The sequence below is a fragment of the Argopecten irradians genome, chromosome 12 (assembly GCF_041381155.1).
Source record: "Argopecten irradians isolate NY chromosome 12, Ai_NY, whole genome shotgun sequence".
NCBI classification, from domain to species: Eukaryota; Metazoa; Mollusca; class Bivalvia; order Pectinida; family Pectinidae; genus Argopecten; species Argopecten irradians.
This window is the reverse complement of record NC_091145.1, coordinates 10328118-10616475: the sequence shown is the minus strand read 5'-3', so window position 1 is coordinate 10616475 and position 288358 is coordinate 10328118. Positions and strand designations below refer to the sequence as shown.

At 34.1% G+C, this 288358-nt stretch overlaps 14 protein-coding genes across 22 annotated transcripts in view; 9 read left to right on the top strand and 5 right to left on the bottom strand.

The window, feature by feature from the left end:
* Positions 1-2373, bottom strand: part of LOC138336002 (RNA polymerase II-associated protein 3-like) — a 9529-nt gene extending 7156 nt beyond the window's left edge. The window contains exons 1-4 of the mRNA XM_069285259.1: positions 2058-2373; positions 1548-1682; positions 971-1090; positions 150-277 (exon numbers count right to left, since the gene is read on the bottom strand). Coding sequence (XP_069141360.1) covers positions 150-277; positions 971-1090; positions 1548-1682; positions 2058-2219 — 545 coding nt within the window. The 5' untranslated portion in view covers positions 2220-2373. The remainder of the gene's footprint in view (positions 1-149; positions 278-970; positions 1091-1547; positions 1683-2057) is intronic.
* LOC138336003 (transmembrane protein 229A-like) lies at positions 2349-11111 on the top strand. The gene is made up of 2 exons (XM_069285260.1): positions 2349-2477; positions 9070-11111. Exon 2 carries the CDS (start codon positions 9073-9075, stop codon positions 9571-9573), a length of 501 nt encoding a protein of 166 aa, XP_069141361.1. The 5' UTR covers positions 2349-2477; positions 9070-9072; the 3' UTR covers positions 9574-11111.
* Positions 11112-18205: 7094 nt separating this feature from the next.
* LOC138336202 (adiponectin receptor protein-like) lies at positions 18206-31424 on the bottom strand. 2 transcript variants are annotated; one of them, XM_069285573.1, is made up of 7 exons: positions 31298-31424; positions 24689-24953; positions 24134-24449; positions 21020-21200; positions 20250-20437; positions 19610-19803; positions 18206-19172 (listed from the first exon to the last, which is right to left on the bottom strand). In XM_069285573.1, the coding sequence occupies exons 2-7, from the start codon at positions 24884-24886 to the stop codon at positions 19047-19049; spliced, it is 1203 nt and encodes a 400-aa protein (XP_069141674.1). In that variant the 5' UTR covers positions 24887-24953; positions 31298-31424; the 3' UTR covers positions 18206-19046. The 2 variants fall into 2 exon arrangements, with proteins under 2 accessions (XP_069141674.1, XP_069141675.1); XM_069285574.1 differs by lacking the exon at positions 31298-31424 and adding an exon at positions 26502-26605.
* Positions 31425-31441: 17 nt separating this feature from the next.
* Positions 31442-84482, top strand: LOC138336201 (leucine-rich repeat-containing protein 74A-like). 5 transcript variants are annotated; one of them, XM_069285568.1, is made up of 18 exons: positions 31442-31602; positions 56443-56494; positions 57499-57911; positions 58657-58836; positions 59435-59500; positions 62744-62806; positions 63095-63204; positions 63530-63637; positions 64253-64346; positions 70206-70336; positions 72734-72820; positions 73389-73504; positions 74316-74394; positions 74669-74758; positions 76479-76583; positions 77080-77238; positions 79260-79321; positions 79882-84482. In XM_069285568.1, exons 3-18 carry the CDS (start codon positions 57509-57511, stop codon positions 80015-80017), a joined length of 1989 nt encoding a protein of 662 aa, XP_069141669.1. In that variant the 5' UTR covers positions 31442-31602; positions 56443-56494; positions 57499-57508; the 3' UTR covers positions 80018-84482. The 5 variants fall into 5 exon arrangements, with proteins under 5 accessions (XP_069141669.1, XP_069141670.1, XP_069141671.1 ...); XM_069285569.1 differs by having other exon boundaries at positions 31442-31606; XM_069285570.1 differs by having other exon boundaries at positions 31442-31645.
* LOC138336644 (uncharacterized) lies at positions 35857-37008 on the bottom strand. The gene has a single exon (XM_069286168.1). The coding sequence runs from the start codon at positions 37006-37008 to the stop codon at positions 35857-35859; it is 1152 nt and encodes a 383-aa protein (XP_069142269.1).
* A 3177-nt stretch (positions 84483-87659) lies between the features above and the next one.
* On the top strand, positions 87660-111360 carry LOC138336643 (prestin-like). Its single transcript, XM_069286167.1, has 18 exons — positions 87660-87966; positions 88842-88952; positions 91500-91789; positions 92230-92394; positions 93650-93811; positions 94737-94819; positions 95090-95237; positions 95967-96080; positions 96628-96705; positions 99969-100064; positions 104887-104993; positions 105318-105387; positions 105973-106200; positions 106638-106841; positions 108400-108454; positions 109110-109222; positions 109744-109863; positions 110539-111360. The coding sequence occupies exons 1-18, from the start codon at positions 87660-87662 to the stop codon at positions 110542-110544; spliced, it is 2457 nt and encodes an 818-aa protein (XP_069142268.1). The 3' UTR covers positions 110545-111360.
* A 3276-nt stretch (positions 111361-114636) lies between these two features.
* On the top strand, positions 114637-135343 carry LOC138336008 (uncharacterized). 3 transcript variants are annotated; one of them, XM_069285266.1, is made up of 8 exons: positions 114680-114941; positions 122728-122795; positions 123996-124225; positions 124862-124909; positions 125340-125388; positions 125599-125823; positions 132720-132755; positions 133898-135343. In XM_069285266.1, exons 1-8 carry the CDS (start codon positions 114907-114909, stop codon positions 134536-134538), a joined length of 1332 nt encoding a protein of 443 aa, XP_069141367.1. In that variant the 5' UTR covers positions 114680-114906; the 3' UTR covers positions 134539-135343. The 3 variants fall into 3 exon arrangements, with proteins under 3 accessions (XP_069141368.1, XP_069141367.1, XP_069141369.1); XM_069285268.1 differs by having other exon boundaries at positions 114682-114941; positions 123975-124225; XM_069285267.1 differs by lacking the exons at positions 132720-132755; positions 133898-135343 and adding an exon at positions 129742-131627 and having other exon boundaries at positions 114637-114941.
* Positions 135344-140180: 4837 nt separating this feature from the next.
* Positions 140181-152450, top strand: LOC138336149 (uncharacterized). Its single transcript, XM_069285478.1, has 8 exons — positions 140181-140357; positions 141807-141889; positions 142807-143015; positions 143436-143498; positions 143819-143867; positions 144920-145087; positions 148251-148446; positions 149813-152450. Coding segments are annotated over exons 2-8 (753 nt in total). The 5' UTR covers positions 140181-140357; positions 141807-141822; the 3' UTR covers positions 149814-152450.
* Positions 152451-164202: 11752 nt separating this feature from the next.
* On the top strand, positions 164203-196984 carry LOC138336987 (uncharacterized). Its single transcript, XM_069286642.1, has 11 exons — positions 164203-164751; positions 172945-172993; positions 182865-182965; positions 186274-186364; positions 186794-186933; positions 187053-187182; positions 187685-187851; positions 189218-189268; positions 189536-189611; positions 190670-190876; positions 192035-196984. Exons 1-11 carry the CDS (start codon positions 164572-164574, stop codon positions 193036-193038), a joined length of 2196 nt encoding a protein of 731 aa, XP_069142743.1. The 5' UTR covers positions 164203-164571; the 3' UTR covers positions 193039-196984.
* A 4869-nt stretch (positions 196985-201853) lies between these two features.
* LOC138336075 (uncharacterized) lies at positions 201854-216891 on the top strand. Of its 2 annotated transcripts, XM_069285363.1 has the most exons (11): positions 201854-202073; positions 206122-206254; positions 208647-208698; positions 209820-210011; positions 211099-211244; positions 211849-211987; positions 212550-212719; positions 213270-213338; positions 213508-213586; positions 214951-215082; positions 215484-216891. In XM_069285363.1, the coding sequence occupies exons 1-11, from the start codon at positions 201988-201990 to the stop codon at positions 216206-216208; spliced, it is 1923 nt and encodes a 640-aa protein (XP_069141464.1). In that variant the 5' UTR covers positions 201854-201987; the 3' UTR covers positions 216209-216891. The 2 variants fall into 2 exon arrangements, with proteins under 2 accessions (XP_069141464.1, XP_069141465.1); XM_069285364.1 differs by lacking the exon at positions 206122-206254 and having other exon boundaries at positions 201855-202073.
* A 3005-nt stretch (positions 216892-219896) lies between these two features.
* LOC138304614 (uncharacterized) lies at positions 219897-237722 on the top strand. Its single transcript, XM_069244780.1, has 10 exons — positions 219897-220232; positions 225518-225569; positions 226002-226163; positions 226702-226835; positions 227286-227463; positions 228389-228588; positions 230005-230073; positions 230531-230603; positions 234694-234837; positions 236751-237722. The coding sequence occupies exons 1-10, from the start codon at positions 220077-220079 to the stop codon at positions 236948-236950; spliced, it is 1368 nt and encodes a 455-aa protein (XP_069100881.1). The 5' UTR covers positions 219897-220076; the 3' UTR covers positions 236951-237722.
* LOC138304613 (uncharacterized) lies at positions 236054-251089 on the bottom strand. Its single transcript, XM_069244779.1, has 7 exons — positions 250936-251089; positions 248040-248325; positions 245376-247375; positions 244570-244806; positions 243873-244069; positions 242404-242619; positions 236054-240678 (listed from the first exon to the last, which is right to left on the bottom strand). Exons 1-7 carry the CDS (start codon positions 250957-250959, stop codon positions 239583-239585), a joined length of 4056 nt encoding a protein of 1351 aa, XP_069100880.1. The 5' UTR covers positions 250960-251089; the 3' UTR covers positions 236054-239582.
* Positions 251090-255637: 4548 nt separating this feature from the next.
* On the top strand, positions 255638-265677 carry LOC138336015 (uncharacterized). Its single transcript, XM_069285276.1, has 10 exons — positions 255638-255939; positions 257574-257625; positions 258124-258303; positions 258896-259014; positions 259611-259755; positions 260184-260383; positions 260686-260754; positions 261747-261822; positions 262479-262622; positions 263610-265677. Exons 1-10 carry the CDS (start codon positions 255820-255822, stop codon positions 263795-263797), a joined length of 1293 nt encoding a protein of 430 aa, XP_069141377.1. The 5' UTR covers positions 255638-255819; the 3' UTR covers positions 263798-265677.
* On the bottom strand, positions 265296-273120 carry LOC138336016 (alpha-aspartyl dipeptidase-like). The gene is made up of 8 exons (XM_069285277.1): positions 272992-273120; positions 271637-271725; positions 269737-269811; positions 269235-269314; positions 268459-268632; positions 267571-267630; positions 266825-266907; positions 265296-265884 (listed from the first exon to the last, which is right to left on the bottom strand). The coding sequence occupies exons 1-8, from the start codon at positions 273084-273086 to the stop codon at positions 265824-265826; spliced, it is 717 nt and encodes a 238-aa protein (XP_069141378.1). The 5' UTR covers positions 273087-273120; the 3' UTR covers positions 265296-265823.
* Positions 273121-288358: the final 15238 nt, after the last annotated feature.

Here is a 288358-nt window from a genome sequence, read left to right as displayed (position 1 = left end):
CTTAGCCTGTTGTTTGATCCCTTTTCATATTTTGTATGAAATAAAATTTGTTAAAATTAATCAAAATCATTGAAGTTCAAGTTCATGGAAATTTACCTGACAGCAAATAACAGTAAAGAGAAATTAAGAGATGGAAGGAGAAAACTTACTTTTCCTGTTTGAGGAGCGCCATGGCTCTGTTAGCGGGGAGTAGTGGGTTAAGCGCATCAAGATTCATCCCTCTACTGTACGCTTCAATAGCATTGGCATAGTCCTCCTTCTTAAAGAACTCATTTCCCTTGAAAATATAAATTATACCGGCTCATGTAATAATATCTGTACCTTGTGAATCATAGAATGACCTTTTTAGGCAAGATGAGTGACAATTTACAAATATTGATAATTGTAACACAAATATAAGCTGGTATATGTAAAACAAACAAAGTTCTACCTGTGTTTGAGATTTGCAAGTACAATGTATCATCATCTACTATTCCGTTTTCTCTAAAAAGTGTTATGTTAGGCTCACACCAGATGATCACAATCACTACCAACACAAAAGGGCAGATAACTCTGTAATATGTATAACCCTGGTGAATACTAGCTGCAATATACTGCTCGGCTAAAGAGAACTTCTCTTTAGCTTGATCGGTTGAGCGCCAGACTAGTAATCCAGAGGTCCTGAGTTCGCATCCTGGCAGAGGCAGTGATTATGTTTGTATTAAATCATGTGCTCTGTTACAGATCTAAAGCGTTTTCGGGCTTAAGGAACCACCCCCACCCCCCTTCCTATCCCTCTTAAAAAGTGATAAATCAACACTATTTTCTTCCATTGTTAATTCTACACAAGGAAATTTGACGACCCCAAAGATAGCTCTCTCAATTTCTCTGGATATGCCACTGCTTCAAGTTCTGTTAAAAATAGGCACAATTTTTCACGATTTTTAAATGATTCATATTCAATACAGGTGATTTGAAACAAATGTTATACCCTATCTTTTTCCAGAAGAGCTTGTTGCTTTTTCCTTTCCGCTTCCCACTCTTCATCCGTCTCATATTCAGAGGACTCCGCTGATTGTTTCTCATCGTCTGCCTCTTCACACAGTTTATCCTGTTATTCAATTAAATTTAGTGGCTTTTAAACGCAATTTTAAAAATTTTGCATCACATTTTCAATTTCTAAGACATATATGGATTTTTTTACTAGAGACCTATGGCAAAGAACCTTAATAATTTAATAATATTTCAAACAATGTATTCCCACTCAAATGTCAATAGCCCATGTCACTTTAGGAACAGTTTGTTATAATGTGCCTTTGTTTTAAAACTATTAAAAATTAAAAACTATTCATGATTAATATTCTAGCTGTTACCATATCAGATGAAAGATTAAGATTTTTCCAATAATTAAGGATCAGTTTTTTCAACAGTCAGTTCTACATTAAGAGGGATAATCATCTGAAATTCTAACCTAACCTCTTGCCTAAACAAAAGGCGATTATTTTAGAGTGTAGGACTATGGAACAGGATTTATATTTAATTGCAAATGATCAAAATATCATCATTACATAATCAAGCTTGTCCCATGCTCTGAAGTCATAACCGCTGAGCTTCTTCTTTTCTTTCTTCTTCGTCTCGTCTTCAGTTTTCACTTTCTTTTTCCTTTTTTTCTTATCAAGACTATTTCGCACAGGTGGAAGTTTCTATGAAAAAATAAAATAGGTCAATGGTACTGTACAAGGTATAAATAGACAACTTTATACCAGAAACATATATAAGATGTATATATACATGTTACTGATGACATGTATAAATTTCTGTGTATACGTACATGATGTTATTGTATTGTGACAACAAAGGTTGTACAATTTACAAACCCGCCGAAAGGAATTCATTTTGTTTTTCTTCTTCTTCAACTTCCAGATCTAGAGTCAGACTCAAAGGGTTGAGTGCATTTGACTCTTCCATACAAACAAGTCTTTTTGTCGTCTAAATCTATACATAATTTTTATTTACTTTTTGTAATTTATTTTCGAGAAAACATCAAGATATCAGAAATTTTTAAAATACCAACTTACCGGTTGCTCTCCAACCTTCCCTTTTTTCAGCAGTTCATCTTTTTTCTTGACATCAGATTCCCACTTGTCCAAATCTCGGAGAAAATCGCCCAGATCTGCCTGACTCTCTCTCATCTGTTTCTGGAGAGTTATCATTTTTTCTTCGCTTTTGGAAATATTCATCTTGATGTTTATCAGTGTCTAATCTTCTGAAATAGTGATAAGCATTCGAACGATACGCACATCTATCTTATGGGCGCAGACATGTTGGATTTGGAATCCGGAAATGGTTAACTGCGCATGTGATTTAACCTTTGACCGAATCCAATGTAAATATCAGAAATATCACCCAAACTGAACTCAATATTCAAGGTCTTGCCTTTGAGAGACAGCTGTTTCTGACCTTTGGGTATATCGACGATATTAAACGCCGAATCTAAGGTATGTTAAATTGAATGGTTTGGAATCAGGTGTCCATGTTAGCTCTCTTAAGACAAATTCTAATCTGCTCACGTGTGTGACACATGTGTAATACTCATAGCTTTGTGGCCAGCTAGTTCCAATGCCCAAGGCGTTATATATAACGATCTAAAATTAAAGCTGTCCGTTATCTAGGTCGTTGTTAGGCCGATTAAGATGACTTCAGCTTGTTATAGACATTGCGACATTTTACGTTTTCTTTTAAACACGGTAAATGTGCAATTCATTGTACAATGAACGCGTGCATGTTGGCCATATAACACATACGTATATACATGTATATTGTATGCAGTGACTTGGCAACTACATGTACATGCGATTTAAAGGTATAGTGCTTGATGATACCTGACTTTTAGGTCAACATAGCGACCTTGATGTCATTTTAAGTATTAACATGTTTAATTGATTGGATATATATATATATATATATATATTTAAAGGCCCACTACCTTTCCGAAACGGCTTTAAATTTTTAAAATGGGAATGTACAAAAGATCGATAATTTTGTAGAGTCACAAAAATTATTAACTTTCCGTTAATACTACATTTATCATCACCTTCTGAACGATTTGATTTAAATAAATAAAATGTTTATTTTCATAACGCGGGTCGTATTATGTTTCCCGCCGTCGTCCTAAATACCGGGCGGTAGTTGACTATCACTGCGCCAGACGGCAAAACAGCGAATTGGCTCTCCACTGTTTTCATATATTACGCAGGAAATCTTGCATATGTTTGGTGTCGTAACCTTATTTTAGGTCATCGGTACGCATTTTTCTGATGTTATTAATGTTTTTTAAGAAACTTTTATATTTTGCTCCGGAAAGGTAATGGGCCTTTAAAGGTGTTGCATCCTATAATTATATAGTAACAATGCATATATAGTAACATATACAGTATGTATCGAAATGTAATTAAATTTCATTAAATCATCACACTGATATTTTTATTCTACAATTTTCTAAAATAAATATTTTATCAGCTACAGTTTGTATATGAAAAAAACCCCTAAAAATTCGAACATAAAAATAAATTAATCGCATTCAAAATTAAAAAAAGAGAAGAAAGTAAGTAAGGAAAAAGTGTGTGATTTCGTGTGGTTGTGGAGGCACAACCCCTCCCTTCTCCTATTACATATTTGTTATAATTTATTGTTATTTACTTTGATACAATTTATCCTGCTTGTTATATTTTCTTTTCTTGGTACACATATATGTAATTAAATATACTGCCCAGTAGCAATGAAAAAAAGAGCACACACCGACAGTTACACGCAGACGTAAGCTATTTTGAAATTAAGAAACCACAGACTGACTATGACGAAGAGCTTGTTTAAAGTGAACTCATAGCGAAAATATATCACTATAACATTGGTTTGATACGGAATACCAATATCACATTATTTCAGAATGCACGCCCTTATGTGTTATGTGTGGTGAACGCGTGATGTATTTTTGGAAGTGCATGCGGCGTTCTTCCATTTTCAGTTTTCATTTTATAGTGTTGTCTCACGGAAGCATATATGGAACAGTTGCCAGTTAAACTGACCGCTGGTCGATGGTTTTTCTCCGGGTACTCCGGTTTCCCCAGACTGGCCAACAAACCTTGTACGTCCTTATTAATAAAACTCAAACTCGCACACACAAATGACAAACCAGTCGCTTTATGCTTTAGCTCATCTGACATCGACTACAACTCCCAAGAGAATATAACGCAAATAATTTATACAGACATTGACTGCAAACATGATACATGTACAGTGAAAACGACCCATAGTATATGTGTATACGTATAGCTTGTCTAATATAAAACTAGCATGATAGATATGTTCATGATATCGTTTTAGAAAGTATTCACAGCTAGAAGTAAACATCAATCACACATGTATCACCGAAAACTTCCCCGAGTATTTCAAATTTCTTTCAACAGGGAACGGCCGAAGTAAGGAATTGGGGTGTGTTTATACATGAATCATGAAAAAAACTTGACGAATGCTAAATCCGGTAAACTTCTAATGTTATCCCCGGTAAACATCTAATGCTAAACCCGGTAAACTTCTAATGCTAAACCCGGTAAACTTCTAATGCTAAACCCGGTAAACTTCTAATGCTAAACCCGGTAAACTTCTAATGCTAAATCCGGTAAACTTCTAATGTTAAACCAAGTAAACTTCTAATGCTATACCCAGTAAACTTCTAATGCTGAACCCGGTAAACTTCTAATGCTAAACCCGGTAAACTTCTAATGTTAAACCCGGTGAACTTCTAATGCTATCCCCGGTAAACTTCTAATGTTAAACCCGGTAAACTTCTAATGCTAAACCCCGGTAAACTTCTAATGCTATCCCCGGTAAACTTCTAATGTTAAACCTGGTAAACTTCTAATGCTATCCCCGTAAACTTCTAATGCTATCCCCGGTAAACTTCTAATGTTAAACCTGGTAAACTTCTAATGTTAAACCCGGTAAATTTCTAATGCTATCCCCGGTAAACATCTAATGCCAAACCCGGTAAACTTCTAATGCTAAACCCGGTAAACTTCTAATGTTAAACCAAGTAAACTTCTAATGCTATACCCAGTAAACTTCTAATGCTAAACCCGGTAAACTTCTAATGTTAAACCCGGTAAACTTCTAATGCTATACCCAGTAAACTTCTAATGTTAAACCCGGTAAACTTCTAATGCTATCCCCGGTAAACTTCTAATGCTGAACCCGGTAAACTTCTAATGCTAAACCCGGTAAACTTCTAATGTTAAACCCGGTAAACTTCTAATGTTAAACCCGGTAAACTTCTAATGTTAAACCCGGTAAACTTCTAATGTTAAACCCGGTAAACTTCTAATGTTAAACCCGGTAAACTTCTAATGTTAAACCCGGTAAACTTCTAATGCTAAACCCGGTAAACTTCTAATGCTAAACCCGGTAAACTTCTAATGTTAAACCCGGTAAACTTCTAATGTTAAACCCGGTAAACTTCTAATGTTAAACCCAGTAAACTTCTAATGCTAAACCCGGTAAACTTCTAATGTTAAACCTGGTAAACTTCTAATGCCAAACCCAGTAAACTTCTAATGCTAAATCCGGTAAACTTCTAATGCTAAACCCGGTAAACTTCTAATGTTAAACCTGGTAAACTCATAATGTAAAACCCGGTAAACTCATAATGTTAAACCCGATAAAATTCTAATGTTAAACCCGGTAAACTTCTTATGCCAAACCCGGTAAACTTCTAATGTTAAGTACGGTAAACTTTGCCATTTCCCCCCGTTGTTGGGATGACATTCATATAGACATGTACCTCAATGGTACACATGAAGGTCATGGCAATGACATATACAGATAGATATCAAGTTGAATATACATGTATTCACATTGTTATAGGTAATACGACAATGCAGTGTACAGAGACCAAACTTATTTCAGGTTTTATTCAAAACATTGGTTAATACAAATTGTAAAGGTGCCGGTAAAGTTGAGAAGATATCATGAACGTTTTGAAAATTCACACCACAGAAAAAAACTTTCCGGGGAAGATGCTTGTTCTCTACATGTACATTTGTAAATTAGGACATATTGCAAGGAGAAACATATATAACTTCAGAAAATAGAGGCTGAGCAAACCACAATTTCTTTCTTCGTCTCATCAAAACTACGCTTCCCACCCTTTCTGCTCAAGAAGGCAGACGAGACTCTACGATTCGATCTTATCTTTGGAAACTCCGATTCTTTAGACCGAGAGATCCCACCACATGGTTCTGAATGAGTGAGAGTTTGAATTTCCAATTAGACTGAGAACTAGAGAACCGTTTTATTAGATCTCCATATGTTATAGACAGTAGTCGACGGATAAATAATTCATCTTCGTTATCAATAACATGGATGTTTCCAATATATGGTATTCATAGATGTCAGTAATATTATGTTGATGCTTTCATCAACGATATTTAACACGTTCGTGTATTCATAAAGAATTCTTTGTGAAGTGCAATGTATTCAATTTGTTAAAAAATTTGCCTTCTGCCACACAAAACGCTTTGAATTGATTGACTGAACAACTACACGTACACGCATAGGAATTAAGCAATTACATGATAGACTCGACGTGCTTTTTTAAGTCACAACTATAATCAATGTGTTGCAGTATACATGTGCAAATTGAATACCTCTCGAGCTTTGACAATTGTGTGTGGTATGGGGTTTCGATTCAATTGTCATCTAGATTCTAGACTAGTCCTACACAAACTCTGATGTGTCTAAGTATATGTACTGTGTATTGTTGCTGAAACGAACCACCAGATTCTGTATTGCTAGTAGCAACACCTGTATATTGTACAATTTATCCTGGATATATTTGTTATATAATAATCAGGAAGTGATTGATTAATGCGCATTCTTTACCAATACTTCCCAGATCTATTTAAACGTTTTGTATTCGCACACCTGTGTATTGTATTACCTGATTAAACAATGGCGAGCATGTGTTGCTATTGGATTATATAACAATGATTCAGCAAAATGTGCGTGCTGCACGGTACTGCACAAATGCTACACTGCTGACTACACATATGTATAGCTCATCTGTTGCCGCAGATGTGTGTTGTTTCATTTTTAATCTATATATGTGTGCACATATGGCTATAGTTTTCTAGACAATGATTAATGATGTCAGGCTTTACAATACATTGTTGTGGTTGATGAGGCATCATATACAACATGTGTGTAAAGTAGTCCCCGCCTGCCCCAGAATAACCCTATTTCTTAATGTATAAATACAAGAATCAATGAAGAGAATGAGCATATATCTGTTAATGAATGCCATTGAGTGGACCGACAGATACATGCTAACGAAAGCTATTTTGAAATAACGAAGTCATGTACTATACAAATTGAATTAAACGAAGAATGTGGTCTAAATGAACCCCACACTTAATCGGGCATTTCGGATTTTAAACAGTTCAGATTTGCTTTGTAAATCGTGGATGGATTTAATCGTGCTATACTCGCAAAATTGTACATACACTTTTGGACTTCGATCCAAGGTGAAAATAGCACTTTTGCTAGAAAAAAAATCACTTGACTGTGGACGATGGTTGGTTAGGGCATGGTGTAAGTGTACGTAAATAAGGTGGTATAATTTGAAATACAAATATGCACGACTATGGACCAAGGAGAGCCCACACAAATATGAAGGGGATCCTTACTTTCTGTAGCGATATTTTATATCCAAAATGGACGCATGGCGTTCGTGTTCACCATACGTGACAGAACCAGATGTAGCATACCTTAATATTGATCTTCGACTCTTTCAAAGAAACAGTGACAATATTAATTACTTCTACTCAAAATGTCCATTTTTGTAACGACGTGAAAAGAAACTCTTGAGAGCTTTGCTATTGTAATTTTGTCTTTATCTTGCTTAAATTGTAAATTGCTGGCAATCTGATTAAAATACATATCCTTATTATCACTGCGTTGGAAAAGAGGATCTGACAACATCCCATTAAGGGTCATGTCCAGGTGACCTTTGGAAATGGCCAATCAAATTGCTACTGCCAGAATCTTGAATGTGACTTTAAGGGGACGAAATTGTTTGATAAAGTTGTCAGAATGATTTTCGTGTTTACAAGAAGTCATCTCGCCCAAACATCACAGCAAAGCTAATTGTATATGTATACTGAGCGAAATGACGTTATCAAGTGATGCAGCAATGTGTAGAAAATGCATTTTATCCTAAGTACACATGGAATAAAGGTCATCCGAACATGACCCCTTATGGGATGTTGTCAGATCCTCTATTGAACGAAGTGGTTGTAAGGATCTGTATTGCAATCAGATTGAATTGCTAGTAACCTTGATTTGATACACACGTTGAGACAAAGGACTACCAAGTTTGTTACTGTTGTTTATTATGTTTATCTAAACTCTCGTTAGTTAATTTTCAAAATTTGAAATGACACTCGTTTTTCATTCTTCTTCATTTGATCCATCCATGTTTGTCAAAGAAAAGGTGAACATTTCCAGAACATTTGGTGTTTAAATATATTTTATCCAAAGATCTATAGCCACTTCGGTTTACCTCTACTTTGTTGTATTGTACCAGTAGGCCGACGACCGTTAAGGTCCATGGGCCTCTTGTTATTTTATACACATATATGATTATGTGTATTGAATCGTTCTTTGTATCGTATATAATTCCTGTTTGTATGTTGTCAGATAACAACACTATTTACTAAAAATGGAGAGACACATTTTCATTGATATTTAAGAAATGGCAGGGGTTTCTTCTCCTTTTTACAGCCTTGTGCAACATATTTGAAACGCACATATTTAAAAAGTACAATTCTGGACTTTGGACGATTTTGCATCGTTCTGAACAATGATAGTTGTGCATTTAGCATTTGACACGACATCGCTCTGGTAGATATTTTCACATTGCTCTGAATGTTTTCTAGTACATTTTGGCATTGCACTGCGTGTATGTATGCATTTGGTATCTCTTTATGTGCACATTTTTTTCGCATTTCTCTGTACATTTTTCCTCTGTAATTTCAGGAGATGACCACTGTCAAGAACCGCCAGAAAGCTGTGCCGGCATGGGCTCGATTCTACTTCTACGGAATGCACGGCCTCTTGGACGAGATCGTGTTCACAGCACTCTTTGACATGGTGTTCGAACCCAGCGGGAACAGGGCGCTAAAGGGCCATTCCAGTATATTCTCATTCTTCATATACGGTAGCTGTTCCTTTCTCGTAGAGCACCTATACGTATTTTTGTACCTGAAGCACGGCGTACCAAGATATATCCGGTTGATTTTGTATGTTTGTATTGCATACATATGGGAGTTCTCTACCGGTCTCTTTCTCCGGCAGTTTGGAGCTTGTTCATGGGACTACAGTCACTACAAGTATAACGTCATGGGCCTTATTACACTGGAATATGCTCCGGGCTGGCTTGTTTTAAGCTATCTACAAGACGTGGTCGCCGACTTTTTGCTCAGTCTAACCATTAACATAAAGGGGGATGATGATGACAGCAAAGACAAGAAGAGTAGTTGATGTCAATGAACATAGTATGATATACATTTTCACGCATCCTCGATATTCCAGGGGTTACTAGATATCTATTGCTGTCACAATCCACCCATCCTCGATACTCCAGGGGTTCCGATCACTTACGATCTCTACACCCCTGGACTATCTCATAGTAAAACTGGAGGCAACAGTACAGAAAAGCTAATTTAGTCCTTTGATGTGCATCAAAAGATTTGTATAAGGGTACACTGTGGTTGACTATGTGGCTTTGAAGTTGGACGTCGCTCTCTCCGTAGTCTTCAAAGGATTTGTTTTTTGCTGGCCTGTGATTGGTTCAGATTTTTTCCTCTGAGCTGCCTTCAGTTTTACTATGAGATAGTCCAGGGGTATAGATATCTAAGTGATCGGAACCCCTGGAGTATCGAGGATGAATCCATCCATGTGATTCTATAAGTCATAAGCAAAACTGAAGGCTCTGTCTACGACAACGAGTGAGCAGGTAATTTAGTCAAAGTGATACATGTACATTGTATGGCTTTGAAGATGTGCGTTGTTCTGTGTAATCTTCAAAGAAAGTTTCTGTTGGCTGTGATTGGTCAGTTTTTTTCTAATGAACTGTCTTCAAGTTTGCTATGACATAGTCCAGAGGTGAATATCACGCAGTGGTAATAACCCCTAGAGCATCGAAAATGAATTTCACGTAGGTTGCTATCATTTTTGTTGTTGACAAAACAACGGAAACATCTTTTCATTATATCATATCATAGAAATAAAAGGAAACATTATTGGCAGGTTTTGTGAAAGATAAGATTTTTGCGGAAAATACATTTTGATGCATATTTTGAAATAAAACCATTCAAAATTGACCATTCCACAAGAAAGTAAAACTTTATATGATACCGGTTAGAATTTACGCAAAATGATTTGGAGCTTTGTCTAAATACACGGATTGTCCGTCGTAGTTTTACTATTCTCCACTAGACGTCGCTCCGAAAATATTTATGAGCACAGTCTAGCGAGGGAATATTGGTACTAAGGCAGGTAATCCAGTATACGTTTAGGGCAGCCTCTCTTTCATAAGCGCGAATGTTTGGTTTTCGGAAATAGTTGTAGTTGAGTGAAATGTGTGACGTAACGTAGAATTTTTGATATGTAGAAGTCCTCAAGGAAAAGATATGAACATCACATTCTTTCATACTGCATGCATATACGAGCACACGTAAATATGCAACTCCATTTATGCAATAAGTTGTTTGTGCTGTGATATTTACATTTCAATGTGACATGTACTGAGTTGAATATATTTTTCCCGCATAATTTTAAAATATGTGCTTTGTTGTTTTGTTATTTGATATTGGCGATATTGAAAATTACATTCTATTAAGATTGTTGACTTTTAAAAACAAACTACATTATAACGGCGATATAGCAGTGATTTTCGATCTCGGGCTGTTTAAAAAAAATTAGTAGAAAAATGTTATTGTTTTTTTGTTAAACATTACAGAAAACGATTTTCACTCTTTTGACAAGTTGAAATGGCGGCGGATTTTTTTTTTTTTTTTTTTTTTGACAGTTTTACGCCGTAAAGGATTTTTTGCGTCTAACTATATATGGATTTATATACACCAGTTTTATGACTTTTACTTGTTATGGTCATAATGATTGTGATAGAAGATTTTGAAATCTCTGTGATGTACGGCGTTTTTGTTTTACAATATGAAAAAGAATTACTCTTCTTCAGCCTGAACTGACAAGGGATCCTTCTTTCTCCACACTTTCTTTTTAAGATGAAACTGATATTGATGTAGTATTTCAATCCTGGTGACGTTAAACCGCATATTCAATTTTTGTACCTTTACTTCGGTCACAGGGTTTTGACTCTATAGATATTTTTTTCTATATATATCTATATATATGCATGTGTTATACTGTGACACATCTCTATAGAGTTAAAAGTCTGTGTTTTGGTGCGTAAAACTGTACAATTTAGTGTAATAGTGAAGGGACTTCGTGCATTGCAATCAGTTCACATTTTCAAGAGTACATGTATTCTCGTTTCATTCCTTCATCCGTCGATAATTTTGATCTATCAAATTTACTTCCATTTCTTTTAATCCGTCAGTACTGACGGACAAAGGTCGGAAAATGAAGGGCAGTAACTCTGATGGATCGGAATATCAGAGTGTGACGTTTCGGTGAATGCAGTTTTACGATGAGATCAGTAATGTAATCAATAATAAAAAAGATATACATTGTACCTGCATATACATTCGAATCACACGTTAACTGATTGTGATAAACAGGAGACCAGTGTACCAAGTCCACTCACATCAATTTCTATAATCACTAAAAACAAGTTTTGCAGTATTTTTTTGCAAACCCAAAAGACGACATTATTTTATTTTGCAATAGATGTACGTGTAATTGGATCCTTACTTAGATATTAATATGGAACTCATTGTTTTAAAGTAGATAGTGTTTTTTTTTGTAATTTTTGCACTTTAAAACGTGGTAAGGAGTGATATAAATGTTGATTTTTTTTTATAAAACAAAGGTTTTTTTTTTTTACTTTTTTTATTCGCTTTGAACAATTTGTTAATTATAGCATTCCAAGTTAGATCGTCACGTGATATCTCCCAGAGTGCATTGCGGGAGGAATTATAGATTTCTTAGTAGATGTGTTTAGGGATATGTTAAGACTAACGAGTGTTAAGGTAATGTACTCACATTTAGCAATTTTTACTTTCTTTTCAAATTGCTTTGTTTCAAACTACACTTATTGTTTTTTTTTTTCTCTCGAATCTGTGGATTTTGTGTTGCCTTTTGTTACTACACTACAATAAAGGCTTTAATAAATTTGTTTTGATTTCTACAAGTGTTTTCGCTTTTTTAACAGTAAAACATAATTCGCAAGATATTAATTTTGTTTTTAAAAAAATCGAAAGAAAAAAAGGATTATAGAGCAGCACCCTGGCAAACCCCTGCTCAATCTTGTTAATGTTTAATGGGTGCTATGACAATGGATTGGTATTTATATCAGTAATGAACCTAATATTGAATAAAAAAGATACAATTTATTGCATGCAACTTAAACTTAGTTTTGAAGTTCATTAATACATGAATTCATTGCGAAGTCCACGGTACCTAACAATATATAAAAAGTAAAAGGAATACATTTGTTACGGGAGTCGTTGAGCTTGAACCTCACAACCATTCACATGTTGTTCATATGTCTATTCTGATTAAAATAATGCTTTTGTTTGTTTGTTTGTTTAATTAATTAACGTCCTATTAACAGCTATTGTCATGTAAGGACGGCTTCCCATGTATGCGGTATGTTGCGTGTATGCTGAGCAAGGTTCGTGTTTTGGAAGACTGCGGTATATTCATGTTATGTCTTCTTGTATAGTGGAACTTTTACCATAGAAACTTTCCATATCATGTTAGTCAGATATTTAGTTACCATAAAAACTTTCTATATCGTGCCAGTCAGATATTGAGTTACCGTAGAAACTTATATCATGTCATTCAGATATTGAGTTACCATGAAAACTTTCCATATCGTGTCAGTCAGATATTGAGTTACCATAGAAACTTTTCATATCGTGCCAGTAAGACTTGAGTTACCATAGAAACTTTCCATATCTTGCCAGTCAGATATTGAGTTACCTTAGAAACTTTCCATATTATGCCAGTCAGATATTGAGTTAGCATGGAAATGCTTTATGTTGTGCCAGTTAGATATTGCGTTACCAAGGAACCTTTTCAGATCATGCCAAACAGTTACCATTGAATTACCATTCCATATCATACCAGTCATTTTTTTAAATGTGTTTTAGAACACTTGTATCATCTTGTTTCTCTCCCCTTGCTACTAATTTCAGCTGTTTTATGACAGCTCCGGTATGCAATGAACATCCAGAAGAAATTGAAATCTTCTAGACTTGATGTTAATGGACTAAATTATTACACATAAGTTTATCACGTGACAGAATACTGGATTCTGATTGGCTACACACAAGGGTAATGTTTGCAATAGTGCCCTGGGAAGCAGGCACTATATCGAAGTGGTGCGAAATTGAATGTGAATCTATTGTTACGCCACTATAACCTGATTATTACATTGTGTTCCATCCCTAGACAATACTTTGAGGCAATAGTGCATTTTACAACCAAGCAATAATAGATAAATATATCAGTTGCCAGCAGCCTCTTATTGATGTATAGTATTTAAGTCATTGTATATTAGTGACTGCAACTTTTTGTGACTTCAAACAAAGAACAATACTAAACATATATGCAACATGTCAGTTTTATTTGTATCAACATACATTATCGGAATGGGTACATCAGATCATCTCCCAAACTGGACTCAACTTTATTCTTTAAATTATTGGACTTCAAACACGGGCATTTAATTCAAATAAATCGGCAACATGTATATAAACATAGAAAAAGACAAAAACAAAACAAATATTTTAACAAAAATGGACTGAAATAATCTGGTCAAATATAATCAAAGATGTCAAAAACAGTGTTAATCTAAGAATTATCATACATATCTCAGGAATTCAATGCATTATAATAATGCTGGAGTTCAATTCAATCTAAAAAAAAAATAAATAAATTATATTTCGATATTTCATTTACAGTTCTGTCTCATAACCCTCTCAAGACAACTAGTTCTGCTGCATAGATCACAAATCGAAATCACAGGGGCTTGATACCATACTTTGACTGATTTTTACCCAAACTTTATATATTTATTAATATCTGTTGTTTCACCCTATCACACAGGGCATGATGTAAATTCAGCTTGTTGACCTACCTAGAAGCACATGAAAGACCCAGAGCTTACTGAAGCATAAAATGGCATCAATGAACACACAATTTTATCGGAACCCTTGTTGGACAAGTATATCATTCGAGAGAGTGAAACAAAGGGAAGTAACTCTAATAGATAAGAATGAGTTTTGGATTCCTTGCTGACTATATACTGTATACATAACCAGATTATTGTCTTTTTGGGTTAGCACATGTGTTGAGCACATGCTATAAATTAAAGAATAAATCATCCATTTGGTTACAAATTATTTCATTTCCACTTTTTGAATTCCAGAGTTATAAACTACCTATGACAAACATATTATGAAATAACCCTTGAATCCTAAGTTTGAAAACTTCTGGAATTAATATATTTTATTTGAATTTGTAAAGTAGATTATTTCATATCATAACAGGATTGAAGATTTAACATTCAAATACTGTTACCAAAATACAAGTAATATAAATTTACAATGTAACTTTGAGTTGCAAAGAAAGTACATATGAATTGCCCCATTATATATAATGGTCAATTTGACCTATATTGACCACAAATAAAACAAGCAAATTTTATCATACAGACACTAGCTAAAACCATGGTTGTAAATATTACATAAACTTTTTTTATCTCATTCACCCCTGAAAATTCATAATGGACTGTTCCAGTCCTTGAATTAGAAAGAGTTCAATAGCGTCTTCAGGGGTGAATGAGTTAATGTCAAAAATTATCTTTAAGAAATACTGTAAACATGAATATTTTAGAATTTTCAGGCACCAGACCTTTGCCCTAAAAAAATGAATGTGTTAATTGTATTTTCTGTTGGAGTACAAGGATTATTGCTGTGCATCCGTCATTGTGCAAATCTGTTCAAAATCAAGTTTTCTCTAAAATTTAAATATGCCAAAACAAGTATGTTTGCAGTAATTCTGAATGCAAAGACCGTTTCACAGTCTATGAGGACATATTTCCTTTCAAAATATTAGGATATTTCTACATAAAACAAATCAACAAGCATCATATATCATCTATAAACAAACAACTTAAGTATACATGTTGCAAAAAGAAAATATAAAGCATGATATTACTATCGCCTACATTTACATCTTTAAAAGTGTTACTGGTAAATTTTCATGGTTTTCTTATTGGAAATTAAACAATAATAAAGTGTCAAAATTAGGCACATGTGAACGTCAACAACATTCTGATAGTGTGTTCATGGATAAATAGCATATTCCTTGATCTTTAGGGTGACATTTTAATTCCAAGGAAGGAAAAGGTCTATCATGCAATACAATTAAAGTTAAGGGAAAGTTGTTGCAAATGGTGTCGCGCATTCTGTCTCAGTGTTTCAAAGGCAATTCTTAAATTCATTTGAAATAGTAGTAAGTAGTCAAAATAACGGTGAAAAGTACATGTACCACAAAGATTAAATTGTAAGTTCATTACCCCAAGTATCAAGTCCTAAAAATGTTTGAGTCTGACAAAAAGTATTACTAAATTTCAAAGCCTCTGTGTGATAAGGTAAAGTGGACATTTTAACTACTTTAAGTTGTGCTGATACGGTGAAGGGTACATCAAGGATAATATTAAGTTTCTAGTGACTTATTTACCTCTAAGTGTTCAAAATTTTTGTGCAAACATTTGGAAAACATCTACTTAAAATGCCTTCATGAAAATGTGGACAAGTTATAGTAGATATATATAAATCAACATTGGTTTATTATGTCGTGTAATTCTCAAAGAGTTACCTGCCCTTATGAGAAGGTATTGATTGTTATTCTGTTTTGGCTTTTTACAGTTATCTCCACTTGTTAGTAGGTGTTGATTATTATGTCGTTTGCATGTCGACGAAAATTAAATCATTTTCTCAAACAAAATTTTTTATACTCGCAAACACGACGTTACAATTATCATCTACCCACAAGAGAAGATAACACTGCAATATGCAAAGGCAGAATAGCAGATCTGCAAGAGCATTTCGTCCTTTATCTACGTGAAAAGGGACATAATTCTCTCACAAAGGATTATCAATCAATACCTGCTCACATCAAAAAAAGACTCAACAGTACTATTGGGGCATGAAAGACACAAAATGGACCATGTCTGGTGACAAAGTGCTAAAAGTTCACACTGTCAATATACTCTCGTCAATTACCGGGGGTATTCAAAATTTTGTCTACAAATTCTGCTTAATCATCCATTTTAATTAAGGACACACAAGGATATCCAACTTACGAATGTATCACAAAACAATGTTTCGTATAAGAAATTAACACCTTTTCCTTCTTGATTTCAAATTTTAATCTTTTGTGGAAAATATTTAATTTTTGTTCAAAATATTCTTTCTTTAGCCGCGATGAATTTTGATGTTACGTAAACTGTGACATGTGTGAATTTAAAGCACAATACAAAACATATAATCATATACCACACCATGGCCACTCAATAATCCACCTCGTCCAAGTAATTATAAATAAATATAGCAGTACATGTATGTATATATATATATATACAGTGATAGCACTGCATAATATACAATTAAATCAATATAAGGTTATCTACAAAATAAAAATTAAAAAAAATCTCTCGCATTACAGCTGACAATATATACCCGGTATATATATACACTCCATACATTTTATGTCATTCAATTCAAACCCAGATTTTCAAAAACCTTCATATTTTGTACTGTATTTATCCTGCAAAAAGCCAAGGTAGTTTTCATTACAGCACATTTTAAGAACAATATACAAGATTTTGCATAAGGCATAGCCTTGCTCAAGTCCTGAGTTTAGGCAACAATTATACTTTTAGTAATCAAATTTGGAGTTGGACTTTCCAGAAAAATAAAAGAGCACTTTAATTTTAGCAAGGACATGGACTATCAGCTGGATAAATACAGTAGTAACAAATTCAGATCTGGTATTCAATAATCGTAAGACCGACAAAAATACATAAGATTATGATTTTGGCCACTTTCATCATTACTTTAATGTGTATTTTCTAGGAACAAGTCCCATACAATAATATTTTGACAATCATAATATGTACCATAGACATAAAATTTTCTATATACCAATTTGTTAATATACATTTATTTATATCACATATTTATAATATTTCAAAATTTTAGCTATATCACAGGAATTAAGATTTTGATGTTCATCAACAAATCCAATCATCTCTACATGACATTTAACCATTGTAAAATTCAAATTTTGTCATAATACACAAATGGCGTTAATGGTCATGTGACCACCGACACACTTGTTTATATGATATGTTAAAATCATCTTTTCACTCTGACCATTCCTCTAAATCAACAGTCCAATTGGAATCTCTAACACCAGTATCAAGTCAAGAACGGCGATAACATTTTACTTGAAACAGGACTTCCATCTGATTGCCTACATTCATATATGGTAGACATATTCTGTCATATATTAAACTTTATATCAGCTATGCGCTCTTGTAGAATTAGGCAAAGGTACACAATCCCAAACAAATATCATTCCATACATCAGCCATGCATGGATACATCTAACATTCTCTGGTTTACATATTGATATATGTATTATGTACAGGGTCATATTATCAAAACAAACACCTTAACAATTTTGAATAATTTCATTCATGATACAATTTTCCTGACTAAGAATGGGATATTTTTCACAAATCTATAATGCAACTTCCAATATTGTTTGAATAATAACATATTTGTTTCTTATATGACTTGCTTTTTTTTTCTTTCCCCTTTCAAATTAAAAAAAGAAAATCTTCAACCAACTTTAAAAAGAAAAGCTTCAACAAATATCAGAAATTTGCTTTTTTAAGATTTCTTTTGCACAGAAATTATCTTCTCCCCTTTGACCAAAAATCAACATTAATATAGAAAGTCAGGGGAAAATCTTACTATTATGAAGACGTGTTAAGTATTAAGGATGAAAAAATGTTAGTCTAGAGGTACACCTCTAAATATATATCTACAGACACAAGATCCTACACCATTGATATTGAATTCATCAGAATATCCTAATTCATCAGAATATCCTAATTCATCAGAATATCCTAAGTATCAAAGAAATATTACATGTTTATAAAACTCCTTCCCTCATTAAGACATATAGCAATATATAAACTGTGCCGTATCTCTGACAAGATGACAAACAGGATAAACTTAACAGCATAAACTCAAACAATATTTGTACAACAAACTTGGGTAAACAGATGTTTACCTTCTGATTCCGACAATGCCAAACTCAGATCATTGACGCTCCATTCTCATCCAGATATAACGACTGATCTTAACGATAATTCTCTTAATCACAGCAAATATACCTTGAACTACTCCATATCTGTAGCCAATGTGCTACAAGGTACTGTGGATATTGTGCACTCGCTTCGAGATTTAGAAATTCAGAGAACAACAAATGGTGAATTTGATGTGTTCACTGTAACTCTCAAAGTGTTCCACAAAAGAGAAGTGTTCACTGTAACTCTCCAAGTGTTCCACAAATGGTGAAGTGTTCACTGTAACTCTCCAAGTGTTCCACAAATGGTGAAGTGTTCACTGTAACTTTCCAAATGTTCTACAGAACAATAGAGTGTTCACTGTAACTTCTCCAGTTCCACAGATGAAGGTTTCAGAGTTGTTGTGTAAGTCATGGTTTATTCACTGTAGCTCTGTAGCTAGACAATCCCCCAGGGTTAGTCTATACGTGGCTATCTTTGATATTCCGTGGAAATGTACGAAGGCAGCTGCCAGGACGAATACATGGAAGATCTGATGACTCTGAAACTGTAAAAACATCAAAACTTTAATATCAAAGGCTTCGAAGTATTCTAACAATTCTATAAACGAGACAGAAGTTTAAATTTGTATATACTTCAAATTTCAGTACCATGTATAGTAAGACCTGCCTTAACGACCACCTCTGTATAAAGATCATCTGCTAAATAAGACCACTTCCTTTGGGTACCAAATACCTAATTACAACACATTGGGACATGTATATAATAACCGCTAAAGATATAAAGGCTATTTTTTCTTTATCCGAAAGGTGGTCGTTAAGTTTGATAGTATAAGTGTATTTTGTATTTAATTCAAGATTTTCTTTTACGTTCTTTCATCTAAATCTATAAAACTGATTCTGGAAGTAACGACTCACATTGAATGAAATGCCTATGAAATGCCGATATGGATACAAATAATCATAATTACGCATTACTACTTACCCAAATATCAAATTTCCCTGGAAAGAGTCTTTCGGGGATCCTAACTGCATATATGACCGCTCCAGCTATATACAGTACAGCCATCAATACAAGCCATCCGAGGGCAGCAAAGTTGATGGCATTATAGAATCCTTCAATTAAGACGTAGTGCAGGGCGGGTATCACACCACTCAGGCCTAGGGCTATAAATACACCTACAAAATAAACGGTACCAATCTGTGACTACATGTAACTTTCAGTTTGGCAATTATATCAATACAAGATGCTGATCACTGTTCAAAGTTTCAATTTCAAATTTTGTACAATACATATGTATATGTTGGACTGAATATCTTGTAATACATGGTAATGATTACCACTGTAGCAAATGACACACAATTACAAGTTATCGCCTTTGAAACAGAACCCAACAATCATCTTTTTAGCAACAGTCACCAATACAACTTATCTCCCTTAGGATAGAAAATAGGTTTTTTTATTGAATAAATATGACTTAATCACATGTAGCATTAAAAGTGCTCAAGTCATGATAATTAGGGGCCAAAAAAACGTTTTTTTTAGTCATATAACTTGTTTCACAATCAATGTCAAATAAATACAGTTAATATATATTATATACCAAATTTCTACGAGTGCCTACCTGCTCGGACTGCGCGGAACTGAGGCTGGGCAAATTTGTCCCACAAAGACACAACAATACAAGATGTACCGAGTATAAATATAAGGACTAGATAGGCAATCTTTGGTCCCAACTGGCAGTAGAAACTGTAGTACAGCCATGGCACAAATGATCCCATTGTCAGCAGAGCAATTCCACAGTAGTCCAACCTACAAAACATACACATGTAATATCTGCCGACAGGACACTAACTATATAGAGGGTGACACAAAACTTAGCATTAGGTAGAGGCATGTGGGCAGTAAAAGATGAAAAACATGTAATGTTCATCTAGCTCTGATGCTGACCATCTGTCAGAAATCTTCCGTTTGTCGTTTAGAGCTATGTCATCACAGTAAAGACAGAATTAGTATGATTCTAAGGTTGCAATGATCAAATGAGATGAAGCTTTTTTTTAACTTTAAAATGTCTTATTAATATTCCAAAGCTAAGCAATGCACTTTACAGTATATCATAAAGAAATGTTGCAATTTTCTTGAATATATCGAAACAGGATGAATGTAGGTATCATGCATAATTTTTCAAATACTGCTGAGAGCAATTAAACTAAAGTGCATTAATTTATAAAATAACTGTAATTGACCTTGAGTAAAGGTCATAGTGACCTTTGCCACCTACAGCAATACACTGCACATTACCTGTAAATAATTGTGCGCTACCTCATTTAATTACTTGAAATGATCAAAACATCTGAATTTGTATTCTACAGATTAGCCTTATCATGTCCTTACTTGTTGAAGAGTCTTCCAACCCTCTCTGAGTGACAGTAGACTGTATGGAAGAGCCAGGAGAATCCCAGACATAATATAGCACCCACAAAAAACGCTGAGAACACTGCCTTCTCCTGCCACTGGACCTCGACGGACGGCCTCGATAGGAAGTAGCCAGCCACTCCTATGAACGCTATCATACCTGTGGACCAAGGAGAAAATCAGTATATATAATAATTCAATTTACAAATTTGGTCTATAATTATTCAATTCACAAAATCTATCTTAATCATACGATTCACAAAAGCGTTCCATAATCATACGATTCACAAAATCTGTCTATTATCGTACAATTGATAAATTTGGACTATAATTATACAATTAAGTTTGTAATACCTGTTATACAAAGTCCCTTCTAAACACCATGTATTATAAACCAGCCTTTTTCATGTAAAATTTAATTTCATGTATTTAGTAAGCGATAAGAAGATTGTGAATATTAATCATTACGAAAGTGTTCTAAGTATATTTAGAATAGAACCGTATGAATATTAATATAAATCGCAAAATTGAATCGCTATGAAAAGGGCACGAGACATAACAATAGTTCCAGAGGGCCTGTACCGTTCACTTGCAATTGGTTATTGTAATGCCAAGTAATGTTCTGCTTACAGGTTCATTGTTTCTTTTCAGAAGGAATTTAAAATTTACCTCTAATTTCCCTATTGGGACCCATTCTTTCTCCTCCAGGGGGTCAGAGCCAAAATTTATACAAACAATGTTCCCCGTCCCCAAAGAATGTCTCTGGCCAAATTTGGTTACATTCCATGCAGAACTCTATGACTAGTAGCGATTTAAAAGATTTACCTCTATTTCCCTTATTGGGCCCTGCTCTTCTGCCCCTCGGGGGAGTCAGAGCCAAAATTTATACAAACTCTGTTTATCTTCCCACAAGGATGTTTCTGACCAAATTTGGTTATATTCCATGCAGAACTCTATGACAAGTAGCGATTTAAAGGATTTGCCTCTATTTCTCTTATTGGGCCCGCCCCTCCTGCCCCCTAGGGGTCAGAGCCACAATTTATACAAACTCTGTTCCCCTTTCCCCAATGATGTTTCTGGCGAAATTTGGTTACATTTCATGCAGAACTCCAGGACAAGTAGCGATTTAAAGAAAATTTTGAAGGACGGACGACAGACGCTGCACCATGACATAAGCTCACTGGCCTTTCGGGCCATGTGAGCTAAAAATGTGAAAATTAATATAAATTGTTGAGAAAATAAGTTGGTTTATGATATTTATTGAGCTAAACAAACACTTCAAGAAAACAATATCAGTTTTTTATCACAAGATTTCATCAAAATTCAATACAGCTGTATGTATGTTAATTTCAATTTAAGTAAGAATTTAGCAAACAGCAGCCATCTCTTTAAACCAAGACACCTGGTATGTGTTAGTTGTAGTGATTTGATTAATTTCAAACAATCCATCTATTCATTGAAAATGGAAAATACTGGTACCAAGCTTAAGGCTATCTTGCATAACAATCTTTCTTTTGAAAACACTAATCTTAATGTTCTTACACACTTTGATAATGTTTTTGTATCAATATTGTGAATACAAACATTGCTTTGAAGATGCCTATTTTATAATGCTGATTTATGGTTATTTCCTCAAACCACACTAAACTTAAACTTAAGCTTTTTTCTAGATCTCCATAAATATATTCATACGTAGGAGATTTTAACGACCTCTCAAGTATATCACTTTCACATAAACAGAGGAAAAGAAATCCTAAGTCTGAGCAGGTGCTCAATCTGGCACTTATTTCCTTTGGTGATTAAACAAAATATCTATGAAATCTCTACAAGCATTAAATTCTCTCTGATACAAAGGCTGATATGAGACTGGTATATCAGTATTGAATATTGTACAGAACGTTATATATATGTGGAACAAAAGAGAACAATGTATTGTTCACATTGAAAAAATGAAGAAGTTTTAAGAAATTATCACATTATGAAATTTCTTATTAATTTATTTGAAGTATCAGTTGGCATTAGATGATGACTTTTAAGGCTATAGCAGTAATTGTCTGTCTGGTAAATATATATATATAGCACTGTATATAAATGTTCAACAGATCAGTAAGGTGCTGAGTTAACCATGAAACAAAACATTACACAAACATCTAAAGCACTGTTAATTCACAACACATGTATGTGCCTTGTCAGCAGATTGGCTTTTCCTTAAGTGTTTACAGACAGATTCTGTACAACATTGGAACAGGAAGAATTTCATGTTGATAGCAATTACAGGTCTGCAACCAAGTAAAGAGGTTAAACGATAATCACATGTGTCTAGGTAGTGTGTTACAGTGACTGGTACATGCATGTATATAATTATATTGGTGGGGTGCAGATCGACAGCTGCTACCGCAGGTTCAGCATGCAGCACACTGTAATTACATCTGAACCTCTAAACTAGTACTGTCCACAAAAGATATCGTAGAGGCTGACATTTAGCAGTTTCAATTATCCTCAAATTATACAGTGTAGAATGTCTTAACCTAATTAAGGAATTAGTGTAGTTAGGGAAGGTCACAGGGGCAGGTAAGGGATGGTAGGAGGAACAACATGGTGATAAAGGGGTGGGACACAGGGGCCAGTAAAGGGATGAATGGTAGAGGGTGGGACACAGGAACCAGTAAAGGGGCGGCCGGCAGAGGGTGGGACACAGGGGAGAGTAAAGGGACAGACGGTAGAGGGTGGGACACAGGGGTAAGTAAATGGACAGACTGTAGAGGGTGGGACACAGGGGCTTGTAAAGAGACAGATGGAAGAGTGTGGGACACAGGGGCCAGTAAAGGAATGGATGGTAGAGGTTGGGACACAGGGGCCAGTAAAGGGACAGACGGTAGGAGATGGGACACAAGTGCCAGTAAAGAAGGGGCGGATGGTAGAGGGTGAGACACAGGGCCAATAAAGGGACAGATGGTAAATGGTGAGACACATGGGGTCAATAAAGAGATTGGTAGTAGATGGTTGGACACAGGTGCTAGGAAAAATTATAATGAAGGGAGGATACAGGGGCCAGTAAAGGGATGGGTGGTAGAAGGACAATTTTATACATACCAAGTAGATGTGTCCATATATTGCCAGTTTCTGTGTGTATCCTAAATATAGACTTAAAGCACTGTAAGAACGAGTTGGTTGGGGGTCTGTGGCCGGTATGTAAGAAGTCATTGTCTTTGAGCCAGTCCGGCAGGGAGTGGTGGTGTACGACCCTCCACGCTCCCGCCCACACCTTTTTTACAAACTCCTCGGCTTGCTCGGCAGCCTTACATGTACCGGCCAGGAAGTCGATTTTGGGCGATGACTTTCCGCTCAGGGCTTGGTCAACTTCATCTTCTTCGTCTCCTTCTATGCTTGACTGTTTTGACAACTTTGTCTATAAAATGAAACAAAATTCAACATTATATTATCCTTCCAACAATACAAGTGGTTAGCCCTTCTAAAACAAAATCTTCATAACAAAAGATTATTTTAGTCTAAAGTTGAATCAGATATGAATTTGATTAAGCTCTAGCAAATTAAGACCATGAAGCACCAGTTATAAGATAGCTTTGCTAGAACAACAGAAAATGTTGAAAAACATGGACCAAAAATGTCTAAAGGGAGATAACTTACTCTTCTGAAAAATAGTGGTCTGCGAAGTGTTGATCTCCTCTCTGCCTGTTTTGCTGTCATCGTCAGGTCTCCCTCTGCGTCAGAATAGTCACTGTCCAGAGACACATTGTTGAGGTCCTGATTGGCTATAGAAATAGGTTGTTGTACAATTGGGCTTTCCTCTAGCGTAATAGTTGGTGTGGTAAGGGACGCTGCCATGGTTACAAATAAATCTCAGCTTCTTCCAATTGGTCAAATGTTCTTAGTAGCAGCCAAGTGATGTATTCTGAAGCAATTGAGACACAGAATATTGAAGAAATATTTGTAACTATCTGCACATTGATAACACAATATAATTTTCAGGTACATATGATATATACTCAAATTAGGTGTTAGTGTTAGCAATCTTTCAGTACATCTTTCTCAATAATATAATAGATATTGATTCTACCCTCATTAGTCCCTTTTATAATTGGTGGTGGTATATACCTGTATGATGAACATATATTAACTCAATACAGTGTTTGTTTTCGATCCATTGGTCATCAGGCTATACATATAGTGAGAGATTTATTTCCTTCTGAGCAAGTACTGTGATAAGACTCCAGGATTTAGAGGATGGCGGGACAAAATCGCAGCCTCTGCTGGATTTTCACAATATATTCTAACGGCAGATTCTTTGTAATGTAGCAGGCTAATGCAGTTATGAGATAGAAAGTATCTTTAATTTAAGTTAATTTCATATAAGATTATCATTTCATGAAACTTGTCACAAGGTAAGGCTTATTTCATAAATTTTCATATCATAATGAAATGAGCATTCATTAATATATATAGGATCCTATAAATAATCTCTTATATCAAAACATACATATATGAAAAAACACAAATAAACTATCAAATATACATCCATGGCCATTGTATGTAACTGAACATTGAACTACATATTTCACAAAATAGGCTGTTTATCAAATATGTACAACAGTACATACCATGGAAACAGCTTGTAAGTTATGATATGCCATTTCACAATAATACATGCAGTAATTCTATCTGATATATATAGCCTAATTCAATCTGATATATATAGCTTTTTCATAAAAAAAGAAGGTGAAAAACCCCCACTTTTACACAAGGGTCTCGCTATACACACAACACACATATTTTAATAATATAGTAAATAAGATGCAAATCACCAGGAAATTTCCTGCATCTCTGCGTCATCATAGCATGCATGAACGTTATATAATAATACACAACCTATATTTCTATTTATATGTACATACAAAATTTCAATTACCTCACTGAAAATATTCTAATCATTAAACTTTGACATGTATTTTAATATACAATAAATTCATTTTCTTTTTTATTACTTGAATTTCCAGGAAAATAACTGGTAAAATTTTAATAGGATTAACACTAATAAAATAATTTTCCAAACAAATATTCTTTTGAGTTAATATAGATTTATGAACAAAAAGTTTTAATTTGCATAAACAAATACTGGTTATGGATTCAAAACACAATTATAATTCTTTATCGTCCAGAACATAATGGTTACCTGCAGTAACATGAGTACATAAATTGTATAATATTATTATAATTAATTGCATAGTATGCCAACAAGTGATCTTAAATGATTTTCTCCTTTAATATGGTATAATGTATAGAATAGCATTAAAAAACAAAATGATGTGATTATCAACAGTAAGATATACTGATCATCAAATAAAGAATTATTATATTTCAAATCCATAAATTAGACACTGTTTTGTAAATTATATAATATATATATATATACAAGTACCATTTTAAAATCCATAAATCTTACCTTTATTATATTCTTTACTAGGTTTTTATACCAATGGTGAATGTTTTATGATATAATAAACAATTGTCAGTCTATATACTGCAAACTGATCTTGTCAGTTGATCATAGCTATATAACTTATTTTCATAATTTGATATATATATATATATATATTATAGTAAAATTTCCCATTCAGTTATCTGAATGATCTGCTGATAATGAACTTTGGATATAAATAAGACCTAGAGATCATAACAAACCTACGTGTCATCAGAGCTAAGGATGATCATGTATGCATGTACATGTAGCTAATCACTACTGAATACATGTATTATCAAAAGGAGATAAAAGAAATTATCTTTTTGATACTATATATATTGTCAGCATATGATCATCCTTTGATATGACACATTTGTTATGATTTCAAAATCTGGTTTAACCAAAGTTGGTCATCCTCATCCGATGTTTAGATGATAATAGGCATTGGCCTTTGTACCCACTTGTAACTGTCATACGATATCAGGTACAAATAAAGGGCATGATAGTTTTATAGTACATTTATACTTGGCAAAGCAATATTATCATGTGTATTCTTTACCTGATAACAAATTTCCAAACCAACTCATAATTGTGAAAAAGATGAAATAAAATTGTTTGTGCAACTGCAAATACTTGTTTTTTTGGTTTTATATGCCTGATAATTCTAGTTGACCATTTTTAGACGATCTTGGAGTATAGATAAAATAAATCGGTAAAATTTGTATTCTACAAAATACTATAGAAGAAAACTTAAAGGTTGGGAAGGTCGCCCGGACAACAATTCTACCCCACCTAGCAGCTAAAAATCATATTTCTAGTAAGTCTTCATAAAAACTTAAACATCCATTGGAAAGAGCGATAATTTCCCCTTCAAAATCATATCCTACACAACTATACAAAATGCTGTCACTAGTTAAGACAATAGCAGCACAGTTTCAACAAGATTTACACAAAAATGTGTAATGGAAATCCATGGTGACACATATATATATATCTTCATGTACCGTAAAATGTCCAAAACTTAAAGAATTTGAAGTTGCAATTGAAGCTAGTTGTTTCATGAATATTCATTAATTGAAATATCAAGTACGTATTGGCACCATATATCAATGTGGTTCAAGCGAAGTCTTACTATATATTTAAGGATTAAAGTCTCTTTCTGGTGGTTCTATCGAAGGATAAAGTTGAGTAGGGTATCGATATTTGGAATGGACCGCGAAGCGGTCCATGAAACAAATATCGATACCCTACTCAACTTTATCCTTCGATAGAACCACCAGAAAGAGACTTTAATCCTTATATTTACAGTCTTAACTATTATTTTCATAGCTCAAAATTTACCCTTAATAGTGTTTATGGCATTTATAAGACTAAAATTGAATTATATCGTTTGGTTCCGACAGGCATTTGGAACAGCCACTCGAAGTGGCGGAAATTCCCGCCAATTTATCAATGAACATACAAATAAAATGAGTTCCGTCTGATGAAGCATATATCTGGGGTTTTCCCGGTATGGAACTATAAATCGTTTTATTTATCTGTTGTTAAAAACACCATGGTGCAAAGCAGTTTGGTTTTAATCTTTTGCTTCGTATGATTACACACGCTTACACAATTCATAACGTGGCAGGATATTTAACGTAGTTGTGACGCGGCGTCCGATTCAAACCGCCTGTGTCAAGGAGGTGTGACAAACAGAGAGTTTCTTCAATTTTGTGATCACTTGAGTTCTACTTAATCAGTTCACGTTTGAAATTTCTTGAAAATACAGATGTTTACATAGTTCCATGTCATTATTTCCGGATTTTGGAGATTCAAATGTATCGGACGTCGTTTCGAGGAACATGTACAAACACAGGTAGGCCCACTACTGTAAACGTTTACCGCTCTCAAAATGTTAGCTTATATTTATATTGTTGTTTCAAACACTTCAATAAATATTAGAGATATCTATTACAAGTATTGTAAAGCTACAATTGTAGGATTCCGTTTCATTGATATTTCGAAACACCCAAACGTACATTGTAAGGCCTACTCTCGCCGATTCACAGTAGATAACGTACAGGACTTGTCTGTCCCCCGAGATGAACAAAAATGCATTGTCGTGCTAGGTCGTTTTGGTTAAACTTATCCAACTCAAAGACTGATGATGTCCTTACATATCTTATCCATTCGCGTACAACCAAAGATGTTAAAAATACAAATAGGATGTAGATCTAGGCTACATGTTGTAGCGAACAACACAGACTCACCGACACACAACATGTAAACATTGCGACGTCATCGGAATGTGCAAAACTGTACATTGTACAACATTGTTTATTTATCATACGCACGGAAGCATTGCTCAAAGAGGTACGGTAGTAACATAAACAATGTAACTTTTCTACATTTGTATTTACACACGTACATGTATATTTGTTCAAACCTATTTTGATACATGTAAGCTTACATGTTCATCGAACGTACGTTCGGTACTGAAAACACCAAAAGTTTCTGATTTGGACCACCATAAATTCATCCGCGCGGCTCCAAATTGCGCGTGACATACTCAATCTATCGAGAAATAAAGTTGAGTAGCCTTTGGTTGAAATCAACGGGGTTTATACTATCAATTCACCACTGACTGTAAATATATATATATATTTCTACAACGACAGAAAAAGTCAAGCTAAAACCCTGGCAACATATGTATACAGTACAGTGAACTCTGTGTTGACTGGTGATAGGGTTTACACATGAATGTACATGTACATCATGCATGTTTGAAAATATGGAATGTTGACATGACCTGATAGCTGAAAGTGGTACTATATATTATATAGCTAGCTAGTGAAGCTGTCATAGCTCTGTAACTGATCACTGACTATATAAAGGGAGTGTTCAGTAATCAAGACCTTTGGAATCAACAAATCATATACATTAAACTTATCATCATACTTGGAAAGTTTCATGTAGATGCTACAAAGTATTGGTGCCTGCAAATACAATTGTAATTAATTGCTCGATGTTGTCTGACGTTTATTTTTTTTCAAGTTCTAGCTATTGAGATGCAGCCATTTAAGGATGTGTTAATTTGGTGGGAAAATACCGAAATATCTGAAAATTTCATGAGACTGATCGAAAATGTAAGTGTTTTAGAGTTTTATTAATTAAATGTCCAATTAACAGCCAGGGTCATGTAAGGATGTGCCTGGTTTGTTGGTGGAGGAAAGCCGGAGTACCATGAGTACACTGACTAGTACCTGCATGGCAACAGCCCCAGGCCACTTGAGATTTGAACTCGCAACCCAGAGGTGGAGGGCTTGTGATAATTTATGTTGGGACATCTAACCACTCAGTCATCATGGCCACATAAATGTAAATATTATATAAGAATGATACATAACCAAGAATAACTTATCAAACATGCAACATCAATATAATATTAATGTTTCAATATCAAGAAATAAAATTGATATTGGCATTAATTAGCAAATCTTAGTTGCAATATGTCATTAGTTAAAACATTGTCATTATAAATCATATATAAAATGTATGCATGTATGCACTCCTCTTTGTCCTTTTCAATATTTTCCTTTCATCTTAATCATTTATGCGCTTGTTAATGACTCATACAGATTATGTTGTATGACTTAATATATATAAGTTAATATTTGTTTAAGAAAAAAACCTTCATGACAAAAGTATATTGTCTTTAACGTTTTCAGCCCTCTTGGGCATCGATCTTCAAGGTGTCTAGCTACTCCTACTATATAAGTTTATATATATATATATATATATATCGGTATACATTTACCTGGCATAGCAATTATGAAATTATGAAACACATATGCACAATTTTATTAATACAATTGTATTATATTCATAAATTAAATGAAGCTTATTACATTAATACAATATGTATATGAATACAGAACATGTATTATGTATATGTTTTTGATATATAATATGAGCTTGTTCACCAATTGGTCCCAAAATGCAATCTGCACAGGTAAGCTCGGGCCCTTGGGGAACCTACATTATCAAACTTTCACAATCAAAATCCAAGATGGCTGCCTGGCGGCCATCTTGTTGACCGATCAGTCCCAAAATACAATGTGCACAACTAGTGTAGGGCCCAAGGGAAACTTACATATGAAATTTGAGAAATAGCAGTAACAAGAATTGCTAGCGGATGGACGGAGGACAGACTACGGACGAAAAGCAATCTAAAAATGAAAAGGATACCAAGTTTTTGCTGCAAATCTGATCATATACAAAATGACCGAAAAGACCCCTGAATTAGGGAGCACTCATCACAATCTCCAAGTTGATTCTCAAATTTTGACAAAAACTATAATTTAAGCCTAATAACACCATATCATTATGACATGGATATTCATGAGTTGTAGACCTTTACAGTAGTAAATGTTGTGGTGAAAAATAATATCCGAATCATTTCATCCTTGGCCTATTTAATTGAGTAAAAACCAGAGTACAAGCTCTGCTGCGTTTACTACAAGTGATAATACATACAATGTACGCTATTTTTGTGACGGGAAATCACAGAGCAAAAACAATTGACCTCTACTTGTAAACAAAGGCAACTGCATCGTGACGTAGAGAAACTGCTGAAAGTATGAAATCCCCCATAACACGGGATCACCTGATCATGTTGACTCGAAGTACAGTCATGACCACGACAAAAGCAAAAACACAGACGTTAACGCTGAATTCTGAACCAAAACACCACTTTAGTAATTGACAATAAAGATATATTAAGGTCACAAACTTACCAAATCCAGTAAATTGTTTATGTTATTGTAAACATCTTGGCGATAAGTGATCACAGGCGAAAACGGGAATCTTGTGTTTAGAAAGATGACGTCTCTGTTGTTGTGTGCACACGTTTCCGTGACGTATACACCGGAAGTGCCCTAGTGTGTTAGTTTACATTGGTGATATAGAGTTAACAAGTTCACATGTACACACACGTATGATCTTAGACTGTGGCAGGTGGATTTGGATATCGATCGGGCTAATATGCAGTCGCTTATTGTCCAACACCTGATGCGCTAGGGATTTAGGAGCACGAGAGAGCGTAGGTATTGATTTGCTGTGATAACGTGTCCTGTAAAGTGAAAGTAAGATAATCACGATGATGTGTTCTTAGAGATGACAAATAATACAAAGTCTTTCAAACAGCTGTCGAAGTTAATGTGACTGCTTTCCAATAAGTTTGAGTTAATTGAAATATACATAGTTAACATATTGATAAAAAGGTCAAAATTAAAATTTGTTTTATTACTTGAAATCTTTGTTAGATATTTAAATGAATTAAAATGCAAGTAAATTATTATAGCCTTTTAAAATTTGATAGCTGAAATTATAGTAGTCATCTAATTGAAGGTTATGTGCTTCAGTTTAAATGCCATTCCTTAAAACGATTAAGAATTACTTTACTTGAAATTATTTACCTTAATTGAATAATTATTGTTCTGTGTCAATTGACATAATTAAATTAATAGATTTAATGTAAAATTTATGACATTATTTAAATAGCCTAATTTAAACATATGTCTTTATGTCATTAAAGCTAAGCATTCAAATTCAAATGATGATTATGTACTTATGAACATATACTTCGAAAGAATATCAAACTTACTTTTTATGATACCATTTTTTACATTTTACCAATTAACAAGAGGGATAATTAATTTAATTGAATAACTTTAGAATTTTAAAGAAAGGACTACATATGGTAATGGCTCTTTTTGGCCCCTAAATCCCCAAAGGATTTAGAAATTAAGCTGCTGTGTTTGAAATATTGAATATGCTCCTGATAAAATCTTAATGATAGTTTTGTTGACAGAAAGTATGTTTTTGCTATATAACCATGGTAACTTTGCATAAATTATGCAAATTGCATAATTTGGTCAATTTTGGCATAGTTTTTGATAGTTTTTCTTTTAAAAGCAATAGAGCACAGCCTAGAACAAACTTTATATTTTAAGGGAATTAGCAGACATGAAGAATACATCATTTTGAGAAATATAAAGTTTGTTCTAGAATGTGCTCTATGTTAACTAGAACTGCTATATTACCTTATAGCACTATCAAATATGTCAGGTATGTAGTTAATATTTGAAATGCAAGATTCACATCTTAAAATAACAGACTTTGAAAAATAGCGGATTTGGGGGCCACAAAAAAGACCCTTACCATACCTAGTCCTTTCAATATTACAGGTAAACACTGTACCAAGTAAAAACATGGGCATTTCATTTTTCCTATAAATTCAATTTGTCTAACAACTGGGCAATTAAGTATACATACATTTATTTACAATAAAAACACTATTATATTTTAAAAAAAATTACTAGCTACTAAAACCTATATCAACATTGTTATTATAATACATGTATATTGTACATGATATACATTTTAATTGGCATATTTCTTTTTTACAATATTTCGTTTTTATATTTACAAAATATTTTACTTCATCATCATGCATTCAGAGGCTCTCCTTTGTGATTGTATTAGCTTTACTTCAACAGCATGGTTTGATTGATTTCAGAGTTTTAGAAACTGTACTATAATATTCATGTTAAAGGTAGGTTTCGCCCAATGAAATATAAAGACTAAGAAATTGAAATTTATCCTATACATAGATATAATCTTCAGATAATTTTCAATGCATACAGCGAACAATATGGGTGGTCAGTTGCCTAGCTTGACCAGGAAAATACTTCTCTAAAAATAGAGCGAAGTCAAGCTTTACATAGAACATGACGTATTTTTTCCAAAACGAGGCCGCAGCAACAAACGGAAGCGTGCAACAAAATGTCAGATAGAAGTGACAGTCTTGCTACGGCATGTTTAGTTAAAAAACAACAACAGCAAATCGAAGTGCGAGGGACTGTTTATACATATCATATAATCTAAAACACTTCATGTTACTTACATACGCTCGCTAACTTTGTACACCAAATATACATGTAGTTAGTCTGCGGCTGTTTGTGCGCTGGCATATGTGTTGAAATTTAACTCACCACGTGCGATGCCGTTACACGAGTCCCAACAGACCACGGCGAGTTTCGCTTGAGATGTGGCTTCTGTTTCTTCTATTGCTACATGTCATCTCTGAATTTAAATCCCTATAGATATCCTAGGGTGCTACCGAATCCATTATAATTTCCTCCACTTTGTTGCCAATTCAGATATATTTTTTTTCATCTCGCACACTTTCGTTCAGCCATTTTGTTTACTTTTAGTGCGTGACAATGCGCATGCGCCAAACTTTGACAACGCAATCCATCGCAGCTTCATTTGCATATTATTTTGTCTGACGGACACCGTAATAAATCAAGGATTTCCTTCAATTTTGTATTCAAGACACATTTGTTCAATCTCAAACATATAAAGAAATTAAATTGAGATGTTTTAATATGTTTTTTCATCTTTTCTTCCGCTTATCGCATTTCACAAAAAAATATTTATTTGGTTGGGCGAAACCTACCTTTAAGTTATAAAAGAACAAAATGAGACCTATGAAACATAGAATATTTCTAATTTGAGAAATTGTTGTTTGTTGTTTAAATTCCACTGATGAAAACGAGACTTACAAAAATAATAAATGATGTTTAAAGATATTAGTAAATTATTGATTTTTAAAATGGCCTTTATTTGAGGATTTTCTTTACATTAACTGTAGCTATTCACTTCATGTTATAAATTATATTTTAATGGCAAATCTAAGCTATCAGGTACATGCAGACTATGTATACATATCTAATCTGGTGCTAACATTTAAAGTGTTCTGTACATAAATGTAGATCTGCAGACCAACAAGATATATATTTATTTCAGTGTTAGACTATGCACATTTTCTGTCACTGATTCAATCTCATGAGCTGTTATCTAGTTATTTGAACAGATATCAAAACAGGTATTAAAAGGCTGTGTGCTTTGCCTTTAAAATAACGATTTGTACAAGTTGAAAAAAATCTATGTACTATTATTGAATTCTTGTCATACTGGGAAAGATCGCTGATGATTTCATAATGTTTGATGGTTTTCGTTTCAAGATTTTGATGTGAAGGCATGCAGATTATGTATTGAGTCAAAATTCAGGATGACAAAAATAGAACATTTGGAAAGTTTCTAGAAAGATGGCACCAAATGAATGGATGAGGTTATTTGAACACATCATAATTGCTATAAATATATTAGAAAGAAAAAGCTAGACTTGGGTTCAAACCCGGAACCATAGAACATTTAATGCTCTGCCCATTGAGCTGTAACCTGGTCGCTGGTGATCAACCCAGTACTCTCCCTCCTTTATTGAAGTCTTCACTCTTGAAGATAGACAAAACCCTTATTACCATGACACTGGGTAATTTTGTAACATGAGATGAGAAAATGTAGCGGCCAGACTGGGATTCACACCCGGGGACCTTCCGAACACTAGCTGAGTGCTCTACCAACTGAGCTTCCTGGTCACGATGATCGATCCAGTCTGATCCTGCTACATTTTGTTTGGTGGCAAGTTTGTAACAGAGGACGAGAAAATGTATAGTGGCCAATCCCAGGGCTTGAACCCAGATTCTCAGAACACTAGCCGGACATGATTACTGATTGAGGTACCTTAATTTTTTTTGTAGTTGCCGTTGATACACCCACTCCAGTCCTGCTATTTCACCCCCTCCCCTCTTCTCAAATTCATAGTCTCCACGACACACAAGACCCTTGTACCACCATGATGGGTATTTTGTTATGTATCAATTAACTTTATACCAGGAGAGGAGAAAATGTTACAATTCACCAGACCAGGAATGAACCTGTGACTTCTCAATACTAGGCAGATGCTCTACTGATTGAGCTACCTGGACGCGGTTGATTGACCCAGTCCAGTCCTGCTTCATAAATATCCATTCCCCCTAAGAAAAACTTGGTACAAAAACATGGTCCTGAGTTATCATCACTTGGTATATTAACATTGATGTCAAAAGTACAAAGCTGACTGGTTTAAATATCATTGTTCAGGTAGTCAATTTTATATTGATGATATAAAGGCAGTTTATTCCACATAAATGGCTATGTCAATAGGATTATACAAAGGTCAGCGTACTAATCTTGATAAGGTTAGGAGTATGTTTGGTCTTGGAAGACATGTAAGTGGCTAAGTATAAACTCTTGAGACATGGATCTTAAAATGGAAGGGCTTTAAATCTATCATGTACCTACATGATGTCAACAATGTTCATGATGTTCATAAATCTAAATCATATAAAGTAACAATGCTATTCAGCTTTAAGTGTCCATAACCTTCCATGAACTATTGAATTTTTATTTAATTTTTTGGTTGCATGTATGTATGATGGACAATTTGTCCAGCTCCTTCTCCTATACAAATGACCCCTGCCTGAGCTCTTTTTCTTCCTCCTGCTTCTGTACTTGAGCCCTCTTTCTTGTTCCTGTTTCTGTACTTGAGCCCTCTTTCTTGTTCCTGTTCCTGTCTTCTGTACCTGAGCCCTCTTTCTTCCTCCTGCTTCTGTACTTGAGCCCTCTTTCTTCTCCTGTTTCTGTACTTGAGCCCTCTTTCTTGTTCCTGTTTCTGTACTTGAGCCCTCTTTCTTCCTCCTGCTTCTGTACTTGAGCCCTCTTTCTTGTTCCTGCTTCTGTACCTGAGCCCTCTTTCTTCCTCCTGTTTCTGTACTTGAGCCCTCTTTCTTCCTCCTGCTTCTGTACTTGAGCCCTCTTTCTTGTTCCTGTTTCTGTACCTGAGCTCTCTTTCTTTCCTTGCTCTCCTGCTTCTGTACCTGAGCCCTCTTTCTTGCTCCTGCTTCTGTACTTGAGCCCTCTTTCTTGCTCCTGCTTCTGTACTTGAGCCCTCTTTCTTGCTCCTGCTTCTGTACTTGAGCCCTCTTTCTTGCTCCTGCTTCTGTACTTGAGCCCTCTTTCTTGCTCCTGCTTCTGTACTTGAGCCCTCTTTCTTGCTCCTGCTTCTGTACCTGAGCCCTCTTTCTTCCTCCTGTTTCTGTACTTGAGCCCTCTTTCTTCCTCCTGCTTCTGTACTTGAGCCCTCTTTCTTCCTCCTGCTTCTGTACTTGAGCCCTCTTTCTTCCTCCTCTTCTGTACTTGAACCCTCTTTCTTCCTCCTGCTTCTGTACCTGAGCCCTCTTTCTTCCTCCTGCTTCTGTACTGAGCCTCTTTCTTCTCTTTTCTGTACTGAGCCTCTTCTGTTCTTACTTGAGCCCTCTTTCTTGCTCCTGCTTCTGTACTTGAGCCCTCTTTCTTGCTCCTGCTTCTGTACTTGAGCCCTCTTTCTTCCTCCTGCTTCTGTACCTGAGCCCTCTTTCTTCCTCCAGTTTCTGTACCTGAGCCCTCTTTCTTCCTCCTGCTTCTGTACCTGAGCCCTCTTTCTTCCTCCTGCTTCTGTACTTGAGCCCTCTTCCTCCTTCTTCTCTCTCCTTCCACAGAAGCCCACTTCTCTTCTGTGCATCCCCCTTTTTTTCTTCCTTCTTTTTTTTTTTTTTGTGATTTAAATTTACTAGCGAAAAGCCAATATGATTTTTTCTTTGATATTTAGTTTAAAACATTCAAACAATTTTCCTTTGACAAAATTTCCATTATTGGAATGCATCATGATACACTTTTAACAAAAACAGTATTCATCTTTGAACACTTGAAAAAAATCTTTAATCTAAATCAACGAAACTGTCCCATATAACCCCGCCAAACATATTGTATCTGAATAAGATTGATCAACTAAGTGAGCTACAAATTAAATAACCTTGGAATTGGTGTTAAATCAAACATTGATGCAGATCTACATAGTTGTTTGAGATGCAACCAAATTTGAGATGTTTTACGTAATCTGGCCAATGGACCCAATCTGTAAACACTTGACTTACTGCCTGCAATTTGAGTGATGGAATCAACCATGTAATGGCCGAACTGTGAAATCAATAGTAATCTGTGATGCCAACTTTGGTCACTATTGTTTGTGTGCTAAACTCAAAAGGCTAAATCAATGTAGAGGTTCGGTAGCGACATATATAGATCTCCAAGGCAAGCGTTCAATAGCTGTCTGTAAGTCCGAAAGGCTGTCACGGATTGACAGCTTCAATAACAAGTGTCTGGCCTCCAAAACCAATATCACATACAGCGTTTCAGGATCATTATACTTACCATAAACACTACAGTAACTTTAAAAATGTACCCTTGTGAATTAATTGTGTTAACAATTAGATATTTTAATATTGATAAATTACTCTGTTTAAAAAATTCTGAGATCTATGATCAATGCTGAAAAAACATGGTTTTTGCCTGGTATTCAATAAATGGGTCCCTCTTTATAGATAGAAATCCTATTTAATTTTCGGGATATGGGGTCAGGGATCAGACCTGCCTAATGATGTGGGTTTTCTCCGGATACTCCTGTTTCCTTCCACAGTCTAAGACTCCTCAAGAGCTAAAAAACATATGAGCCATATCAGAAGTGATTGTATAAGTTATTGGTAACTTTTTTCACAACAAATATAAAATCTTCAAAAAAGTTTATATTATAATGGATATAGGGATTGCATAAACAGTACACAAAAACCCTTTAAAAACGTGTATTAATTACACTAGGATCTGAGCAGAACTGAAATCATTTTCTTCTATTACTTTAACACTTGAGGTTTGTTCTTTGTGTCTGGAATATATACATGTATACGTATGATACCTAGTGTGCAAACATGCTTGAATTGATACACATTCAAGATGTTTGCTCAGGTATCCTGCACATTTTAATGTGATCATTGTGTAACAAGTATAGATTAAAAATAAAAAGCATTAAAAAAAACTTGAATTCTTTGTGAGATCTGTGTCACAAAGAAGCTTAGATTTCAATCACGACCCCCTATTGATGATGTTTCCTTTATACATATATATTATACAGAATACAAGCTGCAGTAACTGCAGTTCATATGAATATGCCCAGTGTGTTCATAAAAACTGCATGAGAGATTGAAATGTTTCATTGTTTTCATAGCTATTCTGGAACTGTGAGGAATACCGTATTCAACCCAATTAGCGCCCATGTCCCTATAAGCACCCCTCCCCCTTTTTAAGGCCTCAATTTCAATTGCCCAGGCATAAATAAGGACCAAAATTACATAAAATGGTATAAATTTGCAATAATTTTGACTTATTAGCACCTTTTCATTTTTATCAATTTTTTTAAGCGCCCTGGGCACTTATTGGGTCGAATACGGTATTACATGTACAATGATAATGTATGCAGTAAATTGCATATAAATATCTGTTTCCTGGTTTTATTATGAATAATAACAGGTACATGTATTTACCTATAGTATCAGAATATTGAAAACCTCCAAACTCCATAATGGACTACTATAACTAAACTTTTTATTTCTATTTCATATACAATGTACTCCAACGCGAACCATGATCATTGAAGACTACAGTTTGTATCAGATATAAAATGTACATATAAAACTTCTCTGCCACTCGTGAACATGGTTTAATATTCTTAAAGGCTGGAGTCCTAGAGGGTGACTGCCTTTTTCCTTTGTTTCATATGCAATCCATTTGCAATTTGATACCTTTTGGCAGATGTATTAATATATTGTCACATGTTAAATTAAAGTTTACATAATGTTTATTAGTGTAACAGAATGGGACTAAAGTTCGAACATCAGTGACCAGGTAACTCAATCGGTAGAGCATCGATCTGGCTAGTGTTTGGAGGTGCTAGGTTCGAATCCATGTCTGGCCACATCTCCCTGCTACATTATAGTTTAATCCTTTTGCTTATGTTTGTTATGATAAACTTTAACTTGCAGTTGCAAAAATCTAACATATATATATTTTATTAGCTCATCTGCTGCGAAGGACCAAGGTTAGCTTATGCAATACTGCGGCCTTCGTCATCCGTCCGACTCTATACCCGCTGGTTCAGATTTATCAAAATTTGACTGCATGGTAGCATCCTTATGGGGTACTTACTGAAAATTGTACAAATGCTGATACCCCGGGGGCCTGGGTAATGGGGTGAAAAGGGTCAATTTGGCTATTTTCTTCTTCCCTGAAATTAAGCACGGTAAGCAACAAATTGTGGGGTAAATTTCACTATTTATAATTGTAAGAGTTTTTGTAATACATGTAATTACTAAAAAAAAGTTGAGCAATACAGGCCCTCTAGGCCTCTTCTCTTGACAAATAATATGAGACAGATAGGATCGAGACATATGTTATTATACAAATGGCTTCCAAATTCAAACAATTCATTGATGATTGTGATATCCAGTTACATAACTACCAGGTCAAATTGAAAATTCTCCAATCGCGGATTAAAGTTCTTAACAAAGAAAGACTGATCTTTGTTAGTAATGGCAGCCCGAGATAGACTTGACTTTGGTGTTGGTCAATATTTACGTTACTGGTTATGCTGTGTACATTGTCGTTGACATGTATGATACGGATATTTACACATACTTGTAGGAAGGTAAGTATAGTGTTGTGGGTAGGGTGCTATAGTACTGTTTGTTTACTGTTAAATAGTGCATGACAAAGGTGGCATAGTGGTTAAGGTGTCAGACATTCTCTCACTGTGAGTTATATAATAGCCTTGGTCATGAGTTTGATTCCTCACTCTTTGTGATTGTTGTGAAACAAGGCATGTCCTAACAGTATAAATATATATATAAGGTATTTTTAAATATTTCCAATTTTAAAGCATTAATCATGAATATGATATTTTAAGTATTGTGTATGTAATTTGTGCATGTGGCAATGTATATATAAACATGTACATGTAGGGATTGAATGTGTTTTTCTAATTTTTATAGCGGCTATGAATAGCAGAAGCTATCTACATATCCCGTTAGCGCTCCTCGGAAGATATGTAAATAGTTTCTACTATTCATAGCCGCTATGAAAATTAGAAAAATACATTCAATCCATATATTTACTTTAGACTAATTTATGAAAATAAAAATTATTTAAAGGTTTTTATATTATAATTAAAATTATGACACCCATATACGACGAAAAACGAGATTAATGGAACAGCTGGATGACGAAGTCGTTCCACAACGTTGCATTTTCAAGTTTCCGCCTTCGGGTGGACCTTTTTTTGCAAATAACAAACTACATGTATAAACAAGAAATATAATTAAAATAAGATTTGATTGACTTATTACAGTAAACCTTAGTGGATTCTATATCAAGAAACAATACATTAGATATTATACATTAAAATATTGTGGGGGACTATTTTTTATTGATATGAAACTAGCGCATTGTTTGAAATCAGCTGATCAATGCACGAGAATTGTTGTATTCATAGTGTATTCAAAGTGTTTTCTTAGGCAAATGTTTGTTTTCTTCAGTTGGTTGATTCATATAGTGACGAAACACTCAGAATGTAAATATACATGTGTGTTTCAATCATCTTCTAATGAATTTATCTTATGGTACTTGACTGGCATGACCTTCATTCTGATTTTAGTTGGCAAATATTACTTTCATTCTGATAAGTTGGCAAATATGACTTTCATTCTAATAAATTGGCAAATATGACCTTCAATCTGATAAGTTGGCAATATGACCTTCATTTAGGTCAATTGGCAAATTTGTCTTGGCATATATGACCTTCATTCTGATACAGTTTGCAAATATGACCTTCATTCTAATAAGTTGGCAAACATGACCTTCATTATAATTTGGCAAATATGACCTTAATTCTCCGGTATTGGCAAATATGACCTTCATTCTGATAAGCTGACAAATATGACCTTCATTCTGATACAGTTGGCAAATATGACCTTCATTCTGATAAGTTAGCAAATATGACCTTCATTCTGATAAGTAGCAAATATGACCTTCATTCTGATAAGTTAGCAAATATGACCTTCATTCTGATAAGTTGGCAAATATGACCTTCATTCTGATAAGTAAGCAAATATGACCTTCATTCTGATAAGTTGGCAAATATGACCTTCATTCTGATACATTATGTAAGTAAGCAAATATAACCTTTATTCTGATAAGTTGGTAAATATGACCTTCATTCTGATAAGTAAGCAAATATGACCTTCATTCTGATAAGTTAGCAAATATGACCTTCATTCTGATACATTATGTAAGTTAGCAAATATGACCTTCATTCTGATACATTATGTAAGTTAGCAAATATAACCTTCATTCTGATAAGTTGGCAAATATGACCTTCATTCTGATAAGTTGGCAAATATGACCTTCATTCAAATAAGTTAGCAATTATGACCTTCATTCTGATAAGTTACCAAATATGACCTTCATTCTGATAAGTAAGCAAATATGACCTTCATTCTGATAAGTTGGCAAATATGACCTTCATTCTGATAAGTTGGCAAATATGACCTTCATTCTGATAAGTTGGCAAATATGACCTTCATTCTGATAAGTTAGCAAATATGACCTTTATTCTGATAAGTTGGCAAATATGACCTTCTTGCTGAGTTGGCAAATGTAACCTCTGTACTGATTTACAAAAGGCAAATATGATATATTCATGCTGACCTTTGATGATCATTGCAATATTGATTGGTTTGTAAGGCCTTGATGATATATCCAGCTACTGTTTGTAAAATCTGGGGTAAAAACCCTAGCATTCTAACTTTCTTTTCTTTGATACTTAATAATTCTGGAGTAGTCTACATAACGTAATATAATGGGAGAAAGAAAACTAATCGAGCCGCGCATTGTCCATAAATATCTTGACTAATCTACAGTTTTCGGTGTTTCTCCTATACATTTATTACCTGTTAAAACCTGTTCAATGCAAAGGGTAGCATTCAAAGCCCATACATAGAGTATTGGTTTCTTGATACAACTACAAAGGAATTGTGAATAAGCCATTCGTATTGGCAATATGAGGAAAGCTTGTAACTTGATTAAACACAGATTTGCATGTCATTGTTCTAGAATTTATCAATACTGATGGACACTGACTTGCCAATTAACTCTTTTCTGATCGATAGCTAATTGACCAGGTGTTGAACAGTCTGTATTTAAGGACATTTTTGCACGATCAGGATTGGTCAGTTTTGGGGTGAAATAGGTGTCAAGGTTTGCATCGCAGTCAGTTCTAATTAGCGGTGAAGTAAAGATGTGTTTGATGATCGACCGTTCCATTTCTCGCCTCTGTATATTGACTTAATACAAGATACAGAAAATTAATCAAAGCTGGACATAAAAACTGACCGCTGGGGAACAATCGTTTGGCCCAGTGGGTCTTGCAACAGTCATTAATTAAATATTTATTTATGAGATATTTACTTTCTTCTATGATTAATTGTTTATCGTCTATTTCTGGTATTTAAGCAGACATATTTCATTCTTATTCAGTACATGTAAATGACAGTGTGGGGATTATTTACAAGTACTCAAACCGTCGGACGCAAATACAATTATACATAGTTAGTGAAGATTATTGTATCATCTGATATTCAGGTAATATGATTTTTTATCAAAACTAAATTTTAGACCATATTTTATGTTTAAAATCAGAAGAGCTGATAATTTATTTAATTATTATTTTAATACTATTTTTTGTTAATTGTCAATCTTTATGAATGTTTAGAAGTCACATGTGACTTACAATATATACTTATACTACCTAAAATACTGTAGTTCAATTTGAAGGAGCTGCTCGAAAAATAAGATTAGTTTAAAGGGACAATTCAATCTAAGATAACATTAAAATTTGTACATATATCGGGAAAAAACCAGTTCTAATGGAAATTAGATCAGTCGGTTTTTACTGTAATATGCTAGAAAAGCCCATGGTGGTGAAATGCGTGTGAAACTTTCAAACTCGCTCACTGTCCGCCATTATACATTGTGGTCGAACATCTTGTATGCCGAACCCTGTCCCTTGCTCGTAGAGTAATGCAACTTTTGTCTAGAACTGCTCAAATCGCTCTGACAGTAGTGGTTTACCTTATTAGGTGAATTGTCTTGCCTAAAAATCATTTTATTACCTCCTCAGTGGTTATGTAGTTAATTTGTTTTGGCTCGGGTATAGGTATAGAGTACATACTGTACCTGCTTAATCGTAATTGATCAACGATTTGTAATTACAACGGTATCAATTAAAATACTTAACAATGACGTGGAATTTGTCAATATATTGTGTTTAATGTTTCATAAGAAATGTAGAACAATACATGTTTTGCTTCTTGGTTATGTAAAAGAATTAGCCTGAGTGAATTGTCCCTTTAAAGAATATGAAAAGAAGAAAATAATCAATGTAAGATTTTTTTTTTTAATATTACATTATGACTTAATTATCCTTTGAAGATGCTCCAATGCCGACAGAGAATAAATGATATTCATCAAAATATTTATCAAAAAAATAGAACAATAATTGGTGTTTAATTGTGTATATATATGTCTAATTAACACAAAAAGTAATATAAGATCATTTATTTTGCCTTTGGTGCATGCGCAATCAGTTCTTCATTCCATATCGGATATTAAGTACCAAAGAATTTTGTTTTGGAATGCAATTAATTATTTTTCATATTTTAATTTGAAGTAAAATTAGAAGCTCAAAGTTTTCAATGGTGGTAATGGTGTAAAGTAAGTAACTTTTGAAACTGAAGAAAAAAAATATATCGTCTGCACCTATTTTTGATATTGAAAAAAATACCATTTGTCAGCGGTGGAGTACCTTAAAGATGCTCCACCGCCGACAGAGCATAAATGATATTCATCACTTGAACAATAATGGGTATTTAATAGTGTATATATATGTCTAATTAACAGAAAAAGTAATATAAAATAATGTATTTGCTTTTGGTGCATGCGCAATCAGTACTTCATTCCATATAGGATATAGTGCCGCGGAATTTTTTTCGGGATGCAATTAATTATTTTTTTGTAATTTTAACTTGAAGTAAAATTAGAAGCTCAAACTTTTCAAAGGTTATAATGGTGTAAAGTAAGTAACTTTTGTTACTGAAGAAAAATACTAAATCGCCTGCACCTGTTTTTGATATTGAAAAAAATACCATTTGTCAGAGTGGAGCACCTTAACTGAAATGACTCTTAATTTTACAAAATGTAACTCTAAAAAATTAATTTGATAAAGGATTTGTTGAGTTTCACTCACTCCCGTAACAATTTCAAACAGAGAGATGTTTATATAACACAGGTTGTCTCATGTTTCCCTGTAATTTCCTCCTTATTACAGTCGAGAGTTAACTTTCACTACACCACACGACAAAACATGGAAGTTTGAATTTGTCTGGCACCTTAATTTCTTGTTAGGCTAGCTATCAATATACAAAAATGTTTAGATGTTCTAACATTATAATTGTTCTTAATACACTTTAATTTTTTCCTTTTGGAAACATAATTGGGCTTTAGATTTCTCACAAGATGTAGGGTTCAAAAGTGCTAAATTCTTGCTCTATATGGTATCTGAAATTGAATAACATTTAATTGAATGAAATCATTCTCGATAATCCAGGGGTTACTTTCACTATCCACATAATATAATTTCATTCAAACATAGTTGTCATATATATATATGTACTGAGTTGGATCAGACACATACAATTTATTGTTGAAAGGCAGTGGTGGCCCAATGGTTTAAATGTCTCAACATATGACCGCAAGTCCTTCATCCCTGGGTCATGAGTTTGAATCCCACGTGGGGCAGTTGCCAGGTATAGTGACCACTTGTTGGTGGTTTTTCTCTGGGTATTCCGGCTTTCCTCCACCAACAAACCTAGCATGTCCTCCTTACATGACCCTGGCTGTTACAGCGCCGTTACAACAAGTGTTCCTGTTTACATTCATTCACTCGATAGACACGTTGGTTGGTAGCTGATCTAGTAGGCTGGTAACTGATGCAGTAGATTAGATTTTAGTGGCATGTAGCGAAGGCACTGATTGGCTGAAGCATCGGCAGCCCGACTGATTGCCCTCTGTCTGACAAGATCGCCGACAACATTGAGCCAGCGGATCTTTGATGTTCATACCCGACTCTGTTGTACACTGTGTTTGATCACGTTGTGTACTATTTAATTTGTTACAATGTATACATTCAATCACTGTATTAAAAATTCGTAATTGTTTTGTTTCACTTTTTAAGCGAATGTTTTTAGGATGATTTGTTCATAAATTATTGGCCATTTCTCTGGACTTCGGGGAGCAGTCATACTGTAGCGTGACGTTATGTATCAACCAACGTTCCGATGGATCAAACTTTTCATCGTGTTTATTAATTTGTTGGGTTTAGATCTATTGTATCCATTCTAATGTTACATGTAATTTCACAGCCAAATCTAGTGTTAGCTACTGTTGTACCTTCTGACTGCCTTTTCCGCTGCCGTTTGGTGTGGAAAAACAAATCAGGTACGGCCGACCATAGATTATGTCTTATCAGAATATATTCCGATCAAACACAGTTTTGATTCATACCTGGATGTTACATGTAGTAGGGGTTGTTATTCTAGTTGTAAACTTTGAGTTTGAATGCATAGCCTAAATATTTATAATTTAATTTGATCCATATTCGAGGTAATGTTCTCGGACGTTGGCACATGCACGGCCGTAGTTTACAAAATGTAGGTTGATTTTAGCAGAGAAATTGTCAACACTAGATTCAAATGCATCTTATTGATTAAATACTGGTGACAAAGTTAAAAAAATCTACGCCTACAGCTGGAATAGCATCCCCTACTAACATCCAGGTATGTGTCAAAGTCGTGTTTTATCGGAATATATTTTGACAAGCCCCGATATTCGGTTGTACATTGTACCCGATTTGGATTCACACACCTTGTGGTAAAGTTATAATTAGTCAGAAGCAGGTGATATATTCCGTACAATTTCTAACTGACTTTTCCGCTACAACATTAGCTCTTTCCATACGTACTTCACTGATTAGCGCTGATTTAGAGTCTATACATGAGGTAATTAAAATGTATTTGTGTAACCTTTTTACATTATGAAGCTTACGATGCCGATCATTTTATGTAGTAATCGAAGACAAACATTTCCAACTGTTTCAGCTCCACCCCTACATTGAAGGGACAGCCAATGAGAGCCGTGCTTAACACAGCTTATTAAATGTCGTTGGCAAACTGACTCGCTACCATGTAACCTGACTAGCTACCAATCAAGCGAACCACCTACTAGACTGCCCGTCACACGTACGCTTATTGTAACGGCGCTGTAATAGGACGTTAAACTAACTAAACTATACACAGTTATCACAACTTAGTAATGTCTTCTCCAACACTTTTAATCATATCAATATGGTCTTTCTGAGTTAAATAAAATAAAGACTCAATGAACAAATTTCAGGTCTACATAATTTATGTATATAAGAATACATAACTAAACTATGCGGATTTATCCAATCACTTCATACTTTATTTAAAACTTCACAATAGGGTTACAATTATACACTGGTGTCATATGAAGATTTATTTTTGCTGTTATCTTAGTCTATTGTTCTGTAATTATGACATAAATACATATTTTCATATTACCTCTTTGCATGCAATGTATTTCAGAGTTATTTGCCCTTAGGAGTAGAAATCTATTTTCAGTCATTATGTTTTGATAGCGGGGTGCAACATCATTTTTCAAAGAAAACAATGTCAATTTTACTGCAATTGTTAAGAAATGACATCACAATCAATACCTACCAACAAGGGAATTAACTCTGCCATAATTTCTACATTAACAAAAAATATCAGAAAATTAATTAATTAATTGTTAATATTGGTACCTACATGATTTGTCTTTTATTTGGGGCAAAGCCGATAAAACATTTCATTAGTTTCCATTCGAAAATTCCTGCTCCCCCGGTAGTAAATGAAAAAATTCATAGAATAATTCAGAGTCTCTAGTGTTTCAAACACTGGTCTGATCACCAACAAAAAGCCCATAGAAACGGTTTTGTCCATGACAACGATGTATATGTATATTAACATCAGAGGGCTCATACTTAAGATGTATACAACAGTCACAACCATCACAAGTTTTGTTGCACGTAATTCTTTGATCTGCGATGTTGTCAGTCTATTTCTTAAATTTGTTCTAAATTTAGATTTAAGGCGAGATAACATGACAATCACAAAGCAAAAGTTACAAATTAGCACTCCAAAAACTGGAATTCCGAAATACATCACTGAAGAGGCTGCTGTTAAACCTCTGAATACATCAACATCAATTGCAGTTTCAGGGTTTATTTGCAAGTATTTAGTTGTTCCATTTGATGGAATCTCCTGCAGATTGTTATTCAATAAAGTCGGAGAAAGAATGATAGGTCCCATTATGAAAATTAGCGCAATACTGACGATGCCAATGCGCCTGGTGCACATACTTTTCGCCCTGTGAGGGTAAGTGACACTAAGAATGCGTTCAGTTGCCGCCAAAAGAAGCGCCATGTTGGACCAACACCTTGGTACGTGCTTCATGTACGTCTTGAAATTGGTTTCTGGGTTTACTTTCCAAGAATCGCCAGTATAATTCAAGACGATTGAAATAGCAACTACTGGAATGTTCAGAACAAGTGAGAGCAGATCAAACAATGCAAGTGCTGTGAGAAACGTAGCCATGGAGTTACTTGTCCTCTTGATTCGCTTCCCGTAGAAACACATCGAGATAATTGTGCCAGGAATACCAATGAACGTTACTGAAATGACGGGTATGAACAGCAGACCCTCGTAACGGAATCCAGTGTTGTTACTGGAAGTTGAATTCATTTTCTTGTAGTGTAGTTGATAATATACACATACAATGTTTTCTAGTTTCAACAATAAATTGTACAGAAATGAACTTATAATCATACCCTAGCTGTCTTTACTCCATTCCTGACGATGATCATTTGTCAAGAATCTTCTGTAGTCCAGAACTATGTCATCATGGCCGATGGCTATACAGTTTAACTAGATGTCTGTCAACTCTGTAGTTGCTATAAATCTTTCTTAATTGGTGGTGTCCTATTTTTGTGCTGTCAATTTACCAAGCACAATGGCGATGTCATACATATTGTTAAAGAGAAAATGAAACTTAAAATTTGATATATCCTCTCCTTAGCTTAGAATATCTCCCCTCTTCTACTTCTAAAGTATCATTTATGATCACTCGATTTAGAGCTCTTCTATGTTTGGTAGCTCTTCCATCTGTAATGTGGAAGATCTTCTCAGCGCAAATCAGAATACAACTCGTGAAGTAACAGCCAATCAAATTGCGTGATATGGCGTTGAACATATACTTATCATTTTATCCATGGAAAGTTTACTGCAACCAAGCAATATGAGACCATGGTGCTTTCATCAGTGCCACATCTAATCGGTGACTTGCAATTTAAAACTCAAAGCTTATATGTCCAGGTATTAATCCCAGTCATTGGAAGTGGTTCAATTTGATATAACCCCCCAGAAATTTCATAATGGATTGGTCTAGTCTTTGATTTGGAAGAGTCAAAATATGGTTTCAGGGGTGAATAAGTTTTGATATGAAAAAGAATATTGAAAGCAAAGGCCTTCAACATATATAAAACCAAACAAATTAAGAAATATCATTTATCAGAAGTGTTAATAAACGGAAATTAATTTCCTATTTTCATAATCATTCACTCATAGATGGGCATTAATACTACCTATACTGTAAGTTTCTTTCTATTCAAAAGGTATAGTATCATTGTGATTTCATCAGGAATGCGCATACATCATGATTTTTTGTATGGAAATAAAAATAATGTTGCTATATTAATCATTATTGGAATGCAATTTTACTCAGATTTAATGAACCCTACATTCCTAACAGGCATTTGAGTGTAAAATGAAAATACAAAATGTTATATGCGTATTGTTTTATTTCAATACATCGCTTAAAGATGCTAATCCGCGCTCCACCGCCGACAGAGGATAAACGATACCCATCATTTGACCAATAACTGATTATAATCATGTTTATATGTGTCTTACTAACACAAAAATGCATATTAAATACTTTAATTTTCTTTTGGTGCGTGCACAATCATTACTTGATTAAAATAGATCATACATAGTGCCAGGGATTTTTTTTGGTACACATTTAATTATTGTTAATATTTCTATCTTGCATTAAGTTTCAGTGGTGGTTATGGTGTAAAGTCAGTAATTTTTGTAACTGCAGAAAATACTAATTCGTCACCTCCGGTTTTTGATAGAGAAAAAAATACCATTCGTCGGCAGTGTAGCATCTTTAAATAAACATCCCTTATTATAGAATTTCTGCAGAAAGTGATGGACGCTTCCTAAATCATTCCCATGGGGCATAAGGTAAATTATGTCTTCTCTTCCTTGGTGTCAGTCTAATTGTGATGGAGATTATATATAACCACTGCTCAATAAATAAAAAAAAAATTAGATAAGGCCAAAAAAAGATATGTTTGTTTAGGGTTACATTTAGTGTGTCTTTCACTCTAAAATAATGGCTGGAACTGGATTTTGAGGTGGAAATCCCGACTTCAAAAAAAAAAAAAAATTCAAGAAAAGAGGAGGAAAAAAATTAGGGTCGGGGGTAAAAAATTAGGGTCGTCAGGTAAACCTAAACAGACATATCTTTTTTTTGGCCTAAGTTAATGTTAATAGTTTTCACAGGTTACCTAGTATTTTTCTGGTGTCGTGATTATAACATCAATCTAAGGCCATCAATATAAATGTTCAAATGTTGTAATTATTATTGGTCAACATACTTTTTTAAATTTTTAGTTTAATGGGGGATTTCACATATGAAGCTTTGAATACTAAATGAATATAAGGGAGAAATTCTGCTTTGAAAGTCTGAACAGGAATCTGTTTCAGTAGATGACAAATTTTAAATCAAATTTGCTAATTATAATAATGATTAATATTTCCCATTACTGACTACTGCACCATCATCAAACTTCCATCCTTTTGAGGCACAAACCTTTAATTTATCAAAAATAAAATTGCTCTAATGGTAGGACTTCAGCCTGTTCTCTTTATTCCAAGTTGATGTAAAACTTCACAATAGTGGTACACAATAGGAATACATAATAGTTGTACACAATAGTTATACACTAGTTGTACAAATAGTTGTACATTAGAATACACAATAGTTGTACACAATAGTTATACATTAGTTGTACAAATAGTTGTACATTAGATGTACATAATAGTTGTACACAATAGTTATACGTTAGTTGTACAAATAGTTGTACATTAGCTGTACACAATAGTTGTACACAATAGTTATACATTGGTTGTACAAATAGTTGTACATTAAATGTACACAATAGTTGTACACAATAGTTATACACAATAGTTGTACACAATAGTTATACATTGGTTGTACAAATAGTTGTACATTAAATGTACACAATAGTTGTACACAATAGTTATACACTAGTTGTACACAATGGGAATACACAATAGTTGTACACAATAGTTATACATTAGTTGTACAAATAGTTGTACATTAGCTGTACACAATAGTGGTACACAATAGGAATACACAATAGTTGTACACAATAGTTATACATTAGTTGTACAAATAGTTGTACATTAAATGTACACAATAGTTGTACACAATAGTTATACACTAGTTGTACACAATGGGAATACACAATAGTTGTGCACAATAGTTATACACTAGTTGTACACAATAGTTATACACTAGTTGTACAAATAGTTGTACGTTAGCTGTACATTAGCTGTACACAATAGTAATACACAATAGTTGTACACAATAGTTATACACTAGTTGTACAAATAGTTGTACATTAGCTGTACACAATAGTTGTACACAATGGGAATACACACTAGTTACACACTAGTTATACACTAGTTGTACACTATGAGAATACACACTAGTTACACAATAGTTATACACTAGTTGTACACAATGGGAATACACACTAGTTACACACTAGTTACACACTAGTTATACACTAGTTGTACACTATGAGAATACACACTAGTTACACAATAGTTATACACTAGTTGTACACAATGGGAATACACACTAGTTACACACTAGTTATACACTAGTTGTACACATTGGGAATACACACTAGTTACACAATAGTTATACACTAGTTGTACACAATGGGAATACACACTAGTTACACAATAGTTATAAACTAGTTGTACACAATGGGAATACACACTAGTTACACACTAGTTTTACACTAGTTCTACACAATTGGAATACACAATAGTTGTACACAATAGTTATACACTAGTTGTACAAATAGTTGTACATTAAATGTACACAATAGTTGTACACAATGGGAATACACACTAGTTACACACTAGTTTTACACTAGTTCTACACAATTGGAATACACAATAGTTGTACGCAATAGTTATACACTAGTTGTACAAATAGTTGTACATCAGTTGTACAAATAGTTGTACATCAGCTGTACACAATGGGAATACACAATAGTTATACACAATAGTTATACACAATAGTGCTTCACAATAGGAATACACAATAGTGCTATACAATACAAATACACTGCACAAAGATTTTTTTGGTTATTTTTTTCAATTCACTTCATTGATCTGTAATTATGACCTGTAGTGCATATTTGCGCATTCCTAGCTTCCACTTTACATATTTCAGAGTTATCAGCCCTTGCAGGTAGGTATCTATCATTACATCATGTTGTTATAAGCATAACATCTGTTTTCTTTAGATAAATCAATGTCAATTTTGCTCACAAAGTAATGAGTGACATCACATTAAGTACCTACCCACAAGGGAGATAACTCTTCCATAATATTCCTACATATTCACAGGATAGCAACAATATCCTTTGCCTTAATTTTTAACATTGTTACCAACAGGGTTTTTCCTTTGTTTATGGCAAAGGAGATAAAACATTTCACGAGTTTCCGTTCTAAAATTCTTGCTTCCTATGTAGTAAATGAAAAAATTCAAGGAATAATTCAGAGTCTCTAGTGTTTCAAACACTGGTCGGATCACCAACAAAAGGTCCCTAGAAACGGTTTTGTCCATGACAACGATGAGGGTGTATAATAACATGAGAGGGCTCAAACTTAGAATGAACACCACAGTAACAATCATCACAAGTTTTGTTGCACGTAATTCCTTGATTCCTGATGTTGGCAATCTATTTCCCAAATTGGATTTGAATTTAGATTTAAGGCGAGATAACATGACAATTACAAAGCAAATGTTACATATGAGAACTCCTAAAACTGGAATGCCGTAATATATTATTGAAGCAATTGCAGTTAAGCTTTTAAATACATCAACATCAATTGCAGTTTCAGGGTTTCTTTGCAAGTATTTAGTTGTTCCATTTGATGAAATCTCTTGCAGATTGTTATTCAATAAAGTCGGAGAAAGAACAATAGGTCCCATTATGAAAATCAGTACAATGCTGATGATGCCGATGCGCCTGGTGCATATACTCTTCGCCCTGTGAGGGTGGGTGACAATAAGAACGCGTTCAGTTGCCGCTAAAAGAAGCGTTATGTTGGACCAACACCTTGGTACGTGCTTCATGTATGTCTTGAAATTGAGTCCTGTTTGTCCGCTCCAAGAGTCGCCAGTATAATTCGAGAAGATTGAAATAGCAGCTACTGGAATGTTCAGGACAAGTGAGAGCAGATCAAACAGTGCAAGTGCTGTAAGAAACGTAGCCATCGAGTTACTTGTCTTCTTGATTCGCTTCCCGTAGAAACACATCGAGATAATTGTGCCAGGAATACCAATGAACGTTACTAGAATGACGGGTATGAACAGCAGACCCTCGTAACGGAATCCAGTGTTGTTACTGGAAGTTGAATTCATTTTCTTGCAGTGTTGTTGATAATATATGCATAAAATGTTTTCTGGTTAAACAATATATTGTACAGAATAGAACGAATAATCATACCCTTGCTGTCTTCACTCCATTCCTTACGACGACAATCTGTCAGAAATTTTCCTTTTTTTATCCAACTGTTTGATAAGATCTCTCTGTCAACTCGATTGTTGCTTTATATCTTTCATAATTGGTGATTCTCCAATTTCTTGCTGTCATATATCAAGCACAATATAGATGTTTTACTTATATCATAAAAGAAGAGACAACCTTACTTGATTTGTCCTCTAGAGTATAAATTCTGATCACTCGATTTGTAGCTTTACGGCTTCTGGTGCTCTATAAGCTGGAAGATCTTCTTCGCGAAAATTATTTCAGTTCAGTTAGCCTCTTGAGAGCCAATCAGCATGCAACTCATGAAGCAATAGCCAATCAAAATGCATGTTGTGGCACTGAACAACTGCATGATAATGAAAAATATGAAACCAGTTATTACCTGAGATAATATGAGAAATAGGTACATGTACTTTCATCAGTGCCATATCATTTAGATATCTATTGCATATCTGAACCATTTAGTGACTTGCAAAAAAGCTTGAAGCTTAATATATCAAGGTATTCATCCAATATATGGGTGGCATAATTGGGCATTGACCTTAACTGACTCACACCCCTACAATTTCATAATGGACTAGTCTAGTCTTGGATTTAGAAGAGTTTAATTGTGGCGTCAGGGGTGAATAAGTTAAAGTGGTTGATATGGAAAGAAAGCTGCATAACTAGAAGGTATCATTTTTCAGAAATAATAATAAACGAACATTAATTTCCTATTTGGTTGGTTTTAACGATCATTCACTCATACATGGAAATTAAAAGACAATTAATATTATACCTAAACTGTTTTGTAGTGCTGATAATTTTGTTATAGATAATAATATAACTCTCTTTCTATATAAAAATGGTATGATATCTTAATGTGGTATTATCAGGAAGGCACATTCATCGTGACTATTTGTATGAAAATAAAAATAGTGTTGCCATATGACCATTATTGGAATGCAATCATAGTGTAAAATGATAACACAAAACATTATAAGTGCATTGTTTAATTTCAGTTAGCAATATAGCTAAGCTATAAAACTGGAGCAGATGAATTAGAATTTTTGTTCAGTGTCAAGAATTACTGACTTTCCACTATCACCATCATTGAAAAGTTTGATCAAGTTTTTATTTTTTTATTTCAATATAGATATCAAAAATAATGAATTGCATACAGAAAAAATCCCTGGCACTGTGTCCTATATAGAATGAAGTAATGATTGTGAATGCACCAAAAGCAAAATAAATTATTTTTATTTCTTTTTGTGTTAATTATACACATATATATATACATTATAAGACATTAGTTATTGTTCAAATGATATTGTTTATTATGCTCTGTCAGCAGTGGAGCATCTTTAATTGACTTAACAGGTTATTTTGTATTTGTCTGATGTCTGTATTATAAATTCATCCATAGGGTCATCAATATAAATGTTCAAATGTTGTTATTATTAATGATTGTTAGTAACTTTTTTATTTTTGTTTTGGAAATTAAGTGTTGATTTCATTGTATGAAGAAATAATCGGTCTAATGTAAAGAGAAGAGATGTCCACCATGTACATGTAATATCAACAAATGAAGACTTTATCTTTGATGACATTTTCTTTAAAATGCTACTTGTCATGGAGATTCCAGTAATTCCTAACCAAATTTGGTCAGAAACATCCTTCAACTGGAGAAAGGGAACAGATTTTGTGTAAATGGTAACTCTGATCCCCATGGGCAGGAAAGACGGGTCCTGATAGGGGAAATAGTTCAGGTAGAGGTAGTTCATGGTGATCACTACTTCTCATGAAGTTCTCAATGGATTTAAACTAAATTTAGTCAGATATATTATTGGAAAAATATTAAGGCTGGTGACTGACCATTATAGAGCAATTTTATTTTTGATAAATAATTAAGGGTTTGTACCCCAAACATTGGAAGTTTTGTGATGGTGCAGTACAGTATGGGAAATAATAAGCATTTTCATAATATGAAATATTATCTTTTAATTTAAAATTTGTCTTCAACTGAAACAGATTCCTCCTGTTAAGATCTTCAAAGCTGAATTTCTCCCCTATATTCATACAACATTCATAGTTGAGTTGAGTGAGAACATTAATTTTAATCTTTACACATACAATATAGGTTCGCCAATTGATATGTCAGATGGGCGATACAGGCCTTCTAGACCTCTTGTTTATAATAACATAAAGATATTGAATAGACCTAGATTTAACAGTGATTGATGATGTAAAATATTGACTTAGTGTGAAGGTTTGATGTTTTTGGGATAAATATGACATCTGTGCCTGTTTGAAGCTGAATAGAGATGACTTTTATATACATATACACAGGTTATTGTATGTGTCTCATCAAAATTTCAACATTTTCAAACAGCTTTGATTGACATGACGTCATCAGAAGCTATGTGTATTGAAAACTCTTTTAGCAGTGTATATACAATACTTATCATTGGCAGCTGTGCATCATTTTGTTGTATATGTATATGCATACACAAAAAAATATTGACATTGTTATACAAACGTTTGGCATTGTCATGTATACTTATTACTGAAAATCAATAGAAATATCTTCACATTGATCGATGATGTTTAAAGTATGCTACGAGGAACACTTGATATCTGTGGTTAGTAGAAAATAAATGTTGTATAAAGATGATATTGTAAAAAATGTTTATCATTAGTAAGATAAAAATTCATTTGGATTTGATAGCAGTCTTAATAAAATAATTCAGATTTGATAACAGTTTTAAATATAATTGTGCAGAGGTGATATAATTGAAAGAAAATATATCATAAGCCTCACGTGTTTATATAATACAGTATGTTTGTCAAAGCATAAAGGAGGGGACTGATCTATGAGAAGTATTTTGTTTAGTTTCATAATTTCAAGATTCGATTTCATGTTTTTTTATCATTTTAAAATTTGTTTGATTTAATTTCCATTTTTATATATTACAGTAAACAGATAAATCATGAAGAAACTTGATTGAGGCATCGAGAGTACCATTATGTAAGTTTGATTTCACGATCTTTAATAGTCAGCTCCAAAATACACTCACTCTCTTTCTCCAACTCTCTCTTCTTTTTTCCACCATTCTCTTTCTTTCTCCATCTATATAATCCCTTTCTATCTCTCTCCTACTTTTTTCTTCACCATGCTTCCTTTCGTCACCTCTTTCTTCCTTTTACCAACCTTCTTTCTTTCTTTCTTTCTTTCTTTCTTTCTTTCTTCTCTTTCTTTCTTTCTTTCTTTCTTTCTTTTTTCTTTCTTTCTTTCTTTTTCTTTCTTTCTTTCTTCTTTCTTTCTTTCTTTCTTTCTTTCTTTGCCATCTTGGATTTTGATAGTAGATATTTGCTATCTCTATTTCTCAGAAAGTACTGAAGGGATCTGTCTCAAATTTCATATGTAGGCTCTCCATGGGTCATAGTTGTGCATATCGAATTTTGGGACTGATCCGTCGTCAAGATGGCCGCCAGGCATCCATCTTTGATTTTGATAATTACCCAGTGCTATTATCGGAACACACAATCTGAGTTTCACCGTGTATGTCTTAACCGATGAAATAGATATGTACATGCAATGTGTTATCTGCAATGAGCCTCTGGATCATACTCGTGAGGTATGTGACATTTGCCAATACTTCTGCCACAGAAACTGTGCTATCGTCTCAACCAATATGACCTACCGTATTGCTTAGGCTGTTGTGTGACTGATGTTCAATGTGATATATTTCCTTTTTAAATATGTTCTTAATTTGTCAAAAAGGTTGATGAGGGAATTGGTTTTATTTTTCATGAAGTTGCTCAAAAGCTCTTTCATTTTCTTTCTTTCTTTCTTTTAAACCTCTTTTCCTTTCTCCCTTTCTCCACTCCTATCTTCGTTTGTTTGTCTCTTTCTTCCTTCACCCTTTCTTCCTTTATCCATACCGTTCTTCCTTTTTCTTCCTTCTTTTCGGTGTATATGATCTATACCCTATGTTTAATATAATAATTCCTTACTCTTTAATATTACAGAAAAATCGTGATGGAAAAACAAAATAGCCCTGATAGTGGTAGGACAGAGAGTCCAAAAGCCAGCCAATACAGGATAAACCCAGAACGTCGCATTGCAATCAGACCTCTCTCTGCCAAGCCAAAGAAGTCGCCTAAAGATGGAGCCGCAGACGTTCCGCAGCTTAACCTTGAGCGACCTCGGCGACCTTGGACAGCACATTCCAAAACAAGGTCAGATATGTCTGCCAATAGAGTCGTACGGTCAACACAACTCAGGAAGTCCCACATGCGACCCCCAGCGAGGGAGCCACTGCCGAGTACGTCAGAGGAAGAAAAGTTAACGGTGATGGGACTCGATACACAAGCTATGCTTGGATTTACTCCGCAGACTTACCAACTCCCAGCAGGTCAAGGGGTCAGGACTCTGGTCTCAGGTAAACTCCTTACATGTACAGTCACACCTGTTAATAGTGACCACTTAAGGGAAAATGTTATCTTATATACAGGTCAAATTGGTTAAAATTGGTCAGTTGGGACCTGGAGAAAGTGCATAGTCTTATTAAGCAGATGTACCAATTTCACTGTAATTAGCATCCAGGGCACATGATTAATTGTAACAAAGGGGGTGCTTTATAGGGAACCAAAATGTAAGTTGTGGACGAAAAAAGTCAGCCATATTTTAAATCTTTCTGTACTCATGGTACATTAATCTGTTACAGTAACCATGTATTATATGCCTTCTATCCTTTGAGCTGCATTATTATGTTGTGGTTCACATGTAAAGGACTCAAGTTCATGTAATATGGAATACAATGCTGATGTTAGAGGCATCACATGTAAAACATTGCTAAATCCAAGGGATAGGGGCATTTATACAACTTTTCTCCAGAAAAGGGGAGGGGCACTTATTGGGGGAAGGGCGCTAATTACGGCGAATACGGTATGTTTCAGTAGAAGACAGATTTTAATTAAAATTTGCTATAGCGATTATTATTTCCCATACTTTCCAGATAAAGGGAAGGGGTTCTGCTTAAATAACTTACAGGTATTCAATTATAGGACTTTGGCTAATTTTCACTGTCCTTGATTCAATATCTATGTTAAAATAACGATTCAACAAGCTCATATGTCTCTGGTTTAATATTTCTCATACCAAAAAGTTTATTCATTATCATACAGATGAGCAGAGACCAAAAACACCAAAAGAAGGATGGGCCGTTACCAAGGTAGCGGACACCAACAAGGAACCCACCCCGGAACGCTCTAAGAAACGGCACCCTTCTTTTGAGACGTGGGTAACGGGCTCCCCTCACGACTCAGATGAATATGACACGGACCTGGAGACAGATTTACTTAAAAGTATGTACCAGGTATTTTGTTTAGATTTTTAAGCATTTTATGTTGTTTGTTTAAGCTGCAGGTGGTAGATACTGCTGGTGATTTTTTTTGTACCAAAAATTTATCTTTTACAATTTATCACACGTAAAATTTTAGAAATATAACAAAAACATTATAAAAGTGAAAATAGTTGAGATATGTGTTGACATAAAATTTATAGCAAATTTGAAATTTTGAATCTTTTGAATGTTCGCTTCTGTCAAGGTTTTTGAACAATATGTATGTTTTTGAGTTTAAGACATAGCTTCCACTGTATGCACCAAACTTTTCACACTCCAAAATATTAAGAGAACTTTTAATATACTGTACAGCCGATAATTTTTGTGGGTTAAAAATGTCCTGCGAAATCACAAAAATATCAACTCCACAAAAATGAATGTCTATGTAAGATACTGTATATTGTTTGACTTCTGCTAATTGTGACCTTGACCTTTCTGTCTCTTCTGATTATTTTTTCATTCATTTTTTAAAAGTTCTCTACTTTTTTTTAATTGTTTTTTTCAAATATGAACGTGAGTTCTATTTGACTAAATTTTGCTGTTAATTTGAACTTGTGTAGACCTGGAAATTGTTGAGGGCCAAGACAAGAAGAAAAAAATGAGAGTAAAAAGGCGGCGTCCCATAGGAAAGTAGCTACTTGTGTGGGATTGACTTGAACTATAGATTTCAGATTGTGATTTATCTAACATATATTTATTCTATTTATGTTTATGATATTTAAAGAAATTATTTACCCTGCTTTGTTTTAGAGTTTTTTAATGCGATTGTATTATCTTTTTTTTATGTGAAATTATTCGTTTAGGTTTTTCAATAATCATATTTATGTACCATAAGTGTTGAGATATATATGATTTGGTTTTTTGTCCTAATAACAGCCAGGTCATTTAAGCATGAACGAGGTTATAAGTGGTGAAGGTCAGCCAGAGTAATCCGGAGTACCCTAAGAAAACCACCGAGCATCTATGTTCGAAGGGCTACTTTGTACAAACAATCAACCTTGACCTTCTTTCAATGATTTTTTGATACACAAGAGAGTTCTAACTACCGTATTCAACCCAATAAGCGCCAAGGGTGTTTTAAAATTTTGAAGAAAAAAATGAAAAGAGGCTGATAAGAAAAAATTGTTGCAAATCTATACAGCTTTGTGTAGTTTTGGTCTTTATCTATGCCTGGCCAATTGAAATCGAGGCCTCAAAAAGGGTGAGGGGCGCTCATAGGGACATGGGCGCTTATTGGAATACAGTAAATTATTGATAAAGCATGGTAATAGTGGGTCTGAAGGAAGATGATAGATGATTAAATCTAGCTTCCTATTATGTCTAGATGAAAACTAAATCAAGTTAAAATCAACAAAACCTATGATACTTCATTGAAATTTTACATGAAGCAATAGGCATTACAAGCCCATTGAGCTTGATCTAGCTGCTTCAAAATGTATTTGTTGATTGATAATCAATTAGAATTTGTCTATCATTTTTTATTTACTTTGAAAAGCTTTAAATAATATAAATCAATGATTCTATTTAGACATGTAATTGATAAAAAATATGAGTGGTATTTAGAATATAATATTTAATTTATGTGAAAAAGTATGGGTTATTAAGTTTTATATATTATGTATATTTAGTCTGTTTTGGTGTGATATTTATAATTCCCCATAGCCTGCATGTAATGAGAGATTTTTGTTGATTTTATTTTTTTTCTGTATAATCAACATTTTATATATAATTAGAAATTTTCTGGTTTTGTTTGCTGTGATCTCCATTGATTTCATTTAAATATGATTGGTTTCTAATTTGTTATAAAAATATAAATCCTTGATTAAATAGCTCCATATAAATACCGATAAGCACCGGGTGCCACATACATGGAAAAAGGGGGAGGTAACTAATAGGGTCAAATTTCAAAATAATTTTTTATGTAAATTTAGTACAAAGTTGGCCATAAATCAATTTGAATAAAGAAACAATGGTTTTCATATCCTCAATCTGCATTTAATTTGAAGTAGGTGATGTTGCATCCTCGATACTCCAGGGGTTAGTATCACGGACGTTGTATTCATCCCTGGACTATCCTATAGTAAAACTAGGGGCAGCTCAAGGCAAAAACATCTGACAAGCAGAGACTTCCTATCAAGATTACTTAGAGAGCGATGCCTGACTTTAAAGTCACACAGTCAACCATAGTGTAGCTGTTTTACAATTCTTTAGATGTACATTTAGGACCAAAATCGGCTCAAATAACCTGTGTCATATGTTTCCTCCAAATTTATTATAACATAGTCCAGGGGTGGATATAATGTCAGTGATAGTATCCCCTATATATATAGGGACAGTGACACATATTGGGCCAAATATGGTTTTATATCTTTGACATTTGATTGACATCTGGTGAACTGTCAATTGTATTTTGTTACAATAATTGGCTAACAAAAGATAAAAAAAAAGAAATTGTGTTCTGAAAGTCAGTAATCGATTTGTTTACTACAAACTATAAAAAAAATTGAACGCTACAAGAGGTCTTGACCTTTCTGCACCGACTATGTTTATACCTACTATGGAGGCCCATCCCAGCCGTGTTGTACTCGATTATTGGAAACGAATATAAGACAATGTAAGACTCATAAAGAACCAAATTGGAACAATTTAAACTCCACAGGGAGCTGTTTAGCATTCCAATAATTAACAATTAGAATCAATGCTTTTAGCTATTACAGAAGTATGGTTCGCTTCCTCCATTGATGTTTCTGTAGAGACCAGAATCAAACAAGTCACAGCCACTTCATTGATTGATAACCAAATTATCCAAAACGATACTTTTCATTCTATTTGAGTAATTGCTTGAAAACTCTCATCCATTCATGTTCAAAGTCATGTAAATTGACATTCCGAACATTTCTAGAACCAAAACTCGATCCTTGATTCAGATTCCAATCCTGACCTTCTCTTCATTGATGTGACAATGAAGAATCCCCCGCAGTGAGCATTTTTGGTTTCATGTCAAACTGCCAAACTTAAAAATCAATTTACTGAACCCACAGACGGTGTAACAGCTACATGCATATTTAACTATATGTATTATGATATTATGCTATCAGATTTGAAGGCATCAAAGTTAAAAGGCTGAAGCATTCATTCTGTATCCATTTAAAATAGGTCAGAGATGTTTGTGTATTAGCAATACAAATGCTGGGTTAGAGTGGAAATGTATTGACAGCATTCATATATCCAAATTCCAAAACAAAAGTAAAATGTAACAACCTGAATTAATGGATCGATAAGGCATATTGCCTAGCATGTGCTGGTATACATATTAAAGGAAATGAGACTTTGAAGAAATAGATGTGAAAAGCGGAATAAAGGCAAATATAAATCCAGTCTAAGAACAAACACTATGCAAATACATGTACAGTAAAACCTGTCTATAAAGACCACCCATGGGACAAGAGAAAATGACCTTTATAGACAGGTGGTCTTTATACACAGGTTGAATCATGTTGAAATTGGTCATTTGGTATCCTAGAAAAGTGTTCTAATATAAGCAGGTGGTCTTAATGCAGAGGTGATTGCTAAGGCAGGTTTTACTGTACAGTATACAGTAAAACTTGTTTTAGTAATCATCTCTGTATAAAGACCACCTGTCTATAAAGGTAATTTTCCCTTGCTTTAAATAAGACCACTTGAACACTTTCATTGGGTTCAGCACAGTTTGACCTGCGTATAAAGATCGCTATATCGGCCACTCTGATTTCTTCGTTTTAAAAATAGTTAGTAAAGACAGGTTTGTCTCAGTTTTTTCCCACAAACGTATTTTGGAAGTATTGGTTAGTAAAAATGATGAGCTTTGACCTTATTATATATATTTACAGAGGAGGAATACCCTGCTGATCCCACGGGTAAATCTGTGTACGAGGACCAGTGTCGGCGTCAAGGTACGTTCCACTCCACCTGGCAAAGCATCGTCGGAGAACCATGGTTGACTGCACTATGCTTTGCTGCATAAGCGCTAACAAAGCATAGTGTAATGTAATCAAATCTGACAATGTTAAGACAAAGAAAATAATGATATCAAGAAGTTTATTTCATTTTGAGAGTTATTGCCCTTTCTTGGTAAAGATGAAGTGTTATCTTTGTTTCAAACGCTGAATTATCCAATGCACTAAGAACACCTATGACTTTCATGTGTTTTTTTCAAATTAAATTTTGTTATTTTGTTTCAGGTGTAGTACCTGTGTCCTTCCTATTCCGTCACCTTGGCGACAGGAATCTACGGATGAGACACCATTATTTAGGGGGAGAAGGGACTAAGCCTGTGGCTGCAGCACTCCAGGTATTCATAGCTCAATACTTCTCATTTCTCTGTGGTAATGAAGGAACTTTGTGCACAAGTTAGTGGTTAAGCTGCATCCGCTCAACTAACGTGTGACTTTGTTCTGCCATTAGTCCCCCACCTCTTCATCAAAAGGTCAAGGTCATGTGGTTAAGAATTGTCCTCCATGTTCCACTTCCTGTTGCAATTTCACGTCTTACAATATATGAAAAAAAGGTGTTGGTCACAAGTCATTGAAGTTTTAAAGATTCTGAGAAAATATTAAGAATAAAAATTAATATATAGATATTTTTTATCACACATCGTAAATGATATTATTTTCCAGTTTAATACAGTGACGGAGGCTCTGGACCTCGGCGACAACTACTTACAGGCTGAGGGAGCCATGTACCTTGCCAGGATGATGAGAGACAATACATTTATTGTTTATCTAGTAAGTTTTATCGGTATAAAGTTTACTTGCCACCTTCTGTGCAACAAATGCAAGAAATGTCATTCAATTATCCCCGTAGTTGATAATGATTGAATGTCACATTTCAGATTTATTTGTTGGAGTTATGTCCCCTTGGTGAAAAAGTGTTGTTTCTCTCATTTTCATGCAACCACAACAGAAGTTTTTCCATTTTAATTCATCTTGGAACCAAGGTTAAATTATGCCCTTTGCTCTACCAAGTTTGCATGATTGCCAGTATTGTGCATAAGTTATCCTGAGTTTGAATGACACAGTTTGCGTAAATGTTTGATGCCTTATGGACAACCAATTTCCAATTGCCAGTTTATGTGACTATGCTGAGTTATGAAATGACCTTCAAAATCTATTAAAGTTATTTCCATCATACACTGCGTGAATGAACTGCCATAAATTTAATCTCCATTATCTGCAGATATTTATTTTTTACAAAGTTGTGGCCCCTTATTACCAAGAAACATTATTTATTTGCCTTTTTGCATGTTTACCAATTCTGCTCTTGATTTTCATACCCAAGACCTAAAACTTTTTTTTTTTTACCTACAACATTTTAAAGTAGCAAAATTGTTTTGTTTCAAGGATATCTCCAACAATTTTATCAAATCAACTGGTGCCGAAGCTATAGCAGAGATGTTGGAGGTTAATACAACGCTTAAGACAATATCACTCTCAGGTAAATCATTTTACTTTGTCTTAAGACACTAATACACTCTCAGGTAAATCATCATTACTTTGGTCTTAAAGACAATATCACTCTCAGGTAAATCATCTTACTTTGTCTTAAGACAATATCACTCTCAGGTAAATCATCTTACTTTGTCTTAAGACAATATCACTCTCAGGTAAATCATCTTACTTTGTCTTAAGACAATATCACTCTCAGGTAAATCATCTTACTTTGTCTTAAGACAATATCACTCTCAGGTAAATTATCTTACTTTGTCTTAAGACAATATCACTCTCAGGTAAATCATCTTACTTTGTCTTAAGACAATATCACTCTCAGGTAAATCATCTTACTTTGTCTTAAGACAATATCACTCTCAGGTAAATCATCTTACTTTGTTTTAAGACAATATCACTCTCAGGTAAATCATCTTACTTTGTCTTAAGACAATATCACTCTCAGGTAAATCATCTTACTTTGTTTTAAGACAATATCACTCTCAGGTAAATCATCTTACTTTGTCTTAAGACAATATCACTCTCAGGTAAATCATCTTACTTTGTCTTAAGACAATATCACTCTCAGGTAAATCATCTTACTTTGTCTTAAGACAATATCACTCTCAGGTAAATCATCTTACTTTGTTTTAAGACAATATCACTCTCAGGTAAATCATCTTACTTTGTCTTAAGACAATATCACTCTCAGGTAAATCATCTTACTTTGTCTTAAGACAATATCACTCTCAGGTAAATCATCTTACTTTGTCTTAAGACAATATCACTCTCAGGTAAATCATCTTACTTTGTCTTAAGACAATATCACTCTCAGGTAAATTATCTTATTTTGTCTCTAAAGACAACAATATCACTCTCAGGTAAATTAAACGTTACTTTTCTTAAGACATATCAATGTAACTATATTTTGAAATTAAGACAATATCACTCTCAGGTAAATTATCTTACTTTGTCTTCAAGACAATATCACTCTCTAAATTATCTCTTTGTAGAATTATCTTACTTTAGTTTTTTTAAGACAATTATCACTCTCAGGTAAATCATTTTACTTTGTCTTAAGACAATATCACTCTAAGGTAAATTATCTTACTTTGTTTTAAGACAATATCACTCTCAGGTAAATCATCTTTACTTTGTCTTAAGACAAAGTCACACTCAGGTAAATCATCTTACTTTGTCTTAAGACAATATCACTCTCAGGTAAATCATCTTACTTTGTCTTAAGACAATATCACTCTCAGGTAAATTATCTTACTTTGTCTTAAGACAATATCACTCTCAGGTAAATCATCTTACTTTGTCTTAAGACAATATCACTCTCAGGTAAATCATCTTACTTTGTCTTAAGACAATATCACTCTCAGGTAAATTATCTTACTTTGTCTTAAGACAATATCACTCTCAGGTAAATTATCTTACTTTGTTTTAAGACAATATCACTCTCAGGTAAATTATCTTACTTTGTTTTAAGACAATATCACTCTCAGGTAAATCATCTTACTTTGTCTTAAGACAATATCACTCTCAGGTAAATCATCTTACTTTGTCTTAAGACAATATCACTCTCAGGTAAATCATCTTACTTTGTCTTAAGACAATATCACTCTCAGGTAAATAATCTTACTTTGTCTTAAGACAATATCACTCTCAGGTAAATCATCTTACTTTGTCTTAAGACAATATCACTCTCAGGTAAATTCATCTTACTTTGTCTAGAAGACAATATCTTCTCTCAGGTAAATCATCTCTTGTCTTAGACTAATGTCACTTCTCAGGGTAAATTATCTTATTTTGTCTTATGGTAAAGTATCTTATTTTGTCTTAAGACAATATCACTCTCAGGTAAATCATTTTACTTTGTCTTAAGACAATATCACTCTCAGGTAAATCATCTTACTTTGTCTTAAGACAATATCACTCTCAGGTAAATTATCTTATTTTGTCTTAAGACAATATCACTCTCAGGTAAATTATCTTACTTTGTCTTAAGACAATATCACTCTCAGGTAAATTATCTTACTTTGTCTTAAGACAATATCACTCTCCAGGTAAATTATCTTACTTTGTCTTAAGACAATATCCACTCTCAGGTAAATTATCTTACTTTGTTTTAAGACAATATCACTCTCAGGTAAATCATCTTACTTTTTGTCTAAAGAAGACAATATCACTCTCAGGTAAATTATCTTTTACTTTGTTTTAGACAATATCCACTCTCAGGTAAATCCATCTTACTTTGTCTTAAGACCAATATATCTACTCTCAGGTAAATTAATCTTACTTTGTCTTAAGACAATAATCACTCTCAGGTAAATTATCTTACTTTGTCTTAAGACAATATCACTCTCAGGTAAATCATATTACTTTGTCTTAAGACAATATCACTCTCAGGTAAATCATCTTACTTTGTCTTAAGACAATATCACTCTCAGGTTCAAATTATCTTACTTTGTCTTAAGACAATATCACTCTCAGGTAAATCATATTACTTTGTTTTAAGACATATCACTCTCAGGTAATTCATCTTTACTTTGTTTTAAGACAAATATCACTCTCAGGTAAATCATCTTACTTTGTCTTAAGACAATATCACTCTCAGGTAAATCATCTTACTTTGTTTTAAGACAATATCACTCTCAGGTAAATCATCTTACTTTGTCTTAAGACAATATCACTCTCAGGTAAATTATCTTACTTTGTCTTAAGACAATATCACTCTCAGGTAAATCATCTTACTTTGTCTTAAGACAATATCACTCTCAGGTAAATCATCTTACTTTGTCTTAAGACAATATCACTCTCTAGGTAAATCAATCATTTGTCTTAATGAACAATATCACTACTCAGGTAAATCATATTAACTTTGTTATTAAGACAATATCACTCTCAGGTAAATTCATCTTACTTTGTCTTAAGACAATATCACTCTCAGGTAAATCATCTTACTGGTTTTAAGACAATATCACTCTCAGGTAAATCATCTTACTTTGTCATAAGACAATATCACTCTCAGTAAAATCATCTTACTTTGTCTTTAAGACAACACTCTCATGAAAATCCATCTTACTTTGTCTTACTCTCAGGTAAATCATCTTACTTTGTCTTAAGACAATATCACTCTCAGGTAAATCATCTTACTGTTGTTTTAAGACAATATCACTCTCAGTAATCATCTTACTTTGGTAAATCATCTTACTTTGGTCTTAAGACAATATCACTCTCAGGTAAATCATCTTACTTTTGTCTTAAGACAATATCACTCTCAGGTAAATCATCTTACTTGTTTTAAGACAAAATTCCAAGTAAATGTGCATCATACTTGCTGAATGATATACACTCTCAGGTAAATCATCTTACTTTGTTCTTAAGACAATATCACTCTCAGGTAAATAAATTCTTACTTTGTCTTAAGACAATATCACTCTCAGGTAAATTATCTTACTTTGTCTTAAGACAATATCACTCTCTCAGGTAAATTATCTTACTTTGTCTTAAGACAATATCACTCTCAGGTAAATCATCTTACCTTTGTCTTAAGACAATATCACACTCTCAGGTAAATTATCTTACTTTTGTCTTAAGACAATATCACTCTCAGGTAAATCATCTTATCCTTAAGTCTTAGCACTGTCTTAAGACAATATCACTCTCAGGTAAATCATCTTACTTTGACTTAAGACAATATCACTCAGAGGTAAATCATCTAACTTTGTCTTAAGACAATATCATCTCTCATGTAAATCATCTTACTTTGTATTTAAGACAATATCCACTCTCAGGTAAATCATCTTACTTTGTTTTAAGACAATATCACTCTCAGGTAAATCATCTTACTTTGTCTTAAGACAATATCACTCTCAGGTAAAATCATCTAACTACAATATCACTATCAGTAAATCATCCTTACCTTTGTTTTAAGACAATATCACTCTCAGGTAAATCATCTTACTTTGTCTTAAGACAATATCACTCTCAGGTAAATCATCTTACTTTGTTTTAAGACAATATCACTCTCAGGTAAATCATCTTACTTTGTTTTTAAAGACAATATCACTCTCAGGTAAATTATCTTACTTTGTCTTAAGACAATATCACTCTCTCAGTTAAATCATCTTACATTGTTTTAAGACAATATCACTCCAAGGTAAATCAACTTACTTTGTCTGAGACAATATCACTCTCAGATAAATCATCTTTCTTTGTATTAAGAAAATATTCAACTCTCAGGTAAATTATATCTTACTAAATTTGTCTTAAGACAGTATCACTCTCAGGTAAATCATCTAACTTTGTCTTAAGACAATATCACTCTCAGGTAAATAATCTTACTTTGTCTTAAGACAATATCACTCTCAGGTAAATCATCTTACTTTGTCTTAATACAATATTCACTCTCAGGTAAATTATCCTTATTTTGTCTTAAGACAATAATCACTCACTCAGGTAAATCATCTTACTTTGTCTTCAATATCACTCCACTCTCAGGTATCACTCTCAGAGTTTAAATTATCTTATCTTACTTTGATCTTAAGACAATTATCACTCTCAGGTAAGTCATCTTACTTTGTCTTAAGACAATATCACTCTGAGGTAAATCATTTTACTTTGTCTTAAGACAATATCACTCTCAGGTAAATCATCTTACTTTGTTTTAAGACAATATCACTCTCAGGTTAATCATCTTATTTTCTTTTAAAGACAATATCACTCTCAGGTAAATCATCTTACTTTGTCTTAAGACAATATCACTCTCAGGTAAATCATCTTACTTTAATGATCAAATATCTTAAGACAATATCACTCTCAGGTAAACAATCATTCACTTCTCACTTTTATGTCTTAAGACAATATCACTCTCAGGTAAATCAGAATTACTTTGTTTTAAGACAATATCACTCTCAGGTAAATCATCTTTACTTTGTATTTAAGACAATATCACTCTCAGGTAAATTATTCTTACTTTGTCTTAAGACAATATCACTCTCAGGTAAATCATCTTACTTTGTCTTAAGGACAATATCACTCTCAGGTAAATCATCTTACTTTGTCTTAAGACAATATCACTCTCAGGTAAATTATCTTACTTTGTCTTAAGACAATATCACTCTCAGGTAAATTATCTTACTTTGTCTTAAGACAATATCACTCTCAGGTAAATCATTTTACTTTGTCTAAAGACAATGTCACTCTCAGGTAAATAATCTTACTTTGTCTTAAGACAATATCACTCTTAAGGTAAATCATATTACTTTGTCTTAAGACAATATCACTCTCAGGTAAATTATCTTACTTTGTCTTAAGACAATATCACTCTCAGGTAAATTATCTTACTTTGTCTTAAGACAATATCACTCTCAGGTAAATTATCTTACATTGTCTTAAGACAATATCACTCCAAGGTAAATTATCTTACTTTGTCTTAAGACAATATCACTCTCAGGTAAATCATCTTACTTTGTCTTAAGACAATATCACTCTCAGGTAAATCATCTTACTTTGACTTTAAAGCTTATCGGATATATTTCATTTGATATATACAGTCAATGTCAGATATGATATTAATTCTTTTCCTCGATTTAAAATCAAAATCTTTATAATTGATCATTTAGATAATAGTTTGGTTTGATAAGTTTAACGTCCTATTAACTGCCAGAGTCATTTAAGGACGTACCAGGTCTAGATGGCGGAGGAAATATGGTATCTGGCGACTGTTTTCCATATGGGCTTTAGAAGGGCTGGTGGTAATGTGTAAGGACATCTTAACCACTCGGCCACTGCCGCCCTTATAGATAATAGTCTCCAAATTAATTCGTTTTAGTGAAATAAATAAAAGAAATTTTGTTCTTAGGAAACCAGCTCAGTGACAAAGATGCCTTACTGTTTGTCGATGCCCTGAAAAGCAACATTTCCCTGACATCTCTCGACTTCAGCAATAACAACTTTGGGGAGATGGCAGGAGTCTATATAGGGGGCGCTCTGGTAAGTCTTAGTTAACAATGTAGGGGGCGCTCTGGTAAGTCCTAGTTAACAATGTAGGGGGCGCTCTGGTAAGTCTTAGTTTATAATGTAGGGGGCGCTCTGGTAAGTCTTAGTTTATAATGTAGGGGGCGCTCTGGTAAGTCTTAGTTTATAATGTAGGGGGCGCTCTGGTAAGTCTTAGTTAACACTGTAGGGGGCGTATAGGGGGCGCTCTGGTAAGTCTTAGTTAACAATGTAGGGGGCGCTCTGGTAAGTCTTAGTTTATAATGTAGGGGGCGCTCTGGTAAGTCTTAGTTTATAATGTAGGGGGCGCTCTGGTAAGTCTTAGTTTATAATGTAGGGGGCGCTCTGGTAAGTCTTAGTTAACACTGTAGGGGGCGTATAGGGGGCGCTCTGGTAAGTCTTAGTTAACAATGTAGGGGGCGTATAGTGGGGGCGCTCTGGTTCGTCTTAGTTTATAATGTAGGGGAGCTCTGGTAAGCTCTTAATTTATAATGTAGGGGGTGCTCTGGTAAGTCTTAGTTAACAATGTCGGAGGCGCTCTGGTAAGTCTTAGTTAACAATGTAGGGGGCGCTCTGGTAAGTCTTAGTTTATAATGTAGGGGGCGCTCTGGTAAGTCTTAGTTTATAATGTAGGGGGCGCTCTGGTAAGTCTTAGTTTATAATGTAGGGGGCGCTCTGGTAAGTCTTAATTAACACTGTAGGAGGCGTATAGGGGGCGCTCTGGTAAGTCTTAGTTAACAATGTAGGGGGCGTATAGGGGGCGCTCTGGTTAGTCTTAGTTAACAATGTAGGGGGAGCTCTGGTAAGTCTTAGTTTATAATGTAGGGGGCGCTCTGGTAAGTCTTAGTTAACAATGTAGGGGGAGCTCTGGTAAGTCTTAGTTTATAATGTAGGGGGCGCTCTGGTAAGTCTTAGTTTATAATGTAGGGGGCGCTCTGGTAAGTCTTAGTTAACACTGTAGGGGGCGTATAGGGGGCCCTCTGGTAAGTCTTAGTTAACAATGTAGGGGGCGCTCTGGTAAGTCTTAGTGTTATAATGTAGGGGACGCTCTGGTAAGTCTTAGTTTATAATGTAGGGGGCGCTCTGGTAAGTCTTAGTTCATAATGTAGGGGGCGCTCTGGTAAGTCTTTAGTTAACAATGTAGGGGGCGCGGGGGGCGCTCTGGATAGTCTTCGTTGGAAAATGGGTGGGCGCTCTGCTAAGTCTTAGTTTATTGATGTAGGGGTAAGGGGAGCTCTGGTAAGTCTTAGTTTATATAATGTAGGGGGCGCTCTGGTAAGTCTTAGTTAACAATGTAGGGGGAGCTCTGGTCTGAGTAAGCTCTGGTAAGTCTTAGTTTATAATGTAGGAGGCGCTCTGGTAAGTCTTAGTTAACAATGTAGGGGGCGCTCTGGTAAGTAGTTATAATGTAGGGGGCGCTGGTATGAATCTTGTTACAAATGGTTGGTAGTTTTATAATGTAGGGGGCGCTCTGGTAAGTCTTAGTCTATAATGTAGGGGGCGTTATGGTAAGTCTTTGTTTATAATGTAGGTAGGGGGCACTCTGCTTAGTCCTTAGATTATATCGATACAACTGGTACGGGAAGCTCTGGTAAGTCTTAGATTATAATGGCGGGGTGCTCTGGTAAGTCTTTGTTTATAATACCGTATAGCTAGATATTTTCGTGGAGATATATTTTCCCAATTTTTCAGAACATTGCTATGATCACAAAATTTTGATCTGCAAAATATTAAGAAATTGTTGAATCATAATTATAAACCTTGAAAGCCAGATTGGAAAAATTAAAACGGTAAAAAAATATAATTTCTTCGATTTTAGTTAAAATGGCAAAAATTTGGACCCATGTAAATAACCTGCCATCTGTGTGTCTTATTTGAGGTGAAATATGGTAATATAAAGTATATAGCGCAGTGGTAGTTAGCTCACTGCACAGTTATTAGGATGATGCCAGGAAATATAAGATGCTGATGTCTAATCCTATTGACGTTGTCTTTTTGTCAATAAAATATTTGGAAATTAAAAATAAGACACCCTCTTGGAATAACATTTAATTTATCTTTAAAAATTGTTGTATTAACAGATAGTCAGTAACTTAAAAAAATGAAATGCTTTTAATATTTAATTTAAGATGATAAAAATTTTGATTAAGAAATGCAGCTTTGTGTTGTACCGATAATGGATAATGGGCATTGGGTGATGGAAAAAATGATCAGGGAGGAATTTTATTACCACCACCTAACGCCAACAACTGTCTATAATCCGATGGCCCATTATTTTTGACCTTAAGATAGAGGTGTTGGATTAGATGTCAGACATCACAAGCACTTACCTATTCCTACCTGATCTAAATGTCATCAAGTCACAGAGTAAAAAAAATTGTTTTTCATTTTCAGGCGGTAAATGATAGTCTGCATGACCTTGACCTTAGCTGGAATGCCATCAGAGGCAAAGGAGCGATTGCTGTCGCGGAAGCCTTAAATGTGAGTTGACTTCATCTGTGGTATTTGCAACATCAATATTAATCAATAAATGAACTGATTCGAGGGTTAGAATATTTTCAAAATACATTCAGATATTATTTTGTGACTAGAAAGAGTGGTGCACATGTATGTGAGTGACTGACAGTGATGTTACCTGTAGAAAGCTGACTCCCTCACTCTCTCAACTGAGCTAAGAAGACTTCAACTAGAGAATAGTTAATTAAAGGTTGAATGTACTTTTTTGTAAAAATTTACCACATTATTGCATTTGAACTTTAGACAATATATCATGATGTCTGAAATTGTCCTAAGTTCAAATCTCAAGTGGGGTATTTGTGAGGTACGACTGTTGGTCAATGGTTTTTCTCCAGGTACTCCGGCTTTCTTCCACCATCTAAACCTGGCAATGTCCTCAAATAACCCTGGCTGCAAATATGACATGAAGCTAATCATATAAAACATAGTCCTTCCTGTTTTTTTATCATCACCAAAACATTTTCTATGCTGTAATTACCTGTAAATTTATTTAACATGTTTACCAATATGATTTCAACATGATTTACTGCAGAAAAACAACACATTGGAGGTATTAGACCTGGCATGGAATGGTTTTGGTGTGGCGGGTGCCTTGGCTCTCCAACAAGCTCTGCGAGTCAACACCAAGCTCAAGGTTCTAGATCTCAGGTTAGCACTTTAATTAATAAAACTAAGCTTTTAAACAAACCTTTAATGTGAACTTCATTGATAATAGTTCTAGACCTGCGTTTTCCTTTGAATTTCTCATGATGTACTCCTAATAATTTAAAGCCATTTATCATATTAAGGGCACAGGCCTTCATGCCCGAAGGACACGACATGCGAAGCACTTCTAAGGTATCACATATATGAAAATATAAGAAAAAACACAATCTTTCAAATTCAATCCTACATACTGACAACTTCAGTTTGCGGCCGCCATTTTTCCCCACTGTAAAAAATTCCATCAGCGTGAATGCGGTGCTTTGAAGTCAGCTCATTATATAATCAAGCAGTTCAAATGCTTTTATGATCAGACAAACATAATCTTCTTCTGGCAAAGCTCAGTGATATTACTCTTTATTTGCAAGCGTTCAAGTGATAGACCACCTTCCAATATAATCAGCTGGCCAAAAATGGAATATCTGGTACAGAAATAAAAATTTCTTCATTTTCTTATGTGGAAATACATTTTACCATATAGGGTTTGAGATGTGAATATATGAATAAAAAATAAACAGAAAATTTGGCTCCGTTATTTCCATAAATTGAACATATTAAGATTGCATAATTAACAATTAATAGTTACTGGAAACATCTGGCTGCGCCCTTTAAGGCCTTGACTTCAGTCATATTACTGTTTAATTTCAGAGTATGTAAGCTAATAATAAATAAACCAAAATGAACAAAACTTTTTCATTTGTTAATATAAGATAAATTATTTGATGTCTCATTTAAAAAATGTCCTCGCTCTTTGTAGTAACAATCGACTGAACAAAGAGGCAGCCAAGCATATCAGCGTGGGAATCAGTCAGAACTATGGCCTGGAGACTTTGTTGGTATGTATATGAAACTTAAGATATTTAAATGATCTTTTGATTAAATTAAGATACACAAAATAAATATGATTTTTAAACAAGATATAATTTCATCATTTGTATTTATACAGTAAAAATTTTACAACTTCTGTAAGATATTAAAATTTTGCCTCGACTGAGTTAGAAAGTCATGTAATAGATATTTATTAATTACTATATACTATAATAACAATTTGTATGGTGGAACATACAAAGTATCATTTGGAATAATTATACATGTATCATTTTCTTCAAGTTGAACCTGAATCCCCTAGCAGACAGCGGTATAGAGCTCACACTACAGGGCTTAGCTCAACAGGAAAGCTTACGCTATGTTTCACTTGAGGTATAACACAACATCATTACATACATTAGTAATTCAAACATGAGCAAAATATCACGAAATTAGAGAATTTCAGTGGCTCTCAACGTGTTCACAATTCGGCAAACTTCAACTTTTAAGAATGACATTTAAAGGGAGGTAACACTCATTGCATCGAATGACTGGGTAACAATACAAGCAAAGGGGAGTTGTCTCCCCTATCTGAAAAAACTTATCATCAATACAAATAAAGAGGAGTTATCTCCCCTGGTGCAACAGGTATTTTTGTACTTAATATTTTGTTGATATGCTTTTCTTGTGTCAAATATTCTTGAAGAAATTCTACATGTTCTTGGTTCTGTATACTGTATTCTTTAATCTTAAAAGCCAATGATATTTTTAAATCATTTGAAATTCCATGTATTCAAAAAAATCTTGTAATTTACAAAATTCACTTCTTACAATAATAAAAAAAAATTGTTGCCAATGTTCCAGAACTGTGGGGTAAGTTTCTTGTGATGGCTTCACGGTGTGTGATGTTTGAGGGTACTGCATGATGATGTTAATTAATATGTAATAATTAATATCCATTATAATTAGTAAAGTGTATGATGAAGTCTAATATTTGCTGTGGGTTTTGTTTTATTTTTATTTCATATTTTGTAAATATTTCATGATATATTTAAAAACTAAATCTATCTAGTTGAAGCTCAGATTATTGGAAAATCTAGGGTTATCAATTCAAATAACCCTTTTTTCAGAAGGTAGAAGTAAGAAATAAAGATGTAAATATTAACAGAATGAAAAGTTAACTGAAAAACAAATTTCACTAAAAGTAAAATGATGACTACATAAATATTTTGCATGACTATGTGCATGTGCATGATGTAAATTGTTTAGCTGAAATTGAAGTAATTTATTTACAAACTTTAGATAATTAGGACATTTAGACCTAGAACAATAGCATGTTATTTATTTGTCTTGCTTTGTAATTTGGGTAAAAATAAAGAGAGAAAAAAATGGAATTGGTTAGGATCAAGCTAACATTTACCTTCATTTTAATGAATGGAAACAATAAAAAAAAATATGAAGGAGGATTGTATAGCCTTTTAAAAAAATGTTGTATTAAAAAAGAAATTGTGTTTGTATGTTGGACATACTTATTAAGTTTAAATTGTTTGAGGGTGATAGCAAAGCTCTTAAAACCAGATTGCATCCCAACTAACATTATCCATTGTTTATTGTTTTTGTTTTAGCTAAATACAGCATGGATAGCAGATATGTTAATCATTATTCTTTAAGTTTTTTTGTATGATTAGAACACTGGTAATGTTTGCATTATAGACTGGTTAGTAGCCATTTTTAATGAAAAAAATAGATGCATGATTATATAGATATTTACTGTCATTAACGACAAGAAAGTCATAATAGTTCCCATTTTCATATACTTTATCATTTATTATACATTTTTATGAGTTATTTGGGAAAAAAATGATAAAATAAAAATAAATTTTTCATCAATTGAATATATTTTTTTTTCATTTTTTTTCCTTGTAATTATACTTACTCAGGTAGTACATGAAAATACTACTAATTTAAAACCTATTTTTGTTGTTTTCCCCCACATATATTATGAACTTCAAATTAAGCTATTACTGGACTATGTTAAGTATACTCAAGGCATGGGGTAATCGTGTAATCATCATGAATTGTAATCACATGTAATTACATTTTGAAATTTTAGGAGATGAATGTAAATCCTGCCAATTACAAGACAATTAAGGAAATAGAGGAATCCAGGGACATCAGTATCCTTCATGGAGGGATGGGCGGATATCAGAGATATTCGGTAAGTCATGTCTGAGAGGGCAGATATCAGAGATATTGGGTAAGTTGTGCATGTGTCTGACAGGAAGATATCAGAGATACATGGTAAGTCATGTCCGAGAGGGTGGATATCAAAGATATTCTGTAAGTCATGTCCAAGAGGGCAGATATCAAAGATATTGTGTAAGTCGTGTCTGAGAGGCTGGATATCAAAGATATTCTGTAAGTCATTACTGTCAGGACCCATTCCATATTTCAATGGTGATATATCAGAGATGTTCTAAGGGCAGATTTATCTTATATAAAAAATCCATGTATTTTAATGGGTGAATATCAAGACTTTGGCTGATAGTCATGTTGACCTAGAGCTAGATAAAACAAATTCAGTAAGTTGATGTCTGAAATTATATTTCAAAGGTGGATATAGACAAATACATTCTAAGATTCATGTCCAATATTTCACGCTTATATAAACAATAAAGACAAATTTGTATGAACATTTTATTTTCGGTTTGCAGTCTCAGGCAAGTGTGCTCCGTGTCCTATCGCGATTCCTGAGAGAGCACCGGTCACAGCTCACTGAAGCATGCAATCAACAGGACAAAGATAGGAGTGGCATTCTGTCTACAGACGAACTCAAGGTTGCCTTTAGAGAGGCTGGACTCCGGCTCACTAATGTAAGTTATAGTGAACTTCAGGGAGGCAGGACTCCAGCTCACTAATGTAAGTTATAGTGAATTTTAGGGGGACAGAACTCCAACTCACTAATGTAAGTTATAGTGAACTTCAGGGAGGCAAAACTCCAACTAACTAATGTAAGTTATAGTGAACTTAAGGGAGGCAGGACTCCAACTCACTAATGTAAGTTATAGTGAACTTTAGGGGGACAGAACTCTGGCTCACTCATGTAAGTTATAGTGAACTTCAGGGAGGCAAAACTCCAACTCACTAATGTAAGTTATAGTGAACTTCTGGAGGCTGAACTCTGGCTCACTAATGTAAGTCATAGTGAACTTCTAGGAGACTGAACTCTGGCTCACTAATGTAAGTTATAGTGAACTTCAGGAGGCTACTCAATGGGTAATGAAAGTTATAGTAAGCTTATGAGCTATAGTGAACTCCAGAGAGGCTGAACTCTAGCTCACTAATGTAAGATTTAATGAACTTCAGGGAGGCTGAACTCTGGCTCACTAACATAAGATTTAGTGAACTTCGAGAAAGATGACCTCTGGCTCACTAATATATTATGAACTTCAGAGGGATTGGATTCCTCCTGCTCACTAATGTAAGTTAAAGGTGAACTTCAGGATTCAGGTTGAACTTGGTTCACTATTGTAAGTTATAGTGAACCTCAGGGTGTCTTGTTAGTTATAATAAACTTTCAGTGATAAGTCTCTGATATCATTAATGAACATATCACTTACGTGTATAGGAAATTGTAAGAAAGGGGAATGTTTTTATTTATTATCATTAACGTTCCATGAACTCAATAATGTTAATCAAAGGTTAATGAACTTAAGGATGTATTTCTTCTGTGGTTTTAGTCCCGTTAAAGTCTCGTTTCGACATAGATCAAAAACGTTATGAGATTTTCAAATACGATTTATCAATATCTGTAGCATGTGGTCTGTAGCAAATTTTGTCAAAAAATTACATTTCTATTTTTAGTAGATTTTTTTACACAGCGATTTTTAGAAATGACCCATTCGGCGGCCATTTTGAAATTGTGTCTTTTTTTGGCTTTGAGAAGAGCCATCTTTTTCCCATTTTTTACTTAAATTGTTTTTACTTAAATCATCACAGCGTCAGCATTTTCAGCTGTATCGAGTTAATTTTTGCTGTAAATCTTCACTGGGTACATGTTAATTAAAATATTGAACATTAATGTGTGAAATGATACACGGTTTGTCACTTTATTTTTACATTTAATGGTAATTTGAGCACTTTTATTTTTTAGTCAAAAATATTGAAAAATAACATATATTTAAATGGGGCAAAAAAGTAAGCACACGGACCCCCCATTTTTCTGCCTGATTAAGAAAGAACAACCCTTTCCCTATTGATATGCAAACTATTGACAAAAGTTTAATACCAGAACTTTTTCTATAAAGTATTAAATTTGACAAAAATGGCTGAAAATGGTGCATTTTGGAGCTCAAAATTAAGGGGTAGGGGTAGCATATGTTGTTATTTTGAGAAAAAATATGACTCTTATTAATCATAACTGATATATTTTTAATGAAGACTACTGGAAAATAAATTCTACAAACATCCATACATATCAAACACCTCATTAGGAAATTATGGCTTTAAATTCTAGTGTATGTGGTCAAAACGGCGAAATTCCAATAAAATCCACTATTTTGTCATTTTGGTATCTTTGAGTGACAATAACTCAAAAACGAGCACACGGACATATGTTTTTTCTTCCATTTTCTTTCATGGTATGAACTCCTCTTTCCAAAAATCTATATGAGAAAAAAAGTTTAATACAAGAAAATTTTAATCAAAGGTTAATGAACTTAACGGAGTCGAGACTCTGACCCACCATTGCTGGTAATTGTAAACTTAAAAGTTGCTGAGTCTTTGATTTTCAACAAGGAAGCAAAATGGCTACTCATTAATATATTAATATGAATATGTAGTCTTTATTTCACTGCAAAATAATCAAATGATACACATTGTCCTGTTTTTACAGAAGCAGTTAAGCCTGTTGATAGATGATATAGACTCCCGACATACAGGCAGTGTACAATATGGGTAAGTTATATACCTCCATTGCAGTTCACTAAAATAATGAAATTTTGTTGAGAAACAAAAATCATTTTACATAAATATAGTAAAGATAGGTACAGTAATAAAACCTGCCTTATGCCACCTTTGTATAACGACCACCTGTATAGTAAGACCTCTTTTTTGTGGTCCCAAATGACCGGTTTTAATGAAATATGACCTGTGTGTAAAACCCACTTAGCTAAAAAGGTTTTATTTCCTTTGTCCCTTTGGTGGTCCTTACAGGCAGGTTTGACTATATTAAAAACTGTCTGCATATATATACATTTACCTAGATAAGTTATTCGGAGGCTTAATCGTATGTAATTCTTAGTTTTGCCCTAATGTTGCCTTAATTGTGTATTAATTAATTTATTTATTTTTATTTATTTATTTTTATTTATTTATTTATTTATCTATTTATTTATTTATCATTTTAATATGAATATTTATTTATCTATTTATTGTTAATTTATTTATTTATTAATCAATTAATTATTTTTTAAATAAATATCTATTTATTTATTTATTTATTTATTTATCAACAGTGATATTCTCAGTGGTAAAGCATTAGGAGAGTTCTACAACCGGAAACCTTCAGTGAGTGCCACTGTGGCCACGACCTACAGCTCTAGACCGAGCAGTGGCCACAGCAGTTACGGACAGCATATCACAGTGGCCTAACTTGGTCACTGTGGCCTTGTAATCACTGGACAACATGTCAAGATGGCTTAATCATGATGATCGCCGGGCTTCAAAATGGTCAATAACAGGATCAATAGTTACTGGTCAAGACATTAGTGTGACTTAATTATGATAATCGCCAGACTACAAAATGGTCAATATAGTCACCGGACAACATTGTGGCCAGAATTCCAAGAAGATAAATACTGAGCCACAGAATTAATTTACCAGGAAGTGGCTTACTTTTGTGGCATTACCATGTTAACAGAATTCTTTAATTGTCATTTGGATGTCAATCTTTAACTGTGATAATGGAAGAATATTATGGTAATTTTGAGATTGTAAAATGATGTCATTTCTATTCACAGGGACCTGGCACAAACTTTTAACTAACAGTATCTATAATACCCGGTATATGTATACGGTATATACTGTTGGTTAAAAATTCATGCCAGGTCCCTGTGTTTCTATCCCATCTTCAGAAATGGATGTCATAATCAAGGAAAGGTGGTTAAGATTGCACTCAAATGATGTCAATTTCCTTAATTCTCAAATCCAATGTATATTAAACTTTAGCCATGTAAACAATATCAGTCTAACAAATAATGTTATTTATAATTCTCTGGCACCATTTATTTACCAAAATATAGAAATTATTTATATATAGCAACCCTGTCCCAATATTTTGGAACATATTCTTCGACTAATTTTCATTTATTTCATGTTGGTATTAGTTGTTTACACATAATGACAATGTTAGTTCACTACTTCAATATAGTGCTGATCACTTTTTTACAAGAGTAATGTCCCCTTCCTAAGCTGTTTGTGTGGTTGGTTTTGTTTTTGTCTTCCAGTTTTTGATAATCAAATGTTCAAAGCCATTTGGCTCAATGTTATTGTTTTGCCAAAATTAGTTGGATTAATTGTTATGCCGTCCATTTTAAGTACTGTTTTTATGCTATTTTGCATGTGTGTGTGTCTTCCAGCTGTATATTTACCAATTTTACATGAGTTATAAATTTCAGTGAAGTTTAAGTGAAAAGTAACTAAATTCTTGCAACTTTAAAGATTTTAAAACCTTATCTTCGTGGAATCAGAGTTATTTCCCTTTAAAGTTTTCAAAACTTTTTCTTTCTCCAAATAACTGAATATTTTATTTTGTTTCCTTTTAATCTTTAGGATTAAATGATTCTTAATTATATACTTGTTACTCAAAAAGATATTGTGTTGATAAGATTAGGTGTAGATTAATTATGTGGTTAATTATATATGCCCAATAAAATTAAAAAATCTAGAGTTAAGGGAGATAACTCTTTAAATCAAGTATAAATAAGTACAGTTTTTATCTTTCCGGTGATAAAATGAAAAGAAGATGAAAAAAATGCACCACAAATAAGATATACCAAAGAATTCATATGGAATCTCATATAAATTTTATCTTTCTAAAGATTTTTTTTTTTCTAAATTTCATGATCTTCCACGTAAAGTGATACTCATTTGCCATAATTTTTTTAAACATAGATATTTTTTTATTATTCATTAATTCTCTATAAGGATGTCTTGTAAGAATTTCTTTGAAACTACAATCACAACACTTATACGCATTCATATGTTCATGTTATTATATATTTTGTTTACATATGTTATCATGCAATCATTATTTATTTCATATACTAGAATAAATTAGTTGCTACATTATTATTTTGTTTTTCACATTAAGAGTGCATGTTGTTTTGTTGAGTGATTCTAATTTTACATTTTGTGGATTTTATTTCACATTTTCTTTTAGATAATTGATATTCAATTTTCAATGATTTATCATTTTACAGGAAATTGCTTTAACATATGTTTTGTGTATGCTACTACGTATTCATCTTATTATTTAGTTTCTGTTATTGTCATATATTTATTTATTTAATAGTCGAAGAAATGTACTTTTTAATTTAAGAATTTATCTACTGCATGCACTAGTGACTAATTATAGAAGGAAACACAATTATGAAGTATACAATTAATCAATATTTTTATATATCTGAACAATATTATATCAAGCAATTTAATGAATTAATCTTTGCCATAGAATTCCAAAAATACACCTAACTTTTCATTTATATTGATGACCTAACTTAGCTTTAATTTTATATTAAAATAATTTTGCCATACTGATATGTAATTATAATTTCATTATTAGTTGCATTATTTTCGTTTGTCAAAATAATCAGCATTTCATATTTACTGACTTTATACTTATTGGTCTTAAAGTACAAATAACAACTTTTAATCTATTCAGAAACCTGGCATGATTTTGTGTCATATTCATTTTGTAAGAAAGTTTTTTAATTTTTCAATGATTCTTTATGCATTCACCCCTGAAAATCCATAATGAACTGTTCCAGCCCTTGAGTTAGAAGAGTTCAAATGTGTCTCCAGGGGTGAATGAATTCTAGAGATAAACCATTAACCAATTGTATGGTTACTGGAACATATAACAATTAAGTTACAGGTACTACTTAATCCGTAAATGGGAAAATATATTACTATTTGTGATAATTGTAAATTGGAAAATACATTACGATTTGTGATAATTATAAAACTATATTTGGCTCTCATTATCTAACATTAAATACCTCATTATCCTGTGTGTCTTAATTAATATCTCTATAGCATTATGTGGCTAGTCAAAACATGATAATTATTTGTCATACATGTTTATGTTTAAGAAAAAATCTCTAATTTTTTATATGAAGATCAAATATTCAGATGTGATATGGCCTGTCAATCATATTAAACAGAACAATCGGTATTGATTATATTCAGAAGAGAAATAATTCCCCAGTATTTGGAAAAAAATAATACGCAATTTTGAATTTGATAAATACAAAAACATTATTTTTATGTAAAAGTGAACGAGTCGAGATAACTCTTCCATCCTTCAGCCCGTGTAAAGACAAAATAAGGGGTGATAACTTTTCCATCCTGTGTAAACATGGTCAAGGGGAGATAACTGTGTCATCCTTAAGTCTGTGTACCTTTGTAACATGAGGGATGGGAGATAACTCTTCCATCCTTCAGACTTTTGAAATGATCAAGGGGAGGTAATTCTTCCGTCCTTCAGCTTGTAGGTGTTGGGCCACTGTTCATAATACTGAAACTAAAACTGAATAAAGATTTTGACCTAAAATATGTTGATGGATTAAAGTATTTACTGAAGAAAATGTGTTTTTAATTTTTTGGTTTTCAACTTATACCCAATAGAAGAAAAAATGCATTAGATATATTAATTCCTATGTATGATGCATGTATGTAGCTTTAATCAACGTATCACTGCAATAATACCTTTTCCATTTAATTAATGTACCAAAAGATTTTTTATGCACTTCATCAGCATGGCTGTCAAGGGAAGTTATTCTGATAGTTCAACGTTTTGTTTGCTAGATTGTACCAGAAACGTGCAATTGCATATGATTCTGATTGTGCCGGTTAGCCGAATAACCCACCAAAAATAAAATAAACACATAGATAAATAAATTTGAAAAAATAAAAGAAATAAAGATATTGTTTCTGGAATTTTATCTTCAATACTTGTTTCAAGCCGGAGTCTTTGTGAACAGATTTTGATGACAAGCACATGTATTGGAAGAGTTGTAAGACACACGGGTCCTTGTGATTATACAATATATTAGAGGCCGTGATTACCGAGCTGAGGGTCGGTTGGAACGCCTCAGATAAAATTCATGTCAAAATATTTATTTTAGCAGATATTAATTGAAATTCAGACAACATCATTTTGCATATAAATTAATTCAAGATATCAAATGACAAGATAGCGATCCTAAGTCGAGAATTAACAGTTAAGTTCTTCCGTCCTTCAGCCCGTGTTAAGACAAAATAAGGGGGAATAACTTTTCCATACTGTGTAAACATGATCAAGGGGAGATAACTCTGTCATCCTTAAGTCTGTGTATCTTTGTAATATGATAGATGGGAGATAACTCTTCCATCCTTCAGACTATGTAAAATGGTCAAGGGGAGGTAATTCTTCCGTTCTTCAGCTTTACTGAAACTAAAACTAAATAAAGATTTTGACCTAAAATATGTTGATGGATTAAAGTATTTACTGAAGAATTTTATTTTTTGATTTTTTGGTTTTTAACTTATACCCTATAGAAAAAAATATTTGCATTAGATATATTGATTCCTGTGTAAGATGTATGTAACTTTAATCAACTTATCACTGAAGTACATTCTTTTTCCATATCATAAAAGTACCAAATGATTTTTCATGCACTTCGTTAGCATGGCTGTCAAGGGAAGTTACTCTGATAGTTCAACGTTTTGTTTGCTAGATTGTACCAGAAACGTGCAATTGCATTTGATTCTGATTGTGCCGGTTAGCCGAGTAACCGACCAAAAAATAAAATAAACACATAAATAAATAAATTTAAAAAAAAATAAAAGAAATAAAGATATTGTTTCTGGAATTTTATCTTCAATACTTGTTTCAAGCCGGAGTCTTTGTGAACAGATTTTGATGACAAACACATGTATTGGAATAGTTGTAAGACACACGGGTCCCTGTGGTAAGAGGCCCCGTCATTACCGTGATTAGACATTTCTTTCTCTCTATATATATGTGTAATACAGTATTACATATATATAGAGAAAGAAATATATCTATAGAGCCAAACGCCTGTGATTGTCCAAATAGCACGTCAGCATCAGACTATAAATGTAAATACAATCATGATAATTCAAAGTTCCATGACTGTATATAACCATATACTTTGAAAACCTTTATCCAAGTCATAAAAATTGTGTAGAGCAGAAATCTAGTTTGATTATCATGGCCGACAGTTATCAATCACAAGAAAACGACTTGTCTCGTTGTCACCATAACTGTCCGTGTCAACACCAGGCCCCTGGGGACTCAGTTTGGTTGTAAAATAGAAAATTAAAACACGATCACGGGGTGGGTGGGTGCACGTCAACGGATTAATCAGGACCAGGGGCTACGTACCCGAACAGGCCACAGATAAAATCAATAAAAAGAATTAACCGTATTGTTGATCTAGGTAGCTATTCAGGTATTTTGTAATTATCTCCACTCTCGATAGACAGATAGTTAACAGTTTACAGATAGTTGTGTATGAATTTATCGCATAATCGGACAGTTATCAAGTAATTTAGTCGATATTGCAGATTTTTCACGGATATGAAAACACGCCCTAGAGCTATTAGAGCGATTTTCGCAAGATAGAGAGAATGACGTTACATCATATTAGCTGAAAAAAACGTTACAAAATGTACAATATCACGAGAAAAAGCTCTCGAAGTTGATTTTTAAAATTAATTTGACTGAAATCTATAAGATTTCTGAATTAAAAAAAAATAATCTAAAGACCAAATCTTACGACAAGTTGCTGGTATATTTTCCATAGTAACGGACTTTGTCCTTCTGTTGGCAATCGTTTTGCTCTGTTGTCACATAAAACTGAATGTACGCCATGTCTTATAAAGACAAACACCAATGTCTGCCAGAAAACCAATGCTAAAGACTCAATGAATTATCTTCCATGTTGATCACAAGTATTATGCACATTTGCACTTTCAACGGGGACCTGCAAATGAGTTCTGTTTGAAAATGCTATCTATACTAGGTCGTTTTAGACATTGGGATGGGGCTTCATTTTAATTCGGAATTATGAGTACAGGAACATTGGTGTATTTTTTAATTTTAATTATGATTGATACATTTGATTACATTCACAATATTGTTCATTTGTTGTTCTTCGTTTTTTAATTGATACATTACACGTGAATAAGCCAATTAGTGTCGAATATTCGGCTAATATTACAATCGATCATCGGACCAATTTCTAAAGGATTTTCTAGTCATTTTGACAAATCGAGTCATTTTGACATCGATGGGATTTTCTAGTCATTTTGACAATCATGGGATTTTCTAGTCATTTTTAGTCAATGAAAGGATTTTCTAGTCATTTTGACAATCTATGGGATTTTCTTGTCATTTTGACAATCGATGGAATTTTCTAGTCATTTTGACAATCGATGGGATTTTCTGTATCCGTATTTTTATTAAATACTTTTCGGGTAGTAAATAGAATGTAAAATAAATTCATCAGGTTTTCTTAACTTATTTTGACAAAATATTGAAGGAATGCTAAAATAAGGATATGTATATTATTAAATAAGGTTATATTTTACCATTTTATGGAGGGTTTTCTTCATTTACATTAAGTTTTTTCCTCACCTGACTAAACGATTATGAAATTTTTGAATCAATGACAATATAACTTGGAGTTTCATCTAGCAGTTAACTCTTTTTGATCATCTTGTCAATATAAGACGTTGACAGACTTACAGATAACAATTTGTAGTAATGTCAAATTCCATTGTTAGTTATTGTGCGTTGTCACTGTTTTATATATTTAGTAGTACGTTCACCAGACAAACATGTACATGTTCACATGTTGTAAGACAGAGTGTGTCCATTCGAACTCGCCCACACGGCTCATTGGCTGATGATGGCGATGCATCATCTACCTTGAAAGGATTTTTTACGTCACAAGGGACACATTTGAGGAATAATTGGGGGTAACTAAAATAAAATTCCTTGGATTTTATTTCCATCAAAATAAACTGTAAAACCTGCCTTTAGCGACCCCCTCTGTATAAAGACCACCTGCTTAATAAGATCACTCTTTCCGAATTGTTCAGTTTCTACACAATTTGACCCGTGTATAAAAACCACTTGGCTATAAAGTCCTTTTTATCTTTGTTCATTGGGCGGTATATAAATGATTTAATATTCAATAATCTCATTAGGTGTCGCATATTTATCAAAAATAAAAGTACGATCAATTGGATAAATTTTTTAATGAAAGTTGTAATAATTTCGTTGAGTAGTTCTTTAGTTCATTAAAACGTATGTTAAACACTTTTACGAAAAAATATAGTATGGTAATTTATTATATAATGTTAATTAAGAAAAATCCTTTCTCTGTAATCTTGCGAAATAATTGATAATATGTAGTATAAAGTGTATATATAAATCTTCTGGAATTTTCAATATCGTGTACATGCACATGTCATTTCAACAAGTTTGATCGCCTTAGATAAAATTCTTGTCAAAATATTTATCTTAGCAGATATTAATTGAAATTTAGACAACATAATTTTGCATATCAATTAATTCAAGATGTCAAATGACAAGATAGCAATCTTAAGTCGAGAATTAACAGTTAAGCGCCACCCCAGGGGCCCCATCGTCTCTACCTACAGAGGTCAAGGGTCATCAGACGATAGGACATGGCCGATCTGGTAAATCGGTTTTGTTTTTATATTTCATTCTTCAGCAAACACAGCTCCTGTCAACAGTTAAGCTAGCATGGGAAGTTTCTGTTAAACCAGGACATCGTACTCAAATATGGATGCTAAGTGAGCGTAGAAAGAATTTATTGATATTTATATACCTGTACAATATTCTATAACTTGTGCAATGGAATATAATTCCACTTCGATAAATTAGAATTTGAATTTATTTTGAATTCTACAACGGACAACGAAATCCTCCGTCAAGAAATCCAGGATATTTATATTTTTTAACAAAGAAAAAACCAACATGGATCCGAATGTACGTGCTACCCTTTTGGAAATGAATCGGAAACGAGGAAAATTCCGGACGGAAGCTTTGAAACGATCACAGGAGAGAGTGAGGAAGGAACTTTCCGGGAAGTTAAAGTTAAAGAAAGTTTGGAAATCCGTTAACTCTGCTATACCTAATCTGAGTTGTTCTGTAAAATGTACCAGCTCTTTCCTTCACGAAGTTTTTCCATTCTGGGGCATTATGAGAAAGTACAGTTTACGGAGGTTTCTGTTATCCGACTTCCTGGCGGGACTGACGGTGGCTATAGTTCATATACCACAAGGTACGTATTACAGAGGTTTTCTAGAATATATTGCTCTACTGTACTACATCTTATATAGAGTTATCCGACTTCTTGGCGGGACTGACGGTGGCTATAGTTCATATACCACAAGGTACGTTTTAGAGAGGTTTTCTAGAATATATTGCAATATTGTACTAAACTTTATATATAGAGTTATCCGACTTCTAGGCGGGAATGACGGTGGCTAAAGTCCATATACCACAATATACGTATTACAGAGGTTTTCTAGAATATATTGCATTAATGTACTACACTTTATATATAGAGTTATCCGACTTCTAGGCGGGAATGACGGTGGCTAAAGTCCATATACCATAATATACGTATTACAGAGGTTTTCCAGAATATATTGCATTAATGGTACTACACTTTATATATAGAGTTATCCGACTTCTAGGCGGGAATGACGGTGGCTAAAGTCCATATACCACAATATACGTATTACAGAGGTTTAAAAGAATATATTGCATTAAGGTACTACACTTTATATATAGAGTTATCCGACTTCTAGGCGGGAATGGCGGTGGCTATAGTTCATATACCGCAATATACGTATTACAGAGGTTTACAAGAATTTATTGCTATAGACAGTACTATAACTTATAACATATACATGTAAATTCCAAATACTAAGTTTAGAACCAGATGGAACTAACATTTTACAAGATCAGTTTTAGACTACGTCTTTAGAGATTTTTTTATACTAACACACAGTTGCAATATATGACATAATAAAGAATGACTTCATGAAGATTGCTTCAATCATTGATAAAGCTCTTTTGGGCCTTTTAGTTTTCTTACAGTTTTAACACTAGACATGGGATACAATTTCACAATCGACACGATTTTTTCAGGTATGGCGTACGGACTCCTAGCAGAGTTACCTCCCGTGTATGGTCTCTACAGTTCATTTCTTCCAGTGATAACATATTTTTTCTTCGGCTCCTCCAAACACATTTCTATGGGTAAGTTTATCGTTTACAAAAATATTGCAAAATATTTCTTATATATTATGTATCTTACAAGTATATGAATGGTTGAGGTTTTTACAACAAGGCCCATAACTCTTGACAATACATGTATATGTTAAATTTCACTCGTTACAACAAGGCCCATAACTCTTGCTACTATAGGTTAAATATCTCTTTACAACAAGGCCAATAACTCTTTTCATTAAAAATTGTTAGATCTATGACAACAAGGCCCACAACTCCTGATACTAAAGTTAGATCTCTCGTTACAACAAGGCCAATAACTCTTTTCATTAAACATTGTTAGATCTATGACAACAAGGCCCACAACTCCTGATACTAAAGTTAGATCTCTCGTTACAACAAGGGCCATAAATATTTTCATTATATATTGTAGTTAGATCTATTACAACAAGGCCTACAACTCCTGCTACTATAGTTAGCTCTCTCTCATTACAACAAGGCCTACAACTCCTGCTACTATAGTTAGCTCTCTCTCATTACAACAAGGCCTACAACTCCTGCTACTATAGCTAGCTCTCTCTCATTACAACAAGGCCTACAACTCCTGCTACTATAGTTAGCTCTTTCTCATTACAACAAGGCCTACAACTCCTTCTACTATAGTTAGCTCTTTCTCATTACAACAAGGCCTACAACTCCTGCTACTATAGTTAGCTCTCTCTCGTTACAACAAGGCTTACAACTCTTGCTACTATAGTTAGCTCTCTCTCATTACAACAAGGCCCGCAACTCCTGCTACTATAGTTAGCTCTCTCTCGTTACAACAAGGCTTACAACTCTTACTACTATAGTTAGCTCTCTCTCGTTACAACAAGGCTTACAACTCTTGCTACTATAGTTAGCTCTCTCTCGTTACAACAAGGCTTACAACTCCTGCTACTATAGTTAGCTCTCTCTCGTTACAACAAGGCTTACAACTCCTGCTACTATATTTAGCTCTCTCTCGTTACAACAAGGCTTACAACTCTTGCTACTATAGTTAGCTCTCTCTCATTACAACAAGGCCTACAACTCTTGATACTATAGTTAGCTCTCTCTCATTACAACAAGGCCTACAACTCCTGCTACTATAGTTATCTCTCTCTCGTTACAAAAAGGTCCATAACTCTTGCTACATAAAATCTCTCGTTACAACAAGGGCCATAAATCTTTTCATTATACATTGTAGTTAGATCTATTACAACAAGGCCCACATTTCCTGCTACTATAGTTAGCTCTCTCTCTCGTTACAACAAGGCTTACGACTCCTGCTACTATAGGTTAAATCTCTCTCGTTACAATAAGACCAATAACTCTTACTACACTTGTAGTTAGTGAAATCTCCCTCGTTACAACAAGGCCCACAACTCCTGCTACTATAGGTTAGATCCTTTTTTGTTACAACAAGGCCCACAAATCTTGCTACTATTGGTCAAATATCTCGTAACAACAAGGCCTATAACTCTTGTCACAATAGTATCTAGATCTCTTTCGTAACAACAATAAAGGCCCACAACTCTTGCTACTTTAGGTTAAATCTCTCGTTACAACAAGACCCATAACTCTTGCCACTATTGTTAGATATCTCGATCTTGTTACAACAAGGTCCATAACTCTTGTCACTATAGTTAGATTTCTCTCGATACATCAGCAGACGCTTTGACGGTTGTTAGAGTATATTCCCACAGGACGACACGCTTCATCTGCTGATCAATACACGAACAGCCCTCGTGTGTTGTTTAATCGTGTAGGTCCCTGGCTTGTCGACGATCCGGAACAATGGTCCTGTCTGCTTTGTCAATTAGTTTTAACAGAGCATGTGTAATTTTATAACAATAGTACAATTTGTAATTAAAATGGTGCATGTCTGTTTTAATGTTTCTCTGATAAACATGCAGAACCCATTACGATTATGCATGGTGACAATTTGATCGGTTCACTGAACTTGGTTAATATATTAAAATGAGTTCCATGTGGCGCGAAAACCTCTAGATGGCAATTTGGTTCAGTGGTATGTCGTTTGCATGATCATTCCGTGGTCTGCTTGTGTAGTGGAATTGGAACTCCAGGAGTAAAGTCACCGACCGATGGCGAACTTTGAAGGGAGATAAAGGACTGTAGAAAATTAGACTATCGATACACCTTAACCATTTGTTGGTTACAACAGCTTATTTGTGCATTGGTAAATACCCTAAAATTTAATATCGGCGCGCATGATATTTGCTTTCTTCTTTTTGATAATTTATCCTCTATTTATATTCGAAACGGGGCTATTATCAAGACAGTCTTATTTTCGAAGTGTTATCATGTATGCAGTAATTACTATACTGGCCCGGTAGCGTGCTGGGGTGAAGGGCTACCAAGTTTGTTCATATGAATGACCTTGACCTTCATTCAAGGTAACATGGGTCCGTATTACTGATAATTTATGAAATCAAAATGATTTATCCTATCAATCCGTTTATCTTAAGCTTGACTCCGGGTTAGTTTATGTACAATTTGCTGCGAAATGATAAGACATTTCCTATTGTTGTTTAGGTACGTTTGCTGTGACAAGTTTGATGATCGGTTCGGTGGTTCAGGAGGGACTTGAGAGATACGAAGCTATGCATGGAGGTGTAACAACGACCTCTAACTCCTCGGCGGGCCAAGGGTGGGACATCGCTAACGTTACTCAAACAACGATGTACAACACGAACGCCTCTACCGATAGCGTCCCTATTCTTCAGGATTCTGGCGGGAATACTCCTGAAAGCGTCTTCTCAGAACTGGACCAAATGAAAATAGCTTATGCAATGTCGGCAACTTTTACTGTCGGCGTTTTTCAGGTGTGTGAAAATGTTTTGTTTGCCACAATAACTCCTAATTTTTGGATGAAAATAAATTACACAATGCCATTGTAATGTTGATTTAATCTGACTCCCCTCTTTATCTGTTTCTTTTTTTTAGTATCTGAAACATACTGTATTCACATTCCTATTGGTCTTGTATGAAAAATAGCGAAATCGAGGAAATACCGGTACAAATGACATTTTCTTACAAAAGGACATATTCAGACGAAAGCGAACAATGAATACATTTCTAAATTCCAACCATATTGTTAAAAGTTTTAAAACATTTCTGCATTGCGCCCTACTTTACATTAACATAATAATAATGTCTTTGATATTGAAATTACATTTTCATAAAGTTGTTCCAATGCATACGTTGCCATGGTTTTAAATGTTTGACACCAACTGATATTTTATGTTCGTTCTATTTGTCGCAGTTGCTGATGGGAGTATTCCGACTGGGATTTCTAGCCTCGTTTCTGTCCGACCCGCTGATTAGTGGATTCACTACGGGTGCAGCGGTGCATGTCTTCTCCAGCCAAGTGCATCATCTCTTCGGGGTGAAAGTTCATCCGTACCACGGCCCACTCAGACTTATTTATGTTAGTATAATTCTTTTGGTATTGGATGTATTGTCGTAATTGTTAGAAACATAAATCATGAAATATATAAACTAATTTAAATAAACAAGCGGTTTCATAGCTATTCGAAAATAAGATGAATGGAGAAATTACTTAGCTGGTCGATAGAACATGTCCTTGCCATTTGGTTTTAATTGATGTTTGTTATAGCAACACATTGTCTCGAAACTTAAGTATCAAATACCGTTTACATGTTATGGATGCCTCAGGCTTCATTCAAGATCATTAAAACTAAGTTTTTGAGTGTCCGGTAATTTGTAATCACCATGTGAATCTATAGCAACTGAAGCAGCTATAGTCTCGAAACTTAAGTATCAAATACCGTTTACATGTTATGGATGCCTCAGGCTTCATTAAAGATCTTTAAAACTAAGTTTTTGAGTGTCCGGTAATTTGTAATCACCATGTGAATCTATGGCAACTGAAGCAATGTATTGATTTGCGCCATCAGTAACAGTGTGACGTCACGGCTATTGTTTCTATTCTCGTACGAATGCGCCCCTAGTGTCCCTAATCGATGATAAAATGTGAATAAATGATGTTTACATCAGCGGTAGATTGTTTATTAATCTGAAATTAGAAGTAAAGTTCCCTTGTATCACGTGACTTTGAGCATGCCATCGTCATTCGTGTGGTTTTGTTCTTTTAACTTCCGTAATTCAAATTTTGACAAACGGTCAATTAATAATTCAAAGATTAAATTTGTAATTCGCAACTTTTTGTCGAAAAGTGACCTTTCCACAGAAAATTTACAGTTTTTGATGTCCCTATTGCCAATGAGGGACTCATCATGCGAAATGCTCGAGATACTTTAGAAGAGCGATTTTCCCTAGTACTTTTATGAATTCGTTGACAACAAGAGGTTAAAGTTCACCCGATCCGACAGGATAGTCAAATATCACAGTGAAAATGGTTTTCACAGAAATGATGCATGCACATGATTATGGAATTTACTCATCCACCCCTGAAAATTCATAATGGACTGTTCCAGCCTTTGAATCGGAAGCGCTCAAATAGTCTTCATGGGGGTGAATGAATGAGTTAACATAGACTTTAGGGCCTGACTTTTTTATGTGCTATTCACCTTACATTACATGTTAAAAAAATATCGTTAGAATATTTCTTACAACGCGAAAAATTGCGACAACGCTGTAAAGGGTTATTTTTGCGGTAAAGTTTCAACATGTTTTAATTTTGGTTTTGTTTTATTCAACAGTTTTACAGAGATTTTTTCAATAACATCCACACCGTGAACCCCGTAACAGCTACAGCCTCAGTAACCTGTATCTTCGTGCTCGTCCTCATCAAGGAAGGGGTCAATTACAACCCCAACTGTCAGCCCGACCTCCCAGCTCCCGTCCCCATAGAATTGATCGTGGTAAGTAAACTACAGCCCCAACTGTCTGCCCGACCTCCCAGCTCCCGTCCCCATAGAATTAATCGTGTTAAGTAAACTACAGCCCCTAACTAGACCTCCCAGCTCCCGTCCCCATAGAATTGATCGTGGTAAGTAAACTACAGCCCCAACTGTCTGCCCGACCTCCCAGCTCCCGTCCCCATAGAATTAATCGTGGTAAGTAAACTACAGCCCCAACTGTCAGCCCGACCTCCCAGCTCCCGTCCCCATAGAATTAATCGTGGTAAGTAAACTACAGCCCCAACTGTCAGCCCGTCCTCTCAGCTCCCGTCCCCCATATAGAATTGATCGTGGTAAGTAAACTACAACCCCAACTGTCAGCCCGACCCCCCAGCTCCCGTCCCCATAGAATTGATCGTGGTAAGAACAAGCCTTTCACCATTACAATATAAAGATTCTAGTGTCTTGACCAGGAAATAGAATCCGAAACCTTCCTTAAAAGGGCAGACGCTCAATTCAAGCAAACATTTGGGCGATATCGAGGTAAATATAAGAAAGTAGAAAACCTTTTAGAAAAGACAAAATGCCTTTTACCTTCTTGCAATTGGAACAACATATATATATTTACGCCTTACGCGCAAATCATGTCAAAGATATTAAACTACAGCAGCCGTCGGGCCTATACCATCAATATCATTGTATCGTATTTCATCCTCAGATTTAGATATCATACATTTATTTACTAAAAGGATTAGCTATAGTAACATGAATTGGTATCAACACACTTAATTTTACCGTTAAAGATAGAAAATTTTGTACGTTTTTGCTTCATAAAGGTCAAAATGGTCGTTACATAGTTTATGTAAACATTACATTTGTAAGTATAGGCAGCAGACATTATTAATCTACAATATCATGGTACATTTTTTTTGTTTCATTCACAAAGGTTATCGCTTCTACTGTAATATCGTACTATACGAAGATCCATGAGGAGTTCCAAGTGGACGTGGTTGGCACGATTCCGAGAGGGTAAGTTACCTGTTATCACATTCCAAATATCACTAGAACTGAATTATATCACTTTCGAGCAACTCAAATCCTACAGAAATCGCATGCTTAATATTGCAACCAATATTGTAGCGTTCAAAAAAGTTAAAAATATTACTATTTTTATTCAAAGTTGTTCATTTCAAAAAGGAGAAAAATCTCTGCTTTTGTTGTTTGTCTGTTGATTCCCCTTTTGAGAGTTAATTATAGATAAATAAATGCCTGTCTAATGACCATTTACGTTTCATCCAGCCTGCCCCCTGCCAGTGCCCACGACCTGCGTTACGTATGGGAGACATTTGCAGACGGACTGATGATGGGGTTTGTTGCCTTCACAATCTCCTATGCCATGGCGAAGATATTGGCGGAGAAACATGACTACGCTGTCAACACCAATCAGGTAGAACATCTACATCTATCTACATTATATTGACCACAGTCATCAAGATGAAGTGCAAATGGTTTGGTGAACGAAATTCATAGAAGAGGGATACATAATATTTCTCCCTTTCTATGTAATCTCAATTGCTTTCTGCGTTAACAAAAACAACACTGCGATTTTTCTAGAAAGGTCGGTTGAATGGATATATATACTGGAATATTCGGTTGATATTCTCAGTTGTTTTCGGTGTCAACACACACAAGATAGATATGTTATGACATCTGGCTAAGGGGAAGACGTACGTACTAGAATATTTGGTTGAGATTATACTTCTTTGAAGAATGTTGTTGATTGGTTGGATCTGTTCAGGACATACTGTTCGGGGATAGATTTGTTGTCGCATTTTGTTAGAGGTTGAATAACAATTTGTATGACATTTTTGTTTGATATTTAGATTTTTTTTTTTATTTTTTTTTATTTTTTTTTCATTTTTGTTAGAAATTTTATTAGAATGGCATATTTGTTTGAAAGATAAATCTTGAATTTTTCTGTCAAGTGCATCTGTAATATGAGAGAGAAGTTTTGACATTTTGGTTTTGAAGTTTCCATATTTTTTCTGCGTAAAATACAACATAATGCGATCCGATATTATTTCCTCATTATTGAAAGAGTAATGACCAGAACTACATATTTGTAAAACAATAATGTCAATAACACGTCAATAATAAATTTCATATTCTTTTTTAGGAACTTGTGGCCAACGGAATGTGCAATTTCCTTGGTTCGTTTTTCTCGTGCTTCTGTTCGGCAGCGTCTCTGTCCAGAAGTCTCGTGCAGGACAACGCAGGTGGATGTACTCAGGTGAGAATTAATTAACACCTATGTACAGTTAAATATCATTTGTTAATACTGAAGGTATATATACGAAATGGAAATGTTCTATCATATATACTAAGCTATAACAACAATTTATTCGACAAAGCAAACCTAACGAACATTTAAAAAAGGTTATATATATATGTAATATCATTTTTGACTACTGCTGTAAAATGCTTATGTTACCAGAACAGACGACAGTCTTAAGCTCACTTCCAGCCGAAAAAACCTTCATCATTGTTCGTATAGATTTTACAAATGAGTTTTTGTGCTAAATCTATGAAAATAATTTTAACTACACATGTTTCAAACTGTAACAATGACGAAATCAGAATATGTTTTAGAAATTGTTATATACTTCATACGAAACATGTGGCGAAACATCAATTCGATATTAATTAATGATACTGATTACCTTTTAAAATGATCTCGTCATAAGGCTTCTGTTTTTTATGTTCGGAAAATCTAAAACTTGAACAAAATGATATCTTATATTTTAAAATGAAGCCATTGCTATATCGACCTTTTACAGATGGTTGGGATTTTCTCGTCATTTGTCTTACTGATAGTTTTACTCTACATTGGACCACTGTTTTCATCTTTACCAAATGTAAGTATTTTCAATATATCTATTTCCTTAATAATGGCTTCCACCGTATTTACTGTCTGCTTTTGTTATCCTCAAATATATATAATTTTGTTTGTATTTTATCTTGGTCACATTGACGAAAAACACAATGTGGGAAATGGACATTGAACGCAAATATGCCTAAAGTCATCTTCAGAGAATGAGAGAAAATTATCTTTTTCATTAACTCTTGTCGTACGTGATTTTACCCGACATTACAATAATTACAACGTACATAGTATATGATATGTCCTCATAGATAATCGCTTTAATTCTGAAAGCAAATGCAAATGACATATACTTATATATGTAGTAATACTGCATAGGACCAATTGTTTAAACATCAGATTCATGATAGTTTCATTTCATATTAGCTTGAGAACTTAAAACACTAAAATATTTAGTCAGTAAGTGTCATCGAAATTTTTCATCACAAAATGAAAACTGTTACTAAGTATTTGACTATCTGGCATAACAAATCATTCTATTGTATAAAAAGATATACCAGCTATTATATCATTGGAGACTTGGGTGACGCAATTAAAACTCATCCTTGATACACCAGAGGTTACGATCACTGTCGTTATATCCACCCCTGGACCATGTCATAGTTAAACTGAAGGTAACGTCAGACACAGATAATTTCAGCTGAATTTAGTCTACATAAAAAATATCGAATAACGGTAAACTGTGGTTGACTGCATGTCTTTGAAGTCGCTCTCTCTGTAATCTTGAATGGAAGTCTCTGCAGGACTGTGATTGGTCAGTTTTTCTCCTGAACTGCCTCCATATTTATAATGAAATAGTTCAGGGCTGGGCATAACGACAGTGATAGTAACCCATGAAGGACTGAGGATGTTTAAACATGTACTTATGTTTTAATTGTTTTATCCAGTCAGGTGCAAATTGACAGCACAACAAAATCCATAGAAAAAAATCCACAAGTTAAATTGCAACATTTAGATATATTAGTTGCAACATTATTGTTTTAGTGTTTCTATTGGCCATTTTAATCGCTGCTACTGTAACGTACCTGCAGACTGAATATAAAATCGTTTGCAATTAAAAGCTTCCACGCGGTTTCCCATTATTACATGGCATCGATGCTTATTTCACTACTCAATTATGGACGTGCACGTGTATATACATGTAGATTAACATTTATCATTGAGCGATTTATGCATGACAAATACAGATAGCCATGAAATCGCAATAAACGCTATGTTGTCACGTGTAATGATATCTTTGATTTGAAAGATAACTAATAATTTATAATATTAAACTGTAACATTATCGTATTTCAATATCGGATGCGATTTGATAAAGATTTCAACGTATAAACATATGCATTTATAGTTGATAAAACACATTAAAATGCATGACATCGATGGTAATTTTATTTTCAGTTCATCGTGTTTCATGGAAAAATGATACTTTCAGGGAGTTTATCATGTCTTGATTTCAAGGAATTACATTTGTTTGATGGTTTAAATCTTAAAATACCCTAAAATAAAGATTATTACTGCCTTACGCATAGATGTATATACAGTTACTGATGAAAGTAAATTGGTCTTGTGCACAGAAAATTTTCGTTTATTGGTAGTACAGGGTGTCCCATAAATTGTGTTACACTTAAAAATTTTAATATTTTCTTTAATACAGCACGTAAAGCACCAGGATTTCATCTAAAAAAATTCTGCAATCATACATTTCACATTTTGATTAACAAACAGCTTAATAAACAAATCAAGGTAATCTTAGCAACGATTTTCACAAAAGACATATTTTTGAAAAATGCGGCAAAAACGACGTTATCCTCGATATTTGAGTAACTTTTGAACAGTTGCATTTAAGATTTGTTCTTGTTTTATAATGCCTAATAAATGCATTAGGCAATATTTTCTGGTGTTGGTGATTACTTTCTGTACTTCTGGTAATACTCAAACAAAAAGATATGAGTTGTTGATAACTGGGGCATTAGATGACTAAAAACACAGTTTTTACAAAGTATAAAACATTTCACAGTGCCTGTTGATGTCTTCTTGACGTGCCAATATCTTAAAATAGATGACGTCATTATGACGTCAATAGTCTTCAGCAGAATCAAATTATTATTTAATATTATGCATAAAATAAAACGTTTGATTGCATGTTTTCATACACCAAAATATTTTTTTTGCTGCTCATGTATGTCAAAAGTAATAACATTTTTAAAGTGTAACCTGATTTATGGGACACCCTGTATGTATCACTGTATCGGTATTATACATTAGTGTGCTATCTCAATGGTCCACAACCCATAGATGAGAGAGTTATCAATACATTAGTGTACAATGCCATCTATCAACAAATACAAATTCAACATCCCGTTCATCATTACAAGAGATTAATACAATGAAAATCAATGGTCCGTAATTGTACAATGATAGGTTAAGTAACCCTTCGTATTGAGTGTCGATCCTCTCCATTTATATCCAGCTTTTGAACTCTTTCATGTCAGCGTCAACTGTTTCAAAATAACTAAAATGGCATCCTTATCCCACCCTACGTGTGAATTATTTAGTAGTATAATATAGGTGTCATTGTGTGTGTTAGTCGATTCGCTTCATACCCAGGGATCTGACTTTCTGTCACCATCATGGTTGGCCTATAGATCAATGAAGTTTCGGGTCCTCGTACATATGGTTAAATGATAAACCCCACAGGTTATTTCCGTTAAAAATGAAAATGGGTAAATTTAGAATCAACCGATCAAAAATGGCTTAATAAATGGATCTGATATTGTTTAAACTATTATGGCATCATCTTAAAGTAATCGTTTCAAATACACGTCAATGTTCTCGGATGTCCCACGAGGCCAGACAGGCACGCGCTGGAACGTCACAGCGCGTGAAGCCAACTAATACATGATACCGAGGCTAATCGTTGTCATCAGTAACTTTACTCCTTTGTATGGCATAGGTTAAAAGTCCCAGAGTAATCCTTATGGGGCCAATCAGACCAATGAATACCCTTGATGGTTATATATATATATATATACAGATTCTAGATCTATATTCTAGATATACTCTGATGGGGATCCGATGTGATACGGCAGGTGACTGATAGGAGGAATAATTTTACACCAATAACGGTCGTTATACAGGTATTGACATGACAGTCCGCTCGCTCTATACCTGATCATTGTGTTATGAATATTTAATAGTAATGCATTACTACCTGTTTCGTGTTTCTTATATTCACAGTGTATACTGGCATGTATAGTCATCGTAACGCTGAAGGGCATGTTTAAACAGTTCAAGCAGATGCGAGTCCTGTGGAAGTTGTGCAGACGAGACTTTGTAAGTGAGAGCTAACACATTATTGCATGTTACGCTATGACAAGGTGATGGGATACTAATCGAAGATTGGAAAATAAATAATCTATGCAAGACTGCTCAACCGTGACAATGGGAAAACAAAGCTTCGCTTGTGACTAAGTAATGATCGAAAACTAGGTGCAAATTGGCTTGGCATAGTTGGTCACGGTTGTGAATAAAACGAAACAGGATAAGCCTGCAACCATCATTATGTCGATAAAGGACGGTTTTTGTCGGTGTGACCTGGACTCGCTTCATTCGCTTTGATTTTGTAGATGGTATTTTTTTACATACGAAATTTTTGTGTGTGTGTTGTAATTCGTCAGTGTCGTACAAAGGATAGTTAAAGCATGTTCCTGCAACTATCTGATATTACTTGATCCAGGAAAGTTCCTTAATCTCCTAATGCAGAACCAACAATTTTTATATGAAATAATAATTTCATTGAAAGGTTAGCAAACCACAATGGATATACATTCGTAATGCGTTTGTTAGAAACTGTGGATGTGAATATACTTTGGAATTTAATGGATCTTAGGATTATTACTCTAGGAATGAGTTTAATATCACAAGTTTGAACTAAGAAGAATTGAGGTTAATATCACAAGTTTGAACTGAGAAAATGTAAAAAAAAAAATTAAAAATCAATGGAGTCCACATCTTATCGGTATGCCCCAGCATGGACGGGATGGACGAACAAGATCAGGAGGTAATTAGAAATAGTTGGGAATAATTAAGAAAATCGTCTTATTTGTTTAAAGTGTGCAAACTGCATTTTAGATATATAAATAACATGTGTAAGTGTCAATACTTTAAGACTTTGAAGTGGATACGCAGTTCTTATTCTTAGCACATTACTTAAAAATAAAAACATTATTTCCTTTTGCTTATTTCAAAATCGGCATTCATTGTTGAATATCCTTCATCAGCTAACAAATCGGGTTTGTTTTTATATCTGTTATGGCTGTTTTGGGGTTTGGCGGTTAATGAATGCTAGGTGATTCAAAACTTCCTGTAACGTTAGTAACATTTCGAAATTTTCTTTTTTTTTCTGATAAGAAGAATAGAGTTTACTTTTCTTTCCCATTATGTTTGTAATTTGCATGCAATTTCGAAATGTCTTGAGTATCATTTAAACCTTGAATGGGTAGCAAGCGTTTTCAAGTGACTCGTTGGTCTCTCTACTGAGGAATAGATAAACTTTAGCAACACAAGAATATGGTCGATACAGGTTTTTTTCTTAAAATTCTCGCACATTATTAGAGATGCCAAAATTAAGATATATTTTTTTTTCAATTATTTTCAAAGGTAGATATCATATACCATTTATTTACAAGAACTGCAAAAAACAAGTTTCTTGATGTTCATATTGTTTCTCGTTAAGGGGTTGTGATACCGTCGTCTATTTCCACTAACACGTAGCCTGCTAGTTGTAAGATCAAGGTCACGCGAGCTCATTACTAGCTATTAAGTGTCACGAGGGTTTTTAGCAGAATTGCCCCCCCTCCAAATCTAACACAACCCTGAATGACAAAAAATGTTGATAACACATACACCACGGGCTTCTAATAGACACATTAAAACCTGTTATAGAAGACACCTCTATATCAAGGACGCTTGTCTAAAACGGACAGATTCATTAATCCCATGTGGTGCCATGTATATAATGGACCTCGATATAAAATATATATCTATACAAAGGGACATATTCGCCAACCCCACTTGGTGCAATTATCATATAATTGACCTCTATATAAAGGACACTTGTCTATAAAGGACAGACTCATCCACCCCATTTAGTACAGTTTGCTATATAATTGACCTCTGTATAAAGGTTGCCTGTATATAAAGGACATTTTCCCTATTTGCCTTTTGTGTCCTTTTCAGACAGATTTCACTGTGTACGGTACCGATATTTCATACATATGTATTTCGTTGATATGTTTTAGCCCATTTGAATGGGAGAATCGCATATGTGACACAATCAGCTATATACAACATTACATACTGTAATCCAATGTTTTTTCGTGAGAGAGTAAATTTCGCGTACCGTACTGCTTATTTTGCGGACGATAGGAGATCTTGATATTATGCCATTATGTGGCGAAAAGTAAAGTAAAACCAAAGAAGTGTGAGATCGCGAAACGAAAATGCAGTGAAAAGAACATGTGAAATATAATAGTCGTAAAAAATGTTGATTCACAATACACAGGCAAACTATCTGTATATCAATATATGAATATAAGTTTGACCTGATAAATTTGACCTGATATTGACCTGGATTTACCTGAAGATAATTCTTTAGCTGTATACATCTGGTATTTCTGGTATTAAAATAACAATTACTATCTTTGAAGCGTACAGTCTATTCAATTTAAAACAAACTGCGTTTTGTTTGTATTTGTGTCAACAGTTAAATTGGTATTATTTATGCATGACTATTCTTTCTGAACATTTGATAGTGAGTATTATCTTTTGAGTACTAAGCACCTCAAAGACCTCATGGTATTCTTCTGGAAATGCGTTGGTGTTCCCAATACGTCCTGTTACGTTAGACTCGAAGCAAGCTAATACCTGTCATAATGGTTCTAGGCCGGAACGATGGGCCTACCCAACCGTGACCAGGTATGGTGCCGCCATGGAAATGATGACACAGAACTTTAATTATTTAATGTAAATTCATGAATAATGGTAATGAGACTATATTTGGATGTCATATAAAAACTATTCTGTCTGTTTGACTTTGTGAATCATAGTTATATTTCAGTACTCGTTCGACCTAGTCAATAGAAATTCATTTGATATATTTTCATGGTTATGCAGAGCATCAAATGAACGTTATAAAATAATTAATCGATTTTTTTTAAATTGAAGATATTTTTTTGGAATCATGCTTTATGAAATATGTAGACGTAAATTATTTCACGCTCAAGTTAACTGCAATAAACTTTTATGACGTGACGTTTTTGTTATCCGAGTTGAAAGTTGACTGAGTACCTTACTGTAATGTACACAGTAGGTAAAAAAATGTTTACTTCATACGAACAATGCATATATCAACATACAGAATAACCTGTCTTAGCGACCACCTCTGTATAATGACAGACTGTTTAATAAGACCGTTTTCTCTTTGAGTCACGAATAGCCAATTTGTATAAAAATTACATCTCTATAAAGACAATTTTCTTTTATTCCTTATTATTTAGGTGATCTTTATAAACTAAAAGTGTATCTTAGGTTATGATTTCATTTTGATTATCGAGTTTTAGATTTTTGAATGGATTGTATTTTTAAAAGTGGGACAGTTGGATTCTTTCATCTTTCACAATACGATATGCGATGATATATAGCCGGTTAGTTACGAGCTTCAAATAGTTTCGCAATTTTCACCAGAAAGCGGTTAAAAGAATAAAGCTTATTTTATACAGCTATTACAAAAAATCATAATGTAAATCATAATTAAAAATAGTGATTAGCTCACTGAAAGTAAAACAGTGATTGGATAATTTACTGCAAAAAATGATTGGCTAATTAAGAGCAAAACAGTGATTAGTTTATTAAGTGTAAGGTAGCAATTGCCATATTCTCAAGTTAAAATAGATGTCATTAATGCATGATATTTCTGACGGTAGGGCCGTTTTGACCGTATTCCAATTTAAGGGATTAATCTTCTTTTTAATTAGTAGTTATGGTGCGTAGCGTTTGACTTAATATGTCGGCAATGCTATTAATGACTTTATAATGACATAGATGCATCTCATCCAGTCGTAATTAGTCGAAGGGAAATTTTCCAACACCATATTTGTACCCCAGGAGACAAAAATAATAGTCTTCCAGATGTTCTTATATATGTGCGTCGTTGAATCTAAAAAGTGCACGACCTAATGGCCAAGCTAGATCAAACATCATAAAACAGATTAAAATGAAACTCGAGTATGAACTTTGTCCTAAGAGAGTAATATTTTCGTCTATGTCAGAGATAATTACATCTTAATATGATTTATATTGCACCCAATTAACACATACGCTATCTACACTGAACAGGCTTACGTGGCCTGTATTAGTAAATGTCAGTAAGAAACGTCACATTATTTTTTATATGAAACTGATGTATGAATAATGCATCCTTTCTAATGAGAGATTTCGATAACATTGACTTATTTCTGTTATTTGTCGCATTTTGATACAATGTATGTTTGAGAAGGGGCAAAAGTAATTTAAATCCTTAACTATTCTTAAACTTTTTTTAACTTTTTGAATAATGAAGAATATTGAAAAGTTTTGGGATCTATATCATTATATCGCCTTGAGGCTGTGCTTCTATTTGTGACATACATTTCGAATTGTATAGTGCTTTATAATATGTTTGTCCATGTAAAATAAATTCACTTACTTATAATCACTGCATTATCATCACCAATAAAATTATAATTATTATTTTTTTTCAGGTAATGTCTTGACTCAGATATACCTAAATTTGTATAACGATTGTAAATGTCGCACATTTACAAAAACTTCGTTATGCATCTATTCCGAATTTGCATATTACAGAGTTATCTGCACTTGCGGGTAGGTATTGATTGTGACGTCATATGGTTGCGAGCGTAACGTCATACGTTTCGGAGAAAACGACGTGAATTGCGCTCACAAAATAATGACGTAACAATCGATACCTACCCGCAAGGGAGCTAACTCTGTAATATGCAAAGACGGAATATTTGCGTTATAAATGACCTTTAAATCGATTTAGCATTTAGAATGTAGTTGATATATATGTGATATTTGACCTTGACCTTTGTTACAGGCTGTATGGCTCGTGACGTTTGTCGCCACTGTTGTCCTCGATGTTGCCCTCGGGCTGTTAGTCGGTGTCATATTTGCACTATATTTCATCGTGAGGAACTCACAAAAGTAAGTCTTCGCGCATCGCAACTTAAGTATTGAAAATTAGTAGCGCATCCAGAGAGTTTCTTTTTTTTTTTGTCAGAGGGACGAAGCCCCGCATGGGTTTTATGAAAAAACCCATGTATTGCCACTAAGAATTCGCCACTAAGAATACAATGATATTAACAATGATTGCTAAAGATAGCATGCATAACAATATAAACTTTGTAGATATGCTGCTATCTGCTATTCTCTGCAAGTATCAGTTCATAGTATGATATAATATGCAGTATTTTTTCTTTTATGCTTTGTTTGGTTTTTTTTAAACAAACATTGTATCTGTATTTACAGGCCACACGCCTGTATACTTGGGAGAGTGCCCGGGACATCAACGTACAAGGATGTGAAAAGAAATCGTCAGGTAGATATGCAATATTTAGCATCTGTCTTTTACGTCTTACTTTTCTTCTTGTATAGGCACGTTTGCAAGAAAAAGATTTAACAAACAGATATTCGCAAAATTTGACTCCAACCTAACCGTTCCAAGGTGATGGACAGTTGATAATTTGAGAATTTTGAAAATGGTTTTACATGTATTTGATAGAGATATAATTACGGTGTTTAAATGACTATTCTATTTTAAACGTCATAATTGTAAGCTATAGTATTCTATATACTAGGTATATTAGATGTAAATAAGCCATGAAAATGATAAAAATACATATTACCAGACAGTATTTTGAAAAAAAAATGAAAAAATTGTTTTGAAAAAACATGTAGGAAATGTCATTGTGAAATTTAATAGTCTTATGATAAAAATTCAAACACACCCGTAATAACAAAGAAAAAACATCAAGTTAGTTGAAAATTTGCTGCTACTGGTTTCCATATTCCACATTGATGAACGCCCAATGAGTAATTTATGAATTAAGGAAATATTTTCAGCACATAAAACAAAAAAATACCACTAGCGCCAAAAGATAAACAATACAACGTTGTTTTACAGGTGTATGAGTTACCAGGGATAAAGATATTCCGGTTCGAATCATCCTTGTATTTTGCGAATGCGGAACAATTTAGGGATCGCCTTTACGAGAGAACCCAGTTGAATCCTAAGAAACTCAAAGGAAAGAAACAAAGAGCCCTTTATAAAGCACTGCTTCAGAGGAAACGAGAACAGGAGCTGGCAGAATTGGAGCAAAGAAGCTTAAAGTCAAAGTCCAAAAAGGACAAGGTAAAAAAAACCCAACCCAATTTCAATTGTGTTATTTCAAAATACAATTTCTATAATTACTGCTCTTTGGAATTCCCCCATGACGAATGGTTTCTGTTGGTATGATTCAGTTCGATCATGTTTTTTTACCAAATCAATTCTGGAAAAGTAGTTGGCCATAGAAGCACGAAAATCAGTCGCCTTGAAAATAAGTTGGTTTACATTAAAAAACGTATTGTATCTACCGTTACGGTTCATCGATGCAAGTACTCCGTCACTGTGCTTAAAGGATTTGTGCAGCCATTTTTAGTAATTCATCAGGAAATTGTTTTAGACGAATGTTAAATCAAGTCCCACCTATCGAATCGCCTATCGTTTAGGGTTCATTTGTATGAACAAAAATTGAAATGAAGAGTTAATATATTCAAAACAAACTTTTTCTACAGAAGGAAATGGAGCGTCAAAAGAATTCGATAGAAATCGAAATAGAGGACGAGGTTCCCGAGGAGTTAACTGACGAACACAAAAACTTGCTTATGGAACAGAAAAATGAAATTGTGGACCTGTTCTCTAATGCTTGGATACCACCCATACATACCCTCGTGATAGACTGTTCTGTGATAGATTATGTAGATACTAGTGCCGTCAAAATACTTGCTCAGGTAAGATACCACCCATACACACCCTCGTTATAGACTGTTCTGTAATAGATTATGTAGATACTAGTGCCGTCAAAATACTTGCTCAGGTACGTACAAAAACCACAGATAATGTATTGTTGTCCAAGACGTGGGTACGCACCATGTTAGACTACTACGCCCTCCAGATTTTCTTGATAACGAAGCATCGAGTTTCAATTTGGCTAAATATTTTAATCTACAGTTATCACCAATACCAATTTTTTCACAAAGTAGCAAAGACATTTAATGAAATCGCAAGAGAAATGTTTTAACAAATGTCATTGTTGTGATATGATCTAGAAACAATTTGAAGTAAACAATAGATAATTGATCAAATTAAAAATAAAGTCAAAAAAGGGGATGGCCATTTTCCTGACAAGGTCAAAAAAGGCCTCAAAAGGGATGTATATGCCTTTGTATACGTGAAGTCGAATCCGGTCAAATCATCGCTCCTACTACATGCTATAAATACTAGTAAACATAATCGCATGGCTATTTGGTGACAGAAATATGTACTGAACCCTATGAACTTGCAACAAAAAATGTACATATTTGGCATATTTTTCCAGAATATAAAACAAACTAACAATCTACGAGTCAACAGTGATATCTACGGTTAGGACGTATGCATAGACACTTTATATTAAATAAGATATGGTCGAGTACACGTAAGAAGTGTTATATGCAAACAAAAAAAATCACTAGTTTAAACTGTGTCTTAAACCATAATGGTTACTTAAACTACGCCCTTTAAGGTCTTGCCTTCAGTGATATTATATATGTATACGCACTAGCATATTGCTGCCGATACATGATATACCAGCCAATCGTTGCTCAACGTAATGTTGCTACTTTGTTTAAAGATGCTCCACCGATGACAAATGGTATTTTTTTCTCTTTCAAAAACAGGAACAGACGATTTAGATTTTTCTTCAGTTACAAAAGTTACTTATTTTACACCATTACCACCATTGAAAAGTTTGAGATTCTAATTTTACTTAAAGTTTAAAGCATGAAAAATAATAAATTGCATCCAGAAAAAAATCAGTGGCACTATGTCCTATATGGAATGAAGTACTGATTGCACATGCACCAAAGGCGAAATAAATCATTTTATATTATTTTTTGTGTTAATTAGACATATATATGCACAATTAAACACCAATTACTGTTCAAATGATGAATATCATTTATGCTCTGTCGGCGGTGGAGCATCTTTAAACGCCCTTTTTGGGGTTGCTAATTCTATATATTCTATATCGTAAAGTACACTGTATAAGTGCAAATCTGATACACATGTACACCATTTAAGGCTTGTACAAGTACAATTGTCTAAATATACCCATCACTTGTATAGTGATTTAACTACACATTCTTTTTTAATGTATTGATTTTAAATTGTCCAAACAGTGATATAAAAAGGGTTTTTAAATGTGTTTAATATATAACAAACAATTGCAGCATGACGTAGTTCGATACCAGTATTTACCTTGTTCAGAACTGGTAAAAAGATATTGATTTTAGTGCTTTATAATTACAGATAGTCAATGAGTACAAGGATGTGGGAATAAAAGTGTTCCTCGCAGGTTTGAGGGGTGAGTAAAAGAATGTCAACAAAAACTTTCAATAAATATTGTATTTTTCTGACTGAGGATTTTCAAAAGATATGAGTTAACATTCATAAAATTGATCTGTTATTTGATCTGATCATATATTTGGCGAATTATTTTTGCTTTTTAAACTCAAGGTTAACTCCGAATGAAAATCGAGTTTTTCAATATATTTATTTTCAAAATATTTTTGTTGTTTAGATTTTATAGAGTGATGTGATTATTGCGTCATTTGTTTTGACATAAACATATCGCACAAACTGATGACGTGGTAGACAATACCAGCAGACGAGAGCAGACGAATTAAATATCATTTACATGTTCAGGCGAATTTTACTGAAAGAAATATTATTTTGTATTGTTTTTAGAAGAAAAAACATCAATTTTATTTAGTAAATCACGTATACCTGTCATCTTGTATAAAGGCACGCACATTTCACTCATCATACTAATCTCTCATTTATATTGATAAATGATCGATATTGATAACTAATATTGATAAATGATCGATATTGATAAATGATCGGTATTGATTAATAATTGATATTGATTAATGATCGATATTAATAAATGATCGATGTTGATAAATGATTTTTATTCTACATACACATAAACATACAGATGATTTTGTTTTCCTCAGAGGACGGACGAAATATTCTGAAGAAAGCCGATTTTTACCACGAAGTAGAGTACAACTGTTTGTATTACACAGTCCACGAGGCTGTAGTAATTTCACAGGAAATCCACGCACATGTACGTATCCAGTTTAGGAACTAATATTACCATACTTAGCATTTTGTTTAAGATAAACAATACATAATATCTGGAGTAGTCTCCGTTCTGATGGTTAATATACAAATGTGTAAGTAATACAACCCTCCTGAGAGGATAGTATTTAATGTAAAGCGTTTGTTTTACCTTCTCTCAATACATCCTTGATACTCCAGGGGTTACTATCACTGATGTTATATCTACTCCCGCACTATTCAAAAGAAAAATTGGAGCCATCCCAAGAGAAAAAAACCTGGCCAATCACAAGCCTGCAGAAAAGGCTACAGAGAGAGCGACGCGCATCACAGTTCTTATGGAGTACATCAATGGATCAAATTACCTGTGGGTGGATATAGCGTTAGGGATAGTAACCCCTGAAGTATCGAGGATGCTCGCAATAGGTTCTATTGCTTTTGTTTAATAGTCTATATTGATAAATACAAAATAAAGATAGATATTTTGTATTTCCCAATGTTTATTGTGTTGTTTATTCATTCTTCCAGTTAGTACAATCCGATCCAAAGTACCTACAGATGGTGAAACGGGAGTTCGGAGATACCTCTTCTTTTACTAACCTAACTACGGTGGGAGAGTGTTCCGAAGAGGCAGACATGACTAGTCAGGTAAACTATTAAAATACGTCATATACATGCTACTGCAAGAAGCAAACTTTACTCGACTATTCACATGTACTGTACTCAAACATTTTTTAAGGCAATTTTTCTATAAAAATGAAATGTCCAATGCTCATTAGGGGTCCTTTCCACAAATTTCATCAATAAATTACCAATACTAAATGTTCTTATTTCAGAGCGATCGAATTTTAGCGCAAACCATTTTGAAAAAAATAATTAGCTAAGATATGAATTCGCGCATTCTTAATAATTGTTTATCTAACGTAATACAGAAAATTCAATTAGCGTCAATATATTTTAGCGTAAAATTTCCATGTAGTAAGTGTACAGCTTGTGGGAGTTACATAATTTTACTATAAACCGACTTCTGCTATTTTCATTTCAAGACAAGTTCACGAAGATTTATATTCAGGGATTTATAAGTTGAATGTTAATTCGGTATCAGTTTATATGATAATAGAAGTTAAATCGCGAAGTTAATTTTTCGCGGTTTGACTTAAAATGCGAAGTTCGCTAAAACAAATCGTGCGTGAAAAAGTTTGTTTACATGTGAATTAGAGGAAGCAAATCAAATAATTTTCACCAGGGACAACATTTAAGCTATTATAAACATTATTTATTGGTATTTTCTGTATATTTATTTTTTTTCCCTCGACATTTCAGGTATAAATCATCCACAGCAAAGTGCTTAATGAAGAATCTCCATACAGATTTTCACTTTTTTCAAGATTGAACTTATTCGCTGATATGTCCAAAGTCCTTGATGCAACTCGTCCTGTGTTAACTAACTGAAATATGGATACCAAGAAAGACAACTCCGTATTACCATGTACATATATATGCAACCGGCGTGCTTGATTCAGCCTTTTTAAAGTGTCGAGGTTGAAACTATAAACAATGTGCCTTGAACGTATGAAGCATTTTACACGGTGCAATTATTGTGTGGAATTGTAAACTATAAATCGTACGTACAGAGAGTAAACCGAGCAACATCGAAATCTGTTACGACATTGTATATAATATGCAAGTTGATTTCATGTATTTAGCTCCCTTGCTCAATTAACATTATATGATAATATAAAATACATTAATATGTGCTAAATACAACCATTACGATTCTGAATCAATCATTATTGTAATATCCGTTAATCTCATATTACAATGAACCACAATAGCTCTTTTATCGTGATTCATTCAATTAGTGAAATCAAATTTTAGCGCAATAATGACGCTAAGATATAGAGTTTACGACGGATATAACATTGAAATATTGGCATTTGGAGTCTATTGGACTATGACGTTTCAGTGAGTGCAGCATGAACAGTGTTTCATTGATTATTGAATACATATCTTATTAAGTAATAATACTCCTTCTTATGCTTTTTAATAGATGAATATATAATTTGATACAAATTATATCAAGTCCATGTCCACACCATTATTATCTTTAATCTATGCACGATACATTTTGTACAGTTTGATTAAAACTACACCATGACAACAATATTTTTTGTGTTAATTATTTTCCACTAGTTTTCTAGAACTACATATTGCATGTTGTAAAGCATCCTTGATACTCCAGGGGTTCCGATCACTTACGATCTCTACACCCCTGGACTATCTCATAGTAAAACTGGAGGCAACAGAATAGAACATGTATTATAGTAATTTGATGTACATCAAAAGAGCCGTATAACAGTACACTGTGGCTGACTGTGTGGCTTTGATGTTAGTAGTCGTTCTCTCTGTAGTCTTCAAAGGAAATCTTTGCTAGCCTGTGATTGGTCAAATGTTTTCCGCTGAACTGCCTTCAATTTCACTATGAGATAGCCCAGGGGTGTAGAGATCGTAAGTGATCGGAACCCCTGGAGTATCAAGGATGGTTGTAAAGTGTAGAAGAACTTTTTATCCCATAACTGGTCCGTCAAGCCATGTTATATGGCCATGTCATAAATATCGTAAGTTACATTTGTAATAACACTATCGTAAGTTACATTTGTAATAACACTATATGAAGTCGCGTGATTGTCTCCCTAGCTGAGCCGGATTTCTACTGTTTTATACAGAGACGAAATTTAAAAAGTTTACTTACATTTCTATTAATAAAAGTTATTTGAAAGTTATCTTACATTCGTGACTATGTAATATGAAATTTATCAAACTCGTCAAATAATTTCATATCCACCCGCCTAAAGGCTCGTAGCATATCATATGATTGAACTCGTTTGATAATTTTATACTACATACTGTTTCTTTTTGGACACCACAGAACTGTTTGTACCATTTAGCATCATTATAATTATGCATGTTCTAGATTATTTGGAACTACAGATTATAGTAAATCAACGTATTTCAGCGTCGACATAATTTCAGGTGTTTTAAAATGCTTTAAGATGTTTTCATGGCGATTGAAATTAAAACATTTTCGCCTAGGTTTCATTTTCGTGATCTCATACTTGCGTAATACGTAAAAAATGATTGCACGCAAAATATGTTATGCTGTTTGAAATAGTTTATTTTTTATAATTATGGATATACTTATTATCATCTATGAATTTCATACTAGAAGGAAATAATCACTGGTTCATTTTAAAAGTTGTTTGGCCCATAAACAAAAAAAAATTTCTTCTCAAAACACAATGCTTCCACATTATTACGCGAATAAATATAGCCTGTATGCCAGGGATAGGAAGTGAAGTTCTATTAAAAATTCGAAAAATGAGTCCTGCTTACTGTAATTTTACCTTTTTTCGCGTACGATTTGCTTTCGGGCGTTTTGCGATTCAAGCAAATTCGCGAAAGCTTATCTCTGGGAATCATCATTTACATCAATGATACATCTATGAAATTCCAGTCAATTGTTTAAATCCGCCAGTTTCAATGTTCGGGAATTTGTTTTGGAAATCGACATCGCGAAATTTAGTAGCCGTGAAGTAAAGATAGTTTACAGTTTATCAAAATCTCCCTTATTTAAAGCATTTAGATATTTAGCAGCCAACCCTTTGTTCTGGAGTTTTGTATATATAGTTTGAAAGGCTATTTGGTAAAAAAAGAAAAGAAAAAAAATCAAAATATGCACAATGAATGATTTTATCTAATGAGGTATGAATTACGCTGTAAACGATAAAGCATAGTCACGAATACTTGTACATACCTTTCAGAAGGACACCCGTACCTGTTTTTAAATGCACACAGCTTCTAATGCACACAATAGCGCATGGTTGATATTTTAATGAGATGTTTTGTTGTTGATAAATACTAGGACGATGTCACATGGCACTTGTTTGACGTCTTTCCTGACACCAATTACCGACCTGTATTTTATACCTGAAATGTCCTAACTCGCGTGTTTGAGCTCGCGACCGAGGCAGGGTCATTCTAAAATATGCCACAAAGACCTTTTTGTAATGTGACAAATGATACTCTAAAACTCAGCAACAAATACTCTTATAGATAATTAAATTTTAAAATGTTCGATTGTTTTGTGATATGCCAACAGGATGTGGACCACATGTCTATTAAAACCCTCTCATAAATGTGAAATAACATAATTTGTCGCAATTGGATAGTGATTATACTGATAAAAACGGCAGAATATGTAACCGATGTTTGGATTGTTTGCCCAACGATACAATTGTACGATTATTGTTATCTACAAGGAAGATGACGCTTTTTCTTTTGGACCACGTGGATTTTTTTCCTGAACTTTTGAAGTGTTCAAAAAATATATATTTTGGTTCGATCCTGAATCCATATAATTAAATTGGGTCGGCTGTATAGCATATCAACATTCTTGAAGACATGCCAAATTAACTTACAGATACAGATTGCGCCCCACTCCCAAAAGAATTGAACATGTAAATCATGGTGTCGAATTTAACAAGAAGTTCAAAATAATAATATGTACAATGTTATCTCAATTTGGTACCGTGATATTTTCTCATACTGAAATTATCTCCATACATCCAGTGCATATACACCCCTAAAGTGTTAAACAGTTTTTAGGGATAACTTACATGTATGTTACTGAAATATGAATTTTGAAACTCTCGAAATAGATAAAAACGTTTTAGTGTTGTGGAATATCGAATATCTGTTTAAAAGAGTAAAGAAAGGGAAAATCAAGAACGTTTTTTTCTGCTATGGCATTCAATATTCTGTTTTTTCCCTCTTAATAATGACAATTGAACGAAAGTGTTTAACAAAGATACTTTTGCAGTGCAATGCCTATTTTTATCTTAATTTTGTAATTGTGAAGCATTTGTGTAACTTTACCCAAGTTCATTTTTTCCGAGAGAAATTGAGACATTTGAACATGCACACTGCATGGTGTCAAACAATTTTATAACGGTTACGGGTGACCGACTTATTACAGTTTGGAAAGGAAAACAACATGTTGTAACGTGTATACCCTACGAAAAATGTCATAACTAGTTTTCACACGAATATACCTTCCAAACACACAGTGCACAAGTGAAATTTGAACATTTTGAAGCGTGATCTATCTACTCGTAAAGCTTATAATATTAAATACAGAAATTATATACAAGTATACACAACTTAAATATCCTGGCGAGCTTACCGAGAGAGCTTTCAATGACAAATGTCCATCTTGATCACTCTAATTATTGAGGCGTACAATATGTTTAACAAAACGAAATAATTTCTTATCGTGTTTAACTTTTGCCATTTAATTTCATTAGTCTTCTTTGTCTGTATTCATACGCTTTTGAGAACAATATGGTTATGTTAGTACTACACATATATTGAATAACGACAAGAGACCTACACCACATAAATGACTGATTTCATCATGCTTCGGCGCGTCTTTACACCAGCTACCGACCGCTATACCTGTGGTTTTTAATGACCGGTCTATCGAGGTATATCGAGCCTACTACATTGGAGATTTCCCAAGGTCGATCAGCCGGATCGACACCAGTACACACTTACAGTATGTTAAGGTATTTTCCAGTAGGGAATATTTTGTAGTCAGGGCCAGCAATATTGTCGACAGAACAACATAATAACATGCACCTTCGAAGAAGTAACCTCAGTACTGCAAGGTAAGGTTCTAGAGACTTCACATTTTTGACGTTCTGTGTAATATATGTTACTTGTCAAATCGAAAGTAAAATATTCTAGGTGATAGTTGATGGAATATCTGGCCATTCAAAGAATTGCTTATACGATGTCATGGACAACTTACAAAGGTACATATATACATTATCAGAAGGAAATAGATATGTTGCAGAAATATATTCAGTTTACAGGAACGTTTAATAAAAAAGGTGTGTCATCTATTAGATATTCGATTGAAGGCATTCAAGCTTGAACATACATTATTGGAACAGTACATGTTAAATCTGCGTAATTTTGTATCTTAATGACTAATGCCAGTTTCTTGATGATAAATGCTATTTAAAGACAAAGTAACAATAGCAATTGTATCTGCTAGAGTATATGTGACCACACCATTATGTCATTAAGATGCATTTACATTTTGATGAACGCGCACCTATAACTTCTACTTTTAGCAATGTTAACTCTGGTACACTAGGATTAATACATCTAGTATTATTACGTATAACATCTTTACTTCTAGCATTGATACATTTAGCGTTGTTAATTTTAACATTGTACCATTATCATTGTTACATTTAGAGGTGTTATATTTAGCGTTGTTAGCTCTAGTATTGTTACTTATATTGCTATTGACTTTAACTGCTAACTGTGTTATTGTTATATCTTTTCGAGTTGAATATCTATTGACAAGTGATTGATGAATGCGTAAAGTTTGATTTGTTAAAATCATGATTTTGTTTGATATTGGTTTGATTGGTTTAACAACCGTGAACATTTACGAACGTGTCGGGTTTAATAGGTAGTGTAGTAGAAAGCCGGAGTACCCGAAGAAAAAACGTAGATCTGCGTACCCCACGTGGGATTCGAATTTGCAACCAAGACTTAGAGATCTTGAGCATAATTCGGAAAGTACATGACCCTTTATCATAAGACGTCGGATTGCATTGTAATGGTCTCAGCAACGACGTTATATCTCATAAGCAAAGGCTTCCTAATAGGTACTGTTTATCACGACGTAGAATAAACCTTATTTCTGCACGATTAACATAATTTTAAAAAAATCAAGCAGAAACGTATTTTGTGACTTTAACAATAGGAATCAATTGGACATACGATGAAAGAGTTTACATTTGTCTAACTTATTCCCTGCAAGAAAGAACACTGTGTATGTTTTACAATGCGGTTTGGAATAAAATAGTATAATTTAATCTTGCATGCCTAAACAACATGGACTAAGTTGGCATATCTTCAAAACTTTACTTATTTACATTAATGAACAATAGGGTAACATGTATAAAGATATCGACTACGAATGATTAATCAAAGCTTTACGAAAACGGACACACGAAGATAATGGACATGATAATGATTGTGCAATGAATGAGGTATCCCTAACCGATGTAATATATGTTTGTAAATGACCAAAACCTGTAAAGTTCAACGCAATTGATTTTTGACCTCGTATCACGTAATGATGCTTTATTCATATCACATATCCATGATTTGTTATGTCATGCATTTATAAAAATATGAACAATACCGACTCTGTGTAATCAAATAGCCCCCTGCTGTGAGGGAATGACAGAGACTGTACTGTCTTCATATCAATATCAATAGCTGTTGCACTGACATAGCTCAGACAACAAAAAATGTTAACCCTCGAGTTAAAGATTTCTATTAACACTTACCCTGGACAGTGATGCCCGCGATTGTAACGGTGTGACTTCTCGCCTATATTGACACCAACTACCACATAGGCCATATATGGGCTAGGAGGGTCCCACATGCACCCCCCCAAACCTCCGAACCAATATTTTTCTGAACCCTTATGACCCACTGATTACAAATCAAAATGTTAACATTGCATGAGTTGGGATGAACTTCCGGTTATGACGTTATCAAGATGGCCGCCATCTCGAATTTCACTAAAAATTGAAAAATAGTCATTACATTGACATTTTTCAACCGAAGTAGACAAATGAGGTATCGAAATGACCACAATAGAACAACCAAATACATATCAGGACCAAATAATGCAATATATGTAGTGATTTATACGCAGGAAATGAAAAAAATATGATTTTAAGCTCAAAAATGGTGATTTTCCCCTCGCAAATTTTTCATATTTGGCTTGACGCAGCAAAAATGTTTCCCAACAGCAAACTATTATTTCTAATAAGTTTTTTGACCACTTGTCAATCAGTTTAAGCAACAAAAACAACAAGAACCAATGTTAACATCGTATAAGTTCCGGTTATGACGTCATCAAGATGGCCACCATCTCGAATTTCATTGAAAAATGAAAAACAGTCATAACATTCACATTATTCAACTGAAGTAGACAAATGAGGTACCAAAATGACCAAAATAGAACAACAAATACATATCAGAACAAAATAATCCAATATATGTAGTGATTTGAACGCAGGAAATGAAAAAAATACGTTTTTAAGCTCAAACATGGTAATTTTTCAGAATTTTTTTTTTTTTCATATTTGGCTTGACGCAGCAAAATTGTTTCCCAACAACAAATTATTATTCGTAATCAGTTATTTGACCTCTTATCAATCGGTTTAAACAACAACAACAACAACAAAAATATATAGAAATGCAAAAGAGAATTGTTGTTATACCATCATTTGTTTTAAAAATATCACCGGATGCGGCATAGGATTGTTATTTTTTTTCAAACCACTCACACTACAGATTCCTTTTGTCTTGGAATTTCCTGAATATAACATTGGCTCTAGACGATTTATATCTTAACAAATTTGAATTTAAAGTTGGCTGAATAACTAAGTTGTACTTTAAAATAATCCATTTTCATGTTCGAAATATTGTAAACTAGTAGATATAGCCTCTCAAACTATCTTGTTACAGCAAAACGCCAACTAATTGCTATAGGGTATCAAATTAAAATTCCGTAAACACCATGACACTTTTCGAAACGTGTTGTGTCTTTTAGAATGAGCACATCCATTGTTTATTTCCTGTGTAAAACGTACGGAAATATAAGATGGTTACTACGATGTCACATATTTCTTTCACTAGTTCTTAATGATAATCATTTTCGTTGTGCGTGCTTTCTCGCCAGAGTGTCGTCTTCGACCTCGATGACCTGATGTGACATTACATTACCGGGTTACCATCGTGGTTCTAACTTGTCAAACGTCCATGGTCAGAGTTAACATCAGAAACATCGGATTCAGGGATGTGGGAGCTCTTCCTGTTTCCAACCTAGTTTCACCAAGATTCACATAACGTATATGATGTTCCAGAATTCCCCGGCATGATGGAAAAGACGCCAGATCCACATTCTGCAGAGGGTTGAGTTGGTTCTCCTTAATTCGTATGAAGCACAATTCCTCATTCTTGTGAACCTCAGTGACCATAGGTGGCACAGGTGGATTCTTTGAGGTCATAAATGAGGTCTGCAGTGAAGTTTCACTCTTTGCCAAGTCTGGAAAGTACTGTAGATAACTTTTTACTATAGAGTTTTCAATGGTCATTTTACGCTTACACCAGATGTGACACAACCAGCACGTTCAAGGGAGTGGGAAAAGTCAGCCAATGAAAAGCATTTAACATTTATGGCCTCATTAATGATCTCGATGATATCACCTGTACCATTTATGGTTGCACGAGGGTCCACAAGATTGATGAATAGTACTTCATACGAATTATGGAGCTATGTGCTAAGGAGAACCTATTCCACCATTGGAAGAATGTGGATCTGGTTTAATTTCCATTATGCCGGAGAAGTACGATATGTTAGAATCTGAAAGAGATCCCACATCCCTGAACCTGTTGTTCATGATATGAACTCTGGCCATGGATGGGTCATAAAAGATGACAGGCTAGAACAACACTGGTAATGTAGTGTCACATCAGCTCATCGACATCGAAGACGCTATGACTTTCGACGAATTGGATACTGATATCTCTTACTCTGATTCGGACTGCGTGTACCAGCTACCAGATATGCCGAGTCTCTTCAGTGGATAGTGCAGTGAGGCAAGAAAGCACGCACAATAATAATGGTTATCATTGAGAACCAGTGAAAGCCATATGTGACATTGTAGCAACCATCTGACATTTTGCTTATGCTATGCATAGGAAATAAACAATGAATCTGCTCATTTTCAAAGACACAAACGTTTTGAAAACTGTTAATGATATTAACGGAGCATAGGCTTAACTTTGGTTACATCTGTTACGCTATGAGTAGGTGTTGTGCTGTAATACTTATTTTTGAGAGGCTGCTAATCTACAAAATTGAGGGTATAACAATAATTCTATTTTGCATTTTTATATATTTTTGTTGTTGTTGTTGTTGTTTAAACCGATTGATAAGAGGTCAAATAACTGATTACGAGTAATAGTTTGTTATTGGGAAACATGCTTGCTGCATCAAGCCAAGTATGAAAAATTTGCTGAAAAACCACCATTTTTGAGCTTAAAATCGTATTTTTTTCATTTCCTGCGTACAAATCACTACATATATTGGATTATTTGGTCCTGATATGTATCTGTTCTATTGTGATCATTTTGATACCACATTTGTCTACTTCAGTTGAAAAATGTCAATGTTATGACTGTTTTTCATTTTTTCAGTGAAATTCGATATGGTGGCTATCTTGATGACGTCATAACCGGAACTTATATGATTTAACATTGGTTTTTGTTGTTTTTTTGCTTAAACTGATTGACAAGTGGTCAAAAAAAAAACTTATTAGAAATACTAGTTTGCTGTTGGGAAACATTTTTGCTGCGTCAAGCCAAATATGAAAAATTTGCGAGGGGAAAATCACCATTTTTGAGCTTAAAATCATATTTTTTTCATTTCCTGCGTATAAATCACTACATATATTGCATTATTTGGTCCTGATATGTATTTGGTTGTTCTATTGTGGTCATTTTGATACCTCATTTGTCTACTTCGTTTGAAAAATGTCAATGTTATGACTATTTTTCAATTTTTAGTGAAATTCGAGATGGCGGCCATCTTGATGACGTCATAACCGGAAGTTCATTCCAACTTATGCAGTGTTAACATTTTGATTTGTGATCAGTTGGTCATAAGGGTTCAGAAAAATATTGGTTCGGAGGTTTGGGGGAGGGGCTGCATGTGGGACCCTCCTAGCCCATGGCCTAACACGTCGTTGCAGGTACCCAACTACTCAACTACTCATGTGACGTAAACATAGAAGCGATATCATGACGTCAAGGAAACAATGCAAATAATGCAATGACGTTACAACGACTTCGAGGACGACAATTCAATTAGGTCATGTCATCTTTGTTCGATGCTGACAGGTCAACATTAGATAAACAACGTCGTGATAAGTGTAAAGGAAAAGCGTCCCAACTCTTTTGGATAAAAAATAAATTAACCCCCAGGATAAGATGTTTAAGCTGTTAAACACTCGGCAAGCCTCGTGTTTTACAACTTAAGGCTCTTACTCAACGGGTTGAAATTTTATTGTATGGTGGTGAAAGATTCCATTAGTCCCGAACTTCTAGCATTGTTACTTCTTTTCTTATGTCACTGTTATTTCTATCACTGTAACCTCATAAGTTGTTAATTTTAGCGGTGTTATCTCTAGTATCCTAGCACTGATATATCTAGTATTGCTACGTTTAGCATCGCCACTTCTAGCATTGATACTTTTATCGTTGTTACTTCTAAAGTTGTTACTTTTAGTGGTGTGAAATTTAATATTCTAGCATTGATGTTGTTACTTCTAAAGTTGTTACTTTTAGCGGTGTAAACTCTGGTACTCTAGCATTGATACATCGAATATTGTTACGTGTAGCGTCGTTACTTCTAGCATTGATGCATTCAGCGTTGTAATTGTGCTTCTATCATTTTACTAATATTAATGTTATATCTAGATATGTTATTTTAAGCGTTGTTAGGTCTAGTATTGTTACCTCTATTGCTGTTCACTTTAACTGCCAACTGTGTTATTGTTATGTCTTGGGTTGTTGATTTTTTTATTGCAGACAAAATAATCTACTGACGATTGATTGACTATTATAATACCACAAGCCAATTTCACAATTACATATTTCCAACGTGTAATATGATCAAGACTTGGGTTGATTTAAGTTCCATTGCTTAATAGAACGAGTGGCTAGCCCAAGGTGTTTTGTTATCATTCTGTTAAAATGTTTAGACATTAGGCACGAATTGACGTAATTTCTTCCAACTGTAATTGTTTTTTCCACTGGCCTCATTCTGTGTTTATCCCACCATGAATAATTGATCTTTTGAAGACTATGGGACAATATTATCCCACGTAACATTGGATACCCGAACTAAGCATGCATTTCGGACTATAACAACCTATTTTAAAAGAATTCATGCTATGAGTTCTGTTCTCGGAATATTGCCAACAAATTATCTATGTCGTAATATAAATACTGAACAGGTGTCACGTGTGGTCAATTTGATAAAAGCTATTCGTTCATTACCCGTACTTCAGCCTAAAACAACGTGATTAGGAATCCATGAATAGATGTTTGATAATTCAAGGTCTACAACAGATTGTATTTCAGGTCAAGACGACCTATATATGTAATAACAGATTATTTATACTTTAATTATTGACATCTTAATCTTGTGAATAAGAATCATGATTAACTCGGAAAAGAGTACTCTCCCTTAACGGTTGTCCAGCACTCTTTAAAGAGCAAATCGAGATAATTATTTGATTTATTACTTTGATATTAAGTTTTATAAAACTATACATTGAAAGTATTTTACTTTTTGTATGGAAACAACTCCAATAACTATCCTTTGCAAAAACATGCTATCATGGCTTTCTTTAGGCTTGTGTATAGCTAAATCGATATGCATTGTCAATTCAAAACTAGTTTTATATACAAGTATTGACGTGATTCACTTGATAGTACTTCTGTAAAGGAAAAATTGAAGAAAAAAAAATCAGCTTACTGGGACCCTACCAGTAGTCGTGAATGAACAGCAGTCGTGATTTGGGAAAATTGAATTGTTTGCATCTCATGAAACACATTATTTCCACATACACAAAAAAAACACCATCCTAAAGTATTCGTCAGCATCCCCAGACATTCGGAAATCTGGGCGCACAGTGGAGCATGCACACAATCATCACTACTGGTTGGGTCCCAGTATAATTCAAAATTAATATGTGGATTATAGACTTGTGCATGATCATCGATGATGTTAGAAATGTGCTATTGTGAGACTTGTTGCAGGACATGAAAAGCGATGAAAGGGAATTTATACTTTCTCATACGTGATCCTTGTCACTGCCTCAATTTACTCCTTCAGTTGAGCGCTTGTAAGTTCGGATTTGGGTCCTTTCACCTGAACGCGATATTCTATAAAAGTGGTTGTTTCTATTCCTGCTTAGCGCTCAGCATAATAAGAGTGGGACGACTTATTTACCCGTTGTCAAAAAGAATCTGACTGGGTGGGGTGTGCTTTTTAATAGTGTCTTCCGCGACATGTTTCAGTGATATAACACGATACAAAATGGGAGGCACTGCACGAATACAACACAGCCTCGCAAAACATACAGACACTCACACACAGATGTCACACATGAGAGATCGTCCTTAAATGACCATAGCGTGTGACCTTAAACCTAGTAAAACCAAACCTCCCACTATTTTTGACAGTCCATTATATTGTATCATAAAATGCATTTATCATTGTGAAGTATTCAAGGTACACAGAAATAGTCTGTACATGTTTTATCTAAACTTTATTCCTTACAGAATGTCGCTTGTTAGAGCCTTGGTTTTACTGTTTACAATTGTAATCGACGGTAGCGAGAGTCAGTATGGTAAGTAACCTTTATTATACAGTAAAACATAATTTTTGCGTCTATGTCAGACAAGTAGAATTCGCGAATCAAATTGCCGCAAAAACATGTAAGACATTCAGAAAGTGGCCATAATACAGTTAACAAGTGATTCTTTTACTATATATTCTTTAAAAAATAAAAACATTTTTTAGAAACTTCTCTCCAGAAACCAATTACAAACAAAAGTTTCAAAGGTGACAAAGGTAGTAACCTAGCGCTTATTTTGAAATATTGAAAAAGTTCTTCCGTTGCAATATATCCGAGTTGTGAGCGATTATATCTAAACAACGTTTGATGACGGCGCTTTTTCCTTCTTTGTCTATAGTAAATTGGCGTCATTAAAAATACATGTCAATATCAATTAAGATTGATTTCTCGATAAATATAACACGAAAAATATTTAGATAATTTATATAGAATCCGAAGATTGTTCTTTATCAGTACATAAAATCTAGTCATGATTGAATGCAAAATGATGTTAGAAATCACAATAAAAATATGTAAAATTACAAATAATACATTTCAAAATTTCCAATCGCGTACTGTTAATCGCCACAGACTGCAATTATAGTAGAAATTTATGAGTCTCAATTCAATTAAATCATCGCGAAAAAGTAGTGAGGCCTGAAAACGCGAAATGATGTTTCCGCGAAATAAGTCATTTTACTGTAGTTTATACTGCCGAATTAAAGATATAATTATATTATGACGTTTACGTGGTCATGACATCAATTACAAATTCCCTAATGCCGCTATGTCAGTGTTATGAACATTTCTGAAATCATCCTTCTCGTCCCTTAGCATCTAGGCTTCATTTAAAATGTTTCGCATACTTACCAAAAGTTGGAGATTTTTCTTCGGGAACTGATCTTTTTCTCCTCCATCCTGACACGTTCTTCAATTCTTTAATAGCCTAGTTGTTTCTTGAATCTTAAAACACGAAAAGCCATACAAACACACAGACCAACATTCATTTATTGCCTAAAATAGACCAGAAAAAATATTGGCAAAAACAAATGAAGTTAAGAAGACAAAAAATATCTTGCTATCCCGAATATTATATTAACCCCCAGCTATTTCCACATTTTTACTTTTCGACGTTTTTTCTACGTTTTTTCTTTCTTTAATTTTTTTTATTTTATACCTTATATACGATAGCATTATCGTAATATTTTTCAGTTGGAATTTCACTGGTCGATTTCTGTAATTGCTGGAATGCCGAAGTGACCCGGATTATTAATAAGCTATATGTTAATATTTCCTTCAACAAAACCTGCTGGCAATCCCCTTCACAAACAGAGGATTACAGTTTCCTTATCAATTACGACAGTGCCATGTCATTCAAAATTAGGATAACAGAATCTCGGATGGCTATGTCGCATCTGACGCAGTTAGACTGTAAACTAAGTGTGAGTATATTTTTACCTTCCAATATGGGAATAATTCACGTACCACTTGATACCTGCGTGCTAACATTTGTGCGGGACTATTGTTTCCATTGGTGATGGAATGACGTCAAATGATGATATCCTGCGCTAATTTCATTTCAGCGGGAAGATTATAAATAATTACGTTCCATCCCCACTGGAGATGCTAGTCCCGCACAAACGTTATCGGGTATCACGTGGTCCGTGAATTAGTCCCATTGTTTTCATAGTTATCATATTTCACCGTCTAGAATTACCAGACACACAGTAAATCTAATATTTTCAAGAAATTAGCAAAATAATGAATATAAAGTTTTATTATGTATCTTAATTTGAGTTGGGTGTTCGGGTGATGTTGTCATTAAGCAACCACTCTCCTTTCACCTAGCCGGCCTGGGTTCGATCTCCGGTAAAGGTAGGGTGTCACCTGTCCGATCACGTAGGTTTTCGAATGTGATTGGTCAATGTCAAATAAATATTTTTTTATCTAATGTCTGCTTGTTAAGCTGTACCAGAAACGATAACTGATAGAAGTAATACTGTATTAATAAGCGAGTTTGTGTGACCTTTTATTCATTATTATGCTGGCAAATAATTTTTGATACATATTGTTGACAGGAAGGGTGTTCAACAACATTTAAAATGGTCCGAAATACAACAATAGAGGTAAGTTATACATTAGACTGTATATGGAATCGTTTTTTTCAACTGACAATTCCAAAGTTGATTTATTACAAATACTCTTTAATCATTGTAATTATCAATGTTTTTTTACTTGAGGAAAACTGTTGGACATTTATTCGTATAGTCTTTCAATAAGTTTTTATGCCTTTAACGGGAAGTATGTCTTTAATATATTATGTGTATTGGTATCAAAATTAGTTTTGTTTTCGATCCACTGTTGCCAAAGCCGCTTACTTCAGATGAAGACATATACTTTAATGATATAGCCGTCAAATTCTGGGTCCTGAATTCAAGACCAATTTCATTCAATTCATGAATTGACGCAATTCTACTAATTTAAAATTTGGTTTCAAAATTAGAAAACATGCATGTAGATATATAATCAATATATTCATATTTTAAAACATTGCAGATTGCTCCTGATTGCAGTCCTTGCGATAGCTGTATGGGCAGGAATACAGGTAATTGTATATTTTCAAATGTTAAAAACAAAATTATCTCAATTTAAGTTGTATTTATATATAAACGTGTTACTGTGCTCTGTCTATTCGAACAAAGAAATGCACTAAAATGATAAACAAAACATGATTTATTTGTATTTTCTCCTAGAATTAAACTATACACGTAACCAACAGAGTATGATTTCATTTTTTATATGTCTATTTTTTCAGGTGATATCCCATACATAAATGAACATACAACTCAGCTTATTGAAAAAGTACACGTCAAAAAGAAAGCTCCGCCCATCCGGACGATCCAACCAATCGAATCAACACACTCAGTTCTTGTTGTCATAGCAGCGGCTGTCCTGACTATAGTGGTCATATTAGTGTTTACAATCATCATTACGATAGCATGCCGAAAATTCAGGACCAGGACGGACCAAGGCGAAAAAGGTAATGCAAAACGGGAAATTGTGACGCATATTCTATTAATTATATCAATTATTTTTCCAACTATGTACAAAATGCAAATTATTCCCGATTTTTAAACATATTTTTGTATACTCGGAAGTCAGACATCTTTCTTGGCATCAATGTTTCATGTTTTGGTGTTTCTATGTCAACCCGTTTGGCTTTAAAGACGGTTTGGACAGGAAGTTGCCCCTTGTTCAGGTCTGCATAGTTAATGAATGTCCACGGGGATGTGCCACCTAACATTTTTTTTTTTTTAAGAATTATGAATATGAAATATTTTGGATCATATTTCAGAACAAGTTTTATTTGTACATGTATAAATGTAAATTTGTTTAATTTTTGTTTATACACAATACATATGCTTATATTCATATTTGTTCTGTAACAAGCTTTCTGCTCTTGTGATTTACATGCTGTACTAAGTTGCCTGGTGTTGTAATCAGGGCATTAATGCAGACACACAAGGGAGGGGGTCCCGGCGGGGCCAGGGAGTATAATTGGATGAGGGTGTCAGGTAATACCTTTATTTATCTAAGGGAGTTTGGCAGGTCCTTTAGGGTTTAGGTCAAACAGTTATAGCAATGTCATTAATATGTTCCGGAACTTCTAAGGAAGAGATGTTTATACAGGGGGATGTTATTAAGCCTGGGGCTGTGATTAATATCTATAGGTTTTGGATAAGGAAGGGCAGTGATGTCAGAAAGGGATGGGGTTCATGCACGTGGGGTGCGGGGGGGGGGGGTGTGCTTAGTTTAGGGGATCTAGCCTTTAGCCAATCAGTAGAGTTTGAAGGACACTTGCTTCAGCAGTTTTATTATTTATCTTTGAGCTGATTAGTCACATGACGAAGGCAGCCAATTAGGATTGTGCAAAATTTATAAGACAGGGATACCAGGTTCTAGGTAACTGGGCTTTGGTCAGTCAGTTTCATAATTCTTTGAACAGAGTCAGTTGGTGTTATTATCCCAGAATTTACCAAGTGGATTTTGATTTACATGGATTTTAAGTTATAATACACTGTCAGTGTATATCCATAGGAACTGTGTTATTTGACTTGGTAGAAAAGTTTCCATCGCTAAGCAACAAATATGGGACCTAAGCGCCATATACGATCAGCATCTCAGAGAAATAGGACAGCACCTTATGATGTGAATTTGCCAGAAAATTGGACTGTTTCGAAACTCAAAGAAGAGTTATCTTTATTAGGTGTCAATGTAACATCAAGTACAAAGCGGACACAACTTATTCAATTATATAAATCAAAAACCGTCCAGGTGTTGTCTAACACGGTACATGATGCGAGGGGTCAATTGGCTCCTGCACATAGTGACTCAAATGTGTCTGATCTATCCTCAATTATGGAGAGTTTTCGGGCAGACCTCCAACAGATAAATTCCAGAATGGATAATATAGAGACATCTATCAGCAACTTGCGTAGACCTAGGCCGGATGCCGCAGCTGGGAGTGAACAGCATGCTAATATTCAGCAAGAGAATAATCAACTTTACCAAGACCGGAACATCCAAGAATTCACCTTGGAAACAGCCATGACTAACATGTCACACAGGAGTAGTGTTGAAAATGACATGAAAATGTGCGAGGAAGGTATGGTTTTGATTCAGATACGCTCCCATTTGTAGAGACCATTTCACCTCAGCTAAGGAAGAGCATCATTGAAGGTAAGGATGTCAACTTGGCATCTCTTCTTATTCCTCTATATACCAGCACAAATATTTCCGGGGACAAATATGAAAAAGCTGACCCAAGACTTAACAAAACTCTTACAATTACTGAATTTATACAAACTTTTAGCATCTATAAGAGCATTATGTGCTCTGCTTTTCCTGAACGTAGAAATGAACTTGACCTCTATGAGCGTGTTATCGTCGACATATCAACTAGATATGGGTGTTGGGTTCAGGATTTTATGATTATCATAGGATGTTTAGTCAGAAAGCTGCGGCTCACCTAAAATTCCAGAATAGGAGGGTGGATTGGTCAATTAGGAACAACACTCTATTTTGTAACATTTTTGCCAATCTGAAACCTATCTCGTGTCATCTCTGCTCAAGTGTCAGTCACACGGTAGCATTCTGTCCTCTACAAGTGGATCCAAATCATCTTCAAGCTACCGGTAGTCAGCCTCATATACTGCAGCCCCCGACGGATATGTACAATCGTCCTATTTTCACTTACCAAGGGAAGGTTATTTGTAACCATTTCAACGGTGAAAAAGGGTGTTTTAGACCCAAGTGTCGTTTCTTACATGTGTGTTCCTCCTGTAAGAAGGAGCATCCAAAACCACAATGTTCAAAAAACTGGGAAACCAACAAACCAACAAACACAGTCAAAAACCCTAGTGACAACTAATTTTGAGACCGTATACACACCGGTGAATATTCAAACTCTCGAACGTCTCTTAAACAACCATCCCGATCGTGGTTTTGTAAACTATTTGGTAGATGGTCTTAAACATGGGTTTTTCACAGGCTTTGATACTCCCACCTGTCCTCACGAGTGTAACAATTTGCTGTCCTCAAGACGGCAACCTGGAGTCACTAAAGAACTGGTAGAGAAAGAATTGAGCAAAGGATTTATAATTGGCCCTTTTGATCACATTCCATTCGACATGTATCGTATTAACCCTATCGGTATTGCAGAAGGGAAATATTCAGGAAAGAAGAGACTTATCGTCGACTTATCAGCTCCACATGATGACGAATCTCATCCAAGTTTAAATGAGCTAATCGACAAAACAGAATTCTCACTTCAATATGTCTCTTTAGATCATGCAATCAATATCATCAAGCAGTCAGGGAAAGGAAGCCAAATGTGTAAAACTGACATAAGTGATGCCTTTAAAATTATGCCGATACATCCATCGCTTTGGCCGTTTCATGGGATTAAATGGGATTGTAAATATTATTTCTTTACAAAACTTGTGTTTGGTAGTAGGTCTAGTCCCAAGATCTTCGATACTTTATCAACTGCGGTATGTTGGATAGCAAAGCAACAGTTTCATATTCCAAACATTTTACATCTGCTAGACGATTTTCTTACTATAGAGCCAGCATACACCAATGGACAGGGAACTATGAACTCATTGTTAGAAATGTTCCGTGTGCTAGGGATCCCTTTAGCTTCTCATAAGACAGTAGGTCCCACAACTTGCTTGGAATATTTAGGAATTATTTTAGATTCAGAGAAAATGGAGGCGCGTCTGCCAGTGGAGAAGCTAGTGCGCATCCAAAGCATCATCAGTGCATTTAGTGTCAAACCATCCTGTACAAAACGGGAGATGTTAAGTGTACTAGGTCATCTTAATTTTGCCTGTAGAGTGATACCTGCGGGAAGATCATTTGTGTCATATCTGTTAAATTTGTTTACCAGTGTTAAAGAACTTCATCATCATATCAAATTAAATGATGAGTGTAGAAGTGAATTACAGATGTGGAGTAAATTTCTTGAGGGATGGAATGGTGTATCTTTTTTCTTGCATGACAATGTAACTCTAGCTGCGGATATGTGTCTATTTACTGACATGATGCTACTGACAAAGCTTTTGGTGGGATTTACGGTAATAAGTGGTTCCAAGGATTATTTCCACAGGAAGCTTATAACGGCGAGAAAAAGTCATCGATGGCATTCTTCGAGCTATATCCAATAGTTATGGCTTGTGTTTTGTGGGGTAGGCATTGGTGTAGGAAACGTGTTTTATTTTATTGTGACAATATGGGAACAGTAGACATCATAAATAAAGGCCGGTCTAAGGTCAACGATATTATGAAACTGGTAAGGAAATTGACTTGGTGTTCCTTACAGAATAACTTTACTATTCATGCTAGGCATATTCCTGGTGTAAATAACACTATAGCCGATGCTATCTCTCGGTTCCAGATGGACAAATTCAGACGCCTAGTACCAATGGCCGACAGCACTCCCACTCCTTGCCTACCAATCTCCAAGCTGGTGATGATTTAAAAGAACACATTGACTCTCTTTGGGAGGCTTCTATTAGTCCCCGTACAGCCGCAGTATATAAAACTGCCATCAATTTATTTTTACATTTTGTGACTCTATGTGGATTGTTTGTCCCTGAAGATAAGTTACCATGTATTGATGAAGATATTTTGATCAGATTTGTGTCTTATTGTGACAAAGCTCTACTATTGAAATGTGCTACTATCAAGCTGTATCTAGCAGGTATAAGATTCTCTTACCTGAGATCTGGGGCCACTAACCCATTAGCTAACTGTGAAAGACTTCAATATATTTTGAAAGGTGTTAAAAAACAACAACAGGGTACTGCAACAACAAGATTACCGATTACTTTTGATATTTTGAGGAAGATTTGTGATCTGTTAAGAAATGGAGTGTTTTCTCCAGTAACAGACTTATTGTTACAATGTATGTGTCAAACAGCCTTTTTTGGTTTTATGAGATGTGGGGAATTCACTAGAGATTCAAGGGGTTTCTGTAGCGAAGGTCTGAAGATGAATGATGTCATTTTTTTCAAAAGATCAATCATATTTCTCTATATTTTTAAGTAGTTCAAAAACAGACCCCTTCCGATTAGGAGTATATATACACTTTTTTAGAAACCCAGTTCTCTGCCCGGTAGATACCATGACGAGATATTACAAGTTGCGTTTGTCTCAAGGGGCTGTGTCCACATCGCCTCTGTTTACTGATAACGCCAGTCAAGCTGTTACTAGAGAAAGATTCATTGGTTTCATTAGGCACCTGTTAGGTATTTTAGGTTACAATGAAAAGAATTACAATGGTCATTCATTCAGAATAGGAGCAGCTACTTCGGCTGCAGCAGTAGGGGTAGAAGATCATATGATACAAACCCTGGGTAGATGGTCTTCAAATTGTTATACAAGGTACATTAAATCATCAAAGAATGTGCTGGGAAATGCACAACAATTAATGTGTAATTATACTACCAATCACACCTAAAACATAATTATCTTCTTGGGGGCACTCGTATTCAGACTACTTCTTCATACTCGTTTTGGCCAATCAAATGGTTGCAAACAACAATTTTTTACCCCCAATTCAGATAATTGATAGATCAATTAAATTATTTTCTGAAATGAATAGGTACTCAGAGGATTTAAACTTGATACCGGTTGAGGTTGTACCCCTGGTAAATAAGGTTGTCCCTGAAATAAAAGTTATACCTATATATAAGATCTATCAATTAAACCAGAGAATTTAAACTTGATACCAGCTGAGGTGATACCCCTGGTAAATAAGGTTGTCCCTGGTAGAAAAAATTATTTACCTGATACCGGTGGGGACACCCCCGGTAAATAAGGTTCCCGATATAAAAAAAATAAAAGAAATATGACTTGATACCAGATGGGTACGCCCCTGGTAAATAAGGTCACCCCAAATGCATGGTAGAAGTCTACCTCCAATGTTTCTAAATTATAAACCTGATACCAGATGGGTCATCCCTGGTAAATAAGGTTATAAATAACAGATTAAATTAAGGGTAGAAGTCTACCTATATAATAAGTATGTTTGTAGTCGTACGAGTAACTCCCAAGAAGCCACATGTTAGGTTATTTAGTCTTAGTTTAGGTTGTAGGTTCTTTATTTTGTACATCTATCGATATGATTAATTGCTTTTTGAATTAGATGCATCATGGATGTATTCGTAGTAATAAACATTTTAACTATAATCTTGCCTTATTGTATTGTGTGTAAAATGTAAATTTGTTTAATTTTTGTTTATACACAATACATATGCTTATATTCATATTTGTTCTGTAACAAGCTTTCTGCTCTTGTGATTTACATGTTGTACTAAGTTGCCTGGTGTTGTAATCAGGGCATTAATGCAGACACACAAGGGAGGGGGTCCCGGCGGGGCCAGGGAGTATAATTGGATGAGGGTGTCAGGTAATACCTTTATTTATCTAAGGGAGTTTGGCAGGGTCCTTTAGGGTTTAGGTCAAACAGTTATAGCAATGTCATTAATATGTTCCGGAACTTCTAAGGAAGAGATGTTTATACAGGGGGATGTTATTAAGCCTGGGGCTGTGATTAATATCTATAGGTTTTGGATAAGGAAGGGCAGTGATGTCAGAAAGGGATGGGGTTCATGCACGTGGGGTGCGGGGGGGGGGGGGCGTGTGCTTAGTTTAGGGGATCTAGCCTTTAGCCAATCAGTAGAGTTTGAAGGACACTTGCTTCAGCAGTTTTATTATTTAGCTTTGAGCTGATTAGTCACATGACGAAGGCAGCCAATTAGGATTGTGCAAAATTTACAAGACAGGGATACCAGGTTCTAGGTAACTGGGCTCTGGTCAGTTTCATAATTCTTTGAACAGAGTCAGTTGGTGTTATTATCCCAGAATTTACCAACCCTCCCACCATCCCCAGTGTCTGCTCCTAAGTATAAGTTGTTTTGTTGATTACATGCCTTTAATTATATTTTATTTTTTGATATATTTTCTGAAAATACAAATATCATATTTTGATATGTTTTGGAGTTACTCAACGAATTGCAGACAACAATGGCAGATAATTGATAGATCAATTAAATTATTTTCTGAAATGAATAGGTACTCAGAGGATTTAAACTTGATACCGGTTGAGGTTGTACCCCTGGTAAATAAGGTTGTCCCTGAAATAAAAGTTATACCTATATATAATTTCCAATTGTTTTGATTATTTGTGAAATAAAACAAAAGCATTTGTGGATTGTCAAGTAATAATAGGTGATTTCTCAATCTTTGAATAATAATATCCTCAAAAAAAAATATGCTCACTTACTTATGGAAATTTTGGTAAAATCTGCTCAATATCCCAAAATCACCTTAAATAGCCCATGTTAAAACAACCTTTGATTTGATTTTCAGACCGTCCGATTTTGACTCCCTCTGACGCCAGTACAGGTAAGAGACACCTGTCATGTACTTACCATAGTGGGGCGGTTTGCTCACCGAGGCATCATTCTGTCCTCCATTGCCAAGTTCTAAAATGCATTTAAATGAAAAAATCAACCAATAGGCTACAAATCATAAACAATCGACAACTAAGTATCTAAATAACCCCAATAACCGCAATCAAACTATCACACATTGCCATTTATACAATGTATCTAGTAAACTATTCTGTTGAAATATTTCATCATTCCTACGTCACGTCGCATCACAAAACAAACTGATAATTGCGAATGCTCAACTGTTCAAAAGATGCTTAGGCTATAAACACATTTTATTGACCAATATCATATCAAGATAAAATCTTTTCTAAAAAGCTAAACTTGACAAAGATTCAGTTTTTTCTGATCTATTCTACACAGGCAACATATCTTCATGTCAATTCAGGTCAATTTCAGGTCAAATTAATCTGAAAAGAGAAAAATAAAAGTCATTTTAGGTCAATACCTTAACCTAAAATTGACCTGAAATTCATATAGAGAATTGTTTTCATGTGAAATTGATCTGAAGCTTTTTTTCAGGCCAGTTATACCTGAAATTAACCTGAATTTCATAAGAAGAGTTTTACATGAATTCACATGAAGAATGAAAAATCTTCTAGTAAAATTGACCTCAATTTCAGATCAAGATTGTTCAGGTCAAATTGATCTGAAGACATAATTCCTGTGAATTCTTTACCTACTTGCCAACTTTGAGGAGAATGCATACTCAAATAAGAAATCACAACTTTACTAATCATGTAATTAAGTAAATAACATTTTGAACAACTGGATCCTGGTGGTATTATTGATTCGTGTTAATAAATAAGATCCCTGTAATCTTAATAAGTGTTAATTGACATAAATAATATACATGTATGTACACTTTAATAGCCGTGGTTTCCTAATTATTTTCCTTAAATTTCTTTGAACCACCTGAAGTTGTGTGTTTTTCAAAACTGAAATGTGCATAGTTAAATGTATATAGAATTATTATTCTGCCTTATAAATTATCTATATAAGTGTTTATATTAAAAGAAACAAATCGATATATATATAAATTAATAACCAAAATATGAAAAATTAATATTGAATTCTTTCCTGCTTATTCAACAGGGTTCAGCCCTATGTCGGAACTTGACTCCCAGGACGATACCAATTTTAACATTATTGGCAATAATATCCCGGCACATTCACCCGTACAAATTGGAGTCTTCTACCCCCGAATGCCATTTGAACAATCTTCTACCTTGACAGAAAATAATTTAGATAAGCATGTGAAACATATGGTTGAACTTCTTGGATCAATGAAAGATTTAATCGATGTGAAACAATTAACGCCGAACGCTTCATTCTCCAATTGTTATGATAATATAGAGGAGATAGCCAACTCTCCAAGGGTACTAATTGTTCTTTGTGATAGACTCTGCGAACTCATCCATGAATTAAAAGGTCAAGATGTCAACCGGACGTATGATTGGTGGAGAAATATCGAACTATATGCTTTGAAAAAAATACGTGACAATTATTATAGAAACATGACCTTATATTTCGTAAGATTTAAAAATGTCAAACATCAATGCAGTGTCTTCAATGAGGTTCGAGCGTTGTTTACCAGCCAATCATATAAGGTGTACAGCGTCGAAACTCTTGATGAGAGGGACGGACATTTTAAGGAACTTCTGGATTCAATTTTATTGGACGTCATTCACAACACAGACGAACGGACTAGACGGATAAATATGCTGTTGAATTAATGCCGTACGTGATGCATACCTTCAATATATGATTGCTTTTGATAGTGTTTTATGTACTCGAACAATATTTTATGATCCTAAAGTGCTCTATGCATCTCGATGTTTATCACATTTTGTCATATTAAATAGCATTTGTGATTTTTGTAATACTAAGCATTAGACCAATAATATCTTTAGTAGGCAACCGGTCAATCGATATTGAAGGTTTTCCCTCTGATGTTTATGCATTTTTATAGACAGTTTTGAATCATTTAAACTTAAGAATTACATGTTACCCGAATAATGTCGCTCTCCTTCAATTATTCGTCATATTTTTGGCAAATTTATTAGATATGAAGGGAAACATTTCATTTGTCATGTAAATTAAATTTCCGATATATGTCTTGTAGGTTTACCTATCTAGTACATAAAAGAATGAAATATTAGTCTTCGGCCAAAGCTGAATATAGCATTATTAAACCATACTTAAAATCAAATCTGCCGCTTTATTTTCATAGCAGACAAGATAGAAGTAAGTTTCCCTAACTTAGGAATAAATTTTCCTTAATCTATGTTTTTTTGTGTTGCACTTTATAAACAAAGGAATTCCTTTGATAATCGATATTACCTGGGACAATGTGTTATTAAAAATTACTTTGTCAAGCATTTAGAGTCACTGTGATATCAAGGCTTTTTTTGTTTTATTTTTCTTAAAAATTCCTTTATATGTCAACATGCATAATAATAGGTATGCCAATAAGGGGATAAATAAGACTTATTATTTGTTTTGTTACAAATCAAATTACAATTAAAAGTTATAAGATTTGGTATTTTGTTTTAATTCATGGTTTTAATAGGTTCTCCTTGCCTATGAATTTGAAGGACATAAAATGACAAAACAACAATTTAACACATTTATTGACGTTGGAGAGGGTTAATGTGTTCTGAGAATCCAAATTTGATATATATATATCAGTGTACAACAGAATACACCAGAGCTACTAATAGGTTTCAAAATGTATAGATATCTTTTGTAATATTTTGTTTATTTAATGTCTTATGCTGTAATTATGTGTTACTTAAGCTTTAAACTATCTTCCTATGACATATATGGTCTAAATAGTTGCCAGAGCTTTGCGATAGCGCATTATAAGATGATTGACTGCAAAGCTCTGGCATCTATATAAACCATATAGATGCTTATATTTACATTATCAACTCATTTTAGTGTCTCTGCATTTACATTGTTAATTATAGCTAGACCAGGAAAACCGTTTATCAACGATGATTTAATCTACAAGAAGGAACAACCATTTTGACGGTGATCAGTTGACGTCACCACGTCAACATTAGTGACGTAATAATGGTCACGTTTTTGGTGTCAGTTATACCGTCATATACTTCACTTTTCCTTGGTTAGTTTATATAGTAGAAGTGACATGGGAATGTATATATTATGAGTAAGTGATATATGATATGATACGTAACATTGATTTTTCACATATTCCTCATATCGAACCAATCGGCTACAAATGCCATGCATATTACATTCAATTCCTGATAGTGAATCTTTATTTTCATATATTTACTTTTATTACCAAATTAAAGCACTAACCTACATATATGTACCTGATCCGGTAGTCATTTATCATTTGTTTCTTTTTCACACTTTATACTATTTGTGATCATATAATTTACTCATTTATATACATTTTTATATTACATGTTTATATTTGCTAATTCTTCCAATTTGAATTCTCCTTATAAGCATACACTAAAGTAACGACGAATTTAAATTTCGATCAAAAGATATATTTAAAACCACAACGATGTAGAGAATATTCCTTGTTTCTTCCTGAATATCAGTTATATTTCAACGAGTGAGGTGGATTTTTTTATATTCCCACGAGTGAAAAATATCAAAGTTTCCACCTAACGAGATGAGATATTACTGGCATTCATCAAGAAACAAGAAATTTTCTATGTATTACGTTTACTTTCTCGCTTCCATTTACAGAAAACCATCACCCACCCAAGGTTATTATTCCGCCATTGTATTGTACAGAGTTATTTGCCCTTGCGATTATTACGTCGTAGTTTTGTGAGCATAACGTCGTATTTCTACGTAAGATGATTAGGCATTTTTTTGCACAAACTGATGACGTAACAATCAACATGATATTTTCACTGTCGATGCTGCATTCCAATTGGGCGAAATATCAAAATTGATATATTCACTGGAGTGAAGTATATCGCTTTTATATTAAATTCTGATATTTCACTGGAAAAATGTAATTAATCTTTTCAGTCTACCACAAGCACGGACAACTATATGTTGGTGGACAACAATCGGCTTAGTACTGTATTGTTGCTAATATTCGCGGGGTTTTTAATTTTGCTAAATTCGCGGATCCATCCCAATTCGCGAAAGTTGATATCTCGCAAAATTTATCAAAATCATGGTTTTACATATAATATCTTATTGTGTGAATGTCTCAAATGCTACACTGATAATTCGCGAAAATAAACACGCCCAAACAAGTTCCAAACAGTAATTCGCGGAATTTTACACCCGCAAAAATATGGACTTAAGCGCCATTATGGACTTTTTTGGTCTGTATCCTATGGGTGAAGTTAAATCCTTGATGACTGCTAGCGCTAACAAAAATCAGTATTCCTACATTTATATAAAACTTTGTATTGTCATTACTTCTAAATTTAGCTTATACGTATATACCGTTTGTTATGTACAATCACTTCATTTACACATGTATACACTTTGTTACCTAGTTATCATTGAAATAAAATTTTGTTGAAATTGAACGTTTTAGTCGATTAATTGCCATGGATGAATAAGTTTATCAATGAGACCAAATATCAGGCTTTGTCTTAATAAAGATGCTCCACTGCCGACAGAGCATAAATGACACTCATCATTTGAACAGTACTTGTTGTTTGATTGTGTGTGTATATAAACATCTAATTAACACAAAATTTAATATAAAGCAATTCATTTTGCTTTTTCACAAAAGTATTTCATTCCACTTATACCGCAGAACTACAAGAACATGATCTAAATGTGTTTAGAAAATTTCAGTTCATTTTTCCCACCATCCTCGAGCTTGTTCAAATTTGTTTTCTCTCGTATCTCGACGTTTTTATTGCAATTTCACACTCATAATATCACGCAATTTTGAAAGAAAGAAAATCGCGGCTACAAGTACATTGAAATTGCACCATGTTCTAGTAAAACTATCCTAATTTACGAAAATCACGTAAAATTTCACTTCACTTTATGGCAATTTTGTTGATGCAGTGACTTCACAAGGTTGTGTCCCATAGATAGCCATGTAATTCAGCTTCATACGACAGGAGTGTATTGCATGGGACCATTATCATATCCGTAGGTAAAAAGTACAACTGATATCAGACAGAATATTCAAGGAACAGTATATTTTGATATAGTTGATATAGGTACGACATCTTAATTTTTAGTAAGATGATTTATTATGTAAGAAGTTGAACAATTGTCGAATACTGATATTGAAATACTTCTTACAGAAAAAGATTATAGGTAGGAAAATAACCCAATCATAATAACAGTGCTGTATCTACATAAACTATGCACATGTTACATGAAATTAATTTGGATATGTTTAAAATTAACTGTCATTTGCATCAATATTCCAATATTGTAAAAGTACATACTTTGGCACAATCAAATAATGCGTTCTTAAAACATTTATGCACAGTGGTAGATCACAGTAGTTTATTAGCGTATCATTTCATACACGAAAAGCATTAAAATAAGACTACCACTAAAATATGTACGGTTTCAGTACTTTGAGAGACAACAGACAAACATACGCCTCATGTATGCCATACCATTTAAGAGTAGACTAGTCAATATTGGAATACTCTGGTGGAATCCATCGATAACCATGGACACTAAGGACTTTTATCAATGAAATATAATACAGAACGGTAACATTTTTAACCGCGATATCAACGGCCTCCGAGATGTAACGGAAATGACATCCCTTGCATCCTTGCGCCAGATGAAATATCAATGGTTTTGTAGCTGGATGGACAGATATACTGCGATGTGCCAAATGAAGCTGATACTGTATAGAACATTATTTCATGAAACGATTCGCTTAATGTCATGATGATTCGCTTATGTCGATTCGCTTAATGTCATGATGATTCGCTTAATGTCATGATGATTCGCTTAATGTCATGATGATTCGCTTAATGTCATGATGATTCGCTTAATGTCATGATGATTCGCTTAATGTCATGATGATTCGCTTAATGTCATGATGATTCGCTTAATGTCATGATGATTCGCTTAATGTCATGATTCGCTTAATTCATGATGATGATTCGCTTAATGTCTGATATTCGCTAGATATGATTCGCTTAATGATGATGATGATTCGCTTAATGTCATGATGATTCGCTTAATGTCGCTTAATGTCATGATCGCTAATGATGATCTGATTCGCTTAATGTCATGATGATTCGCTTAATGTCATAATGATTCGCTTAATGTCATGATGATTCGCTTAATGTCATGATGATTCGCTTAATGTCATGATGATTCGCTTAATGTCATGATGATTCGCTTAATGTCATGATGATTCGCTTAATGTCATGATGATTCGCTCTATATCATAACGGTTGTCTTAATGTCATAATGATTCGCTTTATGTAATAAGGATTCCCTTAATGTCTCAATGGTAGTACTTTAAGAATGTACCAAGTTTTGGTAATAGGGAAGTCGAATTATCACTGAAAACTAAGTTTATCTATTTCGTTCCCCCACAGCTGTCAGCTCATATGATACATGAACAAGTTGTAACGAGTGATTTAAATTATCTAATTTGAATTAGACTGAAAATGTTCCATCACAAGGCCACAATCTGATAAAAATATTTGTCTAGGTCTTCATTATTTCTTTGCTTCAAGTCATACAATGTAGGTATATGACTGTTCGCCTAATACGTCGCTATGGTCCTGAGTTCGAAATTCTGATTCAGAAAAAATACTTCTAAATGTTATACGGAGACCCAAGCAAAAACTTATCATCTAATATATCATTAAATAGCCTTAAATTTTACTTTCAGAGATGGCGTTAAAATTATCATCAGTATATCGATTCATAAACATGCCATATTACTGGCTATACAAAACGGGTCGCATTCACTGTGTATTAAGGAGTTGCGCAAAGCAACACGATTATAAACACCTTTTATATGTTAATTATCATACCTCCATATACAATTTATTTTTGACAGGAACATCACTGATCTGCAAGCATTTTATCGTTTCTTGCTCCTATGTAAGAGATGGAATTTAAATAACTTTGATTTCTTGACACAATATTGGTTGAATATTCAACGATTTGTATCACTAAGCTTATTATTTCTGTATGTTTAGTTAATGAAAGAAATATCACACCTATGTATATTTCCACATGTGTATCGACCTTAACTCGGCATACCTGTAGGATTGTCCCGACAGGTATACCGTTATAAGGTGCCAATACAGGTAAACCAGTTCCAATGACTGATTTTTCGTTTGTTTTATTTATAGAATCCAAGTCTGAATGCATACACATACGCCAGAGAACTTTATTTCGAAGATTAAATATCCAGTTGTTCGTTGTTCTCTTACAATAGATCTATCGAATCGAGTCATTCTGTATGTTTAAATAAGCTTTTATAGACTGATATCGTGTATATTGGTGTTTGATATGTATTCATTATTCATTACGATCCAATATTTGGGACATGTGGTTTGTGATTAAGCGAAGTAGATGATAGGAAATTAACAAGGTAAGGATAGTGTTTATGTCACTTTTTCCCAATCGTATTGTTTTCAGCTGAAAAAGATATATTCAGTTAAAGTCATGGTATATTTAAAGTTCCAGAGTATTAACGACTTATTTCACAACACGATATACAGTTGTTTACAATATATTCAGATAGGACGCCATCTTTGTATTCTCAATGTGTTGAGATATCGTTGTTCAATATTGTAATGACAAAGACAAAGTTCAATATTGTAATGACAAAGACAAAGTTCAATATTGTAATGACAAAGACAAAGTTCAATATTGTAATGACAAAGACAAAATTCAATATTGTAATGACAAAGACAAAGTTCAATATTGTAATGACAAAGACAAAATTCAATAGTGTAATTACAAATACAAAATTCAATAATGACAAAGACAAAGTTCAATATTGTAATGACAAAGACAAAATTCAATATTGTAATGACAAAGACAAAGTTCAATATTGTAATGACAAAGACAAAGTTCAATATTGTAATGACAAAGACAAAATTCAATATTGTAATGACAAAGACAAAGTTCAATATTGTAATGACAAAGACAAAATTCAATATTGTAATGACAAAGACAAAATTCAATATTGTAATGACAAATACAAAATTCAATATTGTAATGACAAATACAAAAATTCAATATTGTAATGACAAATACAAAATTCAATATTGTAATGACAAATACAAAATTCAATATTGTAATGACAAAGACAAAATTCAATATTGTAATGACAAAGACAAAATTCTATATTGTAATTATAAATACAAAATTTAATATTGTTAATATCAAAGACAAAATTCAATAGCGTTTATATAAAAGACAAAATTCAATATTGTAATGATAAAAACAATATTAATATTGTAAAATCAATGACAAAATTCGATATTGTAATGACAAATGTGAGCTCAAAAAGAAAGGATAGGACTGGTGTGGTGTGATTTACGTAACAAGTGTATCATTATGCGTCCAATATCCAGGAAAGTGAAACTGTGGAAAAAAAACCAGTTTTTTTTATAAAACTGAAAAAGTATAAACTAGTGGCAACGTTTAGTATCATAATAATATAACTGAACAACAGAACAGATATTAACAAACATGTTAATGTATGACTACATGAAAGTCTACAATTATACAATACGTATTTGATTAAAGCATTAATGCAAAGATGATCTATAGACAGTATTGCATTGCTTTTATACATCAAACCAATATTTTCACAGGACGTTATTACAGACCAATAGCGCTAGCTGTAGGCCTAAGCAAAGTGAATTCATTATTGTTATGTGTATTGATTTCTTTTATCCAGAAAAAGTGAATCATTATTTGACAGTGTAGACATAAATGATGCGACACACTGATGGATCCGGGTGTATACTGATATGGTGAGTTGTCGAATTTAAATTCTCCGTCAATATATACCATTTATCTGTTTCAGAATTTTATTACCAGTCATGGATGTAGCATCCATATTTGTGACATTGTTGTCGTGTGTTTTGGTGGGAACTGTCAACTCTGCAAGTAAGTACACAAAATGTTTTAATTTCTTTTCATTCATGTATAATAAACCATTGCCTTGATTTCTTAATTCATTGCCGTTGGTTACAAGAAAAACATAGCTGGAATGAAAAAAAAGCTACATCATTCATTGAACTATATCGAAAGAAGATTGAGTTTTCTCTAAGGGAATTAATTATATATCTGTCGATTTTAATACTAATTTTCGACCTGGTATTTAAGGACATATGATATTTTCTGTAATTATCGATTTTCAGTTACATAGTCTTTCTTTTTTGTATTTTCTGTTCAATTGACATTCATAAAACACACTGTTTTTCATTCGCATTGAATAGAATATTGACTCATGTAAATACTAAAAGCATTTGCTTTCAGAAAACATTTTTCATCTGACCTTGGTACCATTGTTGTATTGAAACGTCCTTTGGATACGTCATATGAAAGTTTAAAACCCGAACTTGCTAACATTAACTTTCAGCTGACACTTACGATGAATGTGGCAGCTTTGTCGAATCCCCTTTTACAAATATCGAAATCCAGATGTTTACATTCTATGAAGGTTGACCAGTTACAGTTAATTCGACATTAAGCGATTCTTTTTTCAATATCGAAACGAAAATGACATAAAATCTTCATTTTGAAGCGTAAAAGTGCTTTAGTTTTAACAAATGTTTTGTCTTTTCAGAGACTTAAAATGGGTATAGAATTATGTTTTCTAAATTACTTACTTCCCAAGTATTACAATCATATTATCGTTTGTTTATTTGAGTGATTGTTAGTTTTTTTTTGTCCAGACACTCGACGACAGGAATTTTGTTCTTGTTTTTTGCATCCTTATTCCAACAAAATATCAAGATTTGAATTTTGTTTGAAATCTTTGAAAATAATAAAGCAAAACCTTTTAACACTATACTTGACAGGTGTCACTGTTGCTGAGTTTTGTAGCTGTTGGTCAGTTCAGTCCACTAATGTCCGGAGGGATTCCTGTACAGTAGTACTAGATTTCGGGACATGCTGGTCCGGAAGTAACACTCCAGTCGGAGTGGACACTATCTCCGATACTGACATTGTTAAGTTCGGACTCTCTATCGACAACTCGGTATCAAAAGAATGGAACTGCACTGTTAACGTAAGCATTATATACATATTTTGTCCTAATCTATGTTATTGACCTATTATCAGAAATTTACCGCGCGTTACATTTGTGGTTCGTACCAGTTGTAGTAAAGTGATTCGACACCGCCAAATGGAACGCGTTTGGATTTTCCCATGATGGTGGCACTCATATGAAGGATGCACCTCGAATGTAAAAGCCAAGTATTTTCTGTGTTGACAATTAAATGGATATTGGTCTTTTACTCTAGACCCAGAGATGGAAAATAATTGATATAGTTTTCTGACACAGTATCCTTTCCGACAACATCATGCCATCAGGCTAAAATGACAGTGCATGGCCAATTATATTCTCAGTTAATCGAATACTGGATGAATAATTTATTCACATTGGGTACATTTGAAGTTAAACAGAATCATGTTTTTCGACCAACAGAATGTTTGCAGCTTGGGATTTGAAATCAGCACACTTGGTAATGGCAGATCGTTTACTGCTAAAGTAAGTAGCATGATGAAGTATATATACAGATACTTATATACAGTGAGTATGTATCCCCCTCAAAAATGAACAGAATAGAAAAACAAGAGTAAACATGAAACTAAAATTTGTATTGCTTTATGATACGCAATTAATGTGCCATTATTTTCATGGAGACATTTAATGTTAAGAATCCTACTATCACAAAACTTGAACTTTTGTAAAGTTTTGATCTTGCAATATCAATGCACAAGACACCGATATACACCAAACTATTCTGAATATGAAAACAGTACCGAACAAAGAAAAGGGATACTTACAGAAATGTGTTTTACTTGCAGATAACGCCAGAGTGCAGTTCGTGCAATATTTGCAATGACACGACTACAGGTTAGTTACTGATCAAACAGATTACATCACATTATTGTTAAGCAATTTGTTTTGCGCGGACTAAATTTCGCGTATTTTGCGGGCAATTAGAACTCGCAAAAATGAATCGCCGCAAAGATGTTTCAATTACAAGAAAAAATAGCTTTTACTTTTTAATTTTTTTTTTGTACTCAGATCTGAAAATAATAAGCTTTTAGTTTAAAAACTGTAAAACGTGAAAATAAATCGATGTGAAAAAGTTCTTAGTTCTAAAAATAGGAAACTATGTCGAAGCAAAAATAAGAAAGTTTACAGCAGATTCATATCTTTGTCTTCTATACAAAATAACGAAAGCAATATAATGTTAGAGATCTACTTACAAAAGTTTACATAGCAATTATACTTCTCACAAGATTATGTGTCTTTATGCTCAAATCCTTTACACTTACAGAATATTTGTACTTTTTGGAGGTATGCAATCAACGTTACGTAAGATTAAACACGTATTGATCATTTGAAACGAAAATGATTCAGTAAAACAGACAAAATAAATATAAATAATCGCCTTGTGACTTGTGTATAAATAGAGAATCTTAAATAAATGGCTATGTGATATGAAATTTATCAATAATTTGATATGCCACGAGCCATTAGACGAGTGGCATATCAAATTATTTAACGAATTTGATAAATTTCATATTATATAGTCACGATTTAAGAAGCTAATTATCACATAACTTTTATTAATATAAATATAAGTGAAACTTTAAATTTCATCTCCATATAAAACAGTAGAAGTCCGGCTCGGATGTGAAGTTTCATTCTACGGAGACAATCATGCGACGTCATATATATATATTATGTCGTCAAATCTATATGTGACGTCATAATAGTGTTATTATACATGTGTCGTACGACATTCGTGTTATGGTCGTAGGACATGGCTGGACGGACCAGTTTTGTGATAAAGACCACTTGGCTGCAGAGACGACACGTTGCTTGTCCCTTGAATGGGTTTTATAAGATAGGTTTGACTGTACAATTTACAAAATTTATATAGTATTGAATTTCAGAGTTCTACAAGGCTGTTCCAACGACCACCTTGCCTCCCACCACACCGAAGAGGTATAAACCCCTTCCACATAAGTACCTGTTCCCTACGATGCTAATTGGGGCAATCGTCTGCGTCATCGTTGCATTTATTTTCGTCATCAGACGCTGGAGACAACGGATTCATCACGGTATGATGTCACTTGAAACCGTATTTTCGTATTTACATTTTTTTTCTAATTGTCATATGTATGAAATTAAATTATTTAAAATATTCCATCTTTGCATATAACAGAGTTAGCTCCCTTTGCAGGTAGATATCGATTGTTACGTCATTAGTTTGTGATCGCAACTCTCGGCGTTTTCCCGAAAAGTATGACGTTACGCTCGCAAACACATGACGTCAATAATCATTACATACCGGCAAGGGCAGATAACTCTGTAATATGCATATACAGATAAAGTGTTTTCGCAGTATTACTACTAAATTAGTCACCACTAATAATAACACAAATGTAGGTGTTTCTAACACAACCATGTGTGGTTATGTTTTGTTCAATTTTTTGTCTAACAACAAAAATATTATCCTTAAGTAATGATTTTTTTCGTATATGCACTTACATCATTATTATAATGTTTACCAACTATTCAACACGTACATTGACAGTTTATATTTTTGCGGGGATGATATTTTCGCGATTTCGCGGGACATTGCTGGTATCGCGAAAATTTGATCAGCGAAATAATGAGAAATGGTTGAATGATATCTACCCCAAAGCCATATCACGAAAATTTGAAATCGTTAAAATTGGATTTTCTCGTTTTTAGATAAAATTGCGAAATTTTTGTTCCGCAAAAAATAACCGGTTACACGGTATATTTTTCATATTTCATATATAATAGGTCAAGAACATAAAAATAAAACATTACACTTTTTCAGTGAGCTTATAGAGCATAACATATCAAAAATCATATCCTGTATATATCTTTGGAAATTGGAAATATTACAATGCATTCCTTGCATTAAAATTGAAAAGTGTAATATATATTATATGTGATTAAGGTTTGCTAATTCGACATATGGATTTTATTATATTTTGACATATTGGCAAAATATCGCTTACCCCTCAATACAATGACAATAAATACAAATATATATGTATATATAAAATAACCTTAATAAAAGAGCTTTATCAGAGTACTTTATTTTGCATTTTTATATTACAGAGTAATCTGGCCTTGCAGGCAGGTATTGAATGTTACGTCATCTATTTGCGAGCATAACGTCATTTGTTTCCAGAGAAAACGATGTTCAAAAAATCAATGACGTTACAATCGATACCAACCACAAGGACGATAACTCTGTAAAATTTAAAGACATTATTTTCTATAATGTCATTGTGCATATTCGTCGATCTATATGTACTAATGTGTCTACTAATACCTTACACATCTACTAACACCATTTACAGACAGTAAAGCCATCTACTTGTATCAGCCCGGCACAGACGTTCTAGGAAATAGCCCGCCACGTGGTCAGTACTAACAAACATTTGACACATCTAGCGCTAGCTGAATGGTAGAAATACTGTGTAGTCGCTTGGTACATTATGGCTGTGTTCGACGTCAAGTTAATTTCCTCTCAAAATCCGCGAATGAAATGGAAAAAATGATAATTAAGGTAACCAGTTTAGTTTATTACTGCAAGAAATACATTTGCGCAAAATTTCTCCCGTGAAAAGCATTAAAGAAGAAATGCGAATCAATGCGAATGCCCTTATACAGAACTATACAGTTGCTTTGGTTTTGGGGAGGGGGAGTCACGATGTGTTAAGAATGGAATATGATGATCCGAAAGGTTGCGGGACGCGGGTGGGGGTTAGAGTAAGACTTTAAGAAGATGAGGTGGTTGTGACGAGAGGAGCCAGGAAAAAATAAGAAGAATGATTTTTCGCAGTGTGGTTTGCTGTACTATAGGTTGATAGTGTATTAGCAAGTGTGAGCAGATCGAGCAAGAATGTTAGAATGGATGTATTAGAGCATCAAGAATTAGTCATGTTTTGGCTAATTTTAACTGATGCTTAATTAGAATTACGGTTTTGTTAATCAAATGAAAGTAATGTAGTTTAGTTGGATACAACTTCGAGGAGGTTTCGCATCGTGGATTCTTTCATAAGATGTTGGTTGGAGGTCAATTTATAGATAAACACTGAAGTATCTAATCTTTATATACGTTTATTCCTATATAGTGTGTATCCTAGCAGACGTGACAGTTGTTCAACAATCCAATGGAGAATATGCCTTTTTAGTAAGCATGGAGGTAGATATATTGATTCAACGGTTATGAATTGCATGCAATAGCGAGTTAAGCCTTAGAAAGATACAAACGGCGTTTTATTTCGTGATAACTTATATTGCTGGCGAAATATGCTAAATTAATCGCACGGTAAAACAAGTTGCTTCACCGTTTCATTTTCGTAGTCATTGCTTTTGTTAAGGAAAAATTTACATTGCGATTATCTATTACATCATCATGTATGTTGTAATGCACAGATCACTTGTGATGAAAGATCTTGTTGAAACGTATAATCAACGAGAACTTATTACATTGGAGGCTATAATCTTCTTAGATGATGAGGTCATTTCTAGTTCCAGTTGCGTTTCTAGTTCCAGTTGCGTTAGGTCAAAAACAATATGTCCATTTAGGGTTACATTGGCAAAGCAAAGGGTCGGTAGATTTTTAGTGTCTTTCACTCTAAAGAAATGGCCGGAACCGGGGGTCGGGGCAAAAAAAATAGGGTCGGTCGGGTAACCCTAAACAGACATTTTTTTTTGTTTGTTTGTTTTATAATTACATGTAATTTCAACAGCACCGTCATCTCTCTTTACATCGTTATCACCATTTTCGTTGGTTAGTGAAGATAATGATTTGAATGTTTACTAAACTTTAATTGCACAGCTATGAATTGATTTCTAACATTTACTAACAAATACTTATACTACACTACTAAATACATGTATGTAAAGAAACAATATTTTCCAAATAACTATTTTTCTTTGAAGTTTCTTTGTTTACATTGCTAGTAATGCATTTTCTATACATAGGCAAATGCGTCACATGCTTTTCTGAACGGTCTCTTTCAGGTTTCAGACTGGCCTGAAGTTGATCGTTTTGACAAAGAAAATGACATGATATTAACCAGAATGTCTGGTGATTTCTAGTTAATTTCAGTAAAAGATATTTTCCTTAGGTCAATTTCACGTTCAAGAATTTTGCCTGTTTAAATTCAAGTTACCATATACATGTATTACAATACTTACATATGATACTTGATATCGTTTCTCAATTTTCAGCTCGCAAGGAACGTGCTTCTCGTGCAGCAAGCTTTGCAAGCCTTCAAGCACAGAATGACAACAACAACAGAAGGGGGGACAACTCTATTTCTCCTCCACAGTATGGCACAACTGAGCACTACAACGGCGGCGCTCATTATCTTACCATAAGCGAGAAAAAAGGCATTGTGAATGATGCTTTTGATTACAAGAACTGGTTAGCATTTTATTTCTTTCAACAAATAGTAGTGACACTTTAGATGGTACACATCCTTGATACTCCAGGGGTTCCGATCACTCACGATCTCTACACCCCTGGACTATCTCATAGTAAAGTTGGAGGCAGCAAAACAAAACAGGTAATGTAGTCCTTTGATAAACATCAAAAGAACCGTATAACGGTACATAGTGGTTGACTGTACGTGTGGCTTTGAAATTGGAAGTCGCTCTCTCAGTAGTCTTCAAAGGAAAGTTTTGCTGACCTTTGTTGATTGGTTCAGATTTTTCTCTGAGCTGCCTTCAGTTTTACTATGAGATAGTCCAGGGGTGTAGAGATCGTAAGTGATCGGAACCCCTGGAGTATCGAGGATGGATGGTACAGAACCAAATGGATTAATCATCTAGCATGAGTGATGCAATTCCTGATTATGATTGAAACGTTATAAAGAAATGATTCATTTAACAAAATTTAACAAATATTGAAAGGGAGGTAATTATAGCTTTGGAAAATATGGTACAATCATGAAAGTCCAAGGGGGAATGTTTAGTATTTTCTTTAGGCCAAAACAAAATGTCTGTTTATGTTTACCCGACTGATCCTAATTCTTTACCCCCGACCCTAATTGTTTTTCATTTTTCTAGGAAAACAAAAAATTAAAAAGTCGGGATTTCGATAAACAGACATTTTTTTGCCTTTGCCATAAATTTGTCGCCGCCAAAAAATGACCAACCATTTGATCGAAAGACATCGATCAAATACGATTGAATAATACAGAACTAACCAAACTAGACAATATAATATTAAATCATTGTACACAGATTTAAAGTTATATGTGCCGTATTTTTCACACCCACGAATCAAGATGAGCTTTTAATATGTTATTCATCACCAAAAATTACCAACTTTTTGAAAATTACAGTGCTTTCAATGTATAGGTTTTATTTTTACATGTACAAATAAGAGCTGAAAATGATTTTTGGCAGTACTGCCAAAAATCATTTATTTACATCAATAGTGACGTGAAATGAGTACATACGATGAGACCATGAAGCCAAATTGCGGTCTACAATTTCATTAGACATTTTAAAAATATTTTTAGTAATTGTAAAGTGACTTCTGCAGGTATGTTTTCATTTAAACATATTTAAGGCATAAAATCAACAATTTTACAGTACAAAATTTCTGTGTTATTACTAACGTTTATAAGTCATCTGAAGCCATTTGAATGATTTTTGCAGCTTTATTGATCAAACCTTATAGATTTTAATAAATTAATGATGAAAAAATAGCATGTCAAAATTATCGCCCAGTTACGGCACATATAACTTTAACAGTTTCAATATACATAAATGTTCAATTTCAGATCTACTTGATTTGTGTGACCTTCAAGATGTGCCAAAGAGTGCCCGGATGTCTATAAACAAGGCGGCGATTGGATGACTATTAATAACGACATCGTTCCGATTCCGTTGATCCCTAGCAACAGGATATATTCAGGGTCTACAGGATCCTGGTTCCTTTTTATTGAAATGACCTTTTTCGTATTTGTATTTAAGTGTACACCAAAATCAGATCAATGTGGCGAATATACATGTATAAAACTCCTTTTATACAATGTTTTGATATCATCTTTCAATTGCTAACATTCAAACTGAATACAGTCAATGAATCCAGTTTATTGAAGAATCTATTTGCTTTGTATATTTTATTGTTACTAGCAATCAATCAAGAACTAGCTATCACATATACGTATGCTTATTATATATTTCATTGTTTTTTATACTTAAGCTCTTTTATATACTCGTGTATATCGGTTTCATTTCATATAGAGTTATCTTGTTTCATAAATGGACTGAATTATTTCATATTATATCACGGAGGGCAATATTTTAGCCTTGTCTCGTCTCAAAATGAAGAAAAGAGTCAAAGTTGTTTTCCTGTTTCAAGAGAATGTTTTGTTTTTATTTGTTTTGTTTTATTTGTTTATTATGTCACAAAACAGCAACGTTTCTCAAATGTTGTTATATCTCATAAGAAAGGTAATTTCTTTTTTAAGATGTCGATATTAAATACGGGTTAATCTCGTGATTACAGTATTACATCACGTGCTGTTTTTAACCAATCAAATGGAATCACTACAATTTGAATCGAAAGGACTGTTAGAATTCCATATTTATATAGCAATATTTTCTTGTATTTTTAAGTTTTTTTTTATCAAATTACCTAAACTATAATTCTACAAACAAAATAGTGATTATATGATATGCATTAAATTATATTTTGCAGCGTCGTCAATATTTTGACATGAAATGTCTCTCATGTATATTTATATAGATGTGCTTTACATAAATGAAAAATAAACTTGTTGATTGTCTGTCTTTTGTATTCATCCTGCTCGAGACAAATACGGGCTTTATTATAACACACTGACGACGTATTCTCTTAATCTGTAGCATTAACAAAATGTACAGCAGGTATTGAGAAATGGTGAATAATGTATATAACATTAAACAATAATGTATATGACATTAAACACAGATCGTGAAAATTTAAAACATATGATTTTTTTTTATCAATTTTTTTATTAACATGCAAAACTTTGACCTGCGAAAGTAACCAACTATGCTTGTGACATGTTCGTCATTTTTTATATTTTTCAAATCTGAAGTACGTGTAGGTCAGCAAATTTGATGTGTTCGCAAAAATTGTGTTTTATCACATTTTTTTTGTAGTACACAAATATATGTGATATGTATTTCAACAAAGCTTTGATTAGTTAAAAAGTATGAAATGCATTTCTGACTATGTTACATAAATATTCACAAAAATATAAATAAACAGATTACTTTTTATTTTCGGACTTTCGAAGTTGAACCGAGAATCTGAATAACAACAATAAATGCCAACAAATAAAGTTGAGATAAGTACTGTACCAGGAAAAGATAAAATAAAGGATAGGGAAATAATTATCCAAAAGACCTGTTATGTTAACGAATTTTTGTCACCATTCAGGTATCATAATCAAAGATTGCAATAAAACTCCCATTACTACACAGGCAGTATATCTTCATGTCAATTTGACCTATAATTGACCTGAAATTATTGGCTTGAAATTGATGTCAAATTCAATCCAAGAAAATTTCTGGTCTATTTCAGGTCAATTTCACCTGATCTCACTTGAATAAAACTTCAGGTCTATTTCAGGTATATTTCACCTGAAAAATTCTTCCTGTGAAATCCAAGTGATATTCATGTCATTTTCAGGTCGATTTTATATGTATTTCAGATCAATTTCAGGTGCTGAATTGACTTTTTTTTTCTCTTTTCAGGTAGAATTGACCTGAATAATTGACCTGAAATTGACTTGAAGACATTATGCCTGTGTAAATCCCCGCCACAGCTACAGTTAAACAGACATATTTTTATATGAAATATTATAAAAGATCTTTACCTTTGCCACATATATGACACTAACCAAATTCAGAAAAAACAACATATTATTGAATTATTAAATATATAAGATATTACAATTAGATTATTCGACAGACAGATGACATATCCTTATATTACACGCTAAACAGGAGCAGAGACTTACATTTTTATCGACTTTTGTGTGTGTTATACTGCAGGAAGATAAGCAAGACCTTTCCTGACTTTCTCACAGGGACGAGACCTCAATCATTATAAAACGAAATAGAGGCAGCGTCAAGAGAGACATTACATAACAATCTTTTTTTCAAAACCCACGACGGTGATCATAATCCGAATGTACCACTGTGAACTTTCTGTACCACACAAACCAGTGTGTTTAGCTGACTCGAGATGTTGTTAAGCTATAGAGGTTTTCATTGTAGATTCTTACTACTGTCCTCAGTACAATTATGCTGGTATATTATTCTTATTGATATAATACTCAATTCAGCAGTGGGGTAAATAAAATATCGATTTTGTAAAATAAAAAAAATGGTTTTATTTGAACTATTCATTACATACCAAAATGATCCACCAAAGCTTTTGATGTTTTTCTTCTTTCTTTTTTCAGAAGGTAGTTTCCTTTTTCTGCAATCTGATTAACATAAGACTTTTTCGCTTCATTACGATGTTCTGTTTCCGTACCAGAGCCTATCATAGAGCATTGTAGTGGAGCAGAATTGCAAGCCTAATTTTAATAAGAATGCTTTCTCTGCAGGTGGAAACTTTTTTTCAAGAGGTAAGCATGACACTGATGTTTACAACTGCATGTGGATCATAACATAGTTAAGATGATTCCATGGAAAAACCAGAAGATGCTTAGTCGACACACGATACACTATTCATTGAATATGACCTAATTTATCCTCGTGACCCTTGTGACACTGTAATCGTCTTAACCAGGCCATGTCAAGGTCCACACGCTGTGCTAAACATATCAATACCAAGCTATTAAATCGTTGTAAAAGTATAGCTTTTAGCAAAACCATTCAGGTTTTAATGCTAAAATAAAACAGATGATTAGCTAGGTCACTGTGACCTTCTTCAATGTTTCGTCCTGTTTTCCTAACTGAAAATTCACAAACCTATGATTTGCAGTCAAAACTGAAAATAGTATCATTTCTATACTTTAATGTTTAATTAGGACATAAACAATGGAAACCTCAATCCTATGGCCCCTGAAATTATTATGGGCACAGAAAAAATCGCACACAATATGCAGCTGACCCCAGGTATCGTCATGCAAAATAACTTCCTGATTACCAATTGACCGTAAAACGCCCAAAGTGATACCTCTCCTTTCCATTGACAAAACAGTTATAAGGCCGAGTGGTTAAGATGTCCCGACATATTACCACAAGCCCTCCACCTCTGGGATGCGGGTTCGACTCCCATGTGGGGCAGTTGCCAGGTACTGACCGCTGGTCGGTGGTTTTTCTCCGGGTACTCCGGCTTTCCTCCACCAACAAACCTGGCACGTCCTTACATGACCCTGGCTGTTAATAGGACGTAAAATAAATCCATTGACAAACAGTTATAAGGCCTAATATTAATGTATGACGGACTAGTTTTTGTAAGTCAAAACTTGGCAGGCTTTACTGTATGCTAAATGATTGTACGATGCGACACATAAAAACTCCTATAATCGTTGTGGCATAATGGTGATTGCGTTGATTGGTTTTTGGTGGTTATGTTTTGTTTGTGTTTTGTTGTTTTGTTGGGTTTTTTACTTCTTTTTTTCTGTTTGTTTGGGGTTTTTTGGCGTCTTCGGTCACTACCTTACAAACAGTCTACCGCAATTCGGAGATCTACCGCTTTATGGTAGACAGTAAATATAAGCAACATTAATTCAGACATATAACAACGAACTTGGCAGCGCAATTCCATACGATTTTCAGCCATTTTTTTTTATTTCTTTTTCTTCATGTATCCTGCTTTTTTCTGTTTCTAATTACATTGCGTGATGTGTGTCTAAGGCTAATTTTTCATAAATAACAAATAACAGGAAAGATTTTTACGGTTTCCTTGGAGACTTTAAGCTATCTATGGCATTCAATAGTTTTAAAAAGAAAATAGAATCAGATATTAGTGGGCAAGTCTACGTCCTGTTGCTCATTTGTTATGTTTGTTTACAAATAGATAACTGAGTTTAACTACCCGCTAAGGCATCACCTGACGAAGACATATGAAACCTATCCATTGTCATTGACAAGGACACATTTCATTAAATCTGTTTATATAGGTTATAAGTTAACACACCCAACGGAAGTATTTACAACCTCTTGTCGCTTTAGGAGCAATGATGATTCATTTTTATTTTCCCCTTTTCTGCAATAGCCATTATATGCCATGTCATATTTCGGTGATCGTGTCAGATTTCGGTGATCATGTTAGATTTCGGTGATCGTGACAGATTTCGGTGATCGTGTCAGATTTCGGTGATCATGTTAGATTTCGGTGATCGTGACAGATTTCGGTGATCGTGTCAGATTTCGGTAATCGTGTCAAATTTCGGTGATCGTGTCAGATTTCGGTGACGTGTCAGATTCCGGTGATCGTTTCAGATTTCGATGATCGTATACCTGAAATTTCAGAGCGAAAAACGCCCCATACCTAGCATAATAGACTGACAGTCTAAACTCAGACATGTAGTAGAGACAAAAATAATCAAGCTAAATTTTAGTTATTTTTTAATGTTCTATAGACTGATGGCCAGTCTACTAGTATAACTACTGTCCCGATTATAAATGAACCTTAATAACTCCCAAACCAAACTCTCTCCAGATAGGGATATACCTAAGGGGGTCTATTGTGTTAGAATATCGCACAGTCATTCGTAAAACGGTGTCGTTTTCATAAGATGCATGTATACAACATTGTTTTAATTAAAGTGGTGAGATATGGCGGTACACGAACTATCAACATTTGCAATGCAAAATAGTATGACATATCTGCGCCCAAAGTACATGTATATACATACATGTAAAATTATGGCATTTGATCTTTGAACTGTGGGTCTTCGGATGCTCTGAATTTCTTTTATTTCGAAAACCTGACACATCTTGAACGTGAGTGTTAATATGAATTAGAGCAAATACAAACCAAATATGTGTTAAATAGGGCTATTACCGAAAGAATTATTAAAAGTAATAAAAAACAACAACAACCACAACAACATTCCCATCATCATCATCATCATCATCATCATCATCATCATCATCATCATCATCATCATCATCATATATCATCATCATCAACATTATCATCATCGATATCATGCGCCAGCAATCCCATTGCCACCACCACCACCACCACCACCACCACCACCACCACCATCATCATCATCATCATCATCATCATCATCATCATCATCATCATCATCATCATCATCATTATTATCATCATCATCATCATCACATTATCATCACCGATATCACGCACTACCAATCCCATCACCATCATTATCATCATCATCAAGAATTATTAAAAGTAATAAAAAACAGCAACAACCACAACAACATTCCCATCATCATCATCATTATCATCATCATCATCATCATCATCATCATCATCATCATCATCATCGTCATCATCATCATCATCATCGATAACATCATCAACGTCGTCAACATCATTATCATCGATATCATGCGCCAGCAATCCCATTGCCACCACCACCATTATCATCAGCATCATCATCATCATCATCATCATCATCATCATCATCATCATCATCATGATCATCATCATCACCATCATCACCGATATCACGCACCACAAATCCCATTACCATCATTGTCATCATCATCAAGAATTATTAAAAGTAATAAAAAACAACAACAACCACAACAACATTCCCATCATCATCATCCCCATCATCATCATCATTATCATCATGATCATTATCATCATCATCATCAGCAGCAGCAGCAGCAGCAGCATCATCATCACCATCATCATCATCATTATCATCACCGATATCACGCACCACCAATCCCATCATCATCATCATCATCATCATCATCATCATCATCATCATCATCATCATCATCATCATCATCAGCAGCAGCAGCAGCAGCAGCAGCAGCAGCATCATCATCACCATCATCATCATCATTATCATCATCATTATTATCATCATCATTATCATCATCATCATCATCATTATCATCATCATTATCATCATCATTATCACCACCATTATCATCATCATTATCATCATCATCATCACCATCACCATATATCATCATCATTATCATCATCATCATCATCATTATCACCGATATCACGCACCACCAATCCCATCAACATCATTATCATCATCATTATCATCATCATCATCATCATCATTATTATTATCATCATTATCATCATCATCATCATTATCATCATCATCATCATCATCATCATTATCATCATCATCATCATCATCATCATTATCATCATCATTATCATCACCGATATCACGCACCACCAATCCCATCAACATCATTATCATCATCATTATCATTATTATTATCATCATTATCATCATCATCATTATTATCATCATCATTATCATCATCATCATCATCATCATCATCATCATTATTATCATCATCATTATCATCATCATTATCATCATCATCATCATCATCATTATCATCATCATCATCATCATCATCATCATCATCATCATCATCGTCATCATCATCATTATCATTATCATTACCGATATCACGCACCACCAATCCCATCAACATCATCATCATCGTCCTCATCACCGTCGTCATCATCATCGTCTTCATCGTCATCATCGTCATCATCATCTTAGATACAGTCATATTAAATATAACAAAACTTATCCACCTTGCTGGATAACCTTGAACATTTAGATGGTAGTTTTGATGATAATACATCATGACGATCTCATCTGGCAGAATTTAAGCTGCTTTCTCATAGCTTTATAACCGACATCCCTCTAAGTCAATTAGGTTTAGTTAATTTAGGTGCAGCTGTAAAATGAAAATCCGATAAAACCGACACACTAGTCATACAGACAAACATTTATCGCCCCGGAGGGAAATACTTGTTTCCGCTACAGACACAGCCAAGTTCCTCCAAAACCGAATTCGTACTATAAATCTAATTTTGTATAATTTAAAGTTCATTTTCTGTTATGGTTGCCTTATAAAAAACGTAATCATATATATATATATATAAGAAGATTTTTCCATATTTCATCTAACCTTTTCTTGAGAGTATTTATATTTTTATAGCTGATGTAAAATCTTTAGGAAGATCCATGCTTATATAGTTCTAATAGCGAAATGTAATTTATTGATGTTGAAATAACATCGTTGGGTTTCCCCTTCCGCTGTAAACTAGCGTTCGGAAATGTCTTTCCATAATCCAATTAAACTGCACGATTCCTTGTCGTACATACCACTTAATATCTTGCGAAGCTCAATCCTATCTCCTCGAAGCTGTCTGCATGGTTTTGACTTTTTTTTGTCCAATTTCCTGAGCCGCTCTGAATGTAATACATTGACAGTAAGCCACTCATTCTTGGTAAAATTTGGGCTGCTCTCTGCTTTACTGCTTTCGATATTTTCTCATGTTTACCTCACAAAAAGCCCAATCAGAGCTATTGTAGTCCAACCTTGATCGTTCTTTAGTTTTTTTTAAAAACAAATTTGGGGGTTTTGTAAATCTAAATGTTTTTAAAATTCCAACCAAAATGACAATCTTCCTTATACGGTTTTCGAAACTAAGTTTTGAATAAAGAATTACTTGATCTATAATTAAATTGGGTGTTCTCATGGTGTTCAGATTCTGCTGTAACGTACTTTTGTCTTTTCTTTTTTTGTGTTATAATTTTGAATATTATAGCATCAATGAAGCAAATACTTGTAGCTCGTTTAAGAATATCGCAAAAAGGAGTGGGCCCAGCACGGATCCTTGGGGGATTCCTTATGAGACTTTCTAGATCCATTCGAAATTAAATTCTTTAAATAACGTGTTGTTTTCTTCCGTTCAGAACCATTTTATATTTCATTCTATCTTTTATAAGCGCCTGATGTACATTGAATTTGCTAGACGTTTGTGGGGTACAGTATCAAAAGTTTTTTGGTAGTTTATATATTGGTGGACAATCTACTTCAATGCCTTTATCACGTCGAGCATCTGCAATGAAGACGACCTTTCAGATATAAAGCCGTAAGTTGTCTTAGAGAATGTATATTGTTTGAACGCATGAACTTGTAATGATTTTGCCATTTCGCCTTTTATGATGTTTCTTACGCTCGCGCGACATCCCGCCGTTTTGCGGAAGGCTTTTAAATACATATAACTACACTACAAAATAAAACGTCGAAATCAACACGAAAAGATTTTTTCGAATCCTCATCTTTTCGTGTTTTTTATTCGCCTTTTTGCCTTTTCGTGCTGTTATGACCAACGCCAAAACCAGTCGAACTTTCTTTGTTTCATCTTGTAAAATTTTGCGTAATTTTTTCTGGGGGCGAAAAAGGCGACGTTCCTTTACACTTGTCAAAAAGGCGTCGTTCGGCGTGTTTTTGCGCTGTCTTTTAGTAACAACAGGCAAAGACGAATAAAATTACGCTAATTTAGTTAGGCTAATTAATAATGGTTTTTTTTTTCAAAGTTTGAAAATTAACTCGAGTTTGATAAGCATGATAAGCAACTTACGTGTACTATACATAATATCACTTAATTTATACGTATATACAGTAAAACCTGTCTAGTAAAATCTGTCTAGTAAATACCATCCAGATGACAGAGTAAGTCTTTATAGCCAGGTGGTCTTTTTACACAGGTTAAATCATGTTGAAATTGTTTTTTGTACTACCCTAGAAAAGTGGTCTTATTAAGGAGATGATCTTTATACAGAGGTGGTCGCTAAGGCGGGTTTTACTGTATGTGAATGAAATATATAAATTAGTCAGGGGCGTAGTCAGGGTTGAAACAATATGGATGCAATGCTATTCCCTGCCGAATCCCCTCCAAAGCAACTTGTCTCGGAACAGTGCAAACAATCCAGGAAACCGGATCAAATTTCTAAGACCCAGCTTTTGATACATTTTACAATGAGGCAGTTTATAAAATCCAAATAAATACTGAAAATCAGAATTCCCGTCCTTGCATTTCTGGACACTTTTAGTATTGTAGGTGTATTCAGAATATTATCTAATTCGTGCCTTAGCACAACCGTTTGTAAAGAAATAAATGTTGATAACACAAGTATTGTACAATATTTACAACAGTGGTGATAAATACAGTGATATTTTCAAAATAATCTATACATTACACATCATCGACTGCATTTTCTACTCTTCAGACACCCTCTCTCTGGCTCATTCCACGCCATTGAGGCCCTCTCTCAAGCTCACATCAGCATTACCTAGCAAATTTCAAGCTCATTCGTCAGCTCACCGCCGGCTAGTCACTCATACTACAACAAAAATGAGACTTCCAAGGAAACAATCGCTGGTAGTTATAAGTATGTCCTAAAAGAAGTCACCTATAGTCTACTAGTCATATTGCGGACCTATAATCCACCCTTGACGAAGGAAACAGACAAGCGTAGATGTAAGTGTAGTACTAGTACACTGTAACATTCGACATGTCCATCAGGGCAAACATACGGGGAGGCCAATCAGGGTTTAGGGGAGCTTTGATTACACCTTGGTACATTATGTACCTGTGTTTGAAAGAAGAAAGAAACATACCACCAGAATTGAACTTCATTATATATAGCAACAAAAATCGATATTTTCTAAATATCAATATTTTTAATACATATATCTTTGCATCTCTGCCCAATATTAATGTTTAACTATTTAACAGTCACATTTAAAGTAAGTTTATAACATTCTTAAACTAACTTGAATTCATATCATCACTTACAAAGTGGAGTTGGGATATTTTTCATTTTTTTTTTCTCTGTGAAGACAATCCCGGTAACTCTTATTTCTTTCTATTATACCAGTATACCCTTGTGATACTAGTGATTACTATGTACTACTGGGCCCTGTAATTTTCGCCACCGATAGCGGCAACAGTGGACTAAAGAGTTCCATGATTAGTTTGGCGTGTTACAATATAATGACACATGATAATATTCTCTTATACTTATATATATGATGTATGGAGAGTTAACTCAAAAACTTGGGTTTACATGTACATGTATCATAATCTGTTCCAAGAGGAAAAAGGATAGACGATATACATGTACGACTATTACACATTAATGTATATACACCAACAAGCATTGCATCACATAGAAGTCTTTTAGTGAAATATAAATCAGTGAGAGTAAAAATGATAAAACAAATTAATACAACATGGATGATGAATGCGGTTGGTACTGTCAGAATTGGTCGTGAACGCAGAAACCATGAAAGACTTTGAAATCCTACTGGAAAACCATCTAAATGACACAAAGTATAGTAATTACTGATACTTTTTGGACCTCAAATGTAAAACAATTAACGCACAACATGTAATCTGTGTTATATGTCTTATAATATGGACACATAGGCTGAAAGGTCTTCGGCGGCATGCTACAGTGATATAGCACTATAAAATGGGCAACAGTTCCACTATACAAGAAGACACTACATGAATATACCGCAGTCTCCCAAAACACGCACCTCTCACAACATACACGCAACACACAGCATACATGGGAGGCCGTCCTTACATGACCATAGCTGTTAATAGGACGTTAATTAATCAAACAAACAAACAAACAAACAAACAAACAAAGAAAGGCAAGGACGAATTCAATGGATAAAAAGTTGCCAAGAAAAATAATACAATATTAATGTATTCGTGAATACAGCAAGTTCAATTAAACATGCATGAGTGACTGAATAGTGAAACTGTTTACATGTGTAGATCGATCTGCTATTCCAAGGTCCATAACAGATATGTTTCAACTGATGAGGGAGATCCCCAGGGGTTCGAAAGCTGTAGGTCGATGAAGACAATAGACTTAATTTACTATCGAAAAAATGATACATTATTTCATCGGAAATTTCTACAATTAATAGTCATATTTAACTTAGCACCTCTCGATATATAACCAAACAAAGGTTAATTAATTAATGGTGTATTTAATTAATTAATGGTGTATTCAAAACAAGATTGTCTTGAACATTTAAGAACATCTTTAAAGGGCTTCTTTTACTCATGCCATGACCAGAAATTTGGTCTTCAGTGTTGATATTGAAAAAAAAAAAAAAAAAACATTTTTGGAAGTTTGCCCCATGCACAACATATAAACGAGGTGGTGCAACATCACAGGGGCCAGGCAATATCAGCTTTGAAATATCCTTATATTCATGGGAATTAAAAGCTTGTTAAATAAAAAACGTTAAAAACCATACAAAATATATGATAGAAAAGTGAACTGTAAATTCTACGTACCGATAATTCCCCTATTTCCCAAACCTCTGTGTATAACACATCTGAGATAAAGAACATTGAAATTAACACATGTAATAGGAATAGAAAAATATAACACATAGAAAATAATATCTCCGATCCGGCAAATAGTTTGCTTCCCATTTTTCGGACATTCTGATTTATTTAAGAATAAATAGACCCCAAATTATTTTTAATATTACAAACATATTAGTTTTACTTGCACATATGTACTACTTTACTATAAGCAATGGCTGAAATGAGTCATAAAACTGCCATGACCACTTTTTATCTATAAATAATATACAATGCAAATATACCGATTCAATCGGTCTAACCGTCTAATCTAGCCCTGATAAGATCGGCTGCTCCCGCTTGAATTAGCAAAAAAAAAAAATCATTCGGCAAACATCGGTCGATTCCGGATCCGAATCTATATGTACTTCATTTTGACCAACCGATTTAAAGTGAACAAATTATTTCATAACCAGATGGAATCCCAACGATATGGCAGGCTAAACAACCGATTATGACTACATACATGTACTACCATTCCAGGATGGTAGCAATAGGTGTACATGTACATGGATTGGTATATAGATCTATATGTTTAAGGCAAAAACATTATCTCAGATGCACAACTCGGCTTTTTCAAATTAAAATAGCTATTGATAAATCTATTTATAACTCTGGATAGGTCTATTAGGTAATATGGAGAGAAACTATATATGCGACAATTTATGATATAATTTCAATATTTAGATAACATCATATTGACGTTGATTGATGATTTAATTCGACATATCTTAAATGTAGTCATATTGTCAATGATAGTTAATCTGAGAATATAGGTACATGATAGAGCAATACGCGCCAAGACATGCGTTTCAGCCACGGGGATTTGAGAATTACATGTACGTGTATGTATATAATATAAGTTACCCTCATAGTGTTGGCACCTTGTAGAGTTGTGTAGGATGATTTTGAAAGGAAAATATCGCTCTTTCTAACGGTAGTAACCGTTTTTGTGAAGACGTACTAGAATGTGATTTTAGTCGCTAAATCTAGGTGGGTTACAAGTTTTGTGTCAGTGAGCTGTCCACCCTTTACGTGTATAGTACAATGTAGAGGACAATTTTTGCCGATTTTTTTATCTAGACTTCTAAAACGTCTGAAAATGGTCTATGGGCATTCTGGTGGGTCCATAATTGTATTAACTGTAACTAATTCTCAGATCCCTGTTATTTTAGCGATAATCGTAGAACTCTAGATCTGCTCTTTACATATTACACTGTGCATGTTGCGATACGGGTAAAGAATTTATTCTTATGTAGAAATTTTTACTAATTAATCAATAACCAGATGGAATCCCAACGATATGGCAGGCTAAACAACCGCTTATGACTAATACCATTCCAGGATGGTAGCAATAAGTGTACATGTACATGGATTGTATATAGATCTATATGCTTAAGGCAAAAATCAATTAATCAATAACCATTTTATAACGATTTTGTTTGTTTATTTGATTGATTAAAGGGACAATTCGATCTAAGAGTACATAAATACTTGCACATATTTCGGAAACAAACCAGTTCTAATGGTAATTAGATTAGTTGGTTTAACTGTGATGTGTCAGAAAAGCCCACAGTAGTCAAATGTATGTGAAATGTTCAATCGCCATTACACTTAGCCTTGTATGCCGAACCCTGACCCTTGCCTGTGCAGTAAAGAATTTTTTGTCTAGAACTACTCAAAACGCTCTTACAGTTGTGTTAACATTATTAGATGCACGTTCCTGTTAATAAATAATTTTATCAACTCCTCAGTGGTTATGTATTGCATTTGTTTAACGTGGGTGACTTTGACTCGGGTAAGGGTACAGCGTACATGTTGTACCTGCTTACATTATGTAATCGTATTGATCAACGATTTGGAATTTCAATGGTATTAATCAAAATACTTAACAATGTTGTGGAATTTGTCACTGTTTCTTTTCATATGTTTCATAAGGAATGTAGAACAATACATTTATGTCATATTTTGCTTCATGGTTATGTAAAGAATTAGCATCATTGAATTGTCCCTTTAATTGAATTAACGTCCTATGAACAGCCTGGGTCATTTAAGGACGGCTCCCATGTATGCGGTGTGTAGTATGTACATGTATCTAGTGCACAGTGCGTGTTTTGGGAGACGGCGGTATAGTCTTCTAGTACATGTAAATGTACATGTATACTCATGGATCTGAGAATCACCAGAGTGCCCATTTTTTGACGTTTTATGGATCTAGATAAAAAATCGGTAAAAAATACTATTCTACATTGTATACTTTATATGTATATACGTTTTATAGTACAATGTAGTAGTTTGATCGAGTAGACCCCCAAAACACCTAAAAATGGTCTATGGGCACTAAGGATTTTAAATCCTTGGTCGACACTCTAGTGGGTCCATAATTAAATTGTGTATATAAACTGTAGCTAATTCTCGTCCCTGTGCTTGTTTAGTGGAACATTACTGTTGCCGATTTTAACACCTGACTCGCGATCGGTCACAGTTTACTGATCATGACATACATGTAGCATGGGAGTATACATGTATATGAGAGTCTATGGTAGTTACGCGCTATTTATTATACTTTTTCCTTAAATAAAATAAAATTGATAATAAAATATACATGTTTTGACGGACTAGCTACGCGCTTGCTAGTTGCCACAACTAGCTGGAACCAGCTAACTACGGTGTCTAAGAAGAAGAAGAGATACTATGTAGTACTGTTGGTCGTTTCGTTTCGTTAGGGCTAAAAAAAATTGGTGTCACAAAAATTTCGCAATATTTAGAACCTGTGATTTGTTTACGACAACACAGTCATGATCACGGAGACGCTAAACAGAGCAACAAGGAAGCTTTGAGACGCGATAGGCGTAAAAAGGGTCATTTTGTATATATCTAATTTACACTTGTTTTGGAGAGTGTCAACAGCCGTGGGCAACTCGTACTGTAATACAAATCGATAATTGGGAAGAAGTTATAATACAGACACCATGTAGGAAGTCGACACACGGACCTGCACTCGGTCCAACCCGCAAAGCGAAAGTTGAACATGTGCTCGTTCGTATGGCGTTGACATCTTCTCTCTGGGTTTGCACTTTAACACGTGCGATGACAACATGTTTGATCTTAGTTGTTCTGGTTCGGTAGATATATGAAGACAAGACAATGGATACGATGGCATCGGTGTTATATTCGTGCTTTGTATTTCTGAGCCTAGTAAGTGGGAAAGTGTTGGAACATCCACGATGTATAAAAACGCCGGTGGAAATGGATAATACATGTGAGGTGTGTGTCAGGCCTCAACAAAATGGTGAATGTTATTATGGATATAAGTGCTCGTCAGATGTAAGTATACTAAAACTAGGAATACTATTACATGTATATATATACATATGCTAAATCACTATATAACTTTTAATTTACCATATATAATTATATTTAAGCCAAATATGGCTTTCCAATGATGTTGGATTGATGAGATACTGATGAGATACTGTATTCAGTATCAGGGGTTTTGCCAGCTGTTTTGGGAAAAAGGCCCCCCGAGCAAAAATTGGGAAAATTTCTTCTATGTTTTCTAAAATTGGGAAAATAGATTATTCTATAATCAACAGATCAATACGATTTTGTTAAAATTTTCATCAAAATTTTGTTGAAATAATATCAAAATGGGGAAATTAAATAACAAAGGAAGTTTGGCTTCTGCATTTATTTTTACCGTCATAGGTATAAGACATCATATTTGGGGTTTTAATTCAATTTTATTGCATTTGGGAAAATACGGACCGAATTTGAGAAAATAAAGTGCTATTTTTCAATTGAGAATGGGTCCTTTTACCTGACCCTATAAAGGCCTGGCGAAAACCCTGAGAATATACCTCATTCGCCATAATTAACTCACAGGGCGCTTAAAAATGTATCAAAAGGGACGTTAATTAGGGATCCAAATAAAATATTATAAGTTGTGGAAGAAAAAACTCTAAAAAAGTTAGCCTTAATCATACAGGTTGGGGAAACTCCCGTATATGCGAGAGAGTCCTACATTTGAGTAACAGTCCTGTTATTTTAAGCTGTCAATCAGTATACATGCTTTTTTCCTTTGAGGCGCATTATTTATTTATGAGTGATTGTATGACGTGATTTAAATCTGAAAGTGTTTTAACTCACAAGGTATATCCTTTATTTTTAAAAATAAAATTGGCAAAATGTTGAAATAGTAAATTCAGCTTTTAATTTGAAAGCAAGACACTTTGTGGCTGGGATAAAAGTAAAAAAGAGTAAATATATGATGTTGAAAAATATTATTTTGAGCTATTTTAATAAAATTAACAAATGACAAAAATAATTCCATTAATAATAAGAAACATAGTACTTTGTAGTGTCCATGAAAAGTGTTATAATCAATAAAATCGTCCATTTAACAGTAAAGTGACACAAAGCGTCCCTTGCGATGATATTTCCGCAGTTATAAAGTTGCCAGCAACATTTTGTAAATATTTTAGGCCTGAAAACTACTCCACTAACATAGCATTACCAAATTGATCTCCAAATATAAACACTGTATTTGCGGGTTAAAATACTGACTATAGTAGATCGCTTTTCTTCATCATTTTGCAATGAGAAGGAATAAGCAACAACCACACTATCCAAAAATGGCCGGGTACGTGACGTCATCGCTTTCTGTGCAATTGACGTCACTCGGAAATCAAAGTGCGCGATTATTGATCTGCGTGAAAATAGAGCCCCAGACGATATATGCTATAACATGAATATGGGATACAATTACGATAAGCATCATACTTTGTATAATCTCATTAATCCATTGGATGGGGGCATTTATATAACTTCAACTTCCTCTTCAGAAGAAGCGATCGACGGGGTCAGTTGTTCCGTATTCATGTTATAGAGTTGCATGTACATGTAGGTATTGATTTTGATCAGATGTCATATGTTTCAGAGGGTAATGCCATACTTTTCAGAGAAAACGATACGTGAGTCGCTCACACAAAATAATGACGTCACAATGGATACCTACCCGAAAGGGAGGTAATTCTGTTATATTCAAATGGTAAAAGATCCCAAAACGATGTGGGTGAAGTAAAATTTAACATCCATTAGTCTCACCATCTGGTGATTATGTCGTCATCATTTGACGTGATTTTTGTGACGTCATAATCACGAGAAGCTAATCGATGGTAAATTGTACTTAAGCCCCATTTTCTGCTACATATCCATATATTTGCCCCTGAAAACAAACAACCCACAATTTCGAGCTCCCTTCTATAAGCATATTCTCTGATCTCAATGCTTGAAACAGCTGTTACATAATTGGCAATTATAATAGCTCGTGAATTATGGAACAGGAGAGGAGAAAATGTAGCAACCAATTTTTATTTGTCTTTCAGTGCAATATTTAGGGTTCCAGTGATGTTGTTATGGTTCCGATACAATATCTGGTGTTCTAGTATAATATTTGATGTTCCAATAAATTTTTTGATTTCATGCAGTGCTATTTTTGTCATTCCGGTGAAATTTTTGGGTTTCCATTAAAATTAAAAAGTAGTTGTTTTCAATGCTTTTAAAGGGACAAATCAGTCTAAGAGTACACAGTCACTGTAGTGAACTGTAATGTGAAATCTTCAAACTCGCTTACTTTCTGCCATTACACATAGTGGTCGGATGTCTTTTATGCTGAACCCTAGCCTGGCCATTGCCAGTGTAGTAAAGAAATTTTTGTCTAGAACTACTCAAATCGCTGTTTACCTAATTAGATGGGGCCGCGGTGGCCGAGTGGTTAAGATGTTCCCGACATATTACCACAAGCCCTCCACCTCTGGGATGCTGGTTCGAAGTCCCATGTGGGGCAGTTGCCAGGTACTGACCGCTGGTCGGTGGTTTTTCTCCGGGTACTGCCCGGCTTTTCCTCCACCAACAAACCTGCACGTCCTTACATGACCCTGGCTGTTAATAGGACGTAAAAATAAATAAACCTAATTAGATGCATGTTCTTGTCTAAAAATAATTTCATCAACTCCTCGGTTGCTATGTAATGCATTGTTTAACAATGTGTGACTTTGGCTTGGGTATATGGGTACAGCGTACATGTTGTCCTGCATGCTTAATCGTATTGATCAACGATTTGGAATTTCAAGGGTATCAATCAAAATATTGCACAAAGTCGTGAAATATGTCAATATTTCTTGTTATATGTTTCATAAGGAATGTAGAACACTACATTTATGTCATATTTTACTTCGTGGTTATGTAACAGAATTAGCCTCACTGAATTGTCCCTTTAATGCAGTTAGACCATGCATTCCATTTGTGTGTCCGTATCAGCTGTACCACTTCAAAGCTACAAGATATTTATCATCAAAATTTTGTTGAAAACTATAGACCAAATAGGTTTAATGTTTATTTAAATTTGATTTATTATATATTTCAATGCGTTTTAAAACTTTTTAGGTATCGCTTTTCTGTAATATATTTTTCAGATGTGAACTGTTTTAGAATTCAAGTGCAACTTCCGCCATATTAGAAAAATCTAAACATATGTTCAATTACTGTTTAGACGCTGCTGTATCAATACAGTACAACTGCGCACAAATCTAAACAAGGAAGGCACGGAACATGCATTATCAACATATCGTATTCTATCCAATAAGCTTCCCTATCCCTATAAGCGTCTCTCCTCTTTTTTGAGGCCTATGAATATCACTTACCGATACCTCAAATTAAATGCAACAGTGAAAATATAAAAATTGTATAGGTTTCTTTATTATCCCCTCTTTCCATTCCCCTCTTCTCGCGAAACGGGGGATATTAATTTGGGTTTTTGTCCACCTGTCTGTCTGTCCGTCTGTCTGTAACACTTGATCGTAGTTCATCCGTGCAAACGAAACAAATGTAAAACCAATTTTTCCTTCAAACGTGGTAACAAGGTTAAATGCCTTAAGGACTTGCCTAAGTTTGATGGCGACTTTCAAAGGACCTTATTTAGAGGAGTTATATGGCCCTTTGCTTAAATAAAAATAAGTCAGTTGACTGCCACTTCCATACAATAAGTCAATAACTGTAATAAATATTAACCCGATTTTCTTCAAACTTGGTAACAAGGGTTGAATTCCTTAAGTGCCTGGCCAGGTTTGATCAACTCTTTCAGCAGATGTTATTTTTATATCAGAGTTTGATGGCCCATTAATATACTAACTCAATGTTAATAACTAACAAATGTTAAATATAATATTGTTAAAACTTGGTAACAAAGTTTAAATGCCTTTATTGCTTAGCCAAGTTAGATCGCCACTTTTGGCAGAACTTAATCAGCAGAGTTATGGCCCTTTGATTATAATAAAAAAAAAGGGTCATTTTCTGCCACTTCCATCTGTCTGTAATAATTATTAGACTGATTTACTTCAAACTTGGTAAAACAAAGTTAAATGTGTTAAGGCCGGATTGTTGCGGCCAAGAACCAATCGTGCACTTTTGACAGACCTTATTTTAGCAGAGTTATGGCCCTTTGATTTAATAAAAAAAAAAGTCATTTACTCTTTTTCCTGCCCTGTCATTTTTCTGCCATTTCCCTGCAATAACTTCTAATAAATATTAACCCCGATTTTTCATTCAAAAACTTGGATAACCAATCACAACGTTCAAAAAAATTCCTATAATGAGCTTTGTGTGGGCCAAGTTTTTAGGATTGACCACTTTGCGACCTGACTATAAGTTTTGGAGTTTATGTCCCTATTGAATTTTACAAAAAAAAAAAAACATCATTATTCCTTCCCCTTTTTTTTTTTGTTCTGTTCCTTCTTGCCTTCCCTGTGCCATTAATTGGTAACAACCGGATTTTCGGTAAAAGATAGATAAACAAAGTTAAATTCGGCCTTAAGATTAATGAGTCCCCAACATTTCCAGCGTATCAAAATTTGTTCTAACAAAACATCACTTAACTTTCGAATAATACTAGTAATTTTATTATTCTCAATGTTTCATCAAAACCAAAGGTTAAAGCTAACCACAATAAAGTTTTACATACAAAATGTCCTGAAATTACAAGGTGAATGAAAAATTCCAAAAACACGAATTTGCTTTTTTGAGTTCTTCAATCCCCCCCCAACTGTTAGTTGTTATGTCTTACATTTTGTTCACTTAATTTATGAAAAGCTAGGTCCCAAGATTTTGGTTCAACGATTTTATTTACATCACTGCCCATGCGGGACACTTATTGGTAATTGAATACAGAAATATACCCACATGGAATGGAAATATAATGATTGATCTTTAGCTGTAGCAAAACTGTTAATTTGTATTTTGCAAATCAGTGCAAATTAATATTTATGGAAACAGAGCATTGTGGTTTTTGACATATGTACAATATTATTGTATCTTCAGGTCCTTTTGGACTTCAGAACTTTATTCACTTTCGATCATTTGTTTGGTATATCATGATTATCCACCTCTGAAAAAAAGATTTCCATTAAAATTAAAAAGTAGTTGTTTCAATGCTTTTAAAGGGACAAATCAGTCTAAGAGTACACAGTCACTGTAGTGAACTGTATGTGAAATCTTCAAACATCGCTTACTTTCTGCCATTACACATAGTGGTCGGATGTCTTTTATGCTGAACCCTGGCCATTGCCAGTGTAGTAAAGAAATTTTTGTCTAGAACTACTCAAATTGCTGTTAATAGGACGTAAAAATAAATAAACCTAATTAGATGCATGTTCTTGTCTAAAAATAATTTCATCAACTCCTCGGTTGCTATGTAATGCATTGTTTAACAATGTGTGACTTTGGCTTGGGTATATGGGTACAGCGTACATGTTGTCCTGCATGCTTAATCGTATTGATCAACAATTTGGAATTTCAAGGGTATCAATCAAAATATTGCACAAAGTCGTGAAATATGTCAATATTTCTTGTTATATGTTTCATAAGGAATGTAGAACACTACATTTATGTCATATTTTACTTCGTGGTTATGTAACAGAATTAGCCTCACTGAATTGTCCCTTTAATGCAGTTAGACCATGCATTCCATTTGTGTGTCCGTATCAGCTGTACCACTTCAAAGCTACAAGATATTTATCATCAAAATTTTGTTGAAAACTATAGACCAAATAGGTTAATGTTTATTTAAATTTGATTTATTATATATTTCAATGCGTTTTAAAACTTTTTAGGTATCGCTTTTCTGTAATATATTTTTCAGATGTGAACTGTTTTAGAATTCAAGTGCAACTTCCGCCATATTAGAAAAATCTAAACATATGTTCAATTACTGTTTAGACGGTGCTGTATCAATACAGTACAACGCGCACGAATCTAAACAAGGAAGGCACGGAACATGCATTATCAACATATCGTATTCTATCCAATAAGCTTCCCTATCCCTATAAGCGTCTCTCCTCTTTTTTGAGGCCTATGAATATCACTTACCGATACCTCAAATTAAATGCAACAGTGAAAATATAAAAATTGTATAGGTTTCTTTATTATCCCCTGCTTTCTCCGAAACGGGGGATATTAATTTGGGTTTGTCCACCTGTCTGTCTGTCCGTCTGTCTGTAACACTTCGTATCCGTGCAAACGTAACAAATGTAAACCAATTTTCTTCAAACGTGGTAACAAGGTTAAATGCCTTAAGGACTTGGCCAAGTTTGATGGCGACTTTCAAAGGACCTTATTTAGAGGAGTTATGGCCCTTTGCTTAAATAAAAAAAGTCAGTTTCTGCCACTTCCGTACAATAAGTCAATAACTAATAAATATTAACCGATTTCTTCAAACTTGGTAACAAGGTTGAATTCCTTAAGGGCCTGGCCAGGTTTGATCAACTCTTTCAGCAGATGTTATTTATCTGAGTTATGGCCCTTTAATTTACTAACAAATGTTAAATATAATATTGTTAAAACTAACAAATGTTAAATATAATATTGTTAAAACTTGGTAACAAAGTTTAAATGCCTTTATTGCTTAGCCAAGTTAGATCGCCACTTTTGGCAGAACTTAATCAGCAGAGTTATGGCCCTTTGATTTAATAAAAAGAAAGGTCATTTTCTGCCACTTCCATCTGTCTGTAATAATTATTAAGTGATTTACTTCAAACTTGGTAACAAAGTTAAATGTGTTAAGGCCTCGGCCAAGACCAATCGGCACTTTTGACAGACCTTATTTAGCAGAGTTATGGCCCTTTGATTTAATAAAAAAAAAAGTCATTTTCTGCCATTTCCCTGCAATAACTCTAATAAATATTAACCGATTTTCTTCAAACTTGGTAACACGGTCAAATGCCTTAAGAGCTTGGCCAAGTTTGAGTTGCCACTTTTGACTGACTTTATGTTTTGGAGTTATGGCCCTTTGATGTACTAAAAACATCATTTTCTGCCTTTCCCTGTGCCATAATTGTAACAACCGATTTTCGTAAAAGTTAGTATCAAAGTTAAATGCCTTAAGATTAATAGTCACTTTCAGCGGACATAATTTTACACATCTTACTTTCGAATAAGACTTAAGTTTATTTTTTCATGTTTCAACCAAGGTTAAAGCTAACCTCAATAATGTTTACTTACAATATGTCCTGAAAGCAGGGAATGAAAATTCCACGAATTTGCTTTTTTGATTTCTTTCCCCAAGTTGTTTTATGGCTTACTTTGTGCACTTATTTTATGAAAAGCTAGTCCAAATTTGTTCAAATTTTTATTTAATTGCCCTGGACACTTATTGGATTGAATAAAGTATGTATACCAAATGGAATATTGATTGCTTCTGTAGAATGTTAATTTGTATTTGAAATCAGTGCAATTAATATTTATGGAACGGAGCAGTGTGTTTTTGAATTATGTACAATAGTATTGTTTCAGCCTTTGACTTCAGATTTTATCACTTTATCAGGTTGGTAAATCATGTTATCCACCTGAAAACAGATCAATAATTGTACAATATTTATAATATACATATATACAGTTTACATGACAAGACTCATTAACTTGTCACAAGTTTGTATAAAAATCAATACATACATCCCAGAAATAGAACATTCGTAACTACTATTTTTTTCATGCTAAAATAGTAAAATTATGATGGTTTTACATCTGTGATGGCTGGTCTGGTATTGATTTTATACAAATATGTGTTAAGTTATCAATATGTTACCATATGTTTTAAAGTCTGTCATTTTTTTTCACAAATCTTCATAAACTTGTATGGAAATTGGTTTTTAATGTCTCTTTCAAAATAACATTAAAAGACACACCCTATAAAACCCTACAGCTTATTTTCATCATGAATAAATACAATGTCACTTGGCAATCAAGACATCTTTAGTTATACTATTCCTGTATTTGAAACATTTTAGCGACAATTTATTTTCCCGATAATTATTCTTATCTTCTGCAAAAATTAATTGTATGCAAAAATTAGTCGGGATACAGTATTCTCGAGGTAGTGTTTGATTCACATTTGAAACTGTTATCTGTAATTTCTGTTGAAGTACTTTTTAAAATTGTTTAAAACTGTTTTATTTTGTAATTTCACAGGTGGTAGAAAGTCGCACCATGAGATCATGCAGTTATACCAGACTAAAAGGTAAGAAGGGAAGAAGTTTCTTTAATGCCGTATAGCTTTTTATGTGGCGGGTAATTGCACAGTTTTGCTATTGTCATTACATTAGTTTACATAGTTTTTACATTAATGGTCTTGAAAATTTGGTCTTGAAAATTTGATCTGCGAAATACCCTTACAGCCAAATGATGGAATTTTAAAACATTTAAAATTGAAGTGATAACGGTTTAAGTCAAAATTGGGAAAATTCAGACCATGCAGCTATACCATATGTGCATATTATCATAATTATTCAATTAAGAATCAACTGAAACTTCAACATTGATTCACTTGGCTTCATCTAGCTAGGTCTTTCAGGAATTGAACTTAAGTATTAATTAGTTGCACTTGGCCTCAGAAGGCAACTAATAGAACTAAAATATTCGTTTGAATTGGCTTCAGAGGGTAACTTTATTTAATGGAACTAAAACATTAGTTTCACTTGGCCTCAAAAGAAAACTAGTATGACTGCATGAAAACAGTTTGTAGAACTAAAGCATCATTTTCTCTTGACCTCAAATGATAATTAGTAGAACTAAATCATAAGATTCACTTGGCCTCAGAAAGTAATTAGTAGAACCAAAAGCATTAGTTCCACTTGGCCTCAGACGACAAATGCTAGAACTCATTAAAGCTGGCCTCAGAAAGCAATTAGTAGAACAACTGCATTAATTTTATTTGGACTTTGAATACAACTGATAGAACTAAAGCATTAAATTCACTTGGCCCCAGAAATTCAACTAGTAGAACCAAAAGCATTAGTATCACTTGGTCTTTGAAGACACCTGATAGAACTAAAGAATTAAAGATTCACTTGGCCTCAGACGACAACTAACAGAACTTAATTATTAGTTTTACTTGGCCTCGCTCTGTGATCCTCTAGCTCTGCGGGTATCAGTTTCATCTGGCTTCTTGGATTATCCATTGATTAAACTCGGATCTTGCTAGGACTTCAACAGGAGATATGTTAAATATGGCTTCCTGCTTCTGAAGATGATTTGCTGGAAGGTATAACCTGATACAGCCATGTTCACATAATATCTGAGAAAAAATGACAGCACCTTCTTGTATTAGATCAGTCTATTTTATAAGTTAGGTATAGTCAAAGATATAACTGATATTGACCGTTCAATTCTGTAAACTTGTACATTCACCCTACAACTAAAATGTAAATTGGCTAAAAGATGACAAAACGTTGGTTTACTGAATGTAAATTTAGACAAAAGAATGATTTTTAGAAGTACAATGTCAGACAAAGTCTTAGGTAATTTGAAAGAATTATCATAACAAAAATTTGCATCACATTATTTAAATGTGTCAAATCTGAAAACAGATAGCATATATTGCTTCCTGAGGCCAAGTGGTCAATGTGTCTGGAGTTCAAATCCAACGTGGGGCAGTCAAGTTGTGAGGCATTGACCGTAGGTCTGTGTACTCCGGCTTTCCTCCTCCTTCTAAATCCTAAGTTTAGGTTAATAGGATGCTAATTAAACCTAAGAAACCGAATCAATAAGTGTATTTTGTTTTTGTCTAAATGGACATATTTTATAAAATGAAAGAAAATTTTGCTCGATCCATTTACAATTGTCTGGCAATGATATCTATGTGAATTTATACAGAATAAGTCAACAAAGTGATGACACCAGGATTACACATTTTTACTATTGTTATGCTTATCTCTGTAGTAATTGACTATCTTTGAGCTAACATAGAATATTGTCAATATCCCACAGGGCCCATGAATAATTCATTTTAACAGGGTTGTTTATTAGAAAAGCACTACATGCATGTACACATGTAGATGAAAATCATTTTCCTGGAAGTCAATAACGTCATGTACTTCATTTTGTCGATACGCGATATTGATTTTATAAATAATAAATAAAATCAATATTGACAAAAATGAAAATTATGACTCCTTAGCCTTGTTATGCATTGCATTTTAAGACATTAATGTACAGACATTGTTCCTCCATTATTGTCTATGTGAGAACTTAATGCTGTGTACTAAAATAAGCCATAAATTACCGTAATTTCGTTTTTAACCCAGTGACCTCTTCACAGTCGTCAGAATCTAGCCGTAGATAACTTCAAAACAAAGTTACTTTAACATTCATAAAATTGCAATAAACAAGTTCAATTTGCATTTATTCATTATGGTTAAAAATAATTGTGTGGGTTTCCATTGTAATATATAATATATTGATCAAGTGATTCACTCAGAACGTTAGACAGACAACAAGACAGCTGTATTTTACATTTGTATAAAGCCAGATTTAGATAACTGAATGACAGAAGGTTTCATGTAGTATTTGATAAGAACATTTTGTATACCGTATTTGTCCTGTTAAATTTCTCTCCCTCGATACAGTAGAACACGGTTAAAACAAATCTAGGGACAAATGAGATCATTTCTTTATAAGCATATTTTTTATACACTTTTTACACACTTATTTTTGGAAAATTGATGAGGAATGAAAATAACTACATTATAACCATGAATTCGTTGAAAGCGTGTTTGTTATAAAAACATGTTTTCCTCTGTAACATAATAAATATAGAAGTTTGAATCAGTGGCCTGTGTGTCTATTACAGCTAGGTTGTATCGCTGAAGATTTAGAATTTCCATGCCTGTGTCATAACATAGGGAGCACTATAGTAAGTTAAAGGATACCCCTGGAGTTGAATACCTGGTACCCTTATATAAATTATATAATTTTTTTGATTGTATAGGAAAATGGTAAAAAAGTAACCATTGAGTTTTATTAAATGGTTATAAAAAATTTACATTCTTTAATCATAAGATGTTTGGTGTGAAATATAGCTACATGTACATACCGTTTCGACCCAATAAGCGCCCAGCTAGGGCACTTGAAAAACTTGAAATAAATAAGGGGGCGCTTATTAGAACCAAATTTTCACTATCTTTTCGTAAAATTATCGTACAAAGTAAGCATTTTTTATGAATCATTTTTGCAAAAGAAATCAATAAAGAATTCTGCACTTTTCATATTTTCAGCCTGAATTTCATTCAAAGTAAACGAAAATTGAGGCCTGAAAAAGGGGGTAGGGGGCGCTTCTAGGGATGGAGATCCCAGCCCTGATTGGGTTAAATACGGTATATATGTACTCAAAACAGCACTTAAAGGTTTTTTGCACGGTACTTGAAATGTTGTAGGATTTTATATGTTGTACCCTATCATATAACTACAAGGTATATATATATATACCCAACATGAATTTATGATTAGATAATGCAGGTAAGACTGCAGACTTTACTGCATATATTGAGTGGGTTGATCAATTTATGTTGGGCATTGAAGTAAAACTTTAAGTTTAGGGTGTATGCATGACCCCTGTGGGAGTGATTTGACATTTTATATTATTGGTGAATGACACAGGTGTTTTACAGGAATCTGTTTTGCTTCCTTCTCCATTATGATTAGTTAGTCAGAACTCGATATACATGTACAATGGCCAAACCCAGTTTTGGTCTGAATAGCGCTGTGTATTATTTAATGTTCTTGTGCGACGTATATTTAAATATCAATAGAAGAATATACACCAACATCAATGTTTTAGTAATTATTGGAATAAATATAGTACAGTTACACTAAATTGGAATAAAAGTTGGCATAATAATTTCATTAATTTTAGTGTATTCAATTGGTCATTTCAGTTTTTAATTTACATGAGCTCCAGTATATTTTTTAATCTGTTTTTATTTAATACATTGATCATAAATGATTTATTTTGAACAGTTCCTTTTATGGCTGCCCATGTATTATTCTGAGAACTTATTTAAGTGTATACCAGTTACTAAAATAAATATATAAATGTAGATATTTGTCACCTTATCTTGAAGTCTATATTGTAAACACCAGTTCACATGATTAATGACCTTATTTCCTATGATAAACGCACTTGTTTTATCTAAGTAATTCCATGTGTTCAATGTATCTTGGTTTTGTTAACATCTTGATATAAATAAATTTAACTTTCGGGTTGGAAAGATAAAAAAGGCCATTTAGTGATTTATTAAGACATTATACATGTCAAAAACCTTTACCACATGGACAAAGTTACCCTTACCACATGGACAAAGTCACCCAGAGGTGAAGAGCACTTACAGAAGAAAGTCTGACACCTTAACAACTAAGCCAAAGTAACCCAGTGGTGGAGGGCTTACAGAAGAAAGTCTGACACCTTAACCACTAAGCCAAAGTCACCCAGAGGTGGAGCACTTACAGAAGAAAGTCTGACACCTTAACCACTAAGCCAAAGTAACCCAGAGGTGGAGGGCTTACAGAAGAAAGTCTGACACCTTAACCACTAAGCCAAAGTAACCCAGAGGTGGAGGGCTTACAGAAGAAAGTCTGACACCTTAACCACTAAGCCAAAGTAACCCAGAGGTGGAGGGCTTACAGAAGAAAGTGAGACACCTTAACCACTTAGCCAAAGTAACCCAGAGGTGGAGGGCTAGAAGAAAGAATGTCAGACACCTTAACCACTTAACCAAAGTGTATCCAGAGGTGGAGGGAAAACAGAAGAATGTCAGATACCTTAACCACTAAGCCAAAGTCACCCAGAGGTGGAGAGCTTACAGAAGAATGTCAGACACCTTAACCACTTAGCCAAAGTCACCCAGAGGTGGAGGGCTTACAGAAGAAAGTCAGACACCTTAACCACTAAGCCAAAGTCACCCAGAGGTGGAGGGCTTACAGAAGAAAGTCTGACACCTTAACCACTAAGCCAAAGTAACCCAGAGGTGGAGGGCTTACAGAAGAAAGTCTGACACCTTAACCACTAAGCCAAAGTAACCCAGAGGTGGAGGGCTTACAGAAGAAAGTGAGACACCTTAACCACTTAGCCAAAGTAACCCAGAGGTGGAGGGCTTACAGAAGAAAGTCTGACACCTTAACCACTAAGCCAAAGTAACCCAGAGGTGGAGGGCTTACAGAAGAAAGTCTGACACCTTAACCACTAAGCCAAAGTAACCCAGAGGTGGAGGGCTTACAGAAGAAAGTGAGACACCTTAACCACTTAGCCAAAGTAACCCAGAGGTGGAGGGCTAGAAGAAGAAGTAGACACCTAACACTAACCAAAGTACGAGTGGAGTACAGAGAAAGTGACACCTTAACCACTTAGCCAAAGTAACCCAGAGGTGGAGGGCTTACAGAAGAATGTCAGACACCTTAACCACTTAGCCAAAGTCACCCAGAGGTGGAGGGCTTACAGAAGAAAGTCAGACACCTTAACCACTTAGCCAAAGTCACCCAGAGGTGGAGGGCTTACAGAAGAAAGTCTGACACCTTAACCACTAAGCCAAAGTAACCCAGAGGTGGAGGGCTTACAGAAGAAAGTAAGACACCTTAACCACTAAGCCAAAGTAACCCAGAGGTGGAGGTTTACAGAGGAAGTAAGACACCTTAACCACTAAGCCAAAGTAACCCAGAGGTGGAGGTTTACAGAGGAAGTAAGACACCTTAACCACTCAGCCAAAGTAACCCAGAGGTGGAGGTTTACAGAGGAAGTAAGACACCTTAACCACTTAGCCAAAGTAACCCAGAGGTGGAGGTTTACAGAGGAAGTAAGACACCTTAACAACACTAAGCCAAAGTAACCCAGGGGTGGAGGTTTACAGAGGAAGTAAGACACCTTAACAACTAAGCCAAAGTAACCCAGAGGTGGAGGTTTACAGAGGAAGTAAGACACCTTAACAACTAAGCCAAAGTAACCCAGTGGTGGAGGTTTACAGAGGAAGTAAGACACCTTAACAACTAAGCCAAAGTAACCCAGTGAGGTGGAGGTTTACAGAGGAAGTAAGACACCTTAACAACTAAGCCAAAGTAACCCAGAGGTGGAGGTTTACAGAGGAAGTAAGACACCTTAACAACTAAGCCAAAGTAACCCAGAGGTGGAGGTTTACAGAGGAAGTAAGACACCTTAACCATTCAACCAAAGTAACCCAGAGGTGGAGGTTTACAGAGGAAGTAAGACACCTTAACCATTCAACCAAAGTAACCCAGAGGTGGAGGTTTACAGAGGAAGTAAGACACCTTAACCATTCAACCAAAGTAACCCAGAGGTGGAGGTTTACAGAGGAAGTAAGACACCTTAACCACTTAGCCAAAGTAACCCAGAGGTGGAGGTTTACAGAGGAAGTAAGACACCTTAACCACTTAGCCAAAGTAACCCAGAGGTGGAGGTTTACAGAGGAAGTAAGACACCTTAACCACTTAGCCAAAGTAACCCAGAGGTGGAGGTTTACAGAGGAAGTAAGACACCTTAACCACTTAGCCAAAGTAACCCAGAGGTGGAGGTTTACAGAGGAAGTATTTAGACACCTTACCAACTAAGCCAAAGTAACCCAGTGGTGGAGGTTTACACAGTTTTACATGCTGTCTTGATCATGATGTTAAGATACTATCGTACAGGCCCAAAGATAATTGCCATGAATCAGGAAGTTTTTCTATTGTTTGCTCGGTTCATATATATAATGATATGATTATATACATTATAGAGTGTCCAGTTTTCGAAGTCTGGCTAGAAACCAGAACAGACTGTCATGTGTATTTGTAATGCTAAACAGTATGGTGATTTCAGCTGTACTCAGTAACAGGAGATTTCCCTCGTTATAAAACACATTCATTTAATATGTAAATGTACGATTCTCCTGGAGTATCTTAGCAACCATTAGAGAGACTTAAGAAACGTATGGTATACTTGTATAAAATATCTACTGTAACATATATTGATAGCATTATTTACTTTGATGATTTATGTGACACTATCTTGAAGTTTAGCAGACAGACACACACACATATAAAAAAAACTTAATTAAACTTTCAATTGATTTATCTAGGTTTGATATTATTTATTTCAAAGAAGCGTTTACAATTTATAGTGTAAATGAATTTCAAAATAAATGTTTATCTAAACGTAACAGGAAGCTTACAAATTATCCCTGTCATATATAAAAAGGGTGGATTTGTATGGAACACTACTTATCCTGAATTATTGAATGGATTTGAATGAAATTTGACCTGGGCTGATATTGGAGATACAATGTATAGTATTGCACCTTTATAATAGGAGGAGGGCACAGATCTTCATTCCTGATTTAATTATGATGGTTGTACTATATAACATAGAAAGTGAAGAAAATGTTTGACGTGTAAATTAGCTGCTTCCAAGTATGGAATGTAAATTTTAAAAACCAGACAACCCAAATGCTATAAAGAATTAATTGTTGTATTTCTAAACTGAAAGTACAGTATGTACTGTACGTATATCAATATTTTGTCTAAAATATTCCTTGGAGGGATGTATGCATACCCGTAGTTTTGGCCTGTAGATTGTTACAATATGTCCAATGTGTGTGGTTGGTTATATTAATATTTTGTAATCAATATTTTTGGAATTCCAATCCTTACCATAATTCTGATGTGTCGTATTATTCATGACTAATCAAGCAGCGCTTAAATCTCATTTGGACCCTTAATTAAGTTACGTTCATGGAATTGGAAATTAATTGAGATTTCTCTGAAAGTAAAATTTAAGATAAATGCCATGAATTTAACTCCTACTTACATTAGAGTTTAATATTGCCCTTCCAAAAGATTTCATAACCTCCCTTATCTTTGTCAAGTCGTTAATCACTCTAAGGCCATACAAAAAAATATTTGTGTTTCCGGTAACCCAACCGACCCTATAAAATCAGTGCCTACTCAAAAACTTTTTATCAGTTTTGCCCTCAAGCAAACAAATAACAACCTTAATTTTGTGGTTTTGCACAAAATCAGGAATTTGGTACAAATTCTGTAAATTTAAGATACCAATTATCCCCTGGGAAACAAATCCATGGTTTATATAAGGTTGAATAAAGTCTGTTTCAGTTTTTCACTGTAAGGAACTAGGGTAAGAGAAAAAATATTTCAAAAAAGAAAAAAAAATCCCTACCTATGAACCTTCGTTTTCAAAGGTACTACCAGAAACAAGTATATTTTTTTATTTGGCCTAAAGACTGAATCATAATCTCTGAAGTCATCAATACCTTATAATTATCAGATTCAGATTTTATTTCACTCTCAGACATACAAGTATGTAACAGGAGGTCACTATACATATTATTATACCTCAACGATAAGTCACTGTCGCTGATTGGTCGAGAGACGTCACGTGTGAGGGCGACAAAACATCGTGTATCCCGTTGAACGTCATGTTCAAAAATCATGTTTCCCCCATGCGGAGCCCCTTGTACGTTCAGCAAGAGTTATCGTTCGTGTAACAGAACTCTCCGAGGTATTCCGATAACAAATAAAATGGATGGCAGACGACGCTTTCGTCCAAGGAAATGTATTAATATTCTTATGATAAAGGATACAGATAACACAATTACACTCCATGTAATGTTTATATGATGTAACATGCTAAAGGGAGTTGATTTGGGCTGAAAGATACCGTAGGTCTAACTTCTGATGTAACTATATCTGTAACGTTAGCCCAACACGGCAACAGTGTTTTGGGCAAACAACTTAAAGTCTAGCCATTACGTTAGACTTGTATTTTAGCGCGAGAAAAACTTTATTTGTTCGGTATAATAAACAATTCATTGCCCTGACGGTAGGGAGACATGACGCTTTGTTTACCCAAGGCATGTCATATTTCCCGAGGGCGTACATGACTCTTAGTTTACCCGCGGCAAGTCATATTTCCCTAGGGCTACGCCCTTGGGTATTATGACATGCCTTGGGTAAACAAAGCGTCATGTCTCCCTACCGTCAGGGCAATAAATGTATAATATAAACATGCAATTATATTGGACCCATAGCATGATAGTGCATTGCAATATTATTAGTGATGTACATGTTCAATCAATATAGTTTTTCAAAAACTATATATATTTGTCAGAACAGTTATGTTACATATGTCAGAACAGTTATGTTACATATAGTAACAGGATTTCATTGTGATAAAACTATGGTTTCTATAATAGTAACTTGGTATGCATATAATAGTAACTTGGTATATACATTTCTCGTAAATGTTCACAAGGCTAGCTAATATTGATTTAATACAAGATTGTATGTTGATTGTATGGTGTGAAGATTCTTCTGATCTTCTTTCAAATTAAGAAAAGATCTGAGAGTGAAGGTGTAAAACAAGAAACCTCTGTTACATAATGTAAAATGTTTGAAGTGTTTTGTTTGACCAACAGGTTATTAAATTGTTTGATGAGTTCAGAATACCTGTTTTAACTTATTTATTACAATTGTATTGATTCGTACCGTTCATGAGTCAACAGAATACCGGTGTTACCAAATAAAACTAAACACTTTTTGAAAAAAAATATGATGTTTATTTTTATAAAGGCAGACAACTTTATTGTTTGCGGAGTAGTGTTCAATTAAACTAAACACTTTAAAAAAATAAAAATGGTTTTCAGTGCGCGGTACTCTCGCATTAATGTTGGTTTTTTTTGGGAGACAACTTTATTGTTTGTGGAGTAGTGTAATAATACCTGTTCTAGCTTAGTACAATTGTATTGATTTGTACCGTTCATGAGTCAGCAGAATACCAGTGTTACCAAATTAAACCAATAACATTAAAAAAAAACTTAAGTTGCATTGAATTGCACCATTCATGAGTCACCAAAATATCAGTGTTACCAAATTAAACCAAATGCTGTAAAAGAATTTTACGATATTTATTTCCGTAAAAGCAGACAACTTTAATTTAACTACGTATACTTGCATTGACTTAATAATTTTGACTTTATAGTTGTTGACTGTTTATAATCACAACTCTCTTCAATTATTGTAAAATGTCTCGTTTCTTTTCGTGTGTTTGACAGGATGGGTGACCTTTACCAATGAGAGGGACATTACAGCCTTTAGACGTGCCAAATTCCAATCCAGTCCAATACCGCTTATTTCCTCCATTAGCCTCTACCAGGTAATAAAACAAATCTTTTTAACATTATCCCCCTCCATTAGCCCCTCTCCACCCCTAAGCCTCCCACCCCATCCCACAACAAAATTAAGGGGGAGGTATACTGGATTCAGTGTGTCCGTCCATTACTGTCTGACTGACTACTCCACCAAAACACCTGAAGGAATTTTGACGAAACTCGGTGGCAATAATCCTTATTCAGTGAAGATGAATGTAATTTCATAACCGAGTTATACCCCTCTGTTACAAAACAGCTACTCTTCCTAAACTACTTCAGGGATTTCAACAAAACTTGGTGGTAATACAGTGTAGATGTACCTTATCTATAATGGAACTATAAATACCTTAATTTTTTTAGAGTTATGCTCCATTGTTACAAATAAACAGTTACTCTTCCTAAACTGTTGGAGAAATTTCAATTAAATTTCATGGCAAAATTCTATAGATGTGCATATAATCTATATCTGAACAAGATACATGTTCCTTCTATCTGTCTGTCTGTCTGTCTGTCTGTCTGTCCGTCCGTAACACTTCGTTTCTGTGCAATAACTGAAACAAATGTAAACCTATTTCTTCAAACTTTGTGACAAGGTCAAATGCCTTAAGGGCTCGTCCAAGATCGATCACAACTGTCGATGGACCTTATTTAGCTGAGTTATGGCCCTTTGAATTACTAAAAACATCATTTTCTCCCATTTTCGTGCAATAACTGTTACAAATGCAAACCGATTTTCTTCAAACTTGGTGACAGGGTTAAATGCCTTAAGACCTCGACCTCGATCGTGACTGTCGATGGACCTTAATCAGCGGAATTATGGCCCTTTGAATTACTAAAAAAGTCATTTTCTGCCATTTCCGTAGAATGAGTGTAACAAATGTAAACCGATTTTCTTCAAACTAAGTAACAAGGTTAAATGCATTAAGGACTCTGCCAAGTTAGATCGCGACTGTCGATGGACCTTATTTAGCGGAGTTATGGCCCTTTGCTTAAATAACTGTGATAAATATTAACCGATTTTCTTCAAACTGGGTAACAAAGTTAAATGTCTTACTTCCGAATAAAACTTCAGTTTATTTTTTCATGTTTTGACCAAGGGTTAAACCTAACCTCAATAATGTTTACTTACAATATATCCTGAAAACAGGGTATGGAAATTCCATGAATTTGCTTGGGTTTTTTTTAGAGTTATGCCCCTTTATTACAAAACAGGGGAGTGGGTATAAGCTGGTGTCCTGGACGACTGATCTAGGTTTTTTAGATAATTTGCGAAGCTCAGATTTAAAACTTGGCTATCAAAACCCAGAGTTGATGGGCTAATGGTAGAATGTCAGACAGCTAAACCACTTGGCCCCTGGTGACGTGACGTAAAAATACAACCACCACTTATCAGCCTTCATTAATTTTTACAAGGTAACAATGCAAAACTTTATAATCTGGAGTATATACTTTATTACTCAGAAATAAAAAAATATCATGATATCAATTAATTATATTCACCCCTAAAAATCCATGATGAACTTTTCCATCCTTAGGATTGGAAGAGTCTAAAATAGTGTCTCGAGGGGTGAATGTGTTATAAGGCACTGAATAAAGGCCAAAGAATTCTACCTGTTAGGTTTTGTTGTTACCCTATAAACAAAACAAATCCTTTACTTCTCTCTCAATGTTTGTTTCCTGGATACTATAGATTAAATGATAATCCAAAGTCGCTTAATAAAACATGCGTCCCCCATGCATGGATCTAGTCCTACAGGTATGCCTTAAAATCCACAATAGCTTGCTACTCCATCAGTCTGGTGTTATCTAGGTTGTAGGAATGTTTTCATAGTTAAAAAAGCAGAAGTGAACATATATCACAATTTAACAAATATTAACAATAAATAACATTTAAAACCATCAGCATTTAAATTTGTTAAAACTTTTGGTGCAAGTGTTAAAATACTGTACAGTAATATATAATACTGATATTGATTTCTACATTTGTGTTGTGATGGGTAATGAACATTCACTTTAAGCAAGAAAATACAGTATTTTTAGAACTTCAACAGGCCCAATGGACTGAAATTATCAGGATAAGATTTTGGTACAAGTGTCTAAATACTGTTATCCTTAACTATACTGACATAAATTTCTGCATTAATTAAGCAGTGATATAAACATATATATTTAAATATTTTAAATTAGGCCCAATGGACTGAAATTATCAGGATAAGATTTTGGTACAAGTGTCTAAATACTGTTATCCTTAACTATACTGACATAAATTTCTGCATTAATTAAGCAGTGATATATGGCAAACATATACAATATTTTAAATTTGATTGGTTTATGGAGTATGGCTTGATGTGGGTTGTTGGGTCATCGTCCATGAGGTTCACGTAGTTATTGTGTTGATGTAGAGTTGAATGATGAAGAACTCCAATGTAGTGTCGACGTTTTATTTCATTCTGTGATGCATATTTACATTCTAACTTACAATATACATGTACGTGTAAGCATGCATGGTTACAGAGTAATGCTGTGGTTGGCCCCAAAATGGGACCAGACACAGGATGTGTCCGCTATCCGTCCCTCTACTCTGTATATGTATATATATCACTCCCAGCCCCTTTTATAATGCTTAGATATATTTCATACATATATAAATGACAGGTAGCTCATGTCAGTACAACATAAAATTATATAACAACAAGGAACCTAGTATTTTAGTAACACAGTATTTTGAAGATTTTAAAATGCCTAGTGCAATGTGCTGAAATTCCAGATTAAGGTTTTGGTGCTTTTAGTATTGAAAAACTGTTATCTAAGACAAATTCATTATAACTGCCATGGATTTCAGCATATATATTTTATTTATTTATTTATTTATTTTTGGTGTGTACAAATAACTAAAGGATGAAAAATCAAAAATTTTGAAAATTTCAAAGGGGCAACTTTTTTATTTTACTTTTCCTCTACAACTGACATTAATCTTTTTTGCTTTCATATAGGGCTTAGGATTACATACCAGAACATATTGTTTATGGATATGGGGAATGATAGGATAAAACACCAGATTAAAAAAAAATTCTTTATGCCCAATGGGTAAAAAGTAACCTTTTTTCCAGAAGTTGTGACTTTTTCCCCTGAAAATCAGGAATGCCACCTATACACCTGTGCGACTTATATGTGGTACTTGTATGATTATAAAAGCTGTAAGGTCTTTAAAGACTGTCGGAGGTGATCAAGGTTTGCTGTTCTCAAACATTCATTTATTTAAGGTTTGCTGTTCTCAAACATTCATTTATTTAATTCTTATTTGATCTTTCAGAGAAATCAAACTCAACCCAACATTGGCTATCCGGCCCTGAATGTGATAGTGAATGTTCCATATTTGCTTTATGGAGAGGGAATACAAAATGGTAGGTTTTGTTTGTAGATGGTTTTATGTTCAGGTGTCTCATTTAAGTTAAGCTGCTACCAATAACATTGATTTTGAAGTCTCAGATATCTTTTTGGTTTTATATAATATTTCTCAGACAAACTTGGTTTTAAAGGTTTAAAAACAAAAACATTTCCTTTTACTACTTTTGCACTCTATAATAATATTTTAAGCCATGCATTTTTAACAAAACAGTAAAATGAAAAGTTCAGAAAGTTTAAAAATGATTTTTTATCATATTTTTAAGCATTAATGGAATTTAAATAAAATTTTTTTTTTGAAAATTTAGAAATGAAAAGGAAAAAAACTAAAAAGGAAAATGTTCAATGATTTTTAGGAAAGAAGAAAAAAAAACCAACGAACTAAACATAAAATCTAATATGAAATACATATAATTGTTTCTATTTAGAAGCCCCTGAATACTTGCGGATGGTGTTCTCCAGTGTTGAAGAAGTTGAACATCGAGATCAGTATTATTATGATAACAAAATCACAAGGTTTTACAGATTCGAGAAGTATGCTCCAACATCCAACGACAAACAAAATCCGGTAATTATATATATATATTCTACGGTAAAACCTACCAAAGACCACTTTCTCAAAATCCAAATATTCGTACATTTCGATACTTTTTAACCTTATTCCCTGCGACATGTTGATTATTATAGAAACAAGTCCAATTCAAGTGTCTGACTGGCCTTGATATTTGTGATGAAGTACGTGTCTATAACATCAGACTGACGACTTACTCTAGAATGCTTTACATCGAACAGAATTTCACCGCGACAGCTCATATGAGTAAGTACATTATTATGTTTATAATACAAATACTGTGTCTGTGATGAGTTGAGAATTTCCATCAAGGAAAATAAAACATCATATTTCGGTTTTGGTGCATGCCTCCTTAATCAGTAACCGCCCAACTTTCACAGGGAGTTATCTCCCCTTCTGATTGTACAACAATGAGGGTCAAAGAGTAAAATGGCAATTTGATTCATTACAAAAATACAAAAAATACTGAATTACCCATTATTTTCAATGTAATAAACAATTTATGTCTCCGGTGGCAGTGTGTTATGAAGGTTTATTTGCTTGCCCCAGAAGTATAATTAACATTTTCCACTGGCAAGCCCTGGGAAATATTACATATTTGGGTAAATAAACCTTCCAAGAGAAAGAAGGATTTTCTGGTTATAATCAGAGAAAAGACAAATGCAATAGTGATTTTTTTATTCAGTTTATTTGTTACAATATTGATCAAAGGAAATGAAATAAAATTTTCATATTCTTTTCATTTTAGATGAAATTGGATTTTACCCGATTATTGCGACAGCTCTTCTTCCAAACAATAGTGTGTATGTTGTCTTTAATCCCAAAAATCATTCCGGAGTTTTACACGAAATTTACCTAGAGGACAGTAATGGAAATAGGAAAACTGAGGTGAAGAACTTTCCAAAGTCTGTACAGGTAAGTTAATTGTCTCCCCTGGTCGAACTCTTTGTTGCCAGATCTGTTGCTCAAAGGTGTATATGCAACTTGTTAGACTAGCAAACATGGAATTATCATAACTGAGCAAAGCAATGTACATCTTTTATCTATAAATGTAGCTTTTAATTTGACTGTTTTTTGTCAACTGACTTTAGAAAAATTGCGAAGTCTGAATGTTTTTTTTTGGGAGGGGGGGGGTGGGGGCGGGGAGGTTACAGTTGTAACTATGGTTATCATCTTACAAACATAATTACGGCTAGTTAAGATGAACAAATTCTTGTTATCATGTATAATATGGGGACACACATTATAGGAAGATTTTTTAAAAAGTTTTTAACCCTAGGTCAGGAACTTGAATATAAACTAACATAGTACAGGAATTCAAAGCTGTCTTTGCATATTAAAGCATTATCTTAAAAGTAGAAATTGATTTTGGCATCATGTGCTTGTGATCGTAATGCCATATTTTTTTGAGAAAATATGCCATGAGATTTACTCAATAATTAATGATGTCTCATTGCAAGGGAGATAACTTTGTAATTTGCAAAGACAGATTAAAATGTATGTTTATTAAAGAGATACAATGTATCAAAAATGCTACACCACCGGCGACTGTAGGTATTTTTTTTTTATTAAAAACAGGAGCAGGATGAATAAGTATTTTTTTTCTCAGTAAAATGTGTCACTTACTTTACACTATTACCGTCATTGAAAAGTTGAGCTTCTTATTTTACTTAATCTGAATTAATATAATAGTATTTAAAGATGCTCCACCCCTGACAAATAGTATTTTTTTCACTATCAAAAACAGGAGCAGACGATTTAGTATTTCTCTTCAGTTACAAAAGTTACTTACTTTACACCATTACCACCATTGAAAAGTTTGAGCTTCTAATTTTACTTCAAGTTAAAAATATGAAAAATAATTAATTGCATCCCGAAAAAATTCCGTGGCACTATATCCTATTTGGAATGAAGTACTGATTGCACATGCACCAAAGGCAAAATAAATTATTTTATATTATTTTTTGTTAATATAATAGTATTTAAAATAATTAATTTCATCCCAAAAAAAATCCATAACACTATGCCCAATAAAGAATGAAAAACTGATTTTGCATACAACTAAAGCAAAACAAATTATTTTGATGTGATTGTATTTATGTGATAATTAGACATATATATATATACACGACTTAATATCAATTATTGTCCAAATAAAATATTATTTGTGCTTTGTGGGCGATGGAGAATTTTTAAGCATATTAATAATACATCTGTATTATATAAAAACACCTAGTTCACCAAATTCAAGCCTTAACTAATTTTTCATATTTTTTTCCAGGTGTATGCATGCTGGTTCCACAATGTAGAGCCTGGTACCTACAGTGCTCAGGTATAAATTTAGACAAGAATAAAATATTATACTTAACTCATTCACACCTTTAGACGAATTTAGACTCTTTTAAATGAAAGAGTTGACTAGTCCATTATTAAATTTCAGAGGTGAATGTGTTAAATAGGGAATTATGTGCATGCATTTGCTGGAGATCTATCACTCGATTCCATTGGAAATATTTCTTTCTATGTTAAGACAAAAACATTTGTGATAAAATTTTATATACTAAGGAAGATAACTCCATTAACTTGTTCTTGATTTTAGCTCTTGATTAAGTCCTCATCTTCAGAACCGGTGAAACGCTACCCATCTGCAACCTTCACGATTCCGAGAGAAACAGGTATGTATTAATTCACGGAATTTTCTGTATCACAACTGAAAGCAGAAACATTGTACACCACTGAAATAGAATAATAGATGTGTTCTTCATGTTTTAAATTTTAATGGTGTCAACTGAAATTAAGTATACTATTCCGTCTTTGCATATTACAGAGTTAGCTCCCTAGCGGGTAGGTGTCGATTGTTACGTCATTGTTTTGTGAACGCAATTCACATTGTTTTCTCTGAAAAGTATGATGTTATGCTCCCAAACACATGACGTCACAATCAATACCTACACGCAAGGGCAGATAACTCTGTAATATGCAAATTCAGAATAGTAGTTGTATCTTACTGAATTTAATATTGTAATTAAATACATATTGTATTTATTTTTTCATTGATCCCGTCTCGAAATGTCTCTTTTATCAAAGGGGAGATAACTCAAAATTTTGCTAGAGAAGTTTACTGTACCTGTACCCTATTAGATTTATTTCATACAAAGAAGAGAATGAAATCAATTCATAGGAATATTTGATATCCAATAAATAGTGCAGACAAAGTTTCTTTTGCTTGGATTCACTTTCACCAATTTCACAATCCAAATGATTTCGCAAAAGTTTATCTCTGCAAATTAATAATTACTCAATAAATATTAAATATGAATTCTAATAAAATTTCATTTCATGAAAGTTAATTTCTGCGAACTTGCTTTGAAACTGAAATAGCAAAAAAAATAAAAATTGTGAAAGGAATTTGGTTTACAGCATGTAAAAAAAAAGAAGTAAATTTTATCGTTAGTTGTTTGAACATTTAGAAAACAAAGGCAAGGAAGTACAGCAACACATTATTTAATTGAGAATCAGAAGTTTGAATTCAGCGAGCATAAGGTTTTATAAATAAACCTCAAGGACTAAATACCTATTGACTTATGGAGCCAAGCTATATAGTTACCAAAATGGTTAGAAGATTTAAAAGATTTTAAAACTTTATTTTATGGTTTCAGTACACAATTTATTTTACATTAAGACTCTGTTTTCATTCTGAAAGATGGTATAACAACCGTTTCCTGTTTTGCAGGCACTGGTACACAAACACAGCCCATGTCAATCTCCCCAAAAACAGAAATTGTGATACCGATCATTGTGATAGGGAGTTGTGTAATAGCAAGCGTTTTACTGCTACTACTGTACTGGCAGAGGAAAAATAACATCGTCAAAGTCTGCTGCGAAAACATCATCAAACTATGCTGCAAACAACCCACCAATCAACAGGAACATAGAAAGAGTAAGTCATATATTAAATTATAATTTAATTAGAGCAATATTATGAGAAAAACATAACAAACCGTATGCTTCCCCAAAAGCCCCCTGGGCGTTAAAAATTGAAAAAATGAAATGTGCTTAATAATACAAAATTATTGCAAAACTATACAGTTTTGAAATGAGGCATCCGTAAGGGGAGGAACGCTTATAGGAACATGGGCACTTATTGGGTCGAATATGATCAGATTAAGGGTTACCTGTCTTAATAAGTTAATATAACATTGTACAAATAAACCTTTCTGTGTCTATAACATTTCCCATTGTGGTAAGTACCTTGTACAAATAAAACTTCACATGTCTATAACATGTCCTCATTGCGGTAGGTAGCTTGTACAAATAAAACTTCCCATGTCTATAACATTTCTCCATTGTAGTATGTACCTTGTACAAATAAAACTCCCCATGTCTATAACATTTCCTCATTGTGGTAGGTAACTTGTACAAATAAAACTTCCCATGTCTATAACATTTCCTCATTGTGGTAGGTAGCTGTACAAATAAAACTTCCCATGTCTATAACACACATTTCCTCATTGTTGTAAGTACCTTGTACAAATAAAACTTCCCATGTCTATAACATTCAGCCATTGTGGAAGGTAGCTGTACAAATAAAACTTCCCATGTCTATAACATTTCCCCATTGTAGTAAGTACCTTGTACAAATAAAACTTCCCATGTATATAACATTTCCTCATTGTGGTAGGTAGCTGTACAAATAAAACTTCCCATGTCTATAACATTTCCTCATTGTGGTAGGTAGCTGTACAAATAAAACTTCCCATGTCTATAACATTTCCTCATTGTGGAAGGTAGCTTGTACAAATAAAACTTCCCATGTCTATAACGTTTCCTCATTGTAGTAAGTACCTTGTACAAATAAACCTTCCCATGTCTATAACATTTCCTCATTGTGGTAGGTAGCTGTACAAATAAAACTTTCCACGTCTATAACATTTTCCCATTGTGGAAGGTAGCTTGTACAAATAAATTTACCTGTGTTTATACAAGAATTATTTGCTGTCTATAAGAATAAAATTATCTTAAAGAATATGGTGATGTTTCGTTTAAGATTATTTGCTAGATATTATTCAAACGAAAACTCCACTTTCTCTTCTTTCAGAATCATTTCTGCTATACCCAAGGGAAGCAGAGAATTTTGTGAACTGCATAACTGAATTTCTGAAAAAGAAAATAGATGTGGTTAGTGATAAGAATTGGGAACGCCATCAGCGCCCTCCAACTGAAATGTTTAAAATAGAAATTAGACGGTGCTCACACCTGCTTGTGCTATGGTCCCCAGGAGCAGCAAACCTGATGTCAAACGATTGTAGCAGTATTGAAATCAATTCGGAGTCTACAGTCCAAGACTACTTCAAAGAGGCGATCAATTTCGCTAAAGATGTAAGTACCACGGGTAATTTGAAAGTTGTGGTATTATGCATGGCTGGATACACAGAAAGTGAGACAGTGCCAAATAACATTGGACAGCACAGAGTGTTTGATCTGCCAAGACAATGTAAAAGGCTATTGAACTATATCACAGGGGATGAATCTAACTTAAACGATATAGATGAAGATGCACTAAGGGAGCAGGTTATGCAAATAATAAACCCTGTAGAAGAATTAGGCAATGGTGATGATGATGAAATCACCAAAAATCCTCTTGTTCCTCGAATGCCTCACAATTCAACAATCGCAACTTATCCACATCCACATCCACCCGATATAACCTATCAACCAACAACCAGTGAATTACTATATGATCTAGGACGGGTGCAACCAGACCATCTTAATCATCAATTACAGCCTGCTTGTCCATTGAATATTGAAGAGCAAACATACATTTTCAATTGGGATGGATGTGGCCATGATCGTCAACAGTACATAGTACCAGGACATGTCATTCAGCCATCAAACGATTTTCCTGCTGAGTCATTGACGCCATTAATGAGTGAACATGGACATTGTATAAATTGTTGTCCCGATCACAGCACACAAGTGGAATCTAATGATGGTAACAGTTTGATTGGTCGGTTTCCTGGTGAACCATCCAATGATTCGGATTTAGGTTACGAAACCATTGAAGACAAGATGTTAAAGTTGTGTTCTGATCTGAGTAACTGAATAACCAAGAAAATATCCGAATAAGGTATTATTATCTTCAGAATAGCTTTAACTCATAAGTACATTTTCATCGTACTTATAGTAGCGATACTGGTTTAACTGTTGCAAGGTACACTCTGACATATACCAATTCAGTACAGAAGCATTATCTGGTGATATTTTTATAGTAAACCTGGCTGAAAAGAAACTTTTTCGGCCGTTAAGAAACTTTTGTTTTAGTAACCTTTATTTTCGTTTATATGTATTTCGTGTCCGTAGTTGAGAATTATTTTTAAAATGCAGAATATCGGGATCAGCATGTAGGACACAGGGAAATCGTTATTAGATAATATGTCATCTTAACAACATACTTGTTTTTATTTTCATAATATGTATCATGACATCAGTGATATGTTATCCTGGATGTAACTAGGGTTTTATAATGTGCCATGATTCACAATATTAGATATGCTTTGATTTTCCAGCAGTTTCATTGGCTAATACATGATCACCTGAGATTCAATATCGACTCAGTTTTTCCATTTTTAGAAACACCGAGTTAATTTTCCTTTTGTGAACTTAATTGCCTCCATGACGAGTTCTTCAGGATGGCGTCCTATGACCATCGGTTTTATAGTAATTAGCACTCACATCATAGAATAATATATAGAAATTAAGGACCTTTGATTAGGTCCATATGGTATTATACTGCCCTGGTTTAAGATGCAGAACTCGGGCTACATGTATGTCCTCGGTCATGGCGATGTAACATGTACATAGTATATGGACACCAAAAGTCCACAATTGACAATTATTAACCCTATGTACACTATTTGCTAATAAAACAGTCGTTAATAAAACCAGGCCAGCGCCATAGGTGCTGGTATCCGTGTTTCTAGAAAAATAAAGAATCCCTATTTATGGGAAAAACACCAACTGCGTAATGACAACCTTAGGTAACTGTTCTGCGTACATGTGTGTTTCGAACTCAATACCGAGTTTTGAAACCCTTGTAGAAAGATATCAGATTGTAGACAATACAAATATTAATTGATGTAATCTTATTATTTATTCTATCTTAAAGGGCCACTACCTTTCCGAAACGGCTTTTAATTTTTAAAATAGGAGTATAAAACGAGATCAATAATTTTGTAGAGTCGCAGAAGTTATTAACCATACTTTTACTAGCACACTTATCATCACCTTCAGAACAGTTTAATTAGAATAAATAAAATGTTATTTTTCATAACGCGGGTCGTTTTATGTTTCCCGCCGTCGTCCTAAATGTCGCGCGGTAGTTGACTATCACTGCGCCAGACGGCAAAACAGCGAAATGAATCTCCACTGTTATCGTACATTAGACAGGAAATCTTGCATATGTTTGGTGTTGTAACCTCATCTTAAGCCATCGATATATATTTTCTTTTGTTATTAATGTTTTTAAGAAACCTTTAAATTTTGCTCCGGAAAGGTAGTGGGCCTTTAAAGATGCTCCACTGCTGTGACAAACGGCATTTCTCTATCAAAATCAGTAACAGTCGAATTAGTATTTTTCTTAAGTTACACAAGTTACTTACTTTACACTATTACCACCATAGAATAGTTTGAGCTTCTAATTTTACTTAAGGTAGGTCCACACTTTTGAAAATCGCGCCAATTCATATGACGCTATACCGGAAGTTGCGGAGGTTGTTTTGAATTCCAGAATGGTTTCCGATACGCTACGACATCACACTTGGATATTTTTTCAATAGGTGAAAATTGTCTACATATAATATTGAATGTTTAAAATCATTAAATAAATCAAATAAAAGCAGTGAAGTGAAAATTATATGCTATCTCTGAGGTTTTTGTAGTCCCTGTCGTAAATGGGAATGGATTTTTAAACACCGGAAGAGCCGTTCGTCGCTATAAATCATAAGAGGGGACCCGGCCCGACCGAAATTCCGGAATTCTAAAAAAATCGCATACGGATTTCCTTTAAACACACAATTTGGAGAAAATCATAAAAACAAACAGACATAAACCAGATATAATATCACAAAAACGTATGAACTGATGTGGAATGTTTTTTGGCGGCATGATTTTCAAAAAATAATCAATTATAACCCATCTTAGCACTGGATGAAATGGGGGTAGGTTGCGAGTTACAAACTTCAAGCATACAAAATTGTGAAAATTTGATCGAGGACCTTGTGTTTTTATATGATATTTGAAAAACATATTACCTTGGGCATATCATATACAAATATTGTGAAATTGACATGGATTTTCATTTCCTTTTTGGCCTATTCATTGATTTTTTACTGGCGAAAATATGGCAAAACATGATAATTACGTATAGAAACGGTCCTGGGAAATAACAAAAATTAGTTAGCATTTGTAAAAATAAAATAGTTTTGTATATTGTTCTATCGTAAGAAAATTAGGACAAAAAATCAACAGGATCGAGACTACATTCACCCTAATATTACAGAAAACATAATTTTAAGAATTTTTCTATTTTCGGTCAGCGAATTTACAGGGATGGTATATCTCAAAAAGTAGTTCGAGAACACCCATTTATCTTTATAGATTTGAAATCTACATGAAAAATGCAAGAAAATAAGACCTGTTAGAAAAAAATGACATGGGTTTTCCAAAAAGTATGGAGCTACCTTAAAGATAAACATATAAAAAAGAATTTATTGCGTCCTGAAAAAGATCCGATGCACTACGTCCTATATGGAATGAAGTACTGATTGCGCTTGCAACAAAAGCAACATGAAATATTTCATATTGTTTTTGCGTTAATATGCATACACAATTAAACATCAATTATTGTTCAAAAGCTGAGTATCTTTTATGCTCTGTCGGCGATAGAGCATTTTTAAATAATAGTGGATAAACAAAAACATCTTTCTCATGTTCCCAAAGTTTGACAAGTTATGATGTTACCGTGATTATGTTTTATTTGTTTTTTAGCTGGTACATTTGTACATTATATAATGATTTTTGTTGTTTTGACCTATATAATGAGTTTAACCATTGATGTAAAACTTCAGCAATTGTCATTTAACATTTTTACATATCTATGAATTTGAAAATTGATTGTGATTTCAGTATTTTGCCTTTTATTTTATAATACAAATGATACAGTTGTGTATTTTTAATTATACTAATGTGTATATTTTGGTTTAATATTACCAGTTATTTTTTTTTAATGAAATCCATGTGCTGATTGATATATTTATTAAATTTAAACAAATATAATATGATTGCTCATTGTATGTACATTGTACTGAAACAATTTTACCATAAATTATTTTTTCAACCGTGATATATATATTCCATTAAAAATTCAACCACGAAATATATATAACTTTAATTATAGTATTGACGATTGTCCATATTTTTGGAACTTTATTTTGTAATGTTTTTATTTAATTTGTACATTGGTAAGCCGTTAACTGAAACATTCCGTTATACTGTAATCTTAAGTTCCATTTAATGTTCATAGTGAAATTATAATAGATTGAGTTTAAGGATATTCCGAATTTGCATATTACAGATTTAGCTGCACTTGCGGGTAGGTATTGATTGTGACGTCATGTGCTTGCGAGCGTAACGTCATACGTTTCGGAGAAAACGACGTGAATTTCGCTCACAAAATAATGACGTAACAATCGATACCTAACCGCAATGGAGCTAACTCTGTAATATGCGAAGACGGAATATAAACGTTTATCATCTACGTCCTTGATTGAGGTATACTACGAATGATCTATTATTGATCTGATTGGATAACGCCCGAACATTTTATATACATGTTTGGTTTAAAGTCTTTTGCATACTGAGTATGTATTTTTGCTGAAAGAAAAGTAACGAATGAAATAAACACGATTTTGGTAACTGATTGCAGTTCGCGGGATCGGCTAACTAAATCATATTTCGTTCACGATTGATATATCCTGATAAAATTGCATAAACGATTGATATATCCTGATAAAATTGCATAAATGATTCTGGATAGAAAGACATTTTGTTTCTGTTGGTTATCAGCCCGTGTCAATATATACATAATAAATGTATATTGATTTTCACGAGTTTGGGTCATAACATGGTGTTTTTTTTCAGAGGAAACAACATAATTTTTACTCCTAACTGAATTACGTCACAATCGATGTCTACCCACATGAGCAGACTGCACTGCAGTACGGCAAAAAGGAATTATTCCGAAGTATCCCGTCTTTGCATATTACAGAGTTAATTCCCTTTTAGCTAGGTTTTCATTGTGACGTCATGATTTTGTGAGCAAAATTTACGTCGTTTTCCCTGAAAAGTATGTTTTTGCGCTCTCAAACACAGGACGTCACAATGAATACCTACCCACAAGGGCAGATAACTCTATAACTTGCAAATATACATTTACAAGGTTACGTTTATTTAGGGCTAGTGACCATGATTTAATACAACTTTGCTAGAATCTATTCCGTCTTTGCATATTACAGAGTCACCACCCTTGTGGGTAGGTACAATGTATCCATTGTGACGTCATTGTTTTGTGAGCGTAAATAATCTGTAATACGCCAATATGGAATAGGAAGGACTGATACATTTTTTAGTCATTATTTTATATCATTTTATGAAATTTGCTTGTCATGATAAACATTTTGAAGTTATATTTTACATTATATTATTTTTTTACAAAATCATCAGTATTGTAAATACATTTAAGTCGCTTAAGTGCCATATGAGAATTCCTTATTTGCCATGACGATGTTCATTATGTTTTATAAAAAAGCTAATTTAATTCACTTATTGCCTGTCGTAAAACTGAAGCCTATCCATTCCTTTAAGTTTAATAAAATCATCTGTTTGGATGTACTAGTCCTTTACATGAGCGTCCCACCCACTACAGTGTAATTTCATAATTTTCTGTTTGTACAACATACACCATAATTAATAACTTGTACTTTCATAAGTGATTTTGTACACCATACGCCATATTTAATAGCTTGTACTTTCATAAGAGGTTGTTCTAGTTTAAGAACGCGGTCCAAAATGTGACATCGTATTGATATCAAAAGCTGTCATAAAATTGGTCAGCATAAATGTCGAATTTCTTTTTTATATATTATTTTCAACATATATAAAATGTTTGATTTATCCGTTGAAAGAGGAAATATCCTTCGAATTCTCTTTTGAGCTTAAAGGGAAATAACTGGTATGTATATTGTTTAGTGTTTAATGATTTGCTTTATTTATATTTGTTGTGGCAACTAAGATTTTACCATAAATTTCATATCTGCAACGATAGCCTTCAAGCATCGACTATGTATGTCTCAGTCACAGTCTTGTTGTCCAAGATTGTTGTAAATTGAAGTTTTCGTTTTATTTACAATTTCTGAATGAATTTCCGTTTTATTTACATTTCGGACATATATTTGATTTGTTTTTATTCCTGTCTCATTATAATGAAGACTAAACACGAAAGTTTTGATAAAGTCTAGTTATTTATCATTTAAATACCATTAAAGGTCCGCTACCTTTCCAGAACGGCTTTTAATTTTTAAAGTGGGAGTGTAAACGAGATTAACATTTTTTATAGAGTCGCAAAATTTATTGGTTTACCGTTAATACTACACTCATCATCACATTCTGAACAATTTGATTAGAAAAAAATAAATATTAATTTTCATAACGCGGGTCGTTTTATGTTTCCCGCCGTCGTCCTAAATGTCGCGCGGTAGTTGACTATCACTGCGCCAGACGGCAAAACAGCGAAATGAATCCTCACAGTAAACATAATATATTACGGAGGGAATCTTGCATTTATTTGGAGTTGTTAACAAATATTAGGCCATCAATAGAAATTTTGTTATGTTAGATTTGTTTTTAAGAAACTTTGATTAAATGTTTAGGAAAAGTAGTGGGCCTCAACAATACCATAAACATCGAATCAGCATTCAAATAAATTCATGAATAAACTGTATCACTATGTGTTGGGTGTGGTTATTCCTCAACTAGATAAAGGAGACTGTCTTGCTGTATTATTCATGATAACGCGAATACGACCGAGAATTATCTAAAGGATGTCGATCTTCGTTAAATAGTTTTTGACTGATTATAAAAATGATGGATTTTATAACATATGCTTTGCAACAAAAATATGTTTATAAAACCAAAAACATAAAATGTTTGTAACCTCAGTCTTCCCGCCTTCATCTGAAAAAAAGTTCAGATGACACAACGCGAATGCGAGGAAAAGGCCCGTGGGGCCCGTACGTTCAAAAGTCTATAACCTTAATCACACGACTAGAGAAAGTTTCTTATCTCATTGCTGTAAAACCAATGATTATATCTTCTCTAAAATGCATAACTATGTAGATGAGTTGGACTTTTTAAGAATTTACCTGGAATTGTATCAACTTGATTTTAAAATTATTTTTAAACTGTGATCAGCCTTATCAACTCTTGAACAACAGTACTCGGGACGAGACGGGCATATCCACCCTTTTCATGGCGAGCAATACAATAATACCTTATACTGTCTTTAAGTCTTCTTGTGCACGAGCTTTGACTTTATCCAACATCCCAATTAGTTGCATGGATCCGATTTCCAGAATCTGAACAAAACGAGAAAATAATGGACACTTTCATCAGCTTTTTTTGGCCTCATCGACGGCGCTCATCTTACAAACTAGCTTAGATCGACTGTAAGGTTGGTGATTGATGATAGTTTAAATATTTCCTTGTAAATGCTTAAGCTGGAGCAGTACAAATTAATGAAACATTTTTAATTAAGAATAATAGAGATAACAACTGAACGATGAAGCATATAATCAACAAATGCCAAAAACAACTAATCTCGTTTCTTGATATAAGACAATAATATCTTACGATATATCTTGATCTCGAAATCTCAAATTGTTCTTATCTTGGTTCGTAACAGATTGACTTATAAATACAAAAACACAAGATTAAGAGGAATAGGAACAAACAATGAATAAATGAAAAAAATACATAAATTTGAATAAAAAAACAGCAGAATACTCAATCTGTATCTCCTCAATCATCATTATTATCTTACATAAATACATGTTAATCATTTCGAGTTAATGTGCCCTATTAAATTAAGAAAGTGATATTTACATTGTATAGATATCAAAACATTTCCTAACTATGACATATTTGTATAGACCAATACGTGTCAAGTTATAAGTAACATTGCTCTATAGCGATAGCAACTGGTACAGTGACCCATATATAAATAAAACGATTTGTAACACCTTTGTTCGCTTTCAAAACTGTTGAAATATCATAATGAAGTTTCATCAGATTTCCTTAATGGTTCTGAGACATTCCCGAAAAAGATATCTTTATACCCCAGCGCGTGCAGACATTTTAGATTTTGCTTTACATTGTTAAAAACACGTACATGGACTCTTGCATAATGTTTGTAAGTAATACACCGATATACAAAATGTATATATGCGCAGAGAAGCACACCTCACACTATTTAAAGTTAGCTTTACTACATACTACATTGTCAATTTACTCACGACATTGATGTTTATGCATTTGAAGGAATAAAGAATTGAAATTTGAAAGGACCCCCCCCCTACACACAAAAAATATAGATAGATAAAAATTTAAAAAAAATCAAAAACCAAAAAAACTAGTATCCATTTTAATAATATAAAATATTTTAAGTAAAAAACAAAGTAATAAGGAAGTATATTGTGACATTTTTTTATAATCACTATTAGCTTTTTTTACTCACAATATTTTTTGTTAGAGTATAGTCTTAGTTTTGATAAACGCAACTTAAGTGTAAATGAACATTTAACTTCTTATTTCAAAGGTAAGTTATTTGAAAATAACCCGAAACGCATTATCAATAATTGATTTTCAATTAACCACATATTTTCTTTATTTTCATATTACAAAGTTATCTGTCCTTGTATACAGGTATTGGATGTGATGTCATATGTTGGCGAGCGTAACGTCTTATTATGTGAAAACGACGTGTGTTTAGACGTCACCATGGAGACTTACCGCAAGGAAGGTAACTCTGTAATATGCAAAGACAGATTATCACTTACCAGCCTTCTGCACCCATCTTTTGCCATTTCAAAGCATTAGCATAAACAGCTCGTAGATGGGAATCGGCGATGTTACTTATCTGTAATAGAAAGTTGATGGCATGATTACTTCATCCAGGTGACCATTGCATAGGATAACTTACATATAAATGTTAGCTTAGATAGTCAAGATTATTAGATGTAATTTCATCTACCGGTGCAACCTATAACAATACGGTAAGCCAACGAATAGTAAGGTTGACGGTGTCATATTCTCTATAGACGATGAGTAATCCCAGAAATATTTGTTCCTTGGGGATATTGCGTAGATTTATATTTGTGTAATTATAAGATCTGTAATGGACAACATGATTGTGACAAGGCTGGAATGCTAAATTTTTGGGTTTGAAGAAATTGAAAGTGAAAAAAAACCTTGAAATAAACCTAAATCAACATTTCAAAGAAATAAAAACCTACATTTTATTACAATATATATGCAATATCTTTATGAAATACAAAACAAAAGGCATGCCATGAAGATCGTATGCAATTATCAAATACCTAATATATAATTATTCAAAATAAATTTTCAAAATAGCAAATTAAAGACAATGACTCATTTACAATTGTCGTTAACTGTCATAAATCGTCTATGTTGTTATAGCTATGACTACAGTTTAATTATGTATAATCCACTTCGGATTTATGATGTGTGTGGCTAAAAAGGACACCTTAGTCACGTGACTGATCACCCTAGGATAAAATATCAGATTTCCCATTAATTTAAACTTCCTGGTATAAAATTTACAGAGGCTGGTCGTGGGATTGTATTAACTCGCAATGATTACATTAAGTACCCTGTTAGTGGTATTGACTATTAGTGGTCAGGCCAGAATGTACTCTTATGGAAATGAAGTTTTTTGTCCTACAACCGATACAATCACTACTGGCATGTTCCCGGCTTGTAACAAACGGAACTGCTCACAAAAGGTATGTAATTGTTACATATGCTTGTTAATGGTAACGAGCTCAGTGAAGAGGAACAGATGTAAATAAAACTCTGTCTATTTGCATTATAAACTTTACTTGAGTCAACAAGATAAACACCCAAAACTTTGATCTAGTTATTGATTGTGTTTTATGCTATATTCGTTTAAATACAAAGTACACTTATTATCTAGAATGTGTGAGAATTCACATAAATGTTTAATTTCGGAGATAACCTAATATTTAGCTCGTTGTTAAATTTGTTTTCCATTTGTTAAACTATTTAATATAGTTGCATGTGACATCTCACTTAAAGGATATGAAATGTGTTTTCTGTACCATCTGGGTATTGGGGTAAGATATCGGTCGGGTATATGCTTTGTGATTCAGTTTCTCCAGACATAATAGCTCTGCAATCATTTCATTGTAAGACATCTTTATCACTTCACGGAAGGGTGACTTTATCGTAAACAAGTGTCATGGGAGAAACGCGAATTGAAATGCATACACACTGTTGACATAGTAACCAATGATCAGAAAATGTGTTTTTTAACAAAAAAAGCGATTTACCTTCACAAAAGGGACAAATTTAAACGGAATTCAAGATAAAAAAGACAAAAGAAACTAAAAAAGTGCAAATCATTACGCTGTAAGAAAAGAAACCAACCAAGACTAGATTCACTGTTTTATCACTAATGCTAGATATCTATCTTTTCAACGAATCTTGAAAATCACATCAAGCCAATAAAAACGCTAGTCATCCAGATGAACAGAACTATTTGATTAAAAGATATACATAGTGCAAGAAAATATCCATCCTGTGCTACATAATGATGACAACCACAAATATAGATAAATCTTTCAGTTGTACACAGCAAAAAGTGCATACACGTTTTACGTACGTTATAAAACGCATGTTAAACGCATGTTGAGGACCACGCATGTAAAACGCACGTACGAAACGTACGTAATAAGTGTGTTAAACATGCGTAATACGCATGATAAACAGACGTAAAACGTAACCGTATGTAAAACGGACGTTTCAAAACATGTGTTATACATACGTTTCATCCTATTACAAAATCCACCTTTTTTATTTGTTTTATGTACGTTTACATGGTCTTTGAAGTTGCACCACATATTTGTCATTTTGAAAATTAAAGTTTAATTCCATTTTATTTGTATTTTCGGTTCCTGCCAATGGCTGATATTTTTTCATACATAGTTTGTTGTATTTACAAACGAGTGGCTACATATTGATAACTTTCATACTCTTGGGATGATTTTATTTTTCCTACATCAATTTGTCCTTAACGTCACTTCATCACTTACATTTTTAATAAAGGCTAAAATCTGTACAAAATTCGTGCCCAGTGTTCAATTGTTTTCAAATTCTTGCTAAATGATAATATTGTTATAATTTTTTTAAAACATATGAACGAAAATGACCTTGTTGAATATCCATCGATTGGGAAAAAGGAAAGATCTGTCAAGCGGAGCGGTCAGCAAAACCACAGGGATCTGAGAATTAGTTAACTGTTAATGTTAGAATCAGACATGTAATAGCACAGGCGTCTGCTTCTGGTTTTGAAAAAAATACAATAACCTACCCCTACTATATAGTAGGGAAGGCTATTATTTTTTTTTAACCAGAAGCAGACGCCTATGTACTCCCATAACATGTGAGTCGACTGGTCAGCCGTTTTTTTATCGGACGTTATTTCGCTACACGACGTTATGTTCAAAAAGTGTCTCGTCGTGCTATACCTCTGACATCGTTGGAGTAACGCCTATCGTAAAAGCGATGTCATCGATGTAGCCTTGCACAAGTCCACAAATGCCTCAAATGACTTGAACATTTCAAGAAGAATTCTAATGAAGATCCGAAGTAAAAGTCAGTAATCTATTTTCTAGTTTACAAACTAAATACATCTATATGCATTTTTCCTTTACGTATGCATAATGTAGCTACACTTATAATCCTTAGCTACTTGTATAATGACAATTTTAGGACATATACTCATGATCTCGTAGATCAAACAGCATCCTCGATACTCCAGCGGTTAGAGATCGTAAGTGATCGGAACCCCTGGAGTATCGAGGATGATCAAACAGCAGTTGTAGACCTACTACATTGTACATCATGAAGCGCTGGTCAGCTGATATAGATCATATGTATTCAGAGCATTAGTCTTCAAAACTGTTAAAAATAAAATCTAAAAAGACAGAATCCACATTAGCGATTTTGCTTCTGTTCACAGCAGAAGATGTACATATAATTGTATCATCATACGATATTGAAGCTGCATTATTCTATCAGGAGGCTTGTATGAGGTTCACTATAAGTTGGAAGAAGACATATATAGATAACATGAAACCAAAACAAAGAGGCTATAAAACTTGTATTTGCATATGGGAATAACATTTTTGAAAAAAATACTGCAGGTCTTCAATAACATTGATAAAACTAATGTTTTACATGTAATTAGTAGGGTACTTTTAACCGACGTTCGCTATACATGTGAAGGAAAACAAACGTACGTAAAAAATATGTTAAACATACGTTTAACGCATGTTTTTTCAAACGTATGTAAAACATGCGTTGCACTTTTTGCTGTGTAACTTTAATCCCTGTTGCCGAATGTGATATCACATTACTGTTAAAAAGGATACTATGGTGTTAGATTTTCTGGCAAATCCATCCACATGAGGCGTCGTGAATTGAAGGACAAAAAAGTTTATGTAATACGAAGTCATATCGCACAACATGAACATTACCTACATATATCAGCTATCGTATATGCGGTTATTTACGCGAATAAAAAATATGCGATTTTAGATTTGAACTAAAATATTTTTTCAGCAAAATTTGAAATTACTCAATCCGGTTTTGAAGGCATATATGATTCAACTATTTGTTTTTATTCTGCGGATACAGTTTCCGCGATCAAAACCTTTCTTTCAAATGTATCTGCAGATTTTCGAGGATTTTGTCACGAGGACAACGGCAATGACCTGTTTGGTATTTGGGTTATAGCACAAAAGTGGACAAATATGTATGTATATATATACAAATATATATAATGGGTTTATGAGAATTTTATAAATATACACACAGTTATGATGACGATTTGATGATATATTAGGAAACATTGCAACTGAAATAAGGCTGAAAACACATGCATTAAACAACCTTAAACTGTCTGTATATGTTAAGGTATACGTAGTATCCTATTGGGTACCTTCCATTATCTACAATCAACAACACCAATGTTAAGTTTCTCAATGTCAAGTTTCCTTTCGTTTTCAGAGTATGAGTCATAAACAGTTTATACCAGGCTAGTGACATAGTTGTGCCTGTTAATATGGAGGATCTCGATATTTTATCTGTTATTTGGAAATATATTAACATCTGATCTAGGACAACACCAATCTTTATCTAGGTAGATAACATTTAATGTTCTACATCAAAATATAATCTAATTCAATAAATAACCATTTTTTTATACATTTGTTTCTGCAAAAAGTAGAGTTTCCTACTGATTCATATATCGAAAATATTGACTTTTGTGTCTTTCGACGGCGGAAATGTAATTCACGTTCATGTTTATTTATTTTGTTTTGTCACTGCAAAAAAATTGCTTAGTGCGGCGAAAACGAAGATAATTACTGCTTTTACGAGACGAAATCTTGAAATGATGTATATCAGCTACCATAACATTGAACATTTATATTGAAATTCATATATATATCCGAGTGTTATATTTCACGAGAAGTCATTAAAATTGACTATTTTATCACTGAATGTAAATAACAAACGCTCGCTCCCGTATATCTCTACTCCCCATCAATGGCACGTTAAAACCTGTTTCAAATGATATACATTTTACAATGAAAATTAATGGGGTAAATCTGTGATCATATAGAACTTGTTGACTACACTGTCTTCCCCTTCATCAATAGAGCGAGACAGATACGTTTATTCCTTGAACAACTGGTTGAAGGGGAAATTGAGTCATTTTGCAACTTTGAACGCATAGTTGTTATTCAGGGAATCAAAGATGGCGCGGCGTAAGTTGGAGTCTAAAGTTTTACATACTCTCCTTGTGGTATTGTTATTCTGCGGCGTGGATGCGGTGAATTACAATTATAAATGCCGTACATCTCGGGACTGTTCTCTTGGTGTAAGTATATATTAGGTAACTTAAGGTGTTTATACATTGTATATGTATATGATATATAGATGTAGGCGAAGCATGTCTGACATTACAGGAAACAAAACGTCATCTTCACCTGTGTTCACGGAGTGTTTTCAGTGCAGTGTGTAGTGTATTAAGAGTAGTTTTATACAGGAGTTTTGTTGTATCGATATCAAATTCTATAGATGTTTCCCTTTTCTTTTTCATGTCTTGATTGGCAGATTGGTATAAGGTCAATATTAAACTTTGACTGAGGTTTTATGATAATGATCAAAATCGTTAAATTATCAAACTTTCTTTACACCCGACACAAACGTCACGTATTATGTGGGTATATATTCTAGGAATTTTTTTTTTTTTTTTTTTTTTTTTTATATATATATATTTCAAAGCATTTCATGTATGCATAATGACGGTTTCATTACCAGTTTTACTTTGTCAAAAATATTCGAAGAACATCTTTTATGGAACAAACAATGTGATGGAAATTTGTCCGGACCATTGATTAGCTAATTAATTATGAAATTCAAAAGTACAAATGTTAAGGGACAGGTAATTATATCTAGGTATCAAATATATACATTTGAAAAGTCATATTCACATTTTGGTTGTAAATATCAACTAAAATGCGTGCGTGTAGGTAAAAACATTTAGAATTCTTCAGTGCAGAATGCACCTTATTTCAAAATGGCTGCCCTGGTGGCAGTTTGAGATGTCTCTACCTAAATGTATATTACAGCCAAGACTTTACTTTATATTATGATAACGGGTATGCTTCCTTTTTTCACACTGAGGTCTATGGGAAATTATTTAGTAGGCTACTTTAAATTAGTAATTTCTCATCATTACCTCCATCTGCAAAAAAATTAAATAGTTTTGCATTAAGATATATTGAACATATGCTTTTGAACTATTTTAAAAAATGAATATATATTTTGATTTTATATACCGTATTTTCGGCAGCTCATACGCTACACACTGGATTCATGGGATGCCGTTCTTACATGACGCTGTCTGTTAATAGGACGTTAAGTGATCAAACAAACAAACAAATACATACTGTATAACATGATTTTTTCGTGAGTTCTTATTAACCATATTTCGTGTTAAGACATATTCGTGGTTGGTGGGTTAAACATTGATTCCAATAATATATAATAGTATATAACAGCTTTCTTACATTCGTGGTTTAAAAACACTTACGAAAATCATGGAAATTTCTACAATATGAATATTTCATGTTATACAGTACAAATGTAATTATATCTTAATGTTAGCTTAAGAAAATGAAAACCATTCTGAATGTTTTCCTTGAATAAGTAAAGTTTTATCAGCTTAATCTTAAAATGTGAAAGACTGATTACTATTTCCCACATAAGCAAATGTGGCTTTGATTTTATCACTTGATAGTTTCACCTAATCTTTGTGTGATTTGCACCAATTTGCTCGAACATGCCTCAATGGTAATTACTGCATTTAAATTGTCAAGTGAATCAGTGCCGCTTAGTTGTACAACTAAATCTCTCAGAACATAGTCATCTTATTAATAGTGTGTCGATTTATAGAATTAACTATACTTAAAATGAAATGTTTGGAGTTAATCGAGTAAAAAAAAAGAGTGAAGGTATTATTACATGACGAGTTATAAAAGGAAAATAAACAATTTTGTTTATTTCTCTTTACAGTGTCGATATATAATGTGGATATTCTAACATACTGTATAACGTGTAAATTTTGCGAGTGGTTCATTTTCGCTGGTTTCGCGTTTTCACTAAACACCAGCGAAATATCCATACTGTACTTAGGAACAATAGATTACAGATGATACACCACAGACAAATGATTTTTTTTTCTCACAAACAAGAGAAGACTAATAATTTTTCAAAATTTCATGGCACTATGTCCTATATGGAATGAAGTACTGATTGGGCATGCACGAAAAGCAAAATAAAATATTTTATATAATTTTTGTGTTAATTAGACATATATACACTTAAACAATTATTGTTCAAATGATGACTTTCGTTTACGCTCTATCGGTGGTAGAGCATCTTTAAAGAATTAGTGAACCACGAAATTGAACCTTCACGAATATGTAGGAAACTACAATATATTGACTCCGCTAATTTGAAGCGTTATACAGTACATGGTATATCTTTTTTAATAAATAATACATTGATATCATTTGGGATGTCAAATTAAGATAGCTTTGTATCTGAAGAAAGACAACATGAATGTAACCCCCCCCCCCCCCCCCCCCCCCCCCCCCCCCCCCACCCCTGGAGAACTTACTTTGGTGTACTATATAATCTATATAACAATTATTTTAAATAGAATGTTGTATTCAATGCTAATTGCAGATTTGTATTTATTTCAGATGCGATTTCAGTCTGATTCCTATTTTCACTGCACAATAGGAATGCTGCAAGGTAACTTATTTAATTAAGATTTGTATTGTATTAAAGGGGTAGATATGATAGGACCAGTATTTGGCCTTAATTTTTCAGGCCGAAAAATATTAACTCTGATCCACATCAATTTCACATCAATAAATACTCTCATACTTGCTATTCATCAAAACATAACTTTTTATAGCCATGTTCACGATGTGCTCCACCTATGACGTCATCAAATTGATGATTTTCCTCTTCTCGCCAAATTTTGCTAGAAATTCGTCATCTTTAGGTTAGAAAAGGATTGAAATGGATTTGGCCGCCACCTTGGACCAACTTCATATTTTGCATGGATATGCGTAAATACACGATGCACAACCGGTGAAAATCTCTTTCTGCTCCATGAAGGCGGCCACATTCATTTTTAGAGAAAACCACTCAAAAAGTATGACTTTTCAAGGATTTTTATGAAAAATGGCGGGAAACTGCATGTTGATTACGTCATAGTGAATATAATTGGCAAATGCGGGATAATTTCGGGATGTAATGTGTTAGCAAATGTATTCATCTGTTATATGGCAAAATATGTTGTTCTTTACTGGAGAATTAATTTTGCGGCCATATTCGAGTCTTAACGTACCTTCTCCTTTAGCGGAAATATATTTAGTGTGAAGATGTAAATGAGGCAGTTGAAATGATTAGATATTAAATAAAATTCTTCTGTCATAAAACGCATTTTTATATGTTTATATTTACATCTAATTATCTTATTATTGGGCAACGGAAATGGCTAACTTTCAAACATGACAAAAATATTAAGAAATATCGAGCATATAAAGTACTGAATGATATACAACTTTGTACCTATATTTTCGTTGTACTTCTGATAAAAACTTCACTCACAACACTCATCGAAAGTGAACAGCAAATTTTCTTTTCTTTCATTATAGAAATTATGTGAACAAAATGATACTTATGACCAATGTAGAAACTGGGAATGGTTTTTTGACTTGACCGACTGATTTTAATCTGAAGCACAAATCGTTCTATCAAGGAAATGTACGCCATATTCAGTTAATCACTTAGATAAGCTCTCTTTGCTTGTTCTAATATTTTCAATTTTACCTATACTTCTTAACAAAATATTTTAACTGCAGAATGGAAGGCATTTAAAGAACTACATCAGGTTTTGGAAAATTACGAGTCAAAAAGCGACGAGGACGCGGTTGAAATGAACCCTCCAACCGTTAGCGCTGTGGGTTTCCATATGATTTCGGACAGCAGGAACAACGTTAAGAACAATCCCAATCTTAATCTGACATTTCGTTTGCCAAGGAATAATCAGTACAGTAAGTAAACACGTGTAAAATAATACAATTGCTGTTTTGTTGACATAACAATATGAACATTATTAGTCTTCTCTTACTTCGCCAAATTATCAAACCTTTGGCTTGTTTTTTGTTTGTTGTTTGGTTTTTTTTTTGTTTGTTTGTTGTAGTTGACTTTTTTCCTTTTTTGTTTGTTTATTTTTTTGTGTTTTTATTTGTTTAAAGACTTATTTAAAAAAAAACAGCCATGGTCATTTAAGGATGAGCCAGGTTTGCGAAGTGGACGAAACCAACCGGAAAACTCGTAGATAAAAAAACCACTGACCTGCCGTCAGTAATGACAACTGACCCACATTGGTATCGGTCTCGCGATCCACAGGTGGATATCTAGTGGTAATATATCTGCTTCACTCGGCCATCTTACGAAATTGTCTTTAGAGATTTAATATTATGAATTGTGTAAAGATAATGATTTTTTTTTTATTATGTGTGTTATTTACCTTTTTATCGAGACTTATATAACAAGTTTTCTTTCCTTCAAAATACAGCTTTACACGAGACCTAATGTGTCCTTGACAAAGGTTTGTTTGAGACAAACAGTATAAGGTCCTCCATAGCCTATATCAAACAATTTTCTTCCTCATTTTTGTATCTTTAGCTTTGATATCCAGATTAACGTATTTTAGATTAGATAATTTTCAGTCTATCATTAATAAAAAAAAACACACTTTCTTCCTGATTGTATAATCTTTCAGTTTTATTTGGGTTTTTAACGAAAACTGGTATAAGGTGAACATTTTTTCCATAGCCCGATGAAATGAAAAGAATTAGTTAACCAATACTTATAAAAAAATTCGAATACTTGGTAAAACAAAATTCGTTTTATATATGATTCCATTTATAGAGGTATGCAATAACGATTCAGCCAATCAGAGAATATCTTTTGTATGAAAAATGAAGAAATAATACTTATTTCATTATATCGTTCATTACAAAATGTTTTTTTTTAAATACATCGTAAAATCGCGAAAATGAAATCTCCATGGAAATAATTACCTTTATCTGGGTATAAAATATATAATGTACTTACCATTTTTTTTTATTTAAGCAACGAAGGCTCTTCTAGTAAAGTTTGTCGGCGAAAACGACCCGAGTTATCCCGAAGTTATTGATCCATTCTATAAAGACAACCCGCGATATCGGCTCTTCAACTTCCCTCTCTACAGAGCCCCGGAAATAGACAAAATCCACCCCGTAAGTTATCATGCACCATCTTATATTCTTCAATCTATCTTTTAGGAGTACTCATTAAATATATCTTAAATTATATCAATAATTGTACAGTAAACACGGAAAATATTCTAGGTATTTATTTCCTAATACACCGGATGTGTTTTCTGTGCAACACCGGTATTGAGTCAACCTCGATCCCATATTCGTGTCGGTGCTTATTTTCACGTATCCGATATTTTTTCGCGTCTTTGTTATTTTTAACACATTCTCGCGAACTTCGCGGTCAATCACTGATATTGACAATAGTGCATTCATTATACAATTATTCGTGTAACATTTGAATCCAGTTCAATTACTCTCATGAATTTACGTTATAATGCGTATTTCGCGAAAAAATGGGTTAGTATGAAGTCAGTAATATAATGTGTTCTTGAAATGAATATAAAGTCAATAATATAAATAAAAATAGAATACTTTTGCTTGATGTAAAAGACAATAATCTATTTGGTAAATGTTTTCATTGGAGAGAACTTATATAAGCTTTGCCTGTTGTTCAATCCATTTGACATACAAAATCATTGTCAATAAAAGATGAAATGAATTGTATTCATTCTGTTGTAACCAGAGAGAGATTGTTTACGGGTGCTTCATGGGCCTGGACTGTCAAAGGGAAAAACGGGTATACCTCATCACACTGACCGCCTACACACTGAATCCAGCACACCCCGGATCTAGTCTTACCTACCATTTCACCGTATACACAAGTATATATGTTTCTTATATACATTTTATAGATAAATTTATATTATATAAAATTCGTTTATTTGTTAAAGTTTAATTTTTTTTAATTTATGTCTTCTCGCCTAAAAAGGAATTACTAAACATATAAACAAATGAAATTAAAAGATAAATGTTGTTATTTATTTTGGATGATTTTGAAAGGATTCAAACTTGCAAACTTGCAAATTCATGTAGTATTTCCAAATTCTGCAATTTAAAGAGAAAAAAGGAATTAATTTATGAAAAAAAAATTGTTTTGACATCATTCATCATAAACAAATATTTTTGTTATCTCAATTACTGAAAACTTACTTATAATCTCGTGCGATTTAACTTCACGGGCAATGGTAAATCGCGAAAATACAGCCCCGCAAAAATGATTCAGATGAAGGTAAAGTAGAACCATACAGTACTCGATCGCGAAATTAAATCGTCATGAAAAGTCGGTATACGTGAAAACGCGAGATTAATTCGCCACGAAAATAACTCGGTTTACAGTATGTCTGCCATCAAAAATGTTCATGATGTGAATAATGTCTTTTTTAGCCAGAAATTTTACCGGATCCAATAAATTGACATTAGCGATGGCTTATATTCACTGCCAACGCAAAATGCATGTGGTGTTTGAGCCACTCCCAGAAATGTTCACCTCATCTGATACTTATTATGATGTCCAATTGATGGAACTCGACACAGGCACTCTGCAAACAATCCAGGTGCGTTATTAAATGATCGTTGGTGAGTTAATAGAGAGACTCAAAATGTATCAACATTAAATAGTTACCTGAATCGTGGATGTTGGGTATAGAAATTTGTTTCATCTGTCATGAATGCTCATTTTTACGGCTCATGCCATACATTTAATAAACTTGTTTATGTTGTGTGACAATAACCAGTTTAAATTTATTTCATTTAAAATCGTATTTGACAGATTTTGGGATAGTTTGCATTTGGTTTGTATTGTATTCCATTGTCGTTTTAGCACTGCGCCATACTCATATGTAGTCCGCTAAACCTGCCTAGATATTATTAGGTTATGAGGCAAACAAACATTAAAAAGCCTAATAATATGCTTACTAATTCATATATTGTGCACTTGTGTGCACAACAATACTTATTATTATTAGAAAAATATATTGAGCACATTTTAGACATTTTTAGAAATTACTACTTTACGAGAGGTATATTTCTTAAATAACGAGTTGAAGAGTTCTAAAAGCCTAATTAATTTTTCACTAACGAATAAGTTGTTCAATTTATTTCCAGATTAAACATGGATCTCTTGGGTATGAGCATGAGTTCTCCGACATCACAAACGGAAGATACATAATGGAGGTAAATGCATCAAGGCGAGATAATCAATTAATTACTATATCAGTATTTACAGTAGTTGGTATTCCATAAAAATACAGTATAAAGCAAACCTATTTTGTAATTAATAAAGTTATACCTAATGATAACATTAAGATTTCAAATTGGTTGCACAAGTTTAACACTTTTTCAGGTGCAAGCAGTTGATTGTATCATTATTGTGCCATGTCCTCGGTCACAGTCAGGAATCCTAGAAGTAGATTACAAATCAGGTTCGTACATATTCCTCCAAAACTCTTCGGGGAATCTTTAATTGAGTTCAGGATGAGTGCATATTTGCACTATTACTTACTTTTTGTTCCAAGGGGGAAGATTGCCTCATTCTTTATCAAAACCAGTGAGAATTGCTTAACTAACACCGTAAGAACAACCGAAATTATATGATGATACATGAAAATAATTTTTTTCCTAAGGGTTATTTTATATATGTATAATGAAATACAGGTTACGTTTGATACAAGCCCTCCACCTCTGGGATGCGGGTTCGAATCCCATGTGGGGCAGTTGCCAGGTACTGACCGCTGGCCGGTGGTATTTCTCCGGGTACTCCGGCTATCCTCCACCAACAAACCTAGCACGTCCTTACATGACCCTGGCTGTTAATAAGGACGTAAAACTAAACAAACCAAACCAAAACGTTTGATACAGAATTTTACAGGAATAACCCTCGACATATATTTCGTCTTTTTCCTTTATATTATTCATGGTTTTTTAATATATATTTCTAACATTATTTTCTCTTAGTAAAACTAAAGATTACACCGTTAATCAGTTTATTGTGTCCTTTTTCGCATCACTTTTATTTGCTCTATATTAGGGAGTAATAATTAATTTGCGATCAAGAACTTTTACATTCATGTATTATTTTTACTATATGATAATCATGCATTCATATATTACGCGGAATGTTTCTTTTTGAAGAAAAAAGTGGTTTTACTATATTTCCGCAGATTTCTTTTAAGATTGGATCTTTTCATTGTTCTTCATTCCTAGTTATAAATCTGAATTAGTGAAAACATCTGGTTGCAGTCCACTTTCATCATCAAAGCCATACATTGCTTCGTCCTCTTTACATAATTAAATTACGACAACGTGAAGTTAGCACCGTATTCGGGATTCAAATAACGAATCCGGTGCCAGCACCTTATTCGGGATTCAAAAATGAACTGATACATAACAATTTATCGAGATATTAAGGTTTTTTTGAGGTTGTAAAATTATGTTTCGATCTGGTTTTTTATGTCTTGAAATTGTTATTTATTTGTTCATTTTTGAATCCCGAATACGGTGCTGGCACCGGATTTGTTCTTCGAATCCCGAATCCTGAATACGGTGCTAACTTCACGTTTCGATGCATTTTTGCTACATGATGTTGGTTGATATTATTCAAGTATAAAGTAAAAGCGAATGATAAAAATACCCTTTTCTGGTAACAAATTTTGGAAATCAAACGTGAATCTGTGTGGTCACTCTAAACATTGAAATCTTCAAAATATACATACTTATTTTGAACAATGTCAATTAAAAGATGCTTTTGCTATACGTGTACTATATATGTTTGTTCTATTTCTTAAAGTAATTGCTGTAACTACTGACGTAACCCCCCATCATCTCACGTCGGATTCAGCGGCAATATATGCAGCTATTGGTGTTGCGGGCGGTATATTACTTCTCTGTTTTCTACTGGCATGCTTTATGCTTTCAAATGGTAAGCATATTTAAAAAATGATTTCATGTGTGATTTTATATAAATTTTATCTACATACAAATTTTGTAATGACTGAAATGTTGCAAACTTACTTATTTTAGCTTTAGTTTTATTTAAACGCTTTTGGCGCTGTATTTGAAGGGTTAATTCTAGAACAGTGCTAATTTATGAAAAAGCGTATTTCCGGTAGTGAATCACCGGATTGAGCAAATTTATATCCGCACTAACATATCATAATTTACATTATTTTTCGTATTGCGCTAAGATTTTACTGCACTAAAGTAAGGAGTATTTTTATAGGAAACAGATTAAAACTTATCAATTTCATGTTAAGCTCATTAATTTTTTCATTTTTTCATCGTATGTCGAAAGGTGCGATAACATTGGTTTTTTTTATTCAGACAGAGGACCGAAAGTGGTAGTTTTAAACTCATGTCAAAAAGAGGCCCATAAAAAAGTTGCTACGTCGTTACAACAGTGCTTAAATCCTTACTTTCAAACTACTTTAAAAGTTAGCAATGACACCAATTTTCGCAGAAAACAAATGAACTCAAAATTTGCCTTTCTTAAACAAAACAGAATTATTATCGCAACAATATGCATACATGTTTCAAATGAAGATATTGAACGTCTCTGGAAAAGATTGGAGACCGGCAGTGATATGATGACTCTAATCGTTTGGTTCTCCCAAGTGGAAATTAACATGACAAATTCGTTCCATTGGTATACGGATTCCGAAAACATTATTAAATTTATAAAGGAAAAATATCGAGATGACTGCTTCAGCAGATATAAAAGATCTCGACCCAGTCTGGAAACAATATCTGCTGAGTTTGATAATTTTCAAGAAGTGATCAACTTTACAAGACCCATTCAACATAGGGATCCATGTCCAGTTCATCAAAATTTTACATATTATCCTGCAAATTTCCCAGGGTACATTGATGATAATTATCGCATGCATGGTCCAAATGAGATGAGAAGTCAGATGCCCCAGAACATACTACCGATGGATACCCGGGGACCAAATGTAAATCAAGAAGCTGTTCAAGAGGACCCATTGCTTATTAGAAACAACGCAATAGATAAGTTCGCTCAACAATTTTTGGATTTGATTGAAGATTAAATACCTAATATAAAACGAGAGTTATGAGAAAATATGTCAATATATGAGGTAAAATAAGCTGAAATGTACAAACAAAATAAGCTTCAGTGTATGAGAAAATAACATGCATACATATAAGCAATATATTAGTGGAATTTGGTTAGTAACGTAAGAAGTAAGTTCTTAGAAATATTATATACATGTATTTAAAATGTATATTCCTTTAGTTTATTATTAATTGTTAAATAAAATGATATAATTGTATGCAGGGGTTTGATATAATAATAGGCATATACACTTTTCCGATAGAAACAGGAAAAAACTCATTTCTTACGATAAGAAATAAATTATATACACGATTTACATATAAATCAGTTGACACATTTATGTAGATGACACATCTATTGAAGAAGAGTGCCCTTAACTTCTTTTCCGTGCCAAACCTAACATTACTATTAATTCTTCTATTGAAGATTAGTGGATTTTATTCCATTCTCTAATCTAATCATTGTTATTGCTATTGCTCATCATACATGTATATTTCCTTTCGGAATAAAAAAATATCATTTAAAACAGATTTGTACTTTATGTGACAAATTTTCATCAAATTATTTTAAGTGGTCGTTTGAAGTCATTTTAAAGGGCTTTGATCAATATTGAATGAATCAAATGTTTGCATGTAATTATACACTGATTACAAACGAGATAGGTATTTTCTAGCCTCGGTCGGGAGCATTTTATTTACAAGTAGGTGATGTATATCTTATCAGTTTCAAACTTCGGAACATTTAATCGTTTATAAAATTTATTCTACATTCTTACCAACCATTATGATTTAAAATGTAATCTATATGTTTATGTGTAAGCCTATTTGGTTGCTTCCGAAAATACAATCGTGAAAAGATTATATATATTTGGTTGGAATAGAACATCTAATTTACTTATATAGCGCATGCATTCTATTTTGTTATTTCATTGATATGTGAATAAACTTTTTATACAGCTATTATTGTTTACAATGTTTTCTGGCTTAAAACTAAACAACGAAGTCATAACAACCGTATATACTGTATAGCCGGTTTTTTTTCATTGGTCAAAATTTTCGCGGTTGGGATAAAAAAAACCAGGAAAATTTAATTTTAGAGAGTTAAGATTTCGCGATTTTGCTTCAAGGGTATATACAATTCAACCAATTCCTAATATATCATAAATCAAAATTTCGTGAACAAGTTGACTGCAAAATCGCGAAAAAATAATCATCTCTGCGAAAATAACCGTCAATACGGTAATAGAGTACGCGTCAAGTGGAATTGTTCTCATCCACTCTCGGAGTTACGAGTGTCACACGATTATAGCTAGTGTTTCAACTCAGGTGTTTACACCGACCGCCACCCGGCGGAAGTCGACGAGTGTAGGGGATTAAAGGAACGCAAAATACCGGAGGTAACGGTTACACAATCGGACCTATGCCGATTTACAGTTACTGGTCATGGTAATTCAAAATTTACCTCCGGTTATTGTCATTAAATCAATCCAAATCCTATCGTTGAATAATTTAATCCTGAATATACCATTTGAGATTATGTAATTCAGATAAATGCATCTGCATTACCTTGCTGAACAATCACTTACAAAGCAGACATCATCATAAAATATTTAATGAAATAACAACTTAAAGGAGGCATCAGTTAGGGAATAAACAGTTCCATCTGCTTGATGAAAATCAAGTTATTTGTCTTTAGTAATCTATTCAAAGCCATGAGGTTTAATGAATAAAGCTGCGAAATCAGTAAAATGGACAAACATACATGATGCCTTATAAACTTTAGTTAAAGCACAGACTTTTTACACTGTAAAATTCTTGTCTTTATGTCTTAGGTATGTTTGAATGGAAACATACCCGCAGAAATCGATTTACAATTAATTTGCCTTAGCAGTTCACCTCAGTGTCTACAACTGTAGCTTAGTAACATTAACACATCATGTATATAACAGAAGGATGTATCAGACACTTTTTGGTTGTCGTTAAAATGAATTAATAATATTTTACAATTGCATCTTGCATCGAGTCATTAATTGGTAAAAATAACATGTTGTCAATTAATATAAATATATTTCAAATGACTTTTGCAGAACAGTTTAATTTTATTTGCAGTATTTACATTTTTAACAAAAGAAATTCTAATTTAGTTGATTGTGTAACGATGAAACACGCTGTATCTACCAGGTTTCCTTTCAAATTACTTCTCTTAAAGGAATCATGCAAACAAGTGTGTTGCCTTGCCAGTCATTATACCGACACGGTTGACTTGACGAAGGATAACGTTTTAGATAAAAGACCAATTACACATTCCCATATCAATTTCCTAAGGTTTACTCAGAACCTGACGAAGGCTTCATTTCTTAGTAAGAATGGTGTCATCGGAGCAGAAATAACTGAAGGTCAAAAAAGGACAAACGTTATTGACATAAATTATCATTTAGTGTATAGGCTAAATGCCATGCGAACCAACAGTGATCGGGTATCGTTTGCTTCTACGTCTATCATAGTGTTCATGCACCCGTAAAGCTTTTACCCAGTTTACAGTAATGTGACGCGCCACAAGGGGAGGGTCAGACCCGGAACCGAGTTATGTATTTTCTGATACCACCGTCAATAAGTGCACATACATTCTTGTGAAGTAGACCGGATCTAATGGTCCATGATTTATCAAACGGCATTGTCACGAGACATCTTATGACGGGAAACCAAATGACATTCACCATACATGTATGATGTAAACACGGATAGGGGGCACAATATGTCGACATGAGATTACATGCTTAAAGTTATCTGTCCCGTGACTAGGCGAACAGTTTTACATGCTATCTTCAGTAATATATTGGAAACCAAAAGTCTTGATATATAATCTGTGAAATCATTTAAAGACACAGACAAGCATGTATAATGCTTTATAAACATTTGCGACACCACAAATTTTATGGATTCGACTGTAAAGATTCTTGTTTTCAATGAATATAATATCCTAATCATTTTGCTACAACTATCTTCAACCAATAACTGTTAAAAAATGCCCAGTGAAAATGATAGCATATACATGTATATATTCATTGATGGATCGAAATGCTAGTTTTCCGCTCGAAGCCCGATTGAGAAAAAATCATTTTGCCAGGTAACAGCTGACCCGCGTGGAACTTGGAATCGTAACCTTTGGTTTGATTAGTTTAACGTCCTATCAACAGCCAGGGTCATTTAAGGACGTGCCAGGTTTGTTGATGGAGGAAAGCCGGAGTACCCGGAGAAAAACCACCGACCAGCGGTCAGTACCTGGCAACTGCCCCACATGGGATTCGAACTCGCGACCCAGAGGTGGAGGGCATGTGGTAATATGTTGGTACATCTTAACCACTCGGCCACCGCGGCCCCTGGAGAATCGTAACCAAGTGGAGGAGTACCACTTTGTTAGTGTGGTGCAAGTTGATGATATTCTTCAACAACGCAGAGAGCTGGAAGTATAGTATTTGACATCGTAAATTTTTCTACAACTATATCATCCTTTTTTGAAGACCTGCCAAAAGCCTAACTCTGAATGCATCACATTTATTTGCAAGACATTCTAGACGCACGACATATTTCCGTGTGTAATACCATCTATGCTATTTTGTTTGAAATCTGAATTGTAAACGTGAAACCTTCTATAAATTAAAAATATTATTTAAGGTGATATTGCATTCATGAATATAAACTAGTTGGTCCAATCCTGTCGGATGGCCTGGTGGATGATGTGATGTCCTACATCGATCAGGTTACCGTCGGCCAAGCGGTGTTTATATATATGCCTCAGTAGGTACAGCCCCTTATATCTCCATATCAACAACAGTCGTCGTCATGGCGAGAAAAAGTGACATTTACTCAGTTTTAGAAGTGGCCATATTGGTTTGTTTGACTACCAGTTCAGATCTTTGTGATGAAGTGTCCATTGGAAGCCAGAAGGACTGCCTACCAGACTGGAGACGCTGTATGACAGCACAGAATCATCAGGCGGTGAGTTAAAGTTAGGTCACGATAGTTGGTTAGCATGTGTCACTATTACTGTGCGCTATGAATACAGAACTTAAAATATCTACAGTAGCTATAACTGGCCCCGATTTCTCGAAATAAAAGTGCAGATTTAAATCAAAACTAAAGTTTTTCTCCTTATGTATCTCATGGAAATTTATGACTTATTCAGTTTTTGATTTAGGTTTGTGTCGAGCAATCGGGACCAGGAAACGACATGTAGTTATCTTTTTCTACAATGATGTAGCAATGTGTCATTATTAGATAATGCGATCCACGTGTGATTGTTATGAATTAATTACCTTGTATATACTATCGTGGGTGTATGTTTTGACAAAAAGTGGATTTTTCTGTTACGTCCTGTATAGAGTAGGGTCATTTAAGGGATTGTCAGATTTAAAAGATGGAGTATTCAAAGAAAAACCACGGACCTATTGGCCGTATTTAGAAGCTACCCAACAGTTTCTAACTTGCGACCCAGAAGTACAAGGTTACCGCCCGTGTGTTGAACTAATTATCACATGATTTTGGTTAAAGATGCCGCACCGCCGACAAATTATAGTTATAATAAAAATTATAAACGTTTTATACTAAACACGTTTACTACGCATGGGAAGTTGTGACGTCTGATTTAGTTTAATGTACATTCCTTAACCAGAAGAGTTTCATTAGTTCTTTTCACAGCACAGCTATGGTCATTTAAGGAGGTTTGTAGGGGAGGAAAGCAGGAGTACTTTGAGAAAAACCATCGACCAGCGGTCAGTGCTTGGCAACTGCCCCACTTGGGATTCGAACTCGCGACCCAGAGGTGGAGAGCTTGTGGTAATATATCGAGACATCTTAACTACTCGGCCACCGCGTTCCCAAAACACACAGATTCAAATGAGGACGTGAAACCACTTGTAGTGTTACAGAAAGATCGGAATACTCAGCAAAAATCCATTAAAATAGTGGTAGTACCTGATAATCCTTTGTAGATTGTGATAAATTAGGGATAGTGATGCCATGTCAAGACATATTAATCACTGTACCCAAACGTAGTTACAAAGTTACAAAAAATGAGGTAAACACTTTCATTCCTAATACAAAAAAGAGACTTATGTTATTTTGTAAAACATATACATTCCTAAACACGCAAATTACATTTGTACTTTGTGTGTTTAGAAAAACTGTATCTAGTCACAGACATCGTTAGTAGGAAAAAACAAATATAAAATTTCTTCTTTTGAATTGACACGCTTGAAATGTGAAATCGTTCTTTTAAAGAAGAAATTTGTTGGATGACATATGATCGTAACAATAAACGTTTTTTGCAGGTTATACTATTATATCACGCAATGTTATTCACTTAAAGTCGGAGTAATTAAATTGCAGATTGAAATTGATATGGATCAGTTACGACCAGGACGAAAACATGACAATAATGATATTTCCATGTTTGACATTCCAGGTGTAATACAATCGTTTCAAGTTTATACAAATCAATTTTTTCTGAAATATTTAAATATTTTATTTCTATTTTTTCCTCATTGGGTAATACTATCTTCATGACTGCATGGTTTCATTTTTCATGACCAGGGTGAGTTAACTTTCATTTGAACACGTATTAATGTACGATGTCTTTCCTCATGTATCACAGCTGGAACATTAAAAACACACCGATGAGGAAGATTCAACTGAATCCAATAAAATACTAGTTTCGAATTCTAGAAACAAACTTAAGTCAAAAACTGAATTAAAGTTAATCATTTTGACATAGGTTAGATATAAAGGAAAATAGTCATTGCATTTCGTTTCGAGAAATCGAAGTCAGTCAATCAAAATAATCTCAACAGCTTGATTAGTAATTATTTTATATCCAAATCTTGAATTAGCTACAGCATTAAAATTCAGAAATAAGAAAACTCAACTTAGTCCACGAGACACAAAGCCGCGATTTCTCGAAACAAACTTAAGTAAAACGGACTAAGTCAATTATTTAGACATACATTACATTATTCAAATTTAAATTTAAAATTCATTGAGATCACCATTACATGATATGCTGGTATCAATAAAAAACGAACATAATTAAGCATAATACATACATTAGCATATTTTATTGTGCATATACATATATATATACATGAAAAATAAAACTCAACGACTTTTCTCTAGTTCTTTCGCCATTTCTTGATGGCTCTTCAGGAATACAAATCATTCTATATTCCTGACGAGCCATCACGAAATGGCGAAAGTACTTGAGAAAGGTCGTTGAGGGTTTTTTGTGTTTTTTTTTAAATATTCAACTCTACTTGGACAGGTACTTTTTTCTTGACATACATATATGTTGACATATATGTAAACAAAAAATGTCTTTATAATTAGAGACATAGACGTAAATGTATTGATTTTTAAAGAGAATGTCAGTTTGGTTTCACAATAATCCACTTTCTCTTAAAGTTATATGTGCCGTAACTGGACGAAAAATTTGACATGTTCTGTTTTCTTCATTAATCTATTGAATACTACACGGTTTGATGAATTAACCTGTGAAAAACATTTAAATTGATTCAGATGCCTTAAAACTTTAGTTACAACACAGACATTATGTACTTTAAAAGTGTTGTTTTCTGTTTGTTTAGGTGGAAACATTCTTGCAGAAATCACTTAACAATTACTAATAACACTGTAAAAATGTTAAATAAAATTGCAGACCATAGTTTGACAGCATACCATACGTTCTCACTCGCTTCACTATAATGTACATATAATGATTTTTTGCAGTGCTGCTAAACTCATTTTCTGCTATTATTTGTACTTGTAAATTTAAAACCAATGCATTGCTCAATTCTCAACATGTTGGTAACTTTTGGCGATTAATAGCGTATTAAAGATTACTTCTTGATTCGTGAGTATGAAAAAAACGGCACATATAACTTTATCTTTAATCGTTTTGATTAATGATGATAATTTTTATCATTTATTGAAGTTCGTTGCTTTTGTTCAGTAATACATGTACATGAAGTATATCAAACATTCCATCTGATATCAAGGAAAGTTAATCGCCATAAACAATAAGGCATTAAAGTTATACAAGTTAACGGTGTTCATCGCTATCATATATATATCATATACTCGCAATTGTTTGTTTGTTTGTTTGAGTTTTACGGCTCATCGACAGAAAATTGCAATTGTATGCTGCGGGTGGTCGTGTGGTTTAGGTGTTCAGACTTCTAACCTCTAAACCTTCAACTCTGTTTCAAGTTTATACAAATCAATCAAGGCTGTTTCAAGTTTATACAAATCAATTTTTTTCTGAAATATTTAAATATTTTATTTCTGTTTTTTTTTTTTCTCATTGGGTAATACTATCTTCATGACTGCATGGTTTCATTTTTCATGACCAGGGTGAGTTAACTTTCATTAGAACACGTATTAATGTACGATGTCTTTCCTCATGTATCACAGCTGGAACATTAAAAATACACCAATGAGGAAGATTCAACTGAATCCAATAAAATACTAGTTTCGAATTCTAGAAACAAACTTAAGTCAAAAACTGAATTAAAGTTAATCATTTTGACATAGGTTAGATATAAAGGAAAATAGTCATTGCATTTCGTTTCGAGAAATCGAAGTCAGTCAATCAAAATAATCTCAACAGCTTGATTAGTAATTATTTTATATCCAAATCTTGAATTAGCTACAGCATTAAAATTCAGAAATAAGAAAACTCAACTTAGTCCACGAGACACAAAGCCGCGATTTCTCGAAACAAACTTAAGTAAAACGGACTAAGTCAATTATTTAGACATACATTACATTATTCAAATTTAAATTTAAAATTCATTGAGATCACCATTACATGATATGCTGGTATCAATAAAAAACGAACATAATTAAGCATAATACATACATTAGCATATTTTATTGTGCATATACATATATATATACATGAAAAATAAAACTCAACGACTTTTCTCTAGTTCTTTCGCCATTTCTTGATGGCTCTTCAGGAATACAAATCATTCTATATTCCTGACGAGCCATCACGAAATGGCGAAAGTACTTGAGAAAGGTCGTTGAGGGTTTTTTGTGTTTTTTTTTAAATATTCAACTCTACTTGGACAGGTACTTTTTTCTTGACATACATATATGTTGACATATATGTAAACAAAAAATGTCTTTATAATTAGAGACATAGACGTAAATGTATTGATTTTTAAAGAGAATGTCAGTTTGGTTTCACAATAATCCACTTTCTCTTAAAGTTATATATGCCGTAACTGGACGAAAAATTTGACATGTTCTGTTTTCTTCATTAATATATTGAATACTACACGTTTTGATGAATTAACCTGTGAAAAACATTTAAATAGATTCAGATGCCTTAAAACTTTAGTTACAACACAGACATTATGTACTTTAAAAGTGTTGTTTTCTGTTTGTTTAGGTGGAAACATTCTTGCAGAAATCACTTAACAATTACTAATAACACTGTAAAAATGTTAAATAAAATTGCAGACCATAGTTTGACAGCATACCATACGTTCTCACTCGCTTCACTATAATGTACATATAATGATTTTTTGCAGTGCTGCTAAACTCATTTTCTGCTATTATTTGTACTTGTAAATTTAAAACCAATGCATTGCTCAATTCTCAACATGTTGGTAACTTTTGGCGATTAATAGCGTATTAAAGATTACTTCTTGATTCGTGAGTATGAAAAAAACGGCACATATAACTTTATCTTTAATCGTTTTGATTAATGATGATAATTTTTATCATTTATTGAAGTTCGTTGCTTTTGTTCAGTAATACATGTACATGAAGTATATCAAACATTCCATCTGATATCAAGGAAAGTTAATCGCCATAAACAATAAGGCATTAAAGTTATACAAGTTAACGGTGTTCATCGCTATCATATATATATCATATACTCGCAATTGTTTGTTTGTTTGTTTGAGTTTTACGGCTCATCGACAGAAAATAGCAATTGTATGCTGCGGGTGGTCGTGTGGTTTAGGTGTTCAGACTTCTAACCTCTAAACCTTCAACACTTGATTGCGATGTGCGTGAGACAGTCGCGAATTCCTTACACTGAGACAATGGTTTTTATCCACGTATTTCTTCTGTCCTCCAACACATTAACCTGGCGTGACATTTAAATATCCCTTGGTGTCGTAAAAGGACAAACCAAGTCGGCTACAAGCATAATTGATAATTATAGAATTATTGTTTTAATCTTATTTGGCTAATTTTAGATCTCACTTTTCCCACAGGGACGGTACCAATATAAGCCCCCTCTCAAATGCACAGCACTGTACGAAACTAGTGAGTATATCAATGGAATTCCTTTCGTTTCCATTGTTTGAATATGTTTCATTATCTTATTATATCGCTGGTTCAAAAACTTGATTAAATAAAGATATTATGTTTTATTTTGAAAAAAAGAAGAAAAAAAAGAACATAATTTAAAATAAATAATTCAACGAAATGGCATCATAATTGCCACTTAACCATTATTGAAAAAAAGTGTGTGTGTATTTGTACATGAAATGAATATCGGATAATGTAATGTGCATAACGTGCATAATGACAGTTGATACTTTGAAATATAATTTTGATTTTATTTGTTACCTTTATTTGTTTGTATTTTTTTATACTAGTTTGATATCCATCTCTATCATGAAACTAGGATGAGGAGACTAACAAATAAAACTAGAAGACGATAAGACCTTTTTCTGAAGTATATCCTTATTTTAGAGTTGTCAAGGTGTTTCCATCCGCCGGATCATAATCCGGAGGGAACTTCGGATCTTCGAGTCCCACTAGTGGCAGATGTGGGTCTCTCCGGAATAAAAGTGTCCGGACAAACGAAACCCATCTTGAATGTAAAAATACCTCACCCAAATAGAGACAACAACGGTAAGAACAAAATAATTTAATATTTCATAAATTCTTCCAAAGGATGGATGAATGTAGAATATCGCTACAAAAGAGCAATTAAGAGAAATAAGCAGATATATTTTTAATTTCCCAAAACTTAAGATTCACGAGTGATTATTCTCTCATATGATATGTATATCGTGAGTGTCGCTATTGGAGCAGAGGACGTTTTCAATTGCTAAACACCTGGATCAGGCGCCATAAAACTTTGTCAGAAAGATTTTTGTAAAATGTCTATGTAAAATCATACACCAGTTATTTGAGTATGAAATTGAGAATAGCTTTATGGTGCCGGGCCCATGACTTATTTTCCTCCCATTTTTCTAGATGCTCCGTCCAATACATCATATTTGCCTTACATGCAGGATATTCAAATTGTGTTTGAGATAAAAAAAAAAAATGTTATGCTTGTTTGTTTATACTCTTTTATCACTGCGCAAAAGACATCCGAACTTCATACTCGATAATCAATTGTAACTACTATTATTGTTTTTTTTATTGTTTTGTCGTTGAAAAGTTGTGATGCAGTTACACATGAGAAGTACAAGAGAAATCTCGGATGAATTGTACGTCGATCCTTATTACGAGAAGTTTCATGTCTGGAAGCAAATAAAGTTCACCAGACCAGGTCCAAAACATCATGGAATAAAGGTACGTTACACACCAAGGTTGTGTGTTAAATACAAAAAGAATACCTCATGTGCGAACAGTAATTCTAGTTAATGAAAATTGCAATCATTCTATTTGGTCATTCTATTTGGTCAAATTATATAATTACTAGGAGACCATAATAGTATACACTTAGGCAACCATAGATCCAAATCAGAAATAGTTTACTAGAAATGCCCATTATAGTTAAATTCCATTAAGCTTAGCAGTGGCAAAAATTGATATTGTCGTTTATAGAATTTATCAAGTCACTGCACACGGTAATCTATATCATGAGCGTTTTAATCGTTCAACCATAAGTTTAAAAACAACTTTTTTTCGACTGCATTCAGATTCAACTTACACTATAATTAGTATAGTCTTTTGCATAACGTAAAAGAAATATTAGTTCTCAAAGTTTTGCTTGACATATGTTTATTATTTGATTTGCAGGCAACAAATTTCAATGTCACTTTTGGAAATCTCGACACATGCAACGTGTATTGTTTGGAGGGAAGTAAATGTCTCGTGAATCCAAATCTGTACCTATTGACTATATCCGTTTTTGTGTGGTCGGAAAGTGAAAATCTGCCTGGACAAAGCATCACCTATCAAGTTACAACACATAACCGTATGTTATTTCATTTTTTTATCAATCAAATCAAGAATTATATACGTCAATACGGAGGTTTCATGATACCAAAATGACGTACATCTAGGTATAGTACGTCCGATGATTCTGATGCCACAAAAATCACGTTACAATATGACATCATATTCACCGGAAAGTGGAATTAATCAACAATCAATCCTACTTTATCCACGTCATGTTGTTATCTTAAAACTGAAGTATCACATAGGATATTATAAAGTTGTTGACTGGGGTTAAGGGCAACAGATGATTTGTTGAACCCGAAGACAAACTGTTGCCCGAGGCCGAAGGTCGAGGGCAACAGTTTGTGTGAGGGTCCAATAAATCATCTGTTGCCCGAAAACCCAGTCGGTAACTGTTTTGTTATACCCATTGACTCAAAGCAATGCATTGACGTCACGAATTGTTGGTGTGACGTCACTCCGGTCCAACAGCACATTTTAACAGTCGATTTTAACAGTTCTTTGGACCGCTCGACGGAACAGTTCATTTATTGTCATTTTTGGCAATAGAGTTTATATAGGAACTATTTTATAGGGGTATTACAATGTCATATATAAACGACGAATCATTGTAAAGAAAATAGAGAAGAGATAGAGATTTTTAGTACAAGTAAGCAATGAAGACGTATTTATAAGTATAAGGACTAATTCTTACAATAAGCAGTTCATTCGCAAGTTGAAGGTTGATATCCTATCCAAGGTAAATCTGTTGATGTTCTCCTGATACTTTTTTTTACACCGTTTAACCTATCGCTTCCATTGACGTTACAATACTGTTATAGGGATTATTGCGAGAAGCGTAGAATGAGAAGTGTATTCAAATACAACACCAGTTCCCTATATGGCATTTTGGTGAAAAGTGTTAGGCCTAGTGATTTATTAAAATCTGGTTTACACCTCAGGGCGATTTCTGCCTGATGCCAAAGAAACTGATTGGAGACCGGCCATTATGATGGCCATTCTTCCGAGTCGCCAGGGAATACATGTGGTGTTCGAACCTCTGCCCAGTCGTTACGTTGGATACCATACGTATTATGAAGTGATTCTCCAGGATTGGGAGACATGGGAGGCGACACGTGATAAGATAGTATATCATAATCAGGTACTCAAATACAGTATATTAAACCAGATAATTCTACAGATCAAATAAAATACAGTTGATCATTACCAGGTGATTTTAGATACTAAAGGCAATACTGAATAGCATAAAACAGGTAATTGTACATATCAAATGCATTATAACCAAATGATTCGTTATAGACGAGACCTCTTAAGGTGTCATCATAAAATCATAAAAAGCTAATGTGAATATAAGCATTGAACTGCTTAATTGAATACAATACACTATATCATACACAGGTCAACATACATAATATATATGCCCTCCAAAAGTTCTGTTACATATGTTAAAATTTGCCAACGATTTGTCTCTTAGAAAACTTTCGAATAATAAATTGATGAGTTAAAGAAGGTATATAAGTTGATAAATAAATTAATATTTAAATACTGATGCCTGTATTAGCAAGGTTTACATATTTCTATATGTAATGTATATTTGTAAATATCCACGAGTAACATACTTTTGGAAGGCAGACTTATATATTATAGGACTAGATAATGTCATAGATTATCATAAATAAGAACTATATTAACCCAACCTAACCAAAAACCTGTATTTTTCCAATGACTGCATCACTTTCGATTGTATAATTACAGGCAAACACAAAAAAAACTACACTGCCCTTCAAAAGATCTGTTGCACATGTTCAAAAACATATGTACCTCGAGATTGGCAACTCCGCTTTTCTTAAATAATTAAAAACTGCAGAATATTTTTTGATATGTTACAAAAGTGGAGTAATTTTCAGATGGTTTGAGTACGATTTTGGATAGAAAAAATAATATATTAACTTATATAGTAATAAAACAAAATGCATTTCCGGTTTCGAATGTCTGATTTTCAAAAAACCAGTTAAAATCGCTGATTTTCATGCTTTCAAAAATCATATTATATAACATCAATCGGGAATACTGGTCCCATCAAACCATCAAATATTGTTTAAACTTTGTTTTGATGCAAAAGTATCATGTTTAAAGAATACACTTAAAAGTAGTTAGCAAAGGCAAAATGCCTATAAACCGGAGGTCCCTCTGCCTGTCAGCAAAGACAAAAAGGGAGTTTCTATGTATATATGTTTCGGATATATTAAAATTTGCTGACAGTTTACTTCTCACAACACTCTCAAAACACAATTAATGGGTTAGAGAAGATAAATAAAATGATATATAATATGTACTGATGACTGTATTTAAAAAGTTTTCATATTTCTGTACTTCATGTATATTTGTAAAACTGCACGTGCACGTTTAACAAAACTTTTGGAGGGCAGTGTATGTTAACATATGTTATGTTTAATGTTCCTACTTTTATTAGGTAAACTTATACAGTATTGACTAAGAAAAAGAATAATGATCAGCTTTATCTAACGTTTTTACTACAATTTGCATTATTGTGAAGTTTCAGAAAGGTGCATTCTATGGATGTACATTTGACAGTAACGTACCTAAGGGCCGGTACGAAATCATGGTAAGACACAACATTATCAAATAAGTGGAATTCACATTGATTTGTTGATTTTTTTTAAATTTCTGCTTGCGGTTAGATTATCATTACAGTAAATAGCTGACATAAGCATTTCAATGGGGCGGGGTGGCCGAGTGGTGGAGATGTCACATGCACATATAACCAGTTCAAACCCCACATGGGGCGGCAGTGAATGTTGGTCGATGTTTTTTCTCCGAGTTCTTCTACTTTCTCTAACTTCTTAACCTGGCACAGTCTAACTGATCTAGACTGTTTAGTGATTCCAGTGTTAGTTAAAGACGATTGATTCCTGTACCCATATATGGTATGGATATCGAATAAACTAAACAAACCCTCACACGGTTTTGTCAGGTACCATTATCATTGAATAGACGTTGAAAAATGTTTTCAAAACCGTTGCTTAAATATTGCGTTTAAATATGCTATTGTATTATTTCAGATACTATATAAAAACTGCACAAACTGTCAGACGTTTCAAAAATGGGCGAAATCGGCGGACTTTCTTCTCCTAGGTACAGTATTCACAGCTTTCATGTTCTATTGTTTAATGTTTTGATTTTATGACATACACATCAATGCAGATGGCTTCGAAATATTCAGCATAGTTTACAGGCAGCAGTACTTCACCTTTTGTATGTTACGACGTGTTTGTGTAGATAGTAACTGACAATAATGGGGAAACATATGGACAATATAGTACCTCAGTTAATAACACGAAATGCAAATACCTTTATGACGAATTATTCATCTCCGGATTGCGTCCTCGAAATTAACGTGGGTAGTTGTTATGTATTGATCAGTGTTCGGTTTTAGGTTTTAATGTTACAAATTAGAGCTGAAAATGATTTTGGCAGTACTGACAAAAAACATTATAATTACATCTACAGTACATTAAAATGAGTACATACGGTCAGACCATGAAGCCAAGGTGTGATCAACAATTTCATTTCATATTTTTACATTTTTATTAGTAATTACAAAGTGATTTCTGCAGGTATGTTTCCATCTAAACATATATAAGGCATAAATAAATACGGTGCGTAAATTCGGTGTTGAAACTATCATTTAAAAGGCAGTAAACATAATTGTCTGTCCATTTGAATTTGTCTGTTCATTTGAATGATTTTACTGCTTTCTTTATTCAAACCTTATGCTTTTTAATAGATTACCGCAGAAAAAATAACATTTTTTCGTCCGGTTATGGCACATGTAACTTTAAAACATAATATTTACAGTCAGTGGTGAATTGATAGTATAAACCCCGTTGATTTCAACCAAAGGCTACTCAACTTTATTTCTCGATAGATTGAGTATGTCACGCGCAATTTGGAGCCGCGCGGATGAATTTATGATGGTCCAAATTAGAAACTTTTGGTGTTTTCAGTACCGAACGTACGTTCGATGAACATGTACATGTATCAAAATAGGTTTGAACAAATATATACGTACGTGTGTAAATAAAAATGTAGAAAAGTTACATTGTTTATGTTACTACCGTACAAATGTACCTCTTTGAGCAATGCTTCCGTGCGTATGATAATAAACAATGTTGTACAATGTACAGTTTTGCACATTCCGATGACGTCGCAATGTTTACATGTTATGTGTCGGTGAGTCTGTGTTGTTCGCTACAACATGTAGATCTACATCCTATTTGTATTTTTAACTATTTGGTTGTACGCAAATGGATAAGATATTTCAGGACAACATCAGTTTTTGAGTTGCATAAGTTTAACCAAAATGACCTAGCACGATAATGCATTTTTGTTCGCCTCGGGGGACAGACAATTCCTGTACGTTATCTAGGCCCACTGTGAATCGGCGAGAGTAGGCCTTACACACACAATGTATGTTTGGGTGTTTCGTAATTATCAATGAAACGGAATCCTGCAATTGTAGCTTTACAATACTTGTAATAGATATCTCTAATATTTATTGAAGTGTTTGAAACAACAATATAAATATATAAGTTAACATTTTGAGAGCGGTAAACGTTTACAGTAGTGGGCCTACCTGTGTTTGTACATGTTCCTCGAAACGACGTCCGATACATTTGAAAATCTCCAAAATCCGGAAATAATGACATGGAACTATCTAAACATCCGTGTATTCAAGTAATTTCAAACGTGAACTGATTAAGTAAAACTCAAGTGATCACAAAATTGAAGAAACTCTCTGTTTGTCACACCTCCTTGACACAGGCGGTTTGAATCGGACGCCGCGTCACAACTACGTTAAATATCCTGCCACGTTATGAATTGTGTAAGCGTGTGTAATCATACGAAGTAAAAGATTAAAACCAAACGGCTTTGCACCATGGTGTTTTAACAAAAGATAATAAAACGATTTATAGTTCCATACCGGGAAACCCCAGATATATGCTTCATCAGACGAAACTCATTTTATTGGTATGTTCATTGATAAATTGGCGGGAATTTCCGCCACTTCATGTGGCTGTTCCAAATGCCTGTCGGAGCTAAACGATATAATTCAATTTTAGTCTCATAAATGCCATAAACACTATTAAGTGTAAATTTTGAGCTATGAAAATAATAGTAAAGACTGTAAATATAAGGATTAAAGTCTCTTTCTAGTGGTTCTATCAAAGGATAAAGTTGAGTAGGGTATCGATATTTGTTTCATGGACCACTTCGCGGTCCATTCCAAATATCGATACCCTACTCAACTTTATCCTTCGATAGAACCACCAGAAAGAGACTTTAATCCTTAAATACATCCACATTTGTCTAATTTTGTTTAACAAACAATGACTCAATTATTAACACGAACACAGAGGTTTCTTAACGAAAGACTGTAGTTTATCATGTTTATCAAACTCATGTTAATGAATTTTCAATATTTGAAAATTAAATACCGAGAGTTTTGAATAAATAACAGCCATGCGTTGGGACACACGTTTATCCCATAACTATCTTTATACCGTCATATAATGATCAGTTGTTTCTAGTCTATATCCAGTGAAACACCACATAATGCGTTGTATATATATATCTGCCATATATAGTGCCTAAATTTAGAGCCATCATTCTGTTGCTGATACTTTAGATAATTAACTTCCCGGTTTAACTGCTCTGAAAAGTATTAAGTAAAGTGAAGTTAACAAAAAGTAAAAGCCATATACAACTAACCGGAATCAAGAGAAAGAGAATAAGAGAAAAATCCTCTATTATAAGAGAAAATTCCTCTATTAAGGTTCTTAAAAAATACTTTGAAACTGAAATCACAAGAACACCGATTAGCTATTTTAACACAGGTAATAGATCAGACCAAATACTTCATGCTCGGTTGCTAGAATGCAGTATATTAAACCAATATCTTTTCAGTAAAATTCTTATAGATTCGCCTTGTTGTGCATGTGGTTTTATAATTGAAGATTCTTTTCATTTTTTGTTCAATTGTATCAAATATGCTGACATTAGGCAACAATATCTTTTATATTCACAAAATATAATATCGTTGACGATTTAAATATCCTTTTATGGGGTGATCCTTCATTTGAAAACAAGAGCTGTTGGAGAACAGCAAAGCTCGCCTATTCAGAAGTTGATGTTCAAGTATTTACTATTTAAACATGAAAATATGACAAATTAACAGACTCAAAAACCCCCTAAAGAGCCCCAAATTGGTTGTATTATCACGTTCAGCATCCAAACACATTAGGAAAATAAAATTATAAACATTTTTGATGACTTATGCTTAAACAATTGACAAAATAGAAACTTGCTCAAAAACTTTAACATGGAAATATGACACATTAACAGACTCAAAAAAACCTAAAGGGCCCCAAATTGGTTGAATTATAACGTTCAGCATCCATACACATTAGGAAAATAAAATCATAAACATTTATGATGACTTAAGCTTAAACAATAGACAAAATAGAAACTTGCTCAAAAACTTTAACATGGAAATATGACAAATTACCAGACTCAAAAAACCTCTAAAGGGCCCCAAATTGGTTGTATTATCACGTTCAGCATCCATACACATTAGGGAAAAATCATAAACATTTATAATGACTTAAGCTTAAACAATTGATGAAACAGAAACTTGCTCAAAAACTTTAACGTGAAATGGGACGCCAACGCTGACGCCGACGCCGGGGTGACAACATTAGCTCCCCCTATTCTTCGAATAGGCGAACTAATAAAATGAACGAGGAAATTTTTGTTTCGGTACAGAAGTTCATGTTTTACAGTAAAAGATTTTAGTAATTTATACCTTGTATAGTTTTCATGTCCATGTCAAAACGCCGTGCTATTATTTTAGGAGAGGAATTAATATAAGCTCTTAGCTTGTTTTCCCATCCTAGCTGTCTGTATGTATTGGTGTATATGTATGTATATATTTCAGTAAATATTGTTTAAACTAAGAGAAGTTTGGAGTTGGCCAATGATAGTCGATGTAGGTGTTTACTCACTGGGCTATGTAAACATCAACATTAATCAACAATTATAGAGTTGATTACATTATATTTCCATTGTGAACATAGTAATGGGATAAATTACCCTAAAATAAGTGTCTCTCGATTTAATACATGTAAAGTCAATGTTAAAGTTTTTTTAACATTTCTTCTCATAGAGAATAACATTCCGACTGAAACTCGGTCCCCAAGATTCCGGACGCCACAGACGTCTCACTACACAGTGGCTGCTATTCTCGGAGCAACGGCAGCAGTAATATTCCTCACAGCTATTGTCTTCTTTTGCCGAAAAATAACCAAAGGTATTCATTGACCAATTATATGTATTTATCGCACCTCGGACAGAAATGTCCCCAAATGATTGGCGGAGAGCCGTCACGTGGTGACCCCCTAACACTTTATAGGGGGTCAGTAAATTTCATTATAGTGCAATATGGCGGATGTCGCCCTCGCTTCAAAATTTTAACACATTCTCTTCAACTAAATATACCATTTCATTACCGTAAAAATATATTTTACTTATTGTTTTTATGTAAAATTAATCTAAAATCGTTTTAATACTTCAAATTAAATGAAATGCATTTTTTAAATACGAGTTGCTTCCCCTACGCCAGTTTGAAAGTTGATGACGCGGTGAAAGTCAAACGTAAGAATTCAAGCGTTTTCTTGACTGCGATCATAAACAAATGTAGGGGTTCGTATCTATAGATCTATCAACACTCACTCTACGATTAATTTATCGGCATTACTTTAAGTGGATGTCTCAGCGAGAATGCAGAGATGATCATAGATTCTGCGCTAGAAATGTTGGATGGATGTTTGTGTCACTTTTGTTTGTGATGCTTTCAATATTCAACCAGTCTGATGTCGCATTGAGGTAGGCCTAGGCTTACTGTGCACTAGGAATGTCGAATTATTGTTGATTTGTGAATTATTCAGCATTGTTCTTCATGTTCCTTAAACAGTTATTTGCAGATTCCGGAAAGAAATAAATAAATAGATATGTAGGCCTATTGTAGGCCAAATATTTTAAAAGCGGCGATTGTTTGTATACTTCGCCAGCATGATTCAGGTTTGATTTCAGATTCTTGAGAAATAGGAAACAAAGATCTAATGAAACAAATAAATGGTCCTCGATGCGATAAATTCGTTATATAGTCAGTTACTGACCCCCTATAAAGGCATAGAGGGTCAGTAAGAAGTATAGAAGGCTCGGGCTACGCCCTCGCCCCCTATAAATCTTACTGACCCTCTATGCCTTGATAGGGGGTCAGTAACTGACTATATAACTAATATTAGATCATTAGTCTTCAAAACTATTAAAATTTAAAAAGATGGAATCCACATTAGCGATTTTGCTTCTGTTCACAATCATTAGATGTACATATAATTGTAGACCAACATGTATCATCATACGATATTGAAGCTACTTTATTCTATCATGAGGCTACATTATATAGTATGAGGTTCACTATAAGCTGAAAGAAGACATATAAAGATAAACATGAAACCAAAACATAAAGGCTATTAAACATGTATTTTGCATATGGGAGTATCATTTTTGAAAAAACACAACACTGCAGGTCTTCAATAACATTGATAAAACTAATTAGTAGGGTTATTTCAACAGACGTCCGTGGTGGAAAAAAAACGTACGTAAAACATATGTTAAACATACGTTTAACGCATGTTTTGTTCAAACGTACGAAAAACGCATGTTTTAAATATACGTTTAACGCATGTTTTTTTCAAACGTATGTAAAACATGCGTTTCACTTTTTGCTGTGTATCATTTAAACAATGGTTATATGATGTATTCTCAATACATAAAAAAATATGTAACCACATATCATCACTAACTATCTTTTTTTTTGTAAAAAATGAATATAGACTACCATGGACACTCGGTAATCCGGACACTTGTATACACTGTCAATCTGTCCCGATTCTGAATGTTTCTGAGTGCCGAATTCCGTTTAATTAATTTATAATTAGACCCTTTCCCTAACATTTCCGTCCGGATTTTGAGTTTTCCGGACTATCGATAACTCACTGTATACAATGTTGTTATATCAGCCAGTGTATTTTTACGTGAAAAGCGTGAATATATCTTTACAATATAATGTGAGAAAAAAAGAAGTCGATTGTATGATAGGCAAGCAAAGAATATGTGATGTTATCATAAATGTACAGTACAAGAAACAATATTTTTCAGCTCGGCGAAAAAGGCACAGAGGATTATCAGAAGATGTCTTACACAGGCGGAACAATGAGAGGATTGATTCAAGTATAATGTTAGAGCAGCGTACTCAATCAGAATATTCTATCGCAACAAAATTACAAAATTTTTGTTACCCGGATGGTGTTATAGACGATATGAATTCAGATGACATAAATCCTGTTCAGAGTTTGTAAGACACCCCTTTATTGTATTATCACTTATGCTGCTAACCTTCGAATATTGCTTGCTACAAAAAAATGTTTGATCACGAAATCGGTACATGACAAAAGGCGTAGAAGTCAAGAACATTAAAAAATGGCTATTCCTAAAATCAGAATTAAATTTTTAAGAGGCAAATCTGCTTTTGGTTTTGAAAATACTAGTGTTCCTCAAGATTAGATAGCTAATGGGCAAAGCCATTACAAAACATGTGTAACGAATGTGTCTCAGCAGTCATGGAAGTTTTGACAAATGCCACACGCAAATGTTCAAAAACGGAGTCTAAGCTTCCAATGTCGTTGAAGCGTTGTTCAAGATTTTGCAAAGGTGAAAAGGTTAAGATAACTCTTTCAAAAGCCTGGTCATCTCTCCTACAATTTCAGTTTTGAATCCATGGGAGCTAGAATCAGAACTTAGGTGAGCTAGATCAATTTCCAAACAATATGAATTGAACACAAATTTCAGATACCTTTTATCCCAACTAACTACAAATACCTACATAACAAAGAACTTCACGTCAAAGTGTATCCCGAAAATCCAGTAGAGGCCGCCATTTTGTCCCACCGTCCTCGTAATTCTGACGTCATGTTATTGTTTCTGAATAACATTTCAATGAATTTCAAGCCAATGAAAATCGCTCCAGGTCATATTACACTAGTGACATACGCTAAAATATCACACGGGCAAAATCACTGGATATTGGCGGATTATGTGATAAAATATGAGATCTCATACTCATATGAATTAGTTCTCTTAAACATTACAAACTTATTTACATGCACCTGATGGGAACAAACAAAAAATAACTTCACAATCATTAGCTACCCGCAAGGGCAGAAAACTCTTAATTATTCACTATGATGACAACAATAAATTTAAGATACAGTGTTAGAAATGTAAGTGGTTGAACAGACTTAACTTTATTTTGTAGGAATCCGAAGTCTAAAACGACAAATTGCTCACCCCCAGACCATAGTGTACTACTGGCGTTTAGCTCTGTCTTTGTAATGCTCTCAAGGACTAAGATCTCTTACTGAAGTTATTCTGAGCAGTGGATCATAGCTAGCCAACTCTAGTAGTTAGGAGGAAAGTACGATGGCCCATACACGCCTTGTAAATATGCACTATACAGTCATTAAAAATGTTCTGACAATATTGCTGAAACTGAAATATCAAACAGTCAAAACTAATTATGGAACAGTCTTAAAATCATAAATGCCGTTTCGCGCTCCATGACAATTTCTTCTTATTTGTTGAGAAAATGTTTCTCCCGTCTGCGGAAAAGTGTCAACAAGAAGTAAAATATGTATCAAAAATGGCATCAGTTTTGAGGTACAAAAAGCGTCAAAATAGTACAGACCAATTTTCTATATATGAAAACAAATACATCAAGCACAGAATTAAAAGAATGTGATGCATAAAGAATCCTCCAGCACCTTGAGACACACCAAATCGAACCCATCGAGCCCCTTACACTCTGAGACACACCAAATGGGACCATCGGGCCCCTGGCACTCTGAGACACACCAAATCTGCCCTATCAGCCCCTGACGTTTCACACCGGAGACCCAAATTCGATCCCTGATCGAGGCACTCGACTGGAATCATGCGTACTTTTCCCTGTTCTTCCTTATTTTATTGTCTGATTTAGCTTAATTGTAATGTTAACAATAGCTGTTGGAGAACAGCAAAGCTCGCCTAATCAGAAGAAGTTGATTTTCAAGTATTTACTATCAAAACATGGAAATATGACAAATTAACAGACTCAAAACCCCCTAAAGGGCCCCAAATTGGTTGTATTATCACGTTCAGCATCCATACACATTAGGAAAATAAAATCATAAACATTTATGATGACTTATGCTTAAACAATTGACAAAATAGAAACTTGCTCAAAAACTTTAACATGGAAATATGACAAATTAACAGACTCAAAAAACCCCTAAAGAGCCCCAAATTGGTTGTATTATCACGTTCAGCATCCATACACATTAGGAAAATAAAATCATAAACATTTATGATGACTTAAGCTTTAACAATTGACGAAACAGAAACTTGCTCAAAAACTTTAACGTGAAATGGGACGCCAACGCTGACGCCGACGCCGACGCCGGGGTACAACATTAGCTCCCCCTATTCTTCGAATAGGCGAGCTAATAAAAGTGCAGGATCAGATTGCAATATCATTGAATCTTAAATTTGTAACCTTTAGAAGTCATTCTAAAAAACCTATAACAACGAACCGTCTTAGTATGTATGGCTATGGCCACAATTTTGTTCCTTTATTCTGTATTTCTAACCCTTCCAGTATTTAAAACGTTTATTTTCATTGTTATTATTATCAGGAAAAACTATCCACTTGAAATCGAATACTAACACTATAGACGCCCTTTTGCGTAAATCCCATTTCAGGCATCAAAATCCATTAAAATTGTTTTCAATATATAAGAGAACAACACTTTATCTATATATAGTAACGTTTTTTGGAAATGCATGCATAAGGCAATATTGGTTGGTATGACCGCCATTTTCATGACGTTATAAAATCAATTAGACGCAGTCGCTGCAATGAAACAAACATTTCTTTTTTTTTGGAAATCACCACCTTCAGTTTTCTTCAATAAAGTCCACACAACCTCTATCCTTTTTCTTCTGCTCTGAGATCACAGATACCTCTGGCTGATTTGCCTGACTTGAGATTGCGTCTTCGCTCAAGCTGGTCCTCGACTGCAATAACTCATCCTGGCTACGACGGTTTTCCCTTGGACTGACACTCCTGTCCTCATCAGACATGTATTCAATTATTCTTTGGAAATCTGCATAAGAAGTAGTAAGGTATTGTAATCGGTCGCTCAAGCTGGTCCTCGGCTGCAATAACTCATCCTGACTACGGTGGCTTTCCCTTGAACTGAAACTCCTGTCGTCTTCAGACATGTATGGAAGTCTTCTGTGGCGATCTGCAGAAGAAGTAGTAGGGTATTGTAATCGGTCGCTACTTGGTGAAGTGGGATAAGCTGAGTCTTCCACACAAGAGGTAGTTAAATCCACAATAGGCTGGGCTGGTGCTTGCGCGACTGAAACAGGTGACACCGTAAGTGGTTGTCTATATTGTGTCTGTATGAGATTGTGTAGAGCAGGCGGTTTAGGAGGCGGTATCGGTTTCGCTGATGGGGTTACATTCGTTGCTGGAGTAGTAGTGACCACACCTACCCTTTCTGTAGGAAAATTTGCTGGTCTGGCTATGGTGCATTTTGTTTCAAAGCCAGATGTATTTTTTTCTCTGTATGCTATAAGGTACTCAGGATAGGCCTGGCTTCTTTCAAATATGATATACATACTAGGATTAGCTTCATTGTCCACACACGAGTCATACAACATATGGGTCTGACCTGGCCTTTCCGGGGGTCGCTTGTAAGAACTTTGACCTTTCGTGTATTGTCCAACAAGGACCTTTGCTTGAAACATGTATCTCTCATGGTTTTTGCCAGGTCTTGTGTAGTTGTTACTGTACTTGCTGGTTTCTGCAAAATAGGAACCTTGCCCATACAGTGTAGCATTCTTACCGCTCGTGCGGAAGTCGAAGTTGTTCGTGCAGATTCCTCGGCATGTGTCCATGGTATCAGTTCCATGGAAGAGAAACTTTTCGTTCACCTCATGGTTCTGTCCACTCAACTGAAGTTCTTTCTTCATGTTAATCTTTCTCCTATTAAAAATTAAAAATGATTTGCTTGTTTTTCATTTCATTCAACCAATTTTATTGAAAATAATCAATAGGATTGGACAACAGGCTAAGCCTATAGTATCCCTTTCCTAGCCAAAGATTTGGCAAGTTTAATTATATGTATAATTCATTACATTAATTAGATCAATCTTCAAACAATGATAAAGTGAAGTATCGAAGAAGAATGGAATTCTATTAATATGCCATGTACTATTAATGATGCTCCTTAAGATATATATTAAGTCTAAACATAATTTTCATATAATAAGTATTTTTTAAATAATTGTATAAGGAAGATAATTAAAAAACAGAATAATGGTATACATGTAATACAATTGTAAGCCATTGATACTTTTTAAGGTTTTCTCAGTTTTAAGGAGTACACAATCCAGTGATTCTACCTGTGTCTCGGGCTATAAAAGTTCACAGCCAATTATTGGCAAATGTCCTTAACACAGGCGAAACACTAGATTCGTACCCAATAAGCTAGAGAAAAGAATAATGCTTATGTCATGATCATGATTAACATTTTTTAGCCATCACTACCCGCCATTGGCATAAAAAATAAAGTTTGTAAATTATAACAGGAATATTTGGATATTTGGAGATAGACTCAAACAATATGAAAAATGAAAGGACAGTGCTGGTCTTTAGTTTTAGTCTATCATGCTTAACTTTTGAGCATTTGCCTCTTGAATTATGCGTGCCTTATATATATGACATAAATTTGTTCTTTGTCAAGCAATGGGCAAAATTTCCTCGATTTAAAAGACTGAAATAACTTAATCACAACAGATGTCACAGAAGCAACACACATTTTCGCATTACATTATACTTAGTTTAATGTTAATCTTGACGTCATAATATACTGTCGTTTCCTATGCGATAGAATTTTAAACTTCCTGGGGCAATACAGGGTTGTATATTCATACAATACACTCATGTCATCTGAGACTGTATTACTTGGCTACCCAAGCAAACTAACCTGGTGATATCACCTAAATAGTCATAACTGTTTGCCCAGTAAAACGTTAACGTTATTTTCAGAAACTAGACTTTTAAAAGAAGCAAACAGCGTTAATTGCGTTAAAATATTACACAATTTTCATGTATGGAAAATTGACTTGCAGACGCGGATTCCTTCAAAATAATGGGATATTATAATTGTAATATCATAATAAAATTGTTGAGGTATGAGAGAAAAATACTCTTTCATATTTGGATATAAATACAGTGATATTCTATCCTAGGGATCACACAATGTTTTAAAACCCTCAGTAAAAAAGCCTCGGGTTTTTTTTGTGATTCTTGGGTGGGATACCCCTATCATTCATATCCACATATGTGTGTTTTCAGTATGATTAATTTTGACGTAGGATAACAAAAGTCTTTGACATCATATGCGATCAGGATGTCATGAGATTAGAGATATTAGGAAGTCATTTTGGCTATTTTATTTTAATTTATTGTAGTTTTCCCATTTATATTTCTTACATGCAGGCTGTCAGTTTTTTCCAGTATTAAAATGATAGGCATATCCTACCCTAAGACATAGTGTCTCTGAAGAGAGTAATGGAACGTTGGTTTTTTCCTTACTAGTACAGAGATATTCACCCATTTTTTATATAACACGAACACTGTTAAGTTTAACTGTCACGAAGTATGAGTGACTAAATCAATGGTAAATCAAACATTCATTTCACTTACACTTCATAGTCCTGATAGAGTTTCCAGTTCTGCACCCTGTAGATGTACAGAATGTCAAAGCGGGTGTTGTCCAGTGTCTCATAGAACTTCTCACGAAGTGTCTTGAACTCAGGCGTCACTCGATCTAACTCCACCAGTTCAAATGCATGAGAAAGATCCCATGGTACAAAATTTTGGGGCTTATTGATAGGATCAACCACTTCCAGGCAGACTGGGCTGAAACCAGAGGAAATCAAATTTTAAAAAATCTACCTTATTTTTCCCATTAACTACAGCTTACACACTAAGACAATTACGTAGCGTCATACATACATGCGGTGTAACCACGGTGTACATATACTGTTGATGATCAATTTTGAAGCATTTCCAAAATCCCATGATTATTATGGCGATGGAAGTGTTTGTCATTTTCTTTGTAATTAAGTACCGGATGAAACATACACACAAGGATGAATCAACCCTCGTGTAAAAGTTTGGTTGGCCACAATATCCCTTTCCACTTGACAGACCCATGTACGATTCTTGGTACCAGGGTTACAACCAATGTAATACCTTTCCTGTTTCCAGGTTTGACAGTCCTTTGAGCAAATACAGGTATCATTTAGGAGTGCCGTTGAAGTCAATGAAACGCATGGTCTACTTCAGCCTAACACACATCTAACTGGCGGGCCACTGGACTACGTCTATCTAACATTCCTCTAACTGGAGGCCCCCTGGACTACGTCAGTCTTACACACCTCTAACATGGGACCACTGGACTACTTCAGTCTAACACTCCTCTAACTGAAGAATCCCTGGACTACGTCAATTTAACACGCCTTTAACTGGGTGACCGCTGGACTACTCAGCCATTGTGATCCATAGGTGGAGAACTAGTGGTAGAATATCAGACACCTTAATTACTCGTATACCATAATCCAGTGGTGGAGGGCTAGTGGAAGTATGTCTGACACCTTAACTACTCAACCACCATATATCAAAGATGGAGGACTAGTGGTTGAATGTCAGACATCTGGATCATATAGCCACTATAACCCAGAGGTGGAATGCTAGAGGTAGAATGTAAGACACCTGAACTACTCAGCCACCATAATCCAGAGGTAGAGGGCTAGTGGAAGTACATTCGTGTATGTCAGACGCTTTACCTACTCAACAACCATACTTCAAGGTCGAGGGCTAGTGGTAGAATGTCAGACACCTAAACTACATAGCCACAGTATCCCAGAGGTGGAGCACTAGTGGTAAAATATCAGACACCTGAATCACTCAGCAACTGTAATCCAGAAGTGGAATGATACACGTAGAATGTCAGACACCTTAACTACTCAGCCACAATGACCCAGAGGTGGAGGGCTAGTGGTTCAAAGTCAGACACATTAACCACTCAGTCACTGTAACCCATAGGTGGAGAGCTCTTCGGTAAATGATATTTATTAAAACATCTTTTTGACTTATTCAATGGTACTCACAATTTCTTGTTTTTGACTTCCTCCTTGGACACAAATATTGGACGACGACAGATCTCCCTTGTCTTCCTTGTGTCCAGGTTTATCTGACGGAATGTTCTGAAGTCAATCCTGTATTTGAACCGATAATCTTCTCTGGTAAACAAGTAAGTTGTCTGTCCATACTTATACTTCCTTTCAAGGGTTATCTGGAAGTTGTTCTGAAATAATAATTTAAAAAAATCAATAATTAGAAATATTAGAAACAGTCAATATTCTTGTAAATAGTGTAACAAATTGGATTTAATTCCTTGTCTTGCCTATTTCACTTTGAAAGTATCGTTATGAAGGTCAATTGAGAAAAGACACTATCAAACAATATTAATATATTAATGTTTTATAGACAAGACAATACTTAACTGATAATATAAATATGCATGTAAATAGTTACGTCAGAAGAAATTGCGGTTTTAACTCAGTTTGTTACATTCGAATTTTACTTTAAAAACGAATGAGTTTTAGAAAATCGGATAGAAATAAATTTACATGTGAAGTCAGAAATCCCTCAATTTACTAAAGGTTAACTCTAGTTTCCTCTGGACCATCAAGTAATTTGTAAACGTTATACATAATGCTTCGCATTAAATGTAAAATATATAGTTTATATTTTTTCACTACCAAGCCTCAAAAGCAGAAACACAAAATACTATATGAAACTTACGGGTTCAAACAGTTGCCATTGGTTGGTGTCATCCTTCCAGGACCACCTCCACTGTGTTGTGAATGCTGGTTTTTTATCCTTGACCTCTACGTAGGATTGTGTGGATAGACGTCGTACAGGAAGACTTAGAGGATCGTCCAGCAAAACGCCGTCTTGTTCCCACACCACGCCCTTCATATCCCTGGCATCACTAACACATACATGGACCATATAGGCAGCATGGTTATCTATCAAAATCTGAAACAAACCCAATCATGTAAACAAAATAGAACACAAATTGACATTTAATGAATACTTCTTGTTGATATATCTTTTACACAGAAATCTTTCAGAACCAGAAATACTATCAGACATGAAATTCTCCCAATCTAATTAAAATTAGACATGTTATTCCGCTCCACTACAATTCTCTACTATATGATTCAATGAACATCGCTAAGTGGAGCAGAATTACTGCGTCTACAAGAAGCTTTTAATGAGATTGGAAAGTGCCCTATATTTGTATTCAATGGGATGGAACAAGACAGGATGGAATAATTACAATGGTAAAATCGCCCACCTGCTAGCAGGTTATCATGGTGCATACTTCAGTTCTAAAAGAGTCAATGATTTCCCCATTTTGACTGCTAGGCTATAGAAAGAATAATGAATAAATATAACAGATTTTCTTCTTCAAATTTAGATAAATGGACTACGTAATACGGCTTTAGCTCATCTTGTCCTTTGGGCAAGTGAGCTTTAACGAGTAATATTGTTTCATAGCCACCCCATATAAAGAGAAATAGGTAAAATTTCAGATTTCTTACCTCAGCATCAATGATCTCAAGATTTTTGCAGAAACCTTCTTCGATTTCCTCACTGACCTCAAGGTGGAAACTTGTCCAGGTGTCATCATGTTTGATTTGCCAGATGTACGGAGCCAGGCCGACATCTGTAGTGTAATGGTGATGGCCTCTCGGACACCCACCTGGGCAGTTGCTCTCCAAGAACTTCAAACAGAGAGGAATATCACTAGCTGCATCATCCAACCAAGTTTTAGGAGCTTCAACTTTCATATCTGGCTTACTTGGTTTTGATATCCTTTTCATTCTCCTTTTTGATGATTTTGATATCTCTTGTTCTTCTGGAGGCTCCTGCATTGGTTTTGCTTCTACAGAAGAACCTCTTTCACGAATTTGTACTTTAGTCATGCTGAATGAAGCATTATCATCTTCATTAGGATCTCGAGATTTGAATCTATTGGATCTGGAAATAGGCTTCTTAATTTCTGTGCCCTTTTTCAAAGCTGCAATTTCATCTGCAATATGTTTGAACTCTTCATCCAAAGCTACTTCTGTTGTCTCATCACCAGCTGCTTCTAATGACCGGGCAAACAATATTACTTTCTTCAGTAGTGGCTGCTTTGTTCCAGTAATCCAGGTACAATACCCCATGGCCTTTAAAACCCACTGGTTGTGGTCAGTTTCGAGAGAATGACCAAGGGAACATTCTTTCGCACTCTTCGAGCATTTTCCTCGCAAACTAAGACTGCAGATGTGCAGCTCTGGACAGTCTTCGCCAAGTGAGCATGAAGTAGTCTTCAAGAATTCTGAGCAAACCCTAGGATATCTGTTTCTAAGTATTGTAACCATTTCCTTATCGGAAAACTCCAAAAGACCAAGATTCTTCTTGTGTTCCAAATTATTGGCATCTCTGAAACTGTGAGAAAAACGACATGTCTCGGAAAATGAACAATTTCCGCTGATGTATTCTTTACATATATGGAAATCCTCACAGCCTGCCTTTGAACAACTCTTCATACGTCCGTAAACCCAGTTGTAATGAAGGCATAGAGTCGCATCGAAATAGAAAGCTGATATGTATAGAATCTTTCGTTGCTTTTGAAATAGTTTGAATCTTCGCTTGTGACATCGAAACCATTTTTGAACGTCAAGGTCGGTAGGGATAAGATCACATTCCCTAACAAAGTCATCAAATTTGATGATGCCACCACAGCTCTTCACAAGATAGCTAAAGATCTGATTTTCATCAACCTTATCATCTTCGTAAGTTTGAACTTCCTCATTTAAAGATTTACTCCGAGGAGACTTTTTTCGTCTTGGTCTTTTTTTCTTCTTTGTGTTATCAAAGTCATTGATCCTCTCACTGGAAAGGTCCTGACTCCCAGAGACAATACTTCTTGAAGCCTCACTCCCAGAAATACTATCGGTTTCATCACTGTCACTATCTGAGTTACTCTCCTCGTCCCTTTTATTACTGTTTATTCCATCTTCATTCTGTCCACCATGTCTTCCTCGATCTCTTCCTCTTTCTCGTCGGTCGCCTTGGCCTTGATCTCTATTGCGACTATGTCCTCTGTTGGCACTTGATGATCGCCCAGAAGGGTTTCTATCAGTATTACTGATATCAATCATACTGCCACGGTGCCCTCTATTTTCGTCTCTACCTCCTCTGGAACCAAGATATCCCGCACGACCTCGGTCACCACTCAAATCATCCATACTGCCAAATCTCTTATTCATTTTTGTGCTCCTTATTGACAGGTCATGTATACTTATGCTACTACTATCACTTTTCTCGCCTGAGTTTTGGATTGTTGCTACCCCACGCGTCCCTCTACGATTCCCTCTTTGTTGCTGACCTGAGGATTGGCTAATTTCATCAGCTATTGGGTTTTGAGCTGAAGCCCCTGGACTGGAAAAACCTTGGATTCCTTTAGCATTTTCTGACAGACCCTTCAGGTAAGCCATATGACTTTTAAGATAGCTCTGGTCAGTGTGAACTGCTGGCATTGGTTTATTTGTCTCTGTGAAAACAGAAAAGAAGTGAGAGTATTCATTTAACAAGAAATGTCTAGCATTGCCTCTAGATATGCAAAAAGTTGTGATTCAACCAGAAATGTATGTGGTTTTATCGATAGCACTATGCTTATTAAGTATCCTCACATATCACATTTATTCTAAGTAACATTAATATATATACAAAGAAATTTAAAGATTTCCGCTTCATGATTTATTAGCTTGCAACTAGTATACATTAGTAAAATTTACTTTATCACCCCATAAAAGAAAAGATTGCGTCGCCATTTATAACGCATCTGATTGGCTGAGATAACGGCGTAATGATTGCATAGATCAAAAAGTCCCAAAATGATTTTTGATACTTAAGAGATCACATTTGGTAAATCACCTTTTATTTTATGGAGATATCAAACAAACAGCTGAGTGTACTATCATTTTAAAATGTCTGGCCAACCTATCACAATAATTAAAAAAGTCACTTTATAATAGAAAATTATTGCAGACTTTTTCATAGAAAAAAAGATAACTGAGTAACGGAATAGAAGTGCGTTGTCCTTTATATTCTAGCTGAAAGTCGTTTATATATTACTTAGATGTAAATCATCAAACTATATCGCTAGTCCATTCCTGTGATTTTAATTGAACCCAGTAGTTAGCCCTTAAGTTTACCTTGTGTGTATTGAAAGTTCTGCTGCGTTCTGTTGGTGTAAGGAGGAATATGTCTAGGTGGAGTCATTGGAGCATCAAACAGAGATGGAATCATATTACCTCTTCCTCTCTGTAATCGATTGTTCGAAAATCGCGGTCCCAGGATGGGAGTCGGGAGCAGGCCTCTATCACAATGGGGTTGTAAGAACTGTGGGGGTAGATAATTAGGAGGTCCACTACCTCTTGTACCCCCACTGGTCCTTCCACCTCGAGCTGAGCCATGATATCTCTGGCTATGACCTTGTTCCTTGATAAACACAATTAAAATTTCTGTATGCATATCCATTGCAATGGAAATGTGATAATAATAATAGTAGGAATTGTAAACTGGAAAATAACAAGTACATTTTATAAGCTGTTCTTCTCAAACATACACGACAACTATCAGAGATTTAAGATCAGTCAAAATACCAATAAGGACAGTATCATTTAGGACAGGACTTTCTCGCTTAGTTTCCTTTAGGACAGGACTTTCTCACTCAGTATGATTTAGGACAGGACTTTCTCACACAGTATCATTTAGGACAGGACTTTCTCACACAGTATCATTTAGGACAGGACTTTCTCGCATAGTATCATTTAGGACAGGACTTTTTCACACAGTATCATTTAGGACAGGACTTTCTCACTCAGTATCATTTAGGACAGGACTTTCTCACTCAGTATCATTAGGACAGGACTTACTCGCTTAGTACCATTTAGGACAGGACTTTCTCGATCAGTATCATTTAGGACAGGACTTTCTCACTCAGTATCATTTAGGACATGACTTTCTCACTCAGTATCATGAGGACAGGACTTTCTCACACAGTATCATTAGGACAGGACTTTCTCGCTTAGTATCATTTAGGACAGGACTTTCTCGCTCAGTATCATTTAGGAAAGGACTTTCTCACCCAGTAACAATTAGGACAGGACTTTCTCACTCAGTATCATTAGGACAGGATTTTCTCACACAGTATCATTAGGACAGGACTTTCTCGGTCAGTAACATTTAGGACAAGTTTTTCTCACGCAGTATCATTAGGACAGGTTTTTCGCATGCAGTATTATAAAGGACAGGACTTTCTCACCCAGTATCATTTAGGACAAGAATTTCTCACCAAGTATCATTTAGGACAAGGCTTTCTCACCCAGTTACATTTAGAACAAGACTTTTTTACCCAGTATCATTTAGGACAGGACTTTCTCGCTCAGTTTCATTAAGAAGAAGATTTTCTTGCTCAGTATTTTTAGGACAGGACTTTCCTAATCAGTATCATTTAGGACAGAATTTTCTCAATCAGTATCATTACGACATGATTTTCTCGCTCAATATTACTAGGACAGGACTTTATTGCTCAGTAACAATTAGGACAGGATTTTCCCAATCAGTATCATTTAGGACAGGACGTTATTGCTCAGTAACAATTAGAACAGGACTTTCCCAATCAGTATCATTTAGAACAGGATTTTCTCGCTCAGTGTCATTAGGACATGATTTTCTCGCTCAATATTACTAGGACAGGACTTTATTGCTCAGTAACAATTAGGACAGGATTTTCCCAATCAGTATCATTTAGGACAGGACTTTCTCAATCATTATCATTAAGACAGGATTTTCGCATGCAGTGTTATTAAGGACATGACTTTCTCACTCAGTATCATTAGGACAGGACTTTCTCACTCAGTATCATTTAGGACATAACTTTCTCGCTCAGTATCATTTAGGACAGGACTTTCTCAGTATCATTTAGGACAAGGCTTTCTCACTCAGTATCATTAGGACAGGACTTTCTCACACAGTATCATTAGGACAGGACTTTCTCGCTTAGTATCATTTAGGACAGGACTTTCTCGCTCAGTATCATTTAGGAAAGGACTTTCTCACTCAGTAACAATTAGGACAGGATTTTACTTATCAGTATCATTTAGGACAGGACTTTCTCAATCAGTATCATTAGGCCAGAACTTTCTCGGTCAGTAACATTTAGGACAAGACTTTCTCACGCAGTATCATTTGGACAGGTTTTTTGCATGCAGTATTATTAAGTACAGGACTTTCTTACCCAGTATCATTTAGGACAAGAATTTCTCACCAAGTATCATTTAGGACATAGGGGTTCCCTTTAGCTAGTGTTTTGATCTTTGTCAGGCTTTTGTAAGGACCCATTCCCAATTACAAAATAGCACAGTATTGTCCCAAATGAAGCCAACATTTTCCCAATTGTGATAAAATTAAGTTAAAACCCTTATATGATGCGGAAAAAATACGACAATAATATTAATATCTTGTAAAGTTTGAAGACATTTCCCAAAGATCGTATATTTTTTCCCAGAACTTTTCAAAACTTGAAAAAAAACATATTTTCTTAATATTTGCTTAGGTTCCTTTCCCCCAAAATAGCTGGCAAAACCTCTGCCACTTACATTTACTTTATATTGTTTTTTAAAGAATGTACCAGGCCTTCAACCTTCAAGTGTCCGAGGAAGTTTACAGAAAATCAGAAATCTTTATTAACATTTCGTAATATCCACTTTCACTTTCGGTTTCAATACTGTGAAAATCAAGGTGCGATGTCGTATCTGACTAAAATGCGTTTTAGATATATTTATTTGTCATTGAAATATTCAATTCTTAGGTAAAGATATATTCTATTAAAGTGTCACACAGTTTTAACACATACATACATCCCCACGAACATAAATATAATACAAATTAAAATGTCCAGCTAAAAGAAACACGACTTACGATACACGACATCAGACAATCTAGGATCGTATGCATTTGAAGAAACAAAACATAACAAGATGCTACACAATTAGCGATAATCAGCTAATTAATGGTGTCAAAGAAGAGGTAACAGGAAATACCTACCCCATTTTCATTCACTCCGGCCATGTTTTTGTATACTCTATCGATAATCCTATGCAGGATATAAAATACAAGCACGACAACAAGCGCAGCTATATGACACCGGTGTATTCATTGACCCGCGAAACTGTAAACTGGCTACCAACACTGACTAATGTAATAACTGAACATATTTATAGATTGAGTTGTCTAAATGCAGCGTCCGGTTATGCAGGGAGCCCCCATTACATTATATTCCTTCTCATTTTATAAAATGCGATGCCATGTGTGTAAATATCAAGTATGAGATTCCTCTCTCGTCCAACATCCAGTCGATATTCGTCCAGATATCTGAACATTCTCCTCTGTCTGCCTCCTGATTTGCCTTTTGACGGACTTGTTGCATCTTCGGTCCGCTGAGTACCAAGCAATTCCTGTTGCGATTCTATCCCTATCGATGTTATTCCCTTGGTAAAGAGGATAATATTGTTCCGACTTTTTTAAGCCAAAGTGGAAACTCGTGATCTTCATTATCTTTGAGGCGGTCATGATAAACCACATACTATACTTCACAGGGATATTCCGTGGTTGCTAGGGAAAAGTTATCTCTATCTTACACAGGGGGGTGTAAGACAGCTCACACGCGCTAGACAATAACGTGACGTCATCAATACATGCGGCGTAAATGCGGCGCGCATTGTAGATGACGTCATCAATTTTGACGCATAACGACGTTCCTGTTATAATGGCGCGATGAAAAAGCTGAAAACAAACTGGAATTTCATAATTTTTTTCTACTAAGTATGGGAGAAGAAGAATCAAACATGGGTCTGTGAATTGGACAGGGATATCTCAACCCTTGTGAAAGATTTTGGCCGTCAACCCTCGGCAAGCCTCGGATTGACTGGCCAAAATCTTTCACTCGGGTTGAGAAATCCCTGTCCACTTCACAGACCCATGTAAGATTATATTACTCCTTTACCCTGTCCGCAATTTGATATAGAACCAGCAGATAGCGGGACATAACGACGGTAATTGTTGTAACTTAACAGTCCGTCAGGTTTACTAGAGAGACAATCCGCATGAATTTGATGTGTTCCTTCCCTGGCCGCTGCTGATTGATCAACGCGTAAGCGGGTAACTCTTAAATCCACCGCACAAACTGGCCATCAATATTTTTTAATTAAAAAAACTTTTTTTTAATGGTCTGAAGGAAAAATAATAGCGGAATTGTCTCGTAAAGGTGACTACTTCAAAGAGTTCCTTCCGAGTGGTGCAATATTTCCTCCGATAAAGGTGGCCCTAATGGCACGGTCTGGTGCATCCGTACAAAGGTATCTTCTTTGTTTTGATAGGCCAACACCAGATATTGGAACAAAGCCGATAGGGAACGCATCCTGGTGTTCTCCAGTCCAGATGCAGCTTATGCCAGTGAGCAGCAATGCCTGCAAAATGCTCCCTATGCTAGTTGGGAAAGCCCAAGAAAGATAACATTTCCTTTTTTTTTTGATGGCATGGACCAATCCTCCAATTAGGTTGCTTGGGTTTAAAACACTCCCGTTGAGCTGACAATGTTCCCTAGGAACAGTACCTCACCACGGAACAGATGACATTTCTTTGACTTCAGTTTTAGATTGGATTGCTGCAGTCATGAAAAGACCTGTCAGTTTATTCAAGTTGAACGAAACGGCTGAATGTGGCAGGACTGTTACCTAGCCCGAATGGTAGCCGATGGTGTTCAAATAAACCGTATTTGGTAGTAAAAACAGTCTTGTGGGTCTCGTCGACCTCAATTTGCCAGTGCCCGGAAGGGTAATCATAAAATGATTTCCTGTCATGGCGTCCAAACATACGCAATTTTTGGTAGAAAAAGCAGAATAGTTTACAGTTAAAATTGATGTTTTTTGTAATGGTTAAGGATGCTCGGTCGCCGACAATGCATAAATGATACTCATCATTTAAACAATATATGATTTTTAATGTGAATATCTGTCTAATAATCACGATATGCTGTTTAGAACCTGTTTGTGGGGTTCATATTCTCGGATAGTCGTTTTAGAGTTATTTACGTGACAGAGTGTTGTAATATGTAAAATCATGAATTCTATAAAATTTCGCGAATTTCGATGAATTTGCGAATTTAGCCTATTTTAACCCCTGCGAATATCAGCAAGCTAAATCATTGTATCACACATTCTTTGAAGTTTGCATCTTTTGTTTCTCATCAGTTTAACACTTTGTAATTCGTTCTATATAAGTTACAAGACATTCCGTGACAACTTTACATGTACCTATTGTCTTTTCACCGGGTGATATAATCTACTTGTCGTTACTTTAACATAACAATACTGCAGTACTAACCGCCGGAGTAAGTACACCTACAAAAGTAGACATATGCTGACATTTCCCATGCACTGTGAGGCATGTTCGATAGAAGGCAGAAAGAGACATAAAATGAAATACACCAATGCCATAATTCACTATTTGGCACATGACAAAAGACGTAGAAGTCAAGGACATTAAACAGACGATTATTCCTAATATCAGAATTAAATTGATAAGAGCAAAAATCTGTGAAACATTACATGTATATTTTTCATTGCGCATGTTATGTGATTGTCTCTTTATTGTGAAATAAGATGAAATAATAATACATGTATAACTTAAATGTTTGGATATTATGAAGATCTCATTCCTAAATGTTTTTTTTTGTGGGGGGTGGGGGTGATTTCTATTCTTACCATGTATTAATGTAATGATAACAACAAATGAACAAATAGTGGTTGTAGAAATCATAATTTCCACCCCCTAGTAACTTAGAAACAAGACAGATTCTTTTCGTAGTCTCCAAATTACATGAACACCCTCAACACACACAGAAGAACGTATCTTTAGAGCTGAGAGTCAAAGTTAAAAAGCGTACATTAAAGTTTAAACAAATAAATATATAAATCGAAATATTTACATTTTCACTGCAGTCCTTCTATGTAACCTTACCAAGCACAGTTTGCATTCATATAGTCTATGAATTTCAAGCGCTTATTATGACGCCAGTATCATTGTGACGTCACAATTGTTTGTTCAAATGGCTGTTCCATCCATGACGATCACGAATGATTAATTCATTATAGATAAAAAAACCTTGGGATTTCATCATCAATTGTAATCAGATGCAAATATAAGCAGTAACAGAGACACCCTAAGCGTACGTGTGTCTTTAATTTGTTTATTTTTAGTTAGAGGTTTCATATCTTGCATTGTCAGCTTTAAATGAATAAAATTGTTGTGGGTATAAGGATGTTAAGCAAACAATCAATTCTATGTACTCAGTGAGTCTTTTAATGTAAACTGGCTGGTTTATTATGAGACTATTGTCTCCATCACTAAATCCTGGAAAGTTTTTTTTCAATGACTGTTCGTTAGCTATACGGACAAACAGACAGATAATGACAAAGTATATTTAGAAACACTCAGTCTCAGCAATACATTATTATGATTCTGCAAATTAAACTTGCTTTAAGGATGCTCATACATAAAGGATCTTACATGAGTGTTCATTTCATATCATATTTCATAAAACGAGTTCTAAGAAGTTTTTATTTTTGTGAGCATTGGCGAGCAAATATTAAAACTTCGGGACTTATTTTATAAAATCTCATATGAAATGAACACAAAGTTCATATATTTTTTAATAACATATCTACAAATATCTACACAATAAAGAATTTCACGTCAAAATGTATTCCGAAAATCAAGCAGAGGCCGCCATTTTGTCTCGCCGTCCTCGTAATCCTGACGTCTTGTCATTTTTCCTGACGTCATTTTATTGTTTCTGTCTGACGTCACAATGAATTTCCAGCCAATGAAAATCGCTCCAGGTTATATCACAATAGTGACATATGCAAAAATATTACACGGGAGAAATCACTGGATATCAGGCGGATTATTTGATAAAAATAGTTACACGTATATTCATAAATATGTATTGTATATGTTTACAAAAATATGCGCTTCTCAACAAAAGGAAAGGATAAGGTGTCCCCTCATATAACATCTATTTAATTAGAATAATGTTGACTGAGGTGTTTGAAGGACAAATGCATGTTTTATTTTGTAATGAGGATCCTCATAAATCAACACCAGGAAACATTGTGTGTTAGGGTTAGGGAGACTAATTACTTTTTACTGAGGGGGTGGGGTTGGGAGTGTTGGGTGGATCGAATCAAGAGTGCTAGTCGTATTCCTCGTGAGAATGTGGAAAATAAAAAGATATATTGAAGCAACTAATGTATAATTGCGAAATTTTGGGGGTGGAAAATTTTGCGATTCACTGTTTAGAACCTCTTCGTTGGGTTCATCTTCGTAGATGGTCTTTGTAGCTTTTGAAACCTTATTTATCACATTTTCCGCCTGATATACAGTATTTTTGCACGTGTAATATTTTGCATATGTCAAGGCACACAAAAATTAAACCTTCTTAAGACTTGATTCATAAAATACCATATGAAGTAAACACTCATATATCACTCGAGGTATAAAAGTTCGCGACTTTTGATAAATCCGCGAATTTAGCGAATTTAATCCCCCAAATATTAGGAATTATACAGTATCTACCAAAACCCTTATCATCTTATCGCACATTCTATAAAGTTTACATCTTTTGTTTCTCATCAGTGCAACACTTTGTAATTCGCAATATATCAGTTACAAGACATTCCGTGACAACTTTACTTGTACCTATTGTCATTTCTCCAGGTGATATAATTAACTTGTCATTACTTCTACATAACAATACTGCAGTACTACCCGCCGGGGTACTTACAGTAGTACACCTACAAAAGTAAACATATAGTGACATTTCCCATGCACTGTAAACATGTTCGATAGAAGGCAAAAAAAAGACATAAAATGAAGTACAGGATCTTAACGCTGCTAATGATTATGTTAACGAATACATCCATAGCGACATGCATATGGCATGGAGATTTCATTGGACTAAACAGATCGTGTCGACCTAAACAATGTCAGGTAAGCGAAATTTACTGTGTGTTACTATTGTGTTGGGAAAGTACTGTAATTATAAATAACTGTTACAATTGACATGATTGGTTGATACAATGCAGAATGCCTATACGGGATGAAGTAAAAACTCATAAGATATACAGATAAGTGTATATCTAGCAAATATGTTACTTACGGTATGTTGTTTGTGTGTCTCATTAAGATTGAAGATATCTTTGTTATAAATGTGATGATATAAATGACGATTTTTTGGATGTTGAAAAGTAATTGAAAAATATGATATATCAATTACGTAGAATAGAAAAACCCAGAAGAAGCTTAGACCTGTTAGCTATTGCATTTGCAGAATACACATGATATTTGACTGTTGTTGTCCCCCTGGTTAAGCTAGAGACACGGATACAATGGGTGACCTACATAGAGTTTAAAGTGAAAAGGGAGCCACAAAAACAAGACATAGGTGCACTCAACCTTATAGACAAACCAAAACAATTCAAAAATATTTCAAATACAAACCATCCCCACAAAACCTTAAAAGTCAACGGCTACAACAATAATTTATTTATATCTAAAATGAGGATTGCCATATGTATTGTTACTTACCCTAATCTTTACACATATGTAACCGTGAGACCGTGGTAATTAAGTGGTTAAGATATAGTCCTACATTTCACTACTGACCTCCTCCTCGGTGTTACAAGTTCGAAACTTACGCGGGATATTTTTTGTACTTTCACCTTTGCAACCAAGAGGCTGGTGTGCCCGATTGATAAAGATGTTTTTAACATATTACCACCAGACCAAAAACCAGGTTGACAGGTACTGACCGCAGGTCGGAGGTTATTCTCCGGTACCCAAGCTTTCCATCATGGCTACTCCCCTTTATTTCATTCCGTCAGTACTGGCAGAATGAAACTAAAGGAATTAAATCTGATCGACCAGAATGCAGCTTTCCTACACCCCCTAAAGCCTGAAACCTTATGAAATAACCTTGACTGTTTAAATGAGTTTATCTTAGGTTTTGTTTAGTTTTAGAGTTGGCGGAGGGTTGGATTGATATGGTTGTATTCTATTTCCTATTAATAGCATCGGTAATAACGCATAGCCGGTTATTTTTGCGGGGATGATATTTTCGCGATTTCACGGCACATTGCTACGTTCGCGAAAATTTGATCCACGAAATATTAAGAAATTATTGTATATACTCGCAATACCAGATTCGCGAAAATTAAAAAACCGCTAAAATTGAATATTTTCGTTTTTTAGTTCAAATTGCAAAAAGAAACAAAACAAAAAATCGCGAAAATAACCAGATATACATTACAAGATTTGAAGTTTTAGATGTAGAAGATACTCGGAAATACCCGAGAAAAAACACCGATCCATGAGACCCACCATATATATATAGTAAAGATAGTTACAAGCGGTCAAGGACATACAAAAAACTGCAGAAAGATACACAAAGTTAGAAATAACGTTAAAATGTACGGTTGACATTGATTTGTTGCTCAATAGATTTTATACAGTTACAGTTGTTGTGAATTACGTATATGGTCAGACAATGCGAGCGTCAGTGAACTACCTATATAATCTTTAGATACTTCAACTATTCATTTTTTTTCTCTTCTCTTTCTATACAGACTCCAGACTCATTTCACCCTCCACAGTATTGCGTGGAGCGTAATGAAAAAGGTATGTGTGTCATAATTATAAAAAGTCTAGAAGATATGAAACCTGCCATAGAGACCACCTGCCTTCAGTATCTAACTAGTATACGCAAATATTTAATAAAATAGTATATGACCACCATACATGAATCATCTTATTAATACCACGAAACTATAACGTTCTCTCTAACTGAATGTATTTTTTAAATAAAAATCATAGTTTATGCTATCTTATTTCAAATGAATAATGATGCCATATAGATTTTGTAATTCTTTTTTTATTTTTCAATGCGATTGTAACATGTCTAAAAGATGTTTGAGGTCAATTTGAGGCCGATACCTGTTTCTAAAGCACATGTTTAACCTCCGTTTCCAGAAGAGTTGTGTTTGCATAGTTTACCTGATAATCAACTCTAGACTAGTTTTATTTTACACAATATCAACTAGAAATATAAAATAATAATTTACAAATGAATTGATATCCACTGAAATAACATTCACGTGACTGCAAATGATATTTTAGGATGGAAGAAATGTCTTATAGAATTACGCGGATCGTCTTCAAATACTCGAGAAAGGTCTACGCCCGGAGTCCCGTATGTCTCCAGGATACATACAGGATTAGGAAAGAATGATGACAGTATTGTCCCTGAAATAACCATCTTCCTCTCACATAACACGACAGACTACGGTACAGGCAGAGGTAATGTAAGAATAGAAGTATGATGTAATAACTATACGGTCTTTAATTAATACTATGTATGAGATATGTTTCAATTAACAAACTCCCTATATTTTTAATTTGATTTATTGAATTCGTATAGTACTTTATTTTTCTTTTATTTGATTCTTGTTTTTTTCCGTTTTCCGGGTTTTTTTTTAAGAAAGTGTTAATATTTCGTTGAAAAACATTCTCGCTTACATTTGTTTATGCTGTATATTTTCATTTAATTTCTATTTTTCTTGAGTTGTATATTTTTATTTACACATTTTAAATTTTTGCTTAAAATGTACATACTTTGATATGTAAGCTATTTAAAGATATATTGTTCTCTCTCTTACACTCAGAATTATTTTGTTTCAAATACAAATCGATTAGTCAATAGTTACATACTTATACTCCAAGTTGCTTTACAAATTTTATAGAAACACAAATGCTATTACTCAGAAAAGTAACAAATGTGAAATATGATATCGGAGAGCACCATTAACAGTTGCGAGTTTCGGGAATAGGTACGGGAATAGTTACCACTCTATACTATCCGTACTGACGAGAGTGTGATTTAATCATTTAGACGTCGACATGATAGTGAACCTGACCAGCACTGGTAACGCAAACTTAACTGGAGATCCTTATTACTATCGTCTACCAGATCAGAGGTGTGTCAAGTTAAAACAAAGACCTCGGGAAAAGGTATTAATCACATACTGCACCTCGTGAAATTTTTGTGGTAAGACTTCTTCGTTCTTTTCGTAGTTGCTTTAAAACCACGAATAGAATAAAAGAAAGAAAGAATTATATTATATACATCATTATTACCATTGTTTCATCAGCGAACCGTGAATATTTCTATCCACCAAAATTATTTTTAAAAGTTCCAAACCATGAAGAAGTACCCACGAACATTTCATGATATACAGTATTATCAACTAGAAAAATTCAAAGAGTTCGATATCGTTTTATTGCATACAAGAGAAATGTCAAATTGAATATGTTTGATATGAATAAAAGAAATTTGAATCAAATAGCCAACTTTTGTCATCCTTAAAAATCAGTAATATCATCATGTCTTTATTTAAATGGTGGAGCATAGACCTTTATAGGAATTAAATAACATTTTGGTAAATATATATTGTTCATAATGATACATTCTTAACTGGTATATTCAAATATCAAATTGGATTGATAACAAAATAATTACTAGAGATGAAAACATTCAGATCGCTTGTAACGTGTTTGTGTTAATGGACTTAAAATGATATCAATTTATAGTGAATGTTTCCTTACAGGGACGCAACCTAGCGCTAACGTACAGAACATTCGAACCGTGTAACAACCGGTGCTCGCTCGACGGCTGTTATATGTACATACTTCATCTCATCCCATTATCATTGGAACATTCAGCTGTGGAATATTACATCACTGTATTCAACAGTAGGTAGACAAGCTGAATGTTCAGACAAGCTTAACCAAACATAGAATTTGAAAAAAAACTTAATTGGACCCTGTATGTCTTTCATAAGACTCGTTTATGATTTTAACTGTCAGTCAGTGATATTGTTAGCAAAGCACAGCAGCTTAAATAGGTCGAGGTTTACAGATATTCAGTCTTCTCTAACTTTGTTTTGTAATGTTGTATAAGGAGAAAAAATCCTAATTCGCGGAAAGATATGTTAGCGCATTTGTCAATTTCTAATGGTAATACGTTCTGCAGGCTATCATTCTATGCTTTTTATATGCAGGTATGTAAATTCGCATAAAAAAGCTTGGCAATCTATATGATGACTTAATATATAATCTAATTATCTACACTATATAGTATTTTCAACATTGTATTGTTCCTTATATATTTTAATTGGCAGTTTCGAAAAATACTCACTTATCCAAAGTGAGCGGAGCTTGGAAGTCGGCAATAGCTGTTAGTCCGAATGAAAGAAATGTGATAGTAGTTTTTGAACCAATTCCTACAAGACTACAGTCGCCGGGTAATGTTAGTTACCGAATCGGTATCCATAACTATCCGGAATCCATCGAAACATCGGAACCCGTACAGACATATGAGGTATGAAGTTTATGTTGGCGTTGGATTGTTTTTGTCATACGATTTATGTTTAGCTGTATGACCATTGATGGACGTTCTAAGTTTGGTGGTGCCTAGGTTACAAAAGAAAGAAATCCTCTTATATGAATTGTTCTCAAACAAGCCCTCCTGATAAAAGATTAATTCTATAATTAATTATTAACTTTATTAAATCAATTGGGTCGATATACTCCTTATACCAATATCCTGCCATTGGCGCCGTAAATTTAGGTAATTATATAAATAGTTATAATAACTTACAAATAAATGTCCTTTGCTTTCAGATACCACGAGGAATCGAATCATACACACATGCTTTTACCGGCATTGATGAAGGATACTATTACGTTGAGGTAACTAGGTCGAGTCTAGTTTGGATTTCAGGAACTCAATCATCTAAGTTACTACTTTCGTCAGGTGCTATGTGTTATAATATTTTTTTTCTTTCTGTTTTCTGTCATTCTGAAAATACTTTTTATCAATTGTGCTCGACGACTATGGCACAATCAAATCGTAGCAATAAATAAAGAGATAGTATAACAATGGACGCGTTTACAAGTAAATAAACGGCTTATGGACTGATAATAACTCGTACAAATAAATAATTTCTTCTAAAGCAGTAGCTCAGAACTCTCCGTACAATGCGACTAAGTCGTGCACTTCGTCATTACCGGAATATAAAGTAATATAGAAATAAAATAAATAAATATGTTAAATCCGACTTCGTGAAATATGGAGTTTACTGTAAAATTGATATTCAATTAACAAAAGCATTTAAATCTCCGTAATTTTTCATCAGTGTTAAGACCCACAAGACTATTTTTGTAATGTTATATGTGCCGTAACTTGGCGAAAATTTTGACATTCTATTTTTTCATTGTTAATCTATTAAAAATCATAAAGTTTGATGAAATCATTCAAATGGCTTCAGATGACTTATAAACGTTAGTTATAACACAGAAATTTTGGTACTGTAAAATTGTTGTTTTTATGCCTTAAATATGTTTACATGGAAACATACCTGCAGAAATCACTTTACAATTACTAATAACATTGTAAAAATGTGTAATGAAATTGTAGACCACAATTTGGCTTCATGGTCTGACCGTGTGTATGCTCATTTCACTTCACTATTGATGTAAATAAATGATTTTTGGCAGTACTGCGAAAAATCATTTTCAGCTCTTATTTGTACATGTAGATTTAAAACCTATGCATTGAAAGTACTGTTATTTTCAAAAAGTAATTTTTGGTGATGAATAACATATTAAAGCTCATATTGATCCATGAGTATTAAAAATACGTCACATATAACTACAAGTAACGTTTTTCTTGTTCTTTATAGGTACAATGTCTTGTAGATACTATGCCCTGGCCGGCATGGAGTAGATCACAGCCATTTACAGTATTACATAACAATGGTAATAATCCTAAAGGGACAAGTTTTGTTTTTCATCTGAATACAGGCGTTATGATATATTTTGATATTTTGTATATTGCATTTCATTTTTGAAAAATGTATCAAAAGCAAGGTTAACTGGCGTCGAATCAATAATCATGGTCATTAAAAGAAGTGCTACGTTTTTCGTTGGGTGATTCACGTTACACTGACAACGAGCAAACCAGTCGTCCCACTCCGTAATGCTGGGCGCTAAGCAGCAGCAGGAACTACCACTTTTAAAGGCTGAGGTGAATCTGGGCCAGGGAACAGAACCCAGAGCATTCTACACACGGGCGAGCGCTCAACTCATGGCCAAACTTACATAACAGTAACATCAATTATTTTAAAAAATGCATCCCAAAAATAATGCATGGCACTAAGCCCTATATGGAATGATATATTGATTGTTCAGACATCAAAAGCAAAACAAATTATTTTATTTATGTTTTTTTTTTGCTAATCAGACATATATTTACTCGATCAAAAATCAATTATTGTCTAAATGATAATTATTTAAATATTGTTTATGCTCTGTCGGCAGTGGAACATCTTTAAGCTTTGAATAGTTAGTACATCTGCGAATGGCATTCCTAACAATTCAATTGAAATATAATGATAAATAAAACTTTTTTTCAGGATCAAAGGCTTATGTCAAAGACAACCGTCCTGAGAGAACAACATATGATGTTAACGTTACTACGTCATTAGCAATCACTGCAGCATTTTGCGTCGTCATATTGTTGACGTCATGCGTCTACGCTTTACACCGAAAGTTTCCAGGTAAAACTACATTTCTACTGACTAATGAGACTAATTCACGTACCACGTGATAGCCGATAGCGCAGGACTAGTTTCTACAATGGTGAAGAGACGTAATCTTTGTAATCTTCCCGATGAAAAGGCGTTAGCTTAGCGCGGAACAGTCTCGCACAAACGTTCAGGTATCAGGCATCAAATGGTATGTAAAATAGTCCCAATTCTTGATGGGACTAATTTACGTACCACGTGATCCATGACAATTTGTGTGCAGGACTATTGTTTCTATTGGTGATATAATGACGCTCAAAGAAGATATACCACGCTAACGTCATTTTAGCAGGAAAATTGCAAAGAATTACGTTCCATCACTACTGGAGTCCCGCACAAACGTTATCGGGGTCCAAGTGATACACAAATTAGACCCATTAAATAACATATCTTAAAAAGAGATATATTCGCGAGCTTTTAAATTCACGATTAAATTGTGTAAGTATTTAGCGAGGTTATCATTCTCCGGTAAATACGCCTGATGACTTTTAAAGGTCTTCTCACAAGGGTGAATCATGGCCCTTTACATCTATCTGTACCACTGCCACAACAGGTCGATGTTGCACGAACGCACGAGACAAATCTGCCTGAAGAACGTAACATACTTTACCGCTAACCCGGCCATAATTCAATATCACCATTGACGAATCAGATCATCAAATCGAAGAGTATAACACTAGCATGACCTCTGACCTTTAAATCGCCTCACAATAAGATGACCCATAATTTAAATTCACTCGTTTCAATGTAAATAATCGAAAAAATGACTAACCTTGACAAACTTCTTTTCTTCCGTATTGTTTGTCTGTGTCTGTCGCAGCGCATGCATAATAACTTTCCCCGCCCCTTATGCATCACTCAAACATATATTTATTACGCACATGGAAATGTTCGCGCTAAAATAAGCCATATAGTAAACTAGATTAGCCTATGCTACATATATTTTTTTTATTCTTGCAGCTAAACTACACAAATGTACGGAGGTTGTAGAATTAAAACCATCAGGAAGTGATTATACGGTGATATCAGAACAGGAGGAGTCGGATGAAAAGCCAAAAGTTAGGACACCGACGATATGTGAAAAGAAAAGAGATATGACTCTTGTTGAAAAATTCGAACACAAATTTTTCATTTTTAATTTAGATTAAAACATTGTGTGGCTAAATGTTTCTATGGGTGTTCATGCTATCAAGGATGTGAAATGTGAAAGACAATGATTTTCGAGAGGTTGTCATCAGCCAACATACGTAACATGTGAGGGACAATGTTACTTTAGTGGAGTTTCCCGTCGACAGCATGTAAAGGAAGGACAACATTCAATCTGTTTTAGTCAGCAAGTGATAGGAAAATGTTCTTGAGAGTTTTAGCTTGAATATCATATGATTAGCAATATTCCTTTAAGATGAAGTCTCTGTATTTCTATGAAGTTTCCCTTTGACAACATGTGAAGGACACAATTCCTCAAGATTTCTTGGACAGCGAAAGTTAGGAAAATGTTCTTGGAAATTTTAGCTTGAACACCATATGAAGAACAATTTTTCTTTAAATTTTGCCCTCAGACGGTATTGGATAATTTCTTTTCTAAATAGCAATAGTTCTTGTTGGTTCCGGTTGCCTACAAGTTCAAATGTTCAGACAATGAGGTTATGGCTATGTCAACTTAACTAGTCGGGCAATGTTCAGTTGTTCATGATGCGCAAACGAAAATTCTAAGGCGAAACACAATTCAGCACTGATATTGGCATTCCGGCTATATATGCTAAAAATATCAAATATCTTATTAATGTTAAGAACGCTATGTTATCTTTTTTGGTAGATTGATAGTCTGTTGTAAGTATGATGCATCTATACACATCAATAACATTAACATTGAAATGATAAATGCCCGTTTCAATAATTGCTTGTCCCTTTTCAGTTATTCTTATCTAAAACTGTCTCAGATAGTGCTTAACCTTCAAAACCACTGAATCTGCACTTTAAAATATAAATTTATATAAATGTTATAAAATGAAAAAAACGATGAAAATCTTAAATCATTGCCTTAGCCGAAGCATAAATGAGGCGGTACTAAGGAAGACGTTAGGAAGAAAGTCAGGAGGAATATATAGAAAAGAAAACATAAAATCCCAAATTTAGTCGCCTTTTACAAACATGCCACAGGGTAGCGGGTACAATTCTAATTTCTTACCTGCAGGAAAGATCGGTATTGGCAAAGACATTTAAAACATAAAAGCCAGTTAGCAACATTGTTCTTCACGATGACGATGAAAATAACAGTTTTTTTATGATTTGTTTTGTTATGTTTATGTATGAAATTATGCACGTCGAAAAGGTTCATTTGTGTAATTGTTGATAGAAAATCGCTCTATGGTGTCCTCACTGAAGATTCATTATTGGTAACCCATAAATGTATACACTGCATGTTTTTCTAAAATATAATAAATGTCCATCTGCTATTTGAAACTTGGTCAAAATGTTGTATGGTTGTTGTGGTCGATAAAAGCTTACTCTTCAGGAACCACTGAGCCATTTATCTTGTACCTTTGATTGTTTCAATACTATTTTAAATTGTTTGTTTCCGATTTTGTTGCGTCAGTAAACTTCCGATCTTATTACGTTTTTCTTATGAACAAAATTGCTAAACAATTCATTTTGCGCCTATCTTATTTAATGGACATTTATTTTGTCACAGTATTGGATATCAACAAACTTCCTATAATGTACAATGGATATATGCTATTGCAATCATTGTTCCATAACCACGATATTCATCATGATCTATCATTGCGATTCAAAGAAAACATAATCATCTAAGCACCTTCCTATCCAGTAAAAAAGTTATTGTGTTTTGTTCCTATCCTTAGTCAGTAAAAAACCTCAAATATTTTTTGAAATAAAAATTATTAAAATTGAAAGACTATCTAGCACTGTTTAGATCCCGTCGCGATCGTCTATCCCTCAAAGAGACAGGTAAATGTCCTCCTCATCCCCATCATCATCTTCATCATGCTACCCAGACAACAGGAAGGACAGATCCGCCCCCTAGTTCTTCTTCCCAGACAAGAGGAAGGAGAGATCCGCCCATAGTTCTGCTACACAGACAACAAGAAAGACAGATCCGCCCATACTTCTGCTACCCAGACAACAGGAAGGACAGATCCGATCCTAGTTTAGCTACCCAGACAACAGGAAGGACAGATCCGCTCCTAGTTCTATTTCCTTTGGTTCTACATCCCTGTTAATAAAAAGAAAATATTTCGAAAGTTGACCTTTCACCAACATTCCTTAAATTACATTTCTCCATAGAAAGCATTACTAAATCTTAATTGATATAGTTTCCAATGGAGAGAAATTTCAACTTACGGAGTTCCTAAAAGCTACACTGCTGACGAATAATGACAATGTTTTCTCTATCAAAACAGGACCAAGCGAATCTGTATTGTTCTTTAATTACAAAAGTTACTTACTTAATACCATAACCACCATTAAATATTTTGATCTTTACACGTTACTTCAAGATAAAGACATTAAAATTAATTAATTGCATCCCGAAAAAAGTCCTTGGCGTTATGCGCTAAATGGATTGAAGTTCTGATTACGTATGCACCAAAAGTAAAATGAATGATTATATATGTATTTTTGTGTTGATTAGACACATAATTATTAAACATTATTAAACATCAGTAAATGTTTAAAAAAATGAGTATGATTTATGCTCTGTCGCCGGTGGAGCATCTTTAACACATCTGACATGTTGGAGTTGTTTCTCTTCTCCAATGTCCTATCATATGTTTAAAACAGTTCCAGTTAAAGCAGGGCAGGATGGGCACTTCTTTTAAAGGGACACTTCTGGTAGAGGGGCACCAATTAATGCAAGGGACACTTCTAGTAAAATGACACTTCAAGTAAAGTGGCACTGAAAGAAGAGGGGCACTTTTAGTAGAGGGGCACTTCCAGTAGAGAAGCACTTCCAGTGGAGGGACACCAACCATCGCATTAAGGTAGACTTTTCATGGAAGGGGCACTAATATTGGCAGTTAGAGCATTTAAAGTAAAAGGGGCACTAACTATATACGACATGAAGGAGAGCTTCTAGTGAAAGGCGTACGAAATACGCCAGCTACAGTCGTTTTATTCAAAGGGAAACCTCGCAGAAATAATGGTATTTTGAGTACCTGACAAACAGCTTTGCTCCATTCTTTCCCTTCAGTGTAGCTTTGTCTCCTTCAACCAACAATATGCAGCCTTCTCTCAATCCCTGTCATTGGGTAAATAAGAATTTGATTTGATTTGTCATTTAAGGACGTGCCAGGTTTGTTGGTGGAGGAAAGCCGGAGTACCCGGAGAAAAACCACCGATCAGCGGTCAGTACCTGGCAACTGCCCCACATGGGATTGGGTAAATAAGAAACAAATAAAACAGACTATAATATACAGATGTATGTTTGAATTGATTAGATGCATTTCGAAAAAAAAAGAGTTGGCTGGATTCTTTTGTTTAAAAATGCTACAACCCTGACGGAAGGTATTTTCTCTTTGTAAAATAATTGGAGCAGTATTTTTCTCCATTACAAAAGTTACTTACTTTACATCATTACCAACATTGATAAGTTTTAGGTTTTTTTTTATAAAGTTAACAAACATGTGAATAAACTTGCTTTATTTCAAAGCAAGTTTATTCACATGTTTGTTAATTTTATGAAAAAAAATTGACCGAATCATTATATGAATGTGAAATAACGACTACTTAATAAATTTGAAATGACAATCTATTACCACTCGTTTCACATGAACTTAGAGAACAAACTACTCTTATAATGAATAAAATTTCCAGGTCCCTTGGATTTTAAGTTTTAACTTTATAATAAAGCTATTATTTTCTCGTTTTGTTGTATACCAGGCTTGTATGTAAGTAAACTTACCAGAACTGGAGGTGTGTTTGGGTACTCATGATATTGTTTGATCCTGTCCTCTCGGGTTTCCTGGACAACATATCGGAAACAATGCACTATGTATGGTTTGAGCCTATTTTGGTCCCCAAAGTCATCAAAATCCATGAAATTATGGTTCACAAATCCAACAAAAACATTGAATTAATGGTCCCCTATTCCATCAAAATCAATTACATGTATGATCCCAAAATCCATCAAAATCCATCAAATTATGGTCTCCTAATCCATTACAATCCATCAAATTAATGGTCCCCAAATCCATTAAAATCTATCAAATTATGGTCCTCAAATCCATTAAATTAATGGTCCCCAAATCCATCAAATTAATGGTCTCCAAATCCATTGAATTATTGGCCTTTTAATTCATCAAACTTTTAATTAGGTGTTAAGAAATTAATAATTAAGTTTTGTATTTGAAAATATTTAGATCATCCCTGATTAAATAATAATGACAGTTTTCTAATATTGCAGGTATTGTTGTCATGGTAACCATCTGAAACATGCATAAATTCAGAAAATTTGAAAATTCTGCCATTTTTTGATAGTATTCTTTTCTTAGAAACAATAGAGCGCAATCATGAACAAATTAACATTTACTACGAATATATATGCACTTCAATCTAATTAAAATTTGTTGTTCATTATCTACTACATAAACTCCTTAGCTTAAATAATAACGGAGTAGTAAACATCAAATTTTAATTATATTGTGCACACTATCATTTGTTGGTATAAAGTTTGACATTCATCCCTGAAGACACATTTGAAATCTTCCTGTTCAATGACTGGAGCAGTCCATTCTGAATTTTCAGGGGTGAAAGAGTTTTAAAAAGTCTAAGGTATGTTATAGCAACTTACCCCCATATGTGTGCTGCCTGGTGCAGGCTCAATGTAGTGGGCATTGATGTTGAATGGGACAAGGTTGATGGCGGAGAAGCTTGGAGGATACACGATGGGCATGTCGTTGGTGGTGTTAATGCTACATGTAGCAACGTTACTACCCGCACTGGATCCAATGTACGGTACGCCATCCTAAAAATAACCCACAATAAACAATCTAATGTCTGGAAAAATTATCTTTCAAGATTCAAACACAATCAAAACTTGTTAACTAGGAGTAAGCAGGACCTTTGAAAAATTTGAACAAAAAAGTTAACAAATGAAAAGTATAATATCTATGTGATTTATGCATATTTTAAATGTACACTATATATGGGACAATATATATGGTTATTGCACGGCAGACTACATATATTTGAAACAGCTACATTGTAGAGTCTGCTTCATAATAATAATTATCGCACCTCGGACAGAAATATCCCCAAATGATTGGCGGAGAGAGCGTCACCTTGTGACCCCCTAACACTTTATAGGGGGTCAGTATATTTTATTATGGTGCAATATGGCGACTCACACCCTCGCCTTCAAAATTTACCGTAAACCAGTCGGCCACCATGGCCCTGGTGTATGTTGATGCCTTCCAGAATAATTATAAGGCTTAATTAACCACAACAGTACAGCCTATGCTGTTTAGTTGTTTCCTAATTTAACACAAGCTTTACCAAACTGTCTAACCCTTACATCATGAAAGGCTAATTTTTACTCTTAATTAATTATGTTATTACTATACAGACCTGTTCTACCCTACGTTTGATCTCCTCTAGCACTCCCTCTGTGTATAGGGTCTTGAGGAGACGGAAGGTATTACCACCTCCTACAAAACACATTAGACATTATTTCATAAATTACGGAGTTATCTCCCTTGTGTCAGGTATTGATTGTGACATTATTACTTGTGTTACTTTGTTAGAAAATGATGTTACACTGAATAAAACAATAAAAACCTATGTCCACAAGGGCAGATAACTCAATTAATATAATGCAAATACAGAACACACATCAGGAAAAAAAATACCAAAAATTAAAACTTACAAATAGATTTTGCAGCATGAAAAGTTTCAGTTTCTTGTGCCTAACATTGTTTAACACATCTGATAAGAAAAGCATTGAATCAGAAATGAAATAAATTGAAACCATACACCTACATGTAGACTATTGGTTGCTTTTTCAATAGGTTTAAGAGTGTCTTTAATTTTAGTAAATGGTTTAAAGATTTATTGAAACAATTGCATTTACCTATGAACACAGCTTCTGCTTTCTTGACGGCCTCTATAGCACTTGGCTGTGTGTGGATACTGTCTAATTCATAACCTGAAAAGGATAAATACATATTACTAAGGTTTTTTATTTTTAGTTTTGGTTTGATTAATTCAACACCCTTTAAACAGCTATAGAGTTATTTAAGAGGAGGAGAAAACCGTAGTACCTGGTGAAAAATAACCAACTTGCATTCTGTACCTGGAACCTGCCCTATATACATGGAATTCAAACTTGTTATCCATAGTGGTAATATGTTGGGACATCTTGATTTAGTACATAGGCATGTATGGCCACTGTGGCGCAGTTGTATTTCAGGAGGTGAAAAAAGGTACAACTAAATTTATATGAACAAGTGAGGAGAAATGGTAGTGGTGGGGAGAAATAAAGGGGGCGGTTACTAGAAGAGGGGGGAAAGATATTAGGGAGGGGTTGATGAAGGGGGAGGTATTTAGCTGGGGTAAAAAAGGGGGAAATTATTAAGGGGGGGATATAAAGGGGGTAGTAAATGGAGATATTAAAGTGGGGGGAGATATTAAAGGGAGGAGGGTAATTAAAGGGGGGGGATTAAGGGGTAATAAAAAGGGGGATATTAATGGGGGAGATATATTAAGGAGGGGGTAATAAAATAGGGAGATATCAAAGGGGAGAGATATTAAGGAGGAGGGGGGTAATAAACTGGGTAGATATTAAAGGGGGATATTAAAAGGGATATTAAAGGGGGTAATAAAGGGGGGTATTGAAGGGGAGAGAGGTATTAAGGAGGGGGGGTAATAAAATGGGGAGATATTAAAGGGGAATATCATAGGGGGGCATTAAAGGGGGGAGAGATTTTAAGGAGGGTAATAAAAAAGGGGGATATTAAAGGGGGGGGGAGAGATATCAAAGGGGGTAATAAAATGGGGAAATATTAAAGGGGGAGAGATATTTAGGGGGATAATAAAATGGGAAGATATTAAGAGGGGTAATGAAGGGGAGAGATATTAAGAGGGGGGTATAAAAAAGGGGGATATTAAAGGGGGGAGAGATATTAAGGGGGTTAAAAAAGGGGGGTATTAAAATTCAAAGGAGGGATATTAAAGGGAGGATAAAGATATTAATCGGAGGGGTAATAAAAGAGGGATATATCGAGGGGGTATTAAAAGGGGAGAAACGGGGGATATTAAAGATTAAAAAGTAGGACAACAATGTATGTATATATGTTATAAATAAAAAAACACTTTATCCATAACCGACATCAACTTTACACTTAAATTGTGTGTTTGTCAAGTTGACAAAGATATCTAAATCAGAATGAGATTGTATTTGGCAAACATGAATTATATTGTCACCCTTTCACTTTACTACTTAAGATATTCCTATCTACTTGACAACATGGCCTATTTAATTATTCTTTCAATCTATACAATGATACAAACATGTATACACATACAACGTACATATATGCCTGCCGAGGCTAACAACATTAGCATGTACTTTGTGTACGTAAATCAATGTACATTATTCTAACACAAAATTCTAAGATATTTAGTAATATCATCATAATATTTATGTATTTATTATATCTGGAAAATCAGTACAGCACTGTTCATCTGGCAATGTCAGATAATATCTTATCATTATTCTATGTTTTTAATTATTCCCTTATGTAATGAGATTGTTTTAAAGTCAAAGAATGGAATTTTGAAGAGAGAAACTTACTATCATGTTATTCATAAATCAAAATAGAAACTGAAGTCTACATCACTGTACTAGGGCTCAATATATATACAACATATACTTGTTTGCCCCTGTAAATTCATAATGAACTGTTCCAGTCACTGAATTACAAGGGTTCATATGTATCTTCAGAGTGTGAATGAGGTAAATCCAGACTTACCCATAGCGTTGTAGGCCTTCCTCGCAACGTCAGCATACCCATCTCGATCATGTAGGGCATATGGAATAAATAACACACGCTTCACCTGTCTGGATTAAACAAAAACAGCAAAAGTGGAAAAAAAATACAAATAAATGTACAGTTTAATGTACATGCAGCTGATAGACCTTGTTAAATAATCCTTTAAAACTCCTAGTATTTTTGTATTGAATAAAAAACAAGATTTCCATTCAATAAACTTTTTAGAAGTTATGATGTACATGTAATTCAATCCATGTACATGTATGATACATGTATGCCTTGCCTTTCTGTAATTTGAATATATATAATGTGATCAGAATGCCACCAAGCATCCTCAATTCTTCAGAGGTTCCGATCAATTACGACCTCTACACCCAGGACTATTCCATAATAAAACTGGAGGCAACAGATGTAGAAAAGAACAGGTAATTTAGTCCTTTTGATGTATATTTGATATTTGATAGGGGATTTTCCCTCTGAACTGCCTTCAGCTTTACCATGAGATAGTCAGTCCAAGAGTGTTGAGTTTATAAGTGGTTGGAACATGGCCCCTGGAGTATGGAGGATGGTGATCAGGATAATGAGTTTATAATACTACATATAATGAGTCAATAAATTACTGTCGGCTGATACACACTACATGTATCAGCACTACACAATACATGCATTTCTCTTTTTTTTATATATATATATATCACTTTTTTCATTTTTTTTCTTAATCAACCTAGCTCTGTAAGGTACTGACGAAATATTAGTTTTAAGTTTCCATCTATATATGAATCTGATTCCAAGCTAAATGTACGTCTACTGTATCCTACATGTACATTGTATATTTGATAAAGAAATTTATTATCTGTGAATACTTGCCTAATAGACTACAGGGCTTTTTTTCAGCATAATTTAGGGCCGATTTTCGGCCATATTCCTCATGGAAAAACCTCTAAATTTTTCCCAATTCAAGCCTAAAATTTCCCAAAATCAAAGTTTCTTGAAAACTATCCAAAAATATTGCATGAACTTAGTTGGTTAAGACTTTAAATGTTTGTGAATTGGCTTCAGAAAAGTACATGTACATAAATTATACTGGAAATAAAAAAAATCTTATTTGTTATGCTTTATTTAATATTTCATCATTTTCCAAAATCTTTGTTTTGGTCACTATTTTTTCCAAATTCAAAGCCACAGGCCCCATTCCCAAAAGTAGTGACAAAAAGCTCTGGACTACTATTTATAAAGACATGTAATCCTACTTTCATTTCGCACCGTAGTACATTGTAAAGAAGTTGATATAGGTTAGATGTAGTATGTGCATAAAAGCTATAAGATTCACTTACCCCAGAAAGGTCTTGATCTGTTCAGAGCAGTGTTCTAAATAGCCACCACCATGCAGAGTAGAATTAGAAATGAGAAGTAGCTTTCTTGTAGCCATGCCTGCTGGAGTCACACCTCCGTCACGAGATTGTAAAACGAAAGCGGAAGTGACGTACATGTATTTTTAAATTAAAGCTACCAAAATCAAAGTACTGTATGTACTGATTGCAATTGAGATTGTCTCTGGTACTGATCACAAAAAAATTATACTGATATTTCATAAAGTTATATGTGCCTTAACTCGGCGAAGATTTTGCCGTGCTTTTCTTCAGTCATCTATTGTAAACCAGAGTTTAGACGAATTAAGCTGTGAACATTTGGTGCTGAATAACATATTTAAAGTTCTTTTTTATTCATGAGTATGAAAATATTGAGAAGATTTAACATATCAGTTTATGAAGAAGAAAGTTGTAATGGTACCACTGGACAAACAGTAAAACTAAGTGCGAGGTGAGCGTTTTGGGAGACTGCTGTATGTTCGTGTTGTGTCTTCTTGTAGAGTCGATCCGGAACTGTTGTCCCGAATGCACCAAGCAACACGCCGCAATCGGTCACATTATACTGACAAAGGCCGATCCAGTCGTCCTTTATGCTGAGCGCTAAACAGGAGTAGAAACTACCACTTTAAATAGGCTTTGGTGTGTCTCGACCAGGGGACAGAACCCAGAGCATACCTCACTGGGACAAGCGCTCAACAGAATGCCAAAAGTGAGGTGGTATCTAGAGAGACGTTAGGAAGAAGAGAAAAGATAAAATCCTAAACTTAGTCGCTTTTTACGACATGCAATATGGGAGGCAGGTAAAATTTTAACGCCATAACTGCAGTGACGTGAATGAAAAAGAAAAGACTTTATTATGATTATAAAAAATACTGTTGCCTTACACAAGTTTTCTGTAATTGCATAATTCAAGTACATAGATCACCCACAAATGAATGTATTGTAACAGGAATTAGCCGATTCGTTGATCCCCCCAAGACCGCTACTCAAAGACAATAAACAAACTTCTGTTTAGTCTATCAATTTATTTAGGTGGAACATGTTTAAAATTACATAACAGTTTTTGGGCTTCCTCTAAGTCTCTCTTTCTCTCAAAGTCGCTAGTGTAGTAGGAGATAGCTCTACAGCATTGTAATTGACATGTGACGAATATTCGGGCGCGTTGACTGGTCAGATACCATCATAGTTTTAAATATAGAAACGTTGAATGGCCGGATGTACTACCTCGGTAGTATTAGTAAATGGGAGATAACTCCTTGAATTATGAGAAAATGTCCATCTTATTTAGAATTTAGTTACTTGCTCTTTGACTTACTTATGTATGATAAACAATAATAAAGTATCAAAAATATTATATGTATATTGGTATCAATTTGGGTACAATGACGGTAGAACGTCAAATGTCAAAGTCTCCAGTTAAAAAAAAAAAAAAAAAAAAAAAAACATGACACGCTTGCGTGGGTCCTGAAATTTCTAAAAAAAACCTCAAATGTGAAAAACGTTTATGAAAATTCCAACATATCAATTTTCCATTGGAGGGGGTACATACAGAATTTTATCGTGTTATCGCATTATCGCTCCGCACAATTACACTTGCTGTCATGTACCGTATATTTATGCTGAACATTTCTGTACCTTCATTTTTTGAATTTTACTCCCCATAATTCACAGGTAAATACAGATGCTATTTGTGTAAGGTAATTGTTTCTATTTATATTGGTAGTGTCTTCTTTAGCGAAAGACTATAATTAGATCATAAACGAAAATTAAATATTTATATAGATGTATGAGGTTAATTGATAGCATTACGGCAACAGTGGAACATTGCGCGGAGCAACTGAAATATCCCGTCGGTGCGACAGAGCGTTAGGCCGAGAAGTTTCATGTCACATCGATGTTCCTATTGCAGATCCATACCAGTTGTATCGCATTGGTACGGCATCGCCTAATGGAACGTGTTCGAGTTTTTTCCAATATGGCGACACCCATATGAAAGATACTATTCGAATTAAAAAAAAAGATATTTTCTATCTTCATAATGTTATGGATATAAAAGCAACACATAAAAAGTTTCAGAATGCATTCGATCACTTACAATCCCTACACCCCTGGACTATGTTATAACAAAACTGAAGACAACCCAGGAGAAAAAAACGACTTATCAATATTAGGCCTGCGTAGACTTCCTACGATTACTTACAATGAGCGACGCTCAACTTCAAAGTAATGCAATCTACAGTTATTCAATTCTACATCAAAGGACCAAACTACCTGCTCATAATGTCGCATGTAGAGCCTTCAATTTTGTTTACTATGACATATTCCAGGGATGTAGAAATAGTAAATGACTGTTACCCCTCGATATCGAGGATATCATAATGCAAGATCTGAAGTCAAGACATGAATGATAACGGTTTAATTGGTTATGTTAAATTTGAACAATGGTAACAATGCAGTTGCAATTATTTGAACGATTTAAGTATTTTCTTATTGATATAAGTTATTTCTATTTAAGTGATGAGTTGTTGGAATACTGTGTAAGTAGTGAGCGTTAGATCTCAAGACAATACTTTACCAAGGAATTCTAAGACTTTTGCATTTGTATAAAACATTTGGACTCGTACTATTTCTGGAGGGTCTTTCCAAAAATAGACTGACTTAGAATTTTATCACAAACCTCACTTCTATATCGAATGCTATAATTATGCGATTTCTGTTTCAAAACACATAGGAGTATATTGATAATAATTACAGATTAATGATTGAATTGTAATATTTCCAAATAAAACCGAAGCAGTCAACCTTTATCACGAAATTCGCAAAAATAACTCGAAGGCAAAATAAATTAGGAAACAGATAACATGTTATAAGGAACATTCTTATTACTTTTTGAGCTAACATAAAACTCTTCCAAATTAGTTACGCGAGTTCAAGGCACTGATAGGTAAATTACTTGGTACATTGTATCGCTAGAAAATCGGTAATATGAGTTTTCCGGGAACTTTGGTTTTCTTTCCCCGTCAAATCTTCACCATAGTAAATGAAACAATGGAAATTATTTCAAACAGAATAAAATCCGCGCTGTAAAGGCGGGAGTTAGTGTCTACACTAAATCAACGGAGAACCGAACATCGTGCAACATAACCTACATCACAAATAATCCGTGTTGTAACAGTTGATTGTCTGTTATAAATAATTCTTTCATATGTAGGGCAAATAACATAACCTTACGATCAGCTCGACATGTACCATCAGTTGTTTGATAATACATCTATTCATATATAAAAGATTCAGATTAATAGGGCATTACAGGGAATGGAGCATTTGTCTCTCATTAATGAATTATTACACGTTTTTTCCTAGATCTGATATCACCCAAAGTATATATTCAACAGCTCCAGCTGAATTTAACGAAGGCCCTGTTGTTTGAGTAAATTATGAAGGTGTTTTTAAGGCTTCGGTGTATCCATGCGGTTTCTTTTCAGATATGGTTAAAATTAAAAACTACCCTATTAACTATATATGGTTTTCAGTATTTTATATTTTATATAAATATTCCAATCTAGTCGGCGATTTTCTACGGGTACTCCGGCTTTCCCCCACTATCTAGACATAGAATGTCCTTTAACGATCCTGGCTATTGGTTGGACGTTTAACTAATCAAACCAAATCAAACTAGCAACTCTCTTGTTTTGTTAGGATTGTTTTATTCCAGTTTTTCGTTTTATCTTGTTTGTATCATTTCATCTTTTGTATATCATTTTCTGTGTTTTGATTAAATTATGTTATTACAATAACACATCCTTTATTGCAAACCAGCTTGCTATTTTCTGGTATTTAAAAGCTGGTTCAGTTTTCTTTTGTTCTTGCGCCCGTTACGTACATATATAACCACATAATTGAAAACAGGATTATTCACAGTTGAATCGCAATTATAAAAGGACATCTCATTAACAAAATGTATTTTTCTTTATCACTTAACTATTGCTGTGCACTTTACAAAAGAGAATAAAGTTGTCCACAAATTCAATGGTATCGGTAACGACATAACGACATATTAGAAATTCCTAATGGTATTGTCATTCCTTTAAGCAGGTACTCAACCATACCCGACTGAGAGTCCTATGAAGTAGACAAATGCAACTAGTAGTTACCATGGAGATGATTATTGTCTTTGTTTATAAGAGTAAGTTACCTTTCTGACAATATCATTTTTACGGTGAACCAATTTTCTTTTCACGATTTACATTTTTAGATATTTTCGCGGAGATTAAGATTCAAAATTGAATGAAGATATTTTTGAATTGAATGATGCAAGAGATAAACTTTCGTGAATTTACCTTGATTGCAAAATTCGCAAAAAATAAAGAAATTTGGTTTACAGTATTTTTAAAAAATAAATAAAGCAATTCGTGTTGTTGTTGATATAAATGTTTTATTCCACTGTTGCGAGTTCTAGAAAAAAAATTCTGTACTCAGAATTGGCTTGCCATGTATCTATACATACATGCAGCATAGTCAGAACATATCTAAAGAATAAAGAATAGTCGTTAAAAAAGAACGTTTCTGAATATATCATAAAAACAAAGAAATGTTTAAATGTAGAGAAATTATTATTAGTTAACTTGTGCTGTAAATGTCTAGGCTAATATATATCTGTTTATGTCATAGTTCGAGTCTCTGGCACGGAGCCATTTCATCACCGTACAACTATGCTTTTTTCTTTCGTATTATTATCATTATTATATATATACACATTCTATTATTTTAATTTTTGCATTGGATTGTATTCTTCTAATTTATACACTTTCGTTCTCTATCTCACTTTACTATATCTGATAAAAATACTATTTCAAATTTGTTATAATATTAAATTTTCTCTCACTCTCTTTCAGCACATATTCAATTCATTCATTCTCATTCACTCTCCCACTGTTAGTCTTTCTGTAGGGTGTTATTAAAGGTTCTAGAAGTTGGTCAGTGAAGAATGAGACATTTTGAGCATCACACAATCTGACCTCAGGAAACATACAGGTTACTAATCCAACTTTAATTCAAATTGATTTATTTTCGACGCAAATCCAAATTTATGTATGCTTATAGACTTTATCATCAACTTTAATGACGATTAACTTATTTCTTGTCCAGACAATTTTACCAAATGTTGTCCAATTCGTTATCTGTATCCGTGTATGTTTAACGTATAATCACAGATTGTGCAGCATAATGAAATGGAAGTTATAATTAATCATGTGATTACCAGGGGAACGACTTGATCAACGGCTCTTCATTCTACTTAGCTGATATTCCTCTAGGAACAAATGTACGTTTTCAAAGGAGGTCAACCTTATAGCATTAATATTTGATATTTATATGCACCGTTTGCCTGGCGCCACACACCACATCCAGGGAAAAGGTATTAAGTATAACATTATACTATCGATGAAGACAGCGTTAACAGTGTGGTTTTGCTCATGAACACGTTAACACCTCTTTCACTTACAAGATGTGATCTATGTTGACATCATCATGTCTGTGTCTCGGCCTTACTTCCTTATACTTATAGTACTTGTTTTCTGTAAAACACTTTTACCCGTTTGTGGATATGGAATATGTGCCGGGAATGGACACGTTGATCTACAATGGAACAAATTCTACAAATCCTTCATGCACATTGAGATAATTGGGGTATTGCAGTGTGTCAAGGTTTGCAAAAGATACAAGTTGTGTAATAAAATTCACCATGACCGGGAACAACTCACGTGTGACCTTATGATGACTTTTGCAGAGAAGGGCAACGTGACGTCACTTATGGATAAAGATTCAATACAGGTATACGTATGTAAAAACTCAACTTTGTCCAACACACCTTTCCCTTCACTTTCATTGAAACATTTCAAGGAGAGTTTCGAAATGAATACGCTTGATGGTTAAAGTTGGTAATAAGTGTTTAAATTCCTCCCTTAATTATATCATTTCTGAGCACCCCAATCCGCATTCATTGTTCTTTTATAAATAGCATTTACAATACCTGCTTCTGTGTTCCTTATGTTACATATTAGTGAAGCATTTTGACGCATTTTCTGTAACGGATATGGTTTCCAAACATTTCTTCTTAATTTTCATAAACACGAATCAAAGATAAATTTTATTCATCATCAAATGTATATTTTACAGAATTACAATACAAAGACAAATAAAAGCCCAGCATAATTGCAAGTATACTGTGCAGTTAACTGAGTATTAGATTATTGTGTATAAAGATAAAAAGACGGAATTTAGTAAGCGAAGAAGAGCTGCTGAAAAAATATGGCAAGCAGAAAAATTTAAAGAGACTAAGGAAGCTTCTGCAATTAGAATAAGTTATTTTTATAAAATTGTGAAAAAAATATAGAAAACCTAAATATGTTAATGGTAAATTAACATATAAAATAAAATGCCGCTTCAGCAGGTGAGATTTGTAATCTATGAGGTGTATATCTTTTTCAGATTTTTACTCTGAAATGATACGTCCAAATTTTGACAAAGAATTTTTATAATTCAGATAATTGTGAAATTAAAAATTTAATAAGAAAAAACACCATACCAATGGTAACTTATCTACAGACAATTTGAACATTGAAACGGAAGAAATTAAATATTTAATAAAATTAGCGTCAAGAAAAAAGGCACCAGTTCCCGATTATATAACAAACGACCATATAATTTTTGCTGGCAATGGTTTAATGGAATTCTTGGTTTATCTTTTTACTGATATTTTTCACTGTTAATATGTTCCAACATCATTCAAACGTGGAATGATTATACCATTATATAAGGGAAACAATAAAGATAAGTCAAATCCTGCTAACTATAGAGCATTAACATTAACTTCAGCAATAGGTAAACTTTTTGAAAAACTATAACTTCTTCGAATAGAAAATAGATTACATGAACAGAAAGTTACATTTCCTGATCCATGTCAATTTGGTTTTCGAAAAGAACATGGGTCTATTCCAGAAATTTATGTTGTCAAAGAACTAATTAACTACTACAATAGAAGAAATTTTAATGTTTATTGTTGTTTTCTAGACAATGAAAAGGCATTTAATAGAAATTTGGCAAAATGGACTTTTTTATAAGTTATATAACGATTTTAATATTAAAGGAAAATTGTGGGATTTAGTGTATCATACATGTACACACAATGAAGCAACATGTGAAGTGGGATATGCTTCATTTCTCAGTGAAAAAGTTCACATAAGGCAGGGAGTCGGTCAAGGAAGGCTAATGTCATCTTGGATGTTTTTAGCATATATATACCAATTGATATACTTGTTATAAAATAGTAAAAGGGGAGTCATAATGGGAGACATGCATATATCGAGTGTGCTCTTAACAGACGATACTACCCTAATTTCGTCGTCTATTTCTAGCATGCAATGTCTTTTACAATGTGTTGAGAATTATGCCAACAGATGGCGATTGACATATAATGGAAATAAAAGCTCGCTTATTGTATTTAGATGTAACAATGTAAAACCACCATGTAGTAAATTTACATAGAATTTTTGTAATGATATTATTCTTGAAAAAGATACAACGATATATGCTGGTCCATTACTCTGAGCGAGATATGATGGTAAAAATATTGTTAATTGGGCAGCCAAACAAATGGGAAAAATACAAAAATGGGAGATATGATGTAGGTATGAAACCTTCAGCAATGTTGCCAACTACAACTAAATGCATTTGGGAACGTGTTGTACTACCTGGTGCACTATATTCAAGTGAAACATTCTAAACTAATTAAAACTTTAGAAATTGCACAAAGGCATTTTGTAAGATTTATTCTTACTTTTCATTCAACTTCCCAATCAGATTTTATAATTTCATCTCTTGGTCTTTGGTCAGTTCAAGGGAAAGCAGATAAATAGGAATTATTATTTTTTCAAAGATTATGTAATGCCAAATCCCGTTATTTTCACAAGAAAGTTTTTAACTTTTTAATCTCTTTAGATGTATTGTCATTGACATTTCCGCACATTCAAATTCAATAACCTGTGATTTAATGTACATTATTATCAAATACAAATGTTACTTTTTTAGAACTATTCATAAAAGATGGATACTTCTCTAAATATTTCCATGGAAAATATTGTAAACAATGAAAAAGAAAAAGAAAAGAAAATACATGAAAAAACTAAGTAGAAACTAGATTAGACTTGGAACGTTTTTATTTAATTCATACAGAATTAAGAGAATATCGTTTGATAGCATTGCTATCAAGCAATGATAAGCTTAGGAAACAAATAGTATACATACTTAAACTTGGTTGTATGCACATTGCACCAGGCATTTGTCGTCTGTGTAGAATGGCATCTGCTGATATCATAAAACATTTAATAATGAACTGCTATAAACTACTTGAAGAAAGAAATACAATTTTTATATGATAGTTGACATTTTGCCTGTAGATGAATCTGTTGAACTTTTTAATTAAAACGACAACGAAATACTTTGTTTTTTACTAGAAGGGTTCAATGATATAACAATACATATACACCGTGAAAACTGAATTATGCTGAATATTGCAAAATTAATGCAACCCATGAAAATAGAAATGAGGTAAAATATCAAAATGTGCAAATTTATCTTTAACTAATGCATACCAGTATATGTTTGAATAGTATATGTATTTTTCCTCTTTGAAGATAAAAACCGAGAATGATTCAAAAACCCAACGTTATTGTAAAGTCACAATAGAGGCATCGATCGTGTGTATTGACTTGGAAAAATGATCTCTTGGAAAACCGGTAGAATCGAAGATTTGAACGCATTTTAAGTAGTCTGAAAAAATAATAGCAAACATTGATTTCACTATTTCTTTTTTGCAACGCGGATTCACACATTTTGCATATAAAATTTCTTCCATACCCCGGTGAAATTATTAACCAACAATGACATCATTTTTAGTTTGAATAAAGTTTAAACGATTTGGACGTTTTCCAGAAAAACGGAGTAAAAAGAATTTATAGGATCAGATGACAAACAGATCAGATGAAGCTATTGTCACAATCAAATACATTATCGTTTAATCGACAATGGCGATTCTGTGAAAACTCTTGCTATACAAATTGTATGCTTACTAGGTTCCTCGACTCGGTTTGAGAGAAACGTTAATCTAAATGAACATCGATAATAATAAATGATATATCATATAGTATGTGGGCGGCGACACGTAATTTCGAGAGATCTTATCTGATACAAGTTCTGATATAAGTTTGGTTTTTACCTGTTTGGATGGCTCATCTATCCCGATCATTGACAGTCTACATATAAAGGATATTAATTATTTCTTGATCAATACCAGTTATATTTCATCGATTGAGATGAAAACTTTGATATTTGCACGAGTGAAAAATTTCAAAGTGTCCACAGAACTCGGAATTTCAGCCTCTCATACTGTATAGTTGCTAAATTTTGCGGGGTTTGAACTTTTTTGCGGGGGCTAATTATCGCGAATCATATTGATAGCCTTTGAAATCGTCATTCACATGACATGCTCTGACATGTTAAACCATTTTTTTGATAACGCGAGTTTGGATAAATCCGTGAATTTAGCGAAATTAAAAAAACAAAAACCTCGAACATTAACAACTACACAATAAGGTAATTATATTATAACCATTGAAAATAATCTAATATATATATAATACATATGCATTTGGGAAATTGTTGCAATTCGCATAGGTTATAGTTTCATTTAATTTTCCAGTAAATAAAAATATGCTTTAAATATACAAATCAAAAGATTTAAGTATATTCTGGACAATTTCTTTATTGCGCTTTTACAATCAAATTAAAAATTTAAAAAAAAATCTTGTATTTTACTCTCAAAGTAGTTCGAGGTCTGATCTAATAATCATGCACTAAATTTTCTCAAATAATTAAGTTACCGGAAGTTAATTTTTTTGCTCAATAAGGTCATTTATATACACTGTATTCAGCCTCTGAAAGAACATAATACAGTATTAAAATAATTACGATTTAGTACCATTTTATATGCACATTAAATTGATTTTCAGATTGGCAACCTTGGCTGTTCACACTGTTCGGAGACAGATGTCTGCATCAACATGACAGTCCAATTCCCTCTTTGTATAAAGCAAGGTATAGTGTAATTATTTCTTAGTTAATAGATTCTTTTGGTTTTTAAAATGACCTACGGGAGTGCCAAACATATTTTATGAGCTAATTATTTACATCGGAACTAATATTCCGAAATTGCATATTACAGAGTTATCTACACTTACGGGTAGGTATTGATTGTGACGTCATGTGTTTGGGAGCGTAACGTCATACGTGTCGGAGAAAATAACGTAAATTGCGCTCACAAAATAATGACCTAACAATCGATACCCATCCGCAAGGTAGCTAAATCTAATATGCAAAGACGGAATTCTTTACTTTGCATGATTTTTATTTTAAAGTCTGCTTATAAAAATACACAATGGTTAGCTCTTTGTAAACGGTATAACTCATTTTAAGTTGAATGATAAGAAAACTATTTTAACCTTCAAAATATTTGTTACAAAGTCATTATACTCCAGGTGTCCTTTCTCATTTATTGCTACTAAAAGTTTCCATTCATATAAAAAAAAATGCGTCGATGACAACGAGGCATTGAAGATTGAGGTATTCTACCCTCGGGATCACAAACTGAGTAAAATTCTGAATCGATGATGTACTATGACTATGAATTCTTTAGTTCTTGTAGATGAATGTCCTTCAGCAGACTGGGAGACCTTTAATCACAAGTGTTATTTCTTCCAAATAGACCCTTTTACTGCTGACAAATCTTTGGTAAGATATTTTTGACAATTATACCATCGTGTTTTACTCTACTCCCCTGTGAGTAGCACACATGTGAAATCTGCTAGGTTTTATGCTGACAAAAAACTCAAAGGCATATATTGTCGAAAATTGAGCATTTATTAAATGCCAGTGAATCAATCAATAAAAAATCTAAAAGCATAAAAGGTTGGGAAAATCTTGAAAAAACGCCAACCTTTTTTACAAACAATAAACTTAAAACAAACAAACAAAAAAAATACATAATCATAATATAAGGAGGTAAGAAAGGGGTGGTGGAGGGCAAGTTGAAAAGTTTTCACCCCGCCATTGATTTTTCAACAAAGCATCTAAATATAAACAAAGAGATCACGTGACCGTCTAGACGGCAGTGACTAATAGAAGGTACGTACAAGACCAAAAATCCGGAAAAATTAATCCGGATTAGTAAAAATTAAAAATTAATCAAATTGAAAAACAGATTGTATAAATTACTTTATGTTCCACATAAATACAATTATACCATCGTGTTTTACTCTACTCCCCTGTGAGTAGCACACATGTGAAATCTGCTAGGTTTTATGCTGACAAAAAACTCAAAGGCATATTATCGAAAATTGAGCATTTATTAAATGCCAGTGAATCAATCAATAAAAAATCTAAAAGCATAAAAGGTTGGGAAAATCTTGAAAAAACGCCACAAACTTGAGTGGTACACTCAAGTGCCGCCCAAGTTGGCTTATAGCCGTTTCATTGGAGGAATCTGCAAAAATGAAAAATTAAAGAAAACACTTTTTTTGTACTGCACCATAAATATATTTTATCTACATCAATGGGAATAATTCACACACCACGTGATACCCGATAACGTTTGTGCGGGACTATTGTTTCTATTGGTGATGGAATGACTCAAAAGATGATATCCCGCGCTAACGTCATTTCAGCTGGAAGATTGCAAATAGTTACGTCCATTCACCACTGGAGATAATAGTCCCGCACAAAAAATATCGGGAATCAAGTGGTATCTTAATTAGTCCCATTGAAGGTAGAGTAGAGAATGTTGGTTAGTAATTTTAAACACTGTTTATGTCAGATTCAAACCAATAGCCCTCAACTGCCTGGTGTTGTTCCACTTAACCAGTTGTCTTTTTAACTCTTCTTTACAGGAATGGGATACGTGTGGCTTGCTGCAAATGACAGGGAAGAGGAGGGCAAGTATGTATGGGGACCTGGAGATGAAGTACTTAATCCAAACTGGGCAGATGACGAGCCTGGCATCCATGCTGAGGTCTATGACTGTGTTTGTATGTCCCTGCTTCTTAAGAAATGGAGGGTTTTCAGCTGTACAGAAACTCCCGCCTCTATCATGTGTCAAGTGCCATTTGTTCTTCCGACTATTTGAGTATATTTTTGAAGAAAGGTTTTCTTTTCATTAGTTTTTTTTTGTGTTGTATTTACGCTGTATACAAGAGTGGTAGATGTTACCTTTAGGGATGACAACGATATTCAATTATCCACTCGGTATGTTGGAATTCGGACATGTGTAGCGGGGGACATTAATTTATATGTTTACTGTCTAGGCAAGCTAACCAGTCAAGCTGTTTTGTCCGTAGGTGTATTGTGTACCTGTGCTGTGACCTTTGTATTTCTCTATACTGTGGTAGTGTTTGTGTCGTGCATTCATTTCTCGTGAGATGTCCTAAATGTGTGTCTGTGTTTTCTCTGTTGTGATTGGCTGCCTAGACTCGGGTATGGGGATAAATTCGGGGTAGTTCTAGTAGACTGGGCAGTCTCACAGGGACTTGTAACGTAGGTTGTGAGAAAGTCTGCTGTGTATACATGTGTACTATATACTATATAAAAGGACAAGGGAACCAACGGCTCGCTTGGAAGAGGTACACCTGCCTCTACAAAAGCCGCCCGTATTCCGTCAAACATTGATAAATATGTACATATTTAATACCAATATATTCTTAAATAAATTTTCGACATGGAAAACACAACTTCAAACACGAAATAATATATTAACATACCTTTATTTCACTATGAACGTGGAAAATGCAGTCAGATATCACCGATGTCGTTTTGCCTGTCCACTGAAATCTAGGTTAAAAGCACTCATATTCCCTTGTAACAAATTTTGTATGCATTCATTTCACTTTCCGGTGATATTTTCCCATTGCAAATACAAATAGGCTATCTCTGATAACTCTTTCATTAATTCAATCCAACAGCTAAGCGAGGAATCACACTTTTTTTATCCAGCACTCGACTCTTGTTCGTATAATCCGCCATATTGTAATTGATGATGGGTACCTTTTTGGTGTACTCGCCCTTACCCGATACTACACTGAAATTCTGTACTCAGACTTTGTATAAATTAAGTTTCACGGTTTAGGTTCTTAGAAGAACCTTTATTTGAGATGCATATATCATTAATTGAAGAATCTAACTTATATGGAGACTCTAAAGTTGTACTTGACCGTTACCACATTGATATTGTAGCGTTTAGTGTACAGACACCGGGTATATGGTGTTTCCAGTCCGGGTCCGGGTATGGGGTACACAATATCCACACAAACGTGTTTAACCTAGATTTCAGTGGACAGGCAAAACGACATCGGTGATATCTGACTGCATTTTCCACGTTCATAGTGAAATAAAGGTATGTTAATATATTATTTCGTGTTTGAAGTTGTGTTTTCCATGTCGAAAATTTATTTAAGAATATATTGGTATTAAATATGTACATATTTATCAATGTTTGACGGAATACGGGCGGCTTTTGTAGAGGCAGGTGTACCTCTTCCAAGCGAGCCGTTGGTTCCCTTGTCCTTTTATATAGTATATAGTATACATGTATATACAGCAGACTTTCTCACAACCTACGTTACAAGTCCCTGTGCGTCGGGTGTAGTTTGACATCGTTGCAAACTGGGCCCGTCTCGCTCCTGTTACACATGTAACGATATGCGATTGATTTTTATTACGTATTTGTTTGGGTTGTTTTGTTTGTTCAAGTTTAGAATGCTATGTGAAAGTTTCAATTGTGAACTCGTGTTGTTGCACTACGTTGGACATTTTGAATCGCAGTTTGGTCTTTCTTAACGTGGTGACATTACTTGAGTCGCGTTTGCTTTGATATTAAAATGTCGACAAATATTCGGAATATAAGAAACACAACAGGACCAGGACACCGCCCTGGGGCACTCCAGTCGTTACAACTACAAGGTATGTAAAATATGTCAATTCCTTATGCCCCGGTAACACATTCTCGGATCACCTCGCCGGATTTTCTACGGATAAGATCCGGTATCTTTCGTAGTATTCCGTATTAGTCCGTACTTTTTCGTACAGTACCCGTAGTATTTTATATCTCCGTGACAACTTTTGAACAAGTTAAAAATTTGACCACTGATCACTCAACCGTATTGAAACCGCATACGCCTGTGCTAAATCGTAAGCCTTCAGGCTTTTTACAGTGAGGTGAAGTTAACTACGAATTAGTGCGGTCACATTACGTATTTACCAAGGATCCAATACGGTTTGCTACGATTTGTTACGGAACAGTTGCATTGCATTTCGGAAGTAAGAATCAGCACAATTTCCCCATATCTTTACGGTGAACTACGTAGCGGTACGGTACGATACGAGTACTGATTGAATTGGGTTTTAGAATAGTCTATATCGTTGAAGAAAACAACACCATAATGTCTAACATGAACAGTCAACAGCTCAAACTTGTCATTAATTGGTTGGAATTAGATATTTACGTGGCACAAAATGTCAGGGCAATGATCACGGTTCTTGAGGACATGCAAAGAGGTAACCACGAGCAGAGAAGATGGTGGACTAGGGACTGATTTCTCCGAAGACCCATCCATGGCCAGTATGAGGCCCTCATGACCGTACTTTGTGCGGCAAATCCAGCTGCTTATAAGAACTTTGTCAAAATAGACCCACATATGTTTCAAGAACTGCTACAAGTCGTTGGTCCACGGAACAATACCTGGTACCGACATTGTATTGATTTCGGTTTAAAATTAGCAATCACTCTGAGATATTTAGCTACGGGGGATAGCTATCGCAAGTTGATGTATGGCTTTCGTGTTGCGCACAACACCATTTGCAGTATTGTTTGGGATATATGTAAGCCAAATAGTATCCGCATATGCTGAAGATGTTATTCAGACTCCTACTGAGCCGGAACAGTGGCAAAATATAGCGGAACAAATACATTAGGCGCTTCAGATGGCAAACATGTAGCAATACGGTGTCCAAAGAAGGAAGGATCTTTATACTATAATTATATAAAGGGTATCACTTGCCCTTGTCGACGCCGATTACAAGTTTCGGTGGATTAATATTGGTGGCCAAGGTGGATGTTCTGACGCTTAAAGTTGGAACCAGTATGACTTAAAGAAGGCCATTGGAAAGGGAATAATCGGCATACCAGGAACATTCCCCCTTCCCGGTGATGACAAACCAATAAATTATT

Coding starts and splice junctions, on each gene's coding strand:
- LOC138336003 (XM_069285260.1), top strand. CDS start 9,073: ATGACCACTGTCAAGAACCGCCAGAAAGCTGTGCCGGCATGGGCTCGA.
- LOC138336202 (XM_069285573.1), bottom strand. CDS start 24,886: ATGGCAGCGTCCCTTACCACACCAACTATTACGCTAGAGGAAAGCCCA. Junction 24,450..24,688: donor GACCACTATTTTTCAGAAGA/GTAAGTTATCTC, acceptor TTCATTTTATAG/ACAAAGTTGTCAAAACAGTC. Junction 19,173..19,609: donor CAGGGAAATTTGATATTTGG/GTAAGTAGTAAT, acceptor ATGTTTTTACAG/TTTCAGAGTCATCAGATCTT.
- LOC138336644 (XM_069286168.1), bottom strand. CDS start 37,008: ATGCACAGAAGAGAAGTGGGCTTCTGTGGAAGGAGAGAGAAGAAGGAG.
- LOC138336201 (XM_069285568.1), top strand. CDS start 57,509: ATGGAAAAACAAAATAGCCCTGATAGTGGTAGGACAGAGAGTCCAAAA. Junction 70,337..72,733: donor TCTATATAGGGGGCGCTCTG/GTAAGTCTTAGT, acceptor TTTCATTTTCAG/GCGGTAAATGATAGTCTGCA. Junction 74,395..74,668: donor ATGGCCTGGAGACTTTGTTG/GTATGTATATGA, acceptor ATTTTCTTCAAG/TTGAACCTGAATCCCCTAGC.
- LOC138336643 (XM_069286167.1), top strand. CDS start 87,660: ATGGATCCGAATGTACGTGCTACCCTTTTGGAAATGAATCGGAAACGA. Junction 87,967..88,841: donor TATAGTTCATATACCACAAG/GTACGTATTACA, acceptor CGATTTTTTCAG/GTATGGCGTACGGACTCCTA. Junction 94,820..95,089: donor GTTGGCACGATTCCGAGAGG/GTAAGTTACCTG, acceptor CGTTTCATCCAG/CCTGCCCCCTGCCAGTGCCC.
- LOC138336008 (XM_069285266.1), top strand. CDS start 114,907: ATGCACCTTCGAAGAAGTAACCTCAGTACTGCAAG. Junction 114,942..122,727: donor AGTAACCTCAGTACTGCAAG/GTAAGGTTCTAG, acceptor TATTCCTTACAG/AATGTCGCTTGTTAGAGCCT. Junction 122,796..123,995: donor CGGTAGCGAGAGTCAGTATG/GTAAGTAACCTT, acceptor AATATTTTTCAG/TTGGAATTTCACTGGTCGAT.
- LOC138336149 (XM_069285478.1), top strand. CDS start 141,823: ATGGATGTAGCATCCATATTTGTGACATTGTTGTCGTGTGTTTTGGTG. Junction 143,499..143,818: donor GCAGATCGTTTACTGCTAAA/GTAAGTAGCATG, acceptor TTTTACTTGCAG/ATAACGCCAGAGTGCAGTTC. Junction 145,088..148,250: donor GAGACAACGGATTCATCACG/GTATGATGTCAC, acceptor CTCAATTTTCAG/CTCGCAAGGAACGTGCTTCT.
- LOC138336987 (XM_069286642.1), top strand. CDS start 164,572: ATGGATACGATGGCATCGGTGTTATATTCGTGCTTTGTATTTCTGAGC. Junction 182,966..186,273: donor CCTCCATTAGCCTCTACCAG/GTAATAAAACAA, acceptor TTGATCTTTCAG/AGAAATCAAACTCAACCCAA. Junction 190,877..192,034: donor TCAACAGGAACATAGAAAGA/GTAAGTCATATA, acceptor CTCTTCTTTCAG/AATCATTTCTGCTATACCCA.
- LOC138336075 (XM_069285363.1), top strand. CDS start 201,988: ATGGAAATGAAGTTTTTTGTCCTACAACCGATACAATCACTACTGGCA. Junction 212,720..213,269: donor GCACTCTGCAAACAATCCAG/GTGCGTTATTAA, acceptor ATTTATTTCCAG/ATTAAACATGGATCTCTTGG. Junction 215,083..215,483: donor ATGCTTTATGCTTTCAAATG/GTAAGCATATTT, acceptor TTTTTTATTCAG/ACAGAGGACCGAAAGTGGTA.
- LOC138304614 (XM_069244780.1), top strand. CDS start 220,077: ATGGCGAGAAAAAGTGACATTTACTCAGTTTTAGAAGTGGCCATATTG. Junction 225,570..226,001: donor CACAGCACTGTACGAAACTA/GTGAGTATATCA, acceptor TCCTTATTTTAG/AGTTGTCAAGGTGTTTCCAT. Junction 226,164..226,701: donor CCCAAATAGAGACAACAACG/GTAAGAACAAAA, acceptor GTCGTTGAAAAG/TTGTGATGCAGTTACACATG.
- LOC138304613 (XM_069244779.1), bottom strand. CDS start 250,959: ATGGCCGGAGTGAATGAAAATGGG. Junction 244,807..245,375: donor TTGAGATCATTGATGCTGAG/GTAAGAAATCTG, acceptor GGTTTGTTTCAG/ATTTTGATAGATAACCATGC. Junction 244,070..244,569: donor AATGGCAACTGTTTGAACCC/GTAAGTTTCATA, acceptor TTATTATTTCAG/AACAACTTCCAGATAACCCT.
- LOC138336015 (XM_069285276.1), top strand. CDS start 255,820: ATGAAGTACAGGATCTTAACGCTGCTAATGATTATGTTAACGAATACA. Junction 255,940..257,573: donor GTCGACCTAAACAATGTCAG/GTAAGCGAAATT, acceptor CTTTCTATACAG/ACTCCAGACTCATTTCACCC. Junction 260,384..260,685: donor AACCCGTACAGACATATGAG/GTATGAAGTTTA, acceptor CTTTGCTTTCAG/ATACCACGAGGAATCGAATC.
- LOC138336016 (XM_069285277.1), bottom strand. CDS start 273,086: ATGGCTACAAGAAAGCTACTTCTCATTTCTAATTCTACTCTGCATGGT. Junction 269,812..271,636: donor GAAGGCCTACAACGCTATGG/GTAAGTCTGGAT, acceptor TATCCTTTTCAG/GTTATGAATTAGACAGTATC. Junction 269,315..269,736: donor AGCAGAAGCTGTGTTCATAG/GTAAATGCAATT, acceptor TGTGTTTTGTAG/GAGGTGGTAATACCTTCCGT.